The 262119-nt window shown below is 53.8% G+C and overlaps 74 protein-coding genes and 3 pseudogenes across 77 annotated transcripts, besides 3 other annotated features; 36 read left to right on the plus strand and 41 right to left on the minus strand.

Annotated features, from left to right (window-relative positions):
- Window positions 1-920: 920 nt before the first annotated feature.
- NCS57_00253300 (Aspartate aminotransferase) lies at window positions 921-2805 on the plus strand (the record flags this gene model as incomplete). Its single annotated transcript, XM_053052562.1, has 3 exons — window positions 921-1181; window positions 1256-1315; window positions 1720-2805. 3 exons carry the CDS (start codon window positions 921-923, stop codon window positions 2803-2805), a joined length of 1407 nt encoding a protein of 468 aa, XP_052917808.1.
- A 2835-nt stretch (window positions 2806-5640) lies between these two features.
- On the plus strand, window positions 5641-6705 carry NCS57_00253400 (uncharacterized protein; the record flags this gene model as incomplete). Its single annotated transcript, XM_053052563.1, has 3 exons — window positions 5641-5922; window positions 5996-6499; window positions 6613-6705. 3 exons carry the CDS (start codon window positions 5641-5643, stop codon window positions 6703-6705), a joined length of 879 nt encoding a protein of 292 aa, XP_052917809.1.
- Window positions 6706-6934: 229 nt separating this feature from the next.
- Window positions 6935-8574, minus strand: NCS57_00253500 (60S ribosomal export protein NMD3; the record flags this gene model as incomplete). The annotated part of the gene is made up of 2 exons (XM_053052564.1): window positions 6935-8423; window positions 8507-8574. 2 exons carry the CDS (start codon window positions 8572-8574, stop codon window positions 6935-6937), a joined length of 1557 nt encoding a protein of 518 aa, XP_052917810.1.
- A 584-nt stretch (window positions 8575-9158) lies between these two features.
- Window positions 9159-10160, minus strand: NCS57_00253600 (18S rRNA factor 2; the record flags this gene model as incomplete). The annotated part of the gene is made up of 1 exon (XM_053052565.1): window positions 9159-10160. The coding sequence occupies one exon, from the start codon at window positions 10158-10160 to the stop codon at window positions 9159-9161; it is 1002 nt and encodes a 333-aa protein (XP_052917811.1).
- Window positions 10161-10864: 704 nt separating this feature from the next.
- NCS57_00253700 (uncharacterized protein) lies at window positions 10865-12443 on the plus strand (the record flags this gene model as incomplete). Its single annotated transcript, XM_053052566.1, has 4 exons — window positions 10865-11269; window positions 11320-12034; window positions 12085-12254; window positions 12330-12443. 4 exons carry the CDS (start codon window positions 10865-10867, stop codon window positions 12441-12443), a joined length of 1404 nt encoding a protein of 467 aa, XP_052917812.1.
- A 1616-nt stretch (window positions 12444-14059) lies between these two features.
- NCS57_00253800 (uncharacterized protein) lies at window positions 14060-14588 on the plus strand (the record flags this gene model as incomplete). Its single annotated transcript, XM_053052567.1, has 3 exons — window positions 14060-14236; window positions 14295-14353; window positions 14408-14588. The coding sequence occupies 3 exons, from the start codon at window positions 14060-14062 to the stop codon at window positions 14586-14588; spliced, it is 417 nt and encodes a 138-aa protein (XP_052917813.1).
- Window positions 14589-14998: 410 nt separating this feature from the next.
- NCS57_00253900 (Phosphomevalonate kinase) lies at window positions 14999-16398 on the minus strand (the record flags this gene model as incomplete). Its single annotated transcript, XM_053052568.1, has 2 exons — window positions 14999-16061; window positions 16130-16398. The coding sequence occupies 2 exons, from the start codon at window positions 16396-16398 to the stop codon at window positions 14999-15001; spliced, it is 1332 nt and encodes a 443-aa protein (XP_052917814.1).
- Window positions 16399-17367: 969 nt separating this feature from the next.
- On the minus strand, window positions 17368-20877 carry NCS57_00254000 (uncharacterized protein; the record flags this gene model as incomplete). The annotated part of the gene is made up of 1 exon (XM_053052569.1): window positions 17368-20877. The coding sequence occupies one exon, from the start codon at window positions 20875-20877 to the stop codon at window positions 17368-17370; it is 3510 nt and encodes a 1169-aa protein (XP_052917815.1).
- Window positions 20878-25097: 4220 nt separating this feature from the next.
- Window positions 25098-27320, plus strand: NCS57_00254100 (RNA helicase; the record flags this gene model as incomplete). The annotated part of the gene is made up of 1 exon (XM_053052570.1): window positions 25098-27320. The coding sequence occupies one exon, from the start codon at window positions 25098-25100 to the stop codon at window positions 27318-27320; it is 2223 nt and encodes a 740-aa protein (XP_052917816.1).
- A 2347-nt stretch (window positions 27321-29667) lies between these two features.
- Window positions 29668-30075, plus strand: NCS57_00254200 (uncharacterized protein; the record flags this gene model as incomplete). The annotated part of the gene is made up of 1 exon (XM_053052571.1): window positions 29668-30075. The coding sequence occupies exon 1, from the start codon at window positions 29782-29784 to the stop codon at window positions 30073-30075; it is 294 nt and encodes a 97-aa protein (XP_052917817.1). The 5' UTR covers window positions 29668-29781.
- Window positions 30076-31142: 1067 nt separating this feature from the next.
- NCS57_00254300 (Clr5 domain-containing protein) lies at window positions 31143-33665 on the minus strand (the record flags this gene model as incomplete). The annotated part of the gene is made up of 4 exons (XM_053052572.1): window positions 31143-32769; window positions 32901-33176; window positions 33233-33463; window positions 33520-33665. 4 exons carry the CDS (start codon window positions 33663-33665, stop codon window positions 31143-31145), a joined length of 2280 nt encoding a protein of 759 aa, XP_052917818.1.
- Window positions 33666-35945: 2280 nt separating this feature from the next.
- NCS57_00254400 (Alpha-aminoadipate reductase) lies at window positions 35946-38756 on the minus strand (the record flags this gene model as incomplete). Its single annotated transcript, XM_053052573.1, has 2 exons — window positions 35946-38558; window positions 38616-38756. 2 exons carry the CDS (start codon window positions 38754-38756, stop codon window positions 35946-35948), a joined length of 2754 nt encoding a protein of 917 aa, XP_052917819.1.
- A 1010-nt stretch (window positions 38757-39766) lies between these two features.
- Window positions 39767-41368, minus strand: NCS57_00254500 (uncharacterized protein; the record flags this gene model as incomplete). The annotated part of the gene is made up of 2 exons (XM_053052574.1): window positions 39767-41151; window positions 41206-41368. The coding sequence occupies 2 exons, from the start codon at window positions 41366-41368 to the stop codon at window positions 39767-39769; spliced, it is 1548 nt and encodes a 515-aa protein (XP_052917820.1).
- A 1783-nt stretch (window positions 41369-43151) lies between these two features.
- NCS57_00254600 (GH43-C2 domain-containing protein) lies at window positions 43152-44872 on the plus strand (the record flags this gene model as incomplete). Its single annotated transcript, XM_053052575.1, has 2 exons — window positions 43152-43305; window positions 43371-44872. The coding sequence occupies 2 exons, from the start codon at window positions 43152-43154 to the stop codon at window positions 44870-44872; spliced, it is 1656 nt and encodes a 551-aa protein (XP_052917821.1).
- Window positions 44873-46469: 1597 nt separating this feature from the next.
- NCS57_00254700 (Carboxylic ester hydrolase) lies at window positions 46470-47986 on the plus strand (the record flags this gene model as incomplete). The annotated part of the gene is made up of 5 exons (XM_053052576.1): window positions 46470-46590; window positions 46646-46710; window positions 46762-46832; window positions 46886-47403; window positions 47457-47986. 5 exons carry the CDS (start codon window positions 46470-46472, stop codon window positions 47984-47986), a joined length of 1305 nt encoding a protein of 434 aa, XP_052917822.1.
- A 1576-nt stretch (window positions 47987-49562) lies between these two features.
- Window positions 49563-50255, plus strand: NCS57_00254800 (Phytocyanin domain-containing protein; the record flags this gene model as incomplete). The annotated part of the gene is made up of 2 exons (XM_053052577.1): window positions 49563-49915; window positions 49970-50255. The coding sequence occupies 2 exons, from the start codon at window positions 49563-49565 to the stop codon at window positions 50253-50255; spliced, it is 639 nt and encodes a 212-aa protein (XP_052917823.1).
- A 363-nt stretch (window positions 50256-50618) lies between these two features.
- NCS57_00254900 (uncharacterized protein) lies at window positions 50619-52829 on the minus strand (the record flags this gene model as incomplete). The annotated part of the gene is made up of 1 exon (XM_053052578.1): window positions 50619-52829. The coding sequence occupies one exon, from the start codon at window positions 52827-52829 to the stop codon at window positions 50619-50621; it is 2211 nt and encodes a 736-aa protein (XP_052917824.1).
- Window positions 52830-53584: 755 nt separating this feature from the next.
- NCS57_00255000 (Fungal-trans domain-containing protein) lies at window positions 53585-55495 on the minus strand (the record flags this gene model as incomplete). Its single annotated transcript, XM_053052579.1, has 4 exons — window positions 53585-53929; window positions 53979-54270; window positions 54318-54753; window positions 54802-55495. The coding sequence occupies 4 exons, from the start codon at window positions 55493-55495 to the stop codon at window positions 53585-53587; spliced, it is 1767 nt and encodes a 588-aa protein (XP_052917825.1).
- A 1050-nt stretch (window positions 55496-56545) lies between these two features.
- On the plus strand, window positions 56546-59246 carry NCS57_00255100 (SAM-MT-RSMB-NOP domain-containing protein; the record flags this gene model as incomplete). Its single annotated transcript, XM_053052580.1, has 3 exons — window positions 56546-56614; window positions 56676-56884; window positions 56942-59246. Exons 1-3 carry the CDS (start codon window positions 56594-56596, stop codon window positions 59244-59246), a joined length of 2535 nt encoding a protein of 844 aa, XP_052917826.1. The 5' UTR covers window positions 56546-56593.
- A 130-nt stretch (window positions 59247-59376) lies between these two features.
- On the minus strand, window positions 59377-61098 carry NCS57_00255200 (uncharacterized protein; the record flags this gene model as incomplete). Its single annotated transcript, XM_053052581.1, has 1 exon — window positions 59377-61098. The coding sequence occupies one exon, from the start codon at window positions 61096-61098 to the stop codon at window positions 59377-59379; it is 1722 nt and encodes a 573-aa protein (XP_052917827.1).
- A 2098-nt stretch (window positions 61099-63196) lies between these two features.
- On the plus strand, window positions 63197-63989 carry NCS57_00255300 (uncharacterized protein; the record flags this gene model as incomplete). Its single annotated transcript, XM_053052582.1, has 2 exons — window positions 63197-63369; window positions 63434-63989. 2 exons carry the CDS (start codon window positions 63197-63199, stop codon window positions 63987-63989), a joined length of 729 nt encoding a protein of 242 aa, XP_052917828.1.
- A 1297-nt stretch (window positions 63990-65286) lies between these two features.
- NCS57_00255400 (uncharacterized protein) lies at window positions 65287-66888 on the minus strand (the record flags this gene model as incomplete). Its single annotated transcript, XM_053052583.1, has 3 exons — window positions 65287-65409; window positions 65476-66630; window positions 66751-66888. 3 exons carry the CDS (start codon window positions 66886-66888, stop codon window positions 65287-65289), a joined length of 1416 nt encoding a protein of 471 aa, XP_052917829.1.
- A 764-nt stretch (window positions 66889-67652) lies between these two features.
- Window positions 67653-68658, plus strand: NCS57_00255500 (DNA-directed RNA polymerases I, II, and III subunit RPABC1; the record flags this gene model as incomplete). Its single annotated transcript, XM_053052584.1, has 3 exons — window positions 67653-67859; window positions 67955-68037; window positions 68133-68658. Exons 1-3 carry the CDS (start codon window positions 67764-67766, stop codon window positions 68656-68658), a joined length of 705 nt encoding a protein of 234 aa, XP_052917830.1. The 5' UTR covers window positions 67653-67763.
- Window positions 68659-69496: 838 nt separating this feature from the next.
- Window positions 69497-71137, minus strand: NCS57_00255600 (uncharacterized protein; the record flags this gene model as incomplete). Its single annotated transcript, XM_053052585.1, has 2 exons — window positions 69497-70700; window positions 70803-71137. 2 exons carry the CDS (start codon window positions 71135-71137, stop codon window positions 69497-69499), a joined length of 1539 nt encoding a protein of 512 aa, XP_052917831.1.
- A 5133-nt stretch (window positions 71138-76270) lies between these two features.
- On the minus strand, window positions 76271-80026 carry NCS57_00255700 (TFCD-C domain-containing protein; the record flags this gene model as incomplete). The annotated part of the gene is made up of 3 exons (XM_053052586.1): window positions 76271-76967; window positions 77021-79806; window positions 79856-80026. 3 exons carry the CDS (start codon window positions 80024-80026, stop codon window positions 76271-76273), a joined length of 3654 nt encoding a protein of 1217 aa, XP_052917832.1.
- An 844-nt stretch (window positions 80027-80870) lies between these two features.
- On the minus strand, window positions 80871-82121 carry NCS57_00255800 (uncharacterized protein; the record flags this gene model as incomplete). The annotated part of the gene is made up of 2 exons (XM_053052587.1): window positions 80871-81628; window positions 81680-82121. 2 exons carry the CDS (start codon window positions 82119-82121, stop codon window positions 80871-80873), a joined length of 1200 nt encoding a protein of 399 aa, XP_052917833.1.
- Window positions 82122-86284: 4163 nt separating this feature from the next.
- Window positions 86285-89032, minus strand: NCS57_00255900 (ATP-dependent RNA helicase DBP10; the record flags this gene model as incomplete). Its single annotated transcript, XM_053052588.1, has 2 exons — window positions 86285-88713; window positions 88762-89032. 2 exons carry the CDS (start codon window positions 89030-89032, stop codon window positions 86285-86287), a joined length of 2700 nt encoding a protein of 899 aa, XP_052917834.1.
- Window positions 89033-89212: 180 nt separating this feature from the next.
- Window positions 89213-90041, plus strand: NCS57_00256000 (J domain-containing protein; the record flags this gene model as incomplete). The annotated part of the gene is made up of 3 exons (XM_053052589.1): window positions 89213-89359; window positions 89412-89455; window positions 89513-90041. The coding sequence occupies exons 1-3, from the start codon at window positions 89285-89287 to the stop codon at window positions 90039-90041; spliced, it is 648 nt and encodes a 215-aa protein (XP_052917835.1). The 5' UTR covers window positions 89213-89284.
- Window positions 90042-90567: 526 nt separating this feature from the next.
- On the minus strand, window positions 90568-92279 carry NCS57_00256100 (uncharacterized protein; the record flags this gene model as incomplete). The annotated part of the gene is made up of 3 exons (XM_053052590.1): window positions 90568-90733; window positions 90787-92039; window positions 92094-92279. 3 exons carry the CDS (start codon window positions 92277-92279, stop codon window positions 90568-90570), a joined length of 1605 nt encoding a protein of 534 aa, XP_052917836.1.
- A 1268-nt stretch (window positions 92280-93547) lies between these two features.
- On the minus strand, window positions 93548-94206 carry NCS57_00256200 (SAP30-Sin3-bdg domain-containing protein; the record flags this gene model as incomplete). The annotated part of the gene is made up of 2 exons (XM_053052591.1): window positions 93548-93871; window positions 94006-94206. 2 exons carry the CDS (start codon window positions 94204-94206, stop codon window positions 93548-93550), a joined length of 525 nt encoding a protein of 174 aa, XP_052917837.1.
- A 7040-nt stretch (window positions 94207-101246) lies between these two features.
- On the plus strand, window positions 101247-104450 carry NCS57_00256300 (uncharacterized protein; the record flags this gene model as incomplete). Its single annotated transcript, XM_053052592.1, has 3 exons — window positions 101247-101584; window positions 101640-102497; window positions 102551-104450. 3 exons carry the CDS (start codon window positions 101247-101249, stop codon window positions 104448-104450), a joined length of 3096 nt encoding a protein of 1031 aa, XP_052917838.1.
- Window positions 104451-104845: 395 nt separating this feature from the next.
- Window positions 104846-106811, minus strand: NCS57_00256400 (F-box domain-containing protein; the record flags this gene model as incomplete). The annotated part of the gene is made up of 6 exons (XM_053052593.1): window positions 104846-105158; window positions 105210-105366; window positions 105435-105687; window positions 105770-106396; window positions 106466-106564; window positions 106617-106811. 6 exons carry the CDS (start codon window positions 106809-106811, stop codon window positions 104846-104848), a joined length of 1644 nt encoding a protein of 547 aa, XP_052917839.1.
- Window positions 106812-107473: 662 nt separating this feature from the next.
- Window positions 107474-108215, minus strand: NCS57_00256500 (4HBT domain-containing protein; the record flags this gene model as incomplete). The annotated part of the gene is made up of 2 exons (XM_053052594.1): window positions 107940-108215; window positions 107474-107887 (listed from the first exon to the last, which is right to left on the minus strand). Exons 1-2 carry the CDS (start codon window positions 108084-108086, stop codon window positions 107474-107476), a joined length of 561 nt encoding a protein of 186 aa, XP_052917840.1. The 5' UTR covers window positions 108087-108215.
- A 231-nt stretch (window positions 108216-108446) lies between these two features.
- NCS57_00256600 (Peroxin-12) lies at window positions 108447-109850 on the plus strand (the record flags this gene model as incomplete). Its single annotated transcript, XM_053052595.1, has 1 exon — window positions 108447-109850. Exon 1 carries the CDS (start codon window positions 108579-108581, stop codon window positions 109848-109850), a length of 1272 nt encoding a protein of 423 aa, XP_052917841.1. The 5' UTR covers window positions 108447-108578.
- Window positions 109851-110761: 911 nt separating this feature from the next.
- On the plus strand, window positions 110762-114063 carry NCS57_00256700 (uncharacterized protein; the record flags this gene model as incomplete). Its single annotated transcript, XM_053052596.1, has 6 exons — window positions 110762-110856; window positions 110906-111120; window positions 111169-111611; window positions 111662-111774; window positions 111822-112367; window positions 112416-114063. 6 exons carry the CDS (start codon window positions 110762-110764, stop codon window positions 114061-114063), a joined length of 3060 nt encoding a protein of 1019 aa, XP_052917842.1.
- A 304-nt stretch (window positions 114064-114367) lies between these two features.
- On the minus strand, window positions 114368-115513 carry NCS57_00256800 (annotated as a pseudogene). The gene is made up of 3 exons: window positions 114942-115513; window positions 114804-114885; window positions 114368-114736 (listed from the first exon to the last, which is right to left on the minus strand).
- Window positions 114368-115513: a sequence feature.
- Window positions 115514-116390: 877 nt separating this feature from the next.
- Window positions 116391-118992, plus strand: NCS57_00256900 (uncharacterized protein; the record flags this gene model as incomplete). Its single annotated transcript, XM_053052597.1, has 8 exons — window positions 116391-116446; window positions 116496-116533; window positions 116618-117507; window positions 117555-117663; window positions 117715-118155; window positions 118209-118752; window positions 118805-118871; window positions 118930-118992. 8 exons carry the CDS (start codon window positions 116391-116393, stop codon window positions 118990-118992), a joined length of 2208 nt encoding a protein of 735 aa, XP_052917843.1.
- A 2465-nt stretch (window positions 118993-121457) lies between these two features.
- NCS57_00257000 (SH3 domain-containing protein) lies at window positions 121458-124403 on the plus strand (the record flags this gene model as incomplete). The annotated part of the gene is made up of 5 exons (XM_053052598.1): window positions 121458-121674; window positions 121725-123064; window positions 123113-123203; window positions 123256-123933; window positions 124114-124403. 5 exons carry the CDS (start codon window positions 121458-121460, stop codon window positions 124401-124403), a joined length of 2616 nt encoding a protein of 871 aa, XP_052917844.1.
- Window positions 124404-125720: 1317 nt separating this feature from the next.
- NCS57_00257100 (FNIP-N domain-containing protein) lies at window positions 125721-129326 on the minus strand (the record flags this gene model as incomplete). The annotated part of the gene is made up of 1 exon (XM_053052599.1): window positions 125721-129326. One exon carries the CDS (start codon window positions 129324-129326, stop codon window positions 125721-125723), a length of 3606 nt encoding a protein of 1201 aa, XP_052917845.1.
- Window positions 129327-136486: 7160 nt separating this feature from the next.
- NCS57_00257200 (uncharacterized protein) lies at window positions 136487-138081 on the minus strand (the record flags this gene model as incomplete). Its single annotated transcript, XM_053052600.1, has 8 exons — window positions 136487-136846; window positions 136893-137207; window positions 137260-137393; window positions 137460-137540; window positions 137605-137755; window positions 137812-137856; window positions 137906-137955; window positions 138006-138081. The coding sequence occupies 8 exons, from the start codon at window positions 138079-138081 to the stop codon at window positions 136487-136489; spliced, it is 1212 nt and encodes a 403-aa protein (XP_052917846.1).
- Window positions 138082-139159: 1078 nt separating this feature from the next.
- On the minus strand, window positions 139160-139750 carry NCS57_00257300 (uncharacterized protein; the record flags this gene model as incomplete). Its single annotated transcript, XM_053052601.1, has 1 exon — window positions 139160-139750. One exon carries the CDS (start codon window positions 139748-139750, stop codon window positions 139160-139162), a length of 591 nt encoding a protein of 196 aa, XP_052917847.1.
- A 417-nt stretch (window positions 139751-140167) lies between these two features.
- NCS57_00257400 (uncharacterized protein) lies at window positions 140168-140560 on the minus strand (the record flags this gene model as incomplete). The annotated part of the gene is made up of 1 exon (XM_053052602.1): window positions 140168-140560. The coding sequence occupies one exon, from the start codon at window positions 140558-140560 to the stop codon at window positions 140168-140170; it is 393 nt and encodes a 130-aa protein (XP_052917848.1).
- Window positions 140561-141881: 1321 nt separating this feature from the next.
- Window positions 141882-147593, plus strand: NCS57_00257500 (Vacuolar membrane-associated protein IML1; the record flags this gene model as incomplete). The annotated part of the gene is made up of 2 exons (XM_053052603.1): window positions 141882-142553; window positions 142596-147593. Exons 1-2 carry the CDS (start codon window positions 142017-142019, stop codon window positions 147591-147593), a joined length of 5535 nt encoding a protein of 1844 aa, XP_052917849.1. The 5' UTR covers window positions 141882-142016.
- Window positions 147594-148037: 444 nt separating this feature from the next.
- On the minus strand, window positions 148038-149856 carry NCS57_00257600 (uncharacterized protein; the record flags this gene model as incomplete). The annotated part of the gene is made up of 2 exons (XM_053052604.1): window positions 148038-148063; window positions 148116-149856. The coding sequence occupies 2 exons, from the start codon at window positions 149854-149856 to the stop codon at window positions 148038-148040; spliced, it is 1767 nt and encodes a 588-aa protein (XP_052917850.1).
- A 1395-nt stretch (window positions 149857-151251) lies between these two features.
- Window positions 151252-156959, minus strand: NCS57_00257700 (Sister chromatid cohesion protein; the record flags this gene model as incomplete). Its single annotated transcript, XM_053052605.1, has 3 exons — window positions 151252-156517; window positions 156568-156751; window positions 156803-156959. 3 exons carry the CDS (start codon window positions 156957-156959, stop codon window positions 151252-151254), a joined length of 5607 nt encoding a protein of 1868 aa, XP_052917851.1.
- Window positions 156960-157466: 507 nt separating this feature from the next.
- On the plus strand, window positions 157467-157952 carry NCS57_00257800 (DNA-directed RNA polymerase subunit; the record flags this gene model as incomplete). The annotated part of the gene is made up of 3 exons (XM_053052606.1): window positions 157467-157581; window positions 157648-157882; window positions 157934-157952. 3 exons carry the CDS (start codon window positions 157467-157469, stop codon window positions 157950-157952), a joined length of 369 nt encoding a protein of 122 aa, XP_052917852.1.
- Window positions 157953-157982: 30 nt separating this feature from the next.
- On the minus strand, window positions 157983-159037 carry NCS57_00257900 (Deoxyhypusine hydroxylase; the record flags this gene model as incomplete). The annotated part of the gene is made up of 2 exons (XM_053052607.1): window positions 157983-158499; window positions 158550-159037. The coding sequence occupies 2 exons, from the start codon at window positions 159035-159037 to the stop codon at window positions 157983-157985; spliced, it is 1005 nt and encodes a 334-aa protein (XP_052917853.1).
- Window positions 159038-160674: 1637 nt separating this feature from the next.
- On the plus strand, window positions 160675-161703 carry NCS57_00258000 (Cytosolic Fe-S cluster assembly factor NBP35; the record flags this gene model as incomplete). The annotated part of the gene is made up of 1 exon (XM_053052608.1): window positions 160675-161703. One exon carries the CDS (start codon window positions 160675-160677, stop codon window positions 161701-161703), a length of 1029 nt encoding a protein of 342 aa, XP_052917854.1.
- A 69-nt stretch (window positions 161704-161772) lies between these two features.
- NCS57_00258100 (ADF-H domain-containing protein) lies at window positions 161773-162387 on the minus strand (the record flags this gene model as incomplete). The annotated part of the gene is made up of 3 exons (XM_053052609.1): window positions 161773-161961; window positions 162011-162322; window positions 162385-162387. The coding sequence occupies 3 exons, from the start codon at window positions 162385-162387 to the stop codon at window positions 161773-161775; spliced, it is 504 nt and encodes a 167-aa protein (XP_052917855.1).
- A 251-nt stretch (window positions 162388-162638) lies between these two features.
- NCS57_00258200 (MoCF-biosynth domain-containing protein) lies at window positions 162639-164227 on the plus strand (the record flags this gene model as incomplete). The annotated part of the gene is made up of 8 exons (XM_053052610.1): window positions 162639-162917; window positions 162973-162981; window positions 163033-163077; window positions 163125-163219; window positions 163270-163287; window positions 163332-163624; window positions 163795-164014; window positions 164062-164227. The coding sequence occupies exons 1-8, from the start codon at window positions 162729-162731 to the stop codon at window positions 164225-164227; spliced, it is 1035 nt and encodes a 344-aa protein (XP_052917856.1). The 5' UTR covers window positions 162639-162728.
- Window positions 164228-171357: 7130 nt separating this feature from the next.
- NCS57_00258300 (uncharacterized protein) lies at window positions 171358-172277 on the plus strand (the record flags this gene model as incomplete). The annotated part of the gene is made up of 4 exons (XM_053052611.1): window positions 171358-171375; window positions 171519-171633; window positions 171706-171981; window positions 172036-172277. The coding sequence occupies 4 exons, from the start codon at window positions 171358-171360 to the stop codon at window positions 172275-172277; spliced, it is 651 nt and encodes a 216-aa protein (XP_052917857.1).
- A 952-nt stretch (window positions 172278-173229) lies between these two features.
- Window positions 173230-173679, plus strand: NCS57_00258400 (annotated as a pseudogene). The gene is made up of 2 exons: window positions 173230-173300; window positions 173352-173679.
- Window positions 173230-173679: a sequence feature.
- NCS57_00258500 (Zn(2)-C6 fungal-type domain-containing protein) lies at window positions 173428-176907 on the minus strand (the record flags this gene model as incomplete). Its single annotated transcript, XM_053052612.1, has 1 exon — window positions 173428-176907. The coding sequence occupies one exon, from the start codon at window positions 176905-176907 to the stop codon at window positions 173428-173430; it is 3480 nt and encodes a 1159-aa protein (XP_052917858.1).
- Window positions 176908-177938: 1031 nt separating this feature from the next.
- Window positions 177939-181163, minus strand: NCS57_00258600 (Importin N-terminal domain-containing protein; the record flags this gene model as incomplete). The annotated part of the gene is made up of 6 exons (XM_053052613.1): window positions 177939-178978; window positions 179027-180310; window positions 180359-180449; window positions 180550-180831; window positions 180881-180970; window positions 181035-181163. 6 exons carry the CDS (start codon window positions 181161-181163, stop codon window positions 177939-177941), a joined length of 2916 nt encoding a protein of 971 aa, XP_052917859.1.
- An 824-nt stretch (window positions 181164-181987) lies between these two features.
- On the minus strand, window positions 181988-182783 carry NCS57_00258700 (uncharacterized protein; the record flags this gene model as incomplete). Its single annotated transcript, XM_053052614.1, has 2 exons — window positions 181988-182619; window positions 182690-182783. 2 exons carry the CDS (start codon window positions 182781-182783, stop codon window positions 181988-181990), a joined length of 726 nt encoding a protein of 241 aa, XP_052917860.1.
- Window positions 182784-186957: 4174 nt separating this feature from the next.
- NCS57_00258800 (uncharacterized protein) lies at window positions 186958-190313 on the plus strand (the record flags this gene model as incomplete). The annotated part of the gene is made up of 2 exons (XM_053052615.1): window positions 186958-189362; window positions 189410-190313. The coding sequence occupies 2 exons, from the start codon at window positions 186958-186960 to the stop codon at window positions 190311-190313; spliced, it is 3309 nt and encodes a 1102-aa protein (XP_052917861.1).
- A 443-nt stretch (window positions 190314-190756) lies between these two features.
- Window positions 190757-193612, minus strand: NCS57_00258900 (26S proteasome regulatory subunit RPN1; the record flags this gene model as incomplete). The annotated part of the gene is made up of 4 exons (XM_053052616.1): window positions 190757-190783; window positions 190840-193317; window positions 193368-193441; window positions 193495-193612. 4 exons carry the CDS (start codon window positions 193610-193612, stop codon window positions 190757-190759), a joined length of 2697 nt encoding a protein of 898 aa, XP_052917862.1.
- Window positions 193613-194103: 491 nt separating this feature from the next.
- Window positions 194104-195364, plus strand: NCS57_00259000 (Non-specific serine/threonine protein kinase; the record flags this gene model as incomplete). Its single annotated transcript, XM_053052617.1, has 2 exons — window positions 194104-194166; window positions 194225-195364. The coding sequence occupies 2 exons, from the start codon at window positions 194104-194106 to the stop codon at window positions 195362-195364; spliced, it is 1203 nt and encodes a 400-aa protein (XP_052917863.1).
- A 421-nt stretch (window positions 195365-195785) lies between these two features.
- Window positions 195786-197743, minus strand: NCS57_00259100 (RRM domain-containing protein; the record flags this gene model as incomplete). Its single annotated transcript, XM_053052618.1, has 7 exons — window positions 195786-195966; window positions 196020-196106; window positions 196154-196417; window positions 196467-196558; window positions 196610-196699; window positions 196759-196849; window positions 196896-197743. 7 exons carry the CDS (start codon window positions 197741-197743, stop codon window positions 195786-195788), a joined length of 1653 nt encoding a protein of 550 aa, XP_052917864.1.
- A 3765-nt stretch (window positions 197744-201508) lies between these two features.
- NCS57_00259200 (NADPH--cytochrome P450 reductase) lies at window positions 201509-203695 on the minus strand (the record flags this gene model as incomplete). Its single annotated transcript, XM_053052619.1, has 3 exons — window positions 201509-201526; window positions 201583-201861; window positions 201914-203695. 3 exons carry the CDS (start codon window positions 203693-203695, stop codon window positions 201509-201511), a joined length of 2079 nt encoding a protein of 692 aa, XP_052917865.1.
- Window positions 203696-207129: 3434 nt separating this feature from the next.
- Window positions 207130-215152, plus strand: NCS57_00259300 (uncharacterized protein; the record flags this gene model as incomplete). Its single annotated transcript, XM_053052620.1, has 3 exons — window positions 207130-207133; window positions 207434-208155; window positions 208205-215152. The coding sequence occupies 3 exons, from the start codon at window positions 207130-207132 to the stop codon at window positions 215150-215152; spliced, it is 7674 nt and encodes a 2557-aa protein (XP_052917866.1).
- Window positions 215153-215513: 361 nt separating this feature from the next.
- NCS57_00259400 (uncharacterized protein) lies at window positions 215514-216293 on the plus strand (the record flags this gene model as incomplete). Its single annotated transcript, XM_053052621.1, has 1 exon — window positions 215514-216293. The coding sequence occupies exon 1, from the start codon at window positions 215526-215528 to the stop codon at window positions 216291-216293; it is 768 nt and encodes a 255-aa protein (XP_052917867.1). The 5' UTR covers window positions 215514-215525.
- Window positions 216294-216806: 513 nt separating this feature from the next.
- NCS57_00259500 (uncharacterized protein) lies at window positions 216807-218775 on the plus strand (the record flags this gene model as incomplete). Its single annotated transcript, XM_053052622.1, has 3 exons — window positions 216807-216843; window positions 216896-217504; window positions 217562-218775. The coding sequence occupies 3 exons, from the start codon at window positions 216807-216809 to the stop codon at window positions 218773-218775; spliced, it is 1860 nt and encodes a 619-aa protein (XP_052917868.1).
- Window positions 218776-219331: 556 nt separating this feature from the next.
- On the plus strand, window positions 219332-220905 carry NCS57_00259600 (Aldedh domain-containing protein; the record flags this gene model as incomplete). The annotated part of the gene is made up of 2 exons (XM_053052623.1): window positions 219332-220708; window positions 220759-220905. The coding sequence occupies 2 exons, from the start codon at window positions 219332-219334 to the stop codon at window positions 220903-220905; spliced, it is 1524 nt and encodes a 507-aa protein (XP_052917869.1).
- Window positions 220906-221501: 596 nt separating this feature from the next.
- On the plus strand, window positions 221502-223103 carry NCS57_00259700 (Ornithine aminotransferase; the record flags this gene model as incomplete). The annotated part of the gene is made up of 6 exons (XM_053052624.1): window positions 221502-221636; window positions 221688-221897; window positions 221949-222141; window positions 222194-222347; window positions 222403-222584; window positions 222634-223103. 6 exons carry the CDS (start codon window positions 221502-221504, stop codon window positions 223101-223103), a joined length of 1344 nt encoding a protein of 447 aa, XP_052917870.1.
- A 2634-nt stretch (window positions 223104-225737) lies between these two features.
- Window positions 225738-227417, minus strand: NCS57_00259800 (uncharacterized protein; the record flags this gene model as incomplete). Its single annotated transcript, XM_053052625.1, has 1 exon — window positions 225738-227417. The coding sequence occupies one exon, from the start codon at window positions 227415-227417 to the stop codon at window positions 225738-225740; it is 1680 nt and encodes a 559-aa protein (XP_052917871.1).
- A 747-nt stretch (window positions 227418-228164) lies between these two features.
- On the minus strand, window positions 228165-230251 carry NCS57_00259900 (annotated as a pseudogene). The gene is made up of 2 exons: window positions 229946-230251; window positions 228165-229898 (listed from the first exon to the last, which is right to left on the minus strand).
- Window positions 228165-230251: a sequence feature.
- A 253-nt stretch (window positions 230252-230504) lies between these two features.
- NCS57_00260000 (uncharacterized protein) lies at window positions 230505-232124 on the plus strand (the record flags this gene model as incomplete). Its single annotated transcript, XM_053052626.1, has 1 exon — window positions 230505-232124. The coding sequence occupies one exon, from the start codon at window positions 230505-230507 to the stop codon at window positions 232122-232124; it is 1620 nt and encodes a 539-aa protein (XP_052917872.1).
- A 158-nt stretch (window positions 232125-232282) lies between these two features.
- NCS57_00260100 (uncharacterized protein) lies at window positions 232283-233187 on the minus strand (the record flags this gene model as incomplete). Its single annotated transcript, XM_053052627.1, has 2 exons — window positions 232283-232923; window positions 232974-233187. 2 exons carry the CDS (start codon window positions 233185-233187, stop codon window positions 232283-232285), a joined length of 855 nt encoding a protein of 284 aa, XP_052917873.1.
- A 412-nt stretch (window positions 233188-233599) lies between these two features.
- On the plus strand, window positions 233600-236540 carry NCS57_00260200 (Spindle pole body component; the record flags this gene model as incomplete). The annotated part of the gene is made up of 2 exons (XM_053052628.1): window positions 233600-233729; window positions 233779-236540. The coding sequence occupies 2 exons, from the start codon at window positions 233600-233602 to the stop codon at window positions 236538-236540; spliced, it is 2892 nt and encodes a 963-aa protein (XP_052917874.1).
- Window positions 236541-236764: 224 nt separating this feature from the next.
- NCS57_00260300 (DASH complex subunit ASK1) lies at window positions 236765-238157 on the plus strand (the record flags this gene model as incomplete). Its single annotated transcript, XM_053052629.1, has 4 exons — window positions 236765-236852; window positions 236899-237005; window positions 237056-237977; window positions 238033-238157. The coding sequence occupies 4 exons, from the start codon at window positions 236765-236767 to the stop codon at window positions 238155-238157; spliced, it is 1242 nt and encodes a 413-aa protein (XP_052917875.1).
- A 251-nt stretch (window positions 238158-238408) lies between these two features.
- Window positions 238409-238687, minus strand: NCS57_00260400 (uncharacterized protein; the record flags this gene model as incomplete). The annotated part of the gene is made up of 2 exons (XM_053052630.1): window positions 238409-238614; window positions 238666-238687. The coding sequence occupies 2 exons, from the start codon at window positions 238685-238687 to the stop codon at window positions 238409-238411; spliced, it is 228 nt and encodes a 75-aa protein (XP_052917876.1).
- A 1286-nt stretch (window positions 238688-239973) lies between these two features.
- On the plus strand, window positions 239974-243510 carry NCS57_00260500 (Bms1-type G domain-containing protein; the record flags this gene model as incomplete). The annotated part of the gene is made up of 3 exons (XM_053052631.1): window positions 239974-240043; window positions 240097-240167; window positions 240226-243510. The coding sequence occupies 3 exons, from the start codon at window positions 239974-239976 to the stop codon at window positions 243508-243510; spliced, it is 3426 nt and encodes a 1141-aa protein (XP_052917877.1).
- A 723-nt stretch (window positions 243511-244233) lies between these two features.
- NCS57_00260600 (Reticulon-like protein) lies at window positions 244234-246243 on the minus strand (the record flags this gene model as incomplete). Its single annotated transcript, XM_053052632.1, has 5 exons — window positions 245589-246243; window positions 245386-245418; window positions 245161-245322; window positions 244802-245103; window positions 244234-244749 (listed from the first exon to the last, which is right to left on the minus strand). The coding sequence occupies exons 1-5, from the start codon at window positions 245644-245646 to the stop codon at window positions 244234-244236; spliced, it is 1071 nt and encodes a 356-aa protein (XP_052917878.1). The 5' UTR covers window positions 245647-246243.
- A 1765-nt stretch (window positions 246244-248008) lies between these two features.
- On the minus strand, window positions 248009-251273 carry NCS57_00260700 (Rab-GAP TBC domain-containing protein; the record flags this gene model as incomplete). The annotated part of the gene is made up of 3 exons (XM_053052633.1): window positions 248009-250007; window positions 250081-250703; window positions 250755-251273. 3 exons carry the CDS (start codon window positions 251271-251273, stop codon window positions 248009-248011), a joined length of 3141 nt encoding a protein of 1046 aa, XP_052917879.1.
- Window positions 251274-253138: 1865 nt separating this feature from the next.
- On the minus strand, window positions 253139-253831 carry NCS57_00260800 (uncharacterized protein; the record flags this gene model as incomplete). The annotated part of the gene is made up of 1 exon (XM_053052634.1): window positions 253139-253831. The coding sequence occupies one exon, from the start codon at window positions 253829-253831 to the stop codon at window positions 253139-253141; it is 693 nt and encodes a 230-aa protein (XP_052917880.1).
- Window positions 253832-257490: 3659 nt separating this feature from the next.
- NCS57_00260900 (uncharacterized protein) lies at window positions 257491-261094 on the plus strand (the record flags this gene model as incomplete). Its single annotated transcript, XM_053052635.1, has 3 exons — window positions 257491-257809; window positions 257872-259231; window positions 259282-261094. 3 exons carry the CDS (start codon window positions 257491-257493, stop codon window positions 261092-261094), a joined length of 3492 nt encoding a protein of 1163 aa, XP_052917881.1.
- Window positions 261095-262119: the final 1025 nt, after the last annotated feature.

The raw sequence follows: 262119 nt of genomic DNA on the forward strand, positions 1-262119 counted from the left end.
TTGCCCCTTCAAGAAGAAAAAAAGCCATGCACCCCGGCCGGCGGCAACCCGGTCGTCCATTCCATCCGTGTCCATGCTCATCGTGGCATCCATTGTCCCTTTCCCATCTCCTTCCCTTCCCTTCCCTTCGGACATGGGCATCCATAAGTCATCATCGGACAACAAGCATCGCGCAAGCGCACAAGCAAAAGCCCACCTTGGAGCGTGGCCCGGTGAGCCCACCTTCGCCCACCTTTTGTCCTCGTTTGGCATCTGGCGGAGTCAGCCACCACAGCCCCTTGCCCCGAGCGCTCCACTGGTCCGGAACAACGGCGCCCAATTTGCCCGCGTGCGTCGAGTTCCTTGACACCACGCCCCGGGCATGGCCAATTGCATCAGGCCAGAATCTGGTTTACGCAACTGCCATGGCTGGCTCCTCTGTGTGGAGCGGGCACCTCAAGCTCGAGGGGACCTGAGGTCACCGGTGTAGGTACCTTTCGTCGATAAGGTATCTTTCTTTACGGGCTTGCGGGCTGGGCCTGGGGCGTTGCGTGCAGTGTAGTGCAGTGTAGTGCAGCACACCTGCAGCGACGATGCATCGCTGGAGCGGCAGCCTCTTACAGAGACTTGCAGCATCCGGGGGGGCCACAGGGGGCGACTCGGCGGGCTCGGGGTGCGCTGCAGGCTGGCTACAGGGCATGTCCAGTGCATGTCGCGCTCCAAACAAACAACTGTCCATCATCCATGGATGACACTGACTGACTGTTCCAATGTACTCCAGGTATCTTTTTCGGACGCACACTCCCGCCCGGGACCTCACCTCACCTCACCTCACCCGCAAAAACACGCCCCCCCCGGTCCCACCCAGGCCACCGGAGACGTCCCCAAGGCCCCTCCTTCCTCCCCCCCCTAATCGAAAATCCTCAGGGCCGCAGCCCACTATGACACCGTCGCTGAGCACGCCCCGTCAGACTCACGGTGGCCGTAGCATCCTGAGCTCGACTGATAAAACGGCGCCGACCTCGTCCTCTTCTTTCTCGAGTTCCATCTCTAGACTCAACCATATCGCTCGTCATCTATCGCCCATCATGGCTTCCACTACCAACTTCCCTGCCGACATTGTCCCCCAGGCCCCCGAAGATGCTCTCTTCGGTCTCGCCAGGGCTTACAAGGCCGATGAGAGCACCAGCAAGGTCGATCTTGTAAGTTGCTTCTTCTTGTTCTTATCTTGTCCCTCTTGTTGTTGTTGACTCCTGCTAACATCTCTTTCTCTCAGGGTATCGGCGCTTACAGAGACGAGAACGCAAAGCCTTGGGTGTTGCCCGTCGTCAAGAAGGTATGCCTTACACCGAGCTGCTCCCCGTGAGCTTCGCTCTACCGCGTCGCCTCTGCATCCCTCTGTCGCATAAACCCATAAGCCCCATCCCCTCTGTCGCATGCACATGCATTGCCCTTCCACGAACGCCCTACCACCCAAAAACAATCCCCCCTGCTCGGGAGACGCTTCCGATGCGGATCCGCCAGAGGCAGCTCCAGCTCCTTACAGCTCGCGCGCTCTCTCTGGCTTTCGTATAAGCGCCTTTCAGGGGTCATGGGGCCAACACTTCACGATGCGCCTCATGGAGCCCTCTCGCGCAAATCCGTGCCAGAGCTCGCCCCAATCGCCCCAATCGGCCCCGCCGCGACTTTGCCCGAATTCTTGACTGCTCTAGAACTTGGCTAACCCCGCATGCGTCACAGGCTGATGAGATCCTCCGAAACGACCCCGAGCTCAACCATGAGTACGCCCCCATTGCGGGTATCGCCAGCTTTACCTCCAAGGCTGCCGAGCTGATCTTCGGCGCCGACTCCCAGGCGCTCCAGGAGAAGCGCACCGTCACTCTGCAGACCATCTCGGGCACCGGTGCCGTGCATCTGGGCGCTCTCTTCCTCGCCAAGTTCTACCAGGGCCCCCGCACCATCTACGTCTCAAATCCCACCTGGGCGAACCACCACCAGATCTTCAAGAACGTCGGTCTCACGGTCGACACATACCCCTACTTCCACAAGGAGACCAAGGGCCTCGACTTTGAGGGCCTGAAGGAGACTCTGCAATCCGCTGCCGAGGGCTCCGTCTTCGTCCTCCATGCCTGCGCTCACAACCCCACTGGTGTCGACCCGACCCAGGAGCAGTGGACCGAGATTGCTGCCATCATGAAGGAGAAGAAGCATTTCCCCTTCTTCGACACCGCCTACCAGGGCTTCGCCTCTGGCGACCTCGCCCGCGACGCCTGGTCCATCCGCTACTTCACAGAGCAGGGCTTTGAGCTCGTTGTCGCTCAAAGTTTCGCCAAGAACTTTGGTCTCTACGGCGAGCGTGCTGGCTGCTTCCACGCCGTCACTCCCTCAAGTGATGATGCCTCCACCACCATCACCCGCATCGGCTCTCAGCTCGCCGTCCTCCAGCGATCCGAGATCTCCAACCCTCCCCTGTACGGTGCTCGCATTGTCAGCACTGTGCTCAACGACGCCGACCTCTTTGCCGAGTGGGAGGAGAACCTGCGCACCATGTCGGGCCGCATCATCAGCATGCGCGACGCCCTGCGGTCCAAGCTTGAGGAGCTCGAGACCCCTGGCACCTGGAACCACATCACCGACCAGATTGGCATGTTCAGCTTCACGGGTCTGACCGAGTCACAAGTGCTCAAGCTCCGGGAAGAGTTCCACATCTACATGACCAAGAACGGTCGTATCAGCATGGCTGGTCTCAACGAGAACAACGTTGAGTACTTTGCCAAGGCTGTTGACAAGGTAGTACGGGACGACGTTGAGGTGACGGAAGAGTAAGCAAGCAACTTGATTTGTTTTGGGATCGTTTGTATGAACTCATGGGACATGGTCACTCTACTACTACAAGAAGACCCTGGAAAGGACTCGGCGTTGGTTTACAGCTTTTGATTATCGCACCTAGGTACTTGCCTACCTACATCTTGGCGGGGTCTCTGCAAAAAGCATTGGACGATCCTGGTTTTTGTGTTCTGCGTATAGCTCTAATATACCTCACCCGCAAGCCAATGCATTTCAAGACGAATTAGACTTTAACATGTTGTGCCTTGCCCTGTTTATCGTGTGATGTCGTCTGAGCTTGAGCTTGAGCTTGAGCTCCAAATCTCGAGACCTTGTTTCATTGTCCACGTTGACATGTGGTAAGGGCGTATTCTTGGCGTTAGGTACTTGGACGCCACACCTTTTCCCAAGCAGACGGGCATGAACACCCTGGGGGGGCCTGACCTGACCTGGCCCGGAGGAAGGCAGGCGCAGTGGAGTCGCAGCTTCCCTCCCTCGATTTCTTTTAAACTGCCGCTTCGAGCAGGCTCCGATTCCCGAGCTTTGTCTGTGATTGGCCCGCCTCTCACCTTGGACGGCGGGTAGTTCCTGCCTTGTTGGGCAAGTTTTATCTTTCTGTGGTAGCTGGGGCCCAAAGCAGGAAGGGACGCCAACGCAAGAGAAGAAACATGGGGATCATGCAAAAAAAAAAAACCACCCACACCATTCGGTGAAATCTCGCACTCTCGGGGGAGATGGCGACGATGACTTCTTCTAAAGTCCGGCCTCGTGAGCGTTCACGGCCGACGGTGAAGCGACTCCGATATACCGGGGGAGGGGGGAGGGTCGATGACTGGTCCCCTGGTCCCGTCTGGGGAAAGGGAATGGACGGTCGCCTCCCCACACGGAGAAGGGCGGTCCGGTTTTCGTTCTTCTGCTCCCGCTTCACCTTCTCTCTCGATTTTTTTTTTCTTTCAGCCCACCCCCGCATGGATGCCATTTGTTCCCCCGCATGGGAGCCGCTCGCTTGCCCTGACCTGGGGACCGGGGGGCGCTGATACTGGGACGGGGCCCAAAACCCGGCCAATGGCCGGAGGGGGTGTGGTCTTGCTGCGCTTGACTTGACCTGGACGGGGGAAACCGGCGGAACGGAGGTTCCTGGCGGTGGGGACGGAGGTGATAAGGAGCTTCACCGTGGACAACAAAGTGAGTTCGGAGGGGGGAGTGGATTGTCTTTGATAACCAGGTGATTATGTTTGAACTGCAAGTCTGCATCAAAAGTTGCTGTTTGAACAGTCCTGCTTACCTTTTCGTTATGTCATGAGGAAGCAGCTTTACAACATAGGATCCATTTTGACCCCGACAAACGCCGATGTCATGAAGTTTTTCCGCAAAACTTCTACAAAATCCAATGTTTTTTTTTTCTCAAACCAGGAAAAACTTGCCGGTCAAGATGACTTGCTCTATGTACATTTGCAGGTGGGCTATTACACAATTGCGTATCCACCACTGCGGGTCCTTGGGACCCAAACAATGTTGACCTGAAGGTACAAACTAGGACTTTGGGGAAGAAAATTCCCACTTACAATGAGTCTTTCTTGTTGCAAGGGCCTCCGATGCCGGTGGGGGTGCGCCGATAGTAAAAATGACCAAGAATAAATTGCTTGGCGGCCATTGGGACGGTGCAGATTACCAACATTACGTAGGGGTCTCGCAATCGGTAGTGTACCTTGCGTATTTTGTGTGTATCTCGGTGAGGCTGTCTGGAAGAAAAGAGACCCAGCTGTCTGGTGAGGGAGGGCAACTTCTGGCGGGCATGTAACTGCGTGTCTCAACTGTCTCACAGGATGAGGGTGTCGAAGCTTCGGACATTGAAAAAAAGCTGCCTTGGTTCGATAAGCAAGGGTTGAGCAGGGCGTAAACATTCGACTCGTGGCGAATCTGGGGTTATCTCTGGGGTTATCGCCGGGGGGGGTTTGTTGGTGAGTCCCAACATGGCGGAAGTGTGCTTTCTGCCCCGTTCCAGCATCTTATCTCTTCGGACACTGGTCTTCCGGAGGGAGTGAAAGCTGGCGGAGACAGATATCCATCCGTGTTCTAGGTAGGTGGGCAACAAAGATAACCGAGACGGCTGTGCAAGATGGACTGATCTCCCCGGTTGAATCGACAGGCCGTGGCATGACTTGGCGATCTTGGAAGGTTAGGGGGGGTTGCCTCGGTAATGCATTTTTCTTGTGAACGTCCTCGGTGTGAGTTGTGACATTTACATGACCTCGGGATAGTTGTTGAAATGGAAGTTCATGAGAACGGGACTTGCATGGATGGTTGGGTTCACAGGTTGGCCGGTTTGGTTCAAACGGTTGGTAGGGAGGGATTCCTGTTCAAGTTTGACACACCAGACTGTCAAGGGCAGTAACTCGTATAACTAGCTTATGCAAGAAGGGCTGTTTTCTGGCGTGGGAAACTAGTAGTAGGGTGAGTTCAATCACAAGGTTGAACTAGGCGGAGTCTCGACTTATTCAACTACCAGCCTGCCTCCCTTGCACCCCCAGGGCGGGGAACAGGTTGAACGCCTAGGCATGATTGTTAAAGATAGAAAAGCCATCTGGGCTTTCTGTGTCGCAAAATTCTATTCCTTACTGCAGAAAAGTGTTCCCAGAGGCATTCCTAGAAGGTCGCCATGTTGGGTTGGATGGTATTCATCTCTTTGTGTGACTACGCGACTAGACCTAATGTCTGGGGGAGGTGTAGCTGCCTGGAGCCACTACGCGAGCACAGTTCAACCACTCCTGACCCCACCACCAAACACTATCAAGATAGCATCAATCAAATCAACCAACCACCCGTAATGCAGCTATGGGCAGACGCCTGCCGTGGAAGACATCCACGACTCCTTCGAACGCTGATAAGAAACCGCCCGTGAAGTCGGATAGCCCACGCGCTGCGCGGACTAACTCACCGAGCCTGGCGTCAGCCTCAACCCCGGCGTCGTTCATCAAGAAACCGCGTCGCGATCGCGTCATTGACGATGAAGGTATCTCGCAACTTGCTCACGCACATCATTTCACAGCTAAACGTGTTTTAAGATGGTGTAAGGAGCCCATCCACGTCGCCGCCGCCAGAACCACCACCAGAGAGGTACATCCAATTCTTATCCTCACTTGAGCCCCGTGACTAACATACCCCCAGATTCATGAGACCCGGTCCTCAGCGTGATGACCGCTACCGCATGGTTGAGGACGAGTTCCTCAACATGGCTCACCAGTTCACCACGCATCTTCACCGCGCAGAGTACAACCGTCTCAAGTCCCTAGCCAAGAGCCAAAACGCCGACACCATCCGTGAGATTGAGCGTCCTATAATCGGGGCACCCACACTCCTTGCTCGGCGAAGGCAGGAAAGCGTGCGGCGTGCCGTTAAACAGCGGGGATTCATGCGTAACGGCGATGAAGAAGAGACGCCGTTCGTGGGGAGAAGTCTGAAGGGCTTGATGGAGAGTCCCAGAAAGGAGCACAAATGGATATCAGGCGGCATGGCCGGGGCGGCGGCTACGAGGGCAGCAGCTGGGTTCGATTCGCAGAAGTTGAGCCCAGTCAAGCTAAAAGCAACTCCGAAGGCGTTCTCGGCCAAGAAGCGTCAATTACCCGCCGCAGATGACGAGGAGACGGACGACGGAGAGGATCTGGATCTATCCACGCCCTCTCGGACACCCATGGTGAAATCAAGTCGCACCACGCAAACTTCATCTCCAGCCATGGCTCGGTCAGCGACAAGGCCGACATTTAGCACTCCTCGGCCCTTGAGCACGACCACCACTAACACCCCAAGAACAAGCTCAAGTATAAGGCGACCAACTACAGCATCCAGCAAAACCGAGACACCATATATTGGCAAAGCATCCAAACACAAAGATATTCATGATGATGACGAGGACGACGATCCCTTTGGGATCAAAAAGCGAAGAATTCAACGGCAAAAGTCAAAAGAGCAAGTTCGCAAGGTGGAACAGCATACACCCGCCAAAAAGAGGTCTTCTCTCGACGACATTCCCTCTTTTATATGAGCATCCATGCCGATGCTCTGTCACCACAATCTTGTCAAACACCAACACAAGCCATGGAAGTCAAATCAGTTCTTTTCATTGTGAGTCCTAACCATGCATTTGCCGATCCTCCATCGTAAGCTCATCAAAGTCGTCCAGCAACTCATCCATATCAACATGCGGCGCCTCATCATCGCCCTCCTCCGTCTCTGCTATGCTCATCTCCTCCTCTGTCTTCTTCTTAGACTTGTACAAGGCGAGCGTGGCACGGAGCTCCTCGTCTTCCTCCACATCCCGCAAGAACTGCTCGTACTCTCGGTCCATGCGGTCCTGGTCGGCCTTCTTGGGAAGAAGCTCTCCCTCGTCCTTGTCCATGCGCTTGAGCTTCCAGTTTCTCTTGCGGTTCTTCCGGCGGCGGGGATAGTGCTTCTTGACCAGCACCACGTCGGGAATTGTCGACCCATACTGGTTGGAGGCCTCGATAGCCTCGTATTCTGTGTTGTTGAAGACGGTACCGGACAGTAGGTAACCCATGGCCGAGTCACCAGGCTGGAGGAGTCGGCCCAGGTGTGTCCTTGTGAAATATGTTCGGTCATTGTGGCCGAGATCAGAGGCTCGGGCAACTGTGGCTTCGGCAAGCGTCCACTTGCCCTTCTGAGTCATGGTAGGCTCAATATCCATGACGATGAACTCGACGAGCTCGTGTGTATCGGCGAGAGACAGGAAAGGAGCACGCCAGTAGATTGGTGAGCTGACGTCGCATGTCTGAAGGGTCTGGGGGTCCAAAAGGTAGACCGAGGTGCCGATCCTGTGGCAGAGGAGGAGAGGGGAGACGTTGCCGTTCTGCTTGGCCATCTTGATGGGCATAGCGACCAAGTCGTCTTTGCATATAGGCACCAACTCGGCCGAGTATGTGAACTTGTAGGACGTCTTGGAGGTGTGGACATCGTGAGAGATGAGCTCCTGAGACGCCTTCACCTTGACGGGAACAACAGAGTTGAGGAAATCAATAAACTTCTCAGCCTGGTTCTTCTGGGAAAAGAAAAAGTCGATGCCGTCCTTGGCCTCCTTGATGTTGAGGGTATCCCGGTGGGCGCCGTGCTTCATGATCAGCTGCTCGAGGAACAAAAAGGTTCGCTTGTGGAGGACCTTTTGGCGGACCTGGACGGCTGCTCGCCAGACGTTGGCCGTGTACGACTTGGCGCACTCAGGGCACTGCTGGTAGGCCACGACGTAGACCACCTCGAAGCTCTGCTGGAGGAGCATGCCATCCTGGACGGCGTCCTGGATGGTGAGCTTGACCTTGATACGGCGCGAGTGCGGCTCGGTCCAGACAAAGCTCGCGTCGACGATGCGGACCTTGTTCAGGCCGCGCAGCTTCTTGAGGCACAGGGCCAGCAGCTCTCGGGACTCGGGGGCGGCCACGATCCAGCTGGTGGGGGGCATGAGCCATCGGTCGCAGTCTCGGCAGAAGTTGAGGGTGGCCTCGCGCTGGACGCCCTGGGAGATGTCGACGGTGAGCTTGATGCAGTCGTAGCAGAGGGCGCCGGCGGAAGTCGTTCCATCGATAGGGGCGCCGCAGTTGCAGCAGAGAATACTGAAGTCTTAGTTAGTCGTCCGTCTTTCTCTTTGCGCATGTGTGCGGGGTGATGGATGGGATGGGAATGAGGGCACACTCACGTCGCAGCGCCCTGCTGCTGAGAGACAGGGGCGATGGAAATAGGCTGGTCATCAAGATCCATCGACATGTTGGGCAAACGATGTCTCTGGTGATGGATGACTTTGGTTGATTTGGTTCAAGATGGACGAGTTCGTGACTCTCAGGAAAGAGTGGGAAAATTGGTTGATAAGCGCTGCGGGCGCCTTATCGGCCATGATTTTTTTGCTGAAAAATTGTTGCCCCTCCTGCCGGGAGGCGATTTTTGGCGATTCTTTTTTGGGAAAGTGGGGTATTTTTCTTTGGTTGTGGTTACCAATAGCCTTAGATATATTCGACTTGTTAGGCTGCACATGCATGTTAAACATCTAAGCATGTGCCTATAATGATTGGAAGCATGAGGGATGGTAATGATGATTATGTTTACCATTTTGTGACTGGGTAAGTTATGTTCTTTCATATAACTCTGAAATGTGAGTTCCTCAGCTCCTAGGGTAGGAGATAAGTCAATCTGGCAATCACCCATTAACTAGATACCTCTTGAGCTCAACTTAATTTGGTGTGATTCAAGTTGAAGGCGTTGGAAATCCATATACTTCTGCAATGCTAGTTTTATATGGCCCAAGTTAACTGTCCTGTACTCCTTATAGAAAAGTATCAAAAACTGGCTGATTATTAAAAAATCTTGCTTAATACTCTCGCCACCTCTGCTGGCTGTTCCTCCACTTCCGTCCTCTTCTTGGCCAGCGGAACCTGCTTGAAAGACCTCTTGACCTGCCGCACTTCGTCCTCGCCCTGCTCCTCGACGCCGGCCTTCCTCTTCTTGGCCTTTGCCTTGGCCTCCATGCCGTCGAGCATCTTGGCCTTCTCGACGTTCCTGACAAACTCCTTGTTCTCGCGCGTCGTCTTGCTGATCTCGGCCCTCATGCGGCTGGTGCGCTCGGCGTTCTCGGTAGCGATCTGCTCCGTCAGGTTGTGCCACTTGAAGCCCTTGAGGTAGAGCAGGTTCCACAGGTCGTCGCGGTAGTAGCTGCCCTTCTTGCCGCCGATGGTGCGCGCGTTGAGCAGCTCGCAGACGGCCTTGGCATCCTTCTTGTTTACAAACTCGACCCAGCCCTCGGTGTAGGAGCGCTTCTTGTTGCCGCCGGCGCGGACGCGGCGGGCGTGCGACGCAGGGTCCTCGGGGGCCAGGAAGATGCGGTTGATGGTACCGTAAGGCTCGAGGAGGGAACGAAGCTTGGCGGGCTTCATGAAGGGCGGGATGCGGGAGAGGTAGACGACGCCAGACTTTTTGATTGCGGCCTCAGATGCGACGAGGTTCTTCTTTGTTAGGGGCTTTGTGATGTCGGGCAGTTCTGTCGATAGCGAGTCTTTTGATTTGCGTTTTGACTTTTTGGGTTCATCTTTGGTTTCCTCATCCTCCTTTAGGTCTGCACCTCCCTCGGCCACATCGTCCTCGTTGTCGCTGGCATCGCGATCAACGTCGCTACCCAGGTCGTCCTCATCGTCCGAGTCGAGTTTCCGTCGCTTGGCCGTGTGGCCGCCCTTTGTCACTTCATCTTCAGAGTTGTAACCGACATCGTTCTCCTCGTCGCTGTCGGCGGTGTCGAGAAAGTCGTTCTTCTTTTCTGGCGCCATGTTGAAGTGCCAATTGGTTTGTCGCGAACTCCAGAGCATCAGACCCTGAGGCTGGGGATCTAGAAAAAAAAGTGGCTGATAAGATAAGCCATCCCTGGGTCATCCATATCCATTGAGGTGAAAGGGTCATGTGACTTGGAGGGGTCTTTGAACGACGTCACCGGTTGTGAGGGGAAGCTCAGGATACCAAGTTGATAATTGTACTGCTCAAGGCGAATTGGAGTTTAATTTTGGAGGCATCGCCTCTAGCTACAGATAATTGTTATTGATGTTGGCCAAGTGTGACAAGTTCTTAGCTGGGCGGCGAATAGCTAGCTCTATCATAGACATGTAGTAGATTTTAGGCCAGCCAGGTAGAGCAAAGCACTGACTCCCCGGCATTTCATCCCAGTACCGATCTGATGCAGGTTTCTTTTAATGGAAGGGCGTACCGCGGCAGCCAGTTCTCCCTCTCTCGCCTTATCATGAGGGCAATGATAGTGGGGTTGAGTGATGAATGACCTTGGCCGCGGCCGACGTCGGGTTTCGGATGGGTTACGTGGGGCAGGAGCAATCAATCAATGGACTGGACCGCGAGCCGCGAGCCGCCTGCCGCCGTCATTCACTGATGAGTGAGTGAGGCATCTCCAACTCAAATACTCCACTCTTCAACCTCCAAGCGAGATAGTCCAGTCTCTCTACAAGGCTTCAACCTTGAACCCTCTTCTTCTCTTATTCTTAGTCCCTCAATCAAGTTTCTCATAATGTCTGTCGAAGTCATCACCACAATCTCCCCCAACACCAACGAGGCCATCCTCACTAGGAATGGCGCCTCTGCGGCTGATCTTGAGACCCTCCCCAAGGTCGCCACCGAGGCCTTTGAGAGCTACCGCAAGACAACGCTGAAGGAGCGACAGCAGATCGTCCGCAAGTTCCTGGACGGCCTGTTGGCGAAGAAGGATGAGCTCGGTGAGGAGCTTACCGTGCAGATGGGACGTCCCATCTCGTACACTCCCGGAGAGGTTGCCACAGCTGTTAAGCGTGGCGAATATCTCCTCAAGATTAGCGACGAGGCTCTGCAGGATACCGACGGTGAGGCCGAGAAGGGCTTCAAGCGTTTCATCAGAAAGGTTCCTGTCGGTCCTGTGCTCATCCTCTTTGCCTGGAATGTACGTGCCAGCCCTATCACCATGTTGATCACCTTGTTGACCCGATCTAGTATCCTTACCTCATCTTGGTTAACTCACTGGTTCCTGCTCTGCTCGCAGGTTGCAGTGTGATCCTGAAGCCCTCACCTCAGACACCCACCATCGTGGAGCGTGTTGCCGAGATCCTCAAGGAGTCGGGCCTCCCCGATGGCGTCTGCCAATACTTCCACTCTGGATCCCCCAGTCTTATGGAGACTATCGTGAGGGATCCCAAGATCTCCCTGGTTTGCTTCACTGGCTCCGTTGCAGGAGGACTCGCAGTTCAAAAGGCGGCTTCTGACCGAATTGTGGGTGTCGGTCTGGAGTTGGGTGGTAAGGATCCGGCATATGTTCGATCAGATGTCGACATTGACTGGGCTGCTGCTGAGATTGTCGACGGCGCAATCTTTAACTCGGGACAGAGCTGCTGCTCTCTTGAGCGTGTGTACGTGGACGAGAAGATCCACGACAAGTTCGTCGAGGCGGTGCAGAATGTGCTCAAGAGCTACAAGCTGGGTGACCCATTCTCCAAGGAGACTCAGATCGGCCCTGTCATCTCGAAGCGATCCAAGCAGACTGCCGAGGACCACATCAAGGACGCCATCGCCAATGGTGCCAAGGATGCGACACCCGAGAACGACACCTTTAGCAACCCGCCTGCCAAGGGCAACTTTGTGAAACCCACCCTGCTCACGGGCGTCGACCACAGCATGCGGGTCATGACGGAGGAGTCGTTTGCCCCAATCAGTAAATTCTTGCGGTCTATCTTGAGGTACCCTCTACTAACGATGCTACAGTCCCCGTTATGAAGGTCAAGAGTGACGAAGAGGCCGTCAAGCTCATGAATGACAGCGAGTTTGGACTCACAGCCAGCATCTGGACCAAGGACACGGACAAAGGATACGAGCTTGCCGAGGAAGTGGAGGCGGGCACCGTCTTTGTCAACCGTTGCGATTACCCGAGCCCGGTAAGTTTTCTTCTCCCTAGCGCAGGGAGTGTCGGTGGGAACGTATTGATGGATTCATTTGCTAATCGACAACAGGACCTTGCGTGGACAGGATGGAAGAACTCAGGCAAGGGACAGACGCTTAGCCGATTCGGCTTTGATCAATTTGTGAAGCTCAAGAGCTACCACCTCAAGGATTATCCGAAATAGAGAATATGCTCTTTGTTTGGGAACGGATCAGTGACAGAAGGGGCGGTTAGACATGTGACTCGGATGAATGAGACGAACGCGGCCTTGAATTGATTCGGAGGACGTGTCGACTGCAAGCAAGCAAGCAAACAAGCAGATGGAGAAAGAATATGAAATGATATGAGACCACGGTTCACAGTTCGGTTGATGATGAGTCTCTTTTCTGTGAGCGTCGAGCAGAATGCATGCATATGATAATGGATGGCTTGGCGACTGTCTCTGAGACGCGTCTCGCCAGAGAGCGATTTGTGTGAGACGTTTTCAACGAGAAAGTTCATCTCTCTCGCAACCAAAGCTACTCAGGATGACATTGCCGCATTCGGACACGTTGGTGTGTCGAGCAATCTGCGACATGCCGTCACGGAGTGGTACGGCTCGTGTGGAGGCGGCGAGTGACGACATTGATGGCCCATTCCCTTGGGCAAGATAGTAGTAAACTATCACGACACGAAAAAGGGTCGATCAATGGTGATTGATCGGTTGCATAATTCATCCTTTTGACATGTTGTAGATCATGGGTAGCCTCTGCGATTAGCGATGCGCCGCCATCCCTCGTGTGACACGCATACACTAACTGACTCCCTGCCACCTGTCGGTAGGTCCAAGACATGGATCCATGGCTCAGGTACCGAACCTAAGCTATTTCTTGCAGCGGCCTCCCTGTGACAGCTCCAGCTCCAGCTCCAGCTCCGGTAAGCGCCTTGTTCACGGTCATGTCCCGCAACCGTGCGTTGCGTGTGCACTGCGCCTTGTCTCAGCTGAAGGGCGAGAAGTGAGACAGCCACCCGTGGACTTGTCAATAAAGCGAGAGAGATGAAAAAGGGGACATTGACAGCCCCTTCCAGCGGTTGGAATTCCAGTGCGTCGGATTCATTCCAGAAAGATTTGTCGCTCTGCCCCTGCTCCCGGCGTTTTGGGATGTTGGCAGCTAATCTCTACGAGAACGATCCTTTCAAAGTCTTGGTTTATATGAGTTGGCATTTGCAATCTAGAGTCAAAGGGTTTTTTCCTTTTTTTCTTATCTATTTATTTAAAAGTCTTTCCTCTCTCGTGTAGAAAAGAATTCCTGTCACTCATTTTTCTCTCACACACTCTCTCTTTCATTCCCACTTCCCGTGTCTTGGACTTTTTGACTCTCTTCTCTACACAGTCTCTCCACTCACTCACTCACTGCCACCAAACTTCTTTGTCTCTCTTATCAAATACCCGCCAACCCCCCTCGAGCCGCGTGCCGGGTTTCTCCTCTCAACCTCTCTCTTTTCTTTGTCTTCTCTAGAAGCGAGTCTAGAAGCTTGTTATTACCGTCTTTCCCGCCTTGCTGTCAAATTTAAAAGAAACAACTTGCTTCTTTCATCCACTTCTCAGCTGGTCTCTTTTTCTATTGAACCTGTGCGTCAAGACACACACATCACTTCGATTTTGCTTCTTTCTCGCCGGCTCTAGAACGTCCAGCCTCGCTTCCGTCGATCGATAATTCCTCCCCCCAAGAGTCTGCAGGCAGATGTTGTTGTCTGTATAAAAGCAAACACAATCCTTCTCTTCGACCTTCTAGAAGAACTACGACACACCAGGCCTTGATGGGATCCGCAGTGCTCGCCTCTTCCCCGGAAAGAGACCCCCGGTGCTTTCAACTACCCTTTACTCGCCTTCGAACTGTTAGAGCCAAGATGCACGTGTCGGACGATCTTCAGACGCTTTGCTCGCGAGTTCACGCCATTGTTCGGCGGCGAAAGGAGAAGAGGACGATGCAGATTGTGAGTCTACCTGCGGTATTGGACTCGATTATGCCGTGTTACTGACTGTCCTTGTTAGTCTGAACCGTTCAACTTTGAAAAGAACCCCGTCCATCTGCCGGGTCTGTCCGAGGAGCAGTAAGCATACACAATCCACAACACCACATCTCCATCTCTAACATTCACATCTAGACTCGTCATGCTCCGTGAAAAAGAGGCCGCCAGCCGCATCGGCATCGCAGACCCATGCACTCCTCCTCGAGCCCCTCGCTCTCCCGTCTCGACGTCGAGCCTCTTTTCCCATCCGGTCCGACCTCCCATCAAGTCGGTCCTCACGTCCAACTCTGTCTCGTCGACCGAGAGCCTGCAGTGAAGAAACACAGCCTCAGCAGGATCGTGTTGTTATTGTTTGTTATTTGTTGCTTTTTAAAGAATGGGGGGCGTCACTGTTGGTTTGGGAACACGTATTTGACAACTGCAGGTGGCATGGATCCCCTTGTACGATATAAACTAGATGGATACGGATATGGATGCCTGGGATTCGCATCTCGAAACAAACAAAGGCACGGAAAGGAAAGGAAGGAAGGCGAAAATGTGTTACTTGTCCATCATACCTGGAGTATAATGTAATTTCTGCTTTTACCCATCCAAGCCACCACCTGGAATGTGAATGAAACGTGGTGAGAACACCAAGGCAACAATGTTTCATTTCGGCTTCTGAGACTTGACCTCTCTCTTTTTCTTCAGTCAGACCAACATGGCTCCCCCACGTCAGCTCTGCTTTCAGACCCAGCCTGCGTACACGTCGAGGCTCTCGGATCGGACACCTTGCATCTCACCCTTGACCGCCAGGAGCTTGACCTTGGTGCCCTTGTCCTGAGCCCACCGCTTCAGAAACTCCTCGACCCGTTGCTTGGTCTCCTCGTCGTCCCTCATCAGTAGTGCCACGGCGTCGAAGCCACCAGCACCCGGGACAACGCCGCCGTAGACGCCCTCGACGGTGCTTAGGCCGTCGATGAGCTCCGTCTGGCTCTCGGGCTCGATGGGCACCTCGCTCGCGTCGCCCATCTTCCTGATCAGCTCCCTCACCGCCGCGATTCTGCTTGGCAGCTGCTCGACATCGCCAGCGTTGAGCGTCGCGATGAACTGCTCGTTCCTCCGCTGAAGCTCATCCCAGAGCTCCTTGGAAGCCTCCGGGTTCTGGGCCTTCCACGCCAGCACCTTCTTGACCATGCCGACCGTCTTGCTTCCGCAGTCGACATCGCACATGCGCAGCACTACGCCCTTGGGCATGATGACGGCGTCCTTGAGGATCTCGACATCCCACTCGGACTCACCGTCGACCAGCTTCACCAGCGCATCCGCGAACCCGGCGGCTCCAGGCTCGGGGATCTTGCTCAGTGTGGCCGGCGAGAAGCGCCTATACCTGCAGGACCCGTAGACGGCCGTCGCCACGTCAAAGCCGGACCCGACCTTGCCCTGCGCAGCGCAGTGAGCCGCCTGCGCCAGGTTGTGCAGCGTCCGCCTGCCCTTGTCCGAGTCAATGTCGAAGAGGTCTCGGGGAAGGTAGTGAGCCAGGAGGGACGCCGTCAGCGAGGTGACGAGGGCGGCCGACGAGCCCAGGCCCGTCTTGTTGGCCTCGCCCAGAGTCACGGGGAACCTGGCGAAGCGGCCACCCTTGGAGCCCTTGACCTCCGAGTGGGAGTAGTAGTCATTGTCCGCGAGGATGATGAGGCGGGCAGACGTCATGCTGTGGGTGGGCCGCTGGCCAGCGACGCGGTCAATGTAGGTGAGTGCGTAGCTGAGGGTTGTCTCGACAAATGGATTGGGGTTGATCTTGGCTCCGCTACAGAAGAGTGAGTAATGAGATGAACTTCATCTCTTAGAAGCCAAATTGCCAGGGCTCTCACTTACACCTGCAATTGAGTCACCTTGATGCCGCCGCCCTCCTCGGCCAGGTGGTATCCGTACCTCCACTGCGCCTCGAGGAACTGCGGGCTGTCGACGACGATCTCGGTCAGCTGCACCCCAGGCGTCGTGTGAATCTCGCCCGCGATGATGTTGATGCGCGCGTCCAGCCCAAACACAAACGCCGTGTACTGCTGGTCGAGCACCAGATACCCGCCTGCCAGGAAGACCTTGCCCGGGGCGGACACGGCGACGGTGGGGTTGCGGGTGGACATGCTGGGCGGCAGGTATGTATATACAGTTATATACAGTCGATGGAGAGAGGCAAAGAGAAGGACAAGACGTTCAATTGGGGCTGACGCTCAATGGCTCCGTGAGTTGTGAGCTCTTTTAACTTATAGTCCGGGAAGAATCGTAGACGCCTGGCGGGGCATCCTCATCTCATCAGCTTCCTTCCTACTCGTACAGTGCATGTGAGAGGTTTCCACACATGACCCACACTATCATCTAAGCACACTCAGAGTCCCGACAGACCGTGTCCTAAGCATTGCTTCTATTCCAAGGCACAACCATGATCCAATCAGAATACGCAACAGCAAGGCTTCACTCTTTATCAGTCAACTGTTTGACCCGATCATGATGCTAGCCTCACGTCATTATCGCTACATACAGGAACTTAGCATCACCCCTCAACTTGTGCAATCTCCAATCAGTCTCATCATCACTTTGCAAACGACTTGGCTTGTTTGATCATTGTCATTTCTTCCTTTATAGGTAGATACGTAAATATTGTTGGTACAAGCAGCAGGACCCTTTGCTCTGCTTTCCCTTGACCAATTCTTCCCAGGTGGCCTCCTTTATCCGTTCCTTTCCCTTCCCATCCCCTGTCCCCTGACCTGACCTGCCTCGTTCCCTGCTCTTTTGGTCCATTCATGCTGCAGACATGTAGTTTTCCCTTTCTTGGAGTGGTGATGTTCTATCAGGGAACGTCCGGCCCCAAATCCAATCATTCAAAGGCCAACGCTCCGTATCAAGACCCATTTTGTTTCCCCAAACGCCGTTCCAATCAACCAGTTCGAGGGCCACCAGCCTCTTGAACTTCATCCTAATATCCCCGATAATAAAAACCCACCCAACCTCCAACCAGTACAACGGGGTATCAAGCAGATTGCGCCAATTCAACAAAGAAAACAATTCCCGATCCCACAACCATTCACACTGACATCATGCAACAAAAACATGCTTTACTCGGCAGTAGCAGTCTCCTGGCCACCACCAAGAAGCTCGAGAACCTTGTTGACGACAGCGCTGGGGTAGCCGCGCGTGAGCATCTCGCCCACGACACCCTTGGCTTGCTCCCGCTGCTCAACAGCCAGGAAAGCCCGGGTCATGGCCTCGTACGTGCTCGGCTCGCGCTTCTCCCGACCGACGGTATCATAGATGCTCTGGGCCTTCTCAATCTTCTTCTCAGCGGCCCAGCCATGGATCAGAGTGTTGGCAATGTAGGGGGTGAGCTCAACGCCCTTGCGTCGCATCTGCTCCAGGACAGACTCGGTAGCAGCAACCTGGTGGTTGGCAACCATAGCCTCGAACAGAGCCTGATACAGGCTGGCGCTGACGGGAACCAGACCCTCCTTGAGAACCGAATCAAACATATTACGGGCGCCTTCCATGTCGTGCATCACACAGCCCCTTGCGTGGATGAGAGAGGCATAGTGAACAGGCTCGACACGCTGGCCAGAGGTGCGGATCATGCCAAGCACCTCCTCAGCCGCAGACATATCAACGGGCTCGAGAGTAGCGTGAGTATCAACCAGAAGCTTATAAGTGTGGGCAGTGGGAGCAATTCCCTTGACCTTCATGCGCTCGTAGTAAGCCAGAACCTTGGACTTGTCACGCTTGGTGGTGAGGAAGAACTGCATCATGCTGTTGTAGGGAGCGGGGCGAGCCTTGTAGTTGGGCATGGCCTCCATCTCATCAAACAGCTCCTCAGCAAACTTCTCATCACTCACTCGGCAGAGAGCATTGACAATGGTACCGTAGGTGACCGAAGTAGGCTTGATTCCAAGAGCCCTCATCTCAGCAAAGTAGAAGAGGCAGTCGTCGATGCGGCGGGCCTTTCCAAGCTTGCCAATCAGAGCATTGTACAGGAACGAGCTGGGCTCAACACCCTCAGCCTTGGCACGGTGGAAGATCCGGACAGCCTCAGAAGCCTCGTCGAAAGTCTTGGTCGAGTCCTTGAGGGTGGTGATGTAGAGACCGAAAGTGTTAGCAGAAGGTGTAGCGCCCATTTCCAGAAGCTCCTGATGGAACTGCTCAGCCCGTCCTCGGTTACCCATGGTCAGGCAAGCGCCGACCATAGCATCGAGGATACTGGACCAACCGTAACGGACAACAGCGTACTGGGGCATGAGAGGCATATCAGTTCGGGCCATGGCGAGGATGTCGTGGCACAGGTCAATCTTGCCATCACGGGCAGCGGCAGAGATCAGCTTGGCGTAGGTAATGTAACGGGGGTGTCGGCCAGCACGTCGCATGTTTCGGAATCGGTTGAGAGCATCACTGAGACGAGGTCCCTTGCGGCCGTGGTTGCCCTCCAAATCGTCAGCAATAAGGGAAGAACCCTTGAAGTCGGTGTTGTGGGCGTATGGGTCGTAAGTATCCTCGAAGCTGGAAACGCTGGGGGTCGACAGGAAGGGAGAGGCGGACAAATTCTGCTGAGGGAAGCTCGAGACCTGGGAAGCAGCTTCGCGAGGATCAGTGATTCCTCGGCTTTCCATGTACCGTGAGATAAACTCGGCGCCCTCGTCAATCTCTTCGGCAAGGTGAGACTGGGGATCGGACACTGAGGATCGGATTCGCTGGAACATCATCTCGGACTGAGCCAGGCCCTCGGCCACTTGACCGGAGCCAATCAAGGCGACGGCATACATGGCGGTGGGCTCAATGAAAGCAGAAGTGGCCTGCATCTCAGGGTTGCTGAGAGCCTGCCAGTACTTGGTGGCACTGGCGACATCGCCCTCTCGCACACTCATGGCCAGAAGAGCGGTCGCCGGAGTGGCCAGATCCTCAAAGTGGGTAGGAATACCGGTGTAGGCGGCGACAGCGGTAGCCTTGTCATCCTTGTCAGCGGCAATGGTGGCAATCTCGCCCATGGCCTTCGCACGAGACTCGGCCTCTACGGCCTGAGCCCAGTGGAAGGCCTCCTGGTAGATACCTCGGGTAATGAAACCCTTGACAAAGCCGGTGGTGACCAAAGCATCCTTGATGTCAGCAGCACGAACACCATACTCGTCAACAATCTTCTTGAAGAACTTCATAGCACCCTCAATCTTGTCGGTCACCACATAGGCGTTGATGACCGCGGCGTAGACCTCGGCATCGAGTCGGTCATGAAGGGTATCGCGTCCTTCATCGTGAGCAATGGCCAGGTTGCGGTACTCGTTGTAGCATTCGACAGCACTGATCAGGTCGCCAGACGAGGCGAAGGCAGTGATCATGGTGGGGAAGACCGCTGCGAAGGGGACGGTCTGATTGGCCTCCATGTGCTCGAAGAGACGGAGCATATCGGCAACGCGACCAGCCTTTGCACAGGCAGTGATCAGCTGATGGTAAGTCTCGGCCGAGTACTCGGCAGCGTCGGTGTCAACCGAGGTGTCGAACAGCTTGATGGCAAGATCGAGCCGGTCGTCCTCGCAGAGAATAGCATGCTCAAGCTCGTGGGATCCAAGCATGAACTTGCCAGGCTCATCCATTCCACCGAATCGAGCACGCTTGTCCTCCAGGATAGCCTTCAGCTCGGCCACCTCGAGGCATCGGGAGGCCAGAAGACCAACGAGAATGTTGAAGGTGTCGGCATCAGGCGACACCCTCCTTCGGAGCATGTCAGCGTAGACATCGAGAGCCTTGGAGACAATCTCAATCTTCTTGATCGGGATGTGAATAGCGGCCAGGAGGAGGGCGTTGTAAGCACCAGCAATGGGCTGGACGCCAGTGGCCAGCATGGCCTCGAAGACAGCCGGGATCTCAGCATATCGACCACCCTCAGCGAGCTTGTGGAGGTGGTCGGCGTAAGACTGTGACTGAGGGTCGGCCGGCGGGGTGGCACTGCGAGCGACACTCGCGGGAGTTCGCGACCTTTCAACCACAGGAGATCGTGACTCAAAGTCAAGAGCAGAAGCTGGTCGTCCCGCAGCGACGGCATTCTCAGCCGCCTCTTGGAGACTTCGCGCCTCAATCTCTCGCTCGAGGGCAGCATCAATGTGGGCGAGAGCCGCCTGGTCCTCAAGGAAGAGGTTGGACCTCTCCTCCTCCTCGATCAATGCCTGTTCAACATCCTGGGCAGACGCCTTATCCTTGGTGAGAATGGAGGCCGCGGTGGGCTTCCACTCAATGCGCTTAGGAAAGTCGAATTGGGTCCATTCGGCATCGACTTCACCGGTGGCCTGCTGGTGCTGCAAGGCCTCGAAGTAGGCGTCTAAACCTCCATGGTTCTCGGGACGGTGCTCAACGGCGGGGAGGCCCGAGGTTGCTGTTCGCTCAGTGTGGAAGGCGGAGTGAAGCTGGAGGTTAGAGAAGCGGCCAAGGCGGTTGGTCTTTCGTCGAACAAAGACGGGTCGGTTCTGCGAATTGAGGACGTGAGGGTGAGTGGCGGCAACTAGTGATTGAGCGTAGCCGTGTGTGGTGATCGACTTGGCGAATGTTGATCCTTGACGGACGAAATTCGAGTAAAGGGAGGAGTATATGGTGGGCATTTAGAAGACACCTGGCGGGGGAGAGGACTGCGGAGCCTCTACATCAGTAACAGGAACCAGAGGGGAAAGAAAGCAAGCAATGAAGCTGCGTCTCGAGTATAGTGAAACGCCATTGAGTGTTGTGCCTGAGGAAGAGCAAAAGCCGGAATCACGTCGAACGATTATGAGATCGTGGTCGGGCCATGAGATCTCGGTGGGCGCGCGGAGAGGGAAGTGGTGTGGTGGACCAGCGGAGAATGAGAATGCACAACAAGAAAAACCACTTGACTTACATTAGAGGGAAGAAATGATTAACGATTGCAGGTTCATTTGACAGCTCCCAAGCCGTCAAACAAACGCGCAGGCCAGAATAGGGAAGGAATTGTAGAGGGGAGGAAGAAAGAGCAAAAATGTGAAGGAAAAGAATTCAAGAAATGGCTGGAGGCAGATCGAAGAAAAAAGTGTTCGTCTAGGATTGTTTGACCTGCTGGTGGAGGACGAGGATGTGGGATTCGGCATGGACCCGGGCCTCGGGGACGGGGGGGCGGCTGCCTTTTTTTCTTTGCCTGAGGGTGCGGTGTGGATACAGAAAGCTACGTACCTACCACGGTAAATGGCAGCTGCGATCGAGGTTGCGACAAAATGGATGCGTCAGAAGGCAAGAGGGAGGTCGCCGAGTGTGGGGAAGTCTCTTCAAACCCGCCCTACAACCGACAGCTTTACAGTGGACGACTCACGCTGCCACCACCCAAGGTGAGCTCCCTCCGCAGCGGGCTAGACCGCTACGACGCCGGCCGGGCAGTTTTTTTCTGTCCGCCGTCGATGATGTCTGCGCGGCCTTTTCGGGGCGCGGAGTTAGGGTGACGGGCGTTGGCTGCGGCGGAGGCGGCGGCTTGTGTGCGTACAGAAGACCCCGCTGTGGCCCTTCTGTGGGTGTGTCGACAGGGGGGTTCCTCTGCTGTGGGTGGGCTCGGAGACAAGGCGTTCAGCGGGCGAGGTTCTGGAATGACTCAAGCCGTTGTTGTACCTGGTTCGTCGCTTTGGTGTTGATCATCCTCCGCCTTTTTTTCTGTTACCTTGATAAGCTCCCTAGAGCTCCCGAAGAACAGTTTCTGGCAGGTCAAGTGCTTCTTGTCAGGGCGCGGGGGAAAAGGCGGCCATGGATCAATTCCACTTTGATGGACTGGACTGCAATGGACGCTTGGATGCCCATGCTAGGTCTCTGCGTGCATGCAGACGAGCATCCTAGAGAGAGAAAGAGGATCCTGGTTATCAGAAGGAATCGGTTGGAAGGGCGTCGTTGCCTCTTGTCCCTCGGCCTATCACCTTTCACCGAATCCTATCACCGGTGGATTTTAGTCGGCATGCAACAATTTTTTCTCGCTGTGTTGCTTGCTTGCTTTTAGGACGATCTCTGTCAATTGCTTTTTCTCCATAGGATCCCCCAGTCAAATGCAGCGCAGCACGCACTTTGCGCCAGAAACCACGCACACGTGAAATTGATTTGATCCTGATATCTCTGTCCTCTGCTTGGTGGTTGAAAAGGTCCCCACGCACGCGACCTACCTTACTACGTAGGCTCCCAGGCCACAACATGGCATGCGCGTAAAATGACGACAAATTGCAACGGCTGGACGGCACGCCCTCTTGCTTGACTCTTGATCCCTTTGACAGTTACAGTACGCAGGTCCATCCTTCAGGGCCCAGGATGCCGGAGTCGAGCACGCATCATCAGGGGTCTTGAGGTCATTGACCACCCTCTGCCTCTGCCACACCCCAAGCCTCCGTCCGTGGTGGTGGCCGGGGCGAGAACAAACCGGTGCAGCTGTCCTAGACTTTCCTTGGCTGCCGGCTGCCCTAGCCTCTCTGCCATGCCTCAATGGACGGGCCCTGACCTCGTCTTCCCGCTGGTGGTGGGGACCCAAGGGAGAAGCCGGAACTCCACGTCCAGCCTGTCGGGTCTCTCCCAGATGCCCCGTCCTGGAGAGGACACCTCGAGGCTTGACGGTCGAGGGCTGTGAATCGTCAATGCAATTTCAGATTTCATAATTTTTGCTCTTCCTGACCGTTTCTTATTTGTCCTGGTCCATGAGGGTTCTTTTTTTCAGCTCTTCCTCGTGTTCAGTCGTGCAGAGGTGGATCCAGTCGGGGCCGTCCACCCATCATGATATGGATATCGACAAAAGCAATACGCCGCCACAACCTTCCTCGGCTATCATCCACGTTTTTTCTCTCCTCGGTGTGGGAGATTTGAAAATCTGGAGAAGGTGTGGCAGACCTTGGGAAATTACCAAGTATCATCTACAACCACGTTGCAATAAAGTGAAACGAAGTCATTACTGGCAGTAATTTAGCACCAGTACAGTAGTTCACCACCAAATCTACGGTTAACCCCGATGTCTGCAAGACACAACCCCCCGGGTTGCCATCCGGGCACTCTAGCGGAACTCCGTCTGCCCTAGCCACAGTCCCAGGGCAAAAGGCAAAAAAGCGACAAGCGAGAAAAAAAACAGTGTGGCAACGTCAGCACCAAGTTTACCTAGCTCCAACCGCTGGGAACCACAGGGCTGCAGTTTACAATTTGTTCCCGTCACATGGCCAGGCAACAGGGCCGACGACGAAAAAGACCCGTCTCCCGTCGATGCCCGGATGTCACGGAGCCCCGTCTGACTGCTGGCTGACATATCCCTTGCCTCTCATGTCTCCAAGCTCCCCTTCTTTGGCTGCTTAGCCGAGCCCGAGCGGCTGTAAGCTGCAATGAGGCGCATCGGCATTTTCACTTGCCCCGGTCCGAACTCCATCAATCACCGTCTTGCATTTGGATCCTTGACGTCGTGCATAGCCTTTTAATTCCTATCGGCTTGATGGAACAGTCCGACGTCCGACGACAACGACAACAAGCACCTCCAACATGTGACGGGTTGAAAGGGACTGGACTAGAGAGTCTCATTGAGCCTTTGAAAAGCGGAAAAGTTGCTGTAGATTCATGACGTTTCTTCCAATTGCCTGATCAGGTTGTGTCAACAACACGGTTGCTCATGTGTAGCATCGGCTTAGTTTGTTCACAGCCTTTGTGTCAGGTACAGTGCGTGGATTGTATCGCCTGCAATCAGGTTCTCCTGAAATGCGAACCGTGTCACAATGGCGGTTGCATCACTCTGCATCCGCGCGCCTCCCTTGTGCTTGCTTACGCGCCATAATCCGGGGTTCGAGATTCTACGGGATTGAGAATATGCCTCGTTGTCCCGCCTCGTGTCCAACTGCGTCATCCCGCTCTATTCGTCAACTTCAACGACAACTTATTTTCGCAATCTCGGCGCTTTCCTAGTGAGATGACTCAAAGGATCTTGGTCACTTGACAGGTCAAGTTCGGGAAAGTCAGGGACTTCCATTGAGGTTGCAATTAAACTCGAGTCTTTTCCCCATGGAGTTTCCGCTTTGACGGTCATGAGACAACTATTTTCGTCATGGCAATCTATACTCGGATTTACGACGGAGCTCAATTGCATCTGAAATCATCATGGATGGCATTGTGGCTTCCCCATTCCTGACAGCTCTGGGCCTGGTGCAACATGGGTGGTAAGATCGATAAGATCTTATCGATAGACCCATGGTTGTCATTCGTAAGGAGCAGGTCGGTCAAATGGTGCCCGAGGCTGGCCTCACCAACATCTCGCTGAGCAAGGCTTGCCATCCTGCCCCGGATCTTTCAGAAGCAAGTGCTCGCACCTGCTGTGTTGCCTGAGGTTTTTTTTTTTAATTGTATCTCCCTATAAATATCGAGGCCCAGGGCCATGCCATCATAATATCCCACAATCTCCCAAGCAGTCTGGACAAGAACTTCGTTTGTTGACTCAGAGAGGCATTACTCAAGACACCTATCAAGGCGAGGTGAGAAAGGGCCAAATCACAATCTGAAGAAATGCCTAAAAACAGGCTGCCATTGCTTTATAAACTTTGGCGCTCGACTCTTTCATATATACTACTCCTTTATTCAGATTTGGTGTCGTGACAGTGAGAGAAGAGCACATCAAATTGTAGACCAGCCTTGCTTGAGTTGAAGCATCACAGCAAAGACCCGCCTTCCTAAAACGGTTAGTACTAGTGTGGCAGAAACGGTGTCCACCCACCTTATCGATAAGCCCCAAGGAGAGAGGAAGAAAAAAAAATATCCCAAGCTTCAAGATATCGAGTGCAAGCCCCACCTCTCACCTCAACCAACTCAAACAACAACCGCAACCATGGCTGACGATGGGATGCTCTTGAACTTTGAGCTGGGGTCTGGACCTATTAAGCCCCAAGTCAAGTTCAAGGGTGGTCGCTGGCGTGATAGGAAACAGGCCGAGAAGTCGGCAAGGTTGGGCGCATCCAAGCCGAAGCCTACAGGAGACGGTTTTGATGAGCAAAGATCGACGAAACGCCAGAGGACAGATGATGGAGGATATGGCCATTCCGACTACAGGGCAGCCCCTAGGAGCTTTTCACGACCAAAGCCTGCAGACACTGACGCCCAAGGATCCTCCGCCTCAGGCCAACCTCGAAACCCTCATGCGGACAAGGGAAGGCAGGTCATCTCACGGCTGTTCTCTTACAACCCTGCCCAAAAGACGGATTTGGAAGAGAAGCAATCAGACTGGACCGCTCCGGAACCAACCAATGCTCCTCTCTCAGATGTTGCCAGCTTTGGCACTTTGACATTGTCCGCCCGCCTCGTCGATGAGCTGGCAAAGATGAACTTGGAGCGTCCCACGGCTATCCAAAAGAAGGTTATTCCTCACATGTTGGAAAACAGCTCAGATGCATTTGTGCAAGCTGAGACAGGTTCCGGAAAGACCTTTTCTTATCTCTTGCCAATCTTGCATCGCGTTCTGCTCCTCAGTGAGAAGGGCAAGGCTCAGATTCACCGCGACTCTGGAGTCTTTGCCATCATCGTGTCACCTACTCGCGAACTCGCCAAGCAAACTCACACCGTACTGGAACAACTTATTCGGCCGTTCCCTTGGCTTGTGTCGACAGCAATCACCGGAGGAGAGTCAAAGAAGGCTGAGAAGGCGCGCATAAGAAAGGGCGTCAACTTTTTGGTCGCAACACCTGGACGACTTGCCGATCACATTGATAACACCAAGGCTCTCGATCTCGGCACTGTTCGATGGCTGATTCTGGATGAGGGAGATCGTCTGATGGACTTGGGTTTCGAGGATGACTTGAAGAAGACTATTGCAGCTCTCCGCAAGGTTGACGTCTCTGACAAGCTCGCCGATGGGACACCACTCAAGTCTCTTCCTGACCGGAGAGTCACTGTGCTTTGCTCGGCTACTATGAAGATGAACGTTCAGAAACTGGGAGAGATGAGTCTGGCAGACGCGACGTTCCTGGCAGCCAAGAAGGAGGAGGGCGAGGTGGAGATTGACAAAACGGCCATGACGGCGCCGGCACAGCTTCACCAGTACTACTCGATTGTTCCCGCCAAGCTTCGTCTCGTCACCTTGATATCTTATCTCAAGTCCACCTTTTCCCGGCGAGGAAAGACTATGAAGGCCATCATCTTTATCTCTTGCGCAGACTCGGTCGACTTTCACTACGAGATGTTGCGGGATCCTAACAATGACGAGGCACCTGTGGCATCTTCGAAAGACGCGGAGTCGATCTCCAAGACGGTGGCCAAGGCAGCATATATCACGTCACCCGCAAGCCCCGAGGTCGTTCTGCACCGAATGCACGGATCTTTGTCGCAGCCCGTCCGAACAGCTACTCTACGATCATTCTCTGCCTGCAAATCGCCCTCTCTCCTGATCACCACCGATGTGTCCTCGCGAGGTCTCGATATTCCATCTGTTGATCTGGTCATCGAATACGATCCTGCTTTCAGCTTTGCGGATCATATCCACCGTGTTGGTAGAACTGCTCGAGCTGGAAGGCCCGGTGACGCCCTCCTTTTCCTTCTTCCCGGAACAGAGGAGGGTTATATCGAGCTTCTCAAGTCATCCACACCTCCAACGCCCCAGTCTTATGATTCGATCCTTCAAAAGGGAATGATGACCAAGCTTGAGTTCCCCGTCGAAACATCTGCCAAGCCCGACGATGGCACTTCCTACCACGACAAGGCCGAAAGCCTCCAGCTACACATCGAGCAGCGCCTTCTCGAAGACACGAAGCGACTCGAACTCGCCCGAAACGGCTTCAAGTCCCACATCAGGGCGTACGCTACCCACACCAAGGAGGAGAGGAAGCACTTTGACATTTCGGAGCTGCACCTGGGTCACACGGCCAAGAGTTACGGACTGAGAGAGGCGCCGGGCGGCATCGGCGCGGGCGTGGAGAGGAAGACGAAGAAGCGCAACAACAAGGGTGTCGAGAAGGACCAGGAGCAGCAGGCGGGTGACGAGTGGCGGAACCAGAACATTATCAAGAAGAAGAGCATGATGATGATGAATTCTGCTGCCGACGAGTTTAATATTGGTTAAGTAGCGGGTTGCATTTCTAGTTTGAGATAGACCATCAAAAGCCGGGCGGTCATGCCCTTGTTTTTTTCTTTCAGTTCAAGTACCTCTTGAAAGGCATTTCTTAGGCGTCATTTCTCCGTGATCACGTTTGTTGTTCGAATGCATGTGCAGTAATGGCTTAGTGCTTCTCTTCTAAGGGAATATCACCCGTGAGCGGCATCGAACTTCACTCCGGTGCCTCTAACAGAGGAACCATGTCCAAGGCGGATGTTCGATTAGCATTCACGACGGTTAGGGGCGGCGCTTTGTGATTTCGTTACGAAGGTCCTGTTTCGTGACAGTACTTGGCAACAGTCGTCATCAACATGTTGAAACTGGGCCTGGGAAAGTTGACAAGATGTCGAAGCTGCCCCATCCCGGAACCCCCACGACTTGCTCCTTGCTAGGAAAACATGGCATGTGCTTTGGGGGCCTTGGTTCCGTAGTCTTCTGACCACCTAGAGCCATAGGCCGAGCCTCTTCGTGCCCCTCTGAGATTCTTCCTGTGCATCCCGTCATCCTCGTCATCATGCAGGGGGTGATGGACATGGATTCCCTTTAGCCGCCAGGTTCTCTCTCGTTCCCGTTCCAAGCAGGTTATTACAATATTCTTGCAAGGTGTGAGAACCTGACCAAGGCATATGCAGGTTGGTCTGGGCAAAGTGCTTAAGTCGGGGGCGGTCGACGATGGTTTCACCACGCTTGCGTAGGACTTGCAGTGACCTAGTGACTGTTCAGCACCATTTAGTGACATGCCGGCCACTGACGGCCTCTTCTAAGTGCTTCCTCCATTGCGGAGTCACTGCAACTCCTCAAAGAGCCTTAATTCCCAAAAGACCTCAAGGGAGACTTCCTCCTCGCCATGACCACAGTCGTTTCGACTTGGGTCAACTTGTTCGAAGTGAACAGATTCTGCCCAAAGATCAGTTCCATACTTTGGAGTTCTAAGAAATCGCGTGCATAAGGAAAAGGGGCAGAGTACGAAGACAAGGAACCTCACATCTCCCTGGCAGCCCGCCACTATCGTTCCTTGGGCAGGCGGAAGTGCGGGGGGATTGAGGCACCGCCTTGAAGTGACATCATGAGGGGTTTCGAAACGAACGACAGCCTGGTTCCCTTGTCTAGTTGTCGTGCGTGATTGGGTTTGGTCTTGTGCGCAGCTGCATATGTGTGTTTGAGGGGTTGTCAAGCGGGACTACACCCCGTTATTGAGGGCCAAACCAGAAGGCAGGCATGCAGGAAGTAGATTGTGAGGAAGCACGCAATGCGGCAAGCCATCTTGTAAGATGTCATGTTATAACAAGGGGGTGAGTCATTGGTGAGCGAGTTCTGCACAATCACCCAGTCGGGGTGCTTCTCGACCAGCTTTGGTTCAACCCAGCGGTATTGCGCTGTAGGTTGAGGAATCGGCCAGATCGAATCTAGAAGGCAATCCACGAGTCAGCCATGTGTCTGTGGCTCTGTGGCTCTCCTCTCTTCCATTCCGAGCCCAAAAGCATCTCTCAGATTGACTATCGCCTCGTCAACGAGCTTGCGGGCAGTTCCGTCACCACCCACCAAGAAGCAACCGTGTCTTGAGCTCAAATACAAACTCAAACACTTGATGACCCATTGTGAAGCTCACTTTTCGAACCAATATGGGTCTGGCTACATGCCGGTGGATAATCGCTGATGTTATAGACTCGAATGATGCTATTGATGGAACGTGGAGGCTGGTAAGGGCTACTTGTGGAAATGCCACCTCTTCCTCATCTCGGCACAGGAATACCTATCCAGTTGCTTCTCTTGTGTCACCTGCCTGAAAATGACCTTGACAATACCCTGATAACCGCGTCCGCCTCGATCCAAGAGGGCTGCATAGTCCCACAAGCCAACACTCGGAATATTGACAGAGATCCCGGTGAACAGTCCGTCCCATCAATCTGACATTATCCCTATGTGAAGTCAGTTGCGAGAGGGTGTCCCCAACAAATTCCATCGATCATCAAGGGTCTAGTGAGAGTGGCGCCTCTCGGAGAATGACATCAAGCCTCACGACGCCGTGGTCTCGAGATGATGCTAGCCGGACCTCGGCTACCCTATAATATCGCGGACATGGGCACCTCCAGGCGATTCTCAAACGCTGACCGCGTAATTATGTGTCCAAGGACGTCATTTTAGAGCTCCTAGGGGGTGGTTGATGGCTAATTGTCGATCCTGCGAATCCAATCGAGGCGTCGAGATGACAGCCCGGGTTGACGTCATATGGTGATGTAATTCGACCTGCTTGACCTGGGCGAGATCTTGAGATGAGTGCCACCAAGGGGATTTAAAGAGGCGAAAGCTTCCACGGAATAAACAGAATCTTCTACCAGATCATCAAGCGAATATTCGCCGTCTACAAAAAATCAACTTCAAAAACAAACTACCTACCACTACCAAACAAACAAACCACACATCCACAATGGGTCTGACCGACGACAAGAAGACCACGGCCGACTCGGCCACCGAAGGCGTTACCGGAGCCGCTCAGTTCCTCACCAGCACGCTGGGCAACACGGTTGGCGGCCTTGGACGCACAGTCGGCAACGTCACCGGCGCGGCGACCCGAGGCGTTGGCGACACCGTGACAGCCGCCACTGGTGACCTCGGCCGTCCCCTTGGCGACGCGGTGGGCAATCTGGGCACCGGCGTCCAGGGCGGACTTGACAGCGTCTCCAAGGGCGTCGAGAATGCCGGACAATGGAAGAAGCAGTAATGGAGGACACACAAAGTTATGATGGGAGGAGGAATGGGAGACTGTAATGATATTGGGACATGGACTGGTATGGATGGAGTGTAGGATTATTTGGGTTATTCTGTACAACAACTTGCACGATCAATGAACGCGAGCAACGTTTCTTCCATCACCACGTGTAAAATGAGTGACCTGTAGAACAGATCTCCATGACATGCCGCCGCCCTGCAGTTGATGATCCTTTGTGTTGTGGCGAATCCCGTCACCTCGACAACCGTAAACGCTAAACCAGACGCGTCTCTCCACGCGAGCCTGTTGACTTCATGAACGCCACGTCGACTCGATGCCCAACAACCAGCAGGACTCTTCCATCGGAAATGGTCCACGGTCGCATTGACACTCCATTTCACTTCGATCTTCCTCATGTCCCAGCATCAAGCCGAGCGCACAATGAAAACGTGATAAATCAAAAATTACACCCCCCATGGCCCCGAAGGACAATGGAGCATGGAGCGACTCCGCGATGTGCAATGCAGGCCCTCCACGCTGATTTCCCTCCTTCTTGAGCGAGGTAAATCGGAATAAGGTAAGTATGAAGAAGAAAGAGAAAAAACAAGTAAAGGGCGAATGCGAGGCGGAGCTTTATAGATGGATTCTGCCGGGCGGTGTGCAAGGCTGATTAGGCAGCCGCCGCCAAGTCGGACCGACCCACTGACGACGCTCTCCACCTCGACCGAGTTCTTCATCTCGGCTCAGCGAGATTCATCTCGCTTCAAAGCATCTTCTTAGGTAGAAATAGACGTGCATACTTTGTGCACTCGAACTTATTCCTTATGCAATATGCACATCCCGTTCTGGAGAGGCCAAACCACGCGGCATGAAGGGTGGTCGCCGTAGTTGAGTGCATCTTAGAGGACTCAAGGGCTACTATTGTGAGAATGAGAAGAGCGTGCACTGCTAAGCTAGGTAGGGAGGCATCGGTCAAATTAACATCTACCAAGGACAGGCTTGAGAAAGGTTACCTAAAAACTATCCATGCATTTACCAGACATTATGATCATGAACCACTGACCATCATTATGATGTCTTCATATTGCCATAGGAGCATCAATAAAGGTTGTACGGCCCCAGTCCTCCAAGTTCATAAAGTAGCTCGTGCACACGTCTTGGGCGGCCGGATAGAACTCCATGTTGTTGAACCAACCCTCAGAGCCAAAATTCGACATTAAGCCGTCCCAGTAGAGCGGGATGTTGGTTGGCCCTAGTCCATCGTCGAGGCCTTGCAATAACTGCTGGATATCAAATCTACCAGAAACCCAGGGGTCAATCGTCTCGATTCGACGATAGGTCAGCATCTCGGTCTGTGAGGCTGCCCAGAGAACTCCAAGGCCTTGGCTTTTAGATAGTGGGCCGTCATCATCGCCTTCATCCCACTCTGAAATGGCAAAGTCCAATACAGCAATAAATGCTCTCCAGCCACGTTGCCGGTCACGCGCCCAGGATTCGACCACTTCATTTGGCACAAGTGAGGCAAGCTCTGAAGGCGTGACGGAGCTATGTGTGCATTCCTCGCCCGTATCAGTCCCAAATAGCTCAGAAACAGATATGTCAGCAGCCATGGTAGGGTTTGCGTAGTTGGCGAGCATGCAGCTCAAAGTTGCAATTGCGCCAAACATGGTCTCCCCCGGGGCTCCACGGTCTCCTAGATAGAATGCTACCATAACTAGGGTATGGAGTGGAAAGAGCTGAAGGTTCTTGCCGCAGCAGCCACAACGCTTTGAGAATAAACCACTGGGGAGATTGATGTCGGGAGCGAGGTCTGCCATGAATAAGGTGACGATTGAATGACAAATTGCCTGAACTGACGTGTGACAGTAGGGGTGCTTCCATTCGAACGGAATCGTGCATCTGCCCGAAGCGTAGAGTTGTCGGATGCACCTCGAATCAGCGTCCCATCGACCGCAGATGTCCACCTCTTCCCCTGGGAACCGGTTCTGCTTCTCGAAGCCTTGACATACCTCTCTTGGGCTAACCGAGGTGTGCGACCGGAGTATGTTGATCATGAGTGAGTCCAGGACTGTATGCCCAAGACCGTTCGTAAAATTCCTCCTCAAGCTGAATTCCCCCCAGAGAGAGGCCATAAGGTGATTGAGGATCAAGCAGCAGTTGTGGGCTCCATCCAAGTGTGAGGCAGCAAGGTGAAAAGGGTGTATATGCTTCAACTGATGGGGAGGCACCGCCTCTTTATCCTTTCCTTCTAAAGCACGCAAAGATCCCAGATTCCTTGCCATGATGGCAAATCCCCACGAGTCTACCTCGATCTGGTCTTGAGAACGATTTACCGCACCCGTTATCGATGATGTGGATAGCGGGACGTCGTGCTCGTCGATGCGTGAGAAACTGTTGTCTGAGAGCACCGATCTCATTGTGTCTGTAGGTGTGAGGTGGTGACGGGAAGCATCCCATGGTAACCATGTTGACTCATCCTCAATGTCCTGCTCGTTGTGATTCTCAGGCGGCGGTGACGGCACAGACTCATATTTCATGTCACTGTGGTAGTGAATACTCCATCGACAGAGCTGGGATGGTGGATCGACTGCGATGCGAGAAGCTCTGGGTGTTGATGCGTCACCGGCAGTAGCAGCCGAGTCTTCCCACGCGAGTGAACCAAGGGTCTTTGCAGCAATTTGGCCAGGAGTCCAGGTTTCAGGACCTCTACCCCAGTACTTGGCGGTCATGAAGGAATGAATCTAGAAGTCATGTAACTAGTCTGCCACGACTCTATGTTGAGAGTAAGGTCAGTCATGGTTCGATGAAACCATCCATCGTGAAATCATAACACTCACTTGCGCTCTTCCCGACCTAGTTGGAGCAGCAACTCCTGGTACTGCCCTTGGATGAAGAGGTCTGCTCTTTCCAGATGGGCTTTATCTCGTATCAGCTGGGTCGTTGGCGAAGGTTCAACTGGCTGAGAAGAAGGGGTGCGATGGCTGTCGGGGCTGTTGACTATGATGTTTGCCGGAGAGTTGTGATGAGAGACGGAAGCAAATGGTGATGGTGGACCGCCTGGGTGGATGAAATTAGCAACAAGGGCGTTGTATGGAAGATTCATGCGCAAGAAGCTAGACAGAGTAAATAATCAGCAACGGGCTTAGAAATTGTTGCTGGGAGAACTTACATGCCGCCTGCCAGTGTGGGCTCATGGCGACGTCTGAGGTCGTCTTGGAGAAAGCGCTTTAGTTTCTTCTTATCCAGCGACTTCTCACGTCCGCCTTCGACGACGGTGAGGTCAGAAGTACTTGCATCTCTCTTCCTCTTCAATTGCACCTTGACGGCCTGGGCCTTGACCTTGGAAGAAGTGCTTTTCTTGATGCCCCATTTTTTGAACTGGTACTTGTAGGCACTCGGCCTCGATGTCAAGGTTAGTACCTAGGTACTGGAAGCCAGGTTGGGATTGGGACTTACAAAGCATCAAAAGAATACTCTGACTTCATTCTGGAGGCTACTTGGTCCACGCTGTTGCCCTCAGTGTATAGCTGGATGATGGTCTCCTTCAAGTACTCCCATCGCTTGTTGTATGGAATGTGCAAGAACTTGGGGTCCGAATCCATGTTGACGAGATCAGGCTGAGGTGCGCTCCTGTACCCTGAAGGCGGGAAGTGTGTAGGTATGTAGGCGTGGATTTGAGAAAGCAGCGCAATTAAGAAGGGACCAGAAAGAGGCTGGATAAGGACAAGAGGTAATGCGCAGGGAGAAATTGTAGATGGACGGTGCTGAAGAGGAGTGCTGATCGAACGTATTGAAGAGTTTGTGGAAAGGGACTGATGAGGTTGTGGAGAGTGGTTGATGAGTTGATTAAAAAATTGTTGATGAGTTTATGGAGAGTGTTGGATGACATGAGGGGAGGCGTTAGGGGGGCTTCTTATACACCATGTCTGCCTGCCTGTGTCACGACCCATGGTTCGCCCAACATGTGTTTGCCTTTCGGCCGCCTTAGATGCCCCTGCCAAACAGAGAAGAAGGCCAAGAACTTGCAAAAGAATAGGAGCCAATTACGTCTCGATACAAAAGATGAAAAGCCAATCACAACCTGCCATTCTATATTCTCCTCTGCCGCTCGTCAGCAGGGAGGACATTGCAGATCCGAAACAAGCCACCACCTGCCTCACACCGCAACCCAAAAGATGAATGCCCAATGAACAATGCGACTCGAAGCAAGTGTGGACCGCAGCAACCCCCCCTAATTGTCACCGCGCATCTTTGTCGCATTTCGCCTCACGACAACGAGGCTTTGTCCTCTTTTGCAAAAAGTAACTGCCCATTCACCATCGAATCTGACAGCTACGTAATCAGGGTAAGAGAGAGATCGGTTGCTGTATGCCTGAAATCAAAAGAAGACTGCCCAATTGATATCTGTCTCTGGTGCATTGACCGAGCTGAAATCCTGCTAGAGTAGGGATGTTCTCGAACACGAGAGTGAGGGTGGCTTGCTGCTGGCATGAGAAGGCCATTATCGGGCGAAGAAAGTAGGCGAGGAGAAGGGCTCGAGAAACATTAAGAGGCCTGGAAATGCCATTGTTCTTTTGTTCTAATCTTTTCTTTATCCATATTCTCCAGCATCCTATCATCACCATCGCGTTCCCCACCATCCTTCCTTTCCTCCCTCACTTGCCATCTACAGCCAACATGGACCCTCAGACACACAACTCAGGAAGCAATGAGTATGTCACGGCTGTGGATACACCCTCTTGCTAACTTGTGCAAGCATCATTGTCTCCAGCGGGGCCAAGGATGATACGTCCAGCATGAGATGCCGCCGAGGCTCCCTTCCACCTGAAGGTGATGCTGTCCCTCGTGGCAGCGTTTCTGGTGGTCGTTCCCAGGCTGAGATGGACCTCGAACTCTTTGGAGTAGGGTCTCAGTTTGATGGGTTAGTCTGACCCTTGCTCGCCCCTAATATCTGACCCATCCAATGCTAATAGACAGACACCTACAGAGTTGATACAAAGACTCTGTAGCCCACTCTATGGGCTTTTTGCATGATGTGGAACACAATAGGCCACTATGCCAGCGGCAAAAGTAGAAGATACCTTCTGCTAATGCAGAGGCCTTTTGGGCCATGTATGCTGCTCAACACACTACGACATCATTTGCTTTCAGGGACTCGATTTAATGCACCTGATGGAGGTATGATTTATGAGATTATCAAGTGGGGAACTGGGTTTAGGTTTCAAGAGATGGTTGGATACTAGTTACTATGTAGAGGCGCCTAGGTAATAGACTGTTGTCAAAGTTAAATAGAACCTACTGGTATAGGGAACGAATGAAACTGCTCCTTTTGAAACTCAAATTGTATAATCAGTCCCCAAGCCCTTGCCCATCTCCGTTTAGTCCAGAGATCAAGTCATTTGATATTTGCACTCGTTCTGGGCGTGAGATAGAGGCTAATTTGGATGGGCCGCTCCCAGGAAGAGAAAGGGACAGACTGGTTCGACTGTGGTCGAGAAAAGCAAGCTGATTGTTGGAGAATCGGGCGTGTGTATACCTGCGCACAGAGTTAATCACCAACTCATTCATACCTACTCGCATGGTGTCTATTCGTTATATCCGAGGTAGGTTGTCAGCTAGTGCAATATCCCAAGATGAAACATGATTGCCAAGGTAGCATGGCACCTCGGCCATGATCAATAGCATACACTACTATACCTGGCTTTGTCTGGAGTGATTGTACCGGTTCAAGGTGAGGGGGCCGGTTGCATGTCTCATTCCTGCAGTAACGCAACGGCATGTTCATGCCCCTCGCGCCTCAACAAGATCAATCGACGGTGTTGCCATGCCCGTTTAAACATTGGCCCACTGATGGGGTCCTTTTACTATCCCTTTTATGACATCTACGGCCTTGCAGATCTACCACCCAAGCTATCTGCAGCAATGGCCTGTAACCTTGCCTCGTCAACCTTTGGCAGCTCATGCTCGCCCTTCTCTGTCGGCGGTGGTAGGAATCCAACTGCAACCAGATACGCCAAGTACATGCCAAGGATATCCATATCAAGTGTGCTCGGAGAAGATTTTGCATCCCGACTCTCGTTCCCTTCATCATATGACCGCAGAGCTGCTACGGCATTGCTATCATCCAACTCGGGAGCAATGGTGTTTGCGGGCAGGTTACCCACCGCAAAGTGGAACAGCGGGAGCAGAGCGTGTTCCTCCTTGCTATCGTCACTTGTGTAGTCGATGACCTTGGTGCACCACTCCTGGTATGGTACCTTGGGCACGCCATATCCATAGAGCTCGAGGGCACCCATCCACTCATTCAGTCTTAAGCGTGGGTGACTGGTGACCTGAGCCACGCCCAGTGATTGCTCAGTAGTAGCGGAGAGATGGAACGCTGCGGCAACGACGATACGGCTGATCTGCGTAACAGGGACTGCATTGAGCGTGTTTGCAATGTCAGGGCGCGCTCCCACCTGCAAGCAGCCCTTCCATAGGCGGACCAGGAAGTCGTCCATGACGGAAATGCCCGATGCTGAATCGCCTGTGATGTATCCGGGTCGGATAATGGCTCCTACAAGGCCCCTCCGCCCGGCTTCGCGAATGACAAACTCGCTCGCCCACTTGGACTGGCCATAGCCTGTGCCAAGGCCCTTACGGCTGCCCTCAAGGTCATCAGCCTCAGGCACGCCAGTCTCGACATCTCGAGAGAGCTGCACGTAGTGGTCATTGTCTAGCGTCGAGGTTGAGCTGACGAATGCTAGTCGCTTGGGCTTCCCTGTCGAGCAAAGTCGGATACAGTCTAGCGTGCTCAGCACATTGGCCGCCCGCATGCTGGAGTACGGCAGCATCCAGTTGACCTGGGCGCCGTTGTGGATGACTAGGTCTACCGTATTGGAGAGGTGATCCCATGTCTCCTCGAGCAGGCCGAGGCGTGGCTTGGATATATCTCCCACCACAACTTGAAGTCTGTTTGTGCTCGTCCAGCTTGGGGACCACAAGCCGTAGGCCTTTGTTGCCGCCTCGACGCGTGCCAAGCCTGCCGCTGCATCCTTGGCTCTGACGTGCGCGATTACATGCGCTCTCCTAGGGCCATCGAGGAGCTCGTGTAGGACATAGGAGCCGAGGAAGCCTGTCGCACCAGTCAAAAGCACCGTGGGCCCAGCCTCTGTGTAACTCTGAGGCCCGGGTGCTTGCGGGATGGACTCGGGAAGCTGAGACGCTAGATCCCTCGCATCCGCGGCGTATGCCTCGTCCTCCGTGGTGCCATCTCCGATAAGAGGCATCGCGTCCAGTCGCAGGCCAATGGGGTCCTGGGCTCTGTCGATCTCCGCGGCGAGGGCTTCGAGAGTCTGCGACCGGAAAATAACATTGACTGGCACATCAATATCCTTCCACTCCTTCTTGAGGCGGAAAAACATCTGTTGTGCAAGGATTGAGTGGCCGCCTTCATCAAAGAAGTTGGATCCAGGCACAAACATACGTGCAGTGCGGTTAGGGAGAGCTGATGCCCATATTTTGGCCAGTCGAGCTTGAGTGTCGGTCATGCTGGCAATCACTGACGAAGCCCTCCTTTTGGCGACTTGAAGAAGATCTGCTTCGTCGGGGAAGGGGAGCGCGGGCTTGTCAATCTTGCCGTTCGGATTCAAGGGCATTCGGGCTAGAGGAATAAACATGCTGGGAACAGCGTACTTGGGAACCTTGGCCGCTAGGAACTTCTTGCAGTCGTCAGACAACAGCTTGAATCGTCTGAGCATTCCGGCCATGGTCTCGTAGGCGATTTCCTGCTCGATGGCTTCCCCATCGTCATGGGGTTGGAGGTGCTGGAACCACCGCTTCGTCTCTGGGAAAAAGTACGTGACAAGTGTCTGCTCCTCGTCCTTGTCTCTTCGAACAACTGTGACGTTTTCACGTACGAATGGGTGCCGGGGCAAATTGATGTCGATCTCGCCCAGCTCTATCCGGAAGCCGCGGATCTTGACTTGAAAATCAATCCGGCCTGTACACTCGACACTTCCGTCGGGGCGGATCCGGCCAAGATCACCAGTTCGGTACAGACGGTCTCGCGGACCCTTGTAATGGGGGAGGTTCTGGTGCTTGTCCTGCTGTGCCCACTTGGCAGGGTCAACAAACCAGTTGGGAACGAACTTGGACTGGTTGAGTTCTGCTGTCCTGTCGTCATCGCCGAGGTATCCCTCGGCCAAACCTCCAGCCCTGATCCATAGCTCGCCTTGCTCGCCTTCTTCGCACAGTTTGTGTCTGTCCTCACAGTCAACGACCAAGAGCTGAACATCCTTCATGCCTTGGCTAACCGGAATGATATCCGGCACGGACTCGAGAAAAGCCGGATCCTTGGCTTTTCTCAGGACCTCGAAAAAGGGCGCTGCGCGTTGCGACTCGGTCGATCCAAAGAGGTTTATGACGGTGGTGTTGGGCGCGAGATCGTGTAGCTTCTTGCAGTCCTTTTTGGTGAGAAGATCTCCGACAAAGAAGGCATTCCGAAGAGAATGGAACTGAGTTGTGGCACCACCAACAAGGATCTAGCCCATGGCAGGAGTCAAATGAGTGACGGTGGTCTTGTGTTCATGCATCCATTCGGCTAACAATCCGTACGTGATGACCTCAGCTGGAGGGACGACTATCACGGCACCCAGAAAGAGCGGCGTGAAAATGTCTCTTTGGATCGGATCATGGGCAATGCCGGAGAGCATGGTGAATCTGTCCCGCTCCGAAAGGCCAAACCTCTCTGCCATCTAGGGGAAGTAGTAGGTGAGCGAGTAATGACGCCCCTGAACGCCCTTCGGCCTACCCTCGCTGCCGCTCGTATAGCTCAGGGTAGGGATGGAATCGGGACCGACAACGACGCTGGGATCTTGCTCCCTGCAGGACGCCTGAGCTGCCAGGCAGTCTTGGCCGTCGAGATGACCGCCACTCAACTCACCACTGTCGGAAAGATGCAGGGCTGGAATGACAGACTTGAGGTCTAGGGTGTTGGCGATGAAGTCTTCAGCGAGCTCCGAGTCTTAATAACACATGTCCTGTCGGGCACACGCTTCGCATTGGATGCGAATATCTCGTGAATGTTTAGGCACCAGGTGAGCGATGTGTTGTGTTATGCCGTAGACATAGAATAAAATACCCCCACGATCATCGCCCCAGTGTAGGTCACTTGTTGGGTCTGGGAGCAAGGAGCCCCGGTCGCTAGGCAGTGGCGACATGTTGGGCAAGCAAGCAAGCGAGCAAGCAAGGCGGGCAAAATCAAATCCGAGGAACTCAAGCAAGATTTTCTCACATCGGGATTTGTTTTCGTGTGGTTTAGCACTCGAGGTAGCTTATGTAATTAGCAGATAGTTAGAGTCATTGGTAGTTCCGATATCTGTGGAGGGTATCCCACAAATCTACTTTCCCCTAGAGACGTTCAAGACAGAAAGCGATGCCTCTTCACATGCGACACTGAAACACAAGAGAAGCCCCCCCCACAGGACAGAAGATGGCCATCCCCTATAGCTACCGACCCTGTCTGAATAATAATGCCACTGACCTTTTGAAATAGGTCACCCGCCACAATGACAAAGAATAGAATCCCAATAAGAACACAGCTGGGTCTGTATAAGACAGCTTATCCCGTGATAGCGGTAATAAAATGAATGCTTGAAACGCAGATATACCTCAAGATTCCAGTTTCCAAATGAGATTGAAAGCCAGGCACTGTAATAAATATCTATTGTAAAACAATCCTATCCAATGCGTAGGGCTCACACTCAGCAATCATGGTCCCCGCGGGGATAGTCACAGGTATGAATGACCCTGCATAGTCGGGATTCTCACTCGGCATCACCAAGCACTTTCCACCGGCTGTCTCGTCGCCATTCAGCCATCGTAAAGCCTGAAGCTCTCCTCGCTCTTTGTTGGAAACCTTCATTTCCCAAAAATGCAGAATTCCCGTAAAGGGCTTGGCTGGATCAGGTGAAGAAAAGATCACCTGAAACCCCTCGCCGACGAGAAGAAAACGGGACTGGCAAAGGTGAATCACCATGCCATATCCAGGGCCAGGCTTTCCGTGGACACCGGCCCTCTCGATCTTGAAGTTCCAGCCCGCAATGGAGGCATGAATGGAAGGGGATGGATCGGTCCCATTAGGTGACAGGTCGTCGAAAAAGAAACCTACGCTCGAGTTTGGCCTGCTGTAACTGGCCAACAATAGAGCTTCCACCTCTTTTAGTAGTCCGTAGTGTTTCTTGAAGGCATTCTCTTTAGGATCGAGAGTGTCAATTCCAAAAGGGGCTGTCCCAATGGCCTGATGAGACCCCAAGGCATGCCATATTCGCCTGGCGCCGTACTCGTCTCGGCGCTGCTCTGGTATAAACAACGCTTGGTTGTTACGCCGGTATTTGCGGCAGATACCTGCGTAGTCGGAAACATAGATATCTGGGGAGATAAAGTCCAGGGTTGGACTGAAACGCTTCCATAGGCCAAGGACCTTGACCACCGCGCCTCCGGATGGGTATTCTCCTGGTACGTCTCCACCAGTCACAGGCGTGGGCAATTGTAGATCTGCCTCGTCTCCGGCACTGAGCCAAGCGTTGGTGTAGAAGGGGAGCGAGTAGGCAGCCTTTCCCGCTGCAGCCACAGTCTCAACATACTTGGCAAAGTGATATGCCATAAACAGCTCATCTGCTATTGTGTTGGGACCGAACACCGACCCCCAGGGGTCATGGGAAGAAATGTGGCGGTCTTTGAAGCCCCCCAACTCTGTTCTCAAAGTGATTTCGAGGTCACCCCAGTCCTCACGCAAGTAGTCAACCAGGTCCTTAGGCACTGGGGACGTGAACACTCTGTTAGCCAGCGAAGAGTGGTCGCGGGAGCCCCCAAGAAGTCCAGGCTCGTTCTCAACCTGAACCATGATGACAGTAGAATGCTCTTGATCGACTTGCTTAAGATGTTGCATCAATTTCGTAAATGCTTTGGCGTCGGCTGACACAAGTTCAGAAGACAGAGGCGAGAGAGTGTGGGTGATATCCACACCACCGGATGCGTTTTTCACCAGCGCTGGGGGGAAACGTGTTGGATTCGTCTTGACCCATGACGGTGTGTACGTCGAAGCACCTAGTTCATATGTGTTAGTGACTACCCACTGGTGAAACCAAGCTGAGGACGAACCGTTCTTGTATGCCCCAAACCAGAGAAGAATCAAGTGAAGCCCATGTCTGCGAGCCGCCTGGATCGAGAGATCGAGCTGCTCGAAGTCAAACTTGCCCTCCTCAGGTTCAATCTGCTCCCAACCGACTGAGCCAAGCAAAGTGTTGATATTGGCTTCCACCATGGTGGGCCACACGCGTTCCATGTATTCTGCACTTGAAAGTGACGAGTTCTGCAGCTCGGCTCCCCTGACAAGGAAAGGCTTCCCGCTGACTTGAAGCCATTTTCTTGAGGGGTAGTCTTCCGAAACGCACAGTTTGACTGTCATTTTCGAGGATTCTTGGGTGGTGATACTTACAAGTCCGTGGTGAAAATATTTGAGTGCGTTGATAGACTTGCCGTCTTTTCTCTCATTATTCATCGCTATTCGGTATAGCTGAGCACGAAAAGACTTTAGCCGGGATCAACCGCTCTGGCTGAATTTCATGCATAGATATTGCAGCAAGGTTCAGCTGTGGTTGATCAGATTTCGCATTAAGCCAATCGCAGTGTTTACGGCTGCTAGTCCGACGAGTTGGCAGCCACGAAGGATTACAGTAGGGCCAATGAGCGGGTTTACGGATTTGATCGGTCCTTGGGGAACAGCTGGAGTAATGGGCTGAGAGCAGTCCCTGGGATTCGTAGTACAAGGGCTATGATCACCCGAGGCCATACGGCCTTGTTATCGGCAACCCCGCAAGCAGACATGTTTCGGGAGAAAGAAGTGCGAGACAGACTAATGATGGACACTTTGGTCTTGATATGGGCATCTTGCTGCTAGCATTGCTCTTCTTGTACACGGGTCGGTTAACCCCTCTGACCAGATGTCTGATCAAAACTGACAAGATGACTCTGTTTACGCACAATGGATAGCTCATGGGACGGTCGTGCGAGCTGGATTTTCCTCCCAGGCTATGGCGGCACCCGAAACCCTGGCAGTATTGTTCTCTTCCGACGCCAGTTCCGTCTTCCCAGTCAACTCTCCACCTTCAGCATCTCCGTTACCGCCGATACTCGCTACAGTCTCTTCGTCAATGGACACTGCATCAGCGTCGGCCCTTGCAAAGGCACTCCGTCTCACTTTGGTTATCAGATTGAACCTTGACGCTGATCTGCTCAGCGCCGCTTTATGTGATATCGTCGATAATTCTTGGCGTCCGCCCAGGAGATCAGGGCTTCAGAGTGGCCCAGGTAAATCTAGCACCGAAACTTGTCGAGGTAGCAATAGGAGTGGTTGCGACGCCATACGGGCCGATCATGGGAAGTTGGGGTCCTTTGGGGTCTAGTACAGAGCAGAGTCGGTCGCAGCGGATTCTTTTACGCGTTGAAGCACCAAAAGACATATTGGTGAAGCTTGCGGTGCGAGGCGTTTCCGAGTTCTCTCCCCTAAGATTCCGGGGCGCGTTTGAGGACGAAATCGAACTCCCCTAAGACAATCTTTGTTCATGTGAATCTCATGCATGCATCATCCTGTAGGAAGGATCCCCTATGATTCTAGCTCAGTTGCTAGCTTGTCTGAATGACAGTTAAAGAAATAGAGGGCTGTTGTCACTCTCACATAATTACTGAGCTTCTGTTTGAACATGAGCAAGCACAACTTAGTTGCTCCTCAGGATTTACGCTGACCCCCTCAGGACGAGTCACTAACATCTTGTGCTATTCGGTCACCTGCATATGCATTCATGCAGCTTGCCCTCATTCCTAGGCCACCCCTTGGTCTCTTTATAAACTTGCCCCGCCTTCAGGATCAGTTTACCCGAGTGGTGGGCTGTTCTGTTTAGCCGGACGGTTATTTGCCCTTTCTTAAAGCGGTGACTTCGTTGAGGCGATTCAGAGACAGCTCAAGTTCTTTTATACGTATTTCACCCAAACACTGCCCCTCTTTCGCCCAGAAAAATACTGGCATCGTTTGTATTTATTGGTAAAGCATGGGCGAGAATAACCCTATTATTCCCGGCTTCGCGCCGGATCCTTCGGTTGTCCGTATCGACGACACTTTCTATCTTGTCAACTCGAGCTTTCATATATTTCCTGGCCTGCCCATCTTTGCTTCAAAGGATCTTGTCTCCTGGGAACATATTGGTGCGTTGTCATCTCATTCAGGTCCTATCTCGTGGGTACGAAGCAATGGTTACTGACTGTTGTAGGCAACGCCATCAACCGGCCGTCCCAGCTTTCCCTGGCGGCAGCTACCACACGGCTTCACAAGCTAGAAGGCCCTCCCAGCGATGTAATTGTTGAAACAGGAGGCCTCTGGGCTCCAACCATTCGCCATCATCGTGGGAGGACGTATATCATCTGCACAAACGTTTGTCACCTGGACCCAGAGCTAAAGCCCAGCGAGGAGCCGCCGCATCCTTCCGAGCTTGTCGGGACAAAGAACTTTATCATCTTCACCGATGATATCGCGTCTGACCGGTGGAGTGACCCGGTCTATGTGGACTTCTGGGGTATTGATCCGGACCTCTTTTTTGAGGATGACGGTCGGGTCTTTATCGCTGGATGTTTATGGAGCAAGGATCTTGTAGAGGAACCCACCATCCACGGTATTGAGATCAATATCGATACCGGCGAGCATCTTGCGCCCCCGAGGCTCATGTGGACTGGCTCAAGCAAGATCACGCCCGAGGGCCCTCACATCTACAAGCGAGACGGTTGGTACTACCTCCTCATTGCCGAGGGCGGAACATTCGAAGGCCATCAGATTTCGGCTGCCCGCTCTAGAGACCTCTGGGGACCTTACGAGGACTGTCCTAACAACCCCGTTCTGGCACCATGCCCCGGGAGTAGTGGCTACAAGTACATCCAGCACAACGGCCATGGAGACCTGGTCCAGGATACAAAGGGTAACTGGTGGCTCGTGTGCCTAGCTGTTCGAAAGGACCAGCAGGGACGATACGGAATGGGCCGTGAAACCTTCCTGACGCCAGTCCAATGGCCTACCGGAGATTCGTGGCCGGTGATTCAGCAACCCATTGAGTCTTTTCCCGCTATGGGTAAACAGGATAACATTCCTTCTCGTCTGAATCCCACGGTTGATTTGGTCTACCTACGCGACCCAGACCTCAGCGCCTATCAAATCAGTGATGATGCTCAACAGGTCACCATCCAAGCATCTTCGACAGATCTCTCCGAACCCTCGGCTGCCGTGTCCTTCGTGGGCCGAAGAAAACGCTCTCTTCACGGAGAAGATCGTGCGGTTCTCGCTATAGGCCAGGCGGAATCTTCGTCTTCGGTGATCGCGGGTCTGGCTTGCTTCAAGGACGAACACCGCTATGCAAGAGTCTTCTATGACTTTTCCGACCATTCTATTCACTTTGAAGTCAAGAACGCCGGGAGAGCCAAGGCCATATGTAATCGTACCCAAGTCGCCTCGCCGAAGGATATGGGAAATCCAACAGGCGCCTTTGACATTCACTTCAGGTTGATGTACTCGGAGTCAAACCTTGATTTCACGTGGATGACTGAGCACCCTGAGGCAGGAGACACCGGCTGGGTGTTGGCTGGCAATATTGATATCTTGGATCTGACAGATCGGGACTTTACTGGTCCTTGTGTGGGTGTCTTCGCCACGAACAAGAAAGGGGACGCCAGTCACGAGTGCACCTTTACGGATATTTCAATCTGTATAAAACAGACGTTTGATTAGTACGCTTCGTCATTATATAAGTATCACTTCACATTATTAGACCAGAACATCTTGCTACTGCTCTGTTGGTTTTGGTGAGAAGAGCTACCCGTATAGGAGTAGGGTTATCGACTTCTGGCGTGATTGACATGCTGGCTGACCTCCTGAGCTCAAGAGTACAGCATACTCGTCCTTGTTAGATGCTGTCTATAACTTATGGGAAAACTCAAGGTGCGCCCCGTTGAGAGGAAATCAAAGGTGCCTGAAAGTCGACCCTCTCCGAGCTGCTGGCTGAAGGATTCAGCTTCCCCGTGGGACTAGCTTTCGTTCCCTTGATCTGTAGAATACCCGCCCCATGGGATTTCTTCCGGACAAGGAATCGGGAAGAGTGACGTGGTTGGTTGTCAGGGGTAATCATTCTCTGTAGGCTGGACAGTGAGTATCAGTGTATTGCGCCCTCGTTGCTTCGGTACAAAGTTGAGCGAGGTTGTACATGCGCCACTAGATGAACGGAATATGTGAGCTGAGCAGGTTCACCCACTGTCCTCAATTATTATCATTTAGGCTCATTTACTCGGCTCCAAGGGAGTCTATCTCCCGCAACAGCTACTTGCTCCCCCGCGAGATGGCGCAACCTTGCGAATGCAGAGTCTGGGGTCCCTGTCAATCCTCTAGCAGGGGACTCAACTGCAGTCTGAGGCCCGGATCACTCAATCAGCAATCTTTGCCCTCTCTGATTCATCTGTACACGATGTGATGGCATCCCTATCTAGGCGAGGGGCATGAGCCGGCCAACAGTTGAGCCTTGACTCGGCATTCGGCATAGCTAACGTCCAATATGACGCATCACACGGTATAAAATACTTTTGCCTGCTCAGCCTCCATGTCAAAGCCCCTCCCCAAATCCCCGGATTTCATTCAACCCCTGTCAAGAGGTGCCCACCCCAGCAGGCGGAAACTACGCGATTGGGTAGCATGAATCAACAGCAGCAGACTACATCCCATCATCTCAGAGGTGCCTGATACGAATAAACGAAAATTCAAGTCGCCTTAACAACGGTATCTTCTAGCGTGCGCACACTCTCAAGTTAGTGGGCAGCTGTGTCGTCAGCTGTGGAGTAGAACATTGATTATTCCGTGATGTAGAGGCTATCTTATTTAATTTGAATGCTACAGTATATCTGAGACAGCCCATCTTATGCAAGGAACTAAAGAATCAAGGTGGCAGGGAACTTCAAGGGAGACTATTTCCGTTTAGGTACCGGGTATAAAAGGGACTTGACCCGTTTCTCTTGAAGAGCCAAGGCTTCTTTAAACACCTTCTTTTGCCCCCCGTCTATATCCCGGCCTCTTGGCTCATCCCTTTCCTAGGCAGTGACTCAGATCTCTTTGACAAGCCATGTTCTCCCTCACAGTTTGGACAGCCTGGCTTACCTTGGCACCATATACCACCGGCGTGACAACCCCTTTCGATTCCACATGCTCCACCATCTCCTCAGACCTACAGTTGGAGAATACAACCGTCTGATCCTCCGAGTATGTAACCTCAGGGACGAACTTGACCATCGAAGGCCTGGACCCGTCCTGCGGCGCGGCGTGGCAGGTAGTCACTGCAGACATGCGCCGTATCGCCCTCACAGTCAAGACTTCTCCCAGCAGCGAGATAAGTATGGAGGCTTGGATGCCACGGAACTGGACCGGTAGATTTCTGAGTGTTGGCAACGGGGGACTGGGAGGATGTCAGTTGTATGCCCTAATAAACACGGCAACGTCCAGCTAACAATGCCAATACAGGTATCTCGTATGGAGACATGGCTTACACTATGACTCAGGGGTTCGCATCGGCCGGTGCAAACAACGTATGGGCATCGGAAGCGCCAGGCTTTTACTGAGACTAACTACATCTCTAGGTTCACAACAGAACAACGGTCAAAACGCTACTCAACAGCACGGAGCCGACTGCTGACTTTGCATATCGATCGTGAGTGAAACTGTCTCCAAGGCGTCTCCACCAGAGTCTGACTCGATCTTTAGTGTACACACTGGCGTTGTTGTCGGGAAAAAGATCACCGAAATATTCTATGGCCAACCCTATACCAGGTCGTACTATTTTGGCTGCTGCTCTGGGGGGCGACAGGGTTTCAAGGAGGCGCAAGACTTCCCGACCGACTTTGACGGTATCGTCGCCGGGGCTCCAGCGCATGCCATGGGCAACCTGACCTCCTGGGCTGGACATTTTTACCCACTCACTGGCAACGTCACTAGCCCCAGGTTTGTGCCCAAGGCCATGTGGCCCCTCATTCAGCGAGATGTGTATAGTCAGTGTGATGGTCTCGACGGAGTTGTTGATGGAGTTATTGAAACTGCAGAGTGTTGTCACTACGACCCGAGCGGCCTCGTTTGCAAAGGTGGGCAGACAAAAGTCTGCCTCACTGAGGGACAGGCAGAAACCGTCAGAAAGATCTATAGCCCTCTCCTTGACAACCACGGCAGCTTTGTCTACCCCGCCATGAACCCCGGCTCCGAGGACAACACGGCGTCCATATGGTTCAGTGGCGCCCCTGTATCCTTGTCATGCGAGCTGATTCGACACATATACCTCAAGGAACCAGAATGGGACCCAGCCACGCTCAACTCGTCAGACTATCCATACTTCTGGGCCAAGAACCCTTTGGGCTCAACGCGTGGAATGGTGATCTAAGCCCTTTCTGCAACCGAGGTGGAAAGGTCATTACGTACCACGGCCAGATGGACTCGGTGATTACGTGTAGAATTTCGGAGACGTACTATGAGCATGTCTCCAGGTCCATGCAGTCTTCTCTGAAGGAGCTAGACGAGTCCTATCGCTTCTTCGGAATCGGTGGTATGAATCACTGTGCTCTGGGTCCAGGGGCATGGAACTTTGGACAGTCAGGTCCTACCGCACACATGGACGCCGACCACAATGTCCTCGCGGCCATAGTACGCTGGGTAGAGCAGGGCATCGCACCCGAGACGCTCACGGGGACAAAATACATCAACGATACGACCAGTCTAGGCGAGGAGTTTCAGCGCAAGCATTGCCGCTATCCATTACACAACGTCTACCGAGGGGGCGATTCGAGGGATCCAGAGGCCTGGAGTTGTGTAGAGTAATTCCGGGGTATGAACATGAGCCTGTAGAGCTGTCTAGTATAATGGCGAGCTGAAGCATGATTAATATCGATCTGCTTGATGGCGGCCTAGGCCTTTGGTGCTTTGAGATCTTCCAGGGCACTCTTTTGATCGAGGTTGATCTAAAGTAACTATAACAAATCTTTTTCACTTTCCGTGCATTATTTTATCTGAGACACACTCAGCTGAGATGGCCACTCAGACTGTTGTCAGGTTCCAGGCCATGAGGCCAAATGCTTTGAAATATGCAGCAACTTGATGCCGTCTTTTTTTTACTCGGTAACTTGATATAAATTTTAATAGGCTCATAGTCTAGATTTGATATTAAAGATCAAGTTGGGGTTTGAGTCTGAATATATCAATCCTCTACGCCAAGGGTTGTCTCATTGATAGTTAAATATCGGATGTGATACGGATCAAGTGCCAGCGCCAACGGGAATGAGACTAAATGCCAATCAATTCAATAAAAACGATTTTTGATGTATTATAGTATGGCCCATTCTCTACTGTTGGCGTCACCTGCAGTCTTGATGGTTGTGTGCATCATCCTTCACGTCCATTCTCGTGATCCTCTAGGGTGGCTAACAGCCTGCCGAGATGTATTCTAAGCTAATTAACCCTGTTTGCAACTTGCATTTTGGGGTCATGTATCTGTTTATGGAAACGAAACCTGAGACAAACAATGCAGAACTGAAACACAGCGCACCAAGTTGCCTTTGTCTTGTATGCTATGCACAGGAGCTAAGCCATGTATATGTGCAGCTTGAATTTCACAGACAAAGGTGACTGCGCTGTCTGTCAGCAGTCATGGCACACGTCAGCATTACTGCGTCTACGCTGCATTCACGATGCATTTGCCATTGGGGTAGAGAATTCCAAGATACACAGACACGGAGGGGAATGGCTGCACCTTGGAGGCCTGGAGAGCTTCTCCCACCCGGCATGATTTCAAATATTACCATGCCTTGAGAGTTTCAATTCGCCCAGCCAAACCAAATTCCTCACTAGCATGGATGCAAAGCTTGGCTGGCCAGAGGCTGTGCAGGATATGACGGCTGTCGCATCGTCTCCAATTGGGCCTGAGACCCTTGCCCTGGTGAAACCTTGTCCCTTTCTGGGGGTCGCTTCGACGGCATGCATCTGCCGGCGCCAAAGGCAATTCAAAGGGCAATTAGTGCATACGAGGGCAAAGGCCTCGGCTCTTGGGAGCTTCCGGTTTGATCAAGCGCGCCCTCAGAGCGTGAGTGAAACGCTGCTTGGCTCATACTCCGACTCGGGCGCATCAAACTGTCCGTCGTCGTGGCTGTGTAAGAGATGCGTCCAGGGGCGGCCGCCTCTTGCTTCATCCCTGTTTGAGGCTAACCCCTCGATGAGTTTGGGGATGTTGCATTGTTTTTGGTCTTGATATTCAGAGTATAAAGAGCTTGAAGGTTGACTCGGTTTTGTTTTGATCATCAATCAATTTAATCACACTCATCTTTTGTATATACAAGCCAGCCTTGCATCTCTATTTGTCCACCCGTCTTTCACCATCAAGCATATCAATCAATCAATCACAATGCACTCCTCTGCCCTCCTCTTCTCTCTCATCCCGGCCGCTCTCGCCGAAGTCCACAAGGTCAAGGTCGGCGACGGAGGTCTCACCTTCTCGCCTGCCGACCTCAAGGCCGCCGTGGGAGACACGGTCGAGTTCCACTTCTACCAGGGCACACACTCTGTCGCCCAGAGCAGCTTCGACAAGCCTTGCGAGCCCCTCAACAGCACGAGCTTCTTCAGCGGTGATTTTGACGTCAAGGACAAGGTCAGCAATGAGGTCTTTACCGTCACCGTCGAGGCCGAGACCCCCATCTGGTACTACTGTGCCGTTCAGGGCCACTGCCAGGGTGGCATGGTTGGTGTCATCAATGCTCCGTAAGTTTTCCGCGACACTCAATAGCTTGATGGTATACTAACATTGTACATTAGATCCAGCGGTCAGAGGACTCTTGCCGCCTACAAGAAGGCCGCTGCCGACGTTGATGAGACCGTCGAGCCCAAGTCGACTGGTGGCGGCGAGCTTGGCCCTGCTGCCACGGCCTCCTCAGGCTCTTCTGAGGGTTCCACATCGACTGGAAGCGCCGCCTCCGGCACCGCCAGCTCGACCGAGAGCGCGGCACCCAACGCCGGCATCGAGGCTCGGGGTGAGATCCGCTGGGGACTCATGAGCCTGGGTGTCGCCATGGCTGGTTTCTTTGGCGGTCTGATGATGTAAACGGACATCTAAAGGGGATGGGATCAGACTATGAGAATGGTCACTGTCTGTGAGAATGGAGGAATTTTACTGCCAAGAGCAGAACGGATCGCCGGCCTAGAGCCATTCACAAGGGATCCAAGTTGAAACACAGCTGCTAGCCAGCATGTAATGACTGTACTTTGAATACCCAAATCAATTGAGAATGTATCAATACACTTGATAAGTTTATAAGCATGCTGAGAGCATGCAAATGAACTGAAAGAAAAATATACATTAAGGAATGGTGACTATATAGACCTGAGTATTCTCCATGGCTAGTCGTCTGAACGATCTTCCATCCTCATACACCTCTAGCTTCCCTCTTTCTATGAGAAACTAGTTCTAGGCAAAGTTTGCAGCCTCAGTCGTAGTGGCAGCACGGGTCGAGGTCAAGAGAGTCGTAGCAGTGTTGGCCCCAGGGGTAGCCAAGAAGAAGTTGGCATTGTTCGGAGCAGCACATGTGTTATCAGGCTTGGGGGTATTGTCATCCCTAGGCTGGGCGTAGGTGGTTAAAGCCATGTTCTTGCCGTTGCAGGCATAGCAGTCGAGGTCGACAAACTCGAGGAGGCTGGAATCGTCGGCCTCCGAGATATCCTCAACGCGGTCCGTGTACAGCAGACAGTTGCGCTGATCGTTCGGATCGGAGGACAGGGAGAAGGCGACGCAGCCCGTGTAGGTCGCGCAGGCTCCAGCACACGACTCTTCGGGCGTGCAGTCTGCCACGGTGAGTCTGAGCCAGGGCTGGGCGCACTGCTTGAGCGTGGCCTTTTGGCGGACACAAGTCGGCTCTGGAGTGTCGGCAAACTTGTTTAAGCAGACGTTATCAGCCGGAGGCTGCCAGCAGGGGATTTGCCAGGCGCAGCTACGGTCGTAGGCCCAGATGTTTGTATCGCCAGAAGGACCGGTGGGTGAGTCGGCAGACAGTCTGGCGGAATAAATGCGGCATTCTTTGTGGCAATCATTGACGTAGCGGTACTCGAAATGGCCGCACTCATCATCACCGAGGCAGCGGGCCGCACACTGCTCCTTTTCAATGTTTCCTACGAAAGAGAAGTAGTAATCTGGGTCCGCTGTGACAGGTCTCTTGTCGCAGCCCTTGCCGCTATCAGGGTTGGATCCAACGTTGGCACAGATTCTGCTGATTGTGGGCTCAGATGATGCAGAGGATGTAGTTGAGCTGATGGTGGTGGACTCCTCCGAGGCAGTGGTTGACTCTGCCGAAGTAGTGGTCAACTCCTCAGAAGCAGTGGTGGATACCCCAGAAGCAGTGGTAGACTCCTCAGAAGCAGTGGTAGACTCCTCAGAAGCAGTGGTGGACTCCTCGGAAACAGTGGTGGACTCCTCGGAAATAGTGGTGCTCTCAGATGCCTCCTGGGAGGTGACGGTAGACTCGTTCTCGGCTGTGGATTGGGCTTCAGTAGTTGTGCCAGTCTCGGCATCTTCAGTCTGTGAAGTCTCAGAAGCAGTAGTCGTGCCAGTTTCAGCAGCCTCTGTTTGTGATGTCTCGGTGGCGGTGGTGGTGCCAGTCTCAACGTCGCTGGTCTCGGTGCTAGCAGTGGTGCTGGTCTCGACATCGCCAGTCTCAGTACCGGTAGTCGTCCCAGCCTCGACATCAGTCTGAGAAGTTTCCACGCTAGTAGTAGCAGTCGTCTCAGCACTCTCAGTCTGCGAGGTCTCAGTACCGGTGACAGTCTGGCTCTCCGTCTCAGGAAGCTCAGTGCTGGAAGCAGTCTGAGTCTCAGTCCCAAGGGGCTCGGTACTGGTGGCAGTCTCGCTCTCGGTCTCAGAAAGTTCAGAGCTAGTAGCAGTCTCGCTCTCGGTCTCAGGAGGCACAGTTCCAGTAGAGCTGGCCTGCGAAGTCTCGGTATCGGCAGTGGTTGTAGGGGATTCGACATCGTCGTCATCACCAACGAGGTCATAGTCGTCAATGTTCTGAGGAGTAACCTGGTTGGACATGAAGATGGAGTCGACGTAGATCATGGCCGCGTTGCCGCCGCTGCACTGCATCTGAATAGAAAAGGTAGCCGAGCTGGCCGGGGCACTGGCCTGCCTGACGACGGAACTGTAGGCCGCAGTTGGGCCCGAGGTGAAGAGCGCCTGCTCATAGAAGGGATCACCACCGAGGTAAGCTCTGATAAAGCAGCTCTCCGTGGTCTGGGGATAGAGGACGATGGCGGTATAGAACCGGATAGTGTAGGGGGTAGACGGGTTCAGACCAGTCACCTGCTGCGAGATGCCAACATCCGGACCCAGAGCTCGCTTCGAACCAGAGTCGGCATGCATTTGAACACAGCCATTATCCTTGCTACCATCGCCCTTGTATCCCTCCTCCGCATGCTGAGCATCACCGCTTCCCTCAAAGTCAACGATGCCACCATCGGGAGCTCTGCGGGCGAACTTGGCGCCCTTGAGCTCGTTGGTCACCACGGGAGCACTCGTAGACGTCGTCGTGGTCGTAAGATCCGTAGTCGCGCTGGGTCTGCAAACACTAGCTGAGGCGAGTTGGACAGAACCCGAGAGGGCCAAGGCCGCCAGGGCCACGATGGAACGCATCGTGAGCGAGTGGTTAACGAGAGAATGAAAAGATCAAAAGAGCGGATAACAAAAGTTGGATGATGGAGCCTCGAAGACCCGGCAGAGGATGAATGAGCCTTTCATATAGGGAGCATCTTGACCCGCCCCTGAGCTGGCTTACACGGGCGAGCTGATGTAGAGGCGCTAGAACGGCGATAGTGGCATGCGAAGCCTTGTGGCTTTCAAATAGTTTCACGGACGGCTCCGGGCTATCCATTCCCGATACGGCACTTGGAAAGCCCTCTCAACGGCCGATCTTCCCGATGAAGAAGATTGGCGACATTCCACAATTTCAACGGGGCGTTGTTACGAGATGGAGAGCATGTCGTGTGGTCTTGTGGAGTTGACTTGGAGTCTCCAGCAGCTTGGTTCATGGCGAGAAGCGATCAATCGGTTGAATTGTCAATGCAGGGGTACTCACTGGTCTCTGAACTACTCGGGCTCTTCGCCCCAGCCGAATCCCCCCAGTAAATGAAAAAAAGACCGTTATTGTTTCAGCTGGCCCAGAAATCTAGAATGGCGCATATCACATCAATAGCGCGCCGAGCTAGAGACCAGCCTAGCCCAAGTCCCCTGATCGGCGGAGCTGCAAGGGCGAGCAGTCATTGGCGATACGGATCAATAGATTAATATTGGCAAAAAAAATCTCTCGATGCCCTCTCAAAGGTGCTCTGCCCCGTCTGTGGAGTAGCGTCTAGGATCAAACAAAGGGTTGCGTGATAGGCAGCATTACACTATTGTATGCCACTTTGGAGCCAGTCAAAGGTATTCAACAAATCAAACCGAAACCCCAACGAATGCGGCAGTAGTGATCCCAGAGACTCCAGATCCCTGTCGTTTTCTGCAACAGTGTTTAGATGCTGGTCAAGCACGCGCTGAATGATAGCTTGACAGTCGCTACACATGATGCTGTTTGGGGCAGTCGGGCCAACCCAATTCAGAAATGCAGCAAGCAAGCTCAGCTGTTGGACGATACTCGACCGTGATAGCTCAGAGTTTAGGGGGTGAGTACCATAGAACGTTGGTCGAAGTAACTCTTGACAGAGGATGCCACCCCCAGGGGCGGCATAAGCCATCAACTATTATTCTATTAGAAACTTGACACTCGATTAAATCGCGGTAACTCACCAGCCATTCGAAATTGCGCCGCATTTCGGCGAATCGATCCTTGTGTATCCAGAGGACAACCGTGACTCTGACTAAATCAAAGCTGGTGGCAAGCAAGTTGCCCTCGTCAACCCCACCGTGCTGGAGGAGCAGCCTCTCCACCAAAAAGATGTTTCGCAGATGAGCCAGATAAGTCAGGATCCTGACATAAAGAATTTTAATGTCAAGATCGGGGTCGGATAGATCCTCGTGGTTGTATTTTAGGCTCGAGGGGTATTCAGAAAAGACTTTGAGTTGACGTGCCTTGATGCTTCTGGCGGAATGTCAGCTAATGTGTCTCTAAGAAGCCAGTCAACGTACTCGAGGTAATCGAGCGTGATACTAGTATCGTTGCCGAGTGCAATCTCGACCAGTTCATCGAGGACATAAGACATCATTATGCGTGCCCTCATGAGCGTGACGCTGCGAACCCTTCCTTGGGTTTGCCATCCCCTGTCGTCCAGCGTTTTCATAGCCTCGGCCAGAGTAGCCTCGTCCGACATTAAATCCTCATCTTGAAGATCTAAGGGGAGCGCAGTTGAGCAGTAGCGGCGACTTATGAGTGGGGGTCTGCCAGAGAAGGAAACGACGGATTTGTCGGTGAAGAAGATGTAAGAAAAAAGACGCCGCTTGTATTCGGTGCAGAATGAAGGTGCTTCTTTCTGGACTTGTGATTTTGAGGCACCGTCCTGAGCGTGAAGCCCGAGGAAAATCATCATGGACACAGCTAAGCTATGCGAATCCCAGAACGTAGAGCCTGTCTTGATTCAGCATCTGGTTCTCAGGCATGCAGCCATGGACTTACTCGCATCTCCATAAATCAACGTCCCAAGCGTACCCTTTCGGCGGCAGAGATCAAGAAGAAGGGCGTTGCCCGCGGTAAAGTGACGTGAGATTTTGATACAGTAGCCCAGGCTAGTCAAGGCAAGTTCGGTTGATTCTTTGCCCGGCATCCACTGTAGCTGGCGGGAATCAAGAGACCCTAGAGCATCTGATAGGCCCTCTATATGAGCCCAGAGTAGACCAATTGCTTCCCATCGTAGTTTGTGGCCACAAAATTGGTCCATCCAGTCTTTTGCACTGGTCAAATCATCTCTCATAGGCCGTGCTGTGTTGCGGCATAGCACATCGGCAACCTTTTCTAGAGGGGAATCGTGTTGAGCAAAGTACCTAAATATGTCTTGAAGCGATTGAACGATTCGAGCTACCGCAACATGGGTCCAGGATTTCTTGCTGGCGGACGAAGGATCACCGTGGAAGACCATGCAGGCGTCTCGCTGGCCAGGGAGATACTGCAGAACGAGAAGACACATCTGACGGGTTGGGAGCGGTAGGTCGTGAAATCCAATGTCCAACTGGGATTGCTGCCGAGCTGTGTCTGACTCAATATTTTGAGAGTCGGGCTTTTCGAGGATGGACAGGCTATCTCTGGTTTCCTTAAAGACGGAGGCATGACTTGTTGACCCGAGATAACCTGGACCAAAAACAGAGTTGCGCATTACTGTCCTGGAAGACTGAGATGACGGAGAAGATACTTCAGGTTGTTCCGAGTAAAATGGAATTCTGCTCCTCGATCGTGGAGTTGTCGTTGTATAGACGCATCGGCTGGCCTCTCCTCGCTTTCGACATCGATCACAGCTAGGTCGGGTGTGATCGCAGGCTACTTTGCGTGCTCGACATGGATCACAAGCTTCCGGTCTGCCATTTGGCCGTCGAGGCGGATGATCCTGGGTGGTTCTCATTTCAAGTTTTGGGAAAGATTCAAAGATGAGGTGAAGTCCAAGTATAAGTTGAAGGTGAGGAACTCGTCGTGTTTAAGGTGCCGTAGCTCGGACCGAAGCCATCATAGGTAGATTCTACTGGTTCATTCTGCCTCGAAAACTGGGTATCCGGCTTCGGCTTCGGCTTCGGCTTGGCCAGCTTAACAATTTCTATTGGCCTCAGATATTGTTTGAGGATGCAACAATTGACCAATCGTCAATGAATGTGGATTTTTCAATTTTCTATGCCAGTCTTTCGGATACCGAGATACATCACATTCTGGTTCCTTGAGTCGCGCACTACCTAGTGGTGCAAGGTTGAGCTCTGACTCCTTTCAAAGGTCTCAACTGTATGAGAATAGTTTATGAGAATAGCTGATTAGAAAAAATGTTAAAATTATAAGGGATATCCTTAAGGTAATGCTTGAGATATTTTATTTCATATTTTATTATTTCTATGATATCTTTAGAGCTGCTCTTGGAGGAGAACATACGAACACTCTTCTCTCGTTGGGAGGTGTGGGCGGCCCCCACCAAGGGCTGAGAAAACTGATAATTACTTGTCCCCATGCTTAACCAACTAGACACAAGAATTGGAGAAAACAAGTGAAAATGTGACATACCTTGAACAAGAGACCGAGTATATCTTGCAACCATATGCTCTCCCCGAGGATAATCTGTGGGTCACGGACCTGCAGCCCAGCCTCAAACCTAGCATTAGCGCGCAGGCGGGGTGCTGAAAAGCGTAAAAGCGGCGGGGCATGGCCTGGACCTTTTTTCTGCCGTCGAAATTTCTGTCGCAAAGCTCAGCTCAATCACTCCAAAACATTTGCGACCATGGGCAAGAAGAGCTTCAGGGTACGCACCCCCCGACCCCTAACGCGCCAATTGCGCTCTGCTGACATGACGCGACACACAGGGAAAGAACAGGAGAGGAGGCGGCGGCGGCCGAGGAGGCGCGCAGGCCGGAGGTGGTTGGAGAGACTATCCCGTCATCCCCAAGGAGAACGAGAAGCTCCAGCGCTTTTACGACACCTTGCTCCAGCTCCCCGAGGAGGAGAAGAATGCTTACTGGGAGGCTCTCAGACGCGAGCTCCCCAACAGCTTCAGGTTTTGCGGTTCCAAAGGGTGCGTCTCACGTGTCGCGGTGTCGCGAACTGCCTGCTAACCTTGATCGCCACACAGTCACGCCCTCACCGTCAAGGGCCTCCTTCAGACCAGATACATCCCCGAGATCGTTAACATCGAGCACCAGGATGGTCGCCCTGTCGAGCCCCCCCAGCCTGTGCCTTGGTACCCCGACGATTTGGCTTGGTGGATGACCACTCCCAAGAACGTCATCCGCAAGTTCCCTCCCTTCGCCGCGTTCCAAAAGTTCCTGGTCTCCGAGACGAGCGTTGGAAACATTAGCCGACAGGAAGTCGTCAGCATGATTCCTCCTCTGCTGATGGACCTCCACCCTGGCATGACCGTCCTGGACATGTGTGCCGCGCCTGGAAGCAAGGCGGCGCAGCTGCTTGAGATGATCCACCAGGGCGAGGAGGCTCGTGTTCGCAAGGTTCTCCGATCTTTCGCCAAGGAGGACGGTCTGGAACTGGGCGCCGAGACGCAAGACGAGCTCGAGGCCGATCTGGAAGCCGACCCTAGCGATGCCGGAAGAGCGACTGGTATGCTCATCGCCAACGACTCTGACTACAAGCGTGGCCACATGCTTGTTCATCAGCTGAAGCGACTTTCTTCCCCCAACCTTCTCGTCACGAATCACGACGCTACTCAGTTCCCCTCCATCAGGCTCCCCCCTAGGGAGGGTAACAGCAAGCCCACCTATCTCAAGTTCGACCGTATTCTGGCCGATGTCCCTTGCTCCGGTGACGGAACTCTGCGCAAGAACGCCAACATCTGGAAGGATTGGCAGCCTGGAAGCGCCCTCGGTCTGCACCAGACTCAGATCAGAATCCTGGTGCGAGCTCTTCAGCTACTCAAGGTTGGCGGTCGAGTCGTCTTCTCCACCTGCAGCATGAACCCCGTCGAGAACGAGTCCGTCGTTGTTTCTGCCATTGAGCGATGTGGCGGCGCCGACAACGTCGAGATCGTCGACTGCAGTGACCAGCTGCCCAACCTGAAGCGGAACCCTGGCATGAAGGACTGGAAGATCATGGACAAGAGCGCCAGGATCTGGAGCTCCTGGAAGGAGGTTGAGGACTTTGCCAAGGAGAGCCCCGACAACGTCATCCCTGGAAGAGTCGTCGAGACCATGTTCCCTCGGGTTGAGGGTTCTGACTGCGCTGATCTACCCCTGGAACGCTGCATGAGAGTTTACCCCCACATGCAGGACACCGGTGGCTTCTTCATCACTGTTTTGGAAAAGAAGTCCGAGTTCAAGGCTAGAAATGAGAACGATCCCAAGCCTCAGGCTCAGCCCAAGGCCAACGGCGAGGCCGAGGCTGCTTCCGAAGAGAAGGAGCCGGCTAAGGAGGAGGCTGAGGCTGTCCCCGCTGCCACTGAGGCCGCCCCTGTTGCTGAGGAAGCCAAGCAGGAGGATGTCGCTATGGCGGATGCATCCACCAACGGACATAAGAGGCCGCTGGAGTCTGAGGATGCCGAGGATCAGCCCGCAAAGAAGGCCAAGACCGAAGTTGAGTCGTCAGCTAGTGCCACGCCTGTTCCTCAGACTCAGGCGAAGAACCAGGAGGGCAGCAAGCCTCGCCGAAACGGCCCTGTTGAGGAGCCCTTCAAGTACCTTGACTCAGCTCACCCAACTGTCCAGAACATCAAGGACTTTTACCACATCTCTAGCCGCTTCCCCGATGACCGGTACATGGTGCGAAACGAGATGGGTGAGCCCGCTAAGGCCATCTACTACACCAGCGCCCTCCTCAGGGACATCCTGACTGAGAACGAAGGCCGCGGAATCAAGTTCATCCACGGTGGTGTCCGCATGTACATGAAGCAGGACGCCCCGTCCGCTGAGGTTTGCCGATGGCGCATCCAGGCTGAGGGTATGCCCATCCTTCAGGGCTACGTCGGCGAGCCCCGCGTTGTCCACCTCCATAACAAGGAGACCTTCCGGAAGCTCCTCATCGAGATGTTCCCTCGCATTAACGATGGCAAGTGGGAACGATTCGATGAGATCGGCGAGCGTGTTCGCGACATCGGTATGGGCTGCGCCGTCCTCCGTGTTGAGCCCGACGGCTCGGATCCCGACTTTGCTGAGCGTATGGCTCTGCCTATCTGGAAGAGCATTCACTCACTCAACCTTATGTTGCCCAAGGAGGACCGGTCTGCTATGCTTCTGCGTATCTTTAACGACACCTCCCCTCTTATCAACGTTACTCTGGAGAAGCAAAAGGTCGCCCAGCAAGCTAAGGAGGCCGAGGCTGGTGAGAAGGAGGCGGTCGACGTGGCGGATCTTCCTTCGCCTGAGGAGCCTGCTGCGGAGCCAGTGAAGGAGGAGGCAGCGAGTGAGACCAAGGCGGAGGAGGCCGCGTGAAATGAGAATGGTAAACTGGGTGTACACGTGTTTGATTAAATTTTGGTGTTGTTACAATGTTTAAATCATGGCCAGGGATGAACTCTTGATACAGATGGTATAATACATGGGGCTTCCCCAACGTGTCCATTTACTCGTCCAAAAGACCGACGGTCCAGTGCACAATTCTGTCAACGCCTTGGCCGTTGATAGCGCTCACCGGGATGGCAGTGCAGTCCTTGGTCCAGGCATTCTCGACGCCGCTGGGGTGCGGCTTGTCGCCCTTGGTGATGCCGTCAAGGTACTCCTTGAGCTCTCTGAAGTTAGCCTGGGTTTCTGGTAGGTCGGCCTTGGTCGCCACAACGAACCACGGCTTTCCAGCAATCTGAAGAGCAGGGGTAGTCGTAGAGTCAGGGAGTCCAGTCTCAAACTCAGGGGGAAAATTCATGGGACCGTCCAGGTCTGATTCAAGGTCCCAGTCAACGCGCGAGTCGATCTCGCGGTCTGCCTCCTCTTCATCGCGCATCTGAGCATACAAGCCGACCTCACGCCATAGCGCATCCAGAGCCTTGACAGCATTGCCCGCCGCAAGGTCAATGACAAAGGCGAGGACACCAGCACGCTCAACATGACGCAAGAAAGCAATTCCGAGTCCGCGGTCCAGATGAGCGCCCTCGATCAAACCCGGAATGTCAGCAATGGTGAAACGGGTTCGTGGCTCAGTTTCGACCTCCTCGGGCAGTCCCATCTGAGCGGGATAGCGGCGATAACTCTTGATAGTAGGCCGACCAGAATACTTGTCAAGAACAACAGTGCCAATATTGGGCTGCAGAGTCGTAAAAGCCCAGTTACCAACACGAGTACGGCTGTTGGTAATGGCGCGGAGAAGGGTGCTCTTCCCAGCATTGGGGAGACCCACCAGCCCAACGTCGGCAAGGAGCTTGAGCTCAAGCTCAATCTTCATGCTAATGGCGTCCTCTCCCTTGGTCGCGAACATTGGGCGTGGATGCGCTCGCGATGTGAAATGAGGGTTCCCCAGGCCACCGATACCGCCGGTTGCGAGGAGGATGGGCTTGGGCGTCGGACGAGACAGGTCGAGATGGATCTTGGGCGGAGGTTGCTTATAGAGGCGATGGCGCTTCGGAAGTCGAGGGAAAACGGTTTGCTTGACATCCGTCTTGGATAGACCGGGATATAGCAACCACTTGCGACGCTCAGGGTTCTGGTCTTCCTCCTCATCCTCCTCAATCTCATGCTCCTCCTCTTCGTATACTTCTTCGCCTTCCTCTTCCTTCTTCTGCCTTTCCATAGCAGCCAATCGCTCTTCCCTTTTGCGCTGCTTTTCCTGGACACGCCACAGCCGCATATCCATCTCCTCCTCAGCGACGGGATCCTCACGTTCCAGCTCACGCACAACCGTTCCCACAGGCACCGTTATGATGACATCGTCTCCCCGAGTACCGCTTTTTGCACTTCCTTGACCATGTTTCCCCCGACCCGCGCGGATAAAGCGCTTCCGCGCAAGCTTGTGCAGCGAGGTCTCGCCGTGGGCGGCCTGGATGTAGACGTTGCCTCCATGACCACCGTCGCCGCCATTGGGAGGGCCCTCGGCGAGATATGCCTCACGCAAGAAGGAGATGCAACCGTTTCCACCTCGACCAGCATATAGGCTTAGCTGGGCTTTATCGGAGAAGCTTGGGGCGGCATAGTCGTCGGGAGCTGGGTTGAGCCGTGTCTCTGGGAGGTCGTTGACGGTCGAGTTGTAGCGTCGTCGGAGCGCTGTTACGCTTGCAAAAGCGTGCCTTGACGCAAATAGCGACGGGTAGAGAAAGGGGAGGAAAGGCGCAGACGCGCTCGGACAGCGCGGAGCCATGGCTGACAATTGAGCGACAAGCTCCTGCTTGAATCAAGCAACGATGTGGTGTTGAAGCTCATTGACGCCAAAGCTTGGCCAAAATTTCTCCGATAAGAGCGGGGCCTGGGCGGGCAGGTGCGTTCACAGGAGAGCCATCCATAGATCTACACCATGACGGATATCTCACGGGTATCAGCCTAGGAAAGTCTAATAGTTAAGAAGGGGACGACTAAGCTAAATCCTGTCTTCGAGTCGCTCTATTTGTAGAAGACCGCCCTGGTCTATTCCTTGTCGTCCAATCTTCATCGCAATGTTACCGCGCTTCCCCGCCGTGGTCAGGAATAGGTCCCAAAAGGGAAAGAGGACTTTAGTGAATGTAGGCAACCGCGCATGCCTCAGGTTATTATCTAGGACTCTCTCGTGAAACTACTAAGGCAGTCAGGATCGTTCATCTTAAAGCTACGGATCTCTTCCTCTTCTTCTTCTGTCCCTCTTCGCCGGAAGCGAAAGACGATAGCCGATACCGGGTTTCTACCGTCTTCGCTCATCTGACACAATCAACGTCCCATTGCCACTAGTCGATGCATTGCCCTCACGGACCTTGTACCCGAGAAGTAGCTGTACGATTTGCCGAACGCTTTGGCCGGTTCTGAACGCACAAGCCAGGTTGTACAACCACGCAAATGTCAGTATCTTGTTGATGGGATTCTGCCCTTTCATCTAGGATACTAGAAACTAACAGTGAATGCTGATAGCTCGCGAATCAGCGACCCTTCTCGATGACTTGCCAATCAATGGACTCTCCAACGTCCCCTGGCCGTTCGTCTCGCCTCGCCCCGTCGGGATCCTGCAGCCAGACCGTAATGGCCCATAGTTGGCGCTGATTGCCATTCGGCCAGCAAGTGGACTGAGACCGACCGACCAGCCCCCGATAGTGATGGAGCAGCAAGCGGCTGCTGACGCCAAAATGCGGTGAATCGGTGTTGCAGCGGACGGCAGCGCCAACGAAACCAAACGAGACTCTTGTGCTCTCCCTCACATCCGTGGACTGAGTCCTCTGTTCCCTCTCTGCCGCCGGTTTGCCTCTTCGCTGGGGCTCCTTGCTGCTGACCTCGATCTCTATTCGTCCAGTTTCGGCAAACGGTGCCCTGGCTCACCACCTCCAGCCCAACCGACTCCTCATTTGTCAAGCCCGACCATCTCCCGCCTTCTTTTAAGTTCGTCGGTTGGTTCAGCTCTGAGACTCGCTTCTCTACATGAAGCCCAGCCCAGCAGCCCTCCATCTCTCGGACTCGGTCAACTTCGTCCCAGTTCCTCACGTCCACGTTCCACTCGCGCTCGACCTCCACCCCCTCCCAGAGTGGTACTGCTGCTGCTGCTGCTGCTCATCAACACCACCCTTCCCGGCAGCGACACCTGAGAGCCGCAGCATCGCCCAACGACGGTTCGCCGCCATCGACCCCTCCCTTGTACCAGCTCGAGGTCATTGGGTCAGCCTGCATACGCTCCGTGGTCCCGCATTCGAGCCACGACTGTAGACGTGGTCCGGCCGTCCTCATTCGATCTCTCCACATAGCTTCCTTCGCTTCCCCACGCGACTTCTTCCATCTCGCTCTTCAGTTTCTCCCTCCCCTTCCAGCTCGAGCCCCGAGAGCTGCTGGTGCTTGCCTTGCAGGATACATACTGGCTCCAGCGAAACAGCTGCTCTCTTCCCCCGTCTGCTGGTGTTGAACGGGCATACCAGACCATTTTCACGCCTGGTCTCGTTATCTCCTTACCGCCACGCCCGACAGACTCTAACACGGACGGCTCGTGCCTTTGAGCTACTGGTAGGTCAGTTTTTGACTCTTCTCTCCTCTGCAATTACACTTCCTGGCCCCCATCCCCGGCCTACGTCGTGCAATCTCGTCATCACTGGCCCTCTCTCCTACATCACACCTCATGAAATACGCCTGCGGGGCTGGAGGGGGATCTCAAACCTACCTTCACGTCGATGTCATGAGTTGACCGCCCGTTGCACACGACCCTACCCATCTACCTACCTACCTACTTTCCCCGACTCGACTCGACTCTCTCCGGCTTCGTCGCCGCCGATTTGTCTGCCGCCTCCGCTAAGATGTATACCAGAAATTATCCGTTTGGCAAGCCCACCACGTACAGGATGGACCCCGATTGCGCGATATGCCACGCTCCGGCGTCAATGGCATGCGATTGCGAGGCCAAGGGACTTGACGTCGCCGTCAAGCAGGCCGAAGACCGCATGATGCGGTCGATATACACAGAGATACGGTTCGCAAGCCCGACTGATTATCAATCCCGACGTCGAGTCAATCCTAACTCTACATCTTGACAGATCTTGGGTCCGAGGACATGCACAGGACTACATCCTCGAGTACTTCCGCCTCCTCACCGATCAACGTAAGACGGCACACTCTGCCCACTTGGACCGTATCACCGCCCACGCATATCACTATTATCACGCACCACCTCACCCGACGCAGATTGCCGAAGCTCAGGCTTCCCTCAAGCGCGGCATTGATGAAGATTGGCAAGCGAGCGTACAGCGATATCCCGAAGTTCTTGAGTATTTCTTTGGCCTCGTTGAATTGACCCTGCCGGCGGAGGATGAGCCCGCGGTCAAGGATCCGCCCTTGGGTTCACTGTCAAACTTCCGCAAAGTAAACCGTCGAAGCGGAAGCGGCGGCGCCGGCGGCGGTGGTCCAGGAGGCGGTGGTTCTGCTGCCGTTGCACCCGTCGGATACCGCGACCCGGCCGCACTTCACTCTCAAACACCTCCTCCTCCCATGCCCCGACTCGATCGCCGCACGCCAGGGCCCCGAGACAGGCGACCTGCTGGCTTCGGGCCTCCTCCACCACCGCCCGCAGCGTCTTACTATCCCAGCTACTGAAGGCGGCCACGACCGACGGACATTGCCAAAGCCATCCATACACAAGACAGCTGCTGCAAGGCATGCATACAATGCAGCCAAATCATATCATTACGACTACTACGAACATCACGACCATTGCATAATTGGGGCGTGGAGTATTACCGGCATAACAGACCAAAGTGGCATCATCATCGAGGATTCTCAAAGTTTGGGCCAAAGTTTCCACCTGTGTTGGACTAGAAGCCTCCCCGGTCTGGCAGTATTTTCATTTGGAGTATTTGGTTGGGGATTACCAAAGTTGGGCATATTTGTATTTGAAGTCAAGCAAAATACCACGCCGCAGAAGGCAATATTTCACTCAACCACGAGCACCCCCAACCCATCATGGATGGTCACAGACAGACCCAATGGCCTGCCGAACGAGACAGTTGCCGCACGCACGCAAGCGAGCGAGCGGCCGAGCAAAGCCAGCAGCATTTCTTGGCTGGAGGAGTGGGGGATGGATGATCAAAAGAGGGGCGTCCGAGGGCAGCTGAGGCCATGGCGATAGGCCGAAGATGAGCTGGGGGCTGGCTAGTGTCATGCCCATACCTGCATATTGCTTCAACCTATTATCCGCGGATCTATGTGTCTGCAGTGCAGTGAGACGACGGGGCTTTTGCAAGGTTCGAATGCGGCTGGTGGTCATTGATGCACGCATGCAGGGCAACACCAAAGGAGACGATCAACCAAGCGAGCGCATATGCCCGATGCATGCCAACTCAGGTCTACTCTTTTCGACTCCTCATGACTCTTCATCAGGCTCTCCCCATTGAGTGGTAAGCGAGCGATTGACTAGAAGCGAGGGTCACGATCGGCAAGATATTCGATAGCCGAACATGAATTACATCACGCAAATATCCAAGCATTCCCAGATTGAACCAACTGTAATTTTTTCTTCATCTCTCGTTCTTCTTTCTTGCGCATCACCTTCGTGAAAAAACAGCGCCTAATTACAAAACAGCACGACAAGCGCTTTTATATTCGACCAGGAGGTTATATAGGGAGGGAGGGAAAAGTGTGGAAGCGGCAAGAGACTCGGCATAATTAACTCAGTGGCCAGATGAGCTTCGAATAACGTTTGAGGGCGCCTCAACATTTGATTCGATATACCGAGGGGTGGCGCGAGGAACGTTCAGAGAGGTGGATGCCGAAAGGACGAAAGACGGGGAGTAAGTAAGTGGTGAGGATGGTGGTAGAAAGATTCGTGGATGGCCCCAGCATGGTCGGCATGGGGGAATACCGACGAGCGGAATAGAGACTGCGTGGGAGAGGATTACGACTCCTGCTTCTCAGCAATCGAAGTCTCCTTCAGGTCAGAGGTAACCTCCTCGACCTTCTCGCCGTTGGCCTCGGCGGCCTCAAGCTCAGCGATCTCCTTCTTGGCCTTCTCAATGTTCTGCATTCGACATCAGTATACCGGACTCCACATGTCTAACTCGGAGGTAAAATGGAGGATACTTACACGCTTGGTCTGGGCCTCCTGGTCGTTCTTCCAGAAGTCGAGCTTGGCGCGAACCTTCTCAGTAACGCCGGGGATGTCCAGGGCACTCATGGGAGGGTCGATACCCATGGCGGCGCAATCCTCGACAACGGAGGGAGGGACATTGAAGAACTTGGATGAAGCAGCATGGCCACCCTTCTTACCCTTCTTTCCCTTCTTAACAGCAGAGAAGTACTCCTCCTCGCGGTCCTCCTTGCGGACGAGCTTGGTGCCCTTAAGGCCAGCCTCATCGACGCTTCGCTGAGCCTGGGCTCCGAGACCAGTGTCGGCCATCAGGGGGCCCTTCTCAACCTTGTGGTTGGGGTCGAGGAACTGGAGAAGGCTGTTGGCGCGACGAATCTCATCAAGGTAGGCAGGGTCGCTAGCATCGCCCAGGCGGCGCTCAGCCTCGGCCTTCTTGCGCTCCTGGATGTGACGCTCGTGCTCAGCCCTCTGCTTCTCGCGGTAGCGCTCACGGGCCTCACGCTCGTAGGCCTGGAAAGCCTTCTTCTGGCCGTAGTAGTCGTCCTTGAGCTTGCGGATAGCGGTGTACTTCTCCTGCTGCTCGGCCTGGAGCTTGGTGCGCTCATCACGGAGGGTCGACAGACCCTTGTAAGCCTCATCCTGCTCGGCCTTGATGGCATCGAGCTCAGTCTGGATCTTGGTGTACTGCTCCGACATGGCCTTCTGCTCGGGGTCATCCATGCTGTCCTTGATCTCCTTGATCTTGGCGCGCAGGTCGTCAATCTGCTTCTGAGAGTCCTCAAACTGGCCAAAGTTCTTTCGAATCTTTCGGAGGCTGGAGATGTCGGAAAGAGCCTTCTTCTCGTCGACCAGCTTCATGGTACCGGAGTTGACCTGCTTGTCAAGAGTGGCGATCTGGCGGTCGACATCCTCGAGGGACTTGTAGGGAACCTTGGCCTTGGCAGTCTTTTGCTCAGCGATCCTGCTGCGAACCTGCTCATCAAGGCGCTTGATCTGGTCGAGCTTGGTGGTGCGGGCGTTCTTGCCTCCGGCCTGCTTCTGGCGGATCTCGTTGGCCTGGGCAATGAGCTCCTGTCGTCGCTTCTGGGTCGGGCTAGGCTGGTCCTTGTTCTTGTTGGGCATAGCAATCTCGATCTTGGCCTTGACAGCGGCCTATAGAGAGTAGAGTGTCAGTCGGTGTAAACCCCTTGGCCAGCACATGAGCCCACAGGTGTGGAACCTGGGCTGATAGGTATAGCCATTGCTCAAGGAAGGGGGGGATTGAGGCCGTACCAGGCGGTCCATGGAAGCCTTGTGGTCCTTCTCAGCCTTTGCGAGAGCCTCCTTAAAGGCATTCTCGTCAGGCTTGGTAGGACGAGTATGGGCTTGCTTGTCCGCCGCAGGGGCGGGAGCAGTCGCAGTCTCGGCCATTGCGAAGAAGCGGGTACCGGAGAGGATACGGTGAGGAGGACGGGGAGAAGGTTGAAGCCGGGAGCGAAGCTGCTCGAGATGGCTTTGACTAGCAAGAGTGAAGGTGAGGGCGACGACACGTGTTGTCAGAAGGGAAAGTGTCAAAGTAAGAGAGGAGAGAGAGGCGGGAGGAGGTGGACGAAAAAAAAAGGATATGCCCCCCCAAAGTAGGTAATTAAGGTACCCAAGTCACCACTTTCTGCTTCTGGACCCGTGTCTGGTTCCAGTTTGACTTGCGATCAATTTTGAGCCCGCCGTTGGGGCTCTGGCCCGTGCGTTCAGGTTCACGGGCTGTTTTTCTTTGTCTCCGGGGGCTGCTCAGGTCCTGCCGGCGGCCTTTTTAGGGGTGTCCCCTCCCCTTGGAGTCGGGTCGTCTCCCCTAGCGTCCACTGGAAGGGAAGCCCCGAGACCACTGAAGGACTGGGCCCGGCCGCTGGACCTGGTCCTCCGGTGCCTGGACGGATCTGGTCACCGTCTGTCTGGGGCGGGCTGGCACTGGTGGGCAGGGGTCGGGGCTGTTCCTTCCACTTTTGACTCTAGGTTAGACTCGCGCGTCGTGGCTGGTGCACCCCTACGTCCACAATCCAACTGTGGCGTATCTGTCAGCTCTGTCAGCTCTCTGTGGCGCAAATCACATGACCCTATCAGACGCTTGGACCCGCTCAAGGACTTTTTGGACTTTTGCGGCGCCGACGCATGCAAGGCTGTGAGCGACCGCAGAAACTTTGACTTTTGAAGCAGAGAGGCCCGCGCGACCGCAAACCAAACAATTCCACCCTCGTAATCGATCACAACCTTGGACCTCGAATTTGTATCCTGTTCCGAAACATACCATCATGGATATCGATCACGTGCCTACGGATGCCAGGTCCAAGGAGGTCGTCCGGCTCTGGCGAGCGTGGAGGACCGTCCACGAGATGGTTGCGGATCGAGTATGTCTTTTGCCTTTGATTGAATGACGGCGCAACACCTGTCGCGCATCTCTTTCTATGCCTTGGAACACGCGAGACTGACATGGACTCTAAAGGAATACGAGCTCGCCGAGGAGGAAGTCAAGATCTCGCTCGACCGCTTCCGCGACGAGTACTGTAACCCCGACGGCTCCATCAAGTAAGAAAACAAAGACCCCCCCATTCCCGCGATTGCAAAAGACACACCGCACACACACAGGGCAGCATAGCTGACATCTCTTCGCAAACATCTAGCCGCGCAAAGCTCCAGTTCTCCGCCCGTCCCAGCGAGTCCATGCTGAGAAAGTTCACCCCCCCAGCCACGGCCGACAAGCCCGACCCAGTCCCAGACTGCGGCCCCATCTGGGTCGAGTTCCTCGCCGATAAGACGTTTGGCGTGAGCCAGATCCGCCAGTTCGCTACGTACGTCATCACCAACCACTACAAGACGGGCATCATGGTCACCCACGTGCCCCTGTCTCCCGCCGCCCGCAAGTCGCTCGCCAGCGTCGAGTCCCTGGCCAAGATTGAGTGCTTCCTCGAGGACGACCTGCTCGTCAACATCACCCACCACGAGCTAGTCCCCAAGCACGTCCTGCTCTCCCGCGACGAGAAGACTGCCCTCCTCAAGCGGTACCGTCTCAAGGAGACCCAGCTGCCCCGTATCCTGCAGCGAGATCCCGTTGCTCGCTACCTGGGCCTCAAGAGAGGCCAGGTCGTCAAGATCATCCGTAACAGTGAGACGGCCGGACGGTATGCCAGTTACCGGCTGTGTGTATAGACGAAGAACGAGGGAGGCAACGGGGATGTTATGTTTGCGGAGACGAGAGGTCTGGTTAGATCAAGGAAGGATGGAGGCGTCAATCAACTGTAATTGAGGTTCTAAAAAGCTGGCGTTTCAGGGGTTTTATGTATGTTGCGCGATGCCGTAGCAGAGCCAATGAAGGATTATCATCTACCTTGAGAGCTGCTATATGCGATGCCAGTGTTCGAGAGCATATCATCTCTAGGTAGCCACAACAGGCAGCCATTATCACGTTAATCACAAAACATCAACACAGTCAATGCAATAAATGTCGATAAGACATATGCCATCATATGGATCAATATTATCCTATTTGAATGCTCTCAAGAGCCAATAAACAATGTCCTTTATCCTACCAATTCCATCCAATGTAAACTTGGCTTTCGCCGGGGTATATATAACCAATATCCATCAACCCATTCGTCCATTCATCCAGACCAACCAGATGACCCAAAACCAAAAGAAGCCGACGTGAAAAACGTCGGTCGGAATAATAAACCCTAGGTATCAACCATTTGCGTAGGCGCCCGAAGCCCGCGCCTCTCTCATGTGCCTCTGAGATAAAGAAAAGTCATCATGGCATCCATCTTTGCACATTATTACCCCGTCGTGCCATCCATCCCTTTCCGTGAGGATCCTCCGACACCATGCTATAAACGCCAACCGGTTGCCGCTATATCTACTCCAAGAGCGGACCGGGAAAAAAGAATCGTGGTAAAACATATCGCTATCGTCGTAAGGCGTATCGTCGGCCATAGTATAAGTATATCGTAGAAGACAGAAGCCTCCGGCCTCGTAGGTGCAAGTTGGTTTCCTAACTCAGGAGACCTCCTGGATCCCTGAGCTCAGCCTCGGGCTTCCCGTGAGCGTTGTACCGTGTCTCTTGCTGCGACTGGGGTATTGGCTGCAGCTCAGTACCTCCAGACTTGGATTTGGATCGGCCTTGTCTCGTATTAAGAGGGCCAAACATCCCTCCGAGATCTTGCAGCAGCGCGGTAGAGCCACGGCGGAATCCTCCCGTGCTAGCCGGCAATGATGGCGCAGGAGGAGTGTGCTCTGATGTTGATTCGTCTTTGTTGGAAGAATCGCGGCTGTCATGACGGAAGCTTCCGCTACCTTCTCTGGGAGTGTCTAGTAGCCCACCAACATCAAAGAATGAGACTCTTCTTGGTGTAATACCGGTATCACTCCTTGCTTGGGCGAGAGCGAGAGCATCATGCGGTAACAAAGAGTCGTCACTTCGCTCTGCATTGCTGCGCTGCCGCTGCGGGAATTGCCAACGTTCAAGATCTTGGTCGAGTTTCCGAGCGATGGGAGCGGGAGTGTATTGGAAGATGCCGCTGTCGCTGTTGTTGTCTGGCTGATCGCGAAGTTCGGGGTCAACGGTCATGCCAACATCTCGGACCAGATCCTCGTCACTTCCCCAATGACGGTGAAGAGTTGGGCGCCTGGGATGGAGCGAGGGATCCAGAGATTCGGCCACGGAGGTTCGTCGGAACTTTTGCTTCTTCAAGCCTCGGTCCCGCATGAAGGAACCCAGAACTAGTGAGTTAGCCGCGGCCGTAGCAAACAGGAGCTCCACTGAGGCGAGAAGTGATCGGTACTGCTGGCGACCATCTTCTCGAATAATGTGCGGCACTCGGTAAAGAGTAACGCCCACAACGGACAGACTGAGAGAGAAAAGTAGCACAAGCTGGAACTTTCTCTTCAGCGTCATTGCGCTTGTCACAATGATCGGGATGGGGAAAATGACGAGCAGCAGATCCGTCAAAACGTTGCAGACAGCCATGGTAATAAGCTGCACATAGCCCTGGCGACATTGACCACCGGGGTCGGGCAACACCTGCCAGTAAGCGCGGAAAGGACGGCATTCGATGAGATCGCTAATGACGACTGCGACAAAGGTGACTGCGAGGATAATTCGGATGGCGTATAGAGAAGTTTGCCATGCTCGTTCCCACGTGGCACGTGTTAATCGGTGGAGGAACTCGAGAATGGCCGTCTTGAGCACCCAGAGACTATTCAAGGAGAGTCAGCATCTAAAACTCGACGTTGGCGCACGGTTGGACGTGGCGGGATGTGGGCAAAGCAAGGGGATGAGAAAAGGGCGCGCCACATACGTTGCGGCGTAGAAAACCCGGCTGGCCAACACGAGGCCACTTGCGATGGATTTTTGACGTATTTGCTCATCTGTGAGCTCGACACCGTCGAATTGAGCATTGTTCGTTCCGTATATGAGGATATAGTGGACGCATGCCATGCGAGCATACAACGGGATCAGGGCTAATGCGGCGACACGGTCTTCGGTAAAGAGTCGTTCGGTTCGGATGAAGCGACCAGCCAGTCGCAACAGGATAATGAGGGTGCAAAACGAGGTTGCCCACCAGCAGACAAGCAATGTCGGCTTGTCGTACTTGAATTCGCGGAGGGTTGGAGGATCCGAGTAGAGCGTCATGGCTACGTCGGCGGTCCGCGCTCGTCGTCCTCCGCAGAGGGCTCGACGAGCGAGGTGAACGAAACGGCTTCGGGCTTATAACTCGATCAGAGGTTGCGGATGGGCCGACGCAGGAGGCCGAGGATGCGGTACTGTTGGGCCGGCAGTTGGATCTGATACGCCTCGAGGATTCAGCTCAACATGAGGCGGCCGGCGATGGCACTTGAGCGGTGGTAGTAACGGCACAAGCGATGGATGCATGAAAATAGAGGCCTTCGGTGCGAGATCAAGAGCATCGATAGATCGATGCACGGACAATGGGGGGTTAGGACAAGATTGCCGTCAAGGTCGAGGTCAAAGACTGTGTAGCGAGAGTCGTTGAGGACGCATTCGCAAAGATGGTCGATCCGGGAGGGCCAACTTGATTCTGCGAGTGGCAAGGGGCCAAGGTGATGGTTCGCGCCGGTCAATCGTCTCGCAGTCGGTCAAGGAGTGAGGCAGAGGGCTGTGGACAAGGCTCAAGAGGATGTCAAAGAAGAATGAATGTAGGAGAGAGTTGGGAGGGTGAGATAAGAGATGAGTGGGAATGTCCAAGAGTGGATGCAGACAAGGTGCGGCTGGTCCCCAAGATATTGCGGAGGCGAGGAGTGTGGGCGAATCGACTCGACCCGGTTGTCTATCCGGAGGGCACAGTAGCGTCGACGGTCGAGTCCTCGAGTTGCACACAGACGAGAACGCCCGTCACCCAAGGCCTGGAGCCCCGTCCGTCATCTGTGGCCCTGTGCTGTGGGCTCTGGAGAGGAGGGTGTCTTGGGCGTTGGCCGCCACCCACTGACTGGGCCTGTGGGGAGGGCCAAGGATGGGGAGTGAGAGGCCAGGGCATCCAAGAGCAACCCATCCGTTGCCTCTGCTCCGTGCTCCACCGGGGCTAGACCAACGAGTCCTGACGAAGATGTTGTTGGCTTAGCGCGCTTGGGGTCTTGGGGTCGCGGGACTCGCACGACCTGGGGGGCACGCTACTTTGGTGATTCGGCGGCTCACTCAGCCATGAGGCGTTGCGTTGACACGACCGTCGACGGTGAGCAGCAGGCAAAGAGCGAACAAAAGCCACCTTTGATGCGAGGATCGGATCAGGAGACGTCCCAAGACACGACATCCGCGCCTAGACATTGACCGTCTGCACATCCCTAGCATAGCCTGCCTAGTCAGGAAAAAGATAAGCTCGGTGACCCGGAACTCTAAAGAACCTTCAAAGATAGCTAGGCTCGCTCTTCACACCGACATGTGTCTGATGTGAACAACACTGGCGGCAGTTAGAGCCGCGCGGTCCCAGGACACAGTACAGCAATGCATAGACACTTGCAAGAGAATCATAACAGCCACTCCGGCCCTCCAGCTTCAGCCGGTCAAGTTGACGAAAACCTCGGACAGGGGCCGGGGACCTGTCAACGAGGGGGCAGGGCGAAGCGACGTGGGCGTTCTGGCTATGGTCTTGGACTACCGTAGCGCCATTAACTTGAAGAAACCGTTGCGTTGAAGAGATCTCGGCGCCATGTCGATCACATTCCGCGCGTCAAAGTGTGTCTCTGCGCCAAGTGAGACTTGCACCCAAATTGTTGTGGAATCAAAAGAGTGCCGACAGCACGGTTTGACTGACGCTCAAGAGCCCACCTCCAGCACAGCTCGTGGCCCCCATCTTTTCAGGGTTTCCCTCTGCTTCAAATTTGAACGGGGGTTACTGATTGCAGCTCTGGGCGCAGGCGACAGGGCGGGTCAGGCTTGGTGAGGGTCCGGGGTACCTGGAACTGGTCATGCAGATACCTGACGCTGTTCGCAGAGGAGGGGGAAACTGATGATTTGCCACACTACCCTCTTGTACCAGGCAATGTACCGATAGCTGCCCCGTTGTGGCTGCCTCTCGGTGGGCGGTGCGGTTCCGTAGCCGACCCCCCGGATGCCGAGAGATAGTCATGACCGGGGCCTGAGTTTTCAATCGCCGGGGATTGGCCGACTCGAGATCCGTCACTGAGGCCTTTTGCTTGGGCTGGACCAGGATGGTTGAGATGCTGCACCGATAACTGAGGGAATCTTGTGAGGCTTCTTCACCTGTCAAGGCGGAAGTGGCCGATGGCTGTTGGAGCCGGAAAATTGATTGCCATGTTTGGTGTTCCGAGAGACCCTGCCGCGGTGAATTTCGAGGTTTCGCTGTCACCCATCCGGTTCGAGCATCAGATGAGCCTTTTCTTTTTAGGTTTTTGTTCGCGGAAAGGCCGGGCTATCGCGTGCCATGTTACCAGCCGTCAGACACAGTATCTTTCTCTTGCGTTGCTTGTCAGCCGTCGTTGGACATCGATGTCTTTCATCATGGTTCACGGCTTGAAACTTGTCCTTGCCTTCCAGCACAGGCGACGGTGGGGGACATGCCCGTTTGCTGGTTCGATGGCTTGGATGGCTGGAACAAAGACTCTGCCAGAAATCAAGCGTCCAATGCGAGGCGGGCATTCCCCCCAGGTCCAAACGTGCAACAGGGATCCCTTCAACAGGGCCCATTACATCACGCGACAATGTCGTACTGCCCGCCGCTGAATGTGAGCCAAGCAGGCAGCCCAGTTTCTTTTCCCTGGTTAACGTCGTACCTTGATCCTTTGGGATTCATCCAAGTTGCCCTGAGCAAGCCCGGCCCCTTGATTGAGCAACTCGTCTCGGCTGTCGTATCCCAGAAGTGCTTTCAAGCCGTACCGCGTATGCTCCCGAGTGGCTGCTCCAGACGTCACCCGCCCCCCGTCCAACCGTTCTGCTGGGACTGATCTGCTGGGTGCGAGCTTGCTCTTTCGGCAACGGGTGGGAGCTTAAAGAGGATGTTGTTTGGAGGGGGGATGATTGATCGTGCAAGTTGGGACAGACAGCTCATGGCAAATTGAGTTCTCCTTGAAACGGGCAGGTCCCCTCGTTGCTCCTTCCATCACCAACATCGAAACTTGGTACCTGAGATTTTAGGAAACACACCCTCCAGAAGCAGAAGTAGCAGCAGCATCAACGCCTCATCCCACAACGACCCCTTCACACGACATGTCGAAAAACGATCCTGACGAGGGTCTTGGATTCTTACGTATCACCACTTAATCATAGCTTCCCGCCCGAATGGGTTCTCGCCCCTCTCTTATCTGCGCCCATCTCCACACCTCACGATGCGCGCATCTGTCCTATCTCTTGGGTGGATTCCCTGGGGCTGCACCTGATGGCGATTCACCTGCGGCCTGTCTGTGCCTGGACTGCGCTTGTGCCTCTGTCTCCATCGTTCCCGTCGACTGGCGCCCGCAGCGCAGAGAGCTATTACCGTTTGATCAAGAAGCCAAACACATGCGATGCCACTGCCAACAATGATCCCAGGTGTGATTTTGGTCTGATATCAAGTCAGGGGGTCATATCAGACCTGCCACAGCTCCAATCTCTACCCGTGCCAAGCCCTTCAGGTACTGGCCGAGAAGCCGTGCTCGTGTGCTGGCCTTGTCGATTAACAGAGTTCAGGCTTTCCAGTGCTCCGTACGTCGATACACAGGTGATGCCCTCAGCCCTGGAATTTACCCTCCAAACGAATTCGAGGGGATCGCTGCGCGGCCCGATTCCGTTCACAGCACGCACCCAGTTTGCGCTCAGACTCATACTCTCCGTTCCATGTTCGCTAGGTCTTTGCACCAAACACCTGGGACTGCGACGCAGGGTGTCTTTGTGACACGTATCACCGGCTCGTTCACGTATTCATTCTGCCTCGTCTCGTTGTGCCGCCTCCCAAACCCCAGCCGAGGCAGAGGAGGGGCATGCGCGTACTCGTGATGCTCATGTCCCGTCCCGTCTCATCCCATCCCATCAGCCACATGTCCTTGGTACCTTCGGCGCGTCTACGGTCCCCAAAAGAGCCAGGCACATGGCTAGCGAATTCCACCTTGTCTGCTCCCTGTTGCACAATCCTCTACGGAGTATTGTGCCCTGGTCTGCCTGCATGGTGGTCTACGATGCCGGCAATTCGACCATGTCAGTTGGTGACCGCCCTCTGGTCAAGGCTCGAATTCAAGGCTCGTTGCCATTTTGCTACTCTCACAGGCATTCATTCATTGGCCAGCGGACGCGAGGTGGGGAGCACTGTCGACCCCTTAACTCTGAATATTATTGAAGGCTGGATGGAGGTTTCGCCATCATGATAGGCCTGGCGACTGAGTTACCATCCTATCCACTAGCTCGACGATATTCAGCATCTGGAAGCTTTCTAGACCAGCGCCATCTCAGCCTCCGGAGGCTTTTACCCTGCTTTGGCTTCTCAGCTCAGCCGAGCGATCCGTAGCAGATAAACATATCCTTTCGCATTACCTCGCCATCTCGCCTGGCACATGTCACCATCCCCCACGACATGATTCATGCCTTTGCCTAGCTTGGCAGCCGGGCTTCTACAAACTTTCCCTCCCCGCGTCCTCTTTGATCATGGCCGCCGCCTTATTGCGTGCGCAACGGTCGTCCAGGGATAATTAGCTTGTCATGCAACACACTAGCGAAGCGATGGAGCAGCAGATGGCTTGGCCGGGCTTGGCTAGAACATGACTAGAAACACGGCGAAAACTCAAACCAGATTGCCATGAGCCCGATACCGGGACGCCTTGACTGACTCGATCAGCTTCAGGAGAGACACGAACAAACGCCCACAACCCGATTCCCAACAAGTGTCGACAAGTCGTCGATATCAGTCTGGCTTGGTTAGCGGCCTCGTGGCTTCGCCCTACCCCAATCTCCCCACAAGCCAGCGTCCAACATATCCGTCATCACTGGATGTCCTGTCACCCTGTCCCAAGCCCGATGATCGTCGTCACGTTTAGGCTTACCTGCAGATTCGTGTGGCTGTCGTCGTATCACTCACCTTCCTCTCTCGGACACAGCGTCTCGTAGACCCTTACAACCCGTCAACCGTGCGAGGCTGACACTTGTTGGACGTCACTGTTGCGATCGGTAGATACCGGATTTCCAGCGGCAGCTGTGATCTTCTACCCCCGTCAAGGCGGGTCGATCAGGAACCATAGTATGCGTTGTGTTGCTGCAATGCCGACGTCCTTCGACTTGTTCAACAAAACCCTCAGCTGCCATGCCGGGCCATGATCTACAAGCACGCTAGACCAACCGCAGCTCTTCCACGGCCGTCTTGATCTGCTCCTTTCCAACCCGGCCCCAGTCCACACCCTTCAGCCTCTCGCCAGCCTCTTCCTCATCCCCAACGAGACCCCAGAGCCCATCCACCACCATGCTCTTGACTTTGGGCCAGGGATGATACAACAGTGCACCCAGCCGTTTCCTAGCCTCCTGCACGCCTGCCTCGGCACCCTCCTGGTCACCCATGGATGCAACGCCGCTGTAGACCCTGATGCACGCCTCGAGCTTGCGCACGTTGCCTGTCTTGTAGCCAGCCTTTTGCGTCTGCAGGCATAGACTGCGAAAATTAACGGTACTGCCCTGGAAGAGCTTCACATGGAATAGGAATGCAGTGATCTCGAGGGTCGGCACAATGACTCTGTCCTGCCCCTGTCGGGCCTTGAGATTCTGAAGCAGCGCCTGGCAGACGAGTTCGAGGTTCTCCTGACTGGCCTCACAGAAGTCGCAGAGTGCGGCTCGGCTAGCGATGACCAAATCCTCGTTGCCCGTATCGGCCGATGTAACGAACCCAGCCATGAGCTCAGTCATCCATGCGCTTGGGTCTGCCTCAGCTACATCATGAAGAAGGGGTCGAAGACGGTCTCCGACATGAAGGTTCAAGAGGTTCTGAAAGTAAGTCTTTGAAGAGAATGTGAGTTCGCGGAATCGCGTAGCATCACTAGAACGGCGTTAGTAGACTGATGGAGAGACCATCTCCCTTTATCAACATACCCTTCTTTGAGAACAAGTGCAATGGCGGCCTGCGCTTCTGGACGAACGCGGTCAAGCTTCTCTGCAGAAAGCCGAAGAGTGCTGAAGAAGAGGGACCGAACAGAATCCCCTGTCCATTCAACTACCCCGTCCAGGTTGGACCATAGAGCCCTAACTGCTTTCAGAGCTTGAACACGGACATGCGAACCAACATCTCCCCGGGCATTAGTAGTGTAATCATTGAGTCCCTCGGCGATCAGATCAAGGAAAACCATGGGCTTATCTCGCAGAACGCGGCTCTGTGTGAGGCTCTGCAGGATGGCAACCCTCGATTCGACCTCTGTGTCCCACTCCCAGCGCTCCAGTAGTGCCTTGGAGGCGACATCCTCGGATAGCTCGGCTAATGGCTGCGCAATGGTGAGGGCATGGAAGTAACCATTGCCATGCACTGTAGTACGGCTTGTAGGGCGGTGCTTAACCGTCTCAGCCCATTCGTCCAGGATCGCCTTGCGCTCTGTTGGGCCGCTGAATATCAGAAGAACAAGGGATGCAGCAGCGGCGGGTTCAACAGTTTCCTGCTCATTGCGGTTAAGCCAAGTTGGAATAATGGATCGTAGTGAGGAGGTGAGCCGCAGCACGTGCTCATCTGCGGCGCTGTCGAGCGAGTCGAGGGCAGAAACAAGGCTCAGATAACTGGACGAGTTATCGGGATGAAGAAGTTCTTGGCCAGGGCGGAGAGCTTCTTCCGACTTGATGCCCAGAAGTGCCACCTGAAGGATCGGCAGCGTCGAGACAACGAGACGACTGGCAGCTTCAGCAAGTAGTTCTGGTTTGCGATAAGCCGTCGACTGCAAGTCCTCCAACACGGTTGAAACTGTCGAGAGGATTTGATGAATCAGTGACGAGTCAAGATTTCCTGTGCCTGCAGCGGCCAAGGCGGGAAACTTGTCCAAGACTGCAGCAAAGCATAGCAAGAGACCATGACGCTCTTCAACCTGGCGAACTTGAAGGGTCTTGAGACGATCAGTGAGAAGCTGGATGGAGTCCCTGAAGCGAGCAAGGGGGTCATCGGACTTGGTATCAGATAGCTCAAAGGTTAGAACGCCGAACGCGGTGCCAGAAACACGTCTGGAAAGGGCATCAAGGTCACCGATTCCTCTCCATCCGAGCAGAGTATCAATGATAGCCTCGCCATACTGGTTTGACAGCCGGGTGGCATTCACGGCCACCTCCTCGACGGCCCTTGAGCGTCGTGCAACAGCGTGGTAATCAACAGTCTGGACGACCCAGATGCCCTGATCCACTGTATCTGGATGTCTTCCGATCAGCTCTTGCAAAGCTGCTGATGCACCGCGTCTGATATTTCCAGCAGGATCCAGAGAGGCAGTTACCACAAGCTCGGTTCCGAGGACCTGAAGAATTGAGCTTGTGGCAGGGTGCGCCTTGGCGGCAAAGACGGACTGTGTCGGGATTGCAAGGAGTTCATCAGTTGCGTATCGCCGGGCGAGTGCCCAGATGCCGAAGCATGCTGCGTCTCGCACGTTGGCGCCAATACTACCACCAGACATGCTCCTTTGCTCGAAAGATAGGCCCAGAAGAAGGGCATGGACAATGTCCGAGAGTTGTTCAGCTGGTGGGGATCGTCGGTAGAGTAGGTGAGAAAGTGTAAGCATAAGGCCATGCCATTCAAGGTTGTTGACGGCAGAGAGGTCTCTGACTGGCTTGCCTCCCGCTGGCCTGGTCCAGAGAACGTTTCGGTTAAGTGATTCAAGAACGGCTTCAACGACTTGAGAGGCCATCTCGGGGTCCAGCTTCAGGGTAATGATACTCAGAGACTTGCTCGCTGCGAATCTCACTGGTGTGTCATTGTCAGCTACGCAGTCGAGGAAATACCCAATTGCCGTCTCCGTGATCTCAGTGCTGGCCATGTCCTGGGGTGTCTGACGGAGCAGAAGCACGACAACGGATCGGATGACCTTGAGGATCATTTTCCTAGCCAGGGCAAAGGAAACAATTGTTTTCGAGAGCTCGTTCTCGCCGGTGGCTATAGCGTGAATAGCATAGAAGATGGACGACAAGTAGGGGTTCATGTCGGAAGTATCCGACGATGAGCGTAGCACTCCAGCAAGAAAAGACAAGATTCCGAGGTAAAAGTAAGTTGTCTGCGGAGACCGGTCCTTCTGCAGGCGTAGAGATGCCAGGGACCAGTTGACAAGGCTCTCCAGGACTCCGAGTTCCTGCATGTCGCGCCGTGTGGCCATTCTAACTAGGAGAGCCTTTGCAGCGTCTCTCTCCTTTCCTGGGGTACCAATGTACTTGATGGCCAGAGGGATCATCCGGACGGTAATGGCGGGAAGGTTGTCAGGCCAAACCATACCCGGGATTTCCGGTGCCGTGATATCTTGCAAGTCAACTGATGAGATGGTTGAAAGATCGAAGGGCGCCAGAAGAAGGTGGGAAAGCCACAGGAGAACAACATAGCGCTCCTCCCATGACCACTTGCCAAGGGAATCCTCGTCTGTCGAGGCCTGCTCCGACTCCTCGATGGCGAGGAGCAGCAGTTCAAGGTACTTGGCCTCGACATTGAGGAAGCGGACAATGACCTTTTCACCACGAATCTTGCAGAAAGTGTACAGGATCTTGCAGATTGCAAATTCTACAGATACCAGCAGCTTGGAGCGAGACGAGAGCGTCTTTCCACGGTGGCGTGTCTGCAGATGCTTGAGGAACGCCTCGGCGAGGAGGGGAATCCACTTGGGCAGATACGGATCCAGCAACTGGGGAAGTTCCTGGAAGGGGTCCAGAAGCTGTATAGAAGGGTCAGGCAGGTTTCAATCAGTGATAGAATAGTCTTACAGCTGAAGTCAGGCGGAATGTCTCCTTTGCGCGCACCCGCGAGCGGACTCGAGTGCCGCCGTGGCCATCCGGCTTCCAGAGAAAATGGGGCAGGGAGCGGTCAAAGTCGCTGAGAAGATCAGCCGAGATCTTCTGCAGCTTGATGTCAATGTCGGCTTCTGGCGCGTCCATTTTCGTCTCCACGCCGCAAAGGGACGAGTTTGTGTGTCCTCTGTGGTTGTGGGAGAGTGTGTAGCTCAGGATGTGTTCCTGACTGAGTTGGAGATTCCAGGCACCAAGGTAAATGTGATGCTGGAGAAGCGGGTCCAAGGCGTGATGATTGACAACTGTTCAGTAAACAATCCAGTTCAACGTTTTATTTCAACAAATCTGAATTGAATAGCACAAGTTTTGAGAAGCTTTGTTCCGTGTGAAATATTAATCATATTTAAGAATGCAATAAACCGCTGTTCATAAGGTTGTGGTTGATTGTACAGTGCATATAGAAACCAACACTGTAGCTACCCGGGACACTAGGTCTCTAACACTAGGCTTCCGAATTATCCTTCTTTAACATTGCCATCGGAACTGTCGCCTTGTGTGGTATCTCTTTGTTCTCGTGTTGGTAGCATTGTTAATCATAATGAAATCCTTTCATGACTTGACCTTCACATGAGAAGGATTCAGACTGCAAACATCCTTCCCAAATGTGAGTATCCTAAACGATTACATGTCAATGTATCCTGTACTTGCCTCCAAGAGGGCAATGGGCCTCTAGGGCCTCTGTAACCCAAGGCCAGTCACGCAGGTCTTCATGCAAAGCTCCTCATCGTACCTCATTCACATTAACAGTTGCGGTTGCACGTGACACCGTTGCAGGAGCGGTTAGTTGTGGGCCCGCACGTTGGACTGTAGTTTGTTTCTGGAAAGGCGGACAAGAACGTTAAATTCATCATTATCAAGGGTATCAAAAAACTCCCATGTCCCATATCCCATATCCCATATCCCATCCATCATAATACCAGTCATGAATCTCTCACTGGGCCACTCCAATAGCCGCCACGAGAACGTCCAAGGCGCTGCTGTGTGAAGGCCCTGTGGCATCGATGTATGGACCTGTCCAGGCGACACCCAGCTGGTTACGCTTATTCCGGTTGTTCTTCCATATCGAGTCTGCATTCTTAATGATCAACCTGCGATATAGGTCCTTTGGCGAGACCTTGTGAAGATAGTGGATGTTTCGAATGAAGATGCCCTTGAACTGTTGTCCATCTCGGCCACAGTGGCCGTCCTTGAGCTCACAGTCGTCCGTCTCGATGAGGATACCGTCGTCGTTGGTAAGTTCCTTGATGGCTGCGTATGCGATTCGGTGCGCCTTCTCAATTAGAGCCCCGTCACCAGTCGCTAGTGCAAGCTCGACGAGTCCACCGAGGATGACGCCCTGGTTGTAACTCCATGTCTGAAGGCCGTTGTTCTTGCAACCGTTCAGGCCATCATTAATAAGACCGTTCTTGTTGATCATGCCGCTGGCCTCGAACCATTTCCACTGCTTCTTGGCAATCTCCAGATAAGTGGTGTTGCCAGGGACTCGCCTCGCCAGAGAGGCGGCAACGGAAAGGTACAGCTCGTTGGCTATGGCGTTGACATATTTCCGGTCTTTGTTCCAGTAAATGCCACCGCCGCAGGGTGTACCCGCGCCCGTTCCCATATCATTAAAAAGGTCAATTGCCGCTTCTAGGAAGTCAGCATCGCCCGCGGCGTCGTGACACCGAATCCAAGCCAACGCCCACCAACCTGTTGTGTTTCATTAGTTTTATATCCCCTCAAACCGTCTAGTAGACTTACCTTCATCATCATAAAATTCATTGATGAAATCGTCAAAACCTCGCTTGCCCAGAAAGTCCCGCTTGGCCATGCAGCCCGAGTCGGAATCGATGCAGTATGTGGAGAAAACCAGCCCGTTGGTCATTGTTTTGAGAGTTTTCACCTGGGTTTTCTGGGCATTATTAAAGGTAGTCCTCATAATTCCTCCAAGGTTGAGCCGATTGGCCTCATCTAGCCTCAGCATCGTGAAATCGGCGAGTGTTGCCATGGCACTCCCGCTATTCCACCACGCGCCGTCCCAGATTCCGGTGGCAGCGTTGTACCAGTCGTCGTTTAGCCTCTGGATAGAGATGGAGGCCTTTTCAGTGTATGTATCAGCCTCTCGAGCTCCGAGATGGGTTGTGGATGAGGCAAGGAGACTTGCTCGGGCGACGAGCCCTCCCCAGGAAAAGCCGTGAAGCATCTTAGATAGACACAAGTGAAGGAAGCTGCTAATGGGCAGTGTTTGGGGACAAAGAATAGGGAGAAAGTGACCTTGATATACTCGGCCCAGGGCTCGATGGGTTAATCACAATGGTGACTGTTGAAAAGACAGGACAACCAAGGAGACTATATACAAGCCCAACTCTTGCCCGCCCAGCGAAGTGGATGTCTCCATGTTAAGACCCACGCCAAGTTCCCCATGACTTGCATTATTGAGCTGTCTGGCCGCCAACACAGAACCATGGAGATAGGAGCAAAGAGGGAGCACAACCTAAGCATCTCCAACAAGGGGTGGCGGATGTACCATGATGTCGGTGGAGCAGGTGGACTCTTTCGGAGCCGGGCGCGGAACGGTGATTGGAGAAGCGGCGGCTGATGGTGAAGATGTGACGCCGAGAAGCTGGTCGTTGACCTGTGATGGGGCGGCTGTGGTGTTTCAGAGAGAGATTGAGTTGTCATGCTAACACTCAAGAGGTGCCGAGAACCTGGGCATTGGCCGTGCTTGGCGAGGCCCGGTGTTAGTGAAGAAATGGATGCCCCTGGCGCTACAGTGAGAAGCTGCAGCTATTTTTGCCATGTGGACCCTCTACAACCCCTGTGATGCCCATGCTTCTCCATCCGGTCCCCTGTCCTCCCACGTAGAGCCTCAGGGCACAGGTTGATGCTCCTCCATCGCATCCATCTTGTCGGTGTTACCTTGCCGGGCGCTGTGCCACTCGTCGCCACGTGCTTTCAGCTTCTGCGCGAGCCGTTTGCTGAACCTGATACGCAGGTACATGATCAAGATCGAGGTGCTTTGCAACTCGACGGTTCCTTGCTCTGTTTCTTTAAGAACACGGGGACATTCTCCATGGTAGATCCTTTGGGTCGAGAGCCATGGAAGCAGGGCCCAAGATCTGTTCTTTCTTGTGCATACATTGAAACCTCCAGGCGATGCGTTGTCTCTCGGGGGGTAGGATCTCAGGTATCACGCCCGGAGCAAACCCATGCAGACCGAATTTTCAGACGTCATGCGCAGCGTGTGTGTGTGTGTGAACCATGTCGCATTGGCATCGCCTCTTCCTGTTGTTGCGCTGTCAATGGAATGGTCTTGGCTCGGAGCCGGGGTCTGGTGTTTCAAGCTTGAGCATCCTTATGCGCCATTCGCCCAAACCTCCGACGGCATCTCTTATCGTGACTGTGCTATAACCTTTGACATGCTTCGGAATCATCCCATCCTGCGTTTTCATTGCCAACTCAGATGTGAAAAGCCTCGTTGGTCAGCATGGCGGTGTTGGCGAAGTCAAGTTGCCTTGCTGATCGCATCACGTCAGACTCTTCGTGGCTGGACAGGCAGGCTTTCTTGTAGAATCTGCAATACTCTCTCTGTTAATGCTTATACCTTGACATTAGAAGAGTACAGCCCAGAAGGATGGAGGATTTGGAAAAGACGGTGTGATCAATCCTGAAGAGTCGAGTCTCCCGTTGAGGGCTTACTGAGTTAGCCATCAAGATGTGGAAACTAGACCTTCCTGTCCGGCACTTTGCTAGTACGGAAATGTAACTTGGCCGCCTCTTCATTGTAACTTCTTTCTGTATCTTGACATCTTGGCTTGAAGTTGCGGGAGGGCCATGGCGGTCACTCATAAACCTGAGACTCCAACATCAACCTTGTAGCTACGAATAGTATGGCGAGAAGCACGGTCTTTAGGGCTCGAATCGGCAAGAGGCCTTGGCCTAGGGAGGGTCATCCAAGCGCCCCGAGCAGCCCTGGGGATTTCCCTCGCTCAGACCCAAAGTGCTGCCACATTCAGCGCCAACCTGACGGGCGCTAGAAGCTAGAATGCCTTGACCCTGGCCAGACGATATCCCCGAACAAGTGCTCTGTGACATGGTCGAACAATGGAACTTTCTGCATAGTCTTGTGTAATTACACAGTCGTAGCAGTCCATGCCACGGAGGTCCCCGTGCCGATCTCCCAGCGGACCATCTTTCCGGAGGTACAAGCATCCAACGCATGGCATGGATCAGAGGACTTTGGGGAGGCAGATGGATCTTTCAAGGTCGCGCAGCTCGCTTGCAAGAGGGAGTCAGCGGGTGCCAGCTGTCACTGAGAGAATTTTGTACGTTTCGTGCTGAAGCCCAGCTGAGGTAGGTAGTCAAAGCTCCATCGTCTACCGTTCTCTACCTATAAGTGAATCACACTACAAAGAACCTACGAGCTTCTTTCAAGGGCGAGGCCCTCTCAACAGAAGCAAAGCACTGATCATGTATGTTCCGCATTTAGGACGGCAGCCAGCCGTGCAGGCGTTTAAATCGACCCACGCTCGAGCGTCCCTTCAGTTCCTGTCTTTTTCTCCGAAACAAACCAGGTGGAGCTAGCCCCGATAAAGATCTCTTCGACGGAGTACGGCATGTGTTGTGCAGGGAGGTACCCAGATATTGATGTTACTACGCTGGAGCTTGAGCACCTCAGCTGTTCCACTGAATCCGAGAGTCTCTCAAGATGGATAGGAGTCTATCCTCAGCAACCCTCATTTATCTTTTTAGGCTAGAGGAAACCTAAAGTAAAATAAAACAACCTCAAGCAGATACAATCTTAAACTCACCAAGATATAAAAATCTCTAACTCTTACCTACATTGAGATACAAGATCAAAGAGCAGGTAACCAGGTTGGTGTCACAGATCCACTCCATTCTGCGAATCCTCCACTCTTTATCCTCCATGACCAGCGCTCATTCTGCAGACAATCGACGATACTTGCAGAAACCGGGGCATTTTATGAGCCATCACATCTCAATCGTTCTTTCCTTTTATTTCCATATACCAACAATTTTCCATATCCCAATCCCTCGTCACCGACGACTTGGGTCATATGCTCCCATATCGCCATGATCATCACTCCATGACAATGCGGAACAGCTATGTTGTGTCGTGCAGGAGTGACGTGAGCGTGTTGGCCAAAGGAGGCTACACAAGGCTTCTTACACAAGGTTGTCTTAAAGGGCTGATTGGAAATAACAACTGCCAAGTGTTGCGATATCGGCTTTCAATGGACGGCCGGGGGCTATGTTGGCAGCGACGGGACCGTTTGATGATCATCTCATGCTGGAGGGCTCCTGTTTCTCGGATCAGTCGGAATGAGCGACTAGCGGGTGTAATCATGATTGAAGCTCACATCGTACTGATAAATCTTCTTGGAGAAGTCGAACTTGATTCTGTGATTGGTTCATTTCGATCTGTTCAGTGTCGAACTTGGCATTCCGAGTAGATCGAAGTAAACCGATGGCTGGGTGGGCTCGATATTGGTTCACTTAGACCTGTTCGGAAAGGCAAGCCAGAGCAAATCGAAGGGATTAGTTTCGGGCAACCTCTACTGCCGGAGTTGTTAGTGGAGCGAGAAGTGCTCATGATGGGTACTCACGTTGTGATTTGGCCATCTTGGTCTTAGAGATATGGGGGCGGGGGCTCCGGGATTGCTGGTTGAATATGCTCTGCTCTTTGTGCGGACATCGTTTATCTTTCCCTTGCCGAACGACGAATTTCGCCCTTGGAGAGTTTCGAGAGGACTGAGATTGTGTTGCTAGTGATGGAGACCGTGGGAAGCCCATCTAGCGCATCTTGAGGCCTCACTACTTGAAGAAAAGGAGAGTACACGTGTGTCGGAAATGGAGAGTGTTACCCTTCAATGATGCGTTAGAGGTGGTTGAGAGAAGAAGAGTTCGTAAGAGGACCTGCGGTGCTGAGTTAGGCAGTGCCATGTCTATCAACTCATGTCATGCAGAGGAGGAAGGACGGCCTTCTCGACCACCACGCCAGACGGTTTCTTCCACTGTCGATCACGCGGTATGTTATTGACTCTGCCTTGGGGCAACGCGTAGGGGAAAGACTGACCCGCGAAATAGGAGCCGCGTGCTACAACCAATGATGGACTACAAAGCCTAAGGAACTCTTGTTTGGATCGGACGCAACTCTGCTGTGTTCAATGACATAACCTATCCAAAGTTCTCGGGACGGAAGATGGAAGGAAACAGGGCGACATCCAACATGCCTTGATTGAACTCGGTCTCGAAATAGTGTCATGATTTTCTCTATATGTGAACCAATAAACGCCATGCGCAGCCAACCACAACTTCTCCGCTGGAGCACTATCCTCGCAGCTACTACTGCCTCCTCGACGGCCGAGCATTCTTGGCCCTCTTCCTCTCCTTCTCCTGTCTCGCCTTGCGAATGTCGTCGCGGCCCTTGAGCTCCTTCTTGCTGCCCATACCGTCGCGGAACCTTCCGATGCGCTTCTCCCTCGCCTCGTCGACCCGCTTCTTACGCACGCGGTAGTCGTCGCGGTGCTTGTCGGCCTCCTTAGGCGCCTTCTCCTGCTTGTGCTTGTACCGGGGACCCGAGGGGAGCTGGGCGACCGTGTTGCCGCCGGTGCGCTCGACCTCGCCGACGTGCGGGAGCTTGCCCATGCGGTTGGCGCGCTTCCATTTGTCGAAGCGGCCGCTCTGGAAGCTGGCCGCGATCTTGACGCCGCTCTCTCCGCGGATCATCTTGGCGCCCTTGGAGCCGTCATCGTCGTTCTCGCGTGACACGTACTTCTTGGACTTCTTGTCCCATCTCATCTTGGCCCGAGTTGGTGCTCCAAACGCCTTGGCGCTCTCGTCGTTGGTGAGGTCCATGGTCACGTCACGGGCTGCTTCAACGAAACTTGAGCCCTGACCGCCAGACTGGACACCGTATCCGCGCTCCTCGGCGGCGTTGAACGTCCGTGGCGTGTATGACATGAAGACCTCCGAGTCTCGCCAATCCGTCTGTCCCTTCTTGGAATTATTGTTGGAGACGGTCACCTCCAAATCGTCATCCGAATCCTCCTCATCGTCCTCCATATCAACCTCTTCCTCTTCCTCTTCGTCAGAGTCGACATCCATCTGTGCACCGGATGGTACATCATCCAGACCATCAAAGTCGTCCTCCTCGTCCTTCTTCTCCTCTCTCCTTCTAGGTGTAATCCTCTTGCGTAGCTGCTTCATAACCTCGGCAGCTTCCGTTGTTGACTTGTCTCGGTGGCCAACTTCGAAGATTGTCTCCTGGGGTCTGAAACCACTGATTCTCGCCAGCATATCGGCTCGCGCTTGTTCGGCTCCGTCCACATCCTCTCCAAAGAGAGGGTGGAGCTGCGTCCATCCCTGGGTTCCAACCAACTCCCTTGCTCGTTTAGCACTTTGGCTGGCAGCCGAGTTCCTTGTCTTCAGATACAACTTCTCTGCCTTTCCAGCGACACCCCGCAGTGCGGAAACATCTTCGTTCTCGTGGAGAACCTTGTTGAACCATTCCACGTGAGTCTCTACCGAGTCTCGCTTCAATGCTCCCACAACCACATCGTCAGCAAATGAAGGGCTTGTGTTCTCTTGACCAACGACCAGCTTCTTGCCCAGAAACAGTTGCAGATCCAACAGGTAGGGAGCATCGGTGTCTCTCACGAGACTATAGCTCCAACCTCGCTGACCCGCTCGGGCAGTTCGACCAACTCGATGAACAAAGACCTTGGGCTGAGGAGGGAAGTCAAAGTTGATGACGTTGGCAAGCACCGGGATATCAATACCACGCGCCGCAACATCAGTGACAACCAAGATGTTTGTCTTTCCTCGTCGGAAGTCTTCAACCTGCATACGTCTGGCAACTTGGTCGAGGGATCCGTAAACGTAGGAAACCGCAAAGCCTGCCTCAATGAGGAGATTTGCCAGATACTCGACGTGATGCTTAGTTGCTGTGAAGATGATTGTAGAGTGTTCTGTTGGCTTGCCGCTGCCACCCTCGGGTCCTCGTTTCCTCTTCTTGGACCCCTTTTCGGATTGCTGCTCCTTTGCGCCTTCTGGAAGTCCAACCGGCATCTTGATCACATCGTGAAGAATGTGCAATAGAGAGCCCTCCTTTTCAGCACCCTTGACGGAGAAGAAGGCGCTTTCAAGGTCAGGGGAAACCTTGGTCTCAGCATCTAGTCGCACAAGGCTGGGGTCCTGCAAGCCGGCGCGCGCAAATTCAACCAAAGATGCAGGCAGCGTCGCTGAGAACAGCAGACTTTGTCTCGAAGGGGGCAGGGCGTGGAGAATCTCGGTAAGCTGCGCAGCGAAACCCATCTCGAACAGGCGATCGGCTTCATCGAACACGACATATTGAATCGAAGAGAGGTCCAGTGACATCTCGACCTTCAGGTGAAGGAATCGACCAGGTGTAGCGATCACAATATCAGGATTGGCGGCCATGTACCCAAACTGCTCCTCCAGGCTGTCACCGCCGACCAGCAAAACACTTTTCAAGTCGGTTCCACGACCAAACTCCTTGACAACCTTCAAGGTCTGGATCGCAAGTTCTCGAGATGGTGAGAGAATAAGAGCTCGTGTTCCGAATCTGGCGCTGTGGGCGCGCAATCGCTCGATCATGGGTATCACAAAGGCGGCAGTCTTTCCAGAACCTGTCCTCGCCATGCCCACCAGGTCTTTCCTGTCCAGGATCAAGGGGATTGATTTTCGCTGAATCGGGGTTGGAACTGAGAATCCTTTTCGTGTAATGGCCTTTAGAAGATTGCTGTTGAGGCCTGGGAAAGATCAGTACATAACTTGCAGTTGACGCGCAAAACTCCTACCCATCGCCTGAAAGCCTCCACCCTTCTTCACCGTCCTTCCCTTGAGATTGGAAGCTTTTCGAAAGGAAGCCGCCTGCTGCAGAGCGATAAAGGCCTCGTCGCCGTCATCATTGCCAGGTTCGGGGCCGTTCAAGAGACCGTCAAAATCGAGATCGAGGCCAGCGTCGTTGCCGTTGGTACCATTGTCGCCGTCTCCGTCTCCGGGGTAGAGGGATCCGAGGATATCAACCTCGCCCTCCGAAGGGGTTGGTGAGGCTCCGCGGCGTGGCATGTTGACGCGCCTTAAAAAGCAATGTTGTAGAGGTTGTTCAAGTGTTAGCGGATGGTGAGAGCTTCAATGTCGACCAGCCAATATTTTTTTTTAGGTGTCTTATCTTATCTCGTGGGGTAAGTGGGTCCCTTCCCTCCGGCTTCGCCTGCCGCAACCAACACCCAAGCTGACCTACATTCCCATTCCCGTTGTTCTTTCCTTTCACTCTTTCAACCACAAATACTACATCGCATCAGACATCTCAGTATCAAAATGGCCGGCAAAGACTCAAAAGAAGACAAGGATGCGCTTGATGCCCTCGAGGCTGAGGCCAAGGAGTTTGACAAGGTTCGTTGCGAGAGGCGCATCGACATCATGACCACCGCTAATCCAGCTACAGGATGCAGAGATAGACCGAATTTTGAAGGCGTTTCGACTCGACGCGTAAGTGCTGGCCTGACGCATGGCCATCGATATACAATTAAGCTGATCATTACATAGCTATGCTGTATTAGATCTCCAGCCTGGTGTCCCCGACTCAGATATCAAAATCTGTTACCGCAAGAAGTCGCTACTCATCCATCCCGACAAGACAAAGAACCCATTAGCGCCCGACGCCTTCGACCGACTCAAGAAGGCACAGACAGAGCTCATGGATGAGAAGCATCGCGCACGGCTAGACGAGGCTATCGCGGACGCGCGCATGCTCCTCATTCGCGAGAACAAGTGGACGGTGGACAGCGAGGAGCTCAAGACGGACGAGTTCCGTCGCATGTGGCGCGACAAGTCGCGCGAGGTGCTCATCGACAACGAGCACCGGCGCCGCCGGCAGATGAAGGCCCAGCTGCAGGAGGAGGGCCGCGAACAGCGCCGCGCCGACGCCGAGGTGGAGGACCGCAAGCGGAAGCGCCAGCACGAGCAGGACTGGGAGGCCACCCGGGATGAGCGGATCAGCAGCTGGCGACAATTTCAGAAGGGGCAATCTGGGGGCGAAAAGAAGAAGAAGAAGAAGCTCAAGCCTATCGGCTGAGGGTGATGAAAGGGGTTTTGCAATGGAGTTTTACGCGGACAACTATGCGATGGATGCCTGGTATGTGAGTTAAATGATGATATACAACGGTTTGGACTCTAATCAAGTCAGACAAGATCCGCCAACAGGCCATGCTCCTCGTCCCACTCAAAGAGGTTTGTTACGGTCTCCAAGGTGAGTATGAAGCTGTCAACGTGATGTCTCGGCCTCTACATATGGTGGAATGACATGTCCATGTTCGCGTAGCACTCACTCAAAGCAATCAGAGGACCACAGTCTTGTCCTTCAGTCATGCGACTACAATTTCATGAGGGGAGTGGCCTCCGATGGAGCTTTGAGCCCCCTCTTTCTATACTACAGGATTGGTATACAACAGATCTGGCAGATCTACATAGACGAGTCGTCGGGTTTTGTCGTGACCTCCGCCGACGCCATACACAAATAATATCAACCTTTTTAACACCAGCAAATGCGCTCCCCATCTAGTATGTCGTGGTCTTCCAATTCATATGATACAGGCCATTCATTACTTCGAACTGCTGCCATCCGACTTCTTGTTCGGGTCCTCCTTTTTCTCACCCTCGGTGCCCTTGCCAAGTTCCTCTTGGTGCGCCGGGTTGTTGGTCAGCGTGTGCCACATCGACTTGAGGAAGCCCTCATTCTTGTGCGAGTCGGGGTTGTTGGGGTCAACACTTGGGCATGGTTAGCAGGTCGACGACGGCTTCCCTGCAGCGGGGACACTCACCTTGCAGAAGAGCCGACGTTCATCACACGCTTGGCCGTCTTATCTCCCATCTCGTCTGCGAGCATTTCAACAATCGTTCGCTGGTTGGCGCTCAAGTACTTGGGCATGGTGACTCGGTATTCGACCTTGAGGTCGCCACTGCCACCACGTCGAGAACCAAGACGCTTCATGCCCATGCCGGTCAGGGTCATCTTGTCACCGGTGTTGGTACCAGTAGAGACCTTGACATTGACTGAGCCATCCAGCGTCGGGATCTCTACTTGACCACCTAGCAGAGCGGTTGTGAGAGGGATGTTGGCGGTATAAAGAATATTCGATCCTTCTCGACGGAACTTGGGGTCCTTGGCGACACGCACAAAGACATATAGGTCTCCCTTCTGGGCGCGAACATTGGGGTCGGCGGTTCGGCCGGTAGCGGGAGCGTCGCCGGCTCCGTCAACGCGGAGTCGCATGCCGTCCTCAATTCCAGCTGGAATATCCACGGTAATCGTCTTCTTCTCCCTCACCACACCATTTCCTGAACATGTTCGGCATTCGGAGCCTCTGGGGATGGTCGAGCCGGTGCCTTCGCAGGTTCCGCAGGTAGAGGCCATCTGGAAACCTCCCTGCATAAAGTGAACACGGGTTCCTGTTCCGTTGCAAGCCTTGCAAGCACCTCGCGAGGCGCCGGGCTTCATGCCGCTGCCTGTACATGTTCCGCATGTGCTGAGCGGTGTGAGGGAGATGGTCTTGCTCGTGCCCTTGGCGGCCTCCATAAAGGTGATGCTGGCTTGGACTTCGATATTTTCGCCGACCAGGATCTCTTGTTGATAAGCTTGCTGTCGTCCACGGCGGCCGAATCCTTGTTGTCCAGTAAATGCCGAAAAGATATCCTCAAAGTTGACCCCACCACCGAACCCTCCCTGTGCTCCAAAACCACCAAATCCTCCTTGTCCACCGAAGCCGCCGAAACCAGAGAAGCCTCCAGCACCACCGAAGGGATCGCCTCCGGGAGCCCCTCCTGCGTTGGGGTCGAAGCCGGCGGCACCGAATTGATCATATTGCTCACGCTTCTTGGGATCGGAGAGGATTTCGTAAGAGGATTGGATCTCGGCGAACTTGTCCTTCGCGGTGGGGTCCTTATTCGTATCAGGGTGATATTTCTTTGCTAGGCCATAGTATGCCTTTTTAATCTCGGCGGCGGATGCGCTTTTGCTGACTCCGAGGGCCTGGTAGGGGTCCTTTTGCTGGACCGAGTTTGTGGCGTGGAACAACTATTTACACAAGATCAGAAATGCCGGGCTGATCCATTGACAAGAATTACTCACCCGCTTGGTCGAGGGGACTCGGGTATCTCTCTTGAAGGATGACCGGTCCCGGGAACCGATGCGCAATGCCGCGGTATGCAACTGTGCGCCTTTGCTTAAGCACTGGATCTTGGAGGTGCAGAGATGGCTTTGCGCCAGGGCAGCGCGCGCGGGAGCCGCGGCCTTTGACAGAAGGCAGGGATTCATCTTGTACCACAGTGATTCATCTGCCCCAAAAACGAAGAAAATATCGAGGAGCAGAAATAAGAAAAGGGGGAAACGTTACAAGGCAAACTAGTACCTAGGAATAGCTTCGCCGTGCTTCCTCAAAAATCTTTGAAGTTCGAGGCTTCTCCCAACCGGGCTTGAGCCGAGCTTTTGGTGCCTCAGACATCCACCAAACTTCGTCATAGGGCCGACGCCGGATCACCTGCTTTGTAAGGTCGGCTAGTTATTGGCTGAGAGGCGATTGAATTCAGGAACAGGCGAAATGCCGATGCAAAGCCGATGGGGGATGTTCAACTTTCGCATCAATAAATACTAGAGGAGGCGAGGTAGAAATATTGCAGGCAAAAACACTATTTGCGCTGCTTGATCTATCTCCAAGTGCAGTCATTATACAACTGACGATCTTCCAGCGGGTGACGATATCGGCCATGCTGAACAATCAAGAAAACTTATGCCGAAACTACCCCGAGGTATTCACACCGTCACAAGCCGAGCGGCTCTTGGTAGAGGTGTCTCAATATTCAGTGGAATTGATTCACATCTGAGTAAACGGATCTACTATTTACGAACCAACATTTTTGCTTGGCTCATGTTCTCTATTATACCACGTAAGAACAGGTTTGAAACATGATTTAAGTGCAAGGCGCCGGCCCCGATGCTGGGGCCACCGACCAGCGCTGGGACCAGCTGTAGCCAGCGATCAAAGCTCTCTACTTTAAGGTCGTCTTCAAGAAGTGGCCTACAGAATGACCTCTACAAGTTGATCAAGGTCCTCGGTGAACATCTATTTGTCTAGTTCCAAAGCAAGATGGCACGCATTAGACCCGGTATTTGTTGGTGTGTGCGGTCGTCAGGCGCAACCGGTCAGCTCAGGGATCTGGGCGCCTCGGACACTAAGCGCCCACAACACCGTTTTGCTCTCGAAAACACAATCACCTTGTGCACTTTCTCTGTGAGCGAATACGTATGAGAGACTCAGGGGGGAAAGACAGTAGCATGTATGCATAAAAAAAACAACTCTGTTCCAGCTCGTCATGGTATCTGATGTAATTCGAAACCCCCAATACCCATCTATAACCTGTGCATGCGACCAATGCAAACGTGCCTGTCTGCCTATGCAGCTTTGCGTAAAAAATCAAAAGTCGTCCCGAAGCGACTGCGCTTGGTGATGCCATGGTCCAACGCCTAAAAACTCCGTTCCAATGTGCCCGTCCCTTGCTTGTAAAAGCCTTGCATGCAAAAATACCTTATTTCGTCGTCGCCGTCGGGGCCGAGTACGGCTTCGAGATGCGGGTGGTGTCGTGACGAATCTTGTAAATAAAGTCGACGATCACGTCGTTCTCTTGCACACCCATTCCGTTAAAATGCTTGCGCACGGCCAGAGCAAGCTTGTCCTTGCTCTGGCGACGAGCTTGCTGGCGTCGAACCATGGTTGGGGAATGGAGGCCAATTCCGTTCGGTTGCGAGAGAATCCATTGACGGTAGGGGTTCGAGAAGGAGCTCGGGGTGTTCAGGCGATGCTCGCGACGGTAAGCATGGAGGATGTCTCGCTCGAAAGTGGTCCATTGTAGCTGTAAGAAAAGAAAACGAGTCAGTTCCATGATAATCAATAGACAAGAGGGGAGCCAGCTGTGAGGGCTCAGGGAGGGGCTCCATGAGACAGCTGGAGAGGATCGTGGTGCGAGGACGGAGAGGGGTGACCAACACTAGGAGGAGAAGGCTCAGCAGCAGGCTGAGGAGGAGGAATGGCAGCAGCGTTTGTAACTTCGCGCAGATGAGAGTGATTCTGCTGGCTGGCGCCCCGGCGCATCTTGGTCGAAGAGTGACCGTTGCCGCCCTTTTCCTTGGAATTGGGGCCTTCGGCCTTGGAGTCGTCGTGGTTTCGCGAGGATTTTGCTGGAGGCATGATGAAGGCTAGCTGCGCTGATGTGTGCGTAAATGTGTAGAACTCGTGCTAGACAGCAGGCAAATAGATCGCAGAGAGCAGACGGTCACATAGCAGTACAGCTTCGATCGACGGTTTGTGGGAGGAGAAGGAGGAGGAGAAGTGGCCGGCGTCGGGGGGCGTGACCGTGAGCGAGGGCGTGGGTATGGGCAATTTTCGGGGATCTGGGGCGCGTGCTGGATTGATCGCCTACCGCCCACCGCCCGCACCAAGCTCCGACGTCACAGCATCTGGAAGAGAAAATCTCACCAGCCAGAGGCCAGAGTCAAGAGCATGAGTGGGGCCACTTCGCTCCCACGCTCCCTCGTGCCATCTTCCCCTTCGTCCATAATTCACCCAGGAGACCAGAAACGGTTAAAGGGACAGAAGGAATTTGGGGTCCAGAAGCGAAAAAAGAAGGGTCCGGCCCGGTGGTTCAACCGTCGGACAAGCCCGTGGAAGCTGCCAAAAGAGCGCTTCTCTTTGCTTTCTGGCGCAGATCGCCCCTATTCCGGCCTTTGTCGACAGTGAAAGCCATTCTGCAGGGCTAGATGAAAGAATCTTGCATCCATCTAGTCTTGGGGAGGCGTGGAAAGGGGGACGGTTCCTTTTCTCGTTCTTATTAGGAGGCGTCAAGAATCGAACGGGCGATGTCGAAAAATAAGTAGGTAGATGGAGAAACCGTCCTCGTCATGTGGCCGCCCAGGCGGGAATACGGAGCGACGGCGTCTGTACTGCCGCTGCCAGGGACTGAGTGCACCATCTGTTCCCAGCCACTTCCATCACCTGAACCGCTTTTCTTTCTGCCCCTCATGAACAATGTCGAAGTGAGGCATTCTTGAATATCTGTTCAAGAATTCGATACATGCTGCTCCATGAGATGAGGCATGAGATTGTGAGCCAAGAATTTCATCTCGTATTCGCCATGCGCTCTGGATCTGTAGAGGCTCGTGAGGTGCAAAGACGTTGGTTCATCGCCGTCTGTTCATGCTCTCCAAGGCAAGCTACCGTGGTCACTTGTTTTCCAGGGTCCAGGGACTTTGCGTCCGAGATGCAGGAGAGGCAGCAAAGCTCGGAGCTTTCGGAGCGTGAGGACTCGAAATTCCGGCATGGAATCAAAAAAGAGGGCGCTGATGAATAAGCACTCTTCATCAACGCATGGATATGGGTGTCTCTAACTCCATCACGAGACCTCCATGTGACTGACAACACGCTCCAAGTTTCATCCCATCATGGCCTCCCACGCTCTGGTGGATCTCCTCCAGCAATAACCCCCACGATCCCCACGCTGCAAAGCTTCATTGCCGTGTGGGTCGGGAGGCCGAGGCCAAGGAATCGCTGTGTGATATCTCCGATCCATCTTTTGTTAACTCGTTCGCAAAGCGCGGCCTTGAGCTTTTCCCACGCCTCGTCATCTTAGCCTCCTCTCGATCGCCGCCAATCTCAGCTGCGCCCAGCACTTGGATGAAGATCCAGGGCCCAATTCTCCACTACTGATCCGACGGGACGGGGCGCCCCAAAGCGCATTTCCTTTTCGTCGACCTGCATCTTGTCCAAACCATGTGGCTTTGGAGAATTGCTTCTTCAAGGCCATGCTTCGGCAAATCATGAACCGTAGCACGCCGTTGATTACTTTGCCGGCGTCTGAGACTCGAGTTCGTCCTTCACTGGCCTCTCTCCGGTAACGCCCTAATCCTCCAGTGCCGCATTTCCACCCGATGGTTGGGTCACCAACCTTGCCTAAAACACCTTACTATCCGGGCCACCGAGGAGTCTGGTCAAGCCTCTGCATGCTGGGATACAGACACACTACTGCAACTCGCTCGATGCATAGATGGCCGCCGGCCCATCAGTCGACATTCGGCACATTGCGAGGCCATCTCCTGCGCCGATTGGGCAACGGCTCACAAGTGTCCTCGTAATCTCAACTCGACGATGAGGCTTTCTCCAACCTCATCTCGATGTAGGTACAAGTCAATCGGTGGACCACTGCTGACGGAGATTTTAGCATGCCACCGGTTCATGCAGGGATAACATCGTCCCTCGTCAACGAACAATGTGGCGATCCCTCCACTCGAAACATGTCCAACGTCCAAGTGGGAAATTCGTCACGGGGGTCATGGCACCATGTGCTTTGCCGCGGGCAGACACGCAACGTGCATGCGAAGGAGGCGGCAGCGAGTGACTGATTGCCATCTTCCCCAGACCCCAGACCCCAGAATCCAGGCCTTGGGTTCATTACGTCGGTATAACTATTTCGATGAGCCGACAAAATCTCAGTCTGTATGTATATGATATCAGGGGTCCAATCAATCTCCAGCAGATAAGGATCAGTCGAAAGGGGTGCTGCGACCCAACTGCTAGCCCAGGAGGTAACAAATCAGGGTTCTTCGGATTATAATGGTCCTGAGTGCCTAAGAAATAGCTGCAGACGCGAGAGACGCAGCGTTCAACAGGGCTGTCTGGGTACATCGCAATTCAGCATTCCCAGCCAAACGTGCCGGCCGCTGTGGAGAAGCGAGAATCTGGGGGGGGCCACTCTAGCAGGCGACCTGCTGGCGCTAAGGCGATGAAAGGGCAGCGAGCTCTCAAATCCCACCATCTCTGCATCCACTCATGCCTGGTTTCTCTGGGCCTTCGATGGAACCGCTGGGTCAGCGGTTTAATGGGCTGTCTCGAAACAAGACTAGCAGCAAATGAGATTGATTGGGCTGGCCTGACTATGTTAGTTAGTGCAGCCATAATGGTTACCGAACAACAGGTCGACCGATCTCGGTCTCGACGGGCAGACTCCGGCAGCCTGTCATCTAACTTGGTTGACAAGTTGGTGTTCCAGCTCTCTGGTTGCCAGCCGGACCATCAGATCATCGTGGAGGTCAGTCCTGTGCCCCATGTCAGTTGGAACTCTCTATTCGCAGGGTCCAGGGGAACATGCTCGTCAGAAGTGCCAATCCCTTGCAGTCTCCTCCTCGTTAACCATGCCGCTGGGCCTTGGCAAACCGCGTGAGCGTTGGGCGTTGGAGAAAATGGCGCACCCTGGCCGCCCAAGCATCAGCCAGCACCCCACTAACTCAGCCGCCTGGAGCCTTGGCTGTCGTGGTGGTTGCTCCAGTTCCAACTCGATGGACGACAGCCTCATTCTCTCGAATCCCTCTCGTAACAGAAAGCTCGAGGGCCATATCAGAGGCTGACGGCACGCTTGGGTCCAATTAGTGACTGCCCAGTTGCCAATCGCGGATTCGTTCGTCCAAGATCTCGATATTGGCTTGGCTTCATTGTGTGCTGCGCTGACGTCTATTGAGATCCCTAGGAGCACAATGACAGGTCCTCAGCAAGTGCGTCCAACTTTGAACAATCCGAAGTAAGCCGGGCCAGGATGTGCCATCGCAAGATTTTCTCGAAGAGCACGGCGGTTCCGATGTCGTTCACCGCAAGCCACTTCAGCTTGGATGGGGCATTGTTTCCAGCCTTGCTCGGCGAAGCATTGCCAGACGCCCTTTCTGAGTCTTGGTGCAGATCAGCGATCGACAAACCCACACCGATGACCGAGGGGACGCTGGGAGGCATGGCATGCTACCACACCTGGTTCATAAATGCAGGGCCTTGACCTGGGGTTGCGGTGCCGACATATGGATCACGCATTTGCAGGATACCTAATGGCTGCAACCAGCCATATTCTGTTCTGTTGAGCGCAAAGACCTCGAGGTACGGTGGCGGCTCGCTGTCATGGAGCATCATCACGCATGGCGAGCCGCTCATGTGGTGGATGTCTCAGTCCCCCAGTACCGGTACCGGCGTGCCCATGGCGGTGGTCATTTACAGTTGCTTTGATAGATCCATGTTTGGTTTGCTTGCTTTGTCCAGGGCTCTCTTCGGGCACTTTGGCACACGACCAAGCGCCAGATTGCCGATGAACCCGGTTCATGCCAAATGGCATTTCAAGGGGCTATGAACGCCTTAACTCAGTCCCGAACGTATTAGTAGATGCGTCCGTCCGTCTCCGTGGAGGCGCCGGCGTCATCAACAATCCCAGGAGTCCGTATGTGGTCCGTCCGTATGCCGTGTCTCCACCCCGAGGACCCGGGAGGAGGGTACAGATGGGCACGCCACTGCTCATGCCACGGACAACGAGCTGCTGATGCTGATGAAAAGCCAGCAGCCAGCCTAGAGCGGGCCGCTGACTAGCAGCCCATCACGCAAGGGCCGGTGCTGTGCGGCGACGTGACAGCGCCAGGTCGAAGTGGCCCGTGAGCGAGGGAACGAACATTAGCCCCATCGTAGCCTGACCAGCCGGTCAAGAAGAAGCTCGAGGCGTCATCCATCAACAACGGTTGCCCGCGACGGCGGGAGCGAGCACAGACTGGTCTGCTTGTAGACGACCCATCCTGTAGTGTCGTGTATATCAAGGACAAGGCGCATCGAGCTGAAAGATGGCAGGCAGCACCAACGACCAGGACGGTCAACACCACCACAGCCCACATCGCGAGGAACCAACAGTTGGCTGACCCCCATGCGAATGTCTCAGAGTGAACATACCAACTGCCATCAGCCACCAACAGGACCATGAGCATTACGGATCAAGTACATACTCTTGGGCGCAGCGCAGCTTCAGGGCTCCATGGTGCGGTGCGGTGCCTTGAGGAAGAACCCGGCATCGGGTTTCCCTGCTGGTCTCCATGCAGCAACATGGAACCGTCGACCGTGGGAGGTCCAGGCGTCGAGCCATGAGTGCACAACCAAATCGTCAGGGAAGGATCATGGATGCCCGGCCACGGCGAGCAAAAGAGTCTTTGACAAAGCGCTACACCCCTGCCGGCGTCCCCTCCCCGGTCATGGGTCCGCAGCCCCCCCGGCCGACTACCGAGTCTGGACGGCCCTTTTCTGTTCAGCTTTGTCGTACTCGAGATGTTGCTCTGTCCACAGATGCCAATGTCGAGGCTGCCTGCTGCGGGAGCATGGGCCAAATCGTTAAGATCAAGGCGACGATGATCGGAGGCCGGGCGGACATCCAGGCCAGGGCGTGAACGAGGCGACGCTAGTCGCGAGCGGAGACGGAATGGAGGGTTGATGGTTGGAGGTGGTAGCCAGCGAGAGGCGTGAGCGAGCGTGCGCGCGCAAGACGAAGCACATTGTCGGAGCAAAAGGAGTTAGGGTGGAGAGGCGAAGGTGGAGCAATGGAGAGGCGAGGGTGGAGGAGCAAGTGGAGGGCAGACGGGCGCTTTACCAGGAGGGCAAGGCCTTGGTACGAAAAGGGCAGAGGCTTGTCGATTGTCGAGGCTCGGATTGGACATTGGGACCCTTGGGTGTGGATTGGGGGTGATGGTGATGGTGATGGGTTTAAAGGTTGGACGGTTGGTGAGACTCTGTCGTCCAAGGGGTCTGGCTCTGCCATAAAGAACCTCTTGAACCCCCCACCCTACCCGCGTCCACGCGTTTCCGCTTGCTGCCACTTCCCCAGAGCAACTTCTTGATCCATCCCACCTTTTTTTCGAAGCCTCGGAGAGTCTGTGTTGCTTCTTTTGGTTTCTGGGCGGCTCTTGTTGTTGCATTTGCTGCGTGTGCCTGAGCTATTATTATTTGGGGGACGGCCCGTTTCATTTTACGCAGCCGTGGTTCCTGATTATCTCAGCCATCATTATCTCATCTCATCTCATCTCGGCCAAAGACGCCTTCGGTCCTCGCTCGCTCGCCTCCTCATCTCACCTGTCACGTCCTGCCGCCCTTCGATCTTCGAGTCCTTACACTTTCATGTGAACCATCACATCTCATCAGCCATCCATCTTTGCATCTGCCTCAGCCTCGACTTGTTCAGTGTTGCATCTCCTGCACATCATCGCATACATACATCCAAGGTAACTATTCGTGTGCTTTCATATCTTGTATCACCTCGGCCTCTGTCGCATTTCACATCTGTCCCTCTTCTCTTCCTTCGGTCATCTCCCGACTCCACATGAACGGCCGTATCCGTCCGCCGTCCATTGCATGCGCAGCGCCAATGCAGCTTGCCGTTGCCTGGACATTCATCAACAACGGGCTGTTATACACTCCCCGTCAACGTCGAGCACCTTCAACCGTCGCGCTGGATATATCTCTGTGTCTCTGCACCCGCCCGAGTCCCTGCTGTGTATCGTTCGACCCTGCTTGCTTGCCTGCCGGCCGGACAAGGGTATTTTTTTTCCCTCCCAGGGTTCTCCTCTCCACTACGTCTCGTGGAGTCTCCGCATTCTAGCCGACTGTTACACCCAAATCTTGGACTTTTCCATAGCCCAGGCAGGACTGCAAAGACAGCCGAAGCTTCACTCGCGCCTCGACAACGCCTCTCCCAGCAGCCTCCGTACGTCACAAGCTGAAGACGCAGGCAAGACGGCGAATCACGGCGTCCATGACTAAAAAGTGGTCTCCACGCCGTTTCGGCATCACCCAGTCTCCAGTTGCGGCCCACATCCCGGTCTCCCCAAAGCTGGCCTGTCGTTACTCGATCCACTTCGCATAGCATTTTACCCGCAAAAACACGCGACACCTCTTCTTGACTTCGCCTGCTGACATTAAGGAACCAGTCCAGCTCCCATTCGACCCATCCGCTTGGGCCACCCCGAGTCCAAGACCTCGACGCCGCACGCCGACCTTCCGTTGCGGCGCTGCTGTTCTTCTTCACGCATCCCGCCAGCTCGACGGCGTTGATCCCCTCGCGCTGTCATGCTTCACGCGCAACATCCAATCATCAATCCGTAGGGGTCTAAACGAAGCAATTATCGATTTATTTCCGCCCTGTCCCACTCTCGCGGCCCCTCGGCTGTCACAACCCCGCCATCCTCTGCGGCAACGCCGCCGCGACACTTTGCGACTGTGCAGCCTCAACTGCTGGAGCTTGCTCCTTCGCGCCCCCGTCGTTTCTGGCTTATGACTGCCTGCCTTGGTGGAGCCCTGTCTACAGCTCACAACCTTGGGCCATCTGACCCTTCCTCTCGACACCCGTCCCGCGCCGCTCTCGACCCCGTTTTCCTCCATCCTCACCTCAGGTCATGGCATCGATTCTAGCCTCACATCCAAACGACCTGAAACAGATCCTCCCCATATCTCCGGTTAGCTCCGGCGCAATGGGGAACGCCCAGAACCCCTCGCCCATCGACGCATCGAATCCTTCCGGCCGTGGTCGGCAAAGAAGTCGCTCACTCGAGAATGAGGGCGTCGAGCAGGATGTAAAGGCTGAAGGCCACCATGACGGCCAAAACGGCGCGTCCTCCAACTCGGACGGCCCTGGACCGGCCAGGAAACGGAGACGAAGTCGGAAAGGGCTCGACAAGAGATTTGAGTGCAGTGCTGAGGGATGCGGGAAGAGCTACTCAAGAGCAGAGCATCTGTATGTCTTGTCCCAGTGCAACACTTGGACTTGTATGCTGACAAACGATACGCAGGTACCGCCACCAGCTAAATCACAACTCGAAGCAGACTTACCACTGCAACTTCCCTAACTGCACGCGAACTTTCGTGAGAGGAGATTTGCTGAAGCGACATATGGACAGACATGCCGCAAAAGGCTCTCAGCTCAACCAGAGGGACTCTGTAGCAGGGAATATCGCCCCGGTGATTGCTCCTGGCAATGGTGCCGGTGTTGGAGTGGGAGTTGGTGCTGGTACGAACTCGCCCGAGTTTAATCGCAACCCGGTCGATTATTCAAAGGCTCACCCCTCCAACATCCCGTATCAAACAGCCCTAGACGCGAACGGGAACCCTTACTCGCCCATGGCAAATACTCCCACCGGGATGTATCCAAATGGGCAACTACCTGACGGCTTGGGCAACTACATGTCTCCAAACCCGGGCTATGATAACCGCACACCCCAGCTTAGCCAGCCACAGTCCCCTTCGGTGACACAGAGACAGTCAATGTCGGCCACTAACACACCATTCAACGTCATGTCGCCGATCGCAAACCAGCAGGTCTTTCCAAACCAGCAAAACAATATGGCCCAGGCCAGCACATTTGTCAGTCAGCAGAATGTGATGCCCATGAACCTGCCTCCGGCACAATATTCCAACCCCCAGAACTCGGTTACCAGTACCTCGGCAGAGTACACGGAGCCTGGAACAACCCAGGCGAGTGAGTTGATGATGTTGGATCAGATGGCTATGCCCGCGACTGTCCCTGTCTTTGGAGAAGCTGGCGATCTCAACAAGTCACCTTACGTCGGCATGCCCGAGGACTTTATGGCATATCTCTTCAATTCGCCCGGCCAGGCCATGACCCCGGTAGTCGGCCCAAGCTACACAAAGTTAGTATCACGCAACACGAATATCTGGGATTCTTGGACTGACATGATTTCAGCTACAGTGAATTGCAAGGTAACCAGTTCAATATGTCTCTTCTCGGCACCGACAGTGCTTCGATGGGGTATTTCCCGACTGCTCCTCAACAAGTGATGGCCGTCAACAATCTTTTGGATCAGCAAGTACCAGAAGCGACAATATCTGAGGAGAAGAGTCAGGAGCTATTCGACTTCATCAGGGAGCGCTTCCATGACAACAAGCACTCTCCATCCGAACGCCAGTGGGATGATATTCTTGAGGGCGACCGCATGAACAACGACCACATGCTCAGCAAGAGGATGATGCAGGCATACATTGGCTCTTACTGGTATCACTTCAGCGACCAGATGCCTATCCTTCACAAGCCAACGTTCTCTCCTGACAAGACACCAAACCTCCTTTTGCTCTCCATGATGGCTATCGGGGCTGCGTGCCTGGATCGAACGCATGGGCATAAGGTGACAAAGGCTGGCGCTCAGCTCTCGAACTTCCTTGCTTGGCACTTGCGCTGGGACATCTTCATGGACGTCAGCTTCCGGCCTCCTGCGAAGCTATGGGTGTTCCAAGCTCTCATTCTTCTTGAGCTCTACGAAAAGATGTACTCGTCAAGAGAACTACACGAGAGAGCTCATATCCACCATGCTACCACCATCACTTTAATGCGGCGAGGCCGTTCTCTGATCGGAAAATCGGCCTTGGACTCACCGCCGAACCCTCGAGATGGGTCCAACGGATCACGGCAGTCGTCCACATCGAGCTCGACTGGAACTGCCGACAAGTGGTGGGAGCATTGGGTTACGAACGAAGCGACCAGGCGCGCAGCCTTTGCCGCTTTTATTGTCGACTCGATTCACGCTACTATGTTTGGCCACTCGGCGGTTATGGTCGCTCACGAGATGAGACTACCCCTTCCCTGTGACGAATCCATGTGGCGGGCTGGAAGTAGCTCTGAGGTCTGGCGGATCGAGTCAAACTTGATGTCTAACGGAATCAAGCCGACCTCGTTCTTGGAGGGTCTTAAGCGAACGCTGAGCGCTCAGGAGGTACACACAACCTCATTCGGGAGAACCGTGTTGATGGCAGGCCTCTTGAGCGTCTCGTGGCACATGCATCAGCGGGATCTTCAAGTCAATGTGCTGGGCGGTGGTATTATCCAGGCTCTTGGTGGCCGAGACCGATGGCGTGCCACACTTACTCGCGCGTACGACACGTGGAAGGTTGACTTTGACAAGCATCTGGATCGTAGCGAATCTTCGGATCCCTATCGAGATGACGCCCTGAAGCGAAACGAGTTCAACGTTGTGTTTGAGAGCCGTACGGTTCTGCACCACTTGGCGCACATGGCCATGCATGCGGACATTGTGGATTGCCAGATGTTTGCGCGAGCGAAGCGTCTTCTTGGCCGTGCTATTGGCCCGCAAGAGTTCAACAGCGCTCAGAGGCGTATCAAGGACCACTGGGCCCATTCCGCTCGAGCGAGAGATGCGGCCTTTTATGCGCTCAAGTTCTTGTGCTCTGTGCTGGCCCCTGATCAGGTGACACCCGCACATGCAGGAGGTTACCATCTGGATGAGCCGTACGATGCGCGTGATGACGTTCTCTTGAACCGACCTTGGGTGCTGTATTTTGCGGCGCTGGTGGTCTGGAGCTACGGTTTTGCTCTTGAGGGAGCTTGTCCGGAGGTGCCGCTACCAACAAATCGCCAGGAGAAACTTCAACACATGAGAAACTACTTTATCAAGTTCGGCACCATCGAGAACCCAGGCAACTTGCAGGGCAGGACGGGAATCAACGCGAACACGGCACTCCTGATGATTCTCAAGGACACTTTTGAGGGGACACGGTGGGAGCTCTTGCACGAAGCGGCAACTCTATTGAACAACTGCATCATCCTCAATCAGGGCGGTACGATACACTAAAAGGGGGTTGGGTGTGATTTGAAGGCGTGGGGACACATATACTAGGATACACGGAAATTGGCGTATGGAATCAAGAGATGGAATATATAGGACACAAGGGAAGGGCATGATGGATTTGAGACAAGACGTTTGATGATGAAAGCGACGTGCACGTCGCGATTAGAAGGGGTGGGAGGCTTGATATGATGGGCTGCTTTTGTATTTTAGAATACCCCCAATGTCTTGACGACAGCGCGTTTCCTTTCTAGCTCCTCGGTGTTGCAGGAGAAGTACAAAACTGATGGGCGCATTCGCCATCCTCACTCATTCTGATGTTTCGATCGTGTAGCTTGTGATATGTTGCCCGTGTCCATGATGTTTTCGATTATTCTAGTAAATTAACAATGCCAATTCATTCATAGTTGTTGGTGATGAACAATTATCAAGTCGGAAACACCGACATCTGTAAGAGGTAGCTCTGCATCATGTAGCAATTCTGACAGTTCTTCTCCGTCCATCTCGTCGTCGTCATCATCCTCATCGTCCTCGTCGTCAGAGTTATAAGACATGTCGGCCTCGAGGTCAATCTCGGCATCCATGTCGATGAGAGCTGCGTATGGGAGGAAGAGGGCATTCGGCAAGAGGTCATCCTCCATGTTAGCGACCTGATCAGCAGTTCCGACCTTCCAGAACGCCGTAGGGCCAGCGGGGCCATGGTCATCATAGTCCCTGCGCTGGGGTAAGTAGCTGTTGAGGACTGGATAGATAATCAAAACATACCTATCAAACCAGTTGCCCACGACACCACGAGCTGAGCGCACGCCACCGATCTGGACGCCTTCGCTGCGCCAGCGTTCGACGCCATGGAAGATGGAAAAGGTTGTCCAACGAACTTCTCCCTCCCGGGTTAGACGGACGGTACCTTTCGAGGCGAATGCTCACTTGTTAGCTCTCATGCTACTAGTCATGATGGAAACTGGCCAAGACAGGAAACTAGAGACTTACCTCGGATATTTGAGTTGGCGTTGTGGTCGAACGAGTCATCCAGGGATCGCGAGACGCCTTTGAAGTGCACAACTGGCAAATCTTGTCCATCGTCCGGCCCGGGGTTCTGAATGGATGTGACCTGAAGACGGAGCATTATTAAACGAGTGGCCTCGCCGACATCAAGGGCAGGTCGTGGCGCATCAGGAGCGACAAAATCGTGATCAGGAAAGTTGAAGGCGAAGAAGTCGCTGTAGTCGAGGAAGCAGACAATCTGGTGCCTTGTTGGTCAGTCTCGCCCAGATCATGAGATTGAAAAATAATGAGGGGGTGAGGGATGAGGGGGGGCAACAAACGCGGTACCATGTGCCTGTGACGCCGTAGGGATCGCGCGCCTCGAGGGAGGTCAGATCGCGCGGCGGAGGGACTTTGAAGCTGTCTGACCAGGAGCCGGAGAATGGCTTGTCCCAGATCTCACCAAATATCTGAGGAACCTTGCGTCTGGGGCCGACGTTGTTGCTCAGGACCACGAGGATGGCCTCGACCTTTTCCCAGTCGACGCCGTCGGAACCGTCAGCCAGAAAGGGCCCCCATCTGGAGTTCATGGTGTACTCGCGCATATCGTACACCTTGGAGCACGCAAATGGGTAAGTCCTGTGAGAGCGCAGACGGCCCGCATTCAAAATCGGCCGCCCATGGAGGCAGTGAAGATGAGCGCTCTTCTGCTGAATGGCCCTACGGTCCGCATTTACTGACTGAGGGGCTGCAGATGCTGAGTGGTGGTGATGGTCACGAACACGCTCAAACAGAGAAGAGCGCTGGAGAAAGGCCTCTGACGTGGTTCCATCGCGGAAGATGCGCTGCAGCAGGGCGGCGTTGCGCGAGGTTGCGTGTGTGCGGGAGGGGTTGACGGATTCATCTGAGGGAGAGGCGTTTTTGAGGAGGTGAGTGACGATGTGGTGAACAAAGTCCAGTTCGTGTCTCTGATGAGTTTCAGCAGATGTTCTCTAGTGGTCAAGACGGCTACTGAGGGCGATGCGCTTGAATCTTACCTTGTCCGCCGCAGCTTGGCGATTACATATCGTCTCAAGTCGGACAAGATCTCGAACCTCTTGCTCCCAGTTCAGGCCGGTATTATCAGTGGGTTCATCCTACATCTCATTAACCATCATCTCCGGGTGGGATTTCTTAAGATGCACGCACAAGCACATCCAGGTAGACCTGACGGAACAAGTTACGGTTCCCTTTGATGAAGGCGTGCAGGGCCGAGCACACGCAGGGCACTCTCAACACCAGGTCGGCGGGGGGGAGAAACTGCAGTATATGATGCAACACCTCTGCGGGGAGCAGAGTGAGGAGCTTGGATTCACCAGCGCCGGGCAAGAAGGCGTCGTCCATTTTAGAGGTGAGTGAAAGAAGAGGTGAACAAAGGTGAAGATGACGATATCGACGGGGTTTCTGTTGTACTCGAGAGTTCTTCGGACTTAACGGAGGGGCCTTTGTACGCCTCCACTGTTTGGTTTGCGGAGGTTAACGTTAGAGCCAAGCGGTTCGTCCGGAGCCGGATAACGTCCTTGCAGGTGGGGGTTTTGAGATGACGGCAGCGCTACCCTAGATTGACACGAGAACCGTAGAATTTGAGAATAGGATTTCTTTGACAGCGGTTATAATATAAGTAAGTTGTTCGTAAATAATGTTTAAATAGAGTTGGACTGGCACACGTGAATATCCTGCAGTGTACGCGTCATAGTGCTATTCGTGGGTGATATATTTCGATGTTATCTGGGTTGCCTAAACGGGGAATCTGGAATCAACCTGCATCTCAACAACAATCTCAATAATATCTGCAACAGAGGCTTGGGATTTAAGTCTAACAATTCATTTAAACACATCAAAATATCCATGCAATATTATTGATAACATTAATGGAGGGCATTAAGCAGCTGCATTCAATATGAACACCTTGCCTTTTGCCAGCTGAGGAGGACCATCTCACCCCTTCACGCAACCTCCCCAACATCGACCTTCAGGTGACCCTTGAGATTCTTGACGTATGAAATCTATATCTTGGCCTTTGGCTCGGGATCGATATTCACTTTGCCATGCTCACAAACAGCCAGCAGCGAGTTATCACTCTTCTTTCTCATCGTTCCCCTCAGAGTTGCCAGTTTCTTGCCGACCTGGATAATCTCGCAATCAATGAGCACCTCCTCACCCACCGGCACCGGCCTCATGTAGGTGACGTTGAGGGTGCGGCTCACGCCCATGCCCAGCCAGAATCCAGGCCGGTTCACCAGGGCGAGCGGCAACGTGGTGCACCAGTCGAACAGAGTAGCCGCGCATCCTCCATGCAAGTTCCTGAGGCGGTTACAGTTGTCGGGTTGCACTGTGTAAGAAAAGACACACGATGGATGAGGTCCTTCGGCATTGACGGACACCAGGGAGAGATGGGGGATGAGGGAGTGCATCCAGTCCTGGGGATGCGTGTTAGAAAATGTACTCTATGAGATGCAGGTCATTGCTTACCCCGGCTTTGAGATGACCACTCTCATCTTTAGTGAGCTGAAGCCATGCCTTGACTTTGTCCTCGGGGTTGCCTCCTAGGATTGCCTCTCGATGACCTTTCATAGATTCGGCTGCCGCCTTGAGGTTCTTGTCCCGTGTGTCAGACATTATGATGAATGAGTGATAATGTGATAATGGTGAGTGAGTGATGATGGGGGAATGTTGTTGATATCGAGAGTGCTCCGTGTTATTGCCGAATTGGGAGCGGCCGAGGTAGATGAACAGGAGAAACCTTTTACCTAGGAGCCAAGAGAAATACCCAAATACTAACAATAAAAGCTGATAACTACGCTTGATATAACTAATTCCCAACTGCTGATGACTACCCCTTCTAGGAAAGACGCCAGAAGTTGCCGAGGCACATCGGCCAACGTCACAGGCGGCCCCGGCCTCCACCAACGGCAACGCGCCGAAAGGGAATAGATCGCGGTCGGAATCTGGGGTCGCTAATAATTCCTCGGGGGTCAATCCACCTCCCAACTCCACCATCATCGACCATCATCTGCGAATCCACCACGTGCAACTCTTCACCTCGCGTGTCCCAGCTTCTCATCACCCCAATCCATCAATACCCCCAAGTCGCGCATCTATAGCAACCTCATGGAGTTCGTCACGGCCCTTCGGGGCACCTTTGACGAGCAGAAGCCGTCCCTCTTCGAGGTTCTCTCGGAGCAGCAGCTCAACGCCCTCCTCCCGCCCACCCTCCGCTACCTCCTCACCATCGCGACCCATCGACACCCGCGATACCTCCTGCGCATACTAAACTCGTTCGATGAGATCTACGCCGCCGCCATGCTGCTCGTCGAGCGCCACTACCTGCGAACCCGCGGCGGCTCCTTTACAGAACACTTTTATGGCCTCAAGCGCGAGAAGGGTCTGCATGCCGAGGTCCCCCGCGCGAGCATGTCGGCCCCTGATCTCGTGCGCGAGACCTTGAAGCTGTCCACAAAGGACGTGTGGAAGAATCTGCTCGTCCTCGTCGGTATCCCTTATCTCAAGCGGAAGCTCGACGAGAGCTACGAGGTGAATGCGCCCAGAGCCCTGCTCGGCGCGGCGTACACGCGAATGCCCGATAACCCGACTCTTCGCGACCGCTTCCTGTACTACTACCGATGGTTCCTGCGGAACATATACCCGAGCGTCAATGCTGGCTACTACTTTGCCATGCTGGCCTTCAACCTTGCCTACCTCTTCGACGGTAGCAAGTACCATAGCCCGCTCATGTGGCTGATAGGTACTCGTGTGCGGAGGATGACGGGCGCCGACTACAAGGCCATCGAGGCCCTGACCCAGACACCCGAGAGGGGACATAGACCTGGGTTGCGCTCGTTGCTGAACCCTCGTGAGATGGGACCCCGGCTACTCTCTGGCCTGTCTCTTCTGCTGCCGACCAGCATCTTTGCATTGAAGTTTCTAGAGTGGTGGTATCAGTCTGATTTTGCAAAGCAACTATCAAGAAAGGCCACAGAGAGTGTTGATCTCCCTCCACCCGTGATATCCGGGCTGGGTCGCAAGGGAGGATCAGATAAGAAGAAGAGCGAAGAGACAACCAACGAGGGCGAGACGACTCCTTCAGCCGAAGATGCCCCCATTGCCACTCCATCATTGCTCCCTGTTTTCACAGTCCCATTCCCGGAGGACTCGGCATTGTGCCCAATCTGCGTTGACGAGATTGTCACGCCGACAGCCTGCCAGACTGGAGTCGTCTACTGCTACACATGCATCCACAAGTGGCTGGAAGGACAACACCCGAAACAGGAGGAGTTCATGGAGGCCCACGAAGGAAAGTGGGAGAGCGGAGCAGGGAGGTGCGCGGTCACTGGGAAGCGTGTGCTGGGCGGAACTGAGGGCTTAAGACGGATCATGGTATAGAGGGAGCGAGCTGCATGCGTCGAGGACGCGAATTGGGTGGGAAAAAAAGCGTGCAATTTTCAATACCCGGGCGTCTTGGGATGTTTCACCCTTAATTGAGGAGGCTTGATCGAGTCTCAATTCGGGTTGATACTGGAATCTAATTTAAATGTGACACCAGTACAGATGCATCAGAGGCATAATTCTATTTCCACTCGAAGATCATGAAGCTATCATGAGACTGATGATATGACAAACAATGCATTTAGAGCATTGGTTTTTACTATGAATCTCTTTGGATATTACATCCTGTTACCTATTTGCATGTTACTATACTGCCAAGTAGCACTTCAACCGAGCTATGTGCTGCCCTTTAGTGTCTCATCTATTTACCAACCTGCTCATCCACATGCCTGGAATGTCATGTCTCACTTAACGTCCGACTCGCAACCCGAACTATCAGTCAAATGTCTCACCAACTCGTCTCCTCGAAAGATGAACGTTTCTGGTTACCTATTCTTGGCAACTGACCCAAGAAACTTGAACGCAATGTTGAGACGGTGGAATGTATGGGATGGCAAACAAAGAGGTCGGTCTACTCACATAGCATCCTCTTTCCCATAACCTGACCATTGTGCTCAAGCCTTGGCTCAAAGAGTCTCGTGGTGTCTCATCACGGCTCATCGTCGTCAGCCTCGCAGACGTATGCATTCAGACGTTTTGCCCAGCCAGGCATCGAATTCCTCATGCGGCCATGGTGGGCTCGCCGCTCCCAGGCAAGGACGACTGAATGGGTTAAAAGAAGGCGCTGATGCCCGCCGTTGCTTTCAAATGTTGATCCTATCTATCTTCCAAACAAGTTTCTGAAGTCTCCCCTTTCCTTTTGGTCTGTTCTTCAGTTTTCTTTTGTTGTTTCATTTGTGTGGCCTGGTATGGCTTACTCCCTAAATACCTCCTATATTGGAGAGGAACTCTTGTCTGGGTTCAACTGGCATAATGGGATGGATCTATCCAATGGATTTGTTCAGTAAGTACTCGCTGAGAATAAATGGCCTGGCAGGCTAACGTGAGAATAGGTACCAAAGCCAGGAAGATGCCCTCGACCTTGGTCTCTATTCGGTTGAACCTTTCTCGCAAGTCGTCCGCCTAGGGGTTGACAATACCGAGAAGTACGGACTCAATGAGGGAAGACCGAGTATTCGACTCGAGAGTAAACAGGCCTTTCATCATGGCCTCTTCATCGCCGACTTTCTACACATGCCGCCGTCAGAATGTGGTACTTGGCCAGCTTGTATGTATCTGAGTTAATTATACTTGGCTTCACACTGACATCCAATAGACTGGGCTTATGGCCCCAACTGGCCTTCGGGCGGCGAGATCGACATCATTGAAGGCGCCAACCTTGCTTACACCAACACAATGTCTGGCCATACTGCCGAGGGCTGTCAACTAGACCCTGCAGATGAGGACCTCTTTTCAGGCGAACGACGAAACTTGGACTGCTTTGTAGGTACGGACAACATTGGATGCGGTTTCAATCCACCTTCAAGTGATACTTCGTCCTATGGGGATGGCTTCAATGCCGCCAATGGAGGAGTCTACGCCATGGAGTGGGACTCCGAGTACATCAAAATCTGGCATTTCCCACGCGGCGCCATCCCTGCCGATATTGAAGACAAGAGACCTGATCCTAAGAAATGGGGGCTTCCACAGGCTCTCTTTGGAGGGAGGAAGTGCAATGTCGACGATTTTTACCATGATATGAACATTGTTCTCAATATTGTGAGTTTCTACCTGAAAGACAGTTGGTAGGGCTGAGCTGACTCTGTTAGAACTTCTGTGGCGACTATGGCGAGGGAACTTGGCAGAGCTTTGAGACGTGTAGAGCCCTGGCACCTACCTGTAGAGAATATGTCGCCAATAACCCCGAGGCCTTTGAGAATACGTGAGTTGAATAGCTTGATTTGTAGTGTATGATACTGACAACTATAGGTACTGGGATGTCGCCTACATCGATGTATACTCACGCGATGAGACCATCCCACCGGTTCTCCCCTCTAGCAAAGAGTCGTCAGATAACATCTCGCCAACTGCACCTGTCGCCGCCCCCAGCAATCCCAACGAACCTAACGAACCTAACGAACCCAACCCCAGCGAACCCAACGGACCTAACCCCAGCGGTCTCGACACGCCTGGCTCGGCCAATCCCTCTAGCTCAACTCGTCGAACCATGTTCTCGAACCAGACAACATCAGGGGAATCGACCTCTACCATGACTAAGACTATGACGACTCACTCAACTATCATGGTCACTATCCCCAGGCAGGGCACCAGTAGCCCGACTGTCAGCCCTCTTCCTGTGGTAGGTGGTGGTAGCTCAGTCAACCCTGATCGTATCGGCAACTATTCATACATTGGCTGCTTTGGCTCAAGAACTGGTTTCTTAACTTTTGACGAAACGTCCCAGAGTGCTGATATGACCATTGAGAGCTGTATCCAGGCCTGTGGTGGTTCAACATATATCGGCGTCTACGAAGAGTGAGTTTTTAGCCTCCTATATGTGAACATGGATACTAACAATAGTAGAACTTGCTACTGCGCCGATAGACTCGACGCCAATACTCGTGCTGTCGCCGATGAGAGCGACTGTGATGTGCCATGTCCTGGCAATGACAAGCAGCTCTGTGGTGGCCTTGCTGCTAGAAGCACCAGTAACTCCCGTCGTTGGATGCCTGCCCGTCGAGATGCTCCCAGCAGTGTTCTCCTCACCGTCTACGCCTCTCTCGCCGACACGGAGACGCCCGAGCCACCGCCCGGCATGGGAGCATCTCGCCCATCTACGTCCAGTGGTCGAGTTGATCTGAACGATTCGGATAACCTGGCTGGGGAGACTGGTTCTGATGGTCAGACTGCCGCGGCAGTCACCGATGACGTGACGGAGGTCGTAGTGGTTACGAATACCCTCGCTGACTCTACCGTCACTCGTGTCATCACTCAACTCGGCCCCTCTGAAGTGACGACTGTTACTCGAGCTATCGGGAACCTGGCTCAACCCAACGTCAACACCCGAGTTCAAGTCATTGTCGAGCCTGACGCTTCTGGAGCGACCACCCTGAACCGTCCCGGTGTCAGGACCACAGTCACTTACTTTACAGTCTTCCCCTCGGATCCAGCCGCGCTTGTCCCGCAAGAGAGCGTCATAACCTTATTGTACGAAGACTGCGATTGCGAGACACCCAGGTTGATGGCGCCGCCAATGGAGACAAAGGTGGTCGAGTGCGATGGTTGTGGTGCTAATGGCGAGAGTGCTGTCACCTTGACTGTTCCCATCACAGTCTCTGTTACTGTGCCGGCGAGGGGAGGCAGTACCGGCCAGGCCCAGCCAAATGGTGGCGAGTCTCAACAAGATCGGCTTGGAAATGGAGAAGACAGCCAGGGTCAATCTGATCAGAGCCAATCTAGCCAGGGACAGTCTAGCCAGGGGCAGTCTGGTCAAGGACAACCTGATGGACAGCCTGATGGACAACAGCCTAATCAAGGACAATCTGGCCAGGAGCAGTCTGATCCGCCACAGCCTGGCCAAGGACAGACTGATGAAGAGGAACCTGCCCAAGTACAGTCCGCCCAAGGGCAGTCTAGCCAGGAACAACCTGACCGAGATCAATCTGACCAGGAACAATCCAATCAAGGACAACCTGATGGGCAGTCGGATCAGGACCAATCTGGCCAACAGCAGCCTGATCAAGGACAGTCTGGTCAAGATCAGTCTAATCAGGGACAGCCGGGTCAAGAGCAAGTTGTTCACAACCAACCCCAGCCGACCCAGCCTAACCAGGTTCAAGCACCTGAGATCACCACCGTCCTGACCTCATACCAGACCATCCAGGTGGTAACCGAGGAGACATTGGACAACAATCTTGTGGTGACGAGGACGAAAAAGCAGACGATCGTTGTTGTTGTTCGGCCCTCAGACAGTGCCAATTCACAGATCGACTCTCCTGGAAACACCAATGTCATCCCAGATGTTGTTCCCGCGCAGCCTACAGCACCCGATCAACCTATTATTCCCACAGAACCTGCCAACGCGGCTGCTGCAACACCTGGTGCTGCAGGAACGCCAGGGGTACCAGATCAACCCGTGGTTGTTGGTGAGGCGTGGAGCGCGACCAAGGGCCTCAAGATGAGCATCGTGCTGTCTGTGGTTGTGGCCCTGTCATTCGCGATGTTACTGTGATGGGGGAGATGTCATGACTGTTTGTCAAACCATTCCGTTTCCTTTGTTTGGTTTTCTTTAATGTCTCTATGCGAGATGTAATGGGTGATTACGTTGAGAGGCGGGCATCGGTAAGGCGGGTATACCCTTTGCAAACATTTTCTTTCCTTTGTCTTGGTTACGTTACGAAGTACTGGAACACTACATATAAATCTTAATGCAAAGACGAGATATTGACGCTTTTTCCACCATGACGCTTGGTGATCCTGTCATGATGTGGCCATGATGGGACCTTCTATACAAGTACACGAACTCGCCTTGGCTTTTAAATGTCAACAACAACGGCTCGGTTCTTTACCTTGCCTGAGTTTCCATACATCTGAGCTGCGTTGACCATCAGGCTGCCATTGTTGCTCCCGGGACCAGACATGAGCCATTTCCAAGCTACGCTGTGAAGGCCGTGGATCACAAGACGGAGGATATCAAGCCACGTCTCGTTGGGGATAAAGTCTCGGATGAGGCCGCGGCGGGGACGTGACATGAGGCGCTCATAGGTCTCCTGGAGATCATCAAAGTAGACAGACTCTTTACCATGGCCCCAGTGGACGTGGCCAAAGACGTGGAGACGGGGCTTTACGCGCCATACCTCGCGGAGGAGATGGCTGTCGCCGAGACCAAGATCGCGGTGATGTTTCTGAGAGCGGTGTAAGTTGAAGTTGACGGGGGAGAGTCGTCATGAGAGAGATGGCGAGAAAACTTACTGGAGGACAGTGGGTGATGAGAATATCCGTTTGAGGGGGAACTTTGCTGAGCCAAGGTTGAGTTTCATTGGTGTATTGAAAGCTAGAGGAGTCAGCGTCTGAGTGTAAAATCGCAGATACAGTGGTTGGTGGACTCACGCAAACTCCTTGGGACCGATCTCTGGAATGTCTGGGACTCCAAAGATGGAAATAGTGCGGCCTTTGATCTTTTGCACAGTCAATGCGCTCTCAAGATAAATCAATCCATCCATGTCAGGCTTGGCGCCAGAGCGAACATCCTCTTCGGGTCGGCTCTTGGCATCGAACCAGCTGTCGTGATTTCCCGCGACGAAGACCTTGACAGGGTGCGGCTGCGCGCGGAGCCAATTGAGCTGCTTCTGGATGTCGGCGACGGTGCCGGCGTTGGTGAGGTCGCCAGCGTGGATGAGGACGTCGCCCCTGGGAATATCGACGGTGAGGTCATGCGTGTCTGAGATGCACACAACACGGATGGCGGGCTTGTCTCGAGGTGGATGGAAGGGACGACCACGAAGGAGGAGGACTAGCTGGTAGAAGAGAAAAGAGAGGTATGTAAGAGGCGACGAGAGGAGGTGGTCAATGAGCGTCATGGGCTCCCACTGGTTGCGTCGCCTGAGGCGAAGACAAGTGAGGAGACCCATGATGGCGATACTGTAGGATTGGTGATGAGCCTCCGAGGAGGGCAAAGCGTGAACTGCGCCAATTGAGCGAGTGTCTAATTGAGAGTCGGCAGGAGTAAAGAATCGAGGTGATGCTGAGTGAGATGGAGCTTCAGGGAATGATGGAGCTTGGTTGTGGTGGTGACGACGGGGTACCGAGCCTCTAGCGTCACTGCGGGGTGGTACCAGGGTGACATTTAGGGGGGCCTCTGCTGGTGGCCAAGCGATCCATTGGAACACGCCGTATTACGGAGTAGATATTTAGCGAGGAATCCACAGGGTGAGAGGACAGTTGAGACGAGTATGTGGTATCTCATGTAAATATGAGAGCCATGATGAAAGGGTAGAGCAAGAGTGAGTCTTTCATATTGGATATGTGAATATCACATGTTGCGTCTGTTGGCATGAGATGGTTTGAATGTCACTGTCGCCGATTAGCAGCCCAGCTCTATAATAAGCTGCACTCACCTGCAACTGTAACGGCCATTGCAGATATCAGCAGCAATTATAGAATCTATCAATACTCATAAAAAAAAAGGAGGCCTCATCTTATACAACAGCTGAATATCTGCATCAATTCTGATACATCATGACCTCTCACTTGAACCCATGTCCAGCTGAAAGCACGGACCCTCCCTAGCTCTTGCCCTAAGATCGGATGGTGACGTCGCCTCCCGCGCCAATCTTCCCACTTTCGCGTTCCCCTCTGCTACTTCAAGACTCCAAGAGCCAAGCTCTTGCTCTTGAGCTGCCTTGAAGCTTGTTTCTCCAAACCTTGGATCCTGTTGGAGCGTCATCGACCATATCCTGTTTTTCCTTCTCTTTTTTCCTCTGTCGATAACCTCCTCATCTTTCTCCTGCGAATAGCTCAGCTTCAACATCTCCCTCGCATGAGCATCTCCTACGAACCATGTCCAATCCTAAGGACTTTAGCCAGCCCGGCGGCGGCCACGAAAGCAACTTTGGGTTCGTCCACGAGAGTCAACATTCTATCAATCCCAGCTGACAGCTCCAGCGTCGACTTTGTAATTCACTATAAGGTCCCTGCCGCAGGTAATTCCTATCCCGCCATCCTCCCTTGCCAAAGACCCCTCCGATAACCAATGACCCCTCCGATAACCAATGACCCCTCCACAGAGCGCGACGAAGCTGAAGCAGGCTTCGTACAACTCATCCAAGCCCTCACCGCCGTCGGCCTAGCCACCGAAGTCCGCCATGGAGAAAACGAATCTCTCCTCGTCTTTGTCAAAGTCGCATCTCCCGACCTCTTCGCGAAGCAGGTCTACCGTGCTCGCCTCGGCGACTGGCTTCACGGCGTCCGCGTCTCGGCTCCCCATAATGATATCGCACAGGCCCTGCAAGATGAGCCCGTCGTCGAGGCCGAGCGCCTGCGTTTGATCTACCTCATGATCACCAAGCCCCGTAATGAGGGCGGCGCCGGAGTCACGCCCACCAATGCCAATTGGAAGCACGTCGATTCCATATTTCCCCTTCACAGTCATTCCTTCAACAAGGAATGGATCAAGAAATGGAGTAGCAAGTACACTCTGGAACAGACCGATATCGACAACATCCGAGACAAGTTTGGCGAGAGCGTCGCCTTCTACTTTGCTTTCCTACGGTCCTACTTCCGATTCCTCGTCATCCCGTCCGCTTTTGGATTTGGTGCTTGGTTGCTTCTGGGCCAATTCTCATACCTCTACGCCCTTCTATGCGGACTCTGGTCTGTAGTCTTCTTCGAGTACTGGAAGAAGCAGGAAGTCGACCTTGCCGTCCAGTGGGGCGTCCGAGGAGTCTCCAACATTCAACGGTCCAGACCCGAATTCGAGTGGGAGCACGAGGCTGAGGACCCCATCACTGGCGAGCCTGTCAAGGTCTACCCGCCTATGAAGCGAGTCAAGACCCAGTTGCTCCAGATCCCCTTCGCTCTGGCCTGTGTCATTGCCCTGGGTGCCCTCATCGTGACATGCAACTCTCTCGAGGTGTTCATCAATGAGGTTTATAGTGGCCCAGGCAAGCAGTATCTCGTAAGTACTAGCCATTACACTGCTGAGAGCGTCACTGACTCTGTTAGGGATTTCTGCCTACCATCTTCCTCGTTATTGGAACCCCAACTATTTCGAGCGTCCTCATGGGAGCTGCTGAGAAGTTGAATGCTATGGAAAACTATGCAACTGTAGATGGTAAGAACTCTCACTGTATTTGGACATGCAACTCAGGCTGACCAATGCTAGCCCACGATGCTGCTCTCATCCAGAAGCAGTTTGTGCTCAACTTCATGACTTCTTACATGGCCTTGTTTTTCACGGCCTTTGTCTACATTCCGTTTGGACATATCCTGCATCCCTTCCTCAACTTCTGGAGAGCGACCGCCCAGACGCTCACCTTTAGCGAGAAGGAGTTGCCAACACGGGAGTTTCAGATCAACCCTGCTCGAATTAGTAACCAAATGTTTTACTTCACCGTGACAGCCCAGATCGTCAACTTTGCGACCGAGGTTGTTGTGCCCTACATCAAGCAACAAGCATTCCAAAAGGCCAAGCAGCTCAAGTCCGGGTCAAAGGTGCAAGAGGACCACGAGGAGGAGGCCGAGTTCCTTGAGCGTGTCCGTAAAGAGTGCACTCTGGAGGAGTACGACGTATCAGGAGATTACCGTGAGATGGTGATGCAGTTTGGTAAGCTTACGTTATTGAGAATGCGTGATGTCGCTGTTCTGACTTGCGTAAAGGATACGTCGCCATGTTCTCGGTTGCTTGGCCATTGGCGGCCTGCTGCTTCCTTGTCAACAACTGGGTCGAGTTGCGATCGGACGCACTCAAGATCGCCATCAGCAGCCGGCGTCCCATCCCCTGGCGGACCGACTCGATTGGCCCCTGGTTGACGGCCCTGAGCTTCCTCTCCTGGTTAGGCAGTATCACAAGCTCGGCTATTGTGTACCTCTGCAGCAACTCCAAGAACGGCACCCAAGGCGAGCCGTCTCCCCTGAAGGCGTGGGGTCTGCTACTGAGCATTCTGTTTGCGGAGCACTTCTACCTGGTTGTCCAGCTGGCGGTCCGCTTTGTGCTCAGCAAACTTGACAGCCCCGGACTGCAGAAGGAGCGCAAGGAACGGTTCCAGACGAAGAAGCGACTGCTCGAAGAGAACTTGGGGCAAGACGCCGCTGAAGAGGCCGCGGCACCCGGCATTGAGCATAGCGAGAAGATCACTCGTGAAGCCCTGGAGGAGGAGGCCCGACAGGCGTCGATCCGGGGCCACGGAACTCCTGAAGAGATGTAGGCTTGACTCTAGGCCCATGTATTTCGGTGTACTGACAGGAAGATGCAGGTTCTGGCAACGTCAACGGGGTATGCAGGAGACAATTGAGGTTGGGCGCAGAATGATTGAGCAGCAAGTAAGTATCTACCCATGTTCAGTACAAGGGTTGAAAAGGCTAACGATGGTGGTAACAGCTCGCTGCCGGCCAAAACGGAAAGAAGAGCGCTTCCGCTGTTCCAAGCGAAAAGGCCTCGTGAAACATTTGATGTGAGGCAATGGAGCAGGAGTTGACACGATGTTGAGTAAGGGTCGACATTGGTTGAGGAGTGACGGGGTTGGGATGGCGACTTGGTGGCATATGGATGGTTACGAGGTTATGATTGGCTTGAACTTTGGGTACTTTCCTGGAATTGAGTTTCGTGCGGTTCGAGATTGAAACCCCTTGAAAGACAGGATATTATCGACCAATATTTGAAAAGATGGTGCTTGATCTCGGTCAACAAGAGAGCAAAGGCGGGAGATACGTACCTTATTTCGCCAACAAAGAGATGTAGCAGCCTCATGCGTCATGGGTAACCTTCTAGAACGCCCTGTCGACCCTAATCAAGAAGAGTGCGTGCTAAGGCTGCCTCGCGATCTGGCCTTGGGGGCTTGCTTGGCTTGCTTGGCTCACGGGGACACCCTCCCGCCCGACAAGAGCCACAACCGTCTGAGGCAGGCGTGCCAGCAGCCAAGGCAGTTATTGATATGGTGGGTGACACGTCGATGTTCTGGCTGCTCTTGGTTAGGTGAATATGCAGTGGTTGAAAGATGCCGCTGCAGCAGGGCGGAGGCTGTGTCGCCCGCTTTGCATGTGGAGGGGAGGGCAGAATCAAGTAGCGGCTGCAAAAGCGTTGTAGATCAGGCATACAGTAACTAACGGTGTGCGTTATCATGCCGAGGCATGGAATGTGTAAAAAAGGCAAGTCCAGGTTTCTGCGATCGACGTCTTGGGTTGCGTTTACCAGGCTCCCCCTGATAGTAAATGTTTCGTGTTCCTGGTCGCAGCAAAGGATTCGACGATTTGATTTGGTCGTCTTTCAGCTGATCGTGATAGAGACATGAAGAGATAAACATGCCTGGGAGGTTGGAATCCCTCTAGGCAACCGTAGGATCGTCGGACCCCATTGATCAATTAGACTGCTGCTGCCTGTTTATAAAGACTATCGTCAAGCGCCCGCCCGTTGATCAAGGGCAAAAAGTGATCTGCGCTGTCAAGACCCGATTCGCGAGGTTGCTTTTCCTGCCCTACAGGTTTATTTTACCCCATGATTTTCTGTGGTGGTCCACTGGATGGATCGTCAAGAGGGCCTGGCCTGGTTTGCAGAAAAACCCGACGACATGGACCCTAACTAACTGACAAGCGTCGGAACTCGTCTTGAGGTTTGATCCATATGATGTGAGAAATCTTGGTCCTTTTGATACGCATCTTTTGCTGTTGCTGGCTGACTCGAGACTCTCACCACATGCATCTCTGTACTTCCCAAATCTCACATCTCGCAGACTCTGCTCTCGTCAGGCGAGACAATGAAATGCCGTGGCAACCAGAAGAAAGAAACACTCCTCCCCCACTGGGATCAGCCAAGGATGTCAAACGCCAAGTCAGGGGCAACTGTGTCGCAGGGTCCAGTTCAAAGTTGCATCCGTAGATGGGAGAGTGGTAATGAACCGAACGGTGGGCTTGACCAGAAAGAGGTCTCGGTCAGATGTCTAACCATGCACCATTGCCCAGATCATCGACCGAGCCCAGGAGTCGATAAAACGGTGCGAGTTGCCCACATCGTCTCAAGAGTAATGGGTAGTGAATAGTGTCAAGATCCCCGTCTACAAAGTCCAATCCGTTGCGCACATCTACCACACGTGCCCGGCGGCAAGTGGGGCACCTACGATTCAGCCGTTCCGCCTTGTCGTGATTGTTACTGGGGTCATTGGGCCCATCCGCTAGCTAATCAGTTCAGTCTGCATCCGAATCTCTAGCAGGCAATTCCTTCTCCATGAGTGGGAACTTGGTGTCAAAGCTCTAAAGGTCCTCCGGGGCCCGGAGACCGGCCGGCCAATCGTCCGTCGTCGTCGCACACGCACCCTCATGCGACATGACACGCCCCCCATCCCATGAGAGAGACCGACCTACCATGGATGGCACAGGCGCGGGGTTTGGCTTGTTACTGACATCCATCTGGAAACGGCCTCTTCCTCAGCTTGCCCATGTGCTGGTTTGCCCTGGTGAGAGCCCCGGCGAGTGCCCTGGCGTAGTTACCGTTCGGTGGAGTTGAACTCCGACAAGATGGGAGAACCCATGGCTTTTGCCTTGCCTTGCCTCCCCCTTGCTCCTTGTTGGAGCTCTTCCTTTCCTTCTTCTTCCTTCTTCCTAATCTCGATCCTAGCCTAGTCGTAGGTAGTCCTGCAGAAGCCCATACCATACCGTTGGCTTCCGGGCCCGCTGTCTCTACGTCCTACCCAGGCACCCTTGACGCCTCGTTTATTTCCCTTTTCCATCTCTTTGTCGTGTGATGGTGCCCCCTCTTAGTCTCTTGTTCCCTGTCTGGCGCCCCTCATCCTCTGTCCTCTTATTGACTTACACGCCCGCACACACCCCGTTTGCGACCGTGATCCTTTCAACACCACATCCTCTCCCTCAGCCATAACGAGTCCCATAACGAGTCTTGCTCTCCTCAAGCTCGCCATGGATGACGTCGCCGATCTCGTTGTCACGCCTTTCCGTGACATTGTCGACAAGGGCCGCACAGCTGTTGAGAATGCCGGCGACGACAAGGTCATGCTCAAGGCTGCTCAGAGCCTCGTCAAGGAAGGCGAGCGAGCCCTCAAGAGAATCGAGCCGCTCTGTCGTAAGCACCTTGACGAATACGGCTCCAATTTCCTCGACGCCCTCAAGGAGAATGGTGAGTTATCCCCAGTTTGTGTTTGTCGTTGGGTTGACTGACCATGGTAGACGACATCGCCAACTTCCGTTCAGAATTGACCGAATTGCTGTGGGAGTTTGACGACTATATCGAGCTCGAAGACTTTGAACCCGAAAAGTTTGCCGAGCTGCAAGGCCTTTCGCGAAAGGCGGCCCCCAAGATCTACGACATCCTAATGCGCATGAAGCTTGAGGTGCCTATCGACCATGATACCCGTTCCATCATGACACGCCTTTCCGGCCCGCAATCACGTCCAATCTCTCCAGACGCTCCTCCAATCCCACCACTATTTCCATTCTCCGACATGAGAAAGGATTCAGCTTCTCCCGCCAGCGTCCAACGCAGCGCTCCCGAGTCTGTCGCCGACTCCCGCTCCGTCCATGACCCCCCAACCGTCGAAGCAGCTACAGCCCAACTACGGCATCTGATGCAGACGCAATCCGGCCCAGACGAGGGCCTCTATGCCAATATTCCAGAGTCACTCAAGCCTGGGCCTCCGCAAGGGCCGCCGCCCATGGAGCCGCCTCCAAGACCTCCCTCGGCGAATCCGTGGGACGTCAAGACTCCGCCGCAGCACCGGGAGCAACGCTTCCCAGACGACTTTTCGTTCGAGAGGAGGGCACCTGTGGCACCGGTCGAATCCCCAATCGAGCCAATTTCGCCGCCTCTCAGCCCGCAGCGGGCTAGAGAGTCCCCGACATCTCGACCACGACCTCTATACATGGGCTCAGACCGGTCATCCCAAATCAGTAACGATTCGAGACTCAGTCCAACAGGTGCCGAGCCCTCATCGTATGAGAGGACCTATAGCATCTTCCCTACTCCTCGAGGCCGATATTCAAACTCCAACTCCATCATGTCCACTTCCATTCCCGAGGACGTTGCGTCGGATAGATCCAGCGCAGGTTACATCGCTCAGCTATCATCGAGGCTCCCCCCACCTCGAACTCATTCGCTGCCAAAGTCTCGTCCAGAGTCAGTCGAGACCAACCAGAGCTCCGTCTTTGACCCTGCTAGAACCGACGGAGTCAACACCCCCCTTACAGAGCACCGAGGGTCTGCTGTTTCGGCTGCTGACTCGAGCCCAACTCTCGGTTCTTCTGAATTAAGCACTCTCCCGCTCAAAGCTCCTCCGGTGAACAACTACCAAGGCATGATCGAGCCGCCTCAGGCCGTGCGGATGCCTGAAATCGACAATCTTCCTATTCCTGTCGAGACTGAGACACCTATACCCGAGCACCCTCCGAACCCGTTTGCCGTTGATTGCAAGCTCAACCCTCAGAGTTCATTCTATACTCACAAGGGGTTCTGCGATGGCGCAAAGGAGATTCTGAACGGAGGAGCTGGTGTCAAGAAGACGGTCAAGGCTGTATGTTTGCTCCCCCTTTCCTCCGATATCACATACTGACCAATGTAGGGCTTCGCTTCTGCTGCTTCCATTGCAAAGTGTGTCAAGTGTCACTTTGAACTTGACTTTAACGAAATTGACTTGGACGTCAACAAAGCAGGTATGTTACTGTGCAATGACTGCACATTGCTTAAATGCTGACTTTCTTACAGCACGCGGCAACTTTATCAAGAATGGCATTGGTTACCGTATCCGGTTCCTCCAGAAAAGCCATCTGCCAACACGACGCTCTGACGATGTCATGTATGGATGCATCTTTTGCATTCACCAAGGCCGAACTCTTCACGCCAGTGACGCAACAGTCTTTGTCTCCCAAAAGGCCCTGTTTGCCCACTTGGCTCGTCACCCAAGACCTCTACCAGCTGTTCCCGGATTCACTGTCATTGAAGAGGCCGAAGTGCCAGATCGATATCGAAATGACTATGACCTTCACTTCAAGAGCCCTGTCGAAACACATCCCGTAGTGGAAAAGTCAAACGAGATCTGCAACATGCCTACGGCTACGTCCAAGGAGGCGGCACGTAGGATGTACGGTCAGAGGCTCTTGTATGATCGGACGCCTGCTCTTGAGATGGTACAAGGGGCGAGAATCACCGGCATCGAGTGGCCAGCAAAATACCTGGGAGAGTGGTGCATGGGCTACCATGATGCTGTCTACGCCTCTGTGCCGTTTGAGATAATGAGGCTCGACCCTCCATCTCCCGAGAATATCAAGATGGACGGGACCAGCCCAACCCAAGTCACGGCGAGGTGGAGGTTCAACGTCAAGGACAAGACAAAGGGTGATTGGCTCAAGTTTGAGAAGGACGAGGTCATCACCAATATCAGCTGTAAGTTTCCCACCCCAAGACTGATCCCGGCATATATCCCCCCACACCTTCAAAGCACACTCAACCCCTTCCCTTTTATCGATATCCGTGGCCGGCCGACTGGACCCACCACAGCTGGGTCCGGGTCCGGGTCCGGGGCACCGCTCGTGTATCATGTGACAACCGCTAACCTCAACACAGATCCGTATCAGGAGTTTTGGTGCTGGTCTGGAACAAACCAGAAAGGCAAATGGGGAATATTTCCACAAGCCTTTATCGATATTGGTACGCTGAGAGACTTCGGCGTTGGTTCCGATCGAGCGAGCGTTATTAGTAGCGAGAAGAACAAGCCCACGGGCGGTGTCTTGTCCCGATTCTCAACTCGCAAGTCGGGACGATCTGGGAGAAGAAGCAGTGTAGCAGGCTCGGTGGGAAGTAACGAGATACTACCCCCTCCGACACCAGTACCCGGAATGTACGGACGCGAGTGACTGGATCAGGGAGGATATAACGGATGATGGAACACGGGTAATGACGAGCCACGCTTGAGTGGTCGTATGGATGGATGGATGGGCGTCGGGAATAACTGGTCGATATACCCCAAGGTCTTGGTTTCCTTTTTTCTTTTTTTTTTTTTTTTTTTCCCTTTGTTGCATATCTTTCACCCTGTATATTTTGTCAGGTTACCAAGCATCAGGCCTCAAGGACTTGACAACTGACAGTGTAGAATAGCAATTGAGCCATATCTGTGTGGCTTTGGCGATGCTTGCGTTCCGTTCGGTTTGCGTTATGCTGATGAGCACCACCCGATATGACAATGCAGAATTGCTCGATAGGTATGTTGTGAGGTTGCCTACGATGAATCCAAAGACAGGCCAGGCTCAACTTTTCTTATCCAAGGACGTGTTTATGTTGCCTAGTATTATGTCCATAGATGATGAATGTTAGAGTAAGGCAAAGGCCAATGTATTTAAGTTCTGAGTTTTCCACGTCAACACCTAACCCCTATCTTCAATACAGTGAAACCCTTCAGGCGATATGGAGTGTCCTACGGTATTGCAGGGTGACTTGCTATGGCCCGAGAGTCTATTGCATCCTCTTAATCTTTCGCCTTACCGGAACAGTCCTCAACCCTACGAGGGCAGGGATCCGTGAGGCAACTGAGATCAAAGTTGCCGCTTCAAGGTCACAATCACCAAGTATAATCCAACAACAGACACATCCATCTTGGGTCCAACCTCAAGCCAACAACCCATCAAGTCACGGAGAGAAAAAATTCAGAGAAAAAATTCAGAGAAAAAAAGGCCAAGTCTATTATTACTCCCTGTAATAACCATCCATCCATGTTGAATCGCTCGCCTGACTCCTAGGCTATCCCTTCCCTTTGCGAAACGCCAACCCAACCCCCATCCAGGTCAGCTTCGCCAGGAAGCAAGCCTCAGGTGCAAAAAGAACAAGCAAGCAAAATCCTTCGCTAGTCGAACGCTTCCATTTCCATCCATATGAACCCAACCAGACATGCCAAAATGCATGATGAAATCAACTCGAAATCTTTAAATCATGAACAATGAAAAACAAAAACGAAAAAAGAAACGAGGTCTGTGTATCCACTTCCCTCTCGAGGCAGGGCCGCAGCCTCTTCCAAATCTCGTGCGTGCTCAAGACGCACCTCCATGGGGGTATCATTCGACGTCTCTGGTAGGAAATAGTGGTGATGGTACATCCGCGCATAATAAAGAGACAGGCGGATAACGAACGCAAAGGAAAAAACATGTCATAAAGTCGTTAAATGGGCTCCTTGATCAGCCTCATCCATCGGTAATATCCAAGTTGTCCAGCCATATGTTGATGGCGTCATGAAGTAGGTTTCGTGATGGTGTATTTCTCGCATTGCCATTTGTCTCGAGGTGCCTCTTCTCGCGCACGTCGATAACTTCGCGAATGCAGTCTTCCAGCGCAGAGAGCACCACAGTCTTGCACTGGACACGGGGGATCTCCAGGGGTGCATTGGGCAATGCCGGTGTCTCGGGCGCGGTGATAGAGACGGGCTCCTCAGCTTCGGTGCTCATGCGAACCTCGCTATGTGTCTGCGATGAGGCCAGTGAGTGGTCCTTGCTAGTATCCTGGTTGAGGCTGATGACCCTCTCAACAGCCTCAGTCAGAGTCTCGTCCGAGTGTAGCACAGGCTCCTCGATCCACTCCTCTTCCAGCTGGGTCTCATAGGGGAGAATCGAGGGAGTCAAAACTCCTCCATACGATGTGGAGAAGGCTGCAGGTCCGGAAGCTGGCCGATCAACTGGTGCCCGTGGCTTCACCAGTCGGCGATAACGGAGACGTGTAATCGAGTTAGTTGTAGTGTCAGCAATCATGACACAGCTCACCTCCACCCAACGCTCCGAGAGGTCAAGCAGAGGGAAAGCTGGAGCAGGGGTTGGCTCGGCCCGAAGAGACGCCTTGACCTGCTCCATGAGGTCCTCCTGGGGGGGGATTGCTTGAACCGCAAAGTCGGGGTGATAGCGATTGAGCCAGCCCGCAGCATTGAGCGGGAGGTCTCCATCGATACACAAGCGCGAGGCCTGTTCAAAGGAATCCAATCCTCCTTGAAATCCTGGGGTGGAAAGATAACCACTGCTGGAGGGAGAGCTGATTGCAGACTCAAAAGATGTCATGTAGTCCGGGAAAGAAATGTCCACGTCAATGACCCCGTCATCGGCATTGATGGATGTCTTGACCGGTGACTCGAAGGCACCATTGGGATCTGGTGTTCGTTCCGGTCGGATTGATGGTTCCCTACTGTGACCCTTGCATTCTCGTGGTGTGCCCGTCTCGCGAACCTCCGTCGAAGGACGAGCAGCCGACGACGAAGGGGCGTGGAGATCTTCGCCGAGAGTCACCTCCTCGACCATTTGGGATAGTTTGTCTGTCCTGGGGAAAGCCTGCTTGGTGGGGGATTTCGGATCTATCTGTCCGTAGCTGCTGAGTGTGGTGGAATCTCGGCGGCGAGTGCTCCAAAGACCACTGATAACGCTGCCCCAGCGCGAGCTCTGGCTCCTCGAGTCGCTGCTGGCATTGCTCATCCCACCCGTGCTCTCTCCTCGCTTGAGGGACCGCTTCAGGTCATCCGTGGCCACGCTTCCACTGCTGCTCGGTCGAGGCCTCCTATGCGTATCGATGCGCTGAATAGTGGAAAAGTGCGGCACCGTGGTTTCGGGCAGAACCGTCGTAGTAGTTGCCGCACTGCTCTTCCTGCTAACCATGTCGCTACCAAACATGCCAAAGTTAGATGGTCGGATCGAGGCAGCATCCGAAACGCGGCGTTCGTGATTACGATCCATGGTAAGGTGAGCCAGCTGCATGGGCACAGCAGAAGCCCTTGCGCTCTGGCTCGTTGTCCGAGAGTGAGAAGCTCGACGAAGTCCAGTGCGACGATTAATCTTGCGGCGAAGAGACTCCTCTCGAAGAACGGGAATCACAAAGGTCGGAGGAGAGTTCGAGAACGTGCCGACTGAAGTTGATGTGCTAGGACGATGGGCCCGGGTCGTAGGAATCTGGGAATTCGCGGGGAGGAAGGCCGAGAGGAGAAAGATCATGCGTCGAGCAGCCATCTTATCCTCAGAGACAATGATTGTCCGCGCCGGAAGTGACAGGTCCTCCTCGCTCCGGTTTTTCTGCTGCAAAAAGAGGCGTCTTCGGTACGAAGGGGGGCAAAGAGCCTGAAGCCAGTCGGTGTGAGTAGCGAGAAACCCGGTCAGGAGGTTGTAGAAGAATTGGTTGTGATGGTCGATTCCAGAAGTCCACTTGCACGTCCATCGAGCTTCATCGCGCCATATCCCCCATCGCCCCTGACCGGTAACGACTCTGGCCGCGCTTAGGCCCATGACAATTCTATGTCTCGCGGCATCCACCTCGCCCGCAACATTGGCATCATCCGCAAGACAGTTAGGCCACAATGATACCAGCTTTGTGGTGCTCTTCGGGGGCTTAACCCGAGGCATCTCAGGGCGTCGGTCCGAGAAAGACGGCGTCCTGCCGTTTTTGTTCGAGGTGACTGAGGTCGCCATGGCTCCGGGAGAAGAAATATCGACGTGTCTGAGCATCGTTCCTAGAATGGTTGCAACTACGGATTGGAGGTGCGTCAAGGTCCTCATGATGATATCCCAGTGCCGGGTTAGGGAATCGATTCGGTCCTCCATATCGACTGAGAAGTTTGACTCGGTTCCATCACCGTAGTTACCAGAGCCAACCATGGCCCATCCTGAAGGTCGAGCTGAGCTAAATGATGAAGAGAAGAACTCCTGGTCGTAGGAACTGGATTCGCGCTGTTTTGACTGGGACGCGGCAGGCGTACGGGTCGAAGGAGGAGCAGCGGGGAGCTGAACAACTAGAACCACGGCATACATTGGCGTGCGTCGTTGCTTGGGCTGCGGCTTCTTCTTCTTTGGCGCAGATTCGTCATTCGTCGAAGGGAACGGGAAGCCGGCGCTTTCGTCTGCGTAGCGGCTCGGAGGCGAGACGTTGGTGTCGGTGTCATCTGCAGCTAGATTCACAGGGAAGAGGCGAGTGATGAGGACCTTCTTTTTCTCGCTCTGGCGTGGTGTGTGAGCATGAACATGCGCTGCACCAGAGACGTTGGTTGGTGAGAAGGTCGTTGAGGAGAACGACTGCGAAAGACGGCTGGAGCGAGCACTGGAGCGGCCAATGGAGCTCCTACCATCACCTAGAATACCGCCCGAGGGATCGACAGGTCGGGAGTCGCCCGGTACTACATGTACCTTTGTTGAGGTCCCCTTGTAGGACATCAACTCGGAGTTTCCAAAAATGCAGCTAGAAAAAGTTGCCAGTTCCTCCCGATACTCACGCGCAGCTTTCTGACCGTCCGTCTCAATATGGACCTGGCTGCGTCCCTGCAAGGAAGCTCGACGGTCAAAAGCGCCTTGCCGCGGAGGCGGTTGAGGACCCTCGGGCTGGATGACGAGGGGGCGCGAGAGTTGACTAAGACTGCTCTTGCGCGGCGAGGTTGGAGTACGGCGAAGCTCTTGAGGAACAACGGGCCTTTCTATCGGAGACACTGGAGGAGCTGGATGACTGTCAAAGAGGAGAGAGGCGTTGGTAGGACCTAGAGCATCCTGCATGATAATGACACGAACGTCGCGCACATCAAGGTCGACATCGCCGCTATAGTCGAAAGCGTTGGCTGTGGATGTTGCCGGGGTAGTTGGGGTTGTAGATAGAGGAAACACCTGGTCATTGCGGTGTTGATATAAAGCCTGAGCGTCTGGGAAAAGAAGATTGCGAGTATGAATATCCTCCTGAACAGATTCAAGCGAGGATACTGGCCTCGACGTCTTGGCCGTCGCCTGAGAGGGCGTGACCGAAGGACCGCCGGAGCCCAGGTGCAAGAGCCGGCCGAGCATGTCGGGGGCGGCACCAAGGGAAACGGGCGGCAGTGTTAGGGTTAGTGAAGAGGGCGGCCGTCGAAATTAATTACGACGGCGAGCCATCATCAGGGAGAAGGACCAAATATTCTGAGCTGGGCGTAATCGCATAGTAACCACGGCGCGTGGCATGTGAAGGTGATGGAACGAACAAGCTTCCAGTAGAGTTGCCCAGCTAGCGGAACAAGCGGGCGCAAGGTGGCGGGCAAAGCCCAGGGCAGGTCCTAGAGGGCGACAGATCCGGGGACGGAGGTAATTTATGAGCTTTGTTTGTTTGCTAGATGCAAGCAATGAATGAATGAACCAGAGCTCACGGCGTCGCGAGAGCAATGAGGTGGCGGCGTCAGGGAGCTTGATTGCTGTGGCGCGTGCGTCCACACACAGGGAGGCAAGGCGTGGCAAGCTGCCTGGAAGAGACGTGAGAGGTGGAAGAAACAGCAAGGATGAGCTGAAGGTAAGGTGCAGGTGACGATGATGCCGGTTAGAACATTCAAAGCTGAAGTAGGATCGGGCACGGGCTCGAGCTTGAGCTGGAGGAGACAAGGGATTTTGCTGTCAGAGTTGCGCGAGTTCTGTGAGAAGAAAAGCGAAGCGAGGCGTGAGGGGTTGATCGTGTGTGGAGGCGACGATATGCGCGGGTGGGAGGTGGTTTCGCGGGCGGGTGATCAACAGGAGAGGAGAAACTGGAGCTGGGAGGCCCAGGTTACGTGTGGGGGTGGTAGTTGCTGATCCTGCCGTGTTACTCGGGGGCGATTCTGCTGGTGTTGTTGCTACTGCTGCTTCTCGAAGCAAACAATAACCAACTTGTGAGGGTGTAAAAGGCGTCCAGGTTGAGGTGAGAGAGCTCGATGTTTGGTGGTTGATCCAGATGGCCGGGACGCCGCCAGCTCGGGCGGGTGGCAGCGAGTTTTGGTGTGTGTGGCAGCAAGCCAGCGCCCACTAGAGAGCGAGGTAACTGGGAGGTAAGGTGCAACTCCAGCGGGAGCAAGGCGGCTGCGGTACCGCAGTGTAAGTACTCGTTAGTGGCGGTTGGGGGTTGGCGCTGGTGGCGGCTCAACCACGCGGTACAAGGCGCCCGGTACCTCCTAGCTCGAGCTTTAGATCGTCGTCAGCAGGGCCTAGGCGGGCAAGGTGGGATGGATAGGTAGGCCCAGTGGAGATTGGATTGGATGGATACTGGAGCTCAATGGGGACTTGGTCTGATGGAGACGGACGGGTGGATATTGATCGGAGGGGCGGGACGAGGGAACAGAGCAGACGGCCATCAACAGGACAGGACAAGAAATGTGGATTACCTTACCTTGGCCGAGAGGAGACGGAGAGGGGAACGGAGCAGAGATGGAGCTGGAGGCAAAAGAGGAGAAGATCCAGGAGGGGTTCAAGTCGTGGAATGGGGGTGCATGTTTGTTTCCAATGCTATGCTTGCCTTCCCCAGAGTCTCAGAAGTTGAGTGATGAGAATGCTGATGCCGGGATGACGACAATGTTTGGATTGGCTGCCAGACAGCTAACAAGACGTACGTCGAGACAGAAAACGTCTAGACATGAACAAGGGAAAGGTAAGTGGCTGGCACTGAAACCCGGGGGGCCGAGACTTTTGGATCAAAGTCAAGACAAGCGCCCCTTTCGTTCTTCCTTTAGAAGCAGATTGCTGGTCGGTTGATTGGTTGTGTCGAGTTCAAGCACGGGCTCGAGTCAAGGCCATAGTCATTGGTGCGTGGATTCTCTAACACCGAAGTTCAATGACTAGATCTTTCGGGAGCGGCGATATTTAGGTAATATCGGATCCCAGGAGGCGACTATGGAGGGCGTGGCTAATACGGAATTAATAAGTAAATCGTCGGTGTGTGCGATCTCATTCCACAGCGGCTGTCCCGAGGGAGGTTAGGGGAAACAACGGCGGGCCCAGCACGGCAACGCGAGCGGCTCTGGTATTCTCGCTGTTTGCGCGGGTAACGGGTGTTAGAAGAAGAGAAAGATGATGAGTAAAAATATGAGTTAGAAAAAAAAAAGAGGGTCGGGTCGTCGGTCGAGGCCCAAGAATCGACTCGTTTTGTCAAGTCAAAGACGATGGAGATGTGACAAGACGAGCAGTGATGGATCATTCAACTGCTGCCCCCAGGAGCTGCTCCATCAAAGGTTTGGAGCCCGGCTGCTGCTTCTGTCAAGCAGAAATTGACAGAGAGGAATAAAAAGCACACATGAGAAAAAGGACCCCCCGTCCAGTATGTATGAAAAAAGCCATTGCTCCATCCCCAAGGCTACTGACCCCCCAAAAATGCGGTGAAAGCAACCAGATTTGTGTCGTCGGCTCGACCAGGGGTCTTCCCTTCCCGGTGTGGCCAAGGCCTCAAGGCCCGGGTGAGCCATCCCAAGCACGGAAGCCAAGTGTGTGTCGTTCGGGTTCTTTTGCACAATTATTTCATCCGTCACGACCTTCCCCGGGACGGACACAAAGGCGAGCGAATCCCTCTGCCTCTGCTCCACGAATTCCCATGGCGACGGGTCATGATAGTGGGACTTAGTCGCGTGCCCTGGCTCATTGATGGCTCGTGCATGTCTCCTTTGCTGGGGTCGTCCGGCGTGGGCGCAAGGCCGCGGATCCATCACCCATTGCCAAACTCTCCGTGAGCATGGTCCAGGCATGGTGGAGCGCAGCCTCATCAACAACACGCAGCACAGCACAGGCCAGGCCTCAAGATGGATGAAATGAAATGTCCGAATACGCACCGCAACACCGCTCTCTGATGTAAACTTGCGTTGCACAAACCACATCTCCAAGAGCCTAAAAGCCAAGTCGTACACGCTAGTGCCGATGGCAGGCCAGTGCCAGACTAGACGTGCCGAGCCCAGGCATGAAGCCGCAGCAAAAGCCGGCTAGAGAACGCCATGGGTAACGGTGCCGCGGTCACGTCCCCTTGTCCTCCGTCGGCCGGCGCTGCCTTGTGCTTTCTTATGAAAGGGAACAAGATGTCGGTAAGCAAAGCAAGCTGAGGATTCCATCCGACTCGACGAGACGCCCTCGATAGGGCATCAACCGGTGAGTCAAGCTGAATGTCGACTTTGAAGCCCAACCCTTTGACTGTCGGCGATCCCAGTCGCCGAGATATGCCATCTGCCCACCGCGTTTCGATGGCCTCCTTTTGGCCATGACATCCATGACCGACCTCCGACAAGTTGCTTTTGTGTACGTCGTAGTCGGCCAGCCCCCTTGGAAGCCGCCGTCGGCTCGCTACCTACCGGGCGGTTTCTCTTCTAACTGGTCAAGGTGGACGTACACATGACGCTACTGTACATGCGCGAGGACCGCAGTCAAGTCAATGTAATTTTCTAATGGCATCTTCTTGTGCGCTCGCATCTTGGCGGAAGTAGGGTTCCCAAAAGAGATGCGAGTCGTCGTGAGTGGGTGGCTCTTCAACTGCCGCACCGAGATGATAAATTCCCCGAAAATCCCGTCAGAGCTTTTGGGGAGTGGGCTTTCATCGGGAACAGGTAGCCGCATCCTTTCAATGTTGGGGGATCTGGTACGTAATTAGCAGACTTGGACTCGACTCGCCGGACTCGACTTGACTCGCTCAAGACCGGCTGTGAGAGCCTCTTCCGGTAGGACTCGAGAAATTGCCTTGGATGTCCGGAACGAAACTGTTTTTGCTAGGTTGCCAAGACCAACTGCCCTCCCTGCCATCGGTCAAACCAGAGCCCTGACATTACTGTACATGACAAGCCCAGCCGGTCTACGGCGTTGCCAATTAGACCTCAAGCCCTCCCCGGGGGCGGCGCCCGGAGACGACGTCAGGCCCCTTGTCCAGCCTCGTCTAGACACCATCGATGCTTGCTTCTTCTCCTTCTTCTCCTGGGACCCAGAAGGCCCGTCGTGCGATCGAGATGGCTTCCTGTCAACCCCTGGTCCCTCAGTCATGGCAATGGCCCCCCTGCCCCCCAAGTTGAGCCATCACCGTGTCGCCGGGTTCGATCTCTAACCTTCTGCCGAGCGAGCAGGGTCCAGCGTTAGTTAGCTCAACAGGGAGTTTTCTCGGGTTTCGACCAGTTCAGTCCAAGCCTGAAAACTCTGTTTCCCGGGGCTACTCTCCTGTCCCTCGGTTCACCGGTCTTCGGGCAGTGCCATCCATGAAGGCATGACATACTGGAGACGTCGGCCCTACTGGACGCTGCTGCGGTCGTCAAGGGAGGCAATCGAGGCTAAACAACAACGCTTCTCATGGATCCAATGTCTTGGTGATCCCCTGTGGGGTTGCATTTCCTTCGTCATCGTCCACTGAACAATGTGCCCCGCGATAAGCACCGTCGAGCTCGCCCTCTTCCCCTCAGTGATCTGCAGGCACGCAGACAACGGTCATGTCAATTGAGACCACGCGCATTTCTCAACGACCTCTGCCTCTTAGCGCCTTCCCGTGAGACACACATGGTGGGCGTCTGGGGCAACTTTGGGGGGCCTCCGAGCTAGGAGCTCTGAAAGAGACCTGGACTGCCGCCGCGGCACTCGCGCGGGAGAGCATTCTTCCCCTGCTCTGACCGGCTGGCGACGCAGTATTTGCCGATCTTCATCCCACGTAGGGGCCGGCACGGGCTTCTGTCACCGTGTCTCGTGTCCCATGGTGTTGGTCATGACTTATCAAGGAGCGCGGCAGTCCCGGGCTGTTGGTCACAGGGCTGTTGGGGGAGCTGACCTGGGCCATTCTGCCTGTAGTCCCGTCGAGGCGCAGCCTACTGCAGCTCCCCTCATGATGGCCTTGAGGCATGATGATGGAGATGCATGAATATGACGATGGCGGTGATAAGCCCTCCCCTCTTCAGCGGCCAAGTTAGGCTATCGACAATCCCGCCAAGCTACATCCACAAATCCCATCAATCCCTTTTGGGAGTCGCTCGCCTTCTTCTCTGATTCTCAATGGCTACAACGTTGCAGTTGCATGCGGGCCCACGTCTGTCTGATGAGCCTGATGTCTGTTACCTACCAACGCTCTCGAGACAAGTGCCGGTCCGGCGAATAGTTCAGCGGCTAATCCAGTGGTTGAACTACTACTCTGTTGTTATTGATGGATGGATAGTTGTGTCAATGTCTATGAGCTGCCACTTTAGTACTCTTCTCCTAACCGTTCAAGCCCTGGCGCGCGGGTACTTTAACCGCAACGTCTCATCACAGCCAGTTGATCTATTCACAACATTCCGGCCCGTTATCCCAGAGATCCTTCCTTTTCCAAGGCTTGATCCTTGAGCTTGCTCCCAAGAAAAACTCCCCGCTTGTTCCGGTTGCCGGTTCCAGTGCTAATGTTGCACTGATCGCAATATGGCGTCCGTCACGTGTCGTATTTCTCTGAGCCTCCACCTCCACACAACTCCATCACGGATGGATGTCTCCTCTCCTCCACCTGCGCCTGTCTCCCATCTCCAATATCTCACCGCCCAATGCGAGCCACTGTGAGCCGCAGCGAGAATGCATCCCAGGACCAGTCCCAGCCACAGCCAAGCCGCCTCAGCCTGAATGCGCCCTGCGGCATTTGCCCCTCGTTCGTTCGTCCTCAGCTCTAAGCATGGCGGCCCCTCGCTGAACAAATTGGACTGGCTCTTCCTCTCACCTTGGCCCCTCGGCGATGCTCACTGGAAATGAGGTGCCCCAGTCAACGGGCGCGCGCGCGTGGAGCGGCCGCATGAGCTCCTCCATGCCTGGGCTTGTTACAGGTCACATTGCTGTCGAGAGCTTTGCCAACCAGAACCCCTGCTGCGTCCTCCGGCTGCTTGGAACCCAGATTGCGCTCGGCTCATCGTCTCGGATTTGCTGGGTCCGCTACGCTACGATCGGGCACTTCATCTTCATCAATCCCTCGCAGAACTTGCAGCACCAGGCTGGTTCGGTGCGGCCTAATAATTACACCCATGCTGCCCATCCGCAAGGAGCGATTCGTATCTCGAAGCAAGGGAAGGATTGCGGCGACTTCAGAAATTATTCCAGGGCAAATATTGGTCCATTTATTCCATTTGGTGCGATAACTGCCTGCGGATGGTGAAGCTTCATCAGTGCTCCTCTGATGAGCCCATCCTGCAACTCAAAAGCACCTCACCTTGGCAGTGTCACGAGCATGTGTGGCATAGTATCGACATGGTGTTCATTGCTCTCACTCGTCCAGTTGGTCTTGTTTCATGCTCCTCATCATTGGACCAACTAACGTAGTTGTGCGCGGCCCGTCCCTCGGCCGACTCACCGTTTGACCAGCTGACCTCCATCTTTCGGCTCCAACCAGTCTCCCTCTGACAGCATCCATCAAAGGGTCTCGACCGTCCCCTCATGTCCAGCTGGACCTCTGGGATGGGTTCCCGCTACACTCGAGACTGTGGGAGTCTGAGCAATGTAACGCCAGCACCTCGCTGATGGGGAGACTTGCCCTCAATGCCGACAACCATGTTCCTCGCCCAGCATGAGCATGCTCTGATGATGGCTGGCCTCGAGATCTCTGAATGCGTGGCTCACCGACTTGCCCTCTTGAGGTTAGCATGTCGCCGCATCTTCAAGGGTTCCAGCAGAGTGGTGCGATTTCCGCATATGCCATCGTGAGGCTGGCTCTCTGGCTCAAGCGCCAAGGATCTAAGGGCGCATCCCTCTGGCGCCGGGCTTCATCTTGACCACAGCCGCCGAGGCCTGTGGGAGAGAGACATCGGAGGTCACGGTCAGCTTACGGAGCAGAGACGCGCATCCTTTTTATTGTCACCCAGCCCTTGGCCAGGTACAGTGTGCTACTACCTACTGGCGTCCATGCCGGCATACCCCGTATTAGTGCCTATCGCTATAGCTCTATGAACACTCATCCCTCCTGACCTCAGCCACCCACTGCAGTGCTAAGAAACCCATGCTCGCTAAATCGAAATCATCATATCCCATTCTGCTTGATGGCAAAAAGATCCGCGTTCACCAGTCTCGCAACATGTTCAGGGATCTTCCTGTTCCCTTAGCGCGGACATACGGCGCCATGGCCGAATAGCAACACCAGAGCCAAGGATACAGCTCAGAAGCCAGCGACTCAGAGCTTGTGCCCCTCTCTGGTGACCCTCAAACCCCTCTCGCCCTCGTCTCAGCTCTTCGTCCGAGGGCGAAGGGTCAAGAGCGAGCAACGACGAAACCGCCGATCACTGCAGCTGTACTGGCGCACAGCACCTCAACCCCTCGCACAACTCGCCACAAATCAGCTGGCACTCCTCCTCGCCTCGTTGCTGTCGACGCCTCAAGGTGTCCAGGCTTGCGTCGATCGCCGTTGCCTGAGTATCTGTTGCGCCGTCGGTCATGGTCATGGGGGGCCCAGTCAGCACCTCTGGCTGCAGGGTTGCCGAGTGAATGCCGTACGCGTGGAGGCACTCCATGATGATCCTCGCCTTGTCCGAGAAGCTCTTGACGGTTCTACCGTCAACGACTATATGGGCGGAAGCGATGGATTTGTGCTGGTCTAGTCGCCAGATGTGCAACTCGTGAACCGACTCGATCCCCGGGATCTGGACACTGTCAGTTCTGACCAAGCAACTCTTCCCGTCGACCTACCTTTTCAATGTCATGCTTGACATCTTCGAGGCTGATTCCACTAGGTGCAATCTGCAGCAGAATGGCGCCGCTGTTCCTGACCAATGGAATCGCCGAGAGGAAGATCATGACTGCGATAAAGACTCCGACTGCAGGATCGGCGTAGTATCGGCCCTCCCCCTCGACCTTCCAGATGATTAGGGCTGCTATGATGACACCAAGGTTGTTGACGGCGTCTCCCAGGATGTGGATAAAGACCCCCATCATGCCAAGGTCTCTGCCCGGCGACCTCACTGCCACGGATGTGTGCTTGTGCTCGTGATGGCTACTCGTGCTCTGCTATAGTTAGCAGTTGACAACTCATAAAGTGTGTCAAGAGAGTACACACCGGCGTCAAGCGCGCCTCGGTCTTGCTAGCTGCATCGTTAGCCAGCGTCCCAGCAACCTCATGGAGTCGCCCATGAGGAGAGCAGTGCTGTTCTTCGTGCCCATGTCCCTGTCCGCCGTGCTCATGGTCGTGTTCTAAAACCTCGAGGTCAGCAACTCAAGCGTATCTCTCAAGATGGGGGCGGGGTGTTGTTCTCTCACCGTGGAGGAAACTCAAGACCAACATGTTGAGAGCCAACCCGACGCTTCCGACTATCAGTATGAGCTGAGGGTTCTGCACGTCTAGTCTTGTCAGCCTCATCTTTGTCTCATGCCATGCATGCATGCTTGATAAGGGGTGACTCACGGGTGAGATCGATGAATCGCTCAACGGCCTGCACCAGGATACTGACGCTCAGCGCCACGAGGAAGACGCTATTGAAGAAGGCGCCCAGTAGAGTAGCCCGCTGCCATCCATACGTGTACTCTTGTGGTGCTGGCTCAGGTCGTTCTTGTATCTATACTTGCCTTAGTTGTATGTTTCCATTCGGGTTGGTAGTAGACATCAACGAACCAGCAATGCAACCAGGGCAGTTATGATGCCTATCAAGTCGGAAAGCTAGGGTCATCAGCATCTGTGCCTCTACTTTATCTGTTGAGTTGCGTACATAGTGAAAGGCATCAGCGACTAGAGCGAGAGAGCGTGTATAAAAGCCGACTGTTGAGTTTGTCAGTTAGGGGGTCTGGGAATGTGTTGGTTTAACGGACCAGCCAGTTCTGCGACAAAGAATGAGAACGCGATGCATATCGTGGCCATAAGCCGATGCTTTCGAGAGACTTTCATGACCAACCCGTGAGGTCTTAGTGATAGTATAGCCAGTAGGTAGGCTGATTCTGTTGTGATATATTAAATTCCGATATGTTGATTTCGGTGTTGATTACTTTTGATGTTGGGAATATTCTTACGGAAGTAACAGCTAGTAAGGGGCTGCTTCTGCCTCACGAGAATCGCACCTAGAGGAAGCCTCGCTCTTGGCCTTTTAAGCAACCACGGCCTCAGGATGAGTCTGATGGCCTGACCGGTGCGCGTACGAGGACTGAGACTTACGCGAGGAGTCATGGAATCCAAGCGAAGCATCCCCCATCGGCTCGAGATCGCAAACGACGGTGATTTGGTATAGAGCGGAAGCAATGGCGGAGTGAATACGGGCAAAGGACCTGGTATAATCATATTGACCTCTTCCCGAGCAGCAGAGTCAGAGGGCGAGATGCGAAGGGACAAATATGTTTATCAGGGTTGTTGTCGGGCAGGGCATGTCGCTAGCCGGCCGGGACGATGCTGTCGCATTTGCCGAACCGAGCGACGGTGACGGTGACGGTGACACCTATTTCTGTCCGAATCTGGCATGCCGTGCAGGAACCCTGGAGTTTAGTGTTTCCCAATCCCCAGGCCATCAAGGTGGCGGCTCGTCCGTGTATTGGGGATGTTAAAACATGTTCACCATGACGGTGACTCCGTATATAAGGGGGCGAACTGGTCACTCACTGACTTTTGAGGAGACGTGACAGCTAGATCTCATTGTGATGACTTGAAAGATGCTCCGTTACTACGGTTCAGTGGCAATTGCTCAAGTGACAGCCGGCAGATGTAGGTCAGTGTCTAAGTGCCATGTAACATCAAGGTCCAGATGTAGGGCTCTGGTCCAACGTGGACCACGTCACAGAGCATTTTGGCGCAGGATCTTGATGAAGAGACTAATGGGGTCTTTTCGACTGATTAAGAAGCTGAGATACTCGTGAATCCTTCTTTGTGAAGCTATATCAGGTTCTTTTCCCTCCCTGACTACGAGGCTTGGTGTCACACCTACCCTACTCCATCTTGGCGTACAATATTCAACAGCCTCTCGTGTAACACGTTACTCCTAAAACGGCACCAGCTTGGGTATAAGCGAAGGATATGCAATTGTACCTTGGCCGTGGGCTATCAATTCATTCTTGGTGCGGTCCGCTTTCAATCCCCAACCGGTCCCATGAGGTCCAGGGCCGTAAATCCTCCTGTACTCGTCAACCGAAGGAATCTGAGGATACTGGTGCGCGTCACCAAAAAGAGGCCATACACGCTGACGGTTAAGACGAATGTAGGCGTTGCAATGCCATGATATCCGACGTCTTCTGAAGTTGTTGGGGGAGAGGGGAGGGTTGACGTTGGTCGCATCGATGCGAGGAAGTCTTTGAAGTACCTCCTTATTGAAGTTGACAAGAAACCTGACAAAGTCGTCGCTACTGGATGCAAGAGTTGTGGTGAGAAGATCAAAGCCGGCTGTCGCCATTAGAGACACTACCCATTCGCTCCAGCCAGGATCACCCAAATGATCGAGCTCTTCAGATCCGTTATCAGGACTGCGGTCGGGGAATCTGGCCATGCCACTCGAGGGCGCGTTCTCGTACTCTGGATACTCCCCGGCGGTAGGAACGGGAGCTCGTACCTGATCCGCAATGAGAGCGCCATACATGGTGAGGACGTATTCGCGAACACACGGGAGCAACTGTAGCTCGGTTTCATCTGGCTCCCTTTCCTCGTATCTGTATAGGGTGTCCCAATACCAGTAGCAGAAAGGGTCATTCTCATCAAATGGGTACGCATCAAGCAGATATCCCCCGGGAAATACATAACGATCCAGCCCATCATCATGGTGGGTGTCTGACTCGCCACCAACCGGACCATAAATCTTGCATAGAAGTTCGTATCTGAGGAACGCCTGAAGTATTTTCCGGCGACCAGAATGTCCAAGAGAAGTCGCGTCAAACTGATTAACGTCTTGTTGAAGCTGTATCTGAGTTGGATTGCAAGAGAGGTGAGGGTGAGACAAATATGGGAGTCGACGGTAGGCCCGTGGAAGATAACGACTGGTCGCTTTGGAGAGATAATCTCAAATGTAGAGCCACATCTTGCGACACAAGGTATGCAGGTCGAGCATTGTAGGAGTGTCGCGGGTATCTGGATGAAAGGGATCCGAAAATGCTTTGGCGCCCCATTTGCGAAGGTGGCCCTCGATGGCAGCCACTCTTTGCTGTGCATCGACAGTGGTCGCTGTAGCATCTGGCCTTGGGAATTTGAGAATGGCCAAGGCATCTTGTAAGACGTCTCCTTTGAGATCGCCATCTCTGAGGACGTGTCGGCGTACGATTGACGCCCTGGACTCCCGAAGCTGCTCGAGAAGAGCTCGGGATGCCTGGGCAACCACCACAACTTCTGCAAGGCTGTCTAGTGAGACGAGGAGGTTGAAGCGAAGGTCCTGAGGTAACTTTCTGAATGGATCCATTTTGATTGCTAACAATTGTATTATGGGAGAAGCAAAGGATGGGCTCTGTGATTGTGAGGGATGCGGGAGAAAAGTGTGACTGATGCTCGAGTATTGGAAGTTGTTGATCAACATTGAACAGCTTGGGAAGCCGCAAACCAACAACCATACACCTCAAGTATTAGCACTGAAGTTTTATGGCCTAGCAACTAATTCAACAAGGGACATACCTAGCCATGTGGTCATGCCGACCGTTATGGCCTTGCTAACTCTCACTACAAGAATGATGGAAGCCGCAATAAACAAAGTGCAACTTCTTCAGCGGATAGTTACAGCTTCTGATGTACCTGAAAAAGGCCAATTTCTGCGTACAGACTTGATGGATATTTGATACCATTATATCCACAACCAAAATACCACGATAAAAGGGGAGATGGATGGTTTAAAAGGGACTTTATAAAGTCTCTACTCTACTTTATGCCTTTTTTAGCCCAGCTTAAGGTTAAAATCTCATCATAATGATACTATCTGCAGAAGAGGATTTGCTAAGGATAGTCTGATTTATCTGTTACTTAGGTAGTGAGGTCAATTTGCTAGAACCCGCCTCATGTGCCTTGACAAGCACCGATTGCGTTGACCTCCCATCTTCATCCACACTCGTCCGCAGCAAAGTCAGTCTCGCCTCACTTAAAGAGCCATGAGAACACTCAATCGGTAGCCTGCACACACAAATTTCTCGATTTCGACATCGAGGAGCTTGACCGGCCCGTTGAATGCCCGAATTTCGGAAGAGAGCCTGCCCAGCTCGGCAGTCGGATCATTTTGGGCCAGTTCCAGCAAGCAGGCTCGGCTACAGGAAGACGACAACAATATTTCCCTAATTTCCAACCACTCGGGTCCAGCTAGTCGCCTTTCCTAGGAGTCTCTGGCCAAGGCCTTGTGGGGAGAACAACTTGGAGACGTCACTTTGAGGATCCGATGAGTTGGCTGTCTGCACAAGCAAAGCACGTCTGACCGCGTCTGGTTGTAGTCAGGTGACCTCAGGCATAAAGACACAGACAAATAAGACTGACGATAAATCTCAATTCGACTCACATCACTCACATGGCTTTCCCAAGCACATTGACTCCGACTTGATATTCAGCTATTCAAGGTCAACTAGACGCACCAATCATCTTTCACAGCGATGGCTTCCTGATGATGGCGCCACAAGGTAGCTACCAAATATGGAAGGCGGTGAAGATGCCCCATCCTTCAAGCTCGATTCTGCCGCGACAGGCGACCTCAGCTCGCGATCGCCTCTCATGCAGATGCAGTGCCGACGATATCCACTTGCGACTTGGACGACTCTGCATTATCTATCAGCCCCGCGATCGGCTTCGTCGACCGAGCCAATCTTCCGCGACCAACATGCGAGCAACGGGATCGTACCCCTTCCTGTCGAACCCACCCAAGTAGAAAGCGACCACCCGATCCCATGTCCCGAAATGGCAGCACGAGGAATCCGGTCCCGCGCAAGGGACCGCATTGGAGTCATCTTCGACAATTCAGCAAGTCCAGCTTAGACCGCACCCATACCGAGCCCTTGACCTCGCCCACAAGCGCTTCGACCCATTCCACCATCAAGGAAGAGAAGCGCACGAGGCTAGAACGTCGATGCACGGTCACGGTTAATGAGGGGTACGCCAAGGATGAGGTCCTGCTCAACTTCGACCTTGTGGGCGGCGATATTAGACCTGGCACGTTGATGTGCATCTCGACGGTCAAGGATGACGCGCGGAAGCCTTCCACTGGGCATGGTTCTAGCAGCAAGCAGAGCCAGGACCAGAATTCCGGTGCCAAAGGAGGATCGACATGTCAGAACGGAGATAGCGCCGGCTTCAAATACGTCTTTGTCGCAAAAGATATGCCCAAAGATATGAAGGCACGGCAGCATGACGTGGAGGTCTATGTCTTGAAGCACATTGCGGATGCGTTCGGGATGAAGAAGGGCTCCCAGGTTCTCCTGACGGTGGTACGAAGCACATCTCCTGATTGACTGCACAGTGCTAACTAGAAGCGAAAGGTTGATGCCAAGAACCCAGCTACCGAGGCTTCTCACGTTGAACTATCGTTCAAGGACCAATACTTGTCGAGATCGGACATTTGGAGAATGACGGTCGGGGAATTGACGGGAAGAACCGTCTACAAAGGCCAATCCATCTTGTTCATGGGCACTATCAAAGCTCAGATTACCGCTATTTATGTCGACGGCCGGAGAACGCATTCTGCCTTCTTCACTCGTGACACACGACCAATCTTCCGGAGTGAATCAGCCAGATACGTGCTCTTCATCCAGATGGCCAGGGAAATGTGGGAGTTTGACTCGGAAAGCTCCGGTGCCATCATGTTCAACAAAGTTGTCAACGGTTTTCTGCCCGCGCTGTTCAAGAGGTGGGCGATGCTAAAGGCAAAGCATCTGGTCAGCATCGTGCTCTTCGCGCGCGTAGAGTACGATACCGGATTGACGGCCGAGTTTGACAACCTGGAAGGCGACTACTACACGGGCATCCAACCCTCTGGGCCCCGTCGGCCGTACAAGGACTTCTATCGCGTGGTCGTGAGTGAGATGAGCAGCGGAGAGTGGACAAAGATTCTTCACCAGTTGAAGATGGAGTTCAACTTTTTCCGTCGAGACATTAGTCTACATCACCACAAGCTCGTCGCGCAAGCAGAGATCGAGGGGTCACATACAATCCCCAGAGACACCCCTTCGACAAGAGTCAAGGCAGAGTCGACCTTTTCGATGTATGGCAACCTCTTGGAAGCGATCAATTTGGCCTCGTCCCAGTTCGCACACGACCACATCGACAGAGATCTCACCAGGACAGGCATTTCTATTGTAATCATCAGTCCTGGCCCTGGTGTTTTTGAAGTCGACTATGAAACTCTACGAAGGACGACTGAGGCGTTGGTTGGCAACGGTATCGGCATCGATTTGATCTGCATGCCCAAGATGCCTTTGCACTCGGTGCCTCTCTTCAAGTATCGTAACCCGCAGTATTCTGAGGAGCACGGCCACCACCCCCATTCTGGCCTCTCAAGATCGTTTCATAGCCGTGACAGCACGCCAAATCACCCTACGCCCGTCATTGGCAGTTATCAGTCACTGGCAGAATCCTTCTCCCCGTCTAAGAGCATGAGCCTTTCCCGCCGTCCTGATCCTCTCATGTCCATGGCGACGAGCGATGAATGGTGCTATGCCCTGCCTCAATGGCTGCATGTTTCTTTCTGGACCGGAGCGTCTGATGAAGCCTTGTCCTACGAGGGCATCGCTCTATCAGTATCCAACAAAGTTGAACAGGATGATGAAGACGAGTTCAACATTCGGTGCCGCATGTATGCTTTGCAAATGAGAAGCATTCTCGAGACTAATGAGATCGAGACGACACCTCTGCAGGTCGACACTCATTTCCCTGCCAACATCACAGAGCCGCCATCGGCGCAAAAGTTTCGTCAGACGGGCATCAACGATACTGTCTACATCCCCAACAAGCGTGCTCCCGAGGCCCTGTTTGACTATGTATACGGCTTTCAAAGATTCGTCCCAGACAGACTCGCACGGCCTGGCGAGAAGTCTCTGTGGAAGCAGCTTCAGGAATTCGATGATTACAGAGCCAAGATTTCAAGTAATCGAAGGCACCATCATTCGTCACGACACGCCAAAGATTTGGATGAGATGACACGGAGACAGCTGGCCGAGGACTCGGGGCTCTATGGGACCTCCTTACCTGAGAAGAAGCCAGCCATAATAGGTTCCTCAGCAAGAAAGCTGTCGATGAATATGGTGGACGCCGACAAACCATCCCCTGCAGCCATCAAGAAAGCCGAGCCAACTCCCAAAGCTTCCAAGCCAACAACGGTGGCGAAGCAACCAAAGTTGATGCGGCAGATCAGCCTTGGTCAACGGGGATTTGGTATCGCTGCCCCTAAAGCTGTGATTGCAGAGATCAAAGCTGAAACCGTCAATGCCTCTGGTACCTCGTCCGCAGAAACGAGGCAGCCATCAACACCTCGTATGCGCCCAGAGCTGCGTCCCAGCTCGCCTCAGACTATTACAAGCCAGTCTTCGACATTGTCCACGCAAAAGTATCGGCTGGATGCACCTGACACCATCATTGAGGGAGTGCCAATGACGCCGAGTATTCCTATTCTTAAGAGGAACAACTCTGGTATCCTCGACACTGCTGCAACACAGCTGAGGACTGCCTCCTCCATGATGATCTCCTCACCTTTCAACAACCGGCATCAGAAGCGGGAAGATGATCGTGATCTGAGGTTCTCGGACGCCCTGCGAGCTGATGATGCTCAGAAGGTCTATACCAACAAGCTGCGTGCTGGTGCTGTCTTGGATCTGCCGACTACTCTGTCTCCTACCACGGCCATCACCCCTTGGTTAACGCTGTTGAACCCATCCAACCCAGAGAGTCTCCTGATTGATGATAGCATCTTGTATAGCAGATGGCAGCACGTGTATCCTCAGATCAGCCAGATGAAGGTCCAGAAGTGGAAAGCCCTCTGCTGTCCTGCCTCTGTACCGTTGACGACTGAATACTTTCCCTCAAAGGCTCAGTTTGACACGGAGTATCATCGACACCCGTATACTCTTGACCAAAATGCCGATGATGACCTGGCCGAAGAGCCCAAGACGCGTCAGGAGTTCATCCAGGAGCTCATCAGTCTGCGATTCACTCAAGGCTTCCAGGTCGTGGTTGGCCCAGCAGTTGCACGGGCTTTTGGACAAAACCTCATCAAGATTGGTGACATCTTCTCGCGGGATCAGCGCTTAGAGGATGGCACCAGCATTTTCATGTCGGTTGGCAACACCATTCACCAGCTCTCATGTGTGAATGGCACAGAGGTGGAGGTCAACATCTTTATGCGGAAGCCAATAGATACATCCATCACCTGTCAGGGCTTCTCGCCAATCTACAGGCCCGCCATCCGAACTCTGCTGGACGATTGCTACGAAGCACGAGAGATCGACATCCTCACACCCCGACCAGAGCGCAACTGGAACATGATTGATTCGTACATTGCTGGCCATCATGATGAGATGATGGATAGCTTGCGCTTCTGGCGTGCAAGGTTCGTCCTCATTCCTGTGTCGCGCAAGGACGTCCCATTGCCCAAGACACAAGGCGGAGACAACGCCGAGGAGGTCCGTATCGAGGGAATCAAGCGTCTCGCACAGTCTTGGCAGAAGTATCGTTACATTCCCCCATCAGAGCGGCGGTATCATTCGGTTGGCCATCGTCGGAAGCGGGATCCCAATCCCCTGGACATTGTCTACAAGACTGAGGATCCCTCGGTTGTTATCGCCGCTGAGCTCGAGACCCTTCCTCTCTTTGAGGGTCTCGATGGCATCGGCCGCAAGGGGCAGCTTGTATCGAGTAAAGAGCGTTTCAAGAAGTCCAACTTGAACTTGTCTGCGCTCGCTGAAGCCATGCAGCAGCCGGTCGAGAATGGAGGCGTCAGGTTGCAGAATCGAAGGTGGCATCTCCGTCTTCACTATGCTTGCTTCATCGGCTCTGACATGGTGACGTGGCTACTCGACAACTTTGAAGATCTCGAGACTCGAGAAGATGCTGAGGCTCTGGGCAACGCCCTGATGGCGACGGACGAGGCCAAGGCTGGCACGCAGAAGAGTGAAAAGGACAAGGGCGTCTTCGTCCACGTCGAGAAGAGACACCAGTTCCGCGATGGCAACTACTTTTACCAGATCGCCAGCGAGTTTGCGAAGGCCCATACGGGATGGTTCAACACAAGAAGGGCTGGAGTTCCCCCCACGCCGATCCTTGAGCCTACGAACCGAGATTCGCCTCGGGCTTTGATGTCAGCTCGTCCAACCTCAATTCATGAAGAGGGTTCCCCTGCGTCGACATCAACCACGCCGACTCTGCCTCTGTCTCACAATGGCAAACGGCCTAAAGTGGTGCTGAGCAAGGTCATCAAGTACGACGTGGACCATCGCAAGCGATCATTCAGACCCGAGAGGATCGACTTGCACTATGACCGTCTTCACAACCCAGACAGTTGCTACCACATCCGAATAGACTGGATGAACGTGACTACCAAGCTAGTTGAAGACGCGGTCGAGAGCTGGGCTCGAGAGGCTAGCCAATACGGCCTACGTCTTGTCGAGGTGCCCATCAAGGAGGCATGCACCATCACGGAAACTAATCCTTTCCGGAGACCCTTCCGTCTCAAGCTGGCAGCGCATCCTCCAGACCAGAAGCCCGAGACATACTTTGACCCCAACTCCCTGGGTCCGACAACCTCTCCGACTAGGCACTTTTACCAGACGGCCATCCTCAAGAAGTTCGACTTTGTCCTCGACATGGAGGCGGGATCCAACTTCCCCGGCAACGTCGATGTGAGCTACTCTTGGGGCAAGCCCGACTTCAAGTATAGTCAGTACATCCACCGGAGCGGCACGCTCCTGGCTGAGATCACCGACGAAGGCGACTTGCTGTTCTTGGCGAATCGCCTATACAGCAACCGGCCCGCAAACCCACGAGACAAGGAGATTCGGGCTGCTGACCCCCTGGTTGAACGCGGAGGAGGCCGCATGTCGGCATTCGGCCCCTACAGCACCTACGGCATCCCTGAGTCGAATACTATGGCTTCGCCCTTGCTCAAGCCGACGCATTACTACCACTCTCCGGCGCTCAAGCCCGTGGACCAGCCGACCAAGGCGGTCCCGGTCTCAGCCCCGGACCCAGAGCTCATCAAGATTGAGATCGAGGAGTTCTGCCACGACGCCGCCGCCCTCGAGGCGTTTTACCGTGAGGCTATGGAGAAGAACCAGGCAGTCCAAGGCACGCCCGCCACTGCCGCAGTCCCCACCGTGCTTGAAGCAGTGCCTGAAGCCAGCATCCCGACCCTCGGCCTGCCACCCGGTGTGCTCGGGGGCAACGATGGCGCACCCACCAAGCGCCTCAACAGTCCCATGTCCTTTTTGCGAAGGAGCAGCGTGCAGTATGACAGCGGATCGAGTCTGAGCGGGCGATAAGCCTACTCGACAGGATATAATCATGAAAACTTAGCGACGTTTGTATGTCAGTTGGACCTTGCGGTAATGTTTATGAATGGCTTGAGAGGGCAAAGTCCTTTGCTTTCCATGTAGATGAAGCCGTCATGTAGATATCAGCATGTACTTTTGTCTAGGTAGTGTATTCAGGATACATAGAATCCTCATTCTTGTCACTTGGCGTCAATGGTTTTGAAGCATGAGTAAACCAAGTTGGTGTAATTTATTGAAACCTCCAAACTCCAATTCCCGGACTCTTGATTCTGTATACAAATGACGCCGTGTAAGGACTGCTCCATATTCTTACTAAAAGAGACTATTCTGAACGTATATGTTGATGAACTTGGTTCGATACCAAGGGGTAAGGTATGTATGTATATGTGTATGTATCGGCTCTTCGAGAAGATGTAATAAAATAAAAGAGATTTATTCATCAGAGTGGGTGGGATACCCTAGATTCTTGTCAGCAATCGGGATAATTCAAACTTGACGGGTTAGACTTACACCATGAACAAGTTGCAATAATGGCATAGAGGCAGATCAGCAACCAGCCCTCTAGCCAATGACTCTTGCCATCGGCAATGAGATAGTTGGTAAGCAACACAGCCACAAACATGACAGCGACCTGGAACAGGTCAAAGCTGAGGTTCATGCTCTCCTCGCCCATGCCCCATCCAATGATGACCAGCAGTGGGATCAGGAACAGGGCAACTTGCATGCTCGAACCAACAGCAACACCAATGGCCAGGTCCATCTTGTCCTTGATGGCCACGGTCACGGCTGTGGCGTGCTCGGCAGCGTTTCCGACAATGGGGAGGAGGATCAGGCCGACAAACTCCTCCGAGACACCACCATCCTTTGTCACGGCGTCGATCGAGTCCACCATGAATTCAGCGCACAGGGCGATCAGGACGGTAGCAAAGGTGAGCGTAGCCACGGCGACCCAGAAGTGCAATTGCGGCTCCTCTTCCTCGTCCTCCTCACCCTCCAGTCTCTCAGGGTTCATAATCATCTCGGTCAGGCGCTCGTTCTCATCGCGACCAGCCATGCCGCCACCGACCAAGGCGCCAGGGACCATGAGCCCCTGACGGATACCGCTTGAGGCAGGACCACTGCGAGACCAGGGCTTCGCTGCAACCTTTTGACTCTCCTCGGCGAAGACGCTCTGGTGTGTCTTGAGCTGGAAGATGAGATAGGCGCCATAGACAACAAGCAGAATAACAGCAGTGCCACGGGAGAGATCAGCAACAGACTTCTCGGGGGTCTCACTGGCCCAGTCAAAGACGGTAGGGACAATGACAGACGCGACAGCGAGGGCAAGCAGCGAAGCGGCTGTCTGAGCCACCGTCTCGTTGAAGTATTGCTGCTGTCTCCTCAAACCACCAAAGAAGAAGCAGAAGCCCATGACAAGCAGCAGGTTCGAGAGAATGGAGCCGACGAGCGAGGTCTGCACGATGATGACCTTTCCGTCCACGAGCGCGAGAATAGCAACAATGAGCTCGACAGCGTTGCCAAATGTAGCATTGATCAGACCACCCAGAACCTCACCGGTTCGCAGAGCAATCTCTTCGGTAGCGAAACTGAGGATAGCGGCAAGGGGGATAATAGCGATAAAATTGACGACGAAGACGGCGATGCGGTTGACGCTGTGGATATAGTTGAGGGCGATACCGACGGGGGCAGCGACGAGGAGGATGTTGATCCATGAGTTGAGAAAGGTGCGCTGGAGCTGGTTCGCGACGGTAAAGGGCTCCTTGGGTTGGACATTGCGGAAGAGCTTGTTAGACTCTTGCTTCTGGAGCTTCTTTTTCCTCTCCTGATAGTCAGCATTGTTGTTGGCATTGTCGTCAATGACTCCTCGAGAGTCTTCGGGCTTTCTGTTTCGCAGACTGCCGTCCCCTACGAGGGAGCGCTGAGAGACGGGAATGTCATCAACAGGAGAGCTTCCGCTTAGCCTCTCCCTGTCAGCCTCGTCTCCTTCTCTGCTCCGCTTCGTCTCGGCCATGGTCTCTGCTGTGGACCATTCCCTCGCAGGCCCGCTGCGTCCAGGCTCTGTACTGGCGTGTGCCAACTTCTCGCCTAGGTTGTCATTGTTCTGTTGTTGCTCGAGACGGCCGGCGTCCGAGAGAGCGCGTTCTCGACGGTCCCAAGCGACATGACGGAAAGGATTCCAAGACTGGTCGGTGCTGCTACGGCTGAGCGTGTGCGCCTGGCGCTTAATGTTGAAGTGATTGACTGTGACCATTGACGCGGAGGGCGAGAAGATTAGTTAAGGGAACAGACGGCAGGTGGTGGATGGGTGATGGAGGAGGAAGAGAAGGAGCGAGTGGGTGTCGATCGAAGGATGGATGGAAGGTGCAAGTGTAAAAGGATGAAAGTTCAGTGCTAGGAAAACTGGAACCATGATTCAGGGTCCTTACATGAAGACATCGCCAAGACTTGTTCTTGGGGATTCTGGCCCAAAAAAAAGAGGATATGTTGCTTTCGGTTCCAATGCCAAGAGTCGAGAGCCAAGAGCCAAGAACTGGGGCACCCTTTTTGAATTCTTTTCGACGCCTTCAAGCCAAGTCAAAAGCCAGGTTTCTTGTTGATACAAAACCTAGGTACATATAAATGAGGTCACCCACGGGTCCCCTCCCTTATTTCCCTGGCGAGTGGCTAATTAACACGTCAAGGATGTAACAGGTTGCCTCCCCTTCATTGGATGCCACGAGTCCCAGAGGCCTCCTCCTGCCTTGAATCTTTTCCCTGAATCGAGTCTGGTCTAGGGCGCTTCGCGGCCTCTATCGACACTGCGCCATGATTCTTTGCTGGAATCACTTGCGAACTGCTGACGACGGCCATGATGCACTGCCAGCTGGTCTCTCACTGCGGTAAGCGAAGCGAGAGCGCCTAGGGGAAAGCCCATCATCGTCTCGACTAAAGCCCATCAAGTGATTTGCAGTCGTTGCTGGGGCCCTGACTGGGGAGGGCTCCTTGACATGCCTGATCCCTGCAAGTTTGAATGCCAAGACGGCCAAGAAATGCCGAGAGATCTGCTGCTCATTTCTTGGCGATCTCCTTTGGGCTCTAGAACGTCACTTTTATGAATTTTATGCATCTTATCCTCCTTATGCCCATCCAACGCCCGTGTCTTATTCCCATCTCCAACCTCGTCTCCCCATCATTTGACCTCACGCTGGATTAAAGCTTCACTCAGTCTAAACCATCTTTGGTCGTGTGCCTCTTAAGCTTAAGTAAATACATGGTACACACTTTTCATCGCTTCCTGTTAACTTGGCCTCAAAAAGGTGAGCTACATGATCCGTGGATATGAGCTCAGGTATCATCAAATCGCAAATCCCATCCCTGTTGAGCTCCGAAAACGCCCATTCTCCCTTGACTTGACTGCTTGATTCCAGTTCAAGATCCCTCCAGATCCCAATGGTGTGGTGTATTTCCGACCTCGTCATCCCAGCAAAGCCACTGTACCTGTACCGTCCATGCTTGCTTGCTAAATTCTCTCGCCTGCTGCAGAGTCAGTCCAGGCCGCTGTAAAAACGCCTCTCCATCACATCTCCGTCCGATGCACCGCTCAGAAAATCAGCCCAAATAATGCCATGCCCTAGTATCCCATACCGAATGCCTTGCGCCTCGTTCTTTAAAACCAGTCCCCGTCAAGGTCCGCTTCAACATCGTGCTCGACGCTCTCTCGGTTCTTGCGAGGTCGGCCCCGTTTTCGAGGCTGTGAGCTCGACCGCGCCCGTTTCTTGCGTCCTCCTGGTGTCGACCCGCCCTTCCGCTTACGTCCTCTATCCGCCATTACATCGCCCTCCTCGTCCTCGTCCGCACTGGGAGTCGCCGGCTCCAGGTCCATCTCGCCAGCGTCTTCTGCCACCTTCAGGTCTTTGTCAACGTTGAGGAGCTCCACAAACGCCGAGCATGTTTTGATCATGTGCTCTTGGTCCTGGAGGCCCTTCATCAGAGACTCGATCTCGTCCCAGACCTTGTCTCCATGCACACCTTGCACCTTGACGGGAGACTTGTTCAGATCTTTGGCCAGTGCCTTGACCTTGGTGTCCTGTCGCTTGAGGCCCATGCCGAAAAGGCGACGAATAAATGTTCGCACCTCCCACATGGACAACAGGATAATTGCCGCTGTTGTAAGCTGTCGAAGACGGGCTGGCTCGACTGTCAACGCAAATGCTGGCGCTGGTGCGACTGATGGTTGGCCGTCAACAGGTGCCGAGACCGAAATGGAATCCGCTGTAGAAAACCCAGGGGGTCCATCTGGAGCCGCCGGTGGCTGGTCAACATCCATCCGGACGTTGAACACTTCCGACTCAATGGCTTGAGCCACCGGGGCACCCGTGCTGGTTAGGATCTTCTCCATCGCGTTGACCGTGGTCTGCAGCTCTCCCATCGTTTGGTACTCGAAGTATGCCAGATTCTCAATGATGAATCGTGCATAGACCATCTGCGTTGGGATGTCGCCTGACATGTCCAGTTTGGCCAGTTCAAAGTCCACCTGTCCGCAGAGCTTGTCCAAGAAGCGCTGGCGGTTCTTCATCTTGCTTATCTTGAGCGTTTCCATCAAGTAGTGCAACTTGGACTGGAATGGGTTCGTGGTAGCGCCATGTGGCTCCCCAACAACGTCTCGCTGGTAAGCAAAGGCGGACTGAACTGCCTTGACATACTCTCGTTCCAGCACCGTCTCGTGTTTCTCGTGCAGAGACCGGTGCTCTTCCCACGCCAACTCGGCAATCTTGCGGTTCGAAGACGTTTCGAGTGTTATCAGGGTCACGCCGGTTTCCTTGGGATGAGTCAAACCCTGTCGGTTGATGCTTCCCAGGACCTCCATGGCGAGAAACGCATGTTCATCCTGGCTTGAGAGCGCAATGCGCGTGATGTCCTTGAGGAATCTCTGCGTAGTGGCACTGGCCACATCATCATAGCTGGTTCCTCCCATGACTGTCAACTCCTTCTTCTTGCCTGATGGGACTTGTCCTGCCGTCTCGGACCGCTTCTCCTCGATAATGAGGAATTCTCTGAATGATCTCAGGATCGCATTCTCAAGGCTGGGTACCTGCTCGTCAAAGACCTGCTGGAACGCCGTATATACCTTGGGGATGACATAGTTGCGCGGCCAGGACTGGCAAGCCAACCCGATGGCGTCGAGGGCTGGTCTGCGACTGTCCAGGGGCTGCGAAGGGGCGGTGAACGGGGCCAATGTGTCGATAGCCAGTCTTGCGACTGAGCCCCCCGGCCATTTGGGGAATTTCTTCTTGAACGGTCCCGGGCAGTTGTCAAGGTCGCAGTGCTTTGCAATCATGCCAATGACGAGGCAGTATGCGTTGAGATATAGGCTGGTTTTTTCATCCAACTTGCCCATGCTGCGCAGACGCTGCAGTCCCGCAAGACTAGATGCCATGGCATTTGCCAGGGGCTCAAACACGTTTAGCAACTCGCAGACGACCAAGGTGCAGGCGATCAAATCATCCAGGGGTGCCCGCAAGTTGAGTTTGCCGACCGCACCCAGCAGCAACTTGCGAACTTCCAGCAGAAAGTCGGAATGGACAGTCGAGAGTGTGGGAAGCACTCGCCGATAGATAACTGTCACACTTCGGAAAGCAGTCAACTCCTCGGGCTTGGCGAAGCTTGCCAGATGTGGCTTCAAGAGGCGGATTTGTTCAAAGTTGAAGAGCTTGGGGTCCGCATTAGCAAAAATCGTAAGCACGTTCAACGCATCACGTCCGGAGGGGACGGTGGAATCGTCCGAGTCCAGGTTGTCAATGAGCCCAAACATGTTGGCCACGAGTTTGGAGCAGACAGAGAATGGTCCCTGTAGAGATTTGTCCTTTGGTCTGAGAATGGACCTAAAGACCTTGTCGAGTGTCTCAGACAGCATTCCCGAGTTGACTGTCTGTATCACGAGGGACACGTGCTCGGTGAGCGAGGTCTGGTAGACAGCGGTCCCATCGTCTCGATAAAAGGGGGCAAACCAAACCTCTTCGATAACTTGACGGGCAAGATCGCACACGCTTTCATCAGGATCGTGCACTCGGCGGAGCAAGCCGTTTGCAATCAAGCTTCGTAGAGCCCTGCTGTGATTGCGAAGATAGATGTCACGGGCAAGCTTCATGGCGCGCTTCCTCACACCGACGCCGGAGTCTTGAAAGCGGTTGACAACTACCTCTGTCAAAGCGTCTTCAAGGGCAGGCCGCATGGTCATGCAGTTGCCAAGCAAGCCGAGGGCAGAGTCTCGAACTTGTGTTGACGTGTCGCCAGCACACTCCAAAATCTTGTTGAGAACGTTTGAATTGACGTCCAGGATGGACGGATCTGTCTCAAGCACCTGGTTGACACTCTTCAAACTCTTGCTCCGCACTGTGGCTTGATCGGTTCCCATCGAACGGAGTAGAATGTTGAGGATCTTGTCATAGGCCTCGCAGAATGGCGATCGTAGCAAAATGATCGAGTAGGCGAGCTTGGCCTGGTTCGCTGAGACCGACTTGAAGGTGTACTCGTTGACAAGCCAGCGACGATCCTCGATCATCATTCTCAGTCTGTACCCCAGGCGCCCGAGTTCCTCATCTCGCTCATCGTCGCTCTCTTGGTATGAGTCGTAACCGTTGTGAACCTGGGATGCCCAACCTGTAACCAGAAACGAGATGGCACTCAGCAGGTGAGGATCATCGTGACACCGGCCCTGAAGGGATTCGAGGGTTGCTCGGTAGGGACCGGCCCAAGCGACAATTTGCTCCACCCGGGTCCTCTGCTCCCTGGCTTGAGTCGCAAGATCGGCAAGATAGCGAGATAGGTCATCCGCGTCATTGCCTTCGGAAGAGCTTACCAATCTCTTGACGTGAGATCGAAGTCGAGAGATTGCGGCACTGCAGCCACCCAACAACTCCAAAGCCATATTCTTTGCTGGGGCTGCCGTTTTTGGGCCTTCAAATTGCTGCACCATCATGAATACCAAAAGACGAAGAAGAAGCTCAGCTGACGGCCAATCAGGCAGGTCGAGGCAGGTGGTGAAGTCCTCGACAAAGAGATCAAGCAAGTTTCGATAGGGGGAATCGCCCGACTTGGTGGAGCTGATGGCACGCGAAACCATAAAGTTGATCACGTAGCTTGCGTTGCGCTGCGCAGTGTCCAGGAGCGGAGCAACCGAAGTCTCGAGATCTTTAATAGAGACCGCATGCTGTCTCGCGCCTTGCTCCTCACTTTTAATCGAGGATACGAAACGTTTGCTTTCAGGAGGAAGATTCTCGTCGTCGTCATCTTCTTCTTCCTCGCCATTGATGTTTCGCATCAACTTGTTGCGATTGTGCTCGTTGCTGTTGTTTACTCGCCCCGAGCTGGCTTGAACCAATCTCATGATCAGAGCCGAGACTGGCTGAATACTGCCTCCATCAGAAAGCTTGAACTGCCGAGCACTCTGCTTGCCGACCGGCAACTTCTCAAGAGAAGTAAGAATCTCGTCAATGATGCCTTGGCGCTGCTGGGGCTTGATCAGAAAGATTTGGCAGAGCATGTCCATCGCCACGGAGCGTAGTCCGTCGAATTTCTGAACACCAACAACGGAATCCTTTTCGAAATAGGCGTTGTCCATAAAGATAAGTCGTGATGCAGTGAACTCGAGCGAATTGATGACGGTGTCTGAAAGCTCAATCTTTGTGACGAGCTCTGCCAGCAAGGCGAAGAGCTTCTGGCAACCCAAGAAGATGGTCGCAATGGGTTTCTTGTTCTTGGAAAAGGCCTTGAAGGCAGTTGCAGCAGAGCCAGATGGACGGAGCTCCACCAACAGCATCACAATGTCTTCTGTGACCTTTCTGAAAATGTCGACACTTCGTTGAATGACGGTCTCCGAGTAGAGTTGCTTGTCGTCTCTGCCCCCCGAGAGGATGCGAAGGCATGTTCGAGCCGACTTCAACATCGTCTCCACGTCTGCAAGTTGTTGCACCCAGGTGTTGACCTCTTCCTCGGACCAACCATCGTCAACTCGCATTTCCCAGTCTTCGACCTGCTTCAAGCTCGCTTCACTCAGCTTCATAATCTGCATCAAATGCTCGACCGGAACGCGGTCAAAGCACCTCAGAGAGATGGTCTTTTGAATCGCACCATGCATCTTCTGTTGCGTAGAGGCGGTCATAGCGACCTCTTGATCTTGAGACACCGAGACGATATGATCATAGCCGGGTTCCATCGAAAGCACTCTATGCACAGAGGTGAAGACTGAACGGACAAGCTTGTCGAGCGTGTCCAATGCCGCCTCGCTCCGTTGACGCTGGTCAAGACTCTCGCCAATCAAATCTTGGCTGTCGGAGTACTCTTGTTGGTTTCCTTTCCGCACCGATAGATGATGTGGATCGTCCGGTCGGTCCTCCACTTCGATATACTCATCACGGTTGATATTCGCGGCGGGAAGTTCGATACGGAATGCTGGGTTCTGACCAGCTTCAGGGGTTGGCTGAAGTGGTTTGGCCGACAGCTGTGGTTGCGTTTGCATCTGCTGCGGGTACTGTTGCGCTTGATGCAGATGTTGCGACTGAACAGGAGCGGGAACCTCTTGCTGAGTGACGTTGCTGACATCAACGTACGCGGATGGATCGAACTGTCTCTTAGACGGTATGGCAACCTCGATCCTAACGGAGTTGGACCTATGGGCCTGAGAGTTTTGAGCCGGGTGCGAGGATTGAGGAGTAGTCGGCGCGTTAAGTGAGGTATGAGGCAGTTTGGGGGTCGGATGGCCTTTCGGATGTCCGTTCGGTTGCTTCGATTCGGGTACGGTCGACTTTGACGCTTTGTAATAGGATCCTATGCCTACTTTCTCAACGATCGTCTTCGAAATCGGCGACAGGTCATCGATCAGACCCTTGCCGGTTGGTGGAGCTGAGGACGTTCTCGAGACGGCGCAAAACTTGCTGTTCATAGTCAGCATGGATATCAAAATGCGCGGCAGTTGTTCCCTTACTATCGAGTTCTCTGGCCTGGCTTGATGTCCTGCAGAACATGGTCGACGACTTGCTTGACGTTTCGCGGCATATGGGGCTGCCCAGCGATCTCTCTGTTCAGGGTGTTGAACTCTTGGGTTTGGAACAAGTCGGATAGGGGCAACGAGACAGATCCTGAACCCAGAGTCGGGTCGGGGATTATATCTGCATAAAGTGAGAAGGAGTTCGTCCAAGGATGATGTTGTGGTGGCTAACCGGAAATGAATGGGATAGTCGAGGTCTGTGGTGAATAAGGAAGCGACTCCTGTAGCGTGAACGGGCGCGAGATGGAAGGATTGGGGTTCGTAGTCCCTTGATGGGCAAACAGCCCATTTTGGGGGCCGCCATGGCTATTTGGCTGCATATTGTTCATCCTCGCACGGCTCGGGAAGGCGAATCATCACATAGTTCGCAGGGAAGAGGCAAACGGATGACGCTGCATCGATAGGTAGGTCGGGGTGAATTGGAGATATGCGCTGCAGGGCGCGAAATGGTTGAAGCAGCCTTCAGGATTGTTCATTCGAGTGAGGTGCTGCCCCGTGTCGTGGTTTGTGCAAATGAATGTCGGTCAAAGCATTGTTGACCCGTTGAATAAAAGTAGCCGGCGAGGTTGAAGCCTGGGAAGCAACAGCCTCGCGAGCTTTCCTTAGATGTTGATTGACAGAAAGTGGCCCGTGCGCCAGGCACGGGACCAGTCGGCGTTTGTTCCGTTGCGCGCCATCCGTCGCCTTGTCGTTATCAGTTTTTCCGAGAGACCCTCCCAGCTCCGTTTGAGCCTATGATGGCCAAGCCAATTTTTGTCTCCAAACTTGTCCGCCCTTCTTCGTCCATCTTGCGCTCCCGGAAATCTGATTGAGCAAACTTGACCCAGCGAAAAACAATGGCGGCGATTGGAACCCTTGTCTTCTGTACCGACTGCGGTAATCTCCTGCCCGCGACCAAGGGCACGCAGAGAAACGTGTTGCGCTGCGAGTGCTGCGGTGCCGAGAATAAGGGTAAGTTTGCTTCCCAAGCTGCAGATTGATTGTCTTTTTGGCAGCATTTCTCACGCGTACTCGCAGATACCGGCTCCAAAGTTACTGTCACGCAAACAAAGCCCTCCGATTTCCCATCTTTTCTGAGACAGAAGCTGCAGTCGAGCGTGCAGGCCGTCGAGAAGCACAATCTGCAAACGGAGAGCACAGTGCATGAGAAATGCCCCAAGTGTGGCCGCGAGGAGGTCAAGTACACCACCGTGCAGCTGCGCAGTGCAGATGAAGGTTCCACGGTCATCTACAACTGCGAATGCGGAAACTCGTATGAAGAACCCAAACTTTTTTCTATTGGCTTTATTTAACAGCGTTTTAGGTGGCATGAAAACAACTAGACACCATACTCGATCGAGCAAATTCATAAATCATGCAGCAGCTCCTCCGACTTCGGGAATCAAAGCATACTCCGTCTCTCCACCCTTTTCATAATCGGCGATATCGAGCGCGACGATGACACTCTCTCGAACCACCTTTTCCTTGTCATGGAGGAACCGCCTCAGGGTATCCTCGACGCCCTCCTCATCACCAAGGCTACCCAGCGCCTCAGCCGCCTCATGCCGAACCATGCTGGCCTCGTTGACATCGCTCAGCGCAGCAGTGAGGGAGGGGATAGAAGCAGGGTGCGACAGCTGGCCAAAAACAAAGGCAATTTCATGACGGAACAACGCCGACGAATCGGCGAAGCCCTTGGCAAGCTCGAGCACAGCAGGAACTGCTGTGGGCAGATCGGGAGGGGAGGCAAGATCGCGGAGGGCGAACATGGCACGGTACCGGATGAACAGAGGCGCGCTCGTATCCATGAGCTTTCGGCCGAGCTCCGCGACCTCGGCCTTCTTGTCGGTTTCGGGCATTGGGGGCGCAGGGTCGATAGAAGAAAAGGCACTAGAACAAGATGTCAGTGGGAGGGTAACCTCAGAATAGAATTTACAAACCTTGGGCGCAACTTCTCCTTTTGCCGTTCCTCCGAGTTCTCCCACTCGACGCGCTCAATGGCGATCTCGCACGTCTCAACAATGCTAATATCCTCCCCCTTGCGGTCGCGGTACTCTCGGAGGATGTCCAGGTTGTCGGCCCAGCCCAGGGCACCCAGGGCCTCGGCAGCCTCATGACGGCACATGGGATCCTCCTTGAGATCGGCGAGAACCTCACGGAGAGGCTTGACGGCAGCAGTGTTGCAGGTCTGACCGAGGCAGTAGGCAAGCTCGTGCTTCAGAAGGGCAGAAGGCGAGGTGAAGCCAGCCGCGATGGCCTCGATAGCGGCAACCTTGACGTCCTCAGGGTTGATCTGGGTCACTGCCACGTGCTTGAGGGAGAACAGAGCCCGGAAACGGATGGGGAGAGGGGTGTCCTCAGAGCAGAGGGACTCCCTCAGCTTGAGGACCGTCTCCATGGAGGTGGGCTTCTCGGCGTCGGACGACATTTTTTTTTTCTTCTTCTTCAACGAGCGTCTGCGGTGATGGCGATCGCGGCGTCGGTTTAGGCTGCGGCTCTCTTCAGAAAATTGAAATTTCCAGCCGCGGGGCACTCGTCTTATCTTATCTGGCGGGGTGTGTGGGGTGGGGTTTGGTCGTGGGCATTGGATGGATGCAACGCGAAAAATCGCTGCGCAAAAAAGCAAAGTGTTATCAATCAGGGTCCAATTTCGGGCCTAACGGGGCACCTAACAAGTCAATTTGCAAGGAGGGTCGACTGATTCCGTGGCGATGTGGTATGAAGTCAGGCCAGGTTCGGGAGCCTATGGTGCTTTGCTGTGTGGGATTGCTCGACTGAACTGAGGGGAAGACCTCCCCCTCTCAATACCCCCGAGTTGTAAGAATTGAGATTGCCTATAGGCAGCGATGGTATTCCGAGATCGTTCGACGCGGCATCATCCATCTCCGCATGCAGCTGAAGCGGTGGCGGCCAGAGCGGCTCGGAGATGGGACCTATAAGATGTGTTTGAGCGAATTGGTGTGGTCGCCGCGTCAGACGGGTGCATTTTCATGACAGATTCGAGCTTGGCATGCCGTACAAGTGTCTGAGGTCGAAACAGTCATCGTAAAGGCTGACAGCTCCATGTATCTTTATCAATCAAGGATGATTGCAGTTGAAAGAGAAGAGCTCATAACCCAGGAGTTGACCGACAGCGGAGCCAAAAAAGAAAAGTGGAACCACAACGAGACCCACGAAAAGGATCTATAAGTTGAAGCAAATCGCGCAGATCCCACTCAATTGGAATCGTTTCGAATTCATCGGTTTCGTGGTCTAACGGCTATGACTGCGGATTCTGATTCCGCCAGCGAGGGTTCGACTCCCTCCGAGACCTTTTCTTTTTGTTCATGGTGACGATTCGGATCTTTGAGTGTGAAGCCATCACGAACTATGCCAGTGCCGAGGTGTGGGGTATTACCAAACAAGAAAATGTCTGCAACACCGGAAATGCGGCTATGGGTATCGAAAATGTGCTGCCCTATATTTGAGGTGTTTCTGTATATCTCATGTTTTTCTTATACTTTTCACTGCATGGTAGTGTATCGTTATTTATCCTCCATCTTCTGCTCCGTTGTCGGCGATTGGGAGCTTCAGGTTAGGTAGGATACATAACGCCGGTTGAGCTGTAAAATAATTGCTTGAAAGAGTACGTTCGTGAAACTGAAAAGCAATTAGAGCCTTTTTAGCCTTGTCTTTTTTGCTCTTATTCATTTCCGTTCTCCTCCTGCATTTGTTCGACTGTTGAATTCCTTGATAGGTATTTTGTCATTCAAGCCTGTCACTCCGCGGCGATAGTAGCGCAAACCATCATTCGACGCTTGCTAAGCAGCGAATCAGCGTGGATGCTTACTTACCCTACGTGATGAGCCTCGACTCAAGTGTCTCTCGATCTCTTATTTGAATCATACACCCATCTCTCTATATCTGTCACCTAGAACATCCCTTGTTCAATTCTTTTCACGCGGGTATTCCGATCACACTCGTCGCACCTTCGTTGTCTGCGTAGTGCATTAATAAGCTTCGGCGCTCATATCGCCACCCTCCCTCGTCACTCGACTCCTCACCAAACACAACTTCAGCGCAAAAATGTCACCCTCGCTCGAGGCGCCGGAGCCTGTGGAGGATGTCTTCGCAAACCCCATAAAGCAGAAGCCGCAGCTCGTCGCTCCGGAGCCCCAGCACTGCCCAGGTCCCGAGTCACAGCAGGCCGGCACAGCGGACTCGTGTGCCGGGTGCCCGAACCAGGCCATCTGCGCTTCGGCGCCAAAGGGCCCCGACCCGGACATTCCTATTATCTCAGCGCGCCTTGAGAATGTCAAGCACAAGATTCTCGTGCTGAGCGGCAAGGGTGGCGTGGGGAAGAGTACCTTTACGTCCCTGCTGGCGCACGCCTTTGCGACGAACCCGGACAGCACGGTGGGCATCATGGATACGGATATCTGCGGGCCCAGCATCCCCAAGATGATGGGAGTCGAGGGAGAGACGGTGCATGTCAGTGGTACGGGATGGTCACCGATCTGGGTTATGGACAATCTCTCCGTCATGAGCATTCAGTTCTTGCTACCGAACCGGGACGACGCTGTTATCTGGCGAGGCCCCAAGAAGAACGGTCTCATTAAACAGTTTCTTAAGGACGTGGAATGGGGCGACCTCGACTTCCTACTCGTGGACACACCACCGGGCACAAGCGACGAGCACCTCAGCGTTAACTCATTCCTTAAAGAGAGCGGCATCGACGGAGCTGTCATGGTCACCACCCCCCAAGAGGTGTCACTGCTGGATGTGCGCAAGGAGATTGACTTTTGTCGAAAGGCTGGCATCAGAGTATTAGGACTCGCAGAGAACATGAGCAGCTTCGTCTGCCCAAAGTGTTCCAACGCGAGCGAGATCTTCAAGGCGAGCACAGGAGGTGGACGGGCACTGGCAGAGGAGATGGGTATTCCCTTCCTGGGATCAGTACCTCTGGACCCAAGGATTAGGATGGCGTGTGATTACGGCGAGAGTTATTTCGACTCGTTCCCAGACAGCCCAGCTTGTATCGCATTCCAAGGGGTGGTCAAGAATGTTGCGATGCAGTTGGGATTGGATACCCAGAGCGTGTTGCCGGACGAGTAGGCGACGGCTCTTATATAGTTACGTAGATTATGATATCGCTGATCTTCCATCTCTTGTTCTCTTGGCATATCAACCCGACTTGAGCTTGTCGGGGATCTCTTCCAAATCTTCGACGGATTCGATATCAATGATTCGTCCCGCCTCGCTCGTGTTTCGCATCAGCTCCTTGGCGCCGGCGTAGAGCATCCTCATCTCGGCGTTGCATGTAACGGGGAGGTAAAAGAGCAGCACGTATGGGACCGACAACCGTCCGTCACCCTAGGTCTGTCAGCATCGTATAGGTAGGTGTAGGCTCGATTGGGCGTACCATGGTAAGAGGGTAGCTCAGGAGGACGAAGCGCGGCGCGTGGTCGGGAAGGTCATCGCCGACTTCCTCGAGGGACTTGTAAACGACCTTGTCTTCATCTTGGCGGATCTCGTATGTGTGCTTGTCAATCATGTCTGGCGAGTCGGTGAGCTTGGGCATGGCATGGCGAGGCGGCAGAGGGACTGGCGCGGACAAGGAGACATACATACAAATAACAGCTTGAGGATCCTTGGCCCGTGAAGTAGTCAGTCGGAACTTGCGGAGGTGATCCTTGGTCTCCCCGGAGAAGGTGTACAGTCGCGATTCGGACGCCTGGACATGTGAGCTGGTGGGGGATGGGGATGAAGACGAAGACGAAGACGTCGGGGACATACCATGGTGACTGTATGTGGTCAAACAAACAAGGAACAAGGAACTGAAGCTATAACTGCTGCTATCGCGGAGCTCTAAGCTAAGACGAAGCTCTGGTAGCTATCACGAGATGGACTAGGGCAGTCAGTTGAGAGTCGCAAGTTGGGCAACCCCGCCACAATTCGAACTCCGAGAGAAGGCCGCCCCCACTCTCCGTCCAGCGAGTAAACGTCATCTGCAAGCTCCATTTCCATCCCCAAACGGACGACATCCAACAAGGATCACGAGGGTCGAGGCTCCTGCGTGCGCTTTTTTGATTGAACATAAGAACTCGCGCATTTCTCATTCGTCCGTCCGTCAGTCCTTCATGTTCTCCCGCATCTCCCAGGTTGCAAGGCACCTCTCCTCCGCTCCCGTTGCTGTTACTGCTGCTCGCACTACTAGACGATTTGCATTTGGAAGCGTCATGGCTCCTATATCGGCGGATGAGCGCAATGCGCGCACCATTCAGACGGCGGCATGCCTGATTATTGGCGATGAGGTTCTCGGTGGAAAGGTAGACAAGTCTGCCTGTTGCTGCTACATGTGCTGTGCTAATACAAGATGTCTAGACTGTTGATGTGAGTGACTGACACAGCCTCAACCTTGAAATACAGGGATTGACCGAGTAGACCAACTCTGCTTATTTCGCAAAATGGTGCTTCTCTCTTGGAATTGTAAGTCACAAAGCTGCGTGATACAACCCAGAGCTAACCTGTCACAGAGCCTCAAGCGAATCGAGGTCATTGAGGACGATGAGAGTGAGATCATGGAGGCAGTTCGAAGAATGAGCGATCGTTATGACTTTATCGTTACAAGGTTGGCCACTCACACCCATATATGTTACGATGAGTAGCTAATGTGTATAGTGGCGGAATCGGTCCTACGTAAGACAACAGCCCCCAGTCGTGGTTGCTCACTAACTGTCTAGTCACGACGACATCACCTATCAGTCCATCGCCAAGGCCTTTGACTTGCCTTTAAAGCTCCACCAGGAGACCTTCGAGAAGATGAAGCTGCTCTCCAAGGCTCACCCTAACCAGCCCAACTTTGACTGGGACGTCGACTCGCCCGCTAGAAAGGCAAAGCTTCGCATGGCTGAACTGCCAACCGACGAGTCTCGAGATTTAAAGAAGCAGGCTCTTTTCCCTCATGAGGACATGTGGGTTCCTGTTGCCGTCGTTAATGGCAATGTCCACATATTACCTGGTATCCCAAAGCTTTGTGAGTAATCCAATGATGTAAATTTGGGTATCGATGGTCACAGGAGGTGGATAAGGCCGCCAATTGAAGAGAAAATCCTTCTCTTTGGTGGTGTGGCTGTGACAACCCATGTGTCACCAATGATGCCTTTTTCATGCATCACCAATCCTCTGTATACTAACCAGAAACAGTCCAGAAGCTTCTCGAGGGATTGAAGCCATATATTCTGCCAAGGCTCGTGGATCCCGAGGGCACAGGAACACATAGAATTCTGTTCTCGACCCCTCTTCCTGAGAGTGGCGTGGCCGATTTCCTCACGACACTGGCCGCCAAGGTTGAGCCTAAGGGTATCAAGGTCGGAAGTTATCCTCGCTGGGGCAAGAAGCACAACACGGTCACTCTTGTTGGAAGGTGAGTACCCAAGCGAACTCGTGCCGGGCCATGCTGACGAGAAACAGGGACCAGGATTACCTCGAGAGCCTGGTTGCCGAAGTCGAAGCCGGCATCAAGGGTCTAAGAATTACCGCCGAAGGCGAAAATAGTGAGGAAGAGTCCACGAAGGAGCCAGCAAAGGCAACCGAAGATGCGACCAAGGACACTGCAGAGCCTACAAAGGAGCCATGAGACGGGTTGCATAATCACGCCGTAATGGATACACTGGTCAACAAGTAATCGTTGCTCTTGGTTGCAGTTGTGTCAATATAGGAGGACGGCAACGTGTCGCCATTGGATAGATCATGTAGTGTATACATATCTTGAATATAGATGGGTTAGAGCTGATATCCATCTACTCCCACGTCTGTTCGTACGCCCCTGCCTCCAGGGTTGATTTGGGATGTCCGCTTAGGCACCCTAGGCGTTGCAGGAATATCCTAGAACCTGGTCCTCTGGATAGCTATGGCCATGGGAGCGGCTGACTGGGCGCTGATCTTGACGATTTTGATATGTCTGAGCTGCATCGCCTCTGCGGGCCGCAGTTAGTGAGGGGTTTTCGAAAGAAAAGCAAGACTGCTAATGGTCGTGTCTCAGCCGACTTTTGCAGGTGCCAGTTGACGGCCTGTTAATATAGTCAATGTAATAAAACAAAGCCCACCGACAGCCAGCATCTGCACCAACGCATATTGCATATTCTGACATGACCGGAGCAAGGCCGGAAGGACTCGCCCAGTTTAGGCGACGTTGAGGCCGATCTGCACACCTGAGCAACCGAGATAAGACATGGAAGCGGATGTGAGTCTCATTTCCCAGGGCCGGAACGTGGTAGCGAGCGAGCGACCTGGACAAGCCTGCTTCCGGCAAAGCACACAATCCATCATACGATTTGGAGCAGAAGAGGGGCTGGTCGACTTTCTTGCATTGCAGATCCCCCGAGGAGGAGCATTGAATCCGAGACGCATCGGCGCGGGAAGCTAGGGGCTGGCTCGAGCAGCATGGAATGGCACGTCGTGGGTTCAAGACTGACTCGAGCTCTCTCCTCCCAGCCCAGAGTTGCAAAAGGGCTAGAACGAACCTGGGGTGCGTTATCGACCAGGGGTAGCAGTGGACAAGGCGGAGGTGGGGACTTGGCGAGCAGAGCAAATCACGGCGGCGGCAGCAAAGCTCGTGACATGATCAGCGCCGAGGTCAAAAGGTTAGAGCTCAAACCGGACCTGAGGGAGATTGAAACATGACATGACGAGCGCCTTGGCGTGTAGAGCTAGACGCGAGGGCAATCTAAATACCGAGAAAAGGGGGCTGTTGAAGGGTGTGGCATCGTGGGTATCGCTACCAGTCCAGAAAGGAGCCTAGAGTGGTGGAGACGGCATGCCCCATAGGACGTCATGTTCTAGAAGGCCTGACGAGAGGCTTGAGAGCTTGGGTGTCTGTCTAGGTTAGTTTCGAGGCGTAGTTTGTAGTGCCTGGGAGGCATGCAGAAGTCAGCTGGGAGCTGAAAGGCGGAGCAAGTAGAAGCAAAATAAACATGGACATTGCGCTCGTGCTCGACCATCGATGGCACTGCTGACAGAGCAATGATGTAGATGTATCTTCCGTGTTGGAAGGTGTTTTCTGACACGACCAAATGGGGAGCTTTGAGAGCTCAAGAAGAGCTGGTTCTCCATATCACGTGAGCACACGCCCAGTTCGAGAACTCACATCTAGGCCACAAGCTGGAACTCTTTCTTCAAGCATCATTCCATCATAAAAACCACATACCTGCGCAAACAGAAAACTACGGCTATATTGTTACGCAGAAGAGCAGAATTAGCACATGGGAGACTCAGAGCAGTTCTCTTTCACGACTAGTCTTCTGGGACTAGTACAGTGGTTGCTTGTTTTCTGCAAGTGGTCGTATCTACATACCCGTGAGGGTTTGGTGCCGCTAGACGGCAGACGTTGAAATCAAGCATGAGAAATAGTAAGGTCTCGCGAGTTTAGTTTGCCGTTGCCGAGATTCCTCTGGAAAGCCTTATGGACATCGTGTCCAAACACCCGAGTGCAATGCGCGACCGGAAGCCATGGTTCGATCCCAATTATTCTGTTGGGGGACGATGCTCCAACTTTCCCTCATGGTTGCAGTGACTTGTTCTATTCAAGCAATGGATACTACTGACAGTCGCGTGCCAGGCCAGGCTGTCAGCACATCCGACCGTTCTCCGTAGAATGCCACGATTTGGCACACCACGCCCACAGCCAAGCAACGAACCACAGTCAGTTTACACGACTCGTGGCCTCGTTACATGACTTTTGACAACGATCTTGAGTTTCGGTAAAACAAAGGCGATGTTTCAGCCAACCGCCTCTGGTGGTTCTCGGCGAAGATCGCCCTAGCCTTCTTCTCTGACCGAGAAAGCGCATCGTGCCGACAGTCCAAGTCAATGCTTGTTTTTCGTAGCACTGTAGTTGAGCAGGGTCCCCATTCGCTTATCATGTGTTGTGAAGAAACTCTGTGATTGGCGATTGCATTGGCTGCTGGATTTTTCTGCGAAACCGTGGTTCTGTGTAGACGTTTAATGTTACGTTGTGCCTCCAGAGTCAACTCTGACTATGCCGTACAAACCCAATTTCTTAGCAATAATTGTTATGACAGAACAAATGCACAATCATTGCAATCAGTGAATATCAGATCTTTCGATAAGTTGTCTGGACTTGATAATCTAGTTGCCTTCAAGAGATAACAATATCATTGTCTTGTCACAGATCAACCAGATCCCACCTTGGGTGTCCAGTACCGGGCCTCACACCAGCTGAAGCAACCCAAACGGGCATTCCGTCAAATCAGGCCCCCCAGAAACGCCTCCTGCATCTGCATCGTAAGCCTTGTCACTCGTATCAAGACACAATGGCCGTGATATCCTGTGATGGGTGCGATCTCTGTTGCATTTTTGGTGATGAGATCTGGCTCACCATCCCCGTCACCTGTGCATCTGTCGCCATCCATCCATCCACCCGCCCTAACCCCCACCCGGCACCTTTTGAGCACATCCTCGCATCTTCAACAGCCTCAAACGCGCCGGCGCCAATGGCACAACGTGGTGGATGTGCGCCGGCACCTAGGGCGGCGGCCACTGTGACGCTATAGCCCTGCATGGACGATGCGATGCGATGGTGCTGGGCTGGTGCAGGCCGTCGTGGGGTGTGGAGTCGTGTAGCAGCCAGGGAGCATGCCGGCAGGGGGGAAGCTCTCCGAGAGGATGGGTGGGCATGTGTCTGTCTGTCTGGGGACGACAATGACGGATGCCGCAGAAGTGGTGAGACTCTGTTTCTGTCCTGAGCCCTTTCTTCCATTTCAACGAGATGAACCGGTGAATGGGGGAGCCGGGACGAGAGATGCAGGCCCTGATGGGCCTCGGCAATGGTTGGCCCTGTCTCTATGCGGTTGAGGCAGTTGATGCATAAAGTGGTTGAGGGGGTTGCGTCTTGTTAGACTAGCTAGTACCTATCGTCAAGGCAGGTTGCTTTTGGTCATGCAATTGCGTCGCACCTTGAGAGTTGAGACGTAATGACAACTGAGCCATCAACTGCGCCGTCATGATAGTGCACAGTAACTGTATCTGTATCTGGTATAAGCATACCTCCCAGGCACGTACGATAACGACGCAAAGACGTTATCAGGAGCCTGGGGATGCCAAGTCGAGTCTCGCCCAACCCACCAACCTCAAATCAATCCTAGGGTGGAACTCGGCGACACAAGAGAAGAGAGACGGCGTTCAACAGGACCCTGATCCCTGGGCCCTGGGCTTGGCCTACGGGACTAGGCTGTTTAAGAGCAAGCTACAGTAGCATCGGAGCTTGTCCCAACTCCTCACCCCCTTCCCCAGGTCCAGGTCCAGGGGCATGGAGGCGGAAAAGATGTTGGAACCGTTGGGAGGGCGGGACGGAGAGACAAAGGGACCGGTGAGATGGGAAATGGCAGAGACAAGGAGCGAGACAGGCTATCTATCACATGAGGCGAGAGTGATGAGGGTCATTCATGATGAGAACGACCGAGAAAGGCTTTCTCGGTGCTGCTGTTGGTTGACTGGTGATACAAGGCGCGGCTCACCTTGGTTGTACTGGCGCTTGGGCCATGAAGAAGGCCACCCTATTGGATGGCGAGACGGCCGAGGTGACGGTGATGGGCGAGTTGGTGATGGGGATTGGGTTCCCCGAATGGGTCGGTTTAGATGTGAACCCTCGGTGATCACTGCATCTTGTAGGTGAGGTGATTGAGGAGCCATGCTCGCTCAGGTCAATAACCAGCTGATTTAACGACTGGGAATGTCAACTGAAGAAACAAAAGATGGAGAAGAGAGGAGCGGTAGTCGTGGAGTATTCTGTAACAAGCGGGATTCTCTCATTTCCAAAAAGTCGCGGAGGCTCTGGACGGATGGAGTAAGTCGACGATCGATGCCAGGGCCATTGCTCAAGTGAAAAAGGCCGGGGTCAGGACCGGCGTTGTTCGGAGGTGTTTCCGCAGTCCATGCACGACGAACGATGGATGGATGGACGACAACGACTTCACCACCTGCCTCGCTCGGCAAAGAGGAGAATGATATTAAGATAAAGGGATCAACTAATTTCTAGGTATTATTCGGCCAAATGGTCGAGTGACAGCAGCCGTTGAGCTCTCATCGGTGACGGGCCTCTAGACCGGAGGTCGGAGTTGTGATGAATCAAGGTGAAAGAGACCCTGGCAGGCAATCAATCCATCCATCCATCTAATTCCCCCTTTTCTGCCCACTTCTGCTGCCACCCCCTCCCCAGTCGGTGTATAATACAAAATGTTACTCGACTCTGCTACGGTAGCGAGAGGAGAGCCATTGTTTGTTCAGTTGGGCGCAGCACACACTCTTTGCTGCGGGAGCACAAGCAGCAGTAGCAGCAGCAGAAAATGGGGGTCACCAAGATATACGGTGAGAGGCCGCTTATACACCCATACATACATACATATAGGATGGAAACAAACGGACGGGGGATGAACGAGTACGAGGCCAGCGCGGACCGTACCTTAACGCTGTGCGAGACGTGCAGCAGAACAATGCGGAATGGATGGAAGCATCCACACGAGAAAGAAGCACAGCACGTTACAGTGCGAGTACCATTGGCAGAGCAGACGCAGCCAGCCGCTGCCCTTGCAGAAAACTGCATGGAGGCCAGCGACGAAAGAATCTCTGACCACGGCAGGGGATTGATTGATTCGATTCGACTGGCCCCCCAAAGCGTTCTGCTCAACAGCGTGCTCGCAAGGGCCCCAGTCTTGACGTCCATCCGTCCATCCATTCAGAGAGAGAGAGCCAAGCTTGACCCGCAGAGTCTCTCTCCCACGCCCCCCCTCCCCCCTTCACCAACCTCTTCTGCAAGTCGACCATCCATCCGTCCACTGGGAGAGCTTGCTGAGAAGCCACTGCAAGTCGTCGATTGATGGCCAGCAGCAGCAGCCCACTGGGGCAGGGAGGAGAAAAAAAAAAAGGCCAACCTCTATTCGCCGCTGTCGGGCATGATCAGTCCAGCTTCTCTCGCCATCATGAGTCGAAGAAAAGTCGGAGACCACCGAACAGGATGTTTTCCCTGGCTTCTTTTCTGTCTTGTTCGTTCGTCGATAAGGTTGGCCTCGGCTTTCAAATTCTTGGTCCCCCAGGTAGCCAGCCCACGTCCACGTACCTGAGCCCAGCGAGCGAACAGACGGCGACATGGTCCAGAACTCGCCCCCGTTCCGTCGTCGGATCCAGTTCATTTTCGTCCAAGCGAAGCTGGGCTGGTGCTGGTCCAAGCCAGAGCTCGCCAGCACCCAGCCAATGCCGCCGTCCGGGCGGCTGGCTCTTCCAGCCACTCTCCCTGCGTCAGTGCTAGATGCTGTTGATTTCTCATCGAGAGGCTTTATTTCAGTTGTGTAGTCGGCGCCGCAGGGCTTGGGGGAGGGCAGCTGGACGCGGATGATAGGTGCTTGCGCGCCTCGCACTAAAAGGAGCGACGGGAGAATGCTTCCCCCCATGTCTTAAACGGGTAATGTCCAGATTCCGCGGGAATCATCACGGCATCCTACAGCACAGTAGAGCACACACACACATAGCTCATGAAGCCATGAGCGAACCTCTCTTTCTCTCGCAGGGACCGCCGCGCCGCCCCCCCTTCGACTATCGTCCCCTTGAGCAGCCCGTAGAGGCTGGGCTTTATCGACCCTAGTGACCAATCCGGCCGTGCTTCCAGTGGCCTAGCGGCCCCAGCATCCACTGACAGGACGGGACGGGAAGTCTCCAGTGATGGCCGGACTCCGCGCACCCATCCATCCAATCCATCTCAGCGCCCGGGAGCGCCCAGTAACATTGGCCGTGGGCGAGCACTGAGCACGACTGGGTTCGTTCAGTTGAGGATGAGCAGGCCAGCCCGGTCGCGAGAAATCGGTCCCGTTTGCTCCTGGAAGGCGGCGGATACTGTTCTGCTGGGGCTACCACTGCTGCTGTGGTTGACCTTGAAGTACCTGATACCTGTTGAGGTGGCTTTACTCACAGTCCAAATGCACTGCAAACTCCCAGCGGGCGCCGCAAATGTTCAAATGGTCCCCGGGTCACAGGTACCTTGCCTTAGCCTTGGAAGCCTCCACTCCAGCAAGCAAACTGCTCCAGACCCAAGCCAATCCCAGGGCTTCGCAGCTTGTACATGGTACACACCTCTGGTTCCCCAATCCACGCCCCCCTTCCCTTCCATGGATGGATGCTTTCTTTCCCTTCCCTGCCCTGCACTGCACTGCGCTGCACACCCTGGCTGGTCTTGTCCTCCACCTTTCGACCCTTTCCCCTTTCAGGCTTCTTCCCCTTCTCTTCTCTCTGCTCTGGTACAGTACGTACCATACTGCCGACTGTCGACTCCCTCTGCTTTGGCCTTTTTTCTCGAACCTTTTGGCCCTTTCCGTATCTTCGTCGCCTCTTTCTTCTCCTCTCCCCCACAAGCACAAGCACCTGCAGCCAAAGCCAGAGTCCGCCCGACCCAGCGGCAGAGCATTCATTCTCTCTTCCTTTGTTCCTCTCATCGGCCATCCCGCGCAACCGACGACTCTTCTGCCTTCCAGTCCTTTGACTTGACTCTGCTTCCCTTCACTCCCCGCCGGACCAGAACAGACTCGATCCCCACCGTCCCGTCTGTCTGTCCCTTCTCTCCCGACTCTTCGTCGCCCGCCTCTGAATCCATCCGACGGCCCTGCGACGACGATTCAGCCTCCCTGCGCGCGTTAGATTTCCATCCCATCGCCCTACGAGTGAAGGCTTCTATAGAGAGAGCTCCTCAAACATCAAGACACAATGGCCGCGAACACAAAGGTACGACACGACCGACACCCACGGGTAGGGAGCAGCTCTGGTGCACCTGGGAACCTGCTTGTTTGCGGGTCCCGTGCCGGCTGTTTACTGTTGCCCCTTGATGCCATCACCCTCATGTCGCTAACCATCTCGCCGCGCTGCAGTTCCTACGAGAGTACAAGCTCGTCGTTGTCGGAGGAGGTGGTGTCGGTAAATCATGCTTGACCATTCAGTTGATTCAGAGCCATTTCGTCGACGAGTATGATCCTACAATCGAAGGTTGGTTGGACACGTGCCCCTGCCATCTGCAACCGCCCGTAACCGTCTATGCTAACGCGTTGAACTCAACAGACTCGTACCGAAAGCAGTGCGTTATCGACGAAGAGGTTGCCCTGCTCGACGTCCTCGATACCGCCGGCCAGGAAGAGTATAGCGCCATGCGAGAGCAGTATATGCGAACCGGAGAGGGATTCCTACTAGTCTATTCCATTACTTCGCGACAGAGCTTTGAGGAAATTACCACCTTCCAGCAACAGATTCTGCGAGTCAAGGATAAGGACTATTTCCCCATGGTCGTTGTTGGCAACAAGTGCGATTTGGAAGGCGACCGAGACGTGTCACGACAAGGTATGCAACATCACAGGCGCTCGCTTCCCTGGCGACATACTAACCGATTTGCAGAGGGTGAGGCGCTGGCAAGGTCATTCGGCTGCAAGTTCATTGAGACGTCGGCCAAGTCTCGCATCAACGTTGACAAGGCCTTTTTCGATATCGTGCGAGAAATCCGGAGATACAACCGCGAGATGCAAGGCTACTCGACCGGCAGCGGCGGCACCGCAGGCGCAAACGGCCCACCCAAGCCCATGGATATGGACAACGGCGAGCAAGAGGCTGGATGCTGCGCCAAGTGTGTGCTCATGTAAAGAGGAATGATATGAGAAGGAGATGGAGTGGAGGACAGATTATATCTCGAGACGAGGCGAGACGCGACAGACAGTGTGGTGGACGGGCGAATATCTGCCATGTCGGGGCTCTGTCGAATCCGCGCGACACGATGCAAGGATGCAACACGGCCAGCAGACTTCGGAGGGGCATGGTGATGAAAAATGTCGATGGCATGGGATTGGGGAGTCGGGTTCTGGGCTCAGGCACACACACGCGTGCGCCTGAACCGGACGCAGCCTACGGACGGAGATGCCCAGCGGCGATATACGGGGCCAAGGAGCCCGGCAAGCCCACGACATGTCATGTCTACGTGAGTGAACAAGCCAGATGGTTCATGCTTGATGACCCATGATCCATGTTACATGGCGCGTGGTTCGGCGTTTCTCTGGAGGCTCGTTATTTTGGACGTTGTGGATAAAAAAAAGGACCATGAATCTACCGGAGGAGAGAGAAGAACCAGATGCCCGGGGGGAGGAAGCCTCTGCTGCCGATGTCGTTCGTGTACGCAATGGATGCTACCTTACCTGTTTGCCCTTCTGCGCCCCCGAGGACCTCGCGAGAGACCACCCACCCGACTTTTTCCTTGCTTTTTTTGTGTCAGTCACCACCGGGGAGGATGATTTTTCAAGATCAAGTATGGGTTCTGCAGGCTCTTCCTATATCCATTATTTCATACATGTAATTCTTTTAGTTTCGTTCCTTCTTCTCTTTTCCTCTTTTTTTACCTACCCACCTACATACCTATTTTCTAGTCCATCTCGAGGTCGGTCTCGTTCTCTCCGGCGGCAATGGTTCAGTCAGACAATTCAAGCAACCCCCTTTTTTGTGTATGTGTTTATCCGTCAACTTTGTCTTTTGCGCTGCGGGCAGCTCGCATTCCGATCATTTCGGATGCTTGGCCATGTGGCTTTCACGTGAAGAGGCAGCGGAATGTTGGATCTCAGATGTTTCGGGCGGCATGATATGATGCTGATGGTTGCTAGGGGCTGGGGCTGTTCAAGGTCAGTTGAATACGTTGTTTACGTATGTCTGAAAGTTGATCTATTGTCCAGACTTGACCGGTCCCAAATCGCCAAACTCCGAATTCCAAACTATTTAGCACTACGCTTGATCCATTCTCGACTCTGCTTAGCCATCCTCCATCTCTACGTCATCATCAACCTCGATAACCGTGGAAAGAAAACCAGTAGGCATCATGGTCCTGCTGTACTCTTCATTATCCTGGTTCACAACCCCTCCGCTACTCATCTCCACATCATCAGGAGGCTCGATGACCCTGGCGAGGAGATCAGTTATCCGCTCAGCAGTCCTCAGCGCCCCTTTCACAACCTCGGGCCTGTTGTGGTCGTCATTCTCCTGGTTCACAACCCATTCGCTACACGTCAGACACGCCCACGCCGTTGGGCCACCCTCCTCAAAGTTGTGGTGGTCGGCCGACACATTGACTTCATCGAGCGGCTTGTTTGCCAGGCACCCGGGGCAGACGGGCTTCTTGAAGTATGAGAGCCGCCACTCATGTACTAGCTTGGATTGCTTAAGCATCTCCTCGGCGTAGTATAGCCGGTGGTAGCGGCAGAGCCAGCCTCCAAGGACCTTGTCCGCGCAGAAGCAGCCAGTACCGGGCTTTGGGTTTCGCCTGAACTCGACGGCATTGTCTGGATCGTCGTCCAGGTTATATATGCCCTTGGGCGCGTCGTTGTTGGCATATGTGCCGTGAACGGTACGAGCCCCAGCATCATGGTAGTCCAGCACGTTCAGGGCTCTTCTGCTGATGTGCCCGGCGCAGTCATGGCATAGATATGCGCGCATGCCGATCAGGTCCTTCCTCGTGATGGGCTTGTTTCCTTCGCGAAACAAATCGTTTATGCTGGCGACATGACATTGGTTACAGACGGGGAACTTGTACGGCGGCGTGTTGCTGTGGGCACGACTCTGGCAATTTATTCGAAATGAGTTTTCTCTGCTGCAGTAACCAAAACCACCATCGTTGGGCTCGACGCACCTCTCTATGATCCGCTCTTCGGCTTCCTCGCGAGGAACATCGCGGAGAACGTCACGCAAGGGCACAGGGAGTTTTTGACCTTCAGCCATGTTGAAGACGCGAGGATGAGTCTTGCTGCTGTCTCGATGACGACGGGCAACATGCCAGTGCGACATGTCGAGATGCTCGAGCGGGTTAAAGACCTTCCAGCGCGAGTTCCTGGATTTGGTGTTGTACCGCACCTTTGTTTTCCCCTTCATCGTGAAGCCCAGAAATGGGTTAAAGGGAGCATTGTCGGCGGCTCTGGCATCTTGGGGCGCGCGGCCTGAAGATACGTTGCTGCGGCAGAGGATGACCCGACGGGCATTTGCAGGCGGTTCCGGGGAAATGCCCACGGTCGGCTTCATGGACCGTCCGAATGCATATTCGTCGTTGTTCGCAGGCTGGTGGCGCTGCCGACGCCCAGCCCGACGTTGAGCCAAGTCGGCGTCAACATCCGGCTGAGAACCGTACGTGGATATAGGGAGTTTCGGTTTGGGTGGCCTCAGTTTAGGTGGGCTCCAGCCTGTCCGTTCCCGGGCTGGCCGCTTAGGCGGATTGACCGGTTCACCTAGAGGCCGTCGAGTCCGAGCCCCAGGCGTACCTGAACCTGGGTTGGACCTCGTAGCGCTACCGAAAGATGCAGCTTGAACTGGAGGGTTCTTTGGCAGCTCATTTTCCAACTCGACGACGAGGCTGTGGTAAGCATAAAACTGGCAAGGGTTTTGGTATCCGGGCCACATGTCGCTTATCATCTCCCTGAGCTCGCTCCGTCCAATGCCTCCCATATTCTGTTTGGCGAGGAGGTGACCACCCTGAGCGCCATGGGGTGGCTTCGCCGGGAATGGAGGTCGGAAGTTCTTGTGGGCGTCGAGGATCACCTTGTAGCGCTCGAGGCCGTCATTTTCAAAGTTGCCTACAGCGTACCTCTGAGTTGAGGGACCGATCCAGTCCTCGGGCTCGGCCCCTGTTTTCATGGAGGTGACGCCGTCAGCTCCGAACCCCATAGAGAGGTAGTACAGAGGGCCAAGGTTACCGACCTCGGGCCTGGGAAGAGTGTTTTGCTTCTTGTTCCGCTGATAGTCATCACACTCGGTCTTTTCGCCGTTGATGACGCACGAGTCACAGGGACGTTGGCGATCGCAGGCGCGGTCGTTGACACGACAGTTCTTGCAGGCCGCGAAGGGCATGTGCGGACCAAAGCCGACTTGACTTAGGCTGTACAGAGGCCAGTAAGCGCGTGTTGTACCAAAGTCGCTGACGCAACCGACACCGATCTGGCTACAGCGCTCGCAGGCATGACCAGTGCGAGCGAGATGGACTTGACACTTGACGTTGCTGAGGATGCATGCGTCGCAGGGTTTTCGCCAGGACGTATGCCTGGTGATGTCGACCAGGTTCCAGATGATGTCGTAACCCTCGTCGATGGACCAGTCTTGGGGAGGTTTGACGGGTGGGTTCTCCTGGACAAGGTTGCTCGAGTCGATGCATGACATGCCGTCGCGTATGCACCTGGAGCACGCCGTGTCGTTCTCCCACTCGGAGCGGTTTTCCAGCCACGAGCACATGTCGAAGTCATGGAGCTTGCCGTCCTCGAGGGCGTGAGCGCGGCACCGGTCGCACGCGTGCCGGTACCACGGCCGCACGGGGGGAAGTTTGTTGGGCCGCATCAGGGGCAAGACCCAGCCGCCGGCGGTGCAGGCGTAGTCGGGTCTACAGTTGGAGCACTTGTATCCGAGGATGGTGTCGGCGTCGCAGGTCTGCTCAAACCCAAACTTGACGCATCGCGTGCATGCCGAGTGGTCCGGGTACATTTCCGGGGCCTCGAGGCCGTACCGCTTGTGTGTGTACTCGTCGCCGTCGACGACGCACACATGCGACTTGTTGCGCCTCGGGTTCAAGAACCGGTAGTCGGCGCAGTGCTGGCACTCGAGGTGGTACAATTCCTTGCCGCTGCCCTGCACTACTTCAATGTTGCACTGCCCATCCCGGGTGTACATGGCCTGGCCTATTTCGTGGTTGAGGCAGAAGTCGCAAGGCCCCGTGGGAAGATTGCCCTGAACTGCTGCCAGCGTTATCGTCTTGGCCCGCTTACTCGCCCGGCCTGACGTGTTGTTGCGCTGCCTCTTTCTGGGCACCTTGAGCCTGCCTTCAGGATTCAGGTGCTCGTTTTGCTGGCCTTGGTCGCTTGGGTCATCGCTGTGGACTTCTTCCCTTGGGATGCTGGCCGTTGTCAACTGGATTCCGCCGACCCCACGGATGATATTCCCGGGGATGTTGCTCGGGAACGGGTCCGCAGATGTGGAGACCCCGTCGCCGAGGCCCTGTCTTACGGGGGCCACGGGACCGCCACGGGCCGGCGCCAACGGGTCCGGGATCGACAATTCAGTAAAGTGCTGCCGCAGACCCAGCGGAGACGGGTCAACCAGGGTGACAGAGATGGGTGGCGCTGGCCCGGAAATGTGGTCCGCCCCGACGAGTTTCGGCAGGGGCCTCCAGTCTATCGGCCCTCGAGTCGCCGAGCGGCGGTTTGGGCGTGTTATGCCGTGGTTATTAGTGACGTCCGGACTGTTTCGTAAGGGGAACATGATGGGGAGACTCAAGACCCAGACGGGCGAGTCGAGGTGGCAGTGAGAGTATATAATGACTTTGGACGTGGATGTATTCACCGGCTTCAAAGATGATATGCGGAATAGAACAAGAGTCAAGGAATGAATCTTTAGAATACAATGATGATCAAGAAGACCTTGCATTTCGTTGTAAATATCGAGAAATGAGCAACGCACTTGATTTTAATCCTGCTGTTCCCAAGAGTTTCTTTGTCCCTTCTCATGGAAACCCTCCCAACCAACGAGAATCGTCTTTGTCTCCTCGAGTCCATCCCCCCATCTCACTCCTTTCCTTATTTAACCTTCTGTTTCTTTCAACTTGAGAAAATGTGGCTGACCTCGACGGATCGACTATGCCGCATACGAAAGCGACTCCTCCTGTTGAACAAAGAACCCTGACATCCTTGAATAGCAGCCATACCCCTCGTGCATTAGAGAAGAAGGTGCACAGTCTAACCCATGTGGTTTGCCAACACTTGAGCTGAACGGCTCGACGCTTGAAGCTCACGCCATGTTGCCCTTGCATGGCTATTGTGGTGGTCAACCCTTGGCCCATCACCAATAGCACTGACTCCCGTGGCAGCTTCATTATAACTCTTCTTTGTTCAACTTTTTATCCTCTCGCTTTTACATCTACACATACTCTTCACATCTTGTCTTGCCTCTGCCCTCTCAATGTCCAGGCAATCAATCAGTCGTCATCCCCATCCATCGGCGCCTCCTTGTCGTCATCAATGCCCGAGTCTCTTCGAGCCCAATATCGTATCGCTATGCCTCCCCATTCCATGGGTTCCTGTCCCATTTTTCCCCGGTAAAAAACGCTCAATTATCTTTGATAATCCCGCCATACATACACGTCTAGTTTCTCTCAAGTCGATCCATCTTCTCATAGCCCTTGCCTGATTACCTCTGGTAATATACCATATAGATAGGTGGGCTTCAACCCTCCTCCCAATCCTCCCATGTCCAGCATTCCCTCCATTTTCCCATTACTGTAGTGCCCTGTGCGATCAACCCGAGAACTGGAACCGGGTAGCTTCGAGCTGGCCGAGACCGTCTCGGGGTGCCACGTTACGTCGTCTGTACGTGTTGGTAAAGTCCTGTAGGACGGCACGCACGTTCCTGATAGCGCTTGGGTCTCCTGACTCGAGCTTCTCTTTGATCTTGACCATCAACCGGTTCGCCTCCTCTGGGGACACAGTACCCTCGGGCAGGAGCTGTATCGTGTGCGATACCCACTGGTGCGTCTCGGCCGGGAGCAGTTCAAACAGTGCCAGCAAGACACCACTACCGTCTGCGAAGCAGTCACGTGGGAACGTGATCATCATACCCGCCATCACCTGCTTCACCAGGTTCTCTCCAAGTGCAAGCAAGAGGTTCTTGACAATGGTCTTGATCTCAGCCGCCGCAGCCTCGGGAATTCCGTCACTGGTAGCCGGGTTATCGCCTCCGTAAGAGAGAAGGTCCCTCAGGAAATGCAGCGTCGAAGATAGGGGGTCACGCTGCTCCAGAGTGAGCGCATAGACGGCTGCCTCAAAAATCGACCTCAACAGGTGAGAGGGGATAAGCTTTTGAGGGTAGTAGAGCAGAGCATCAATCAACAAACGGAAGAAATCATCAATGACATCAGGAAGCTCCTTCGGCTGCAGCTCTGTCATGACCCTCAGGAACGTTGTCGTCTGAGCCTCAAAGAAGGTGTAGATGTTCTCAGTAGTCGCTGGGTCAACGTGCTCTCGTGCCTCGGAAAACTCGCGCAGGATGGCAGAAGTCACCCACAAGAAGCAGCCCTCCCTCGAGTTGTTGAAGCCGCTCGCCAACTTGTTTGCCATGTCAGGAAGCATAGGCGCCATCGCTGTGCGGTATGAGATGACCATGTTACGCCAACATCTGCACACGCGCTCGCAGATGGGCGTAAAGTTGAGGAAGTTGTCCAACACAGTCGAGAGAATGGGGAACACCTCCTGCCAGTACTTGACAGCAAGGTTCTCCTGGCCTGGGTTGTGAGGTGGCACCACGTTCTGAACGAAGATGGTGATGAGCTGGAGGTGATCTGTAAATGGTTAGCTTGTTCCTATATTCACTTTCATTAGTAACTTACCCGCAAGTGCCAACTTGCCATCCTCATCAGTGGCATTGTTCGCCTTGGCCATCAGTCGCTGGATCAATGGGTCGCAGTACGTCTTGAGCAGTCGGTAAACCTCCTCCACGGGCTGGACAGCTACCACGTTGGCCACACCCTCCGTGATCTCCTCCTTGCTCGCGTCGGGCAGCTTGTCCAGGATCTGATCGTAGAAAGTCTGCAGCTGAAGCACCTGCCCACTAAGGAGATGCTTGCAGTCGGTGCAGAAATACTTAATGGCGAGAGCTGCTCCACGGATGATCTCCTTGGAATCTGTTTGGAACGAGCTCACGATGTAGTTGAACTGAGGCTCGAGGTACTCGGGATGCGCTGCCGTCCACTCAGTGTAACGTCCCAGCACCATGATGGTGGCGAACCGAAGCTTCTCGTGACTGGGGATCTGTACGAGCAGAGGCATGAGCTGCGGCAACACAATGTTCTCGTCCTTGTCAACCATACGGCCCAGGGCACGCATAGCAAACAGAGGAGCCTCCAGCTCCTGCCAGTGAGGGACGTTGGTGTCCGTGACCTGGCTGGCATACTTGGACATCCATACTTGAATAGCCTGGAGTGCCTTGGTCAGGCATTCCGTGACACCCATAACCTCGCAGCAGTCCTTCAACGTGTCACCCATATGGTGGCGGAACTCCCTAAACTTTTCCTCCTGTTCGCGGTCTCCGTCGAAGAGGTCGTTTTCGTTGCCCGAGTCCGGCTTGGGGTATTCCAGATCCTTCAGAAGAATATCCACCAGCTTAGCGTAGATATCCACCAGTTGCAGACGGCCCTCGATATAGATGTCCAACACGAGATACAGCTTGAGTTCCAGCCAGAAGTTGAAGGTGTGCTCAATCACGTCTCGCTCCGTGTCTCTTGAGGCGCATTCCAGGATGGCCTCGACCAGGGGTCGGAAATGAGTGGGCTGGCGAGCAATACCCACAACCCAGCTTTCTCCTGCAGTAGCATACACCTTGGTCAGGGCCTTGAGAGTCTCGGTGTCCTCCTCCTCCGCCGCCTTGACCACTTGAGGCTTGAGGGAGATGATCCTTGGGAACAGGATCTCAATGACATCCGGGGTCACATCCACATCGCTAGCCTCTCTAAGGATGGTGCAGAGACACTCGGAAGCCTCCTGGCTGCACTGGTCGCTTGTAACGCCAGTGAAGATGAGGTCCAAAAGGGGTGACTTGACGATGTTGCCGACGGGAACCTCTCGCAGCCACGATGTAATACACTCCATCAACTGGGGATTTTGGGCGGCAGCAGCTAGAGAACCTGTTAGCTATTGTGCGGGACTGGGGCCGCTCGACATACGTGACGATTGAGAATAGTTAATGAGGAGTTGGACAACCTGGTCCGCATTATCTCCCAACAAAGCTTGGGTTCGCGCCGCCAAATCTTCTTCCTAATTCGAACAATTAGACTTGTACTCGGGTTGATGATGACCAGACGATACGATCTCGAAGAGAGCGGGTTCCCGGTCTATAGTTGCGCGATCCACGTACAGACAAGGTAATCTTTCGACCTTCGGTGACTTCTTCAGGGAGGACTCGGAGGAAATCCAGGACGCAGGCATAGCTCTCGGGGCTGTCGCCAAGGGACTGGACCACAGACGCCAGGACGTCGTTCCAGTCCTTCATCTGGATCGCTAGAATAGCCAGGCACACACACAGCTGGACACGGATGGGTTTGGGCCCGGGGGCGAAGTGCTTCAGGAGAAGGAGGATCTGGCTTCGAAGCCCGGGGAGTTCGCTGGGAGGAACCTGAGTAGAAAGGTCGTATGTGATCTGGGAGCTGTTAGTGATGTTGAAGTGCGGCACTCTGCGAGTCTCCAACCTTTCCACGCAGGGTGATGGCCGCAAAGAGGGTAGCCTCTGGTTCGGCATCAGATTGCAAAATTCCTATTATAGTTGCCCATGAGGCTTTCTAGAATCAAATGTTAGCATGACAAACAGAGTTCACATCAAGATATCAAGTCTGCGCGACCCACCGATTTCTGAAATCTCTCCAAGTACTCATGGGCGTGCTTCTTGGCCTCTTGCTCCCCGCTCCTCATGGTCATGACGGCAGCCAGCACATCGGGTGGCGCGAAGGCCTCCTGGGCTCCGTTCGTGGCCATTATGTATTATGCGGCAGTGAAAGAGACGTAAAGGTCGTAACTGAGAGGGTTTGCGTAGCCTGCGCGCGATCGTACGTGGTCGTCGTGGCGCATACAAAGGGGCACCGTAGCTTTGAAGCGGCTGGCGGGAGATTGTGATGGTCGGGGGCGCTGGAGACAGTGATAAAGGGACTGATGACGGCAGCCTCTAGGGGAGCTGGAGAAGGACGATGTGCGGGCCCAAGGGAGTGAGGAAGGCAAAGAGCCAAGGCGCAAGAGGTGATGCGATTCTGGTGACCAGATGTGAAAGTGGGATAGCACTCAGAAGCAAGCAAAATACACAAAGCCCACCTCCCGACTACGGGGACCGACGTTGGTGGAGAGATGCTTGGCGGGGCAATCTGCCTCGGGTTATTCCGTGGTTTTTCCGATTCGCCTCATGAGCCTCAAGGTGAAGGTTGCCTGCCAGGCTGTGGGTGAGAAGAGGGAGAGTATATGTAGGTGCCTGAAGGATGGGATTGTGATTTGATGTCATTTGTTGGGAGCGTAACGGTGCGGCTTGTTGAACTGTATCTGGAGAAGCTTTGGCTGTGCCGTTGCTGTGCTGTCTCGAGCGGATTGATCTCATTTCCAGAGGGTCTCCTCAGAAAGCTAATAATACCCATGTTGTTGTTTCAAGATGGAACCTTGTCGAATCAATAGGTAAAGAAATGTCCCATGAGGCGGCCGTTGCAAAGGCCACATCTTCGAGGCCACACGGCCTGTCACGTGGCATGAATCTTTCACATATCCGGCATTTGTCTACCTGAGATTCCGAAATCTATTCAAATCTACCTCTACGGATATCATGACACGGCCGTCTTAATCTCGCCATTGCCCAGAATAAGGCCATTGAGTCTACGATCGTGGGCATCGGTGGGAACTCTTTGCTCTGATGACGCAGGGACCAGCTGCTCCGTCAGAGCCAGCCCGTACAATAGCAGCGGCCTCTCCTGCACGACGTCCTTTGTCTGGATCTTGGCCAGGTACCGGTTGATAAAGAAGTCGTAGAACCCTTTGCCGTGGCCAAGGCGTCTTATCGACCCTGCGTCATCAACGTCAAAGGCGACGCCGGGCACGACCATGAAGTCCAAGGTGGCCTGCTCCGAGTGATGGGCATCTGGTCCGCCTAGGATGCGCTGTCGCTGGTGCACAGTGGCAGGATCCACGCTCGGGATCCCCCAGCGATCGAGCTTGAGACTCTCGTAGTCTTGTAGGTTCTCCAGGTGCACCATGTCCATCACCCGGGCCGGGGTGTCCGGTGTCTGGAGAGGTGACCTGTGAAGGTAGGGGACAAAGACCTGCTTGCCAGCGCTGAGTGCGTGCCGGACAATGGCATCGGTCTGGACTTCGGCCGTGGGCATGGCCAGGTAGATGCTGATGCGGTTTGCATCCTTGTAAGGCTGAAACTCTTTCAGAGCCTCAAATATGCAGCGACCTACATGACGGATGTTAGGTGACAGACGCTACGAATGTAGGCATGACAATGATGGTGATGGCTGTCATACTCTGGGTAGTAATGGAATCCTGGGTGACGGCCGTGAGCTTCTGTTTCATGAGACTCCTCAACTGCTGCTTGGCAGCAGACAGGGGTGACGCCATAGCGAGGCTGACACAGGGGACCGGAGAGGCTGAAGGCTGAAGGCTGAGAGGGTGGATTGATACAGATTCCTGTTGGCGAGAGGGAATCTTGGTTATAGTTCATGGAGGAGCACGCTAAGCATGAAGGTGCCGGCATGACCCGACGGCGACCGGCTTTGTTGGCGGGGTACATGGCCGGCGATGTGAGCCGTGTACTCGGTGCCTCGGACTTGGTACCGAAGTCGACGAACTTTTCCTCTCTGAAGCAATAATAATACAAAGATACTCACGTGTTCTATGCGTGCTGGACTAATATTGGATTTTTTTTGCTGATGTTAAACCAACCTGTTCCTGGTGCCCATGCAATCACATGACTGGTGTTTTAGAGTGTCTGGCACCAACGTGCCAGAGGAAGCCCGTCCACACTTGCAAACAATAGCACCACTCACCATATCTCATGGTATGCCCTCTTCATTCGTAGCTGTGGCATCCAGGTAGCACGTGAGTAAAATCCCCCGCTTGGTCTCCAAAATGTTGGAGCGTGATCTCCCTCCGAGGCCCGCTTCGAGTGGTATGAGGCTGTCACTCTGTTTTGGTGTCGGGCCTCAATACCTCACTCACCATCTGAATCATTTGAGACATGGGCAAGTCTCGATTGTCTCGGGTTTGAGTAGTAAAAATTCGACGAGAGGGATGCTGTGTTTGGCCGATCTACAAATAAGGAGAATTGCTGGACTTTTGCTGGCGCTATCGCATTCCCAGGGTCGAGAGCTATTGCTTGGCTAAGGTTCAACCAAGGCGAGCTAATCTAGCTTCAAAGGGATTCTAGAAAGTTGGAAAGAAACAACTCATCCAAGATTTGGTTTTCCTGGAAGACAGCGCCCCGTAATGCTTCCTTGGGCCTTGGTTAATACAGTATCTGAAGCCTTGATCCCAGTAATGGTGGCTCTGGTCCAACTGCCGAATGCTGGGCCAGCTGTTCTGATCTGCGCACATGAGCGCGATGAGCGTTCCAAGATCCATCTTGATCTCCAAGAATTGTGCGGATAGCCCCGAACTAGCGCGCTATTGGGGTCACGCAGTCGGTGCTGCTGCGGAGCGGGCGTCGGCGGTGAGGCCCGAAGTAAACTTGGTATTGGATTTCAAAGCAGGACCCGATTTCGCCTGAGGTTTTGTCGACAACGGCGGGTGTTTGGAAATTCGAGGGAATTATTGAAAAATCCAAAACGTATTAGCATGTCTTCGTCTCGCGACTGGGTCACGACACGACCTTGCGAGGGCCATGTCCACGGTGATGGTAACCCCCACGCTTCATTCGGCAAGGTTCGTCACCAACGACTGACGATCGTACATGCGACGGACAACATCCATGGTGCATTTCCCGGTAGCGGCATAGCAAATGCAGAAACATGGCACTACTAAACCGGTGAGTTGTTGGCCCCGTTTCTGAACACGCAAAAGACCTGAAGCAAAGAAAGCTCCGGCTGCCTTGTTTGCGACATCAATGGCATGGAGTACCTCTCTAGTAAGACCCTCTTTGTCCAATATCACCAAGTCCCTGCAATAACTAAGCCAGCCACTTCACAGTTAGTCACGCCCTTTTTGAAAAGCGATGTTGCTCTGCAATATCCCGTTGATTGCTCGGCCGGCAAACTTGACATGGATGAGGCGGAACAAATACAAACCGCAGACCACCCACGTCAAGCAGGCCACTTTCCACTATTCCTGTCAGAGTGGGACAGGAGAGTCAAGAAGCCTTGGAGAATCCATCCGTACGTCAGTATTCTTCGACAGTGGGCGGCTGCAAGAAAGAACACTACGTATCGGTTGAATTCTGCTCCGCTCAAAGAGAAAGCTGCTCCGTGAGCCCAGTCTAGCCCCCGCAGAACGCCCTGTCTCGCCCTGCCCTTGTCGTGGCAGGTTCACAAGTTCCAGGTCCGAGCTGAAAGTGAGAGCCCCGAGACAGGCGCAGGAGATGCCAGCCATTTGCAATGCGAGGCACGCTATTGCTCAGTTGCAGATGTGGCAGAACACCATGTCTCAGGCGGCCATGCGAAGCATATCCTCGTCCGGCGCGGGTGCTGACAGGGGGTCCTCCCGTGGCTGCTGCATGGAATTGGATCTCCAATTTGAAAATTTGACGATTGAACATGGATAGTTGCAGCGTGGGATGCGTCTGGCCATGGGGGCGTGATGTGCGAGAGCCGAATTCCGTCGATGGGCTTGCATTTGTTTAGCTGGCGAGCAAGTGTACCTGTGCGAGGTTGAGGTGAGCATCAGAAAGCTTCGCCAGCCTTGAAAGCTAAAGAGGGGCCACAGTTTGGTAGCTTTGAGGATCTGGGACTGCTGTGCAACATTTCGAGGGCCAGGAACGGAAACAAGAGGGCCCCCTGGATCTTCGCGACTAGACGCAGAAGAGAAGCCCATGACCGAAAGCAGGCATTAACGGGCGGCCGCAGAGAGACGGCGCTCGCGGGCTACAGCAGGGGCGGCAGTCCTCTGGCTTGGCCTGCCAGGGATTGAGGCGCGCCGTGGACATGTCGATGGCGTCTCCTGGGAGGGGTTATCTAATCAGATCCATCAGCGGACGGGGGGGAGCTCCTGCGTCTGAGCGTCACGGCATCACCCACACAGGCAGGGGTTTCTTTGACCCGCCCGCTATTACCGGCCGTGGTGGTTGATGTGCTCAGTGCGTCCGAGATGGACATGGATTGACTAAGATGAGGATGGGGAGCCTGCATCTGGGGTGGGATATGTAGGTACCTAGAGCTCTGGCAGGCTCCATCGTGAGCCTTGAGCACTCGGCAACAATATCCATTACCTCGGATCATCGACAGCATTCAAACGATCAAGGTGAGGCGGTGCTCTTTCCAATCCTGGCTCCCTCGCGTCGTTAACTTGGTCATCATCATCATCCTGACTGGCCAGAGCGGCGCAGCATAACCAGGCTTCTCTCGTAGTGTGCAAACATGATGCAAATCAGCACGACCCTCTGTCAGCTTCAGGGGAAATTGCTCTACCAGCGAGAAAGCAATTGCTAGGCCAGGCCTCCCGTCCGTTCATCACCTCAGGGGTGGTCCCCGACGGAATGGTGCTTGGCGTCCGCAGCCTCCCGCGGGCTAAGCAGCTAGAGGAGCGATTCGCGATCACGGGTACTTTGGAGGCTATGATTGGCGGTTGAGGGAGTGGGCTGCGCCCATTCCGTGGCTCATCATTCCTATTCCTGGATTTGCATCCCTCGTTGTCACTCTTCAAGCGTCCCTGACAAGTCATTCCAAGAATCAGTTACACCCCCGGGGCTGGCTGTTGTGATGAGCCCTCCCTTGTCTTGTCTTGACCCTTGTCTCTCGCCTGGCAATCTCTTGGTTGTCTCACAGTTGCACAACATGCGCATGGCAGACCTCTCGGAGCTTTGCTTGGGTCGCAGAGAGGACACCCTCTTTTTTCCTGCGACGTGTTTCTCGATCCTCCTGCTCCAGGATCGAGAGAGATCTATCGCAGACAACAACCATACCACACCCACTGACTCGATATCGCATTAACCATGTGGTGCTGAGCCAGCCATCAGCTGCGACGGACGCTGTGAGACTGGCATTCCCAAAACAGGCGCGGCCAATGGTCGTGTGGACATTGCCTCCGTCATCCCGTCACCGACTCTCCGCCTGATCCCGGTCACCACCCACTCAGCGCGCCTCGGCTCCCCACGCGTACCAGACAGGGCTACCGGACCAGGGCTTATTCAATCAATACTGTAGAACTAGTCACCGGCCGAACAGCACATTGCCGCTGCTCGATTCGCTCCCGCGCGCCGCAGCCTTGCTTTTGCCTGTTTGCCCGCTGCTTGTTTGCCTGGTTCAGACGTCTTGGCTCAGGTGGAACTCGACAAGGACCCCTCCATCCCATCCCATCCCACGCACGCAGGGCAGCGCGCAGCACAGCTACTGCGGCATTGGATCTTCAATCACTGGCTCTCTATTCGCAGAAGCTACCGCAGGCTACCGGCTGGCTTCGATCACGCTCCAGACGTCGACAAGCGCTAGCCTCGTGTTGTGTCGTCGGGTCGCTGTGTGTACCCCCTGAGGCCTCTCTCGTCCCCAATAGCTCCCAATCGCAGGCGCCATCGCATTCTATTCTCGCCGCCACGAGCATCCCATCCCCATCCCCATCCCACGAACACTCCCACTCCCGCCCCGCCATGCCCCGACACACCACCACCTCCCGTAGCAGGAGCACCAACAGCCGCCAGTCCTCTTCGTCGTCTTCCTCGGCCCAGGCCAGGGCTGATGACTCCCATCTGCAGCAGGACGTCGCCCTCCAGCCCCTAACCTCCACGTCCTCCTCCACTGCCCGGTCCACTGTCTCACCCTCGCACGCCTGGGGGGCACCTTACCCGCCTGATCCGTCTCTCGATCAAGGTCAAGGTCAAGTCCAGGGCCAAGGCCATGTATTGCCGCCGTACCAGGCTCCGGCCGTTGGCGATTCACAGACACTATTAACTACCGCTTCCGCCGCCGCCCCGGCCGTTGCTCCTTCCCCCGTCCTCCTCCGCGACCAACATGCCGGCCAGCCCTCGTCCGCTTCAGTTTCACAACTTGAACCTCCTGTCGCCGCCGTAACTCCTGCCCTTGAGCTTCAGCCCTTCGTTGCTGTTACTGCTGCCGCCGCCGACGACGACTCAGACCAAGAAGCCCTAGATGCCTCTGACCTTGGCTTCCTTGCTCCTCAAACAACCGAGGGCACATTAGATATGGCTTCCAAGAAGACGCCCTTCCTACGCTCGGCCGCCACCCGGCCCGACGCTGCTCCCTACGGCTCCGTCTCGCTAACACCCAGTCGCAACAATTCGCCTGCTGGTAGTGATCGCTGGGATCCTGACGCCCACCAGCTTCGACATGTCCCCGACACCATGCGAAGCGAAACCTCTCGTACTTCTCGAACCTCTCGCCGTTCCACCCTTACCAAGCAGTCCTCGTCGAGGTTGTCGGAAGAGATAGATGGCGCTGTCCTCGTGTCCGGCCTCGAGGGCCGTCTGGGTGTGTCTGAGCCTGCGCCTGCTGGTGTTCTAGAAGAAAGCATGAAGGACGACTATTCCGAAGACGGGGCCTTGCTCGACGATGCTTCCTCGACTGCCTCAGAAAGCGAATACCAGGAAAACTCGCCCCATGAAGCTGTTCGCGCCTCAGTTCCTCCCACCGACAACACCACCCTCTCCATAAACACGCCGCGCATGTGGTGTCTCTCTGTCCTCTTTTCTATTCTCGGTTCCTCTACCAATCTCTTCTTCTCATTAAGATACCCCAGTGTTGCTATTACTCCAGTTATTGCTTTGCTTCTTGTCCACCCCCTCGGACATCTTTGGGATTTCCTATTAAAGCGCCCTTACGATCCTGAAGAGGAGTTTGTCGATGGCGTCCGGACGACGTCTATTGCGGAGGATGGTCATATTCATCATAAGACGAAAATGATAACATCCTGGCGACGGTGGCTTGCTCAGGGGCGATGGAACGAAAAGGAGCATACTTGCGTCTACGTTAGCAGTAACGTCGCCTTTGGTTTCGCATTTGCGACAGACGTCATTGTCGAGCAGACTCAGTTCTACAACCAGGAAGCTCCAATTGTTTACCAGCTGCTCCTCACCATCTCGACCCAGATCCTTGGATACGGATTCGCTGGTTTGACGCGCCGATTCCTCGTTCGACCGAGCGGTATGATTTGGCCCGGTACCCTCATGTCGGCTGCCATGTTTTCGACGCTCCACAAACAGGAGAACAAGCCTGCTGGAGGCTGGACCATCAGCAGGTGGAAGTTCTTCTACATTGTCTGGACAGTTTCGTTCCTGTTCTACTTCCTCCCCGGCCTGCTGATGCCAGCCCTGAGCTACTTCAACGTCATTACATGGTTTGCTCCCAAGAACGTTGTCATTGCCAACCTCTTTGGCGTTTCGTCAGGCCTTGGACTATTCCCCTTGACTTTTGACTGGGCGCAGGTCACCTATGTCGGCTCTCCCCTCCTGGTTCCATTCTGGGCTGCCATGAACGTCATTGGAGGTTTGACTATTGTCATGTGGATTATCGCTCCAATCCTCTACTACACCAACGTCCTGTACTCATCTTACATGCCAATTCTATCCGCTGCCGTGTTTGATAACACAGGAAAGGTGTACGATGTGAGCAAGATTCTCACCCCCGACTTCCTCTTCAACCGAGAGGCATACCAGAACTACAGCCGAGTCTTTCTTCCCATCACCTATGTGCTCAGCTACGGCGTTCAGTTTGCGGGTCTGGCTGCTCTCCTGACACACACAGCATGCTGGCACGGCGCAGATATCTGGAGATCTTGGAAGAAGGCGTTGGAAGAGGCTCGCGAGGAGGGAAAGCCATCATACCAACCAGTGTCGAACTCACCAGGGGCGCCACCATCTCGACAGTCAACCGACGATGAGTATAGACGAATGTCAACGTCTACGTCCAATGTTGATGGCCTCATCAGCCGTGAGGATATTCACAGCAAGCTTATGAAGAAATACAAGGATGCGCCGCTGAGCTGGTACTTGATAACATTCCTATCCATGACTGCTATTGGCATTTTCGTGGTCGAATAGTAAGTTGCCCCTTAGATTCTCACGAGTACCCAGCTCACATTCTCAGTTATCCTGTCCATCTGCCATGGTATGGACTCCTCCTCGCACTCGCTATTGGAGCCATCTTCTTCATCCCCAACGGTATCATCATGGCTGTCACGAACCAGCACAGCAGCATCTATCTCATTTGCCAGCTTATCTGTGGTGTCGTCTTCCCTGGTCGACCCATCGCAAACATGGTGTTCGTCACGTACGGCTACATCTCATCAGCCCAGGGCATCAAGTTCGCGTCTGATCTCAAGCTGGGCCACTACATGAAGATCCCGCCCCGTATTCTCTTCTCCGTCCAGCTCGTGGCGACACTCGTTTCCTCTCTGACGCAGATCGGCGTTCTGAACTGGATGTTTGCCAATATCAAGGGCATCTGCACCTCAGAGGCTATCAATGGTTTCACCTGCCCCATTGCTAGAGTTCACTTCAACGGCTCTATCCTCTGGGGTGTTGTTGGTCCCAACGAGTTCTTTGGTCCCAAAGCCATCTACCGCGCCCTGGTCTGGTTCTTCCCTCTTGGCGCCCTCCTCCCTATCCCCCTCTGGCTCTACAGCCGACGCAAGCGCCAGAGCATCCTCCGCAAGGTCAATCTCCCCGTCATCTTTGGCGCCATGTCTTGGATCCCTCCCGCGACGGGTCTCAACTTTTCCGTCTGGGTACTTGTCTGCTACGTCTTCAACTACGTCATCAAGAACCGCCATAACGCCTGGTGGAGCAAGTACACCATGACTCTCAGCGCCGCTCTCGACTCTGGCCTTGCCTTTGGCATCGTTGTTGTCTTTTTCGGCTTCATCTACCCCGGCATCACCAAGAACCTCAAGTGGTGGGGCACCGAGGTGTACAAGCAGGGATGCGACTGGCAGGCTTGCTCGTATAATACTGTGCCGGAGGGCGAGCACTTTGGACCTACTACGTGGTGATTGCGCAATGATTGGTTTTACGGTGTTTGGTTTGGGTTACTCGGGAGACTACGGTCTGGAATGCATATAGAAACAGTTGGATACTCAGCACGTTTGCGACTTGAAATAGACTTTGCATGGTTATGGGCATGAACAGGGTATGGTTATTGGTTGGTTGTATGGCGATGCATAGGAAAGCACATCTTGCAAGAATGAGAGTGCCAGCACAAGCTTGGGATTGGAGCTGGTTTGATTAAGTTAGGTAGTGTCACATCACATCCGAGACAAGATGATCTTGTTTACTCGATTCTCCGTCTATCAATTGTCCATGTTCCTCCCCTTCTTGGTTGTTGCGCTTGTACTTGTACCGCAGACTACCTTAGTATACAGTGTATTAGGTCTGGCCTATGTATGACCTGCCCCATCCTGGACCGACACCCAAGCTCCGAAGAAGTTCAAACACTTTATTTCTCATTTTCCCACTCGGGGTTCTGTCATTCAGTTAGCATGCATTCCTTATAGTCTAGGTCAGGGCGGGGGAACAAACCTTCCGCAGAATCACCAAGCCCTCGAGGGTGCTGTTGAGGCTGATGTACTCCTCGTCCTCAAGCTCGGCACGCTCGCCATGTCCAAGCACCACAGGGGTGCTCTGAGTCTGCCAACCAGTAATGGTCTTGGGTCGTCCAGCCTGGCCGACAACATCGACGGCCTGACCAACGCGGACGTTGACCTTGAGAGGCTCGAGGTTCTCGTCCAGGGTGACGAGGAAACGGGGGTGCATGGCGGTGACGAGGAAGTACAGGAGGTAGTGGGATTGGGAGGTGATGAAGTCCTTGGGTTCGATCATAGCAACGAGCGTGGCCAGGAGACCGGCAGCCGCGACACGGGACAGGACCTGGCGGTCTGTGTGGAAGGGGCTGATTGACAGAGTTCCCTTGCCCATGTGAAGCAGACCCTGCGCGATACGGACCATGAACAGGGCGTCTTGGTCGCGGTGGTAATAGCTGGCAAGCTGTCGAAGTAGCTGTGCAAGTCGGGCGTTGTTGGTACCGGCACCCAGGATACCCATGGCGAAGATGGCGTTGATGGCCACCTCGGGGTCATTGTCGTGGCTGTATCTTGAAAGGGTATCGTAAACCTTCATCTGGGGGTTGCTTGGGCTGATCAGACCCATAGCCAAGGGCACGGCTTTTCGGATGTTGGGCTCGCCGTAGTGCATGAGGTGGCCAAACTGTCGCAACACCATCTCCTGGCCGATGTCCTCACCCATGGCCACCAGGGCAATTCCAAGGACAGCATAGGCCTGCAGAAGCTCGTCTCCTTTCTTCTCGTCAGACTCCTCCTTGTGCTCATTGCAAATGTGGAGAAGCTCTTGGATCTTGAGGACGGCACCTGTGCCTGCCCAGGCGCAGATCTCGGCCATCACGGCCGTGGCTTCTGCCATGGGGTGCTCGATAGCCTTGAGGGTCTCAAGGATAACATCAACCTCTTCTTGTCGGCCAAAGAAGAGGAGACCCAGGCCAAGAGCCAAAAATCGGGTCCACTTGTCCGTCAGCTGGCTCTTGCGATCATCGTCCATCAATGTTGTAACGATGGCCTCGCTGATTTCAGGGTGCGAAGATCCGGTGAAGATGAGACCACAGCTCAGAGCAGCCATGGCCGAAATCTGCATGTCTTGGGTCGAATCCGAGATGATGGGCAGAAGGAGCTCGAGGACGACTTCCTTGTTGGAGCCGGCGTATGCGAGACCAAGACCCATGATACAAGCTGTTCGGATGAGGGGATCGGGGTTGTTTAGCTTGTCATTGTCACCCAGAATGGCCAGGGCAGGCTCAGCCTCCATCTGGACTCCCGAGTTGATAATGCCAATGGCAAGCATAGCACCCGCCGAGATTTCCTTCTCACTAGAATAGGTGTACTTGTCGATCTTATCGAGACCGTTCTCAGTGTCCCACATCAAGAGGGTTCCCATGGATGCGACGGTAGACATCATACCGTCTGCCTTGGTCTTCCACACCCATGTCTCCTTCTCGCCGTCGATCAGCATCATCTTGTCGTTACCGAAGCCGGCATTGACAAAGGCGTTGACGAACGCTGCGGCCAGGTTATGTCGGGCCGAGTCCAGGTTGGTCATTCCCGCTACCCGGCTGCTCTCAAGATGGCTCTTGTAGATATCCTCGGTACTCTTGGGCTCGAGGATGTTAAGCTCTTTACCTAGTGACTTGAAGTGGCCAGACAACTTGGAGTTGGATAGGCACTCTGCGATTTCCTGGTCGTCCAGTGTGTCCTCAGGATAGTCCAGAGCTATTCGCTGGCGGCCAATGAGAAATGCGAGTTGCTTCTTAAGAGCAGGGTCTTTGGCCTTGTAGAAGTCGTCCTTGATGAGTTCGACATCGTGGAGCCGAATCGCAAGAACCATGGCCTGTGCGAACTGCTTGTACTCCATGTAGATGTTGTGGGCGGTCTTGAGGAAGGTCTCGTTGTCGGGATAGGTGAGGAGGTTGACCATGCTGACCATGTAGAGGCACACTCGCGCGTACGTGTTCTCGTCGACGAAATGGGGAATCTCCTCGATGATCTCAAGTTCGCTCATGAGATCCACGGCATCAGCCTCGGCGTTGCTCTTCAGGAAGAGGGGGACCAAGTGCTGTGCGAGGTCGATCAGGTCCTTGACGGGTTCATCGTGCACAATGCGCTTGGCATACACCTCACCAATCTCCAGCGCCAGGTGCCTGGTGTACTCGTGGCCCCACGAGCCAATGTCGGAGGTGGGTGCTAGGAGGCGGTACTTGAGTGTGTCTTGTCGGTCCTCGTCCGAAAAGGTCATACCGATGACGGAGAGAACATCGGCCAATGATGTCCTGTCATCGGTCGCGGGCCATTCTTCGTAGAGCTTTGTCAAAGTCTCGTAGTGTGGTCGCAGGAACTTCAAGGGCTTCGGCACTGCTGTCATGGATGATGTCGATGTCTTTATGGAGGTCTTCATCGCTTCCAGGGCGGGTTTGTAGAGCGACGAGTCCGACTCCTAGGTGAACATTAGCGCATGCGCTCCCGAATCCACGTCGAAAAACTGACCGTCAAACGCTCGACCATCATGTCGAGCTCATTCTTGAGTTGCTGGTCCTCCTCGCTGAGCTCCTCCTCGGCGGCTGGGGCGTTGGTTAGCATAACATGGCATGGCCAACATAGCTGGGTCGCATACTCTCGATCTTGTCGTCCTCCTTCTTTCCATTCTCCTGCTGCTTATCCTTCTTCGCATCATCGACGGCCTTTCCCTTGCCCTTGTCCGCCGCCTTGGGCACTTCGCTATCCTGAGCCATGTTGACGTCGACGGCTTAGGCGCCTGGTATAGCTTCACAGAACAAGATTGAAAAGGACAAAAGGTCGGATAATGGTGCTTAAAGACTGCCTGAGCTGTGTCGCCGGTTGCCGCTGGGGGTGATGTCGAATTACTGATGGGGTCGTGATCGCTGGTCGTCGTGGATGGAAGGTGATGGAGCCGGCTTGGTTAAGCTCGAGTGATGGAGGTGGGTGCTGGCTGAGGTGTGCAAGGTAGGCTAGGTAGCTCTGCTGGGTTACGCCAGGCACCTCTGCCTGGCCAGCCAGCCGCGCCGTCACGTGATGCCTATGTGCGGGCCAGGCGGCAGGGGGGGCAACCGAATCTATCAAAATTTCGAGGACCCCACCATTTGCGATAACATGTAAAGAATCAACCCCACGTTCAATTCAATATTGACCATTTATACCAACTTCTTGTGAAACAGCAGGCAGACTTTCCCCCAAGTTATCGAATTGAAACTACCTGCCCATCATGAAGTTGGATACGAGGGCAATGCGCCACCTCGCCTCCGAGGACTGGCGAGTTTTGACGGCAGTACGCTCCCAATCCATCAAGGTTTCAGCACTCATGATGCTCACACGGATAACTTTAGGTCGAGATGGGAAGCAAAAACCACGAACTCGTCCCCACGCCGTTGATCGAGAAGATTTCGCGCCTCCGTGGCGGCGCCAGCGGTGTCCACAGAAGTATCTCTGCCCTCGCCAAAGTCGGCCTCATCGCTCGCGTCAAGGAGGCCAAGTACGATGGTTATCGTCTTACATACGGTGGCCTCGATTATCTTGCACTACACACCCACGCCAAGCGAAAGGACGTCTACAGTGTCGGAAATCGAATCGGTGTTGGAAAGGAGAGTGATATTATGGTTGTTGCAGACGAGACCGGCACCCAACGAGTCCTCAAGATTCATCGACTGGGTCGAATTTCCTTCCGAACCGTTAAGTCGAACCGAGACTACCTTAAGAACAGACAATCTGGATCTTGGATGTACCTGTCGAGGCTAGCAGCCATGAAGGAGTTTGCTTTCATGAAGGCCCTTCGCGAAGAGGGGTTCCCCGTACCTGAGCCCATCGCACAATCACGGCACACCATCGTCATGTCCTTGATAGATGCCTTTCCTCTCCGCCAAATCTCGGACGTCCCTGACCCTGCGTCTCTATACGCCGACCTAATCAGCCTTATCCTTCGCCTTGCGAAGCACGGCCTGATCCATGGAGATTTCAACGAGTTCAACATCCTGGTCAAGGAGGAGAGGACCAAGTCTGAGGACGGCCAAGAAGTTGTCAACCTCGAACCCATCATCATTGACTTTCCCCAAATGGTCTCGATGGAGCATCAAAATGCTGAGATGTATTTTGACCGAGATGTGAATTGCATAAAGCGCTTCTTCGAAAGGCGCTTTCACTTCGTCACCACCGAACCCGGCCCCTTCTTCAAGAATGCCAAGAAGACAGTGGGCAAGGATGGTGTCAAGAGACTCGATGCCACCGTCGAGGCCTCTGGCTTTACCAAGAAGATGTTGAAGGACCTGGAGGCTGCCATCAAGGACAAGGCAGAAACCAAGGAGCAGGCAGCCGACGACGAAGATGAAGATGACGAAGACGAGGAGGATGAGGACGAAGATGAGGACGAGGAGGGTGATGGCTCAAGCAATTCTGGGGGCCTACTTGGCGAGGACGCCAAAAACTCGCCCGACGAGAGCGTCGAAGAGGGCATCTCTAAACTGACAGTTTAACATGAATGAAATGCAATGATACCCATTTACACATCATATTGATCGTGTCGTCTGTTTACTGATAACCTTGTCTGCTCAGCTCGAGACTCATTCACAAATTTTGACAACGACAACGGATTGAAAGAAGTCTAATTTGACATGATTAAGTTATTCCGTCTTGCTCAACGCCGCCGTCGTCTGCTCTTCTGACACGAATGTCCCCAAATCTAAAGTACAAAAGCGCATGAAATGGAGTCATGGCCCAAACTCGTCTAGAGTATCAGCTACCTCAGCCCATAAAATGTTACGCGATGCATAACTCTGTCTGTCTCAATGATTGAGCACGAAAGCCCCAAGGCTTGTCGGAAGAAATAAAAGCACAGCGAGGTTGCGATGACGTTGTCTAGAAGCAACCACCAACAACCCATCCACCAGTAGGAAATCACTTGACCTCCTTCTTCATGTCCTTCTTGGTCTCCTTCTTGATCTCCTTCTTGACAGACGGGGACGAGTGGAGCGAGGCGTTGGCAATGACAGTGTCCGCGTGAATAGTGACGTTCTCATCACATTCAGACGATGTGGGTGTAGCAATTGCTTCGTCTAGGCTCGAGCTAGCGGCCGTCCTAATCAGAGTGTCAGAGAAAAGCCAGAAAAGCATGGGAATCAGGGTGCATACTCCATTGACCGGCGCTGAGATGCAGATCGCCGAGTGTCATTGCTCCCGTCAGACCCAGAGGTGTTGGTGGCAGAAGGAATTGCTCCGCTGGTCATGGTCAGCATCATGAAGGGAAAACAGATCACAGGACTTACCACCGGGCACTAGAGTTGTTGGAGCGATGGTACTGTGACTGGTACGACGAGTACATGTGAGTATTCAGGCCAACCAGAGGGGTACCATAGGCTCCGATGTTGTACTCATTGGTTCGAAATTGACGACGCTCCGCGGTCACACGCTTCAGCTCCTTCTGAGCTGGGGTGTCGGCGTAGCGAATGTTCATAAGAAGACCTTCTTCGCCAAGGGCAAGTCCGGTGAATCTCTCGATGATCTCGTCACAGACCTCACGAGACTCGAATCTACAGCAACGTCAGCGATTGGGATTGTGTCGTGCCATCCAAAACTTACCGAGCAAACCCAACGCCGCGGCTGTTGCCCATGCTGTCTCGGAGAATCTTGCTGGACAAGATGGTGAATCCCAAGAAAATGGTTCCAAGCTCCTGCGAGCAGTTAGTGCTGTCTTTCCCCCCAGGGTTGGGCACGCAACGTACCACTTCTGTCAGTGATTTAGGGAGATTGGAGATGTAGAGGTTGGTAGAGCTGTCGTCGCCCTCGGCCTTGAGGCGAGAGTTGAAGGACTCCTGGAATCACATTAAGTCGAGTTCGTTGGGGGCAAACAACCAAGCAAGGGATGACTTACACGAGCAAAACCAACTTCGTACCCAAGACGATGGAATCCGCGGATGCACATCTCGGAATCCGCAACGTTGTAGAACTTGGCGAAGCCAAAACTAGAACCAGTCAGCAACCCTCAAGAGGGGACGTCAGGAAACTTGCCCCTTGCATGCTCCAGTGCCGGTATCAATGATGGCCTTGGAGGTCTCGACTGGGCCAAAGCGAGAAGCATAGTGGTACAACAGTTCATCATCGGTGGTGGGATGAAGACCTCGAATGTAGACGTTGCGGTTGCCAGGAATAGGGTTTTGGAGGCTCTGCTCCACACCCTTCATCTGAGCGGCAGGGGTAAAGACCGCAGGCACAGCCTTGGGGATGCTGGGCTTCTTCTCCAGCAGTTCGTCCAGAGCGCGCTCAGACATGGGCGAAAGCTTGGACTTTGAAGCTTCCGCGTGGGCAGGCATCAATCCAAGCTGCTGGGGTGAAGGGGTGGTATAAGCCGATCGATCGAGGCTTGCAACTCGTGGGCCATTCTCCTGATGGGCAACACCACCCGCATAGAATGGCGTAGCAGGGGCCGACTCTGTAGTCGAGTAAGAATTGCGACGGTTCTCCAAGCCGGGGACTTCGGACTGCGTACGATCGGCACGAGTATGAACTGCATTCGCGCGTCCAGGAGTGAAAGGCATCAGAGGAAAGTGCATCCCCATGTATGGGTTGGAAAAGGCCCCATTGGCGTAGTTTGTGTACCCATTCTCGTTGGAATGACCAAGTGGGATTGTCTGCGAGCCTTGAACTGGTGCAAGAACGAAGTGGCCATCAGAGCCAAGCATGTACGGCGGAGCCATGTGGATGGGCGCGGAATGGGTGTTGGGCATGCCCATGCCACCTAGAGACATTCCTTGGAACTGGCTCAGGAGTCCATTTGGGTCGCTGGACCCTGGAACAGCAAGATGGGAGTTGGGTCGTCTATCCTGTTGAGACGGGAGGTAGGGCGCTGCAGTCTCCATGCTGATCGCTGAACGGAAACGATAAAGACTGGATGTCTGCAAACTTGGGGGTCAGCCAACTGATGGATGCCAGGTGAACGGGTAGGGAAACAAGCAGTGACGCTCTTGAAAGCTCATGGGGAAAGAGAAGCACACTGCCTGTGTGTGCGGCAAAGGGAATGGGCTGTGAGAGGGCAGGCAAGAGGAATACGGGCAGGGAAGGCCAACATGCCTCACAAACAACAGATCAGCTGCGAAAGAGCAGAGGAAAATGGCGAATGATCAAGCGGTATTGTAAAAATCTAGTCGCAGGTCCAAGTCAGCCGATCGAGCCATCGAGTATCAAGGGACAAGACGATTGATACAGTTAAAGGGGCAAATGGCAACGGTGTAATCGGTAGCCGGAGGACTATGCCTGGCGATACCAAAAGGATGATCGACCATGGCTCTCCCTCCCATCCAGACCAGACATGATGGAATGGCGGCCAACCGTAAGCAGCCAGCGGAGGAGGAACTCACCTTGACCTCTTCAAAGAGCGCCAATACCTGACAGGACAGCGTGGATTCGAGTATGCCGAAGAGGGCAAATTTCGGGGTACCAAGACTTTGAGATGAAGCGAGAGTAAGTAAGATAGGACAAGCTATCGAGCAAGATGGGGTACAGAAGAGATTGTCGGGGTGATGGAGGAGGCTGCTGGGAGGGATCGGTGATGGAGCTGAGGTGATGCTGTGAAGTGGAAGAAGAGGGAGAAGAAGAAGAGAGGAGAGGGAGAGAAGTCGGCCAAGATATGAGTGGGGGGACGAGGCCGGACGAGGCCGGACGAGGCGAGCACCTACCTAAGAGTGTGCCAAAATGTGATATTGGAAAGAGGTATCGGCGTGCAAAAGGAAGTCTCTCTCTCTTCAGTTGATGATACAAAGGCAAGAATGATGCTGAAAAGGATCAAAAGATGATGGATCTGCCTGCTCAGCGACGAAGCGCGCTGCAGAAGAACGCGATGGGCAAAATGTAAGAAAGTATGATGGAGGAGGGAGAAAGAAGGTGCCCTCTGCGACCGAGGAGAGTTTTGAAATACTGGAATTTTGTGGGTTGCTGGCACTGGCAGGAAAGGAGGCGGCGATGCTCTGGCACTGGCAGCACCTGTCAGTCGTGCTTGAGAAACCCGTGACTGGTTGACACTGTCTGTCAGCTGCCAACCGGCACAAATGTCAACAAGACCAGTCGCGGGGGTCAGGTTGATCTTGTCGTGCTCTTGACCAGGACAGAGGCAGATTTGGCGTGGAAAGTGGTATCCCGTTTTGAGTTGTCCTCAACGCTGCCTGCCTACCCGGCCCGAACCTTTGGTGCAGGGTTCCTTCCACCCTAAGGATGAGTACCAGTTCCCTGGTCGGCGGAATAGTTGCCTGTTGCTCTTCCTTTTCGGGTCTAATGAATGGATGCCAATACGGGCCAGCCCTATCGTGTAGTCAGTGGTAGGTGTCAGCAAGTTCTTCGGCGTTGATGACAGGAATCTGAACGATGGAGCCACAACGTTATCCTCCCCAATGTCACATAGCATTAGATACAGCAAGACGATACTCAACATCTAGGAAGCTGTCGCTTTCCACTTGGGACAACATTCGGGGAGCAGTGCACTTAGGTGGCAGGAACCAAGATTGGGATGGACATGTACCTACTCTGGTATCAGGCAGGTCCAGATGGAGAGGCCCAAAGAAGCATTCGACGCTTGAGATCAGCTCTTGGCAGGCTGTGAACGAGACTAAACGCGATACTGGAGGAAAGAACGATCTCTTAAGAATATTTGAGTAAAGAAGGGAGTGCAGCAGGTTACCGTACAGTCATGCCGTCGTCAGATGCTCGAGAGAACTTGAATATCATCGATCCGAAGATGGGAGCAAGGTGGGGTGAACAGCGTTCTTATGGGAGAGAAACGTCTCCTTGATTGTATGATCTTCGGTCACTGGAACAGAGATCTTCTTTGCCTCAATCCATGGGTAGCCAACTTGCTTTTCCCGTCATCATCTGGTCAGGCATCCACAGACACGGTTCGTCCCTTCCCTCCATAAAACCCGCGTTCGCATCTGGCACATGCAGTTTGCCATATGTACTTCCCTCTGAGCGGGTAACTGATATGGATGGCAAGTAGGTAGGTAGATAACTCCTGAAAACACCAATGATGATTCATTGCTCGCTTGAGGCTCAGTTTTGGGCAGTAGTTGCAGGCCATGAACGGCCAGGCATGTCGCTACAGCCCTGAGGTTCGTCAGTCCAATCGCCCACGTGTAGTTCTCCTATCATCTTGTTGTTTGCCCCCAAGTAAATGTCCGAGAGAGACTCGAATTGCTTTTTGGGCCGTTTCCTCTGAAACTGCCAGGTGGTCGCTCTGCGTGTGGTTCTGATTGCCCATGCAGGTTTGTGGCAAAGTGATGCATGACTGGCCTGCTAGGATCGTACTACTTGTGTCGTTCATTTCGGAGTTGACCCGTAATGGGGACCCAATCGTCTTAGAGTCATGTCTCAACTTGGCTGTTTTCTCTCCATGACTCAGGTCCTAGAGGCATGAGCGAGCGAGCCGATTTCGATAGCTGCCGTCAACTGCTTAGAAGGCCGATGGGCCCTAACATCGAGGCTACATCGATCCATCTCCTTCCTGGCACATCTATCGTCCTTTTCTCTTGAGTAGCCCTCCATCGCAATAGGGGTGCCAGAAGCCACAAGCGATCCAACGTCCGAGCACCGGCCAGGCAAAAGCAATGAGGCATGCAGGACGGGACGGGCGCAGGAGAAAGGAGAAACGTTTGCTTGGATGTGGTGATGCCGCCTCTTCTCTTACCTGCTGCATCGATTACCTTTGGTCCCGAGGCCTAGTCCATGTCTCAGTGTCTTGAGCAACCACAAGGAGCCCGATGCATGTTGAGGTGAGGTTGTCTTGCGGCTGAAAGTTAGTCTGTTTCCCCACAGTCGGCCGCCAGGGTTCACAGTCAAGATCCATCAGTCAATCGTTTGCACGTGCTCTCACGTCACAGGAGGCCAACGCTCCTGGGTCTCTTCATACCAGAACCGTAGAAATGGGATGGGATCAGGAGTAAATAGGAGAAATTTTTGAAAAGAGCACTGCAGTTTGCTCAGCATTGATCGTAAGCCTGTGTGATTGCAACATATGAAAATGTGAACAAGTGAACCATCAAACAAACGTGCGCGTGGAAAGGGGGGGTGATATGCATCGAGCAAGACTGGCGAATCTCTGCCGTTTACTGAGAAAACTCGCATTGGACTCTAGGGGAGTAGAGGATCTTCAAAGTTTTACATTGTCACCGATTGAAGCCTTGTGATCGCACTGAGAGTCTCAAAGTTTAGATTCGTTTTCTCTGGGTGTAGGGTAGGCATATCAGGTGCACCAGCACTTTGCATCTTCATGACACATTCCGCTTTTTTATCCTGACGAGTGGCTCTCGTATAAGGACTCACACGTGGGAAAGGTTTACTGTTTGTTTATCCCTGTCGGGCGTATTTAAAAGATCATGATGCAGAATAACTATCCTTCCCCCATGATATTCCGAGGTAACCAGGGTACAGCAAGTCCACTTGTGTCGTAAATGCCACAATCCATAACCCTCACATGTCTCCAGCCAAACCAACACCTCTCTAAGCGCAAGAAAACACTCGAGTCTAGTTCATATACGCTCGTCGAATATCACCACCACGTGGCGGAGAAAACGCCAGTTGTGAAACCGGACAGATGCGCCGCTGAAAATCCCATGCGGCCCTTTGCTAACGCTCCTTTTTCATGACCAGACATCCTCCTGCACACACTTGTTAGTAACCGTTTGCTTAGAAAGAGCCATCTCTCTTTACGTACCTGGTACTGGTTCGCCGCCCTCATGTTCTTCACAATCTCCTCGCCCTTGGCCTCGGAAACGCCACGTCCCTCAGCCAAGATCTGTGCCAAGACATTGTTGACCTCGCGCGCCATGTTTGCAGCATCGCCGCAAACATAAAAGTAGGCCTTCTGGGACAGCAGATCGCTGACCTCCTTTGATCGCTCCTTGAGTCGGTGCTGCACGTACACCTTCTTGGAAGATTGTCGGGAAAAGGCAGTGATGAGTTCGAACTTGTCGCCAAGAGCCTTCTTGTACTCCTAAACGAGTTATTAGAAAGGTGATTAATAAAAGAGGGGTCAGATAACTTACCTCCCACTCAGACTCGTACATGAAATCCTCAGTAGGCTTTCGGCATCCAAAGAACAAGAGAGTCTTGCCAACTTCGATTCCATCCTGTGCCTGCTTGGCACGTTCCTGAACGAAAGCACGGAAAGGGGCAACACCAGTTCCCGGGCCAATCATGATGACGGGCTTACCAGGGTCCGAGGGCAGCTTGAAGTTGGAGTGACGAACATGGACAGGAACGTGAATACCATCATACTTGTTGCGGGGACCCATGATTTCGTAGCTCTGGCCAAAGGGCGTGGGGTTGGAGTCACCATTCTGCTTCTGCTTCAGGGCCAGGAGATAGTTGGTGGCAACGCCGCGGAAAGGATCACCACGTCCAGGAATCATCTGGGACTCAACGACGGCAGTGATGGAAATCTTCTTAGGCTGGACCAAAGACGAGGACGAGATGGAGTAGTAACGAGGCTGGAGCTTGGTAATACCTTCGATAAAGGCAGAGAAGGGAATCTTAGTCCACTTCTCGCCCTTGCTAACAGCAGCCAGGAAACGCGCGATGTTGTAGTAATGGGGGGTAGTCTTCTCATGGAAATAATCCTTGTCGTTGCCAAGTCGGTTCATCTCAGCCTTGATCTCGTCGTTGGGAGCAAAGGCGGCCAGGGTAGAAACAAATTGACGAGAAACAGGAGCACAGATCTCGAGGTGGTACCGGAGGATAGCATCGTAGGTCGTAGGGTTGGGGAAGGGGACCTTGGCGGTGGGTTCCAGGGCCTTGACATTGACGACTTCGTGTTGCTTTGCGGACAGATCGAGGATATCGAGGAAACGGGTGACTTCCTCGCCAGGGTTGGTGGGCCAGACAGCAATGTGATCTCCAGTCTCGTACCTGAGGTTCGAACCGCTGATATCGACTTCCATGTGGAGGCAGTTTCGGTCCTTGGCGGAGAACAATTCCCGAGACTCGGCAATAGGCGCAATATAGGGGTTGTGGGTGTTGAAAGGTCCCTTGGCAGTGCCTTCGAGGTGCATCTTGTTGGGCTCGCCGAGATAGACTTCAGTGGATTCGGGGGTCAGGTCGTCGCGTTCGGTGATAGCAAAGGTAGGCTCGTACACGGCCTCACGCTCCTCGAGGCCAAGCTTCTTAGCCAAAGCCTCCCACATGGGGTCCTTCCAGGCCAGAAAGTCCTCTTCCATGGTGCCAGCGCCGTCGTCACCCTCACCAGCTTCGCCGATGCGGTGAGCGCCGAGCTTTTCAAGGGCCTTGTTGACGTTGCGAACCATCGAGTTGTAGTGCTCGTAGGTGTTGTTGCCGAGACCGAAAGCGACGTAGTTGAGGTTGCCCAGAGGAGGATCGTTGTCCTCAGTGAAGCTGGCGTCCTCGCCGGTGATGAATTCGTAGAAGTCGACAGCGTTATCGGTGGGCTCTCCCTCACCGTAGGTAGCGAGGACGAACATGACGACCTTGTCGCTGGGAATAGTGTCGAGATTGTCAAAATCGTATTCTTCAAGATCGGCGACCATGGTATCGAGACCGAATCGGCTCTTGCCTTCCTTGGCGAGACGCGAAGCATAGTCCTCAGCGGTGCCGGTCTGGGAGCCGTAGAAGACGACGCAGTTCTTGCCAGACTCTTCCATCTTCTCAACGATGTTCCTTGTGCGCCCAGGCCTTGCTGCGGCGCCAGCAGCGAAGCCGTTGGCGTAGGGGTCCTTGGTGACGCCCCATACCTTGCCCTTGGTAAAGTATGCGAGGGTGCCGAGGAGGATGGCGCCGAGGACGATAACGTCCAGAGTGTCGAGTTCAGCCATGATGGCTATGAGCGAGTGCCGACCCGGACTTGCGGTCAGAGGGCAGGAAGGTGTAGAACCAAGATGAAACCAACGATGGAGCAAGTTTGCGTGGTTGAGTCAAGACGGCGGTGTTTCGACTGCTTTCCCAACTCTTTATTGCCCGTGGATCGTCGTCGGCCGGAAAGGAGGCGGGGGAGGAGGAAAGTGGGATGTGGCGCAAATTGTCTAGAAAGAGGATGTGTTGTCAGTAACAATCGCGCTAAGACGGAGGGTTCCATGTGAATGCCTCATTAGGCATTCACATGGAGGCTAGATGGAGGTCAGCGCTGCTTACCCAGAGGCGACGGACAAGGCCACTGTAGACTCGACTGACACGAACTTTCCAAAAAAGGAAGCGCGATGCGAGAGAAGAGAGAGGGACTTTAAAGGCGGCGGAAGCGAGGCGGAAAGGTGGCAGTCAGCTACGGAATACCACGGGCGTTTTATCAACGGATTCACTCTCGCCGCCGGGGGGCCGTTGCCGCTGGGGTTTGGGTTGAGCCGGGGGCGCCAGTGGACTCCGACCAGGACCCTCCACCTCACTGTCGATACCGATACCGACCACGGAGGGGGGAAAGATTACATGGCCCCTCGGCTCATACAAGTTGTGTGTGACCACCATTCCTTTTTTCTTTCACCCGGGTGCCGACTCTCGTCCCGATCTTCAGGGCCCCCTCCCCCATTGTCAATGGCTGTTTTAGCGCTCGGAGCCCTGGGCGAGAGAGACAGTAAACGGCTGACCCTGCAACCAAGATCTCGCGCAAATGGTTAGAGTTTGCCATTGCCAGATTCTCCTCGGAAGACTGGTGACAATTGGATTTAAAAGATACCCATTGCTACTTGATTCCTCAGGTTATTCTACAAATACTCTTTTTCTCAATGACCGTAGCGATGGAGGCCGGCCGCCGGAGGATGAAACTGTGGCCATGGATGGGATCCGCCGCAATGTGGTGTCATCTTCATGATGAGCCCATGTCCGACTGGGTTCCGAAAACGAACACGGTAAGGCTCTTTGATCTTGTTGAGCCCCAAAACCTAGCTTGTGCTTGTTGATCTTAGCAAAGATTACTGTATTCGCTTGGCCACACGCTGAAGCTTGTCACGTCGGATTTCAAAAGTTGGGTTATGCCAGTTGTCCGCGGGTGCCGTGCTTTGATTCCGGAGGGGGTGGTCCAGGTGCCTCGGGCTCGGCCCTGCGAGCAGTGACAATGGAAGGCCATGGATCCATCCATCATGATCCATTGGATCTGTCTCCCCCCGCGTTTTCATGCCACCATCCATCTTGTTTCCGTCCCCTCCTCACGTGCCGGCTTCTCTACCCCAAATCCCCCCATTGAACCTGGGAATGCCGCTTCTTTAACTGTGCTTCCCCACGATCGGCTTGGTTCCGCTGCTCTTTACTCGTGATTCCAAGTGCCGAGTGCTGTGCCGTTCTTAACCCGCCGGATCCAAGAACTCCGATGATGTCAAGCGAACCCGTGGACCTGGGAGAAGGCATCAGTCTGGTGAGAAAGCCATGGCTATTAACCATTGGTTTGCGGTATAATCTATAAATGTCTCCTCTGGTTCATACTAGCCCGAAGTACTGTACGACCTGGTCCATCATGCTCGTTCTTTCAGTGTCGTCATTGAGACGGCTGGGCCGAAGCCGGTGCCGAGGACATTGAAGGGAGACCTTTGTCTTGTCCGGCCCCCGCATCTTCCCCCCTTCTATCGCCTTCTATCCCTTCGGAATTCCCTCGGAATCTCGAATCTAGGAGGTTTCCAAGGGAGAGTTACCAACACGCTGGTTGCCTAGGCCGATCAATGCTGATGGAATGCGGAATAAATATTCAAGTCCAATGAGTATTAAAACCACACAGTTTCAAGAGCATCCCTTAAAATTTGACTCCTTCTAGAAATTGCACACAATTCGAACCCCGCACAAACCCCGAGAGTTCAAGACAGAACACGACTCGGGAAATTTTACCGTAAATGGCAATGTTCATGTCACCCGTGGTGTTCGGTCCATATTCTGTTCATACTTGAGGCACTGACAAGCAATCCGCATGGCATAGGCCACGGGGAGAGAGACGATAACAAATCGTATTCTATTGGCCAACATCTAGATGGTAGAAATACTTTGACACCTGGTTTTCTGGTGAAATGCTTGGTTCTGTTGTGGGTCAGCTTCATGTCTTCTCAGGGAATATTGAAACCTGCGTCTGACATGCCGACAGCATACTCGATGGGCAAATCAGGAGCGATATCCAGGAGGGTGCGTTGCCTTGTTCACTCGTTCTTTTTGTAATTCGACGGCATAAAGTGAAAGCCACCAGTGCGAGGAGCTGTCATTGCATTGGCCAAGTTTACACAAGTGGCCAAGAGGGGCCCCAAAAAGGCATCCTGTGCTCTTGGATACGAGTTCAAGATGCCACGGATCTCAGTACCTATTTTCACAGCCATTGGATTAGTTTCCATTTCTGTTCATATGAAAACCTGTTTTTCAGCCAATGGAAGTACGAGGGTTTATGGTTCTAATAATATATATCCCGTTCTGTCTCGTGATGGTCTGCTTACACCAGAATCCTTCGGCGTGATGATGATGTCCCTGACAATGCACTACGGCCACGATACACCGGGAGACCCAAGTATATCAATCCCAGACCAAAGATCGTATCAGAACTGCAGTCCCCATCAGGTGCCGTGATCAGCATAAGAAACAAATGCGACATTGATGATCTTCTGGGGTTCGCAGCCCTTGACCTCGAGCCCCAACTTCTGCCCAAGATGGAGGTTTGTGTTTGGCCCCCCAACTCCCATCACCACACTCATTCACGTCAACATCACGTAGACTATCTATTCGCAGATAAGATCTCGACCCCAGGCCAGCAATGACGATCCGCCAGCCCCCTTTCCAGGAGGCCAATGGCCAGCGCAGTAGTGGGTGGCGCGCCGCCCTTCCCAAGGTCCCGTCATCCCATGTTAACCCTAGCTCCCCTGATAGGCCGCGGCCCTTGCAGGCTGCAAGGATGATTGTCCGTCCAGGACCCAGAATCACTGCAGAATGGCCGGCCAAACTGCCATGTGTTGAAGGCCCTTGGGCTGCTTGGCCCCATAGCCGCCTTTAAAAAGCCCTGGCCGAAAAGCCATACAGCGGGTCGGACCAATGCTGGACAAATCTGGCGCTCGGGCAGTAGCGTCATTGTGTGTGGCCCAGCCGCCAGAGTCGGTCGGTCGGTATCCGTACCTAGGTAGGTAGGTGTCTTTGTTGCTCTCGACTCCCTCGTGTACATAGCATCCCTTCGCTTGTCAACTTCATCCCAGACCCGCAAACCAAACGCCATTCCCTTCCTCTTGTCTGCTGCTGCCGTGATCTTCGCCTTTGAGATCTGAAAACCTATCACAGATCATGGGATATAGTCCAACTTGAGATGGGTAAGTCCAAGTATTTTGAGGGTGCCCACCCACCCTCGATGTTCTGCACCCGCCCCTCTTCCCGCACCACCAACTTCAAAAGCTGTGTCGCGGGAATGCCTTCGCTCCAGAACAACAAGCTTGTTCCTCCGCAAGGCTGAGGAGCTGCCGATACTACTACACCAGAGCTAGCTACTGCTGCTTCCTTACGTAGCGGCTGCAGTTGGTTCACGGCCGGACCCTCCTCTCCCGCTCTTGACGGATCCGCTCTTGTTTCACCAACGACCGCCTCGAAACACCTCCAACGAGATATACTACTAGCAATCACTGACAACCTTCTGTGCTACCCAACAGTGCCGTCGCAGCCGCTGCCGGATCACCTGCAGGATCCGCTCAGATTCTCGCCCCGGTCCGTTTCAAGACTCGACGAGGAGGAGGAAGAAGATGAGAGCAGCTGGGACCGAACCCTGCGTCCCATCGCCCTCGACCCGCCTGTTACCCATCGACCTGCGCATTCGCGAGACTCGTCCGCCGAAAAGATCTCCCAGCTTCCTCCGACATTGAACTCCCCCCGCATCCACGGGCCGCACACGAGAGGCGCCATCGGCGGCGTGGTTGAACGAGTCGTCGACCCCAAGAGTGCCGCCTACGGCCATCATCGTCAGACCTCCATCGTACACGGCATTCAGCACTCGAGAAATGGCAGCTTGGCCAGCACCACCTCCAGCCCCCTCAGTCCGCAGATGATCGCTGCCGCCGGCGTCGGCCTCGACCGCCCAGACATGCCATCCGTGGCCGCCCGTCTCGATGGCGATGCCACCTTTCCATCGCGGCCCCCCACAGCTCTCTCCGGAAGTACCGTGGCCATGGATCGACCGACCGCCGCCGACATGTCCCCTCATGGCCCGGCCCAGCGCAAGCTCGAACGCATGCACAGTAAATCACGGCGTGACCACACCCCTCACCACTCTCATTCGTCCCGTCACCACAAGGATGACCAGAAGACGGTGGGCGAATATGCGTTACACGTCTTGTTCACCTCTGTCAGTTTAGGTCCCGAGCCTAAACGCGCCCTGGCTGACCTTGTCACAGTTCATCGCACAAGCTGAGGAGAAGTTGACAGAGTGCGTCACCGTCCCCTTTGACCCCGAGCCCCATGTCGAACAAGTATGCGGTCCGGGTGTCGATCCGGCCTTTGACCAGTTAATTGTTGCTCTTGGTCACATTGCCAGCCCCAAACCGAAAGCCCTAATAGACTCAATGATGCTGTGGAGGAAGAGCAAAAGCGACGCCGCAAACGAGGCGCGCAACCAACTCCAACAATCCCGTGGAGTCCTACCTGGAGGTCCATTGCTACGAAGAAATACAGAACCCGTTCAAGCTGGAGCACCCGACAGTGTTTTCCCCAATGGCCCACCAACTCTCGCTGCAAGACAAGAATATGTCGCTCAAGCTGAACGACGATCGACCGTGTCGATTTACATCCTTTGCCGAGTCCTCCTCGAAGTGATTAGCCAGAGTAACCTATCGTCGATTACCCCTGAAATGGAGGACAAGCTAGAGAGCATAATTTTTGGGCAGCTCAAAATCGCCGACACGGAGCACTTGATGGTGTCTCCTCTGAAGCTTGCTAACTGGAACCTTTTTGCCCAGCTGCTCGGGCACATGAGCGACATCAATTTCGCCAGCGTTACCAGGAGATTCATTGAAGATCTGGACAGCTCCCTTCAAGAACGAGTGGTCAAGAGTCCGACTTCATCCTCTGGCCGGGACGCAGAAGGAAAGGTGGAACTTGTCTTGGGAGGAATGAAGCATCTCAAGCTCAAGATCTCACCCGAAGATGCGTGGGAACACTCTTGCGACTTTCTCATCTCCTTGGGCCGTCTGTTTCAGAAGTCTCATGGCCAGAGGGTTAAGACAGCCTTTTGCCAGGTGATCGAGATGTTGCTTCTTCCAATTGCGGCAAAGGCAAGCAACAGTCACTTCATGCATCCGAAATGGGCAGAGGTTCTATCTGCTGTTGGACCTCGTCTGGCCCAAATGTTTATGAAGCCGAGGCATTGGACCTTTGCGTTTCCATTGACCGCGACCCTGCTCTGCGTCTCTTCCCCGGACAACTTTGGCTCTCAGTGGCTACAATTGATTTTGCCTCTGCAAACCAAGGTAAAGGATCGATTCACCAAACCGCTTTGTCTTCAAGTTATTTCTCGCTTGCTCTGGACTTACTTGTACCGGACCAATGACACCGTTCAAGGCGCTCTACGGAAGATCGACGAGGTGATGAAACTGGTTTTACCTTCGTCAAAGCGAAGCCTGGTAGCCTCTGACACCATTTGCACTGAGCCTTTGATCCAGATCATCCGAATCATCGGCTTCAAATATCCCGAGTACTGCTTCAGAACCGTCGTGTTCCCCCTGATCAACGCGGAGCTATTCACATCGAATAAGGAGTTGAAGGTTGAGCAATTGGATCCTGATCGAGTCGTTGTGGGAATCAGGGCCTTTCTCTACATTATGTCCGACCTCGAAAAGGGAGAGCAAGGACAGCCACCTTTCCCCCAGTTTGCCGAAAACCCTTCGTCGACGTCAACGCCTGACCGATTTCCCGTATCCCCTGCCGCCTCTTCTCCCCGCAACTCCCCCCTCTCGCAACCAACAGTTACTTCGAAAGAGGAGTATGTCACTCGTCCTGTCCTGACACACGTCTTGAGTGATGGCGTCCGGGAATACTATCTCAAATTCTGCGAGATCCTTGGCAAGATTACCATCATCTGTGACAATACCTTTGGCGGCCAAGCGGCCCTGGATGAGAAATTCAACAGTCCCGGACCAAAGACGCCTATTGCTGAAACCTTTACCTTTTCCCGCAAGGATGATCACCAGAGTGCCGCGGACCAGAAGCAAGCGTTTTACGAACTCCTCCATGTTGCTGTACAAGCATTACCTCGGTGTCTGTCAGTTGATATTCCGTTCAACTCACTCATCAACTTGCTATGCACCGGCACAGCCCATGTGCAGTACAATATTGCTGAATCATCAGCCAACTCTCTGAAAGCTATCGCCAGGCAATCGCATGCCCAACAAGTTACCATGGGCTTTGCTCGATTCATCTTCAACTTTGACGATCGATATTCAACCATGTCAGATGGCGGAATGCTTGGTCATAGCCACATCGAGAATACCCTTCGGCTTTACGTCGAGCTTCTGCAAATATGGATTGAGGAAATCCGGCAAAAGTCTAGGGATGCTGCTACAGATCAGCCAGAAGCCAATGCCTCGGACAAGCGAGCTCTCAAACTCGATCTCTCGAGCATATGGGCCGAGGTTGATCAAGCAGAAGCCCATGGTTTATTCTTCCTTTGCTCACAGTCCCGGAGAGTTCGTCACTTTGCTGTTACAGTTCTTCGCCTCATCGTCGATTTTGACAAAGCTCTTGGAAAGGAAGCGTCCGAGGACAAGGATTCCATGAGGCTTATTGACATACTCGAGAATGAGTCCAGCAAGGTCATGGATTTCAACGATGAACAACTGTCTGTTGCTGAGCGGAGTCGATTGCAGCGAGGTCTTCAGAATACCAACAATCAAGGAGCCTTGGTTGAGCTCTGCGCCAGTGATGTCTCTTACGATACGACCCTGTGGTTCAAGATCTTTCCAAACCTTATCCGGATGGCCTACGAGAAATGCCCGTTCACTGTCACGATCTGTCGAGATCTTATTTGCAACCGAATTCTTCAGATGTACAAGCCTATCGTCTACCTTTCTGAGCCCTCGCGAGGCCTATACTACAACGGAGACCCTGGCAGTGCCAGAATGGGAGGTCGGTCTGCAACAGCCCATCCAGAGGTAATGGTGGAGCAATGGAAGCTGTACCTGATATTCGCCTGCACGACACTTGCAGACCCAGGTGCTTTGCCTACGCCACAGGATCCCCAACATGTCCGAAAGACCTCCAAATCATCTTCCAAGGACAAGATTGTCACCGCCAGGATGTTGTTCAAGTATCTCATTCCATTGCTATCAGTCTCCTCAGCTTCTGTCCGGGACGCCGTGGTCGTCGCCATGGGCTCAATCAACATTCACATCTACCGGACATTGCTCGAGGAGCTGCAAGGCCAGGTTTCTCGCTGCAACGATGAGGCTCGCGCTCGGATACACCAGAGAACGAACAGTAACCCTCGAAGGAACCGCAAAATGGACCTCCTTAGAACGGAGATCACACACGTTTTTAAACTGACCTCACACTTCCTCAGCGAACCTGAGGTTTACAATGGGGAGTTCTTCTTGACAACCCTGACCGCATATACAAAGGATCTCAAGCTCTTCTTGATGGATGGGGAAGTTCAGATGGACTGGGAGTTTCAGAAGCTCCGACGACACTACTGCGGACTGATGGAGGCCCTCTTTGAGGGCATCAACCGAACCAAGGACCCCTCTCGATGGATGACATTTGAGTCTCGAAAGTCGGCCTTCTCTCTCATGGAGGATTGGTGTGGCTTTTCGCCAAATCAGACTCAGATACGTGCTCGCGAAGATACCATGCGACAGTCTCTGATTGATCAGCAGACTTTAGGTGAGAGAGGCACTGTCACCGCGGCCATGGAGATTGAAAAGAGGAACCTGAGGACTGCGGCCCTCAGCGCCATGGCAGCCTTGTGCGGAGGACCGATCAGTGTTACCACAGAGAGCAATAACGTTCTCCAGTTCGACATACGGCGCATGCTCGCTTGGATTGAGGCCATCTTCAACTCGGGAAGCGACCGGATGAATGTCATTGGAAGGAGGGCTTTGAAGAACCTGATTGTGCACAACCAGGAGGTTCCCTACCTGATGGAGCACTGCATCGCGCGGTGTTATTTGGCCGACGTCCCGAAGGTCCTTGAAAGCTATTTTGCCGTCGTCACTCAGGTTTTGCAGGACCACATTGACTACCCGTGCCCGTTCTGGAAACTGCTTGGTCTTTGCCTCTTCACGCTGGGCAATGATCAAAGTGAGATTAGGTCCAAGTCTGCGACTGTTCTACGATCTCTGGAATCACGCCAGCAGAGGAACTCGAAGATTCAGGATTTCGACATCAGTATTTCCGACAAGACACAGGCTGTCTATAAGCTTGCACAGTTTGAAATCTCCAAGCGTCTTGCGAAGCAACACACCGAGCTGGCTTTCCACATCTTCTCCGAGTTTACCCTCTATTTCAAGGACCTACAGCCTGCAGCCCAACGGAACGTTGTTGCTGTAATTCTCCCCTGGATCCAGTCCATTGAGCTAAAGTTGGACCCCAATGGAGGCCCCACGGCGCAGTCTTTCGTGCTACTCGCAAACTTGCTGGAGATTACAATCAAATCCAGTGGTGCGTTACACAACGAAGTCCAGGCTCTCTGGCAGGCCCTTGCAACTGGACCACATCCAGGCAATGTCCGACTAGTGCTGGATTTCATCATGCAGCTGTGTCTTGAGCGCCGAGAGCAAAATTTTGTCGAGTATGCCAAGCAGATTGTCGTCTTCCTATCCACAACGAACAGCACGCCAGGTATCAAGGTTGTCGAGTTCCTTCTCATGCAAATTACGCCGAAAGCCATGGTGCCGAATGAGAAGCGCGATGCGGTTCCGCCGCCGCCTGACATCAGTCTTTTGCCTTACTGCGCTGATCTGGCTGAGGCTCTCCCAGTGGGTACCAAGCAAGCCGGGTTCTCCCTTGGTCAGCTGTCGTTGATTTTGCTCGTGGATTTGATGGTGTCTCCAGTACACCTCACGCAGGAAAACGTCCCGCTTCTGCTTCAAGTGGTGACTGTCTTGTGGGATCACTACACACCTCTGGTTCAGGAACAGGCACGAGAGATGCTCGTACATCTGATCCACGAGTTGGTCATATCTCAGATCGACGACCAGGCTCAAGAAGCCGACAGGACGTCTATTGAGGACTTGATTGATCTTGTTCGTCGACATGACCGGTCTGTGGTCTGGGGATACGAGGACAGTAATGGCAAAGTGGATGACCATGACAGCAAAGTGCCGCCGAGCATGGAGTTCCTGACAGCAGAGGTGGTCAAGACGTTTGAAATCACATTCCCCGGAATCAAGGACCACTGGGGCCGACTGTCACTGACCTGGGCCACGTCTTGTCCGGTTCGCCACCTCGCATGTCGTTCGTTCCAGATCTTCAGATGTGTCCTCACGTCGGTTGATCAACTGATGCTCGGGGACATGCTTGCGCGATTGTCCAACACGATTGCGGACGAAGATCCTGAGATCCAGTCCTTCTCAATGGAGATCTTGACAACTCTGAAAACACTCATTGTCAAGCTGGATGCAGACAATCTCCTCAGCTTCCCGCAATTGTTCTGGACTACGTGTGCTTGCTTGGAATCCATCAACGAGCGCGAGTTTCTTGAAGCTGTCGAGATGCTCAACAAGTTCCTCAGCAAGCTGGACTTGAGCGTGCCCAGTGTGCGCAGGATACTTGCCGATGGCCAACCAGCCCGATGGGAGGGATTGTTTGATGGTGTGCAGCCGTTGCTCCATAAGGGCCTGAGATCCTCTCTTTGTTGGCAGCCAACCCTCGACACGATGGACAAGCTGGTACATCTCCCTTGCGATGGCTTGATCGGCGACGACACTCGGCTGTTCTTCTCTTTGCTGGCAAATTTCCCCCGGTTCTTGAACGAGCTTGAGAAGCCGAGTCTGGGCGACGACGTTTTGCACACGGCTAAGCTACTTCTGGACGAAGCCGATCGTCAGGGGCTGGCCAGCATTGCCCTGGCTCTGCATGACTTTGTCTCAGGAAAGCCTCAAGATAGCAGCAAAGACTTCATTCTTGAGCTCTGGGGGGCGTTGAGAGAATACTATCTCCCCCACCTGGACTTCCAAATGGTAACCTTCCTTATTGGACTCCTCACGAACTCTCTGTCTTGGGTCAAGATCCATACGATGAGGATTCTCTGTGTTGCTATCCCCGAGGTAGACATGCGCAAACCAGAACTTGCTGGCCATGGGTCCGATCTCATCTCGCCATTGCTTCGCCTTTTGCAAACAGAATTTTGTATGGAGGCGCTCGAGGTGCTGGACAACATCATGACCATGTCTGGCAACCACATGGATAAACACCATCTGAGGATGAGCATGACACGATCGACATCAAGGGCGATCCGCAAGGAATACGAGCGCACGCAGAGCCTGTTCGGAATTCCGGAGGCGTCAGGCTGGGCTATTCCTGTACCCGCGAAGAAGACGGATGCCACTCGTGCCAATATTCATGCCGCTTTCTACACATGCCAGGGCTCAGAAGGCATGCTGACTGAAACTTCGCCAACCCCTGACGTGGAGTTTCATGCAGATGACTTTCCCTACGGCTACTTTGGGGCGTCGGAGCGAACCGAGACGATGCTCTCTGACGAGGGTCGCGGCGATGTTCACGTTGGCGACCTCGCGACCAAACTGGACAGTCTCGATGATTTCTTTGATGAGCCATCAAGCCCTGCTACTGACGACGACGGGCGATCATCAAGGACAATTACTGAGTATACGCCTGAGTCTTTTGAGACTGGGGCGCAACTGTACGACGAGCAGATTCTGCCCATTTTGCACGAAGCCTCCAACAACACATCATTCCAGAATGGATTTGCAGACCGTTCCCCGGCTATGTCAAGGGAAGCAAGCTCAAACACGATGAATCCCGGGGCCTTCAATGTCATTGTCCCTACTACACGGCCTGGGCTTCATTCCAGATCTATCACGTCCCCATCTGCTCCGGCTTCTTATCAGCCACAGATGGGGGACATTGCTTCGGACGACGAGTACGTGGGAGGATTCTCTGATGCTGATGATGAGCGACCCAGCACGGGGCACACAGAGGGTGCCTTTTTCCTAGAGAACATGATCAAGCCTGTGACTAGAAGGCCACAGTCGAGAATGCGACGTGTAACACAAAGCAGGTCGCGAGATGAGAGGAGCAGAGAGAAGCCACCACCGCAGCCAGCGTCACGCCTGGCGAACAAGATGTTTCCACCCAAGATTCAAAATCAAGGCCAGGGCGACATGCTATGAGGATATAGAAAGAAAACTGGTATTGACGGCCGCACCGCATGTATTTGAACGTTGAGAATGTTGTATGATGTGTAGAGAGAGAGCATTTGTTGCATCGGCGCTGGGGATTTCTGTAGTTGTGACTCGGATAGGCATTCCTTGGGAACAGTGTTTTTCAGCGATACAAAAAAGGAACTGGAAATGATATTTTGAGAAGATTATTGCTTCTTTCTCAGCAGCTCTGCGATTATTGTTCCCCTTTGTCCTTGTTGTGACTGACCTCAATTGAGTGGTATACTGGCTTAATGCATATTGCGATGTTATTGGCTCTCGATCAACGAATTTTCATCTGAGCTTCAAGGAAGCAACTTTACCAACACTCGCTCATGGAATAATGTCTATATTGTTTCGAGGCGCTCAAAGAGCCTCGAGACGATTCAGATTACCGTCGAAATGGGGTTCTACAAGCATCAGGGTGCGGCACATTAGCAACAAGAACGGCCAAGTGCCCAACCCCTTGGAGTTGATATACCCCGAAGCTCCGAACAAGGGACACTCGGATCTCGCCACGTTTCTGGCTTATGTCGAACGCACGAGTTTAGACAAGAGGACAACCGTATATCGGGGTACTCACTACGAGTACACGGTCGCCGACACGCTCTCCCAGTATGGCTTCTTCCTTAAGCGCGTGGGAGGCGCCTCGGACCGCGGCATGGACCTCCTCGGAACTTGGACACCGCCCTCGACCTCGCAAACGATAAAGGTTATCCTGCAGTGCAAGGCAGGCGTCCGGAGTATAGGTCCAATGTATGTACGCGAGCTCAAGGGCGCTTTGGTAGCAGCGCCGCCGGGATGGCGAGGCGCGGACACGTTGGGTCTGCTGGTGGCCGAGAAGCCGGCGACTAAGGGGGTGCAGCGCGATATGAACTCGGCCGAGGTAGCGCTGGGGTATGTTTGTTGTTCCAAAGAGGGAGAGTTGGTGCAGCTCCTATGGAATTATAGGGCGCAGGAGATGGGCTTGGAAGGGATCTCGGTGGGCGTCCGGCATGGGGTAAACGGAGAGGAGAAGAAGTTGGTATTGATGAAGGGAGGAAAGGTTCTCCCGATGCTAGAGAAGACGACACCTGAGGAGCAGGAGCCAAGCATACCTGTTGACGGTTGAAAGATGACGACACCGTCAGCAGCGCATTCAGACTCGGGCTGTTTCCGAGATGTGCATCTGCGAAAACTCGGCTTGTGATACCAGTCAAGCGAGCAGTGCCCAGAAATCGATATTGGCAACTACACAAGACTTATGAAGCAATTCAACTCCCCTTTCCAATTCTCAACGCATTCATCCTGGCACCAGGTCTTTGGAACAACGCAACAACCGCGATAACTTGGCTGATATTCATTTTGTCTCACAACCGCCGACTATCAGCTGCTGATAACTGGATTTATGCATCCGAGGGACGGCTATCACGACATGCGCTTGTCATGGAAAGGGCGTTGTTCAGCATTGGGTAACGATAACGAATAAATAGTGGAGGACCAACCATGGTCTCTAGATCTGCACCCCGCACATTAAGCTTGGCCTTCTCAGTTCCGGGACCGGCACCAGCTTTATCTATTCTCATCTCAACCTCGGTTCATCCTTAACTCAAAACCCTGTTCCGTGTCATTGAGCAAAGGAAAGATGGAGGCGAGGCCTGGCGGTACTCGATCACGGCATGGTCTGTCTCGTCTTGTTCGGCACGACCACTTCCACACGCTGACAAGCAACAGGATGCCTGACATGCCGGCGGAGGCATAGGAAATGTGATGAAGAAAAGCCGACCTGCAAAGTTTGTCGAAAGACTGGCCGGGAATGCGAGTATGGCTCCGACTTGAAATGGGCCGCAGTTGGCCACGCCTCGTCCTTTGCGACAAGGCGCACTAAGAGGATGAGAGAGACCCCGGCCCGGCGACGTCTTGACGGCAGTTCTCAGCGATCAAGGACTCTTTCAGCCGCCTCGAACCAGCTGCGTCTAGGCGAAAACGAACCCTCTACTGTGCCTGCAAACCCAACGACCAATCAGAACGGTGACCTTGAGGCGGATATGTTGATCTGGCCATCTATGGACCTCACACCCTGGGACGACTCTGTCCCTGGCCTGGCTTGGGGTTCCTTGATTGGTGTGTCTCTTGGAGCTGATATTCTCCCTGAACAATTTGAGCCATCTTTCCGTGCCAACACGACGGAAAACAATCAAGAAATTGAACCTGAGGGGCCAGTGACGAGTGAGGTTGGCTCAATTATCTCAAGGCCAAACCCTTGGCCAACTAAGGACTCACTGGGCCCTCTGCTATCAGCAACTCTGTCATCTCCTAGTGAAGAGATAGCCTACACCTACTGTATATTTCACTCTATAATCGCTAACCCATCCTTCATTTGCTAACTTCGGTGTGTAGACCTCAACCACACCTCATCACGGATACCCGCTTACGATGGACCCCACAACCCCTACCGGAAACTCTGTCTCGTGTCCGTGTCTTATCCACTCCTCTTGCACACTATCCTCTATGTCTCTACCGTGAGCATGTTCAACTATGGGCGCACTGATAGCTCTCTGATCGCCAAGCACCAATCTCAAGCATCAAGCCTGCTGCAAAACGCGACTGCGTTCCTCAGAGCAGAGAATGGGAAACCAGGCCAAGAAATGCCTGGCCGGAGCCATGCGCTGTCTGTCCTTTCCCTTAGAGAGGTCACTCTTGCAGCATATCTGATGCACATCGTGACTGAGGTCATGTCAGGTAGCCAGACTGCAGAAACCTTCCTTCAGAACGCCTATCAACTCATGGTAGAGTTGGGATATATCGAGAGTATGCCGGAGAGCTACTATGCGCGACTCCTTGTTCACAGATTCGCAATCATCGATGTCGTCCTCGCTTTTCTGCGACGACGAAAGCCTATTGCGCCCATGAGCTTTGTTCTTTATCAGCAAGATGAAGAAATGGACCAAAATGAGCCGTCTTTTCGCGAGTTAACTGGTTGCCCTCAACCAGTTCTTGCCTACCTGGCCAGGATATCCCATCTGGCCTATGATGTAGCTGCCTATCAAGGGGATAGCTTGTCGCACCTGGCAGAGGCCTATCAGCTCGAGACTGAAATGCGCGTCTGGGGACAGAGATATCCGGTGCCGTTTGCTCTGGGAGTCGATCAAGCAAACGCGCAGATAAGCCCAGCAGACGATCGCAAGGATCTCGACACATTAAGTGAGTGCTTCTACTGGACGGCGCAGCTCTTGCTAGCGAGGAGAGTGTTTCTGGATCCTACATCATCGCCCCGAGTCCAGTTTCTGAGACGACATCTGTTTATTCTCATGGATCGTCTCCCAGCGGGTTGTGGCCCAGACTCGTCACTCCCGTTCCCGTTCTATATGGCTGCGCGCGAGGCCATGACTTCCGAGGATCGCGACTGGGTTCGGAAAAAACACGTCGAGATGATTAATGTGTACCGTGATAGGTCTAGAGAGATCATGATGGGATTGACTGAAGAGATATGGAGCAAGGCAGATGAGGCTGCAAATGGGAGTGTCTCGGGTGGGCATGGAAGCTTGGTTGTGTTGGAGAACGACATGTATATACATGTGCTGGATACGGTGGCTTCTCACTTTGTGTTTTAGGTGGGAATCACAAACGGGATATCTCGGTAATATTTAATGCTGATAATAAAGGTTTGTCGTACCCATAGTTTCTATGTTGTTCGAGGAGTGTTCGTCATGCTAAGTCCCCCCATTCCCAAAACGGAAGTGCGTCTCGCATCCCCACCATAGGTGCATCATGAGGTCTCGAGTGTAACAAACATGGCGCCTCACTTGATCCTCAATGGTTACTAAAAGAGGGGTTTGCAGTTCACGGTCAAGGTACAATATAGCTACTTCTTTCTTAACTGCGGCTTTAAGCCATATCAAGTAAGACTTGCCGCCTTGTGCAGGCGTGGCACATATCTTGGACGGCATGGTAAGAGGGAGGCTTGTGTCCTGGGCTTATATATCACCCTCCTTTGATGTTTCGTTATCTAGAAAGTTGTTTGCAATCTGGACTTGCCCGGAAGAACTTTAGCCGTCGTTTCAATTTTACCCTCTCTTGGAGATTGGGTGGAAGCTCTTATACCACTACATTTATCTTCGAGCTACGATACACACTCTCGACCAAACCTCTTTACAAAATTCGAAAACTATGTCCACGGTCAAGGGAGACAATCTCCCCTTCCGACTTGCAGATCCTACACTATGGCATCAGGACTCTTACGTCCACGGGCAATGGGTATCCGCAGCGTCCTCAAAGCGATTTGATGTTCTTGATCCAGGCAGCGGAAAAGTCTGGGCCACATGCCCAGACAATGGACCTCAAGATGTCGACGCAGCCATCACGTCTTCCCACAGAGCCTTTCAAGAATACAGCGTCCTTAACCCCCGCAAGAGAGCCCAGCTGCTTCTCGCCTGGCATGGACTCATCAGCAATGCCCGTGACGACCTGGCCAAGCTCTTGACGTATGAAACCGGAAAGCCCCTTTCTGAGGCGCACGCAGAGATCGAGTACTCTCTGGGCTTTACGTGGTGGTTTGCTGGAGAAGCAGAACGCATCCAGGGCTCCATCAGCATCCCTTCTGCCCCCAATAGGAGGGTCCTGGTGATCAAGCAGCCCATCGGCGTCTCCATTGCTCTGGTGCCTTGGAATTTCCCTGTGGCCATGATTCTCCGAAAGGCAGGCGCTGCTCTTGCAGCTGGCTGCACCATGGTCGTGAAGCCGTCTCCCGAGACCCCCTTAACCTGCCTAGCCCTGGCCGACCTCGCCACGAGAGCAGGGTTCCCCGACGGCGTCTTCAATATCCTGACAACCTCTCTCGAGAACACGCCCAGCCTCTCGGAGGCCATGTGCGTGCATCCGCTGGTCAAAAAGGTGACCTTCACCGGGAGCACGCGAGTGGGCAAGATCGTGGCCGGCTTGTGCGCGCGAAACTTGAAGAAATGCACGCTCGAGCTCGGAGGCAACTGTCCCTTCATTGTGTTTGACGATGCCGACCTCGAGCAAGCCCTCGATCAGCTCATGACGTTGAAATGGAGGAACGCTGGCCAAGCTTGCATATCTGCGAATCGTGTCTACGTCCAGGCGGGCGTCTATGACAAGTTTGCAGCCATGTTTGTCGAGAAGACGAGCAAGCTTAATATCGGCCACGGTGCAGCCCCTAACACGACATTCGGCGCAGTAACAACACCCGTCGGGCTGGAAAAGGCGGAGGCGCAGGTTCAAGACGCAGTTTCACGCGGCGCAAAGCTGGCTCTTGGATCTGGAAAGCCATTCGCTCCTGCTGGACAAGGAAGCGGCGGCTACTTCATGGAGCCAGTTGTGCTGACCAACATGGACTCCTCCATGAAGATGAGCTGCGAGGAGACATTCGGCCCTGTCTGCGGACTCTTCAAGTTTGATACGGAGGACGAAGCGATCAAGCTGGCCAACGACAGTAGCATGGGACTAGCAAGTTATGCCTTTACCAAGAACGCCGATCGTCTGTGGAGGATGTTTGAGAAGCTCGAAGCAGGCATGATCGGGCTGGTAAGTTGTCTATCCATCAGGTTAGTTGAAGTGAGACTCATTTTCTCTAGAACACTGGGAATGGTTCTGCGGCCGAGAGCCCGTTTGGTGGAATCAAGGAGAGTGGCTATGGCAAGGAGAGCGGCAAGGATGTGGCTGTTGCTGAGTATCTGATTCAAAAGACTGGGACTTGGACTATCAACTCGAATATTATATGAAAATTGTCGTTGGATATCGATATATTGGTTGATATAGTCGTTCGCATGTTGCACCTCTCTGGCTTACACTCAACGAGACCTCGAAGGCCTAACAGTGGATGACTGTGATATTGGCCATATTCCAACGTGATTTTTATCGCACTTGACCTTTCCGGATAGATTAAGGCTCGTATAGGAGTGCAAATAGCTTGAACCATCCGTAGTGATGTGAAGATCAAGTGTAATGTGGGCTATTGACGACAGGTAAACCTCGAAGGCTCAGCTGGAGAATCACAAGCCCCATTCCCTTGCCCGCATGTTCGCGCCGAAGAATAGTTTGACGGGGAGTTATTTCGGCTTAGAAATTGTCATCCAAGGACCGGGCCGGTTCATAATTATTGGCTGCGATTGCCGGCACCACCATTATCTATCTGCGAGACGGCGTCATGGTGGATTACCGCATTGGGAAGTGCGAGTCGCACTCCCAGTGCCGAACAAGCGCCATGAGATGGAGTCACAAGGTTTGGGTATAAGAAGGTCAGTTAAGCATCAGAGCCTCGATCAAACAGTCACATACATTCAATTAGTTTCTTTGCTACTTCTTCGTCTCCCTCGCAATGGCTCCCTCTGCCACGGATATCCTGCCCGAGGCCAGTAGCGCCTCTAACAAGGACCTCACTCTGTCCAAGCAGACCTCGCATTATGTCGACTTGTGGTCCAAACATGTCCGAGGAGGCTTTGCAACGTTCCCTGCAAGTTAAACTGCATCGACTTAGCTAAGCTTCTCTAAACTGTCTTCTTAGGTGGCCGTCGAGAGTGCCCAAGACCACATCATCACCGATGTAGATGGGAAGAAGTACATAGACTTCATCTCTCAGTTCGCCGTCATGAACTTTGGCTATTCTCACCCCAAAATTGCCAAAGCTGCCGCTGAGCAAATTCAAAAGATGCCGCTCGTCGGCACTGCCTACATCAGCCCTCTCTATGCCAAGTTTGCAGAGCGCATCACAACGGCAAGCCCTGGCCTTTGTTCTCAATTACAATCAAGTGTCTAACATGCGCAGAAATTCGGATACGACTCTATTGCAACCATGCTCAGCGGCTCTGAAGCTGTCGAGTCCGCTGTCAAGATCGCTCGCAAGTGGGCTTACACCAAGAAGGGCATCTCGGAGGGTGAAGCCTGGATCCTCACCACCGATCAGTGTTATCACGGGTTGACACTAGCAACCATGCCTCTTGCTACCGTCGTTGCAAAGAGTAGCCACCTCCTTGATTCCTTTGCTTTCACTCCATCTGACTTGTTCCTCAGACTTTGGCCAACACGTTCCCAATGTCGGCCCGTATGCGCCAACGAGTGGAAAGCTGATTCAGTATGGGGATGTGGAAGTGCTTGAGGAAACCTTCAAGCAAGATGGCCGCAAGATCGCAGCTTTCCTAGTCGAAGCTGTTCAGGGTTGGGCTGGGTGAGTCTTCATTTCCATCGAAACTAGAGCTAGATGTTGACCTTTATCTCACCAGTACTCGCTTCCCACCAAAGGGATATCTCAAGGCTGTGCAAGAACTCTGCAACAAGTACAACATCCTCTTCATCTGCGACGAGATCCAGTCGGGTTATGGACGAACTGGAAAAGACTTGGCCTACCAGCACGAAGAAGGCGTCCATCCAGATCTGGTCACCCTTGGAAAGGCGGTAACCGGAGGTGAGTACCTGTCGATCTACAATGGTATTTGTCGTCTGACAGCATCTAGGCTTTTACCCCATGTCTGTCATCATGGGCAAGAAGGATGTGATGGATGTCCTTGGTAAGAACGAGGTCCTCTCAACCTTTGGCGCAGCCCCTGTCGCATGCGCTGCAGCCATAGCTTCTCTTGAAGTTCTCGAGGAAGAAAAGATCTCGGAGCGCTCTCAACGTCTAGGAGAACTACTCGCCAAGACAGTCAAGAAGCTGTCGCCCCCTCACATCAAGGAACTCCGAGGAGGTGCCCTCTTCCAATCTCTTGTTCTAGACGAGTCTGTCCCTGGCGTCACCGCTCGACGGGTAGCTGCACTGGCAGCGCTCAGAGGAGTTTTGGTGGGCATCGGAGCTGGTCGCCTGCGCTTCAGCCCGCCAATCACCATTACTGAGGAAGATCTTGTCAAGGCTATCGAGATTGTCGTACAGGCTCTGAAGGATGTTACTACTTTGGGCGATTTCCCTGGCAGCGACTTTATCAACTAGAAAGATTATTCCAACACAAAAAGACAAGTTATGGCATGGCTAAATGTTTATATTGTGCGGTCAAGTATCTAGAGATGGCATGGTATTTTCGTAGAGATGACAAGCAAGCCAGCCATGGCGTCGATATCTTATTGACTCTTGGCGCTTTTCAACACAATGTCTTCTTCCTGTCCCTTCGAGTCCAACTTGAGTAATAAATCTGCCGTGAAACCCATCCCTTCCACAGATTCAAAATGCCGTTGGATTTTTGATAGCTCATGGAGTAAAACGGTTGGGCGCGGACTTAATTGGGTACGTTCTGGGAATGATGGTGAGAAAAGATGCGTTGCCGCAGGGGAAGCGACCGTATTCTTATCATTTCATCTTTATGATAAAATACATATTCTCCGTGATAGAATAAACATTCGGCACCTCAACATATGAGAATCAGATACTGGATGATAAAGTCCCATGGTGCGTATGCCTGGATGGGGTCGAGAACCCAGTTCAAGCCCACACTAAGATAGATGAGGAGGTCTCTCGGAATCAATTGAAAGACACGAACATCCAAATCGTGACAGCTTATATAGAGTGGGGAGATGGAACTGGTTAATGCAGGTTTCCAACAGGTCAAACGAAAAACCCCAACATCTCTGCCCTCGAGGAGGGCGACCACGTCTATAGGGCCATGGCTGGTATCTCTAATAGAGATATCGGCATCTTGTAATTAGCCAGGGGTGTGCAGACGTGCATGACCAAAGGATCATGGTTTGATCTTGGCCAATATGCAACCTTTCGCCCTGGCCCTTGATCACAGGTGATTGCTTTGGTTCGATGACGGGGAAGGCAGCCAAAGCGTTGTCTGAACTTTTCTGTTGTGCGATCCTTCTTCAGTCGGCGTTTAATCAGACAAGTTTTGCTGCCGCTACCGTTTTTCCAGCTGCTGGAAAAGGACTTCTCGAGAGAGACGATCGGTATCTAGCCATGCTTGTACCGGCTCCGTTGTGATCCATATCCTGATCAAAAGCGCTCTTGGCCCAGCGACAAGTCTCGCAGGATCTAATACATGCGGTGGCTTCCATGGGGCCGTCGTATATACGGCAAAGTAACTCTGAGGATGTGTGCGCTCCAAAAAGATACAGAGTTGTCCTGAAGGTGCAGCAGCAACCAGCGCGATCAACACGGCCGCGAACTGGTGACGAGATGACGGGACTGGGCAAAGAAATTGATATTCTCGTTATAAATTTGAGCGAAAATTGCACATGTCTGGCATCACATCGGCCAACTGCTCAACTAGCGCCTCTGGTTTCTTGGGCATCGAGCATTCGCCTCAGTTGTCTGTTTTGACTAAACGTGTCCGAGGGGAACATCCCCATAACTTCAAGGCGTCATCTTGGTGATATATATCGAGATTCCAGGTTTGATTTATATCCCGGCATAGCGTACAGCGTGAGTACCAGTGTGATCCGCTCGCTGGGACCTCTCTGCGACGGACTGTGGCCCTCCAGTCACACCCAGGGAATTGAAGAAAAGCCCAGGGTTTCTCTGGGTGTATCAAACTTGCCCTCAGGGAACCCTTGGGCTGGTGAACTCTGATGCACAAGGTCGCGTCAAGTCTTTTCTCTTCTTGGGCGAGTATATATAAACCGTTAGAACGGCTTGCCAATATGCCGTGTGCCACTTGGGTGTTGGCAAGACAGACCGAAAAGAGTATAGATTATCGATGCTCCGAGACGTTTTCTAGCAAGAGGGGGATATCAGGAGCCGCCAGTCTTCACCCACTCAGCGGCTTTTGGTGCCGTGGTTTCTGGCTGGCAAACTCGTAGGTTGTAGTGGAAAGGTGCATCACTCCTGGTCAATTCCTCTGGGTTCATCTTCGTGTTCAAGGTGCGAGCAATCCAGCAGAAAGGTTTAACCATCTCTCCATCAAGTTCTACCATGTATAGTATATGTGGATGGAGCAAAAGAAGTGGTTTCATACAGACTGGGGGAGGGGGTTAAATACTCATTGCTGATTGTCATCCAATTTGGAATGAGGCTGCTTGGATCTAAATACACTCACTACTCGCAAACGTTTCCTCTTTTAGATAAGAAATAAATCATAACGTACCAAGAAATACCTAGCATTCAGACCTACAAAACTCATGCTTGATAGGAATTGCCGACAAACTCGGGAATTTGCGGTAACAGGAGCCAAGCAGAGAAGAGACACACACCATGAGAGTCAAGCAGTTCAGAGCATACACGTCACTTCAATCATCATTGATTAAACTGATTATACTTGATTTAAGCGCTATATCCTTTTACAAGACATCAAGGTGCCCTGTTGCAGCGACGATTTGACGCCCCGAGACGCAAACAACCTCCCTACCCCTTGCGTACAGGCCGAGCCCGAACCTTCCCAGCATCCTTCTTGGCAGCCATGGCCTTCTGGATCCCAACCTTGATTTCCCTCAGCTGAGTCTCTGGCGACTCCATGTCAGGCTTCTTAGCATCCCACGACGGCTCAAACACATCCGCAAAGGCAAAGTCGCCCTCGAGTCCGACATCCTCGTCCGGCATCTTCACCTGAGGCTCAAGACTCGTCCCCATTCCATGGCACTGACGACACATGCGCTCGCCGACCGGCGCGTCCCTATCCGAGCGGCATTTCCACTAGCCGCCGCTCTTCTGTCGGACCGGAGTCGACCACGCAAGGCTGGGGTCGTGCCATTCGAGATCCCACTTGGGTCGCGCAGGAGTGTCGGGGTTGTTAACTCTCGACTCAAGCTTTCGGATGGCGCGGAGGAGCTCGTTGAACTTGTCTTGGAGTTTGAGGCTCTCGAACTTGAAGATGTTGGATTTGACAAAGATGGCGAACCAGTCAGGAATCGGAGTCGATAACTTGGCTTCGTCGTTGACGGTCGTCTTGGGTTTGGGACACAGAAATGCCTCCCAGGGAGCCGCCTCAACGGACTCAACAGGCTCAGGAGGTGGAGGAAGTGGGAGAGAAGTTACTGGAGCGTGTAAAAGGTCCTCCTTTCGCTGCTTCCAAAACGCTTCCTGGTATACCTTCTTGCTCTCCTTCCGGATATCGTCAAACAAAGGCTGAGTGGGGTTCCGACTCATGGCATGCCCATGCAGGTCAGTATCAGTGACGACATAGTCAAGGCCGGTCTTGACCTCAGGCCTCTCCTTCTCAAAGACGAACTTCTCGAATCCCTTTAACTCGCACAGTATAGATATCTGGTGCTTCGTTGGCGCTCGATCGGCGTAGTCCCAGTTGAACATGAAGGCCGCGGCGATGGCGCCCTCAGTCTCGGCGCGGTTGAGTGCCACCTTTTCCATCAGGGGCGCCAGGTCTGTCTCGAGCTCGATAACCTTGCGCTGCTGGTTTCTGGTGAGAGGCTCAATGATCTTGTGCTCTCCCTTGGCGGGGTTGTGGTCTTGTCTGCGCGATTCCTTCTCAGCCTTGGCATATCGAGCGTCGTTGATCTTGTCCCAGGTCGCAGTGAGCTTCGCATGCTGCCGGGCGTACTTGATATAGTCCTTGGTATATTTCTTGCTCTGCGCGGTGAGGAAGTCTTCCAGCTTGTCGCTCTGCTCAACGTATCTTCCTATGGGCTCGTCTAAGTCGACAGGCTTGGACGACTCCACAAACAGAAACGGGAACCTTTCGATGTTGGGGTATGCGTCGCGAGATGGAGGCGGGAACATTAGTCTATATTCTCCTGCCACAAGCACAGAAGGATCGCCAACTGGGCGAGGACCCGCGAACTGGTCCCTGAGTACCTCACGAGCAGGGGCTCCTTGGCGCTCGAGCTCGCCGCTCTTGAAGTTTCTCAGGTCGGCGGGGGTGCTGATGACCTCGATGGATGAGGCTTGGTGAGAGGAAGAGCTAGGCAGGTGGTGGTCTGTCGTTGCCCTCGCTGGCGAGACAGTGTCGGGTGTTGGTGAGAAGACTTCAGGCAGGTTGAGGTGCGTCTGGTCATTCTGGACGATGGCTCTGGGTAAGATAAGTGGGACATTCTCAGGAGTCGGAGAGAAGACATCGGGCAGTTCAAAGTGCTTCTCCTTGTTCTGAACGACGTTTTTGGGTGAAGTAGATGGACCAGCCTCGGGGCTTGGAGAGAAGACTGCAGCTGATTCGAAGCGCTTCTCTTCATTCTGGACGATGGCTCTGGGCAAGGCGGGTGAAACCGCTGGAGAGCTCGGGCAGAAGACATCGAAGAAGTGGATGCGCTTCCCCTTCTCCTGGGCGTTGACGGGCTCATCCGACTCGACGGGGCGCTCAACGAGCAATGACGAGGGCGGTCGGGTACAGGAAAGCGAGGACTCGCTGCGGCCAAGGTCCATGATTGGATATCGCCTAGCAAACTTGGCCAAGGAGGTGAGGTTTGAACGAAAGGTGATGAAGCTGTGAGCGTGCTTGAAGTGATCTCTTGGAGACGGTTGAGTAGCTTCAAAGAGAAGAGGCAGAAAGAGAAAAGGGCTCACGCATCAACGCTCAAAGCAAAGAGGTGCCAGGGCAGTGACAGAGTCTACCGCAGTCAGGTTCGTAAACACACCAGCTGCCATCACTGCCATGGCAGTTCCCGCCAGCCTCGGCCGGAGCTGACCAACTTCCCCCTCGTTGGTGTTGCTCCATCGTCTGTGAATCACACGCCAAAGGAGTAAAGAAGAGGGGGGTGATCTCGATGACTAGGAGATACAGGCGTCTGCTCCCTTTTATTCAGCCCCTTGACTCCTTTTGTTTGCTCGACTTCGGACATGAGCGATGTCCTTTGTGAATCCCCCCCTTGTTCGGCGAGCCCGGTCTGTACACGCTTGATCGGATGGCTAGAATGAGATGAATGTAGTCTTTCATGTGAGTAGGTCTCTCAAGCTCGTGGCTTGAGTTGCCCGTAACTATACAAGAGGTGATACATGCCAAACCCGTCATCAAGTCCCGAGATTCTATACCGGCTTCCAGGGGACAATCTCCAAAAACCTCCTGATGCACAAGCACCAAGAAATAATCCAGCCAAACGCCCTTTTCTATCATGTTGTACATGTCTTGTTACATAGCTGACGAATAACAGCTCCTTCCGGCTCATGACCCCGTCAGACGGCCACAGGTCCGACACTGACATGCTCGCGGAGCCTCTTGGTCTCTGCCGCCACTCTTTGCCGGGCTTGCTTCTTCTGTTCCGCTTCGATCCTTGCAAACTGACCACGGGCGCCATGCTTAAGCTTGGTGATCATGTCGGCCGCTTTGCCCTTTGTCAGGTCGTCGACAGTCAGGGGCTTGGCCTTGCCGCGGAGCTTGTTGATGAAGTCGACCTGCCCCTTTGTGGGAGGCAGTGAGCGCCATCTCTGGTAGCGGTGAATAAATGTATGAGGGAATGCCTTTGCAGCGAAGCTGTCCGCCCCGTGCACAGCATCGGTGAATGTTGCGGCGGTGAGGATCTCTCTCGGCATCGCATAAGGTGACTTTGCCATACCAGGAGGAAGCGCGCGCACTTCGACGGCTCGAAAGATGGGTTCAGATGCCTTGATTCGCTCACTGATCTTTTCGATCCTGATGTAGGAGCCGCTAGGGGCTGACAGCACAAACTTTTCCTCTCCCGCCTGAACCCAAGCGTATTTGCTGATGGCACGAATGTGCTTCTCGCCTGATGTGTCAGCGATGAGGTCCAATACGGACGAGTAGTCGGTGAACGTGACTGAGTCAGGGGAGTTTGGGCCTCCAGATGTTTGGTAGGAGAGAGACATCTGAGAGTCCACGTGCTCTACATCTTGAGACTCCTTGATCTTTCTTAGATCCTTCACTGTTGCTCTCTCAACCAAGACGTTTGGATCAAGGCCAAACAGCGTAGGAGTTGTCACGATTCCAGTGTCCAGGCTCGACACCAGGTCGATAACATGGCAATTCTTTTTCCCAGGGTGCAATCGCATTCCTCTTCCAATCATCTGAACAAGGAGGTTGCGTGACCTGGTTGGCCTGCCTAGGATGATGCAGTCAATATTCGGAATATCAGTGCCCTCTGTGAAGACGCCGCAGTTGACCAGCACAGGGAACTCGCCGTTCCTGAAAGCATCAAGAGTCTCGCCTCTCTCAACCTTAGGGGTGTCCCCTGTGACGTATCTCGCGTCAAACCCATGTTTTCGGAATCGCTCAGTCAACTCGACGACATGGGCCACATCGACACAGAAGACCAATGTCGACTTTCTCCCAGGAGCTTTGGCCATCCAGCTGCGCACCGTGATGTCGTTGATTTCGTCCGTGTTGACAGCCTTGGAGAGCTCACCAGGCTGATAATCGCCAAATGCGCCCTTCTTCACCTTTGATAGGTTGGCATGGGATTCAACGGTCGTGAAGATGACATCTGAGAGCCATTTCTTAGAGATCATGTCCACATAATCCTTGTGATAGACAATCTCATCAATGGCTGCACCAATCCTAACTCCATCAAATCGTGAAAAGGTAGCAGACACTCCAACCAGGTTTGGAGAGTTGCCCCGCTTCTCTTCAAGCCCAAAGTGGCCCAGGGTCTTTAGATAACCTGGCGCAACGATATGATGGGCTTCATCGACAAGTACCAGCTTGAACCGGGAGGGATTGAACTTTCTCAGTCGGTCCTGTGATGTTATGCTCCGGACGCTGGCAACAGTAATGTCGGCTGTTCCTGTGGCGTGCACATTGCCCATCTCAATCTCGATGGTCTTATTTGGATACGCTCGCTGACAGTGATGAGCGGCTTGCTCAACGAGTTCGCGACGATGCGCCAAAATCAACGTTTGCGTGGCCTCCTTGGATATTGGCGGAATCTTGTCGATGAGTTGTGTAAAGATGACCTTGCGCTTGTGAGTTGAAGGACTTTCACGATGTGACTTCAACTTACCGTCTTTCCACTACCAGTAGCTAGAGAAATTCCTACTCTCTTATGACCCTGTTTCAATGAATCCAGAACCGATGAGATGCATTCCTCCTGATAATCTCGAAGCTTCAGCTTGGGCTTTTTATGAGCCACAGTCGATGCGAATGCCTTCAAAGCCAAGGGAGTGGCCACGGATGCGCCCATCCCGGTAAGTGGACGGAAAAGACATTTTGAAACAAATTGTAGCATTGTACATGGTGAGAAACACAACGCGACAACGTTGAGCCTGGTGCAATGTGATTGATGAAAATTGGTGATGCAGAGGTTGATGCTGGCGCAGGATTAGTAATCAGATTGAAATCTTCTAGCCAATGATGCTTGAGAGCACTCACCTTTTCAGTTTTACTTCGAACGCCGTGAAGCATGGGTTGAAGCCCAGCTTCTTCACTTTTTACAAGCTTCAATCTTCTTAGATTCTTCACTGGCCTTGCATTCACTCCCAGGTCGGAACTCACCCTAGTCCCGCCGTTGCTATCATGTTTTCGCCTTCTCATAATCTTCGACACACAAGGAACGAGGGAGCATGGAGCCGGAAACCGACTATGATCCCCTCGCTGAGGAGGGACCTGACATGGGCGATGCTGAGCTGAGGGCCCAAGTCGCGCAAGGTTTACTTGGAGAATACGGCCAAGGAGACAGTGATGCCTCTGGCAGCATATACAGCGGCGATGAAATCGATGCAGCCGAGGACGACCAGCAATCATCACTCAAACGTCCAGCGGAGGAGGACCCAGCACCTCGTGTTTTCAAGCGGCATAAAGGAGTTCTCAACACCGACTATCTGAACCTTCTCAACATCGACATTAAGGATGCGGCGCAGCGGGTTTGTGTCGTCGATGAAGAGGGCGTCCTCGACGCGAGCCAAATCGGCCTCACACTATGGTCCACTCTGGAAAAGAAACTCTTCTTTGAGGCTCTCGCACGCCTAGGGCAAGGGGATCTACCTGGGATCGCCTCACGCATAGGCACAAAGAGCGAGGTTGAGGTGAATCATTACCTCCACGTGCTCCAGAGGGCGCAGCTTCTAAGGCAACGAGAAGTCAGACGTTCGGCCATCGAATTCCCTGAACATCCCGCAGCAATCGAGCTCAGCCAGCAGTGCTGCCATGCTCTGGAAGAGGCTGCCGACGCCATATCTGTCCGCCAGGAGCGCAAAGAAGAGCAACGGGAAGAGAGCAAATGGGGAGAATGCTGGGACATTACGCCCAAAATCGCCCGCCAACTTGACAATGGCGAGAATCCCGAGGGTCAAAACCTGCCCTTCTCTACCCTTTTCCATCTTCCCACCTGGTTGGGGCTTTCTGAGCGCATCTTTATGAACTCTTCCATTCCTAGTGAGAATTGGAACTTTATCGACGACAACCCTCCTTCAATGTGGGCGACGACATTCGAGGACTTCCACTCTTTGGCAGTCTCCATAACCAGAAGAATTGTCCAAGCAACCATCTTTCTCAGTATGTCCAGGATCCGAGCCAAGAGGGAAGTCATGCCCTCAACCCGCGACATCATCAGGGTGGAGGATGTCGAAACAGCAGTTGCCTCGCTAGGCCTGAAACGAAACTCTCTGAGGTTCTGGAACAAGTGCGCCCGGAGACTTCGGCTCGAGGTATACAATGAACCACCCGACCGGGACGAAGAGGCAGATCAGGAAGTTCTTAGCTACGATCAAATTGAGAGCGACTTGCCTGGACGCGAAGAAAAGGCCAAAAGGGCACTCGAGCCAAGTATGGTCGAAGATCTTTCGGATCTCTCCGACGAGGAGGTAATAGACGACTCGGACTTTGAGACGGCAATGATTGCATCACGCGAGGAGGAAGCCGCCGTCAACCGAGAAGCCATGGAGATCCTGCAGTTCTCCGCCGCCGACTTCCCAGAGACGTACCGCAAAAAGGAGTCCCTCAAGAACCGCATCGCGACAGAGAGGCGGCAGGAGCAGTACGCCGAGGAGCGCGACCAGCACGTCAGCCGGCAGGCCGAGGCCGAGATGTGGGATCTCCTGCAGAAGAAGCCGCCCATCGAGATGCCCAAGATGTACCAGCCAGGCTCGGCGCAGCGGACGACACTTGATGTAGAGAGCATCTTTCCCATAGGACGGGATTGGAGGACCCAGACGAGATACCACAGCGAGTGGGAGAGCAAATAGACGTCGTAAGACCAGACATGTACAAGCATTTACCAGGCCATGCCCATATAACTAGACGAAGCATCTACAGTAATCATTACATATTCATGAATTCCATTGCTTAAGGGTATCTAAACCATAACATCCCGCCACCAAGATGCAGAACCACAACTTCAACCTCACCGTCTTCTCCGTGCCCTCGCCCTCGTCTTTGCGGGCGCCGACTTTTGTCCCTTCTTGGCACCTCTCGTCGCTTTCGAGACGGGTGTTCCGCCCTCTTCGACGCTCCCTTCTTCCTCCTCGCTCGATGAGCTCGAGCTGCCTTCCTCTGCTTCCTCTTCCTCTGTTGTCTCGGCCTTTTCCTGCTTCTCAGCCTTGGCCTGTGTCGCGCCCTTCTTCTTCTGTCTTGATCCTCGCTTTGTCTTTGGTGCCGGCGATGGTGCGTCCGTTCCCTCTTCGGTGTCCTCCACCGAAGTACCTCTAGTCTTGGTATCGCCTCGCTTTCGCTTCTTAGCCGGGGACGACGGTGCCGGTGAGAGATCGAGTTGCGCAGGCGATGTAGGCGCTTCGCTGGGGTCTGCATGTGCGCGCTGCATCATGGCGTCAAAGAATTGTGCTCTGGGGAGCGAAAACTCGACATAGCGATCCTCCGTTTCGTCCTCGTCAAAGTTCTCCCGCTCGTCGATGACTTCGAGGTTGTAGTATGTCCGAAGCTTCTGCCAGATGTAGGGGATGCGCGTGTGCGGGTATAGATCGGGGTCGAAACCGTGATTCCGCAGGTGCTCTGAGATTGCTATCATTCGAAAATGCCTGTGCATCCCTACGGACAGCTGTTAGAAGATGCCAAGAAGAACGGAGATGGAAACTAACCAGCTGGCTTCCAACGAATGACACCCTTGAATAGAGAAGCGACTTGATCATCCGTCCAGTGGTCGTTGAAATTGTTGTCGGGCTCCTTCTGTTCGGTGGCTTCCTCTTGATCGCCGGCCTGGGGAGTATCAACGTCCATGGCGTCGTCGTCGCGCGCAGGCGTTGGCGTCGCCGCAGTCTGGGTGCTGGCGCGGGCACGCTTTCTAGGCGCCATTGTGATTGAGCTGTGGCGAGAAGAGAGGAAGGAATGTATTCAGGTCAAAGAATTCGGTGGAAGAGCTCCCAAATGTCTCGATTTTCGGTGGTGATGGTAGAGATGCTGCAGGAAATGCAGGCAATGGAGAGTTGAAGGATTCAAGCTCTGTTTGATCATGAGCTGCCCTCCACAAGGTGTGGCGTGAATGATCCGCAATTCGCTGGTGCCGTGTTCTGGAAGGAGCTCAGCTCAGCTCCAGTGCATGCTTAGCGCAAAAGGCGCTGGAACGCGTCGCGGGGCCACCGAATTCGCGTAAATTGACCGCCTGAACCAATGGACCTCATGCGCAACAGCTCAACCCAACCATGCACTCCACACGACCTTCGTCTTGGACGATGTTGGATTGTTTGCTCGAACCAACATAGCAGTCATGGCTGAACCTGATGATCTATCAACCGTTTTTGATGTCCCCGACTTATGGAAGAGGTCAAAATGGCACGCGCGGCTAAACGACGATCTTGACCGACCGGATCCCTTCTTCTCACCCAGTCTCAAAAGTCGTGCCCCTCTTATCATCTCCAACTTGAACTATGCTAATGAATTATTCAGATGATCTAGACTCTAGTTTAGTGCAATTATCATCAATAGCCGTCGAGAAGAATGGTTTCTTCCAGCTACCGTCCCTACAGCCTGAAGAGGCTGAGCCCGAAGGCACCACCTCCTCCAACGATGTCCCGACCCCCAAAGAGACCATTCATGATGCGGAGCCGACGGACGATTTATGGATGGATATCGACGAGCTGGAGGCAAAGACTGCCGAGCACAAGACTTGGGACGGCTTTATTGCCGGTGGATCAACAGTTGGTCAACCACATATGGTAACCGAAGCTGGTGCTGGTGTCTACGATGCCCTCCTGACGTGGTCGATGGACCCTCTGGAGCTCAAGAACTCGGACACACCTATTATCGATGCCAAGGCCTACTTCACCTCGCTACTTGCTTTGGCACTTGGGCAAGAGTCAGTTTTCTTCCTCAGGCCAGACAAGGGACGGTCTTTGGCGCCAGCATTGCCCAGCATGCGTGTTTCGGGGTATTCGAGAGATGTCCTCGAAGGATTAGAGAAGCAGTGTCACAAATGTGGTTTGATGTTCTTGGAACTTCAATCCTTTGTCCAAACCACATATTCAAAGCGTACTAACCGGTGTGGTGTTGCTTTGGCTGGTGCCCTTGACCAGGTCCTCAAGGATGTCCAGCAGCATGTGGCGGTATCTGGTCAGAATCCCCGATCACTTTTGGAACTGCAGTCAACTGTCAAAGGGCTTTTGGCAATCTTGGCCCCCTTTCGCAGACTAACGTCGAAATTTCGCAAGGGATACACGGATGAGCACGTCCTCTCTTACGTGTTTCACGAAGCTTATTCGGTTGACTATGGCGAGGAGCAACTGCGTGGGATCATGCGTGAGGTTTTGCAACGAGTCTCACAGCCATGGATTGAGTTCCTAGAGGAATGGATCGGAACCAAGCGGGAAGAAGGCCTCCCACTAACAAAAGCCAACGTTGGTGAGAGCAAGGGATTCATCAAGGTCGACAAGGAGAAATATATGGATGACTTTGGTCAAGAGGTGGAAGATGTCGATTTCCGCTTGGATGAGAACAAGATGCCGCACTTTATGCCATACGACATTGCCAAGTCCATCTTTGAGACGGGCAAGAATCTGCGGTTCATTAGGACATGCCACCCAGAACACCCCTTGGCGACGCCGAATATCCTCGAGGTGACTCAACCTCCCAAGGTCGGCTGGCTTTACGATTGGGACGCTATCCACGAACTCGAGGCTCGGGTTAACGAGTACCGGGCCAATCTCTTTGAGGCGGTTCAAAAGGCCAGGACGCATCAAGCGTCAGACCAGCATGAGGAGCAGGATCTTCTGAAGCGTTACATGCTTCCGTTGGCTTCCGGGGCCGAATTGCAATACCATGGCATCGAGGCGGACCAAATGGAACAGCGACTCTTGGCGTCCATCGAGCAGTTCAACCAGCCTCTGCCTGATCATGGGGCCGAGGATTCTCTGAGCCAAGTTGTCCGCCAAAGGCTGTCTGGGGCCTATCGACCTCCCGCCCAACGTCCTGATTTTGCGCCTCACTGGTCACTGCTCCCAGTGTTGTCCTTCGGTGGTATTGCTTCAGCCCAATCCTATGTGGTCAACCAAGAGAGTCTGCGACTTCTGTTTAGTAACCATGACTTGCGCAGCCATCTCAAGATGCACCGCGACTTCCACATGTTTGGAAATGGATTATTCGTCAGTCGCTTATCACACGCCTTGTTCGACCCTGAGTTGGAGACAGCTGAACGCCAAGCTGGAGTCGCACGACAGGGTGGTGTCATGGGCCTTCGCCTTGGAGGTCGAGATACTTGGCCACCAGCGAGCTCTGAGCTACGGCTCGCGCTGATGGGTGTCCTGGCGGAGAGCTTTACATCCGACAATGGCTTTTCCAAGGAAAGGTTGACCAGTATATCCAGGGACTCGACCGAACTGCCGGGAGACCTGAGCTTTGGTGTGCGAGATCTGTCGGAAGAGGAGATTGAGAAGTGCATGAATCCAGATTCTCTAGAGGCTCTCGACTTTCTCCGCTTGTCCTACAAGGCGCCAGGTCCCCTGTCCAGCATCATTACTCCAGTCATCTTGACACAGTATGATCGCATCTTCAAGTTTCTGCTAAGAATCCTGAGGATGCTATACGTAATCAACCAGCTCTTCCGGGACGTCAACTCCAGAACGACCCAATGGTACGACCCTGAGGACATCTCATATCGATTTGCTCGAGAGGCACACCACTTCGTGTCAGGCATCACTTCATTCTTTTTCGATTCGGGCATTGCTATCCCTTGGCAAGCTTTCGAGGCCAAGCTGAACAAGATTGAGTCAGATCTGAACAACCCAGACCTCAGCAGCACACCAGAAACGGTCGAGAGTCCTGACAGGCTTCGAGAATTTCACTCGCGAGTCTTAGACCGGATCATGCTCTCTCTGTTCCTCAGAAAGAGACAGCAGCCGGTTTTGAAGCTTCTCGATGAAATATTCGTCTCTCTACTGGCGTATTCCAAGTTCTCTCGAATGAAAGCCATGGGGATAGGCCCAGACACAAGCCCTGAAGAAACACGAGACGAGATTAAGCGACTCTACAAGAACTTCAAGACCAAGGTTCAAATTTTTGCGACCGTTTGCCGAGCATTGACAGAAAAGAGTCGATCTACAAGCAACAAGGTGTCGGACGACTTGGGACTGAAACAGGAGGGCATTGGAGAAGATCACATGGTGGCCCAGCTTCTGATGAAACTGGAGATGAACGACTATTACACCAAGGGCTAGAATTGACTAGAGAAGAAATTATGCATAATATATTTCGGCATTTGTTGTCATGCCTTTGTGATACACCAGATGCAATATACCCCGCCATAGGTAGTGTCAGTGGAGGCCCGCCAAGACTGCCCCTCATCGCGTCCCCACGCGCGGCTCCAATTTATCATGAGCATAGTAAACAAGCAGCCCAACATCCATCATAGCGACTTGGACAACCGCTGAGCATTACAACCATGTCTCGACAAAGCAACGCAGCTCGTAATCTGTCTTTGACAGAAGAGCTCGAGAGACTGGAACAATCCATCACCCTCACTCTCCAAGGTACTAATTGCCCTTGTTGTATCTCGTTGGGTGCTAACCTGGGCAGAAATCGATCACAACTTCAGCAAGTCGCATCGCATCGTGACTACAAGCATCCTCCCCCTAGTCGAGCAGTATGGAGAACATTCGCGCGCTGTATGGGAGGCATCAAAGGTACAGTCCATCTCCTTCAATGAAAAACGCCCAAAGCTAACAGCGTCCAGTTCTGGAAACAGTTCTTCGAGGCCTCGGCCAACGTTTCCCTCTCCGGCTACGAAGAGCTCGCGAACGATGACGAGACGACCAATGTTGAGGAGAGCACGGCCATGAGGGAAGATACCACCGCGGACTATACCGCCCAACATGATGATGACATGACGGCCACGACCGGCGCCGAGCATTCCACCTTCCACGCCGACGACTCGCTCCTCGATGATGCCGAGCTCTCGGGCAGCACCCCCCGACCCCCAGCGTCCAAGACCCGGACGCGATTCTCCGATATGCAGTCGCCGTATGAAACCATGAAGCGAGAGATGCAGGACGAGGAGGATGAGACGACCGTGCTGCAAGATAACGAGGACTCGACCGTCCTATTCGCCCAGCACACCGCCAGACTTCCAGACATGGCCATGACGCCACGGAACAAGTTTGACGACGATCATACAATCGAACAATCGGCGCAAGCGAACAAGGATCCCCTGCTCCATCGCCTCCTCGACAAGAACTACCGCATCCAGGCCACACCACACAAACCCGCCTATCGTATCTCCCCCCTCAAGAGCAACCAGCCCAAGAAGGAGACCCCCGCATGGAAGGACGACTCTCCCGGCTCGTCCCCCGAGATGGCAGTGCCCACCCTCCGCAGCGAGGCATTCATGTCGCCGTACAAGAGCAACGCCCGGCAGCGCCTCGCAGCAGCCACGCAGGGTCCCAGAACGCCTGGCGTCAGCGTGCAGACGCCGGCGACGGCGAGGAAGACGCGAGATGTATTTGCTGAAGAAAGTACTATTGCTAGTGGAAAGAAGAAGTATGAGATTGACTGGGAGAGCGACGAGGAGGACGAGGATATTGATCTTTACGCTGGCATGAGTCCACCCAAGACGATCCAGTTTGCCCTGCCTCCATCTAAGCTTTTACAGACACCTGGTAAGTTGCTCAAAGTATCCTGTCTCAAGACTACCATGGCTGACTTGTATCTCAGCACGAGAAGCCAGCCAGAGAATTGTTGGCGATATTCTCCTCGATGCCGGCGTTGATCCAGACTCATCCGAGTACAGCCCTACCATGGTCAAGATGAACGAGGATATTCTCAACGATAGTTTCTAAGCGTGGTTGCGAACTCGCAAACAATAAGATCCAAATTTAACTAAAGACTGCTAATGCCAGTCTTGTTCATGTGAATAATAATCGTCGCTCACTCTCTCCAAGTCACATTGACTGGTGAGCTTTAACCCAAAATCCCCAAAATATCCAACGCTGGGCCGTTTTAAGGAACGGCCCTTTCAAATACAGTGCCATGACGCCTTTGTGGCCACGCCAAGCCCCCCTTAAGTGACCCTTTTCAAGACTACCGTCTATTACATGGTAAAGCGGATTTGCGATCGCAAAGCCTGCTCCTGTAGCTTCTGAACGTCGATCTCGGCCTCCTTCTTCTGCTTTTGTTGCTTTTCCTTCTTGTCCTTCTTGACTAGAGGCGTGGTTGAGGAAAAGGTGGCAATGGAAGCTGTCTCGGGGTCGGCAGCCTTGGAGCTGGTATACTGGTCCGAAGATGGGTTCATGTTGGCTGAGGTCGAGAGTCAGTATACGCTCGAGTTCAACTTGTGTGAATCCTTACTGCTGGTGGTAGGGTTCGACATGTTGCGGAGTTGTTTGGGTAGGAATTGGTTGATGGTTATGAACAAGTTTTGACTTGCTGTCAATTGGGTTCAAGAGTGTAAGTGTTTGTGATTGCAGTTATGATTGAATAGTGTGCGACTGAATGAAGTCTACATGATGCTTCATGCCCATCTCTTTATACTTGAAGCCTGAGACCATAAACGACCGCTGCTCTAGCACATCTGCAACTCCTATCCAAAATAGACATGAAAAACTCAATTGCGGGGATTGTCTTGCGTAGCAGCATTGTCACCTCTCAGAGATTGCGTGAGTCATGACGAAAGCCTGATCATCAAGGCCACGCCGAAGGCAACAAGGCAAGCCACACCATCGTAAGCATCTAACAACGGAGCGGACGAATGCACAGATGCCTACGTACAAGGCTGACGACAAGGAGGTGTAAGCGAGACAGGATATGCACGAGACCCTCCTCAGTAGGTAGACGAGCGGTGCGTGTGCGTGAGGGCGGCATTACAGTAGAGCATGCGGGGGATAGGATGCAGGGACGTCAGATCCTCTAGCCAACCATGACCGCGCGTTCTTCAGTGGGAGTCATAGCTGCTTGTTACTCATGATCCTAAAATTGTCGACTCACGCAGTCCCCAGGAGTTGTTACAATGGGCTTAGCTCGAAATCCCTTGGGGTCGGATGATTACTTGCGACCTTTTGAGTGACGATCCAAGTTACTGTCTCTCTCAACCATAAGCCAGCTCGGAAACAGTCTTCGGACTGAAGTCCAATAATAGAAATCTCACAAATCACATCATCCACAAGTTGACGGCTCTTCGACAAGGGAGGTCATGATACCCTTCTCATGGTTTCCATCCAAAACTTGGGCGCCAAGAACCCTTGTCGCTCGCCCGGTAGGATTGGCCCATGATGTAATTTCGTACCGGACGAAGGCACGGAGAAACGACGATGAGTACGTCACGCCGAAGGGCGACTTGGCCCTGCAGGGCGATAAGATCCATGCTTAAACAGGAAGTTGGATGAGACGGTTGGGAACTTTTGGAGTTGAGATGGAAGTTGAGCCTCATGTGGCTGAACCGTGGCTGATGGAAGGAGCTCTAAACGGGAAGCGCGTTTGCTAGCCAATCAAAGTCGGCATTAACTAGACGCCCCGCTGCTATCGATAAGCCAATTTCAATGTCTTATCGCCTTATCGGATAAATTTTCCCAAGAGACCATAGAAATTTTGAAAGCGACAGGCCTTGGTTTGCTACTGGTGATGGACCGTGGAAGCCCGTGAAGCACAGCACGCGCAGCCATGGAGGACCAAGTACACAAGCCGCATCGCAAGTCCAAGGACAGGAAGGAGAAGAAGCAGCACACGGGAGGTTTGTTTCCCTGCAGAATCCGCGACCACGGCGCATGGCTGACTTGACCACAGAGCGCAATCCCAAGGCGTTCGCATTCTCTAACCCGGGCAAGCTTCAACGACAAGCAGCGAGATCGCAGGATGTAGGACCACAATGCGCAAGCTACTCTGACAGTATAACATGCTGACGACTACGAATAGATCAAGGAAAAGCGCCTCCATGTTCCCCTCGTCGACCGACTGCCCGATGAGGCCCCGCCTCGCCTCGTCACCATCGTCGGCCCTCCCGGCGTAGGCAAGACGACTCTCCTCAAGTCGCTTGTCCGACGATACGCCAAGGAGACGATAACCGACCCTCAGGGCCCCATTACCGTTGTCACGTCCAAGAAGCAGCGCCTGACGTTTGTCGAATGCCCCAACGAGCTTGAGGCCATGGTCGACATCGCCAAGGTGGCCGACATTGTCCTTCTTATGATTGACGGCAACTACGGCTTCGAGATGGAGACTATGGAGTTCCTCAACATCCTCGCCGCCACGGGCATGCCTGGAAATGTGTTTGGCATCCTGACCCATCTCGACCTGTTCCGAAAGCCCCAGGCGCTCAAGGATGCCAAGAAGAGGCTCAAGAAGAGACTGTGGACCGAGCTGTACCAGGGCGCGCATCTCTTCTACCTCTCTGGTGTCATGAATGGACGATACCCCGATCGCGAAATCCACAACCTGTCGCGTTTCCTCTCCGTCATGAAGAACCCTCGTCCGCTTATCTGGCGCAACTCGCACCCTTACACCATTATCGACAGTTTCCGAGATATAACGCATCCCACCAAGATCGAGGAGGATCCCAAGTGTGACCGATCGATTGTCTTGTCTGGGTATCTACGAGGCACAAATTTTGCATCGCAAGGCCAGCGGGTACACGTTCCTGGCTTGGGTGACTTTACAGTCTCCAACATGGAGGTTCTGCCGGACCCCTGTCCAACTCCTGCTATGGAGCAGGCACTCGCTAAGATTACCGGCAAGACGGGACGACGAAGACTGGACGAGAAGGAGAAGAAGCTGCATGCGCCCATGTCGGATCGTAGCGGCTTGAAGATTGAGGGCGATGCCATCTGGATCACACGAGAGAAGGGCTTCACTTTTGACAAGGACGATGAAAATGCTGAGAGAGGAGAGGGCGAGGAGATGATTGTCGGTCTGCAGGCTGAGCGGAAACTCTTGGGTCAGATGGAGGGTGGTGTACAACTCTTCAAGGGCGGTGGCCAGGTTGAGGCAGTGCCCGAAGAGGAGGATACAGGACGTAAAACACAGCGCAAGGCTCGATTCGCAGAGCGCGATGAGTCGGACGATGAGGAGAATGAGGACGACGAGGGCTTTGTCAGCGGCGACGATGAGGACGACTCAGATGCCGAGGTCGAGTTCAACGAAGGCAAGCTGGGCAAGATGTTCCGCAAGGATGCCGATAAGAACGTCGATGAGGATGATCTTGCGTTTGCCGACAGCGACTCAGATCTTGGCTCAATGTCTGAAGCCGAGGAAGTGGACGATGACGAGGAGTACGACTCGGACGAAGAAGCCGCAGCCCTACGGTGGAAGGACAACCTAACAGGCAACGCCCTGAAGCTTCACGGCAAGCGACGCACATACCACACGGGCGACCTGGCCAGGCTCATGTACGACGACTCAATGACCCCTGAGGACGCGCTGAAGCGGTGGAGGGGTGACGAGGACGAGTCGGAAGAGGAGAACATCGAGGATGATGACGATGACGATTTCTTCAAGAAGTCAAAACAGGAAAAAGAGGATTCTGTTGAGGACAGGTCAATACCCCTTTACGACTACGAGGACCTCGCCGCAAAGTGGGCAGAGGAGAGGAACGTCGAGGCCCTGCGTCGCAAGTTCACATCAGCAGCCCTCGCCGCGGGAGACGATGAGGACGATGATGATGACGACGATATGGAGGGCGGAGAGGACTCGGACGACGAAGGCGACGGCGTGTTTGAGGATCTCGAGGCCGAAGAGCAAGACGAGGAGGAGCAGAAGCCAGATACCGCCGACGACATCGAAGCCGAGCGAGAAAAGAACGCCAAGCGAAAGGAGGAGCTCAAGATGCGGTTCGAGGAGGAGGACCGAGAAGGCTTCCTCAACGACAAGGCCAAGGCCCGCAAGGAAGGGGGCGACATCCAGGAGTTTGGCGAGGACGAGTGGTACGAGGCGCAAAAGGCAATGATCCAGAAGCAGCTCGACATCAACAAGGACGAGTTCTCCAACCTCGACGAGAGGCAGCGAACCGCCGTCGAGGGCTACCGCGCCGGCAAGTACGCCAAGATCATCCTCGAGAACGTCCCCGCAGAGTTCGTCTCCATGTTTGACGCCCGCCGTCCTATCGTTGTTGGCGGTCTGTCTCCCACGGAGGACCGCTTCGGCTTCCTCCAGGTCCGCATCAAGAGGCACCGCTGGCACAAGCGTATCCTCAAGTCAAACGACCCCCTCATCTTCTCGCTCGGCTGGCGACGCTTCCAGACCATGCCCATCTACAGCACCACCGACTCGCGGACGCGAAACCGCATGCTCAAGTACACACCTGAGCACATGCACTGCTTCGGTACCATCTACGGGCCCCTGATCGCCCCCAACTCGGGCTTCGTCTGCTTCAACTCCCTCTCCGGGTCCACGGCCGGCTTCCGTATCGCAGCCACCGGTACTATCCTCAGCGTCGACGAGTCGACTGAGATCGTCAAGAAGCTCAAGCTCACGGGTACACCCGCCAAGATCTACAAGAACACGGCCTTTATCAAGGACATGTTCAACTCGTCGCTCGAAATTGCCAAGTTTGAAGGCGCCTCCATCAAGACCGTGTCAGGCATCCGCGGTCAGATCAAGCGCGCCCTGTCCAAGCCCGAGGGCCACTTCCGTGCCACCTTCGAGGACAAGATCCTCCTCAGCGACATCGTCTTCCTGCGCGCCTGGTACCCAGTCAAGCCGCACCGCTTCTACAACCCCGTCACCAACCTCATCGGCTGGCAGCCCATGCGCTTGACGGGTGAGGTCCGCCGCGCCCAAGGCGTCGCCACCCCTCAGCTCAAGAACAGCCAGTACCGGTCCATCGAGCGCGAGACCCGTCACTTCAACCCTCTGCGCGTGCCCCGAGCCCTAGCTGCCGAGCTGCCCTTCAAGTCCCAGATCGTCGAGACCAAGAAGCAGAAGCGCGACACCTACATGAAGAAGCGCGCCGTCATCATGGCCCCCGGCTCCGAGGAGAAGAAGGCCCGCGCCCTCATGCAACAGATGCTCACCATCCGCAACGACGCCGCCGCCAAGCGCCGCGCCAAGAAGGAGGAGAACCGCGCCGCCTTCCAGAAGAAGCTGGCCGACAATGAGGAGAAGAAGGAGGCCCGCGAGAAGCGCGAGACCAAGGAGTTCTGGCGCAAGAATGGCCGGAAGCGCGCTGCTGGCGAAGATGGAGGAGGTGGCAAGCGAAGGAAGTAAGTCTGGGTCTCATCAGTCGGCGACAGTCTATGGGGAATGGTAGAAAAAGTAGATGTATACCTCTTGGGGTTGGCGTTATGAGAATAAAACTTGAATATATTGCATTAGTACTTGTGCTCTACTGCCAACTCTCCACTTCCAACACGACTAGTATTATAAGGCTCTTGTATGCACGCAACTCGGCATCACTTGCGATAAAAATGTTAAAGTCAGTATAAGAATACAAGTTGTAATTGTGCATCTCGGCTCAAAGGTTACGCGCAAGGCCGAGGCCCTCTGCAAGAATACACAGTATACAATCCTAAACACCAATCCTCGAGAAACAAAGACAAGACGCACGCATTCGCACACACGCAAAAACAAGCCTTGAGCCAGATGCTGGCTTTCCATCAACATCAACCATCGACGACCCATTAATCAAGAGCCTCGCCTCCTTCCACTACCAGGCCCTCGCTCTTCTTCCGGAACCCAGCATCTGCCCAACCCATATCCATATTTTAAGCCATCTTTCATCACTATCAACTAGAGTCGTTTCTCGCATTGTTTGCCAAGGATTGGATGCTCCCAAAAACCAATTCGCGCCCGATTCCAATCTGACAATCCCTTGCCCTCGATTAAAGGAAAGACATGCGCCCCGAAATGCCGTAAAACACATTCATTGCCTAGGCCAGCTATGCCTTTTCTCAGCTCGTGTACACGTCGAAACTGCTTCGTATCGGTTGCTTAGGAAGCAATCATGGGCTCCTTGTTGGCGACAACAGGCTCGCTGGGAACCTCGGGAATTTCAGCATCGATAGCAGTAGGCTCGGAGATCTCCTCCTTGAGAGCTGCGGGGGTGGGAATCTGGGGAGCCGCCTCCGACTTGACGGGGTCCTCAGTAGGAGGAGAGGGGAACTCGGGCTCCTTGACGACAGGGGCAGCGGCCTTGGTGGGCTTCTCAATCTTCTGGCGCGAACCATGGTTGCCTCGGAGGAGGTCATGGACCTTGCCGCTGTAGTCGCCGGCGTACTGCTTGCCAATGGCCGAAACCTGCTCCATCTGCTTCGAGGCAACATCTCGGACCTGGGCGGTCTGCGAGTTGATGAGCTCCGAGGCGTGGTGGAGTTGCTCATCAATAAGCTCCTGGTTGGAGGTGTAAATCAGAGGAACAAAGAAAACGACAGTGGTGCCAATAACAGCAAGGCCCCAGTAGGGAACGAGCTTGACAAGGTAGTAAGAAATGAAGGCAGCGACAAAAGCCTGCGCATATCAGTTACGTGCACCATCATGTAGCTCTTGCGCAAGCACTTACAGCAGCAGAAGCAAAGACATTCTCAGCAAAGATGATTCGCTGGGCCTCAATAACAAAGAAGTTGACGAGCTCGTGGGCATCTCCAATCATGTGGTCGAGAGTCTCACGGGGAACGGTGTAGTATCGACGAGGGCGAACCTGAGTAGCCAGGCCATTGTTGAGTACGATCTTGCCAACAACCTCGGCGAGGATGGTCACACCAAGGACCATCCACGAAACCTTGAAAGCCCATCGGAGGACATCCAAGTATCGGGCAGCAAAAATAAGGGAGACGGTGGTCACGTAGGCAATACCGGAAGCTCCTGTTTTACAAGCTGGTCAGCTATATCAAATTGGACAGCAGACAGAGCTCGACTTACGAGGGTTGTTCCAAGACAGGAGCTCAGAGAAAAAGGAGTGGTAGTGAGTGAGAGGCTGGCCAGTGGCAGCGGGAGTCGAGGGAGTGCGTCGAGCAGCAGCCAGGTTGGAGAGCTCGTTGGAAGCCTTCTGAGTGTGGTCGTAGACGTTCTGCGCAACGGGGCCTGTGAGAGACTACGTTAGCAAAACATGCCAGATATCAGGAGAGGTGAGGCAGGAGCTCATACCGTTGGTAACAGACTGGTACGCAGCAGCGGCGTCTGGAGTAGCAAGGTCAGTCATTTTGCTTTACAGAAAGGAGCTCGGATAGTTGTTGCGATCGAAGTTATGGTGGTGCAGAAAGTGCAGGAAAAGACTGTGGAACGTGGTTAGCAAAAAGCTGCGTCCGAGATGTCCCGTACGAGGACAGCGCATCAACGACGCACCTCACTAGATTTGGTGGTCTCGAGAAGAGAGCCGCCGTTGACGGCCGGGGCGGAATCAGCCATTTCGACGAGCTGGCGAGGAGATGAGGCGTCTGGAAGCTGTTGCGCTCGCTGAGCAGTACCGTCGGGGCGAGTTGGACTAGGCGAAGGAAGACTGTGGACGGGCGCGCGTTGCGTGGATAGGAGGTGATTCGGGAGAGGATGGAGATGTTCTGCAGGAAGCGAAAGGCGGCGTGAGCAAAAGTGGCCCGAGAATTTGGAAGCTTTGATTGATGCAGGGTAGGATTTGACAAGGGAGGTTGAGAGGAGCTACGTAGCTGTCTCTGTCTCGCTCGCACGCGCGCGCTCCCTGTGGCTCTCTTGCTCTGCCTGCGTGTGGTCTGGTCTGGAGCTTTTTTGTCTGCCGATAAGGGGCGGTCGGGGGAGTGTCGTGTGAGAGAAACGGGCAAAGCAAGCGAGACGAGCACTCCTGGAACAAGCAGAAGACGAGGTCTAGGATGTTGAAGACGTACCTGATGAGCGCAGCTGAGAACAGGAGAATGCTGTTCGCAATGTCGTTGACTGGGGAAGAGGGTTGGTGATTATTATGGTGATGGAGGAGAAGAAGGAAGAGGAAGAGGAGGAAGAATGGAGGAGGAATGACGTTGCTTCAAGAGGTTTACTTTTTGATCTTGGAGGGGATAGGACAGATTGGAAGTAACCAAGTTTTGGAAAGGCAGGCAGGTACGGAAACCAGTGACGGCAGTGACGCTCGACGACACAGAAAAAAAACGGGAATTATTACAGGGACATTTCACAACAAGAGCACAGCGGCCTGAGAGCAGGTTTTTAGTGGAGCGTGCAGCACGGCAGGACGCTGAACAACGCCCGGCATCAACGGACGGGCATCAAAGACCGTTTTCCGTTACCTTCTTTGTGCCATCCTGCGCTTCGGACGATGGAGCTTGGATCCATGATGGCGTTGCTTTTTGCTGCTCTGCTAGAAAATCCTCCCACCCACCGGTGGAGCTCCCTCTCATTAGCTCTGGATGACGCAGTGCAACACAACGGCAGGACCCGAGAGGGACCTCAAGGCGCTTAGTGGAAAACGCAGAGCTGCATGTACCTGCCAAGTCACGCACCACCACAACTTCCAAAACGTCCGAGCAGATCCGGCCAAGGCCAATCCCGTCATCGCGGCGCTGAAACGACGACATTCCAGCTGGTGTCCCACAAGGGCAGATAGCGCTGGAGGTGCAGACGACAGCCTACTCTTTTCAGCGGCCAGATGGGCATACATATCCCAGAAATAAAAGACAGTCACTCTCAAAGACCACTCACTGCCCCAAGTCAAACCCCTTGCAGCCGTTGCAGGGAATGGGGTGAATGATGCCTTGACATGATGGATGATCTGGTCATTTCAAAGTGAGCCAGCTTGTCAATGCATGTGATAATCACGCTAAAAAGGGGGGCCTCCTCTGATGGGGCTAGGAGCCAAGGTGGAAAAAAATAACAGGACAGCCGGGATCTTTCTCGAAGCACAGGCCTCATGTTATTGCGAGTAGCACACGGCAACTATCTTTAGTTGAAAGAGATAAGGAGTTCGTTCAGCCTGGGCAAAGAGACAATAGCAACAAGGGTTACAACTCGTCTAGCCCCCCGCGATAGTCCTCAATAGCTCAGCATTCGAATCAGCGTCTCGATCTCTATCTGATATTGTCTAAACAACCTCATAATTAGTCCAAACCCGGATAGGTAAAACTGCACGTAGACAACGCCTATCCACTCGGAACCTCCCTTTCCAAACTGCATTTCTCGAGCCTTCCCATTGGCCAACACACTCGCCCATGCCGATCCTGCATCATCAACACGTACCTTGCTTGGATCCCCCGACCCCTCTCCGGTTTCCCACGAGGCGCATACAGTAGTGACGAGCTAGAATCGTTTCTCTTCTCTTCATTTCTTTTTTCTGTTCTCAATTATAGATGCTGTGCAACTGTTTGTCTATCCGCAGATCGTGCGGGAATCTAAGAAAAAACTTCCAACAAAGAATCACCGCCAAAAAGACGGCACCAGCCTTCAACTCCAACTCCCGTGCTAAAGTAGACAAACGCCCTGACAGATGACGACAATGGTGATAACATGAGGTGCCACGAAAACCAAGGAAACGAACGACTGATGATGAGGGGCGCAGTGTGGCCGAAACGAACCCAGCCCAGCCCAGCCCAGCAAAACCCCACGAGTCCCCGAGTTTTCCGCCATGGCGTCCCAGAAAGTGTGCTCGACAAGAAAGAGGGACTCGTGCCTCCAAACAAATATGTACAAAGAAACGTCCTCGGACCCCGGAAACCGATCAAAGGCATGTCGCGTGACCCATCATCGAAGCGGCTGAGGCTTGGTTTGGCTGGGACCTAGATCCCACAAGCTGTAGCCGTGCTCATCAAGCTCACCTCCGCCAGCCCCAGAACCCTCCTCCGGATGCTGCTGGCGATCCTGAATTCGCCAGTGCCGGCTTAGCTGCCGGGGGCTCGTTTGCCGAAGCAACTCCGTGGCCCATCCCGTGACCGGTAAGTAGGCCGAACACGCCTCCGGATCCGGATTGCGATGCCGAGGAGCCGTGCGACGATTCGACACGGCCCAGTCCGTGAGATCTCCGCAGAGCCTCCAGCTTCTGCCGAGCCTCCTCTGCCTCCTGCTTGGCCACGGCCTCGGCCGTCTTGGCCTGAACGAGCTCCACGAGCAAAGCCTCATGTTCACTTGGTGATGGTCCAGGCGCTGTCGTGGTCACCATTGGCACAGCTTCATGGCCCCGCGGCAGAGACGATATTCGCTTGTTGAACTTGCTTGTCGGCGCGGGCTCGCTTTCGGACTGCGATGGTGTCGATTTGCTGCGGCCAAGCTTGAACTCTCGCAGACCAACTCCACTCGCCTTGCTGCTGCGGTCCGCCTCTGGGTCCCTACTCGACTCATGAGCCGAGCTGGCCGACACTCGAGACTTCAAGCCATGCATCTGCTTCTCTAGCCTTTGCTTGTCTTGGTGGAGAGTTCTGACATGGGCATGGCTCTCACGGAGTTGCTCTTTGATCGTTGACATCTCTTGGTTCAGGTCATGAATCTGACGGCTGTACTCTTGCGATTGCGACATGGCACCAGCGAGTTGATCCTTGGCATGAGATAACTCTTCACGCAGCTGCGCTTTCGATATGAGCATCGAGGACCGTCGCTTCTCCTCTTCAGTCTGGAACCGACGCTCCACCATGTCAAGCAGATTCTCCAGGTCCTGAGTAGAAGGGGAGTCTTCTTGGGTCTTTTCCTGTTTGGATTGATCCTTTTCTTCAGATACTGGTGTTTTGGGCTCCTTGGGCTCCTTGGTCTCGTCGGTCTCGTCTTCCGGATCTTGCTCCTTGTTGTCTACCGACGAGACTGTGACTCGAGGACCGCTCGACTCAGTTGACGACGAGTCGTGGCTTGCCTTCCGCCTCAGGCCATTGAGAAGCGACTGAACCGCCTTACGATCCTCCTGTCGCTCCTCACGCTCTCGCTGAAGCTGGTTCGACAGGAGTGCATGGTTGCGCTGCAGCTCGCTCAGAGCCGTCAACAAGTCCTCAATCTGGCCGTGCAGGTTACGCTCGTCAAGGTTCTTGTGAGCGATCATGGACTTGGTGCCGACTGGAGTCGACTCGCGCACGATACCTCCATCCTCGGTATTGGAAGAATCCCTCGAGACAGTGGTGGCGTCTGTCGACGTCGAGCTGGTGACGCTTGCTGAGCTGGCCTCCATGGAGTTTAGTGTTGATGCGAGACTCTGCTTCGAGGCACTGCGGCGCAGCATGCTTAGCGGCCTTGCGGGCGCCGTGTGTCCTGGGCTCAGGTTGGTCGACTTGGGTGACAGGCTGGTTGTGGAGGTTGCCCAGATACGACCCAGGAACCGGCTAGCTGCAGTGGTTATCTCGGATCCCCGAACAGGGTTGGCGGTGGCCGTCTTGGATTCCCGGTAGCTTTGCTCCAGCTGCTGCATGTTTTCCCTTGTCACAACGCTTGTCAAACCGACAAAGTCCTGGACAAACTCATCGGCGTTGTAGTGGTAGCAATCCCAAAGGCCACGGGACAGAAGAAGCTGCATCACATCCTCCATCTCAGTGCAAGCCAATAGTCGCGCCTCATTCTTCCGCATTAGGGATAGCGCGACTCTCATCAATGTCTCTGAAGCGCCCTCGGCAAAGATAACATCGTAGATGCGGAACAGCATCGGCAAGGGGCAGGTCACGGCGAAGAAGCTCAGAAACCATTGAGAGACATAGGCAGGGTCCACCTGGAGGTCGTCGAGGTGATTCGACAGCACCGGCAGGCTCTGCCTCAGCAGCTCCTTGAACTGGTAGATGCGGACGTGGAGGCCAGAGAGATCAGGGAGGAAGCATGCCCTCAGGTCATATCGCTCCATGAGGCTTGGATTGTTTGTCAGTGATTGCCGGCTTGGCACGGGAGGGAAGGGAGGGATATTGGGGGCTGATTCCTTACCGGACCAGAACACAAAAGGCCTGCTTGTCGGGCATGTGCATCAGCAATGGGCCGACCAGAAAGGCGAGCCCCTGGCAATAACCGATCTTGGTGTCGTAGAGACTGAAGCACTTGAGGACGCGGCCAAGCATACGCTGACCGTCGCCCTCAGGGTCGCGGAACATGTCTACTCCTGGGAAGCTTCGGCCCAGGTCCTTGCCAATGATAATCTCATAAGGGCTAGATTCACCGCAGAAGCGGTCATACTGTTCCTCCAACGCGGCGTCCCGGGCCCCGGACATGCTCTGCCATACCACCCCACGCAGCGGCGGCGGGATGCCCTTGCGGATCTTATTTGAGAGGAGCGTCGGTAGCCGGGCGGCTGTCTGCTGATAATCCTTGACCAGGGCGGCGTAGAACTCGAGGTCTGTCATGGGAGGCGGAGGGAGCATCGAGTACCGCAAAGCAGGGGGCGTCGGTCCCTGGACCATCTGTCGAAGCTGGGCCATGGAGGGCGGGCGAGGTTTGCTGACCGCACTGCGCTCCGCAGTGGCGCGGTCTACGGCTTGGACTTTGACGCTCTTTGGGTTCGTAGCCAGCTTTGCATTCTCCTGTTCAAGCCGGGCCAACAACAGTGCCGTCGACTGTGGCGGTCAGTTTCTGCTCTCCAAGTTCAAGTTGCTGTAATAACTCACGTTATCCGTCTCTTCATCTTTGGTCTGCTCATCTTCTGTCTTCTCCAGTTGCTCCCAGTTCACCTCTTCCTGGTCATCCGAAACGTGACCATCGTCAGCAAGCTCCTCCCGCAGGGATCGGGTCGTAAGGATGGGTGGTGGCATGGTCGGTGAGGATTCACGAGGGGTTCCCGTGTTTGCTGCCTCTTCCTTACTCGGAGTCTTGACACCTTCGTCTTCTTCGTCGACTTCTTCGATCGTGTCGGTCCGCTTCAGGCTGGGTTCGGGGGTTTCGCAGACGGAGACTTCGTCGGAGGCTGGAACCTTGGTCGGCGTCGATTGATTTGTATCAAGGCCTGTGGTGGCGACGGGGGAATCTAGTACGATGGACTCGGGCTCTGAGAGGCGAACCGTAACCATAGAATCGTGAGCCATCTTGGGGGTCTCAGGTCCTGGGTCTCGGGACATCATGGAAGTTCGTTCGGTAGGCGCGGTTGAAGGGAGAGACTCATGTCCGCTCTTTGGGACGTCGGCGTCCATGCCGGTCTCTCAGGACGGTGGAGAGCTTGAGTCTCTGGACTGGAACGGGCAGCGTCGAGACACAATCCAGTGCCGGCGGCGGGGATTCGCTAGGACAACGATGCTTGGGAATACCAGGCCGTCTATCGCGTGCTAGATATCGACGGGAGTAGAACCGAAGCCGAAGATCAGGCCCAGAGTTTGAAGATCAAGAGAGGACCAGCCTGCTGAACAAGGCTCCTAAAATATGGTTGGGTCATCGAGGGGTGGTCCCAGAGGCTGAAACGGGGGACGAGCTTGAAGCTCCTCCTGGGGCGATTTCGCGATTGGAATCCAAGGGAAACCTTAAGGACAGCGGATGAAGGATGGTCGATGGGCGCTGACGAGAGTGGCAAAGCAAAGCGTGATACGCAGAGAGAGGGTGAGAGAGTCGCCGAGACGTCGATACGGCTGGAGAATGGTTGTGGGTAGGTATCCTCTTGTTGTCTGACTCCCGACTCCGAGTTTCTTCCAAGAAGTTCAAGGGGAAGCCGACACGGACGGACACCCTGAACCCTGGGCTGGGCGGCTGCAGGACTAAGGCGTCCCTGAGCGGCTGCAGGTGGTCGACATGACCCTGAACGCCCTGGGACTGCGACTGAAGGCGGCCGGGGTGCACTGACAGGGCACCTCCACCCACCAGCCAGTGACAGCTCCCCTAAGCGACCCGCTAATTTCTGCCGCCGTTCCAGCGGCCAACAGCCTTTGGCGATCCGCTCCAGGGCCGGCCTCGCAGGGCCACTCAATGGACGAGTTCTCCATGGGCTGCGGTCTCGAGGTCACGGCGCCCGGGGCCTAGGCCGGGGCTGGTTGGATCGGGACCCCGTCCGCATTACATTGTCATCCTAATCTCCATCGAGTCCAGGCGGCGGCCATGCGTTTGCAACACCATGTCTCTGATCCGGACAGATCCAGTGCGTCCGTAGCTGAGCACTGGAGCCCAGAATCGTCCCAATTCGGAGCGTTGACGGGAGCAACTGTCTCTGTGCTTGTGTGGCGCTGAAAAACATCAAGCCTCCAGCTGTCTGCACGACACGCGATGTGCTCACCTTACCCGTCAACCCATTGACAATGGATCTCGCTGGTGGATTGTTGTCAAGGTGATCGACCCCATAGGACTGCCGGCCGCGACATTGGATCGCAAAATGAAGCACTTGAATAGCTTCATGCTTGAGTTTCGCCCAAGTCTCGTCCATGACAAATGTTCGAGATGTCGTCTCCCCTCCATTGTCCAATACCCTTTCTCGCCAGAGCCGCTTGGGTCAAGGGGTAATGATGCGTCTCCTGCAGGCAGAGTCTTTGTGGCGTCGGGTGTGGCTTTCTCTATGCACGCTTCCGGGACCCATTCATGCCATTGTCATCTGGTGAAACCTACCCTGCGTCTTTGTCTTTGTCTTTGTCTTCGAAGTCAAAAAAGCATCCGTGGACCGTGGAATACACGTGGGTTCTTTAAGTTTTGCTGACTCGACTCGCTAATTGACGCCTCTGCTTTCGTTGGAATGGGTCGAGATAGTCGCAACTGAATCGCTAGCTGACGACTCCCGTCAAATCCCATCCGCAACCTAGGCACAAGCTTTTGAACATGTTGCCACGCCAAACGCCCCTTACTCTCTTGTGAGCCAATATGTAATTTCTAGCGAGACTTAGTCATACTCTACCCCGCGATACTGGATATTACAGTCTCAATACATTCATGATCTTCTCAAGTATATTGTGCCTGTCACCGAGGATCCTGGTGGCCAAGGGGAATCGTGAGAAACACCGCATCACGGCAGAATACACATCGTCTAAACACTTTCTGACATCATTTCATTCTTCATTCGTCATAAATCTACCCATAACTAAGCTCAAGGGCTCACGCCATCATAAAAAACGCTACCGAGAGGCCCGTCGTCGTAGCCCGCCCATGGGAGCACCCGTCGAGCCCCCTTCGTCATTGCCACAACGCCGTCGATGCGAAATATGGCTCGATTTGAATCCCTCAAGAATCCCCATCCCCATCGCAAGCATTCCAAAGACCGGGAAAGTAGTCCATGCACAACATCGGAGCCGAAGCGCTCCCAGATCATCACCCCGAAGAGCGAAGTCCAGTAGTAGTTAGTGAAAATCCAGAGGGGAACCAATAGAGGAAGGCTGCTGAGGAGCATCGAGGGGAAATCCCTTAACAAGTCAAGTGAGTGGCAATGCCGAATAGGTTTTACTGCGGCCTGATCGCGTAGGTAGCCGACGAGAAGCTTTTGAATCGGTTGACAAATGGAATGCGAAAATAAGTGCTGAACCATACGTTCGAGAGGTTCATCATCCAAGAAGTCGTCGTAGTCTATATTGACGACTTCACTGCGGGTGGCAATCTTCAGCGGTGACTTGCCACCGTTCTTCGACTTGGTAGTGCGCGCCCAAGTGCGCCAGTTGAGTGAACGAAGGATCTCGCCATGCGGGAATCCTTGGGAGAATATCTGGAGGGCGATGGCAGAGGCAAATACGTATCCAAAGGCGAACGTGCCAAAGGTTCCTCCTCCGTAAATGCCAGTGTTGTCCATGGCCATAGGTAGCCTGTTAATGCTGTGGGATAGTAGCTTGATGTGGCGTGGGACTCGATGAAGAGCAGTGACCAGTCTGAGCATAGCAAGAGGTAGAAATCCCGATTGATATAAGCAACAAAGCATTTTGAAGGGAGCCAGGAACAATCATGAACACAGCACATATTCAGATGAAAGCGTGGGGTTGATCTTTTCCGCAAGTACAAACTAACATCAAAAATTTCCTAAAACGACCATGTGAAGTCTCATAGGCGACGCTCATTGGCATGGAGTTTTAGTCTCTCCAACCTCGTAGTGTCTCACGGTCCGCTCAGGGTCTAAACCCCGGATTTGCAAATCATGCATATTCATTTTCTTTGTTCAGCATTTCTCCACCGTTTTCATGTTCGGATATTCCGAGATGTGCAGACCAGTTTTGGATACTCGGGCGTTTGCATTGTGTTCCTTCATGCGAAGGCTGAGCACAATCCGAGACACCCAGAACACACCAAACAGCATAATAGAGGAAGCTGTGCTGTTTCTGTCAGTATGCTGATCATGGCTTTGAACATCTAAATCCCCTATGCGACATCTTCAAGTTCGGACCTGGCGCTATTCCAGGTCAACGGAGACGGCAACTCGACATCCAGTTAGCTACATGGAGTAGCGGTACCAGGGATTAGCTCAACTCCCAAGTGACATAACCTACCAAATTATGTTTGGAGTTGTATAGTCGAGAGCAATTAAGGTCAAGAAACTGCCAGCTGTAGCATCTTGAGATAGTCTTTGGTCTCTAATTGGGTTGTGTGTTGTGTATTTCCAGATATTTGGCCCACCCACGAATTTATTCGGCATGCTGCCAGGGCTCTCATTGGCAAATATTCATCAGTATCTCTTTAGATGCGTTACAACAGCTATCATGAGTTAATAAAATTCCCCTAGGAAAATTAGAGTTTTTGACTGCCTTCCGGCTAGTTCTTAATCCTTATGCTAAGACTTATCAGGGTCCCTCTCGAGGAATTGTTTGCATTGCGTCGGCTACGGCGCTCCCGTGATGGATGCCACACCACTTTTCACAGCATTGCCGAAATCGGAGTGCCTGCTGCGAAATGGCCGAAAGAAGAGAGACAGATGATAGGAAGAATGAGAAAGGAGCGGATTCCTGTCCGAGACGCCCATGAACATATTATCTGGCGTTGAAGGAGACCTGGTGATGGTGTACCTCCACTACCTACCTACCCTATGTGGCCCGACATCGCCCTTGGTGTTGTATTAGTTGCCAACTGTTAGTTGCGCATCATCTTTAAATGAAATGCACGATACAATGTAGGGGCTCTGAAGCCTATATCATTTTGAAACTACGACCGGGAGAAATGTTTGCTACCGACATGTTCTCCATCTTCTGTCTCCATGTCCTCGTATCAACCTCAAATGTTCATGAGCTGAACCATGAACTAATGCACTGTGGCGGTGTGGCTTCCAACAGCTTCAAAATTACATGCGGGGCGACCTACACTGTCTTTGGTTGGACATGAAAGCCGGACATAAGCACACAAGACTCAAGATTGGAAGATGAGATGACATGATCAGCTGAGGCGATGGGGAATTTCAGTGCTCGCATCAACGGCCTCCTCCGCGACCATCCATCGGTCTCACGATGCGGTGAAGGGCTCGGCCGAGGGGGGATCTCTCCACGACGGGACTGAGTTGCCCTGAGCGAGATGCCGGATGGACGCATGACACCTCTGCTTGGAGCGCCGCAGGACGCATACTGCAGTGACCATCGCCTGCAACGGGGTGGGCTGCCACATGCCAGTCTGGAGATGCCCATTGGAGGTCCCTTCACCAAACAGCGATCCGGGGGAAGTCGAGCAAAAGCCGGGGTTGGCTTCTGCAGGGCAAGATGCATTGGGAGGCTACAATATGTGTCGTGACGGTGATTCGACTACGAACCGGGGGGGTTATTCTGACGAGATACGCGGCACTTTGGGAAAAAGGATGGGCGAGATAAGGTAGCGATAGCGGAGCGAGGCCATCTCTGGCGAATGAGATTGTCTGTGCTCGTAATAGTCTGGAGGTGTTAGTGTAGATCGGCAATTCATCGAGATGAGGGTTTGTACCCAAGATGACGGGCCATCATCTGGCTGATTTGCTCATTGCTCTTTCGAATTGCCGTTGGCTCGTGCTTGGTGTGCTCGTCGCACACGGACAATTTGTCAAGAAAGGGGGGTGTTCACCAAGGGGACGAGAATCAGGAATTGTGTTGATGCATGCCTGAAAGAGGAAGATGGTGTTGATGAATCGTGATTTCGATGCCCTCCAGATCATGGGATCTGCCTTGGTTTTACAGACGAAGGGTGGGACATGGATGCTGCGACCAGGGCTCCAGCTGGCAGCGAGAGAGAGTAAGGCGTCGCATCTTTTCTGTTTTGTCTAGGCGCGAGTGGTGCTGGATTGATTGTGAGTGGATCGGCCATTTCCAGGTTGTTGTTGCTTCTTGCGACGTTGGACGAGTAGGGTGCGAGCAGCATGATTGCCAGAATCTTTTCTGATCATGCTGTGTGATGTGAGGTGAGGTGAGAATAGTGGCCAGTTTTCAACCACCTCCCGATCCATGGACAGCCCGAACATCAGTGCCGAGTAACGGTTCATCTCTGCATCAATTCTATACAGACTCTGCAAGAGACAAACTCGGTGCACCAAGTGACGATATCCACACTCGACCTCTCCCATGACTGCCAACAGCGAGTCATGGTTGGTCGAAACAAAGCCCGACGTCGTTACTTGAGGCGCCTTGACTCCAGCAGTCCCGCAAATGGACGAAATGTCTTAGCAAGGACATGGCTAATTTGATGCTCCACCTGGTTTCCGTCTGCTCGGCCGGTCTGACTTGCGTTTGCCCTGCACTGCACTGCGATCCATCCATCATGGGTGGTTTGCTGCTTAGTGAATATGAAAACTTCTGGTGGTGCAGTGGTTGGCGCTACAAGCGGTCTAATAGCATCACCATTGGATTTGCCTTGCATTAGCTCACTTGCATCAAGAAAAAACAGAGAAAGAAGAGGTCCTCTAAGTCACTGAACTTCCTTGATTTTCAAGGCAATGGAAGTCGACCGTTCGTTCGGTGGAACCCCCCGTCATCAGCCAGATAGAACCCTGCCCACCACTCCTGGCCCTAGAGCCGCTAAACCATTAGCTCGTCCAGGGGCCCCGTCGTGATACTGGGTGCTCTCGCTAGCGTCCATCTTGTGCGCGACAGCGCCCCGGGCCTGGCCTGGACGGGCAAGTTCTGAGTTGGATGGTGGACGGGATGGAGGTTGTGCTGTGTTGTGTTGGATGGACCCCGTCTGACCTTCCCATCCTGCTCCGTCGCTCGCCTTCCTCCAGCCTCGAGCCTCGACGCCGACGACCTCCTGGGCCTGGGTTCTTTTGTTTTTTCCTTTTTCCTTTCCTTTCCCTTTTCTTCAAGTTCCGTCTCTATTGTCTTATTCCCCAACTAATTCCCCACACCCGTCGCGGAGATCCCGTTCTCTCGCTTCCGTTCCTTTCATCAACCCCCGTCAACGCCATCCCCCTCCATGGCGCGTTGAGACGATATCGAGCAAGGCGTCAAGCTTGCACCATACGGGCGACTGCGACTGCGACTCCTCCCCAACTTGCAAACACCAACATTGGATCCAATGTTCTCCTCGCTGCTGCGTCGTCCTAGGGCTGGCCCCCGTCGAGTCGACCGTCGCCGCAACTCGAGTCCTTCTCCCTCGCCCGGTCCTGCTCGTAGGCGCTACACTCTCGAACGACATGCCACAGCCGATTTCACAGAAGCCGATGATGACGACGCCGATGATTCCCACGACGAGGGCATGACCCGGTTCCACAGTAACGATCGACATGTTGACGATGATGGTGACGAAGAAGACGACCAAGACGATGGACAGGACGAAGATGGGAGAAGACGGGGTGGCCTGCCTGTTCTACCTTTGTTTTCTGCCAGCCACCTGGGTGTGTACCCCAAACATGGAACAAGAATGGTGTTTTTGACTAGTATTCTGACTGTTGTACAGATTCACTTCCTGTATACAGCATAACTCATGCTATTCGAGTGGTTGTTAGTGCCCGTACCGAGACGACGCTTTCCTGGGATCAACTCCGATCTCCTCAGGTTTCTCAGTTTCTTGTGAAACCTATGCAGCAGCAAATCCGAACTCAGCACTTCACCCGCGCCACTTTGTATGCCCTCATGGCAAACTGCCTCCAGTTTAACAAGGAGGGCGAACGATATCCAGGCAATGCAGGAATCAGTAGTACTCGCGCCAAGGTTTGCGAGTTGCTAGCTTTGAAGCTACTCAAAGAGTACAACACTCGGGAGCTCATCGATGCCCTTGCCTACGACTTTTACCCCCTGCAAGGCTTGCCTGGAGCTGGGGTACCAAACTCACCTCGTAGGACACCACCTTCGCCCAAGCTACCCCTGATTGCGTCCCGAACATCAACCCTCGAGGTTGCGATCCGAGCCTCGGCCAAGCACTTTCTCGCCCACCCTCTTGTCGTCCAACAGCTGGAGGCTATCTGGAGCGGCGCCATTACCTTTCACTCGTCCGCCGACAGCCTACATCGTGAACCACCACCGGACGCAGGTCGCAATGGAAATGGGCACATTGGCAAGGCGGATGACAGGACGCCCTTGCTGGGGCATCAGTCTATAGATTCGCACTATGTTCCACCAGGGCGACGTACGGCCATACTCTACGACCCTCGACAGGCGTCTCTTTTCAAGCTTTCTCGACTCCGAGTTCCTCGCTATAGATCGTTTCTCTCTACGATATCTCTCGCAGTCTTGATTTGCCTCTTCCTTGCCGTTCTCACGGAACGTTCAGTCCAGATCACCGGCCTAGAATTGGTTTTTTGGTTTTGGAGCGCAGGATTTATGCTGGATGAGCTCGTCGGTTTCAACGAGCAGGGATTCGCCCTCTACATCATGAGTTTCTGGAACATCTTTGACCTGGGCATCCTTCTGCTGCTCATCGTCTACTACTGTATGCGAGCATACGGTGTTTTTCTGGTAGATCCCCACCATTGGAACGACATGGCCTACGATGTGCTTGCAGCCAACGCGATCCTCCTTCTCCCGCGCATCTTCAGCATCTTGGATCACTACCAGTACTTTTCACAACTCCTCATCGCCTTCCGGTTGATGGCCGTCGATCTCGCTGCTGTTTTCATCCTGATCTTGATCCTCTGCAGCGGCTTTTTCTTCTTCTTCACGCTATCTAAGAACTCGTTTGGCGCCAGTGACGTTGCCTATAAGATCTTTCAGATTCTTATGGGATTCACACCAGCGGCCTGGGAGGTGTGGGATGCGTACAACTGGCTGGGGAGGGGCCTTTTGGTCCTATTCCTGAGCATCACCCATTTCCTGGTTGTGTAAGTCCGCTATCAATCATGCGCATTTCTCTTGCTAACTACCCATCCAGGACTATCCTGATTACCGTCTTGACAAACTCGTTCATGGCAGTGTCGTCCAATGCCAATGAAGAACATCAGTTCCTCTTTGCCATCAACACCATCTCCATGGTTAAGAACGACGCATTGTTCTCGTACATTGCCCCCAGCAACATCTTTGCCTGGCTCCTTATGCCCCTTCGGTATTTCATGCCGTTGAGGCTGTTTGTCTGGCTGAATCGGACCGTGATCAAGGCCACACATTTCCCAGTGCTCTTCTGCATCTATCTGTACGAGAGATACTGGCTGGCACCATCCATGTACGAGCCGACTGATCTGGTGGAACACCCAACCCGTGACCGAGGTCGAGCAATTTCTTTCATGGACCCAGCGAGCAGGGCAGCCATTTTCAGCCCCAGTGTAAGGGTTCGTGAGGAGTCGGTTGCTGGTTTCCAGAAAGATCGAGCTCTCGAGGAGGTGTTCTTGCGAGTCCCCGATCCCGTCACGCTCAGGACACAGAGGCGGAACGAAAGACGCAAGACACAGACGGCCATCCGTAATTGGATGGATCAGCATGACGACACTGGTACTTCGCCAGGCAACTGGCCAGCAATGGACAGTGCCATGCCTCCTTGGCAAAGGAGGATGAGTGTGGGCTTTGATCGCGCAACAAATCTGAGACGCGTCTCTGATGTTAGATCAACGGCGAGTGATCCTGCTGATCGAATGTCCAATGCAGGCCAAACCCTCCGACCCTCCCATTTCTCGAGGACTCGGTTGACTGCTGAGATGGCCGAATACAAGGACCAGACGGATGCGGATGCGGATGGCGATGATGAGCTGGTCACAAATGACGAGGACGAAGACGATCATGGCACGAATGCTGGGCGGAGTCAAGCAGCCAGCAGCCATCGAATTGATGAGGAACCAGAGGATGGATACTTCACGCCAATGCCTGGCAACTTTGGAAAACTCGCCTCATCTGTAAGCTCATCGGGCAAGGGTGCTCCAACTCCCCGAGCAAGAAGAGCTGGCCATAACCGAACGCTGTCGACCAACACGATACTATTCAACCCACAAGATATCAAGCAGATTCAGGGCGCTTCGCCGGTGTCACCTCCCCACGGAGCACAGTCTCGCCCAAGAACGAGTGGACGCACAACCGCTGGAGAAAAGACGCCACGACGCAGCTCACCCCGTCGCTCCTTGTACGTGGCGAACACAAAGCCTCGGCCAACAATGCCGCCACGGGGTATGACGGAAGCGGGAGGTGTTAGTCGGTCCGCCCTGCTCAGTATCGAGCCGCGAAACCGTCCAAAGGATATCAGGAGGCTCTCGTCGTTAGATTTGAGCACCATGTCGGACCACCTAGGTGCAGGCGATCCCATTGGAGCCATGCCCGGAAGCTTCCAGACGCAGATGGCGATGGCGATGATGAAGGACAACCGGCTGCGGGCGGCCGGAGGTGATACAGGGGATCGTGATAGGATGGGAAGGCTGGTGCTGGCTCGAATGAAGACACTAGAGGAAAGCTTTGCAGATATCATCAAGGAGATGCGGGACCTGAAGAACTCATCCACGGCCCCTACGACCCGGCGTAACTCTTCGGGTGACGAGGCCAGAATGGCCCCGTTGATTGAGGTTGCTGGACGGGATCGACTACGGAAGTACAAGCTTGAGAGCGGGAACCGAAAGGTAGCAGCGTCTAAGCGACCTGCCAGTCGGAGAAGTATGAAGGAGACAGGCCTGTGGGATCACAAGGCCAAGGGGAAGGAGGTGGCATACGAGTCAGACGATGAAGCGGAGACGGACGACAGTCTCTTTCAGAAGGGCGGCTCACTGTAAAAGGAACCTCATGGGGAGCATATATGGCGTTGCGGAATCATGTTTCATGGCTGAGGGGATGCCAGGTTTGGGACGATACAAGGATCAATATATAGGACGGGGCGGAATAATTGTAGGGGTTAATTGTGTATATACCGAACGCTGTTCAGATGCATCATTGATACGGACGTTTCCATGTTGGCGATGTCGATACCAATCAGGTCGTCTTCTGTGTATTCCCACCAGAACCTCTTCCATTTATTGTGACATAGCAGTTTCGGGACAAGGGAACCGGTTTCTAATGCTGAAATAGCACCCTCTGAATGGGTTGTAGTTCTTACGGCAGGATAATTGCCGTCAAAGATCAAGTCTCGAATGTGCCGGGTTCACCGCCACCGTCTTCATGTTTGTATTCTTGGCGTTTCCAGCTCAAGTGAACGGCTGCACTTTGTCGCGGTTGGAGTAGAGTCTGTTGTCGACCAAAGAGGGAGGGTAGTGTTAAGGACTAGATGCCACCGCCACTACGGTCGACCGAGACATAGCCATGGGGTGCTTTGCGGGTTCGTTGCTCGATGTCGTTCTGGTTGAGAGCGGCAGCTTGGTACCTGAAGGCAACGGCGGTGGCAGCAGCAGCGGCGGCGAGGGCAAGGACGGCTTTACCACGCCTGGATTCGCGTGTTAGATAACATAGAGAGGAAGGTTGGTAACTTACAAGAAGGGTCGAGTGGAGATGGAAGTGATGGCTGCTTTCGTGGTTTCCATGATCAAGGTAGAGCCCGGTCACGTTTGTGAGAGAAGAAGCTCCCGGGTGGGAGTAGGGATGGGTTGGGGTTTATAGACGGCATAGCTTGAGCTCGGGACAAGTCGTCGGAAGCTCATTACGAAACCCCTTGCCTATCGGGGAAGATGCCCTCTACCCGAACCCGTCTTGGCCATGGCGTTCCCGGGGGAAGCTAAAGAAGCTAAGGGAGCTCAGGTGGGAAGGTCTAGGGTGTGGGTGGCGATTGGGATGGAGGGGTAGTTTGTTTTTTGTTGGGGGACAGAAG

This window comes from Fusarium keratoplasticum, chromosome 2 (genome assembly GCF_025433545.1).
Source record: "Fusarium keratoplasticum isolate Fu6.1 chromosome 2, whole genome shotgun sequence".
Classification (NCBI taxonomy): Eukaryota; Fungi; Ascomycota; class Sordariomycetes; order Hypocreales; family Nectriaceae; genus Fusarium; species Fusarium keratoplasticum.